Raw genomic sequence first — 288,358 nt, 5'->3', positions numbered from 1 at the left:
TTTAAGTTATTGTTAACCTTGAACCGTTAAGCAGCGAAGCGAGAAATTTTATAAATTTTTATAAGTCCGCTATTCTATTGGATTGAACCTTAGTATATGCTCACGCCGTAGTCTGAAGCTACAACACTGCTTTCTCCCCAACCCTTTTTATTTGTGCCCAGGAGTTTTAGGTATAATTTAGTATCTTTTTTTAGCTTGATTTTCTCAAGCCCACATTTTAATGTCGCCATTTGACGTCGCTGATTTACAAAAGAACGTTTCGCGGCAGACACGCCCGTCTTGAATAAAATACGGCGCCTTTTGTCAGCAAAGTGTTTCCGCTGTAAAAACGAATAAAAATATATATCATAAAGATACATTATGAAGAGTATGTATGTAAAGTTAAATTTTAAGTAAATTTATGTTCTCTGAAAAAATCATATGAGAAAGATACGACGTATGAAATATTTCGCTAAAATTATTTCAACCCTTAAAGAAAGATACTAAATATGTCACCTTTATAATATATATAATAAATATTTTTTTAATGCTTATTAACAATAGATTATTTTTTTTTAATTTAAAGAAAATCGTTCTAGTAAATTGAAACCATTCATATTATTTAAGACAGGAGCTATTGAAATATCACCTTTGTATATATAAACATAATAAACTTATATTATGTAATATTTATTCTGATTATTTTAACATGTTTGTGTCTTACGGTAATAATTACAGTTTTATTCTCGTTTTAATTTTGGAATGACGAATAATTTATTTTATTTGTGTAGATTTCTTTTTTAAATCATTTAAGAAGCAAGAGCATTTTATAAAAACGACATATATAATGCAGTTAAAAATTCTTATTTATGCAGAATTTTTATACGCATTAGATTTTTCTTTTTTCTAAAGAGTGATTTAGATTTTTAAGAATGGGATTGACTTTTGTCAATCGTTTGCTTTTTAGTGTCGGAATGTGCCATACTGTATTATTTTATGGATCCCGTTTGCCATCAGAATATTCCTACGATCTCGGAAAAAACATTTTGGATAGAGAAACTTTTACTAAAAATTTCAGAATCACTTTTAAGAGCAAGTGGAGATATTTTTACACAAAAATGATTGACTTTGTTATGAGGAACGCATTTCACTTTGACGATTCTTCAGTTATTCGCATCCTCTATGACACTTTAGTTGGTAGCATTATTAGAATCCACGAATAACAAAATACTTCCTCTTAATCATAAAAGTTTAGAAAAGGTTTTTAGGATATGTTCTTGAATCCCATCACTTTTTTTGGAGCGTTGGGATATGTTAAATTCACAAAGTGCTCACAGAAAAATTTATATCGCTAAGCATTCTCTAAATTACTAAAAGCTGTAGTCGATAATAAAACTTTTCTCTAAGAATTCTAGTTTTGGATTCCGAAATGTCTTCGAAAATCACGATCGCATCCTCTTTTGCTGCCCATTAAAGTCAGAACATCCGCACTAGCCGACTCAATTTTTTCCCCTTATTTTTACATGTATTGTTTTTTGTGTATGTATTGTTTAACCATTGTAAAGCATTGGTGTAATGATTTTAACTTTTTTGAGATAAATAAATAAATATTTGTTTAAAGCTGTTATGAACAGTAAAAGGGTGCTTAAAATTGCTTTAACAGCTAATTAAAACGCGATTCCCTCAAAGTCACTCAATTTAAATCCTAATTATAGCTGTTTTGTTTTGATGAAAAAGGTATTATTTACGTTTTTGAGTAATTACTTATAGCACATTTTCATCATAATTTATGTCATTTTCTCTCTCTTTGTTTTTTCAGCATTTTAAGCTATTATTTTAAATTATTATTTGTAAGGGTATCAATTTTTTTATTCTACACAAAACATACTTTTTAATGTTTCAAATTAAACAGATTTTATGACCAATATATGAGATAGATACGTGCTTAAAATAATTATAATTGCTTAAAAATAATATTTCTGTATAAAACGAGCTTACAATTTCTAAAAAATGTAAAACACAAGAGCAATCAGCAAAATTTAAAGTTGATATATTTTTTAAATAAAACAATCGTATAAATACCAAAATGTTTATATGCCTACTTATAAAAATATTTTTAAAAGGTATCTATCACATGTTACGGTCTTACCTGAAGAATCGAAGCTATGTTGTTTCGCTAAATAATACATTCTCGACGCCGCGTAAAATACCAGCTGGTGTTCCTCAAGGAAGTATACTTGGCCCGTTTCTCTTCATTCTATATACTAATGATATTCCAATGTTAAAAAATACTCAACTCTCAATGTACGCTGACGACACCGCAATCCTTACTAGTTCTTATGGTCTTAAACATATTGCAGTCAAACTTCAAAAATCCCTTGATAACTTAAAAAAATATTTTATGAAATGGAGAATTAAAATTAATCAAGACAAAACAGAAGCTATGATATACACTAAACGTAGACAACCCTTGCCTGCACCCATTAAAAGTGAACAAGGGCATAACATTGAATGGAGAGCGAGCGTTAAATACCTGGGTATACACCTGGACTCCAGACTAAAATTCAATAAACATATAACTGAACTCCGGTCGAAAGGGCTCGGCGCCATTGCGGCTCTTAAATCAATATTTAATAGAAAAAGTGCGCTTACAATAAAAAATAAAATTCTAGTCTATAGACAATTAATCAGACCTGTTTTAACTTACGCTTGTTCAGTGTGGAGTAACGCGAGTAATAGTAATTTTAATAAACTTCAAGTTATCCAAAATCAAGCCATAAAAATAATTTATAATACACCATTTTATACTAACCTTAAAAAACTCCACACCAAACATTTAATTCCTACCATTAAAGAATACTGTTATTATCAAACCGAAAAATACTATAAAAAAATCTCGCGAGACCACGCAAACCCACTAATTTCAAGAATCGGTGATTACGACAAAGCAAAACTTAAATTTAAATACAAACATAAAATGCCTAAGCACATATTGCTTTGATGCAGTTAAGCTCATCGCAGTGTCATCAGTTTCAGGTCTACAGGGCTAAGTTTATTTACCTTTGTATGTGTTTTATTTTGTATATTATGTATTTTGTATAATTTGTTTTTTCTCATCTGCTTCATTCTTTTCCAAAATTTTTTTTTTTTTTTGGATTTTTTAAATTTGTAAAAGGTTTTATGTATTTTTCCGTTAATTTAGTATACTCTCGTATAATTTAATTTTCTTTTTATGTTATTGTATAACTTAACAATTTGTAAACAATGTAAATGGTTATGAACCAGTATTGTGCATTTAATATATCTGTATGCTATTTTACCTATGTCTATTTAAGAAATAAACTTTTATAAAAAAAAAGAAAAAAAAGGTATCTAATTTAGAGTATCTTTTATCTATAATGTAATTAAAAAGGTAACAAATAAGTACAATATTAATTAAAACATTGATTAGGCTTAGTAAAATATAACTAAGCAATGCAGCTAATATTTTTCACTACGATCTCCCCACAAAATAGTTCAACCGAAGAAAACTAATATTGCTTATAAAAGTATCAGGAAATACTTTTTCCAATTGTCATTCTAAAAGGTTAACGGATTGGAAAACGCAACTTTATCCTATCCATTATATACACCTTCGTTCTAGCTAGCCGAAAACCTCTTTTAAAACGTATATTTTTAGCTTTCTTGATAAAAACCTATATATGCTACATATACGTAACAATAAATATCGAAGTTTATTTAATATTATTGTCCTTTGAAGATAGTTTAATTACATTTCAAGATTAGAATTCAGGAAGATCGACCTTTTTAGAAATGCTCAGTAAAAATAAAACATTTATATTGTGTTTTAGTGTTAAAACAAATTCTTGTAATGTCTTATTTTATGGCCTAATAAAATTTACCTTAAGGCTACGCGGCGTCGCAGCGTAGCGCTTTGACATGCTACAATGCGTAGACTTCTATGAAAATTTCATGCTGAAAAGCACATGTGTGGATATGATAATTTTCGCATTTTATTAAATACGAATGAACATGTTTTTGCGCTAAGTATACGCAGTACTTTATTAATAAATTGAATTGGTTGTTAAAATTTGTATTAAATATTTATATTTTATAAATCGGAGGCAACGCATTTCTATGTTTTTTTAACTACATTAATATTTTCCATATTCTTAAAAGGCTTTTATTTTATTTTTTTTAAATCAAAGTGAAAGGTTATTTACATAATAACTGTCTTATTAAGATTTTTACTTGTGTTAATATTGGTTTTTATTGTATCTTAATATTTATTCGATAATATATATGTATGTATATAGATTTAATTCGCTTGTAAGCCATGCACATAAATTTAAAATACGTTAAAAAATGGCTAAGACACATGATTATTATTGTTTTAAATTTATTAGAATAATGACACTTTCTTTAAAATTTAATCATTAAATATTTTTTCTCGATAGTAAGCGATGACCGCTAAACGATACCAGCATGTCTACAACTGAAATCCTTCGAAATTTATAGCGTGGATCTGTTTTAATAAATTTTAGCAGAGAAACCCTCTGTAGTACGAATTCTTCGAACAAATATAAATTGCTCTTGATTTAAACGATGTCATTGTGAAAAAAAACTTGAATTTCTGCCAATACGTGCGACACACCCAACAAATGTTATATATAGGAAAAAATAATGGAAACGTTGAACCGAAACCGAAATAACGAAAGAAAACCTTATATGTATATATACAAACAATAAATATGTTTAAATACACAACAGTGTGAACAATATATTTTTTTTGCTCCTACTAAACACATAAGAATAGCTTTCATTATTACTTTCTCTCCTTCTTTATTGCTTGATGCGTTATTATTTCAGATAAATTATTATTATTGTATTTAATTCACTGCCGTCTTTTATTATATTCATGTAACAGAAACTATATATTATTAATTAAATTTAGTTGTGTATTTACGTTTTATTTAAAAAATAATATACTTACAAACATACATACTATTTGTGTATATAGAAAAAGCAATTTAATAATGATATAAATTTCGCAATTATTACCTGCTCGAAGTATTAATTGAATAAGAAATCTATAATTAAATATTCAAGATAATATTAAGATAGCTACCTAAAAAAATAATAAATATGTATATATAAATAAATATGAATTATTAAAGAACGTCTCTGCAAAGGAGAACATTAATATATATTTTTTAATTAAAAATAAATGATGTTGATAAAATTACCTTTTTTATTATAAGGCTATATTATATGATTAAGATGTATATGTAAGCTGCTTATAAAATAAACCTGACGCTAAAGTTCAATCTGAAAATTTTCACTAGAATATTACCTTGTAACTCAAGCTAACGTTTGAACTATTATGACTTAAAACTTAAGCAGTAGATCTTCCTAAACTTTGAGTGACCTCACCGAGCATTCTGTCGGGGAAAGCTGTAATTTTCAGTTACAACCACATTTTAATAAACTGTTAACTCATGGACGCAACAACGACGTTCTGACGAGACATTTGTTGTGAGAGAAATTTATATTGTTTTTGGTTAATTTAATTTAGGCATAAAATTAAAAATGGTGTTTTATGAAAGCAATAGTTTTGAATATTTTATAAACAAGACTTTTACAACTATATAAATTTATATTTGTAGGCAAAGTATATGTGAAATGTGTTTACCTTAATCAATTTTAAATGCCAATTATTATCTTACGATTAGATTAAGTAGCTCTTTATTGGAGATTGGCTTATTAGCGTGTTATCTACATTTATTATATTATTAAATTTAGTATCAACTGAAATCCTTTTTTCATTAATAATTTATTAACATAAATAACAGTTGATCTCTAAATCGAAATAGCCACTAATCCAATATTCCATTATCTATTGTGTGAGTTAATCGATACTTTTAACTATCTCTGCATAATGTATTTGCTTTAAGGATTGAGCTCACAGTATCAAGTCTTGTTTATTTATGGTTAACGACTTTGCCGAAACGACACGGGCTTATTGATAATCACGAGAGGAGTTAACGAAGTTAAATTTGACAAAACCGCACAGAGCGGGTTAAGACCTATAACGTATCCGAAGCCTACGACATATCTGCGGTCCTGGTACTTGCGAGCCAATGTCTAAAGCTCAGTGTAACTGGGTTATCCCAGTAACCAATTTGTATGTTGATTAGTTTGTGGGCAAACCAGTTTGCGGCACTGTCGGCTTCTACCACAGGTTGTCACAAACACTGTTGTCAGTACAGTGTCCGAGATTACTATAGATGGGCATGTAGTGCACTTGGCACTCACCTACTAGCATATGCATTTTTTATTATCATAATTACCATCAGTCTGCTCAAGTTAATATTTTGCTTACCCTATAAAAATAATTCTTAATAAATAAGGGAAGGATAGGATGCAAAAAATCTATAATTTGCGACAAACATAATACATTAGAATGTGCTTAACTAAATAAGCTTACATTATTTATGAATTAACTGTTATATTAGAAATGAAATTTTTAATATAATAGTTAAGTATATGAAATTTAAGTATTTGCTTATTTAGATTTATAGTTTATTTATTTAAGCTAAATTTACAATTAATTTTTTTTAAATTTAAACTAGCACTATAATTTTACACAAAATAAAGTTTATAATATTTATTTAATATAAACTAACAAAATGAAAAACAATCCAAAGAAAAGACCCAGAAAAGCTAGCAAAACATTTTAATATTTTTTTGCAGCACTTTTATATTGATTTATAATGATAATATATACTTTTAAATAAATCCGCACGAAATATAAATAATATTTTATTACGAATATTTTTTTAAAACATATTCTGAAACTTTGACTGGTAAAACGTTTCTCACGGTGGTGTGCCATTTTATCAAAGAAACCCATTTTTTTCAAACGGTTTAAACGCTTTATCACAAATCGAACTGGCCTGTTTTATGATTTAATAGCATGAGTTTAATAATCTAATTGTAAATAAAAGAGTGGTTTAATTATGAACCTGACAAGCGTATTACATTAAATGTAATATTTTGCATCAATCATAAGAACTTATTCGAAATGAATTTAATTCTGGCATATATAATTTTTTAGAAAAAATAAATACCTAATATAAGTTATATCGATTAAAAAAAAAGAATAAGTAGTAGTTCATTAATCTTATCTACAATACCATATCTCTCCAAGACAAAGCAAAAAAGATATATTATTTGAGTACTTAAAAGGTAAATTGATGTTTAACTCAGAGCTTCCCAAACTTTTTCATCGACGGAACACTTGGCAAATCCGAAAATTTTGCGGAACACTTAGCTTATTTTTTAGGCTGGGTAATTCATAATAAAATAAAACATGTTATTAAAGAAATGTTATTAAATTTATTTAATAAACATAAAAATACAAATAAATAAAACTCCTATTGACTGATGATTTTGGGTTTTTAAATAACAATTTTTTTATATCAGGCACAATTTTGGTTAGTTGTATTTTCATACCTGCCGTATCGTGGAGTCTATTTCTGTATTTTATTTTTGTTGAAATATACTTAAAAATCCTACTTCGCATAAATACGTCGTGTAAAACGGAAGTAAACAAACCAGAACTTGTTTTGACACCTTGGGGAACTCTTCAGTCAGACTCGCCCAGAAATTATTTAATGGCTGATATTTTTGTTTCAAATCAGAGTCATTAACTAAATTCTCATAATCTCTTAAGCCCACTGGTTTTACTGTTACGGAAAATGGATTCCGAACCCAGGAATCGTCCTTACTAGTTTTCGGAAAATATTCCGAAAGAGTTATTTTCCAGTAATATATGAGTTCTAAAAATACTTGCGAAACTTTTTTATCTACTTGAAAATTCAATTCATTTAAACATTCATATCCAAGACAGGAAAACAATCAGAATTATTAGATTCAATCGATAAAATCTGAAATTGTAATTTTTAATCAAAAGATTCAATTTTATCTCTCATATTAAAAATTTTAATACTTTTTTCTTGTAATTATAAGTTAACATCATTTCTCTTTGTAAAAATATCTGCCAGATATGCAGATGTATCAACCAGGAAGGATTTGTTAAAAACTTTATAAAATGATGTTGCAAATTATTTTGTGCTTTCAAGAAGACTAATAATTCATTTCGAAGTTCATAAAGTCTTAATAGTACTTTTCCTCTGGATAGCCATCTCACTTCAGTATGTAATAAAATTGCTTCATGTTCACTACCCATTTCATCGCACAAAATTTTAAATAATCTAGATTGAAGTGGTCTAAATTTTACATAGTTTATCATTTTCACGGCTACTTCATAACATTTTTTAAATTTGTGGAAATTTTTTTAGTCAACAGTGCATGCCTATGCAAAATAAAGTGACTGCTAGTAGCATATGTAGTCACATAAATAAAATTCGTATAACAAGCACTAATCAACACCGACTTATGAAACTTTTCCCTCCAGATTTTATACACATCAATGTTGAATATTTAACACATATTTTCAAGCTTTTGTATCAGATTTTTATGTATTAGCAAGACTAACAATTTTTTTAATCTACTCTAAATTTTTGTGAAATATCTATTTAGGCTCCGCGGAACACCTATTTTGGATCCGCGGAACATAGTTTGGGAAACCATGGTTTAACTATTAGATTACTGATTTATTATTAATTTGACTCTTAAACATATCGTCTGGTATTTACTTATTATCTTTTTACACATAGCACATATTTTTTTCTATCAATATGTATTAAAATATTTAATACTAATATAATATATTATTATTTAAAAAAACATAAAAAAAAATATTTTAATTGTCATGAATATATTATATTATGGTTAGATTTTATTTAATGTTTAAATATATTTAAGCAGCACCTAATTAACGAACGTTTAATTAGGAAAAACAAACAGCGAATTTATAATGAATATGACGCCGTTTAGTAAGTGGTACTAAAAAAACTGTAGAGGCGGAAGAAGCAATTTGGTGGTTTTGCACGGCACGGTTTAAAACGGTAAAATAACGAAGTCATACTACTTAACTTCTACAAATAGTGTGTCGCTTAGTTTATCATAGATGTATACAAAATAATATAATATTGCCAAATAAATAACAAATAATGCCTAATTCACAGAAAGAAATGCTTTGTATCATTAAAAAAAATATTTAAACATCCTGTGGTCTGACTCATCCTGATATATGCAAGCTTTATATTCACAGAACATGCTTAGAGGTAGTGAAGTTGTGATTTGTAATTGTAATTAATGATATCAAATAAAAGGTTATTAAATTAAAAATATTTATACATGAAAAATAAGTATAGTTGAGAATTTATAGCAAATATAAAAGATAACTTTAATTTAGCTTGCATTATAAGCATTTTCACGTGTAGTTTTAATGTAATACGATATTTTAAATTATAAATAAATATCTTAACTGAAAATATTGTTTAATTAAATAATAAAAAGAAAATAAAGCCCATAAAAGCTCATTTAATTAAACGTATCTTGTGCTAAAAATAACATTACGTCTCCTAGATTTCATCTTACATACTGTACTTTAATTGTAAAACAAGGAAAACGAGTTTCTGAAAGCTGCTTTAATAAATGCAGCAGTTCTTTATTTGCTAGATATTTATAAATATCATTAACATATTTAAATTGTTATTAATTAGTCAAAACACTGGTGAAGATAATATATTTCAATCATCTTTAAATAATTAAGCCTAATAGTATTGCTATTAATCGTTAAATAGACAATAAAAAATCACTAATTCAACAGGCAAGACTATTGATGTTGCTGTTATGCAATTATTTTTAGTAATGTTAAATAAACTTTTATTTTAAGATTTTTTAGTAAAAAATAATCGTACCTAAGTTTTAATGTGACGTCCATTGTATTCGGGATATTTAATTTTATATCTGAATGAATTCGAAAAACGAGAATATGCTACATAATTAAATAAACCCGATTTCTAGTCTTCAGAGCTCTTAATTAAGAAATAAAATATGGTTATTTTAAATGATGTATAACTGATCATATACCATAAATTAAATAAAAAATATATTTTGTGTTGACGAAAGCAACATAATTATTTTAAAATACAAAAGATTTTTTTTTGCATAAAACGATATTCTAGACAGATATGATTGAGTTTATAAGGTTAAAAATTATTATGTTTCATCCTATTTTATCTTGAATATAGCACTTTTTCACAAATATGACCAAGTATTGAGGTTGTTCAGTTGATGAAAATATTTTTAATCTTTATATTTTATTTTTTTATTTTATTTTTTCGATTAAATTAAGACCATCGTGGCCTAACAGGTTACCCCAATGCGCCACGATGGTCGAAAACAAATTTTAAATTTATAAAACATAAAAAAACGTATATATATAAATAAATATAACAATACTTTAACATAACAAAAAAAATTATAAAATATTAAAATTAAAAGATATAAACCGGATCAGATCCTCGTAGCTAACATTAAATAAATCAATTTTCAACGCCAGCGTATTAAGGAGCCGTATGGCCACAGCTATAGGCGAGTCGGCAAGTGCGGATGTCCTAGCCCTAACTTCCATCAAAAGAGGTCTCGATCGTGATTCTCGAAAATGTTCCGGAACCCAAAACTGGAATTCCTCGAGAATAGCTGGATTGTCGACAGCACCTTTTAGTAGTTTGAAAAAATGCTTAGCGACATACAGATTTCTGCGAGAATTCAGCGAATCATATCCCAACGCTCCTAAAAGAAAGGCGCTGGGATATAAGAACGGATAATAACCAAATGTCCTTTTGTAAAGGTATCTTAAATACCTTTTTCGAATTTTTTCTACTAAAATGGAATATTTGGCTATTCGGGGATTCCAAATTATAGATCCCGATTCAAGAATGCTACGAACTAAGGTATCATAGAGGATGCGAATAACTGACGGATCGTCAAAGTGAAAGGCATTCCTCATAACAAAGCCGAGCATCTTGGAAGATTTATCACAGACGTCGTGTATGTGTAGAGAGAACCTCCATTTGCTCTCGAAAGTGATTCCGAGATCTTTAATGAAAGTTTCCCTAGTCAAAATGTTACCACCGAGATGGTAGAAATAAGCTGATGGCGAACGAGATCAAGAAAATGACACAGTATGGCACTTTCCGATACTAAAGGGCAGACGGTTAACGGAAGCCCATCTCCACAGAGAGTCTAAATCACTTTGTAGAGAGAAGGAGTCCGCAACAGATCGAATGCATTTATATAATTTTAAATCATCTGCGTACAGAAGAAAACTTGAATTTTTAATTGCTGTATTTATGTCATTAATAAATAACACAAAAAGCAGAGGTCCCAGATTGGATCCTTGAGGAACCCCCGAAGGGGTGGTATATTTTTACGAAGGGAAAAAATCGTAAAAAAATGTTTAGTTAAAGATAAAACTAAGAATATAAATAATATATTATAATAAAAAAAACTGTCTAACATATTTTGATCAAAAAAAGGTTTATCTAATTTTAATATTTTTTAACTATTAATTATAAAGCAATTAATTAGATAGATCAAATAAATATTTGTATAACAGTGAAATTTTCCTAATTAATAAATAATTATTGCTTTATGGACGTTAATACAAATTACTTAATAGCAATTTTTAATGATTAAATTATTTATATTTACATTTCCAATAATAATAATAATATTCAGTTTTAATCAATAAAAATTATTAGCAAAATTACTGTTTTAAAAACATTTCAGAGGCACGTACATAAATAAATATCAATGGATGTATATGCTTTATTTTGTATATAAGTAATTTTCACCTCTTAAATTACTTTTTTTTTAATTTGATAAAAAAAATTATATGGTGTGTACACATTTCTAAAAATTCTTTGATCACTGGAATAAAAATTATATTTATAAATAACATCAAGGCTAATAACAATTTAATATTCTTAGCAATTTAAACCTAATTTTAAATAAGTTTATATATATTTCAATTATTAATTATGTGGCAAATCATAGTAGTAATTTAATTAATGAAAAGTACAATTAGTTATAGCTACTTAATTAGGTCGTGGTAAACAAAAGCAATTAATTAAACATATTAATTTTTTTTTCTACTCCATATAAAAAAAAATAATGATTAATCATATTATAAACCTAATTTCACAAAAATAATATTTTTTCGTCATATTTTTAAATAGTTTAATATATAGTTTTATATAAATAAATTTGAATCGTCTTTCATATGCCGTAAAATTCAGCACGTATAAACCATACTTTCCAATTCGTTATCGGCAAACTTACGTATTCTGTTTGCGATCTCCTTCGTTTATACACATACATTCACATTTGACGCATGTGCGTCTGAATAAAAAACGAGTCTTGTAACAACTTTTCTTTTCCAGAAAATCTCGAGTTTAACCTTGAGTTTAAAGCTTAATCGCGTCAGAACTCGCGTCCCCTTTGCGTCAAATTTTCAATATACACTTAAGGGAAGAATTCTATGGAGTAAAAGTGGCATTTTAAATGTTTTAAAGTTAGCTGTTGAAATTGAATCATTGCCTAAGATAATAAAAAAGGTACTCTATACTAAACATACAGTTACATTTTTTTTTATCTATTTTCGAAAATAGTAATAAGCGTAGCAACTTTCTAATTTCTATTTAATAATCATTAATGATAGAAAACATCAAAAAATACAAGACAACACGCGCTGTTTCACCAAATCATATGCAATCAAGTACATAATTATTTTTATTGTATTTATTAATTCGATTAATATTTTTAATGTTATGGTAAACAGTAAAATAGCCAAATAAATGACAAAACAACTATAATTAAATTTAATTTATAATATAAATTGAAAATCAGCGTACAATGTTACATATTGTTTTCTTAATTACGTAAATAGAGTACTAAAGCTAAATAATTAAAACAGCTATATAAACTGCATATAATATGGAAACCACTAAAAGCTGACAATTATACCTGTCGCTCCAAGAAAACAACGTAAAAGCAATAATAATCCACATATTAGCCTGACTACAAATAAACCTAATTTATTTGATTTCGGTGTAGTAAAAGGAACACCAGATTTTTTTAAAGGCTGAATCGAATCTTAACCTCTGGTCTCATTATTTTGTAATTATGATCAAAAAACTTAACGCGCGAACCCTGCACAATAAAATAATAAACTAGGAAATATTAAGGTAGATACTAAATTTTCCGCTAAAAACGGCAAAAAATTAGAGGATGATTTTTTTAAGTGTGCCACAAGAAAGTGTTCTGTGGCACACCTAAAAGTAGCATCAGATAGAGTACAAGACCATTTAACCAAGATATGAGCATAGCTCTGGAAATGATTAAAACCAACAAAAACTAATCTCTTAATATTACTTTCACACTAAGCAGCGACATTTGTCCTCCGGTTTCTTTAATTGCAAAACAAGCCAAACATCAACCAGTGCAAAATATATAGGGATACGTGTGACTTAGAGCATTTACATTTGAAACAAGAGGAAACAACTGGGACTTCACCCTAAACTAAACCACAAATATATTAAAAATAAGTGGGACAAGTAAAGAAAAATTTCACTGGCAATCTTCCAACGTGTTTTTATCTTTCCCCTGTTTTCATTAACTAAGATAAAAAACAAATATATTTAATAACCACTTATTGTCCAAAAAGATATTGTAAAATAAAATAAAGAAACTAACAATTATAATTGGCTTAACTTACTATAATAATATAGTAAGTTAAGCCAAGCAATAATCTTAGATCTACAAATTTTAAATAATTTGACTTTTTATATACATAATACTTAAACTATTTTTTACAACTTATAAATTATAAAGTATTTTTAATTTGTGTCAAAATAATATATTTAAAAATCTCATTATTTGCTATGCAATTGCTAATACGATTTCCACCCTTCGATGATAATCCTATGGGGGTAAACGCTGTGAGATTGTTCGCAGGCATTATGACATGACAATTATGGCTACACTAATTGGATTTCGTTCAATCAAACCAGTAATTTAATACTTACCAAAGCCGCAAACTCGATAGTTATTTATTTTAGTTTAATATTAACTATGTCGTCATTGTGTAAATGTGGTAATTGAGCTATTTTATTTAAAAACATACCCCCTTGTTATGAATTGTCTCATGCGATCAGCATCTAACGTAATGGCCAACCTCTGGAGAAGTTGTTGGATTCTGGCAGGGCGTGTACTTCCGGTCTAATCTCGAAGGCCATCTTAGTGTATCGATCTACAATAATCAGGTTGTATAACAAGATAGTTGCTAGGAACTTGACTATGGTTATATATTGTACACATGCGACATTAAACTGTATCTCACCAATTAATTTGATAATAAACCACCTATTATAGATATATACTGTTATGATATAAAATAGAGAAATACACTACCTTATTTAATTAATAAAGGAAAGATGGTTACAAAAGAATCATAAGGCCAATAAAATAAAACTAATCACTTTCAATAATATATGTTGTTAGTAAAAGTAGTAGGTATTGTATTTAATTAATGAAGTATTAGAACTAATGCATCAATAACAGGCATATGATAAGCGTTTTATAAAAAAAACTTAACAATTTTTGATAATTAAATAAATAAAATCATCAAGAAAAAAAAATATTACTGAAATATATTGTTTCAGATTAACATATTATTAAAAACATTAGAATACATAGTTCTGTGAAAAAAAAAGCTTTTAAAAGTATTATAATTTATATTTATTTACTTAAAAAATATATAATAAATTTATATACAATATTTTACAATATACAAATCTATCTAATAATTTTTTTTATATATAAAATTACTTTTTAATAAATTAAATAGCATTATTAAACAAAAATTATAAAAAATCATCAGGGTAAAAAAATTTAAGATCAAATCAAAAAATTTAAGAAATTAAAAAATACCGATATGATGTTACAAATGATACCAAAGCAAAAGAAATTGATTCATAAGATTTACCAAAATAATTTAAATTTCTAGAATAAACGAGTTCTTATTCTAGAAAAGCTTTTTAATTGCTTGCTATCTATCTACTTCAATGGTAAGTGTACGCGTATTTTCTGTTGCAAATTTTTTTAAAAAAAAATAACAGCAATGAAGAAATAGCTTTTTAATAACTTTGGAATTTTAATGAATATTTCGAATTTCCGAATTTAATATTTCCGAATTTCCCCATAGAAAAGTTTCATCTTTTTCACATCCACAATCGCGTGAAAGAAACAAATAGATTACACATCACCCTCCACTAAACATCTAATTAGTATCAACATTAACCCATGCACGCCACCTAATACGTATAGCGCAATAATAACAGCACGAATACAAAAGTGAATGGTATCTCGAGTAATTCCGATTAACTGTCAAGGTTTAGCAACATTCACACCCCAAAAGGGTCGTTCAGTGGCCCAAATAATAAGATACATTTTGTTGGATCCACCTCGCAGCTTTGCGCAGTGATTTTCGCAGAATGGTACCGCATTTTTATTCAACGTACCGTGGCAGAGGTAGAATAAAGCTTTTTGAGGTATGAACTCACCGCATACCATTTACTGAACTTTTTTTTCAGTATATACTTAATAATCACTATATATATAATACACATACATTATATAGAGGGTGATTCATTTTCTTTTTAATTATCATATCTCATAAATGTTGATTAATATATAATATATACAAACATAATGTATAATATGAAGATCATACAGCTATTGCTGGTCAAATCATGCTATGATATGATAGTTCTCGCTATTGCATATGTTCTTAATATAATTATTTGTCCGCGATGAGACTATTTTTTTAATATTAAATCATATATCTATATAATAATTGAATTAATCAATTTTCATCGAGTCAATATCTGTTGTGGACAGACATAAAATATATGATCGTAATGATATTTTGACCGAAAATATCTTATATAAGATTTATGTGCTAGTTTATCTTTCGACTCACCGTTTCTGTGTCTATGACAAAATCACATCTATTTTTTTGCCAAATCTAGCAAAAGTAAAAAACTAGACTTCAATGCAATCGTGCGAGTTATTGACAGCATATATTATGCGTGAGAATGGATGTAATAAATCAACAATGTTTATTATAGTTTTCGGTTTGACTTAATCAAAATTAAAGGTGAATAATTTGTTACGTACCTTCTACATATGTATCTATAATATTTTTTCAATCATTAATTTGATTCACATCCTATCATATTTTGTAATATACAATTGTAAAATGTGAGTAAAAATTATTTTTATAAACTATAATGGTATATAATTTATGTTTACGGGTGAGCTCGCTATCTAATTGTTTTTAAACGGATACTATTCTAATAATTCGATAGACTGTAATTCAGCAGTGGTTAACCTTGTTAACGTCACACTTCCCCTGTAAGATAATTGGTTCATACCTCCTTCCTTCCTCAAATTGATGAACCAATCAGGAAATTTCCTCGAGGAAACTCTATTGGCAATGAGAAAATTTCATTAGACTTTTTTATTTTCGCCTCTCGCTTAATATTTTATATAGGAGAACGGTAAAATACATATTTTTGATATAAAATTTATTCATGTTAGAGACTTATATTTAATATATATGTATACATAATATAATAACCTAATTAATTATTAATTTATACATACGTTTATTTATAAGCAATAAAACAATTTTAGATAAAAACTTAATGCATTATTGCAATAAATACAATAACTATTTTAAAAGTCTTATAAATTGTTACATCACTTAAAATTTGTTCATTCACAAAAATCACTAAAGTAGTATTTATGATACTAATATTTTTTATTTTAGAATAAATTTTTAATTGTAAAATAATTCTTGAAAACATATTTATTTAAAAAAAAAAGTTTCATACTGTATTTCTCAACAACAAATATACAATATATTTTTATCAGAGACATGTTTTTTTTTCGGAAAGCCGTTTTTATTAGTTGTAGTTAAGGCTGTTTAAAAGAAACGTGTTACACGCTTGTCCTGTTTCTTTCTGCCTCTGATCATTAAAAGCAAATGAAATGACCTAAATTTATAATCTCCTGTATTTGTTATTCAAATAAAACAAAACTTATTCCTTACCTATTTTTTTATTTATTATTCGATTGAACAGTAACGTATACAGTGATATCAATAAATATTAAATGAGTGATTTGTTTTATGGAAGCTAACTTTAATTTCTATTTTTTTATTAAAATTAAAATACAAAATTATTTATTCACTTCAATTAATAAAAGCAAACTTTGTATTTTATTTAATAGTAAGTCACTAATGTCGATAACTTACCGCATAAAAAATAAATGTAGATTATACAAAAGCCAATATAATTAAAATTAATTGAAGTGAAATATGATATAAAATTATATACAGACTTTATTTGAAACTGATACTTTTTATATATATGTAAATTAAATATATTTTCTCTTTAACATAACATTACATACGCTTTTAATATTGTTTTATTATCATCCAAGTAGTACTTCTCAAAATAAAAAGCGACACATTGAGGGCTCTAACTCTAGAGCCCCTCACATAGAACCGCAAAATATTCCAGTATTTGATCAAATACCTATTTATGTAGTATGCAGTTAGTTTTGTAAAAAGTTGTACTTATTATTTAAAGGCTCAGTGCATTTCGAGATTTATTGTGGAAAACTATACTGAATATTTTATTTATATCAAGCTCACAATCGCCAGAATCAATGATAAATGGGTCTAGATAAACAAATTTATCTACAATGTCTACATTAAATAGATATAGTTTCATAAAAAAAATAATAAACTGTGATCTTAAGGTCAAATATATAAACAAAAGTATTTTTTTATACATCAGTCTTAAAATAATCCCACGCACATACACATATAGATGAAAATCGATCGCTCCTCGGTGTCTGCCTTTCTTATGGCCCCATCTCCGGTTTGTGTTTGATCCGGCTTGTTTCCCCGTGGCCGCCGGCTTTTCCTTTTGTTCGATCGACCTCAGACAACAAGGGGATGATTGATCGCGGCAATCTTCGGCAGGCCGCGCTCGTTTGAGATTTCACTTGACTGCATTATCTCCAGCAGTGGCAGTATATATTTCCTACAATACGAAGTTCTTTCAAAAAGAAATTGGACTTTTTTTTAAATCTTTTAGGTTGGCTAACATTTTTTGCTACTAAGGTTCCTTTTGCTTGTCAGTTAAATACAAGGTATAAATAAATAAATAAATAGAGAACTACAAATTCTTGTTTACACTGACAATATGATAGTGCTTATAGTCCTTCAACCCATTTCCTTACAGTTTCAATTTGAAATTTTTGCGAGTGATGCTTAAAAAGTTATCAAAATCACTTTTTTGTATTTTTTTTCGGTGAGGTACCGAAAATGATTTACTTCGTAATATAAATAGAACATTTACGAGGAAGCTGTTTTCTTTATTAACACTATCTTTTTGTTAGTCTTATACTACAAAGATATAATTATTTAATTTATTGGTATTATTATTACCCTAAAAAAATATTTTTTAAGATATGTTTATGAATTATTATGATAGACTATGTTATGTAGTACATTAATAATTTTTATTCGTGCAGTTTTTTTTTTAAAAAAAAATTTTACAAATAACTTTTTATGCATATTAATTTATAGCTGTAATTGTAACATAAGATTTATTAATTTAAGAGCAAGTTAATCTAATATAAAATTTAATAAAAAAAAATTTTCAATTTTTTTCTATTTAAATTCAGTTAGATTTTTAAAAAATTTTGCTTAGATAAAAAAAATTAAGATAATAATTAATAATAAAAAAAACCAAAGCAAACTATTTTCGTTATAGAAGAAAATAATTAGAAATTATTATTTAAAAAAAAATTAAAATACTATCAGTCATTTTAATGTTCTATTTAACAAGTTCAAAAAAACACAATATAGTTTTAAATGGGTTTAAAATAAACTTTTGGTCACAGTTTCATACATAAATATATATTTTAATATTGCAAAAATTGTCAAAAGTAAAATTAGTAAGATCTCAAACAACAAAATGTAGGTAATATTATTATACAGTTAAAATTAGCATGTATTATACATATAAATTAGGTTCACTGCGCCATTAATGCTTTACATATTTTGTAGCATTCTCAAAGCTGTAGGTTAAATTATCATAGCAAAGATGAATTTTTATTTATAAAAAAAAACAGTGATTCCAGCTAAATGGTAAAAAATTTAAATCTGTGTTAGAATACATTAGAACCTCGAATGGCGAGTAATTTGATTTGCGAGTGTATCGCAATACTTGATAAACCAGCAAAGCAGTATGTACCTAAACTTTTTGAGCTAGTGTTTTGCTTTTGGTAATTTCTAATGATTCTAGGTGACTTTAGAATCAAGACCGCTGACCTTATATCTTGCTATAGCAGCCTATTCTTCAGAGCTTAAAGATTCCATTTTAAATCGGGGCATTTAGTTCCTCAAATAAAGTGGAATTATAAAAATTGTGTTTCGCAAATATTGAATTTAATTAATTAAAAATAACGCAAATTTCATGAATGCAATATTTTTTAAAGTTCAGAAACTTTTTAAACAGTCTTTATTTATAGTTTCTACAATATAAGGGTAAAGTTGAGAGGAAGCGATGGGGCACATTTCGCCAATTTCCCGCCGTATGCACTCGATTTCCCGCGGTGGGGCGGGAAAAACAAAGCTCGGCGGGACACTGCCGCCGTCGGGTTATTGCCGTGGGACGTGGGACCAAGACGTAGTCTATATTAAAATCAGACAGTGAGCCCGAACGGGACATGTTTTATTTATGCCGCCTTATTGCTTTCCGGATGGGGGTAAAACGAAAAAATGGAGTTGTTAACATTCCATTATCGGGCATTGTGGTAACTGAAACATTGATTGTATTCATACAACAAAATAATATCTCAAGTTTTATATCTAATATCAGATATACGAAATCAGTTAAATATTTGATTAAGTCAAAAAAGATGTTTACGTTTCCATTAGTGCCGTTGTTACATGGGGAATCAAAGCTAGCTGCATGTACATACTTACATACATCTGTTTGTGAAAAATCTGTTTTGATAGCTCGTTTTTAAAGAAGGTAAATACCAGGGTAAGACAATAAGTCCTTACAAAACAATAGAAAAACTTAACTAAAACTAATAGCACCATGTCTTAGATTTTTTAATGAATTATTGACCGTATGTACCCAACTACTTATCTACCTACTCGTCCACTAGAATATTTAAAATTTAATTTAATACTCATGGAAATGCATATCTATATACAAATGCAAATAAAACCTGCAATTTATTTGTAAAGGGTTTGTAATTTAGTCAAATGTGTTCTGAATAACAAAATTGTAAAGAATGCTACACAAAAAATCGTCAAATAAAATATGCATGTGCAGATTTTAATTAAATAATAAATTTTATTTTTTACTTCCTTGGAAGTCTGCACAAATTCGTGAACTAATTCTTACATTCCTGATAAAATTCAAAAAATATTATCTATTAAGCTAAATAAATTATTAAAATAAATATATAAATAGATGGGCAATCTTTGAAGTTAAAAAAAAAGATAAATTAAAATTACTTCAAGGCCAGGCTTAGATAGTCCAAAGGAACATTAGTGGTTATTTCATCACGATACCATACTGCTTACAGTGATTTTAATTCCATAGTTTTTGGTAAAGAAAAATATCTCTCTCCCAGACATAGCTTCACGTGATTCGTATCTCTTACCAAAGTTAAAATAAAAGTTAAGAGTGCACTATTAGTAGTTAGAGAAGTCGTAGTTTGTGTTGTTAGTAGATTTTAAGTAACGCTATGATAATTTGAATTACATTGAAACCATTGTAGACTTTCCAAATGTATTGCATTAAGTGAGATATTCTGTAATTTAATGATAAAATTTTATATTTTCATGATCGAATAACTTAAGTAAAAAGATCGAATCAAAAACAATTGAGCCAGAATATATGCGTCGGTAAAGATAAGATCCCATCATCGGAGGTTGGTAATAAAGGCGAGAAAAAAGAAGCGATACGCAAGCCCTCTTTTTTACATTACAACGTATGTGTATTTTGTGATAAATAAACTTATTTGCATATTTTTGTTACAGGTAAGCTTTTTGAAACCACCCAGTTTATTGGAACACCTGCGATAATAAGGTAAGTGGTTTTATTTGTTGGACATTTTTGATAGAAACAATTATTTTTAATTGTCCTCAAAAAAAAAAGGGCAGAAAAAAGTGGTACAAGTTGCTGACTGAAAGTCTAAATACAGAAGCTTTGCAAGTTTAGTATCTTTGGAAAAGTCATATTTTAATCAAAAAATATTTTAATATGTTTGACGTCTCTGATAAAGGGTAATATCCGTGTAAAAATAAAAATATGCTATTTTAAAGTCAGATTGCTGCCCATCGTCAGTGATTTGTACAAAAGGAAATCAGTGGCTTATATACCAAAACATCAGACAATAGTAGTTCAATGACCATTATATCAACATCATGATTAGCCAGAAATAGTACAGAACTAAATCTGTTGATAGACTCTATGACCAAATCTGCTAAGTCTTAATTTACTGTTAAGTTAACCTCTTCAAACCCAGCGCACTTTGCAGTGTACAATAACTTTATTGCTTGTTTTTGAATACATTTTTTATCTATTTTCACTGGGACCTTTTGCGCATCACAGTGTACACAACATTATTTAAAATTACGTTATACTATTTCAAAATACAAAAAAATATTTTTCATGCCGCTTTAATGTACTAAATTTACAAAAAATTTGTTTTGTCTTTTTATCTTAATAATAAAAATTACTAAAAATAATTATTTTATGAAAAATCAAAATTCAGGTCTGAGGAGGTTAAAAGGTAAAATTTATTATAGCTACAATCCAAGCATTATTTAATAGATTTATTGCATCGAAAGACTTAGGAGCCTAAATAATATTTAACAAAATATTAAGAATAAATTCATATACATAATGTAATAACACTTAATTATTATTAACACAAGGTAACATTTTTATTTAATAATATTTTCTCTTAAATATGAAGTGAATTTTATACAATATTAATAAACTAAAATTAAAACAATCAATATCTTTAATTATTTATGACATAACACACTATTGGCATAAGCCTATTTTTTTCTTAGGTGTATCATATACAATATCTTTTATACATATTTTGATTGCCAGTACATATATTTATACAATTTTTATTATTGTTTAAATTTATAGTAAAAAAAAAAATCTTTTTATAAGTAATATAATTAAAAAATCTTTTAGTGAAGTTACTACTTTTATTTATGTGTCAATTTTTTTTTTATTAAATAAGCATTTTATGAAATATTGTACATATAAAATAAACTTGACACCATTCATGTATATTGTTCTTCAAATATAATGATGAAGGGACAAAAAATAATTTATAAATCTTCTGAATAATTATTATAAATTATCGAATTACGTCCAAGTTTAATTTTATTTTTTATATTAAAAAAATACTTTAAGGACACCCTAAAGAGCCAAAGTTCTCATCTAAGAGTTAGAACAAAAGTAAAACCACTCTTGTAGAGCTTGTATAGCAAAGAAAGCCAACAAGAAAAAATGTTATCTGTACCGCTCATCCAACATCGATTTAATTATTTAAAACTATTTTTGATAGCATTTTGTAAAATATAAAGCTTTGCTTTTTTATGTTTATCGAAACAATACGTATTAAATAATTATATAATTATACTAGTATCTACCTAAAAACATTAATTTTATATTATAAACTTTGTGGGATTTAAATGATCAAAAAAGTTCTTCATCCGACGAGACAACTTTATTTAATTAGAATATTTGCTAATAAGCGTTATAACCGAATTTTAAACGAGCTTAAACTTTTTAAACGATTTTATAAACACAATTACGTCAATGATAAGAAAAGTATTATATTTTTATAATATTTGTATTTTTCAGCTACAAAGTAATATATTTTGTAGTATTGTGTCGATATCAATAGATTATTTAGAACATTTTCTCCAATATCCACATTTTTTAAAGCGCCTCGTATTTTCAGATACGCCGACGTAAAATATCTAAATGATGTATTTACGACGATAAATTGCCACGACGTCGAAACCTAACAGACCCTTTTTCTATTGTCTTGAATCTAGAGGATCAATCTAAAAGTTCCCTAACCCTTCATCCGGCAATCTTTCTTCCGGAACGTGAAACCGTCAATATGTACTGAAAATTAAACTATAAAAAGCAAGAGAAAAAAATAAACAAACATTTTTTAAATTTATCTTATTATTATTATAACAACGTAATAAGCGCACACTATATAATGTTTCAAGAGAGAATAAAATGCAGTGAATCCTTTTTATAACATCAGATTTTCTCCGTTATTGGTTTACACCGCACCCCAGAACTTCCACTAATGGTTTTTATGGGTTAGCTACTTCTGACCTACAAAATATTATAATAAAATCCATTAATGGGGCAGCTTTTAACTTTCTATGGAATGACAATCGAAGAATGTTTTAAATTTATTTAAAATACTATGCTAATAAAAAATTATACCTTTAGGTTTAAAAAAATAGTATTTGTTGTTCACCTACACCTAATATTTTTTCATAATATACGTATTTATACATATGCAAATATTTTCACAAATATAATATACACTTGTTATATATTTATAGCCCATTAATTTATTATATTAAATTTTGCACACTTTACTTTTATATCTGTAGTATGCGAGAGTAATATAATATTATAGTAATCAGAGGCGGAACTAGGCTGTGCAATAGCTTAAAATTTCATACCTTTAATTTTAATTAAAAAATAGATTTTGTTAAATTATAGAAATATATCAATTTTTAAGAACCATATTAAGGTTTACTTTCCAAATTTATTCACGATTCAAATTTGATACTATAACAGTCAAATACAAAATGAAACTTTTAAGTAGCATGTTTTATTTGGTATGAATTAAAAAAATATTTAATAAATTTATAATTTTATTTTAGCTGAGACAAACATAAAACAACTTTTTGCTAATTTGACATAAATACCCGACCATTAGTAGTAAAGGTGCGGCTGCTGTTCGGGTACAATCAATCACCCAACCGTACAAGTTTTACCAAGTGGCTCGGATTACTGTCACCGAGGGGTCCTCGGAGAGATTGACGGAATTAGTCGATTTCCGTCGTCAGCATACCGTTTGGCAGATGACGTCCCTTGAAACTCTTCGGGGATCATCTGTACTATAATTAATGGTCGTTTTCGATCCTTTGGCGTGACATAAAAGGTACCTACTAATCCCTGAAACCTTTCCTCCCGAAACAATATGCGCAACATCCATTAGTGAAATGTTTTTTGAATCTTTTTTAAACTGTCAATGAATGTTTTTAGATATTTTATTTCCCACCTTAACATATTATATAATTAAGTGTAAGTATCGTATACACAGATATTTGTTTTAATTATTAATAGTTTAGATATAATCTTTTTATATTACTTTTATTTTAATATGATGTGATATGTCATACTTATATTTCCTATATTTTTTAATATAATGCAATAAAACACCTAATGGTAACCGTGTAACATATATAAAAGAAATCTTATTTAACTCATAACCTTATTTAAAGTCAGTAATAAGAAACAAATAATAAATTCAGCATTAAAATCTAAATAACAATTTTCCATAATTAATTTTACAAATTAAAAGTTAGCTTCTCTACATTTTTTGTACGTTTACCTTTAAATTTTACTTTAGTTTTTTCCTAAAAGTTAACCTGTTAAGAATCAGGTCAGCGCCACGGTTAAGATCTAAATTCGCATTACTGAAAAATTACTAAAAAAATTCGAGGAAGGATTAAGTACTAGAACCCAAATTCATAATGTACAGTATTGTTCTTACGAAACACTATATTTATATTATTTTCTTTATAATATCGAGTTTATAGATAAAAATATATTTATTTTATTATTTTAAACTTAATAAATTTAATTAATTAACTACAAATAAAAATCCAGAAAAAAAATAAAATTATTTTAAAACAACATTTTATTTTAATTAGCCTTATTATTTTTTGATTAGATTCATAAATAAACATTTTTTAAAATTAAAAATTCATTTAAATGAATGAATTTAAATCAATAATTTATTAATGATTAAATACAGGAATAATTTAATAAAATAAAAATCTGATTCTTGCAGCCCTCAACGAAAAGAGTTTTCTTGGAAAACGGCAATAGGTAAATACATTTGGGAAATACTGTGTGTTTACCCACGGCTATTTAAAATTCGAAAATAATAATAAATTTATATTAAATTGACTCGATGGAAACTTGGTAAATGCTTCCAGGGGGAGCGTGACTCGTCAGGCGCAGGATAAAGTTTTCCCCTAATTGCTTCATCCAGCTGACTTGACTCCTTACACGCTCTAACCGACACTCAATTGAAAATCTCTGAGGAAAACTGCCGCCTTAAACTTTGCCACCATAAAACTGTCATGCTAAACTACTGAGCGTTTTTCACGTCCGCATTAATTTTCATACACTCTAAATCGCGTAAGGATGGGTTTTGTATAGGTGCTTTAATTTAACCTACATTTATTTTTATTTTTACTTAAGTCGAGTTAGTTTTATTTTCACAAAATAAATAAATATTTAGTTTTATTTTTACAAAATAAAATTAACAAATAATTTTTGCCTAAAAAAATAATACAATAATTGAGAAATACATAGTAAAATTTAAAATTTAATAAAGTAACACAAATGTGACAAAAACTTCTTTTTTTCCCAGGAATACGCTGTTAAAATTAATAAATAGTTAAAAAGCACATTATAATTACAAAAAATAAATATATTACTTCAAAAACATATTAAACTAAAGAACATATCACTGCACATTTTTTAATTTGTTTATATTTCCACTCAGAAATCCGCTATTTTTACTTCTGCCGATTTTTATCAAAATACTATTATATAAACTTGCACTTTATTTCAATGCTAATTGAATACAACCTTTATTTTACACCTAGTTGCTTTCTAATATCGTTATTGTATTAAATATATGCATTTGTATATCTGTTATTTAATTGTAAATAAAACGCTAGATATTATTTTTACTTTTTAATGGAAATTAAAAATAATTATCTTTGATAAAATATTTACAAGATCACAAGAGTGATAGTAACTATTTGATGAATTAAGTAATTTTTAAAATATTTTAAAAACAATAATCTAATTAAATGTATTATTTTTACGTTTTTATATGAAACTTAGATAATAATATTAAAAAAAAAAGTGTAATGCATTTTGTCGGCTTATCTTTCTAATTCAAAACAAAAAAACCTTGAACAATGAATGGTATAAGGTCTATAAAACCCATATTAAATTCAGTTAGAAGTAGAAGCAAAAATTACTTATTTCTTAATGACAATGTTTTATAATTAATTAAAATATATTCTTGCTAATTATGCATCGTTTATACGAACGAAATATATTAAGTGTAAATTTTCAGATAAATTATGTTATTTAAAACAATCCTGAACGGTACACGAAATAAATAAAGCAATTTAAAGTAATAATAATTCCTTCTCAGAAGCACTTTTTTCTCTGAATTTAACCGTATAAAAACCAGATATGTATAAGAAATACGAATATTTCAGAAATGCGCACTGAAAATGTTATATATAATATTTTATAATCTCAACGCTTTTGACGGTATTTAATAATATACACGACTGACTGGCGTATATAAAAGAATTTTATTTAAAGAAGGAGAAAAATAATAATACATAAATACGATACACAATTTTTATGTAGAATACATAAGTATGAAGAGGGAATTTTTGATGGTATGTCGATTTGTATTTATTATTTGTGTCATTAGATATTTTTAAGGTCATAAATTCTCAATATATTGTGCGAACCATGAATAACAACATCCCTTTATTTTTCAGGTTTAGAATGTAACATTATAACCATATTCAGTTAATTTAAAATTAAACCATTTATAACTTTAGCAATCAATTCTTATATTATTACTTATGGAACAAAGCAAAGAGACGATGAAATTGCGACATTCAAAATACAAACTGTGGAGTGAGAAAATATATTTTTAGCTTTCGCTTACTAATGAAACATCCCATATTCAAATTAATTACCCACGTAAATTTTTTGCCAGTCTAAATGTTACAAATTAATTATTCTTAAATTTCTGTCGTTATTTGTACCCTCATTGTAATAATAATAAACGTTATAATATTACAAAATTCTTGGTAATTTATTTTCGAAAAAGTATCGACTCTAACGGTTAAACAACACTCTATTACTAAAAAAATGTATATATAAAAAAAAAAAAATACTTAATCTAATAATCTTAATTACCAGCGTCTATAACATATACAAAGTTTAATTTTTAAATTACTATTGAAACAGATGTTTAATTATATCGTATATTTAATTAAATAATTAAAAAGTAGTTACCAAACTTTAACTTATTTAAATATATGCCAAACTATATACTTATATAAAATGTAATACACTATTAAAAAGCAATTATATTCCATAAAAACCATTGGGCTAAAAACGGTTTTGTAAACGTTGTAATGTGTAGTCTTACTTTTAAAATGTTAAAGTTTTTTTTTAATGTTCAGTATACCATATTTAATTATTTTTAGATTAGTTGAAAAACGATATTTTTGTTTGATTTTTTTTAGAAGTTACAAACTTATATACATATGTGTAATATAACGTAACATTTTTTTAAGTAACATAAGGAAAACAGAATTAAAATTGATTTTCATAAACAATGTTCTATATAGACTTTTTTAAACCCAAGTATTTTATTAAAAAATATGATTTTATATACGAATGTATTTTGATCCTCTCGTACACAGCATATGCTTGATTCATTTTTTATAAGGTCAACATAACCTAACCTAACCTAACATAGCGTCATGGGTTAAGCATAGGAACAAACACGTTGCAAGTCCAAACGGTTAATAGAACAACAGAGAAAAATTTCACAAATTTGTATATATAATAAATGTATAAAAATACAACAGGCTGTAGTTAGTTGAAATCGATATGATATTGCCCGACTGTTTTTTGCATTCTCAGCTCCATGTCGATTTTCAAAATTGAACCTTATACATAATATTTATAATATACATTTGACATTTCAACATTAAACTTGAATATATATAATTTTATTTTTTACTTTATTATTTACTCTTTTCCTTATACCATTAAAGGTTAAAGAAGAAAGAGTTTTCTCTAAATCAGCATGAGATGGATTGATGTAAAAAAAGTAGCTCTGACTCTGTCGAAAGGCGTGTTTTCGCCAAGTTTCGCCAGTCGGATGATTTGTTAAACTTTAGAAGGCTCTCCCACTGAGAGATTACAAAATTTTCGGTCTTTTGTCATAGTTCAGTCATGTGTGAAAGCTCGCCCTTGGTGCGAGGCTCAGCCAAATCGATGGACTTTAAAACTGTAGCAAATAATATATACAATAAATACAAATAAATGTAATTTAATAAGTTCGTATCATTTTAATTAGTATTCTACATAAATATAAGTTAAATTATATTTATGTAGAATACTAATTAAGATGATACGAATTAAGAGAATACATTTTAAATTTTTCCATACATAATATGTTTATGTTGCTGATTTATCTAACAAATCAACATTTAAAGTTTGTATGCATTCTTCCGACTGTATTTTTTTTTTGTGATACTTTATTCACAACATTACCCATTACCATCTTAATCATATAAAACAAGTTCTGATTTTTATATTCACGAATAAATCTAGAATATGGTCTTTGTCTGAGACTAATTATATTAGAATAAATATTTGAATTTGTAAAAATTACAGAAAAAAATCATATTATACTTATAACAAAAAGATTACAAATTTTCAACTGTGCGTTCATTTTAAACATGACAGTATAAAGCAGGGTAACCCTGCCTTTTTATGCTCCGCACCCCTAGAATATGTTTAATTAAGTCCGCACCATGTACAAAAGTAATATCACATTTCAAGATAAATAATTCACATTTTCATTTTATAAACCACATACAGTACTGGGTACAACAAATTAAACTGAAAAGAGATAACATTTGACCTCAATATATAAAATACAAGTATAATAAATTAGGCAATTAGAAAAAAAGTTAGCATACAACTCAATGACTTCTTTGTTCCTACTTCTCATTTGTGATTTTATCAAATTGTGCGATATTATTGCTAATTAAGATTCGATTTATGAATTTCTCGGTTTCTATAACTCATTTAGAATAACAAATAAGAACATAATTTGAATTAACATGACTATGCTAAGCACCAAAAACTCTTTTGAAGATTACATTCAGTTTGTCCGCTTAGATCTTTTTCTAAGCCCATTGTCATCCTTAATTTTAAATCATATTGATATGGTCCTTTTGTGCAACAATTTATAATCTATGCAACAAAAGATAAAACAGAATTCACAAATGAGTCAAAATGTATCTCGTTACGCAAAGTAGGAGTATGTATATATTATAGTAAATGATATGCCATCTCGAATTCAAAGTTCAATACTCAAACTTGAAATGGCTACTGTCTTCTATTAATCCACATTAAAATAACGTTTTATTTTAGGCTTCTCAGTCGGAATCTTCGGAACCCATCTCTAACTATTCTTTATCACTTATAATACATGTCACACAATGCCTCACTTAAAGATTGATAACATATTGTGCCGCCATAAAAACAACAACAACCAAAACTCAATTAATAACAATACGTAATACCCGAAAAGGGTTCTGCCTCTGCCCTAATGTTGTGCGTATGTTGTTTTATGTTTTTTTTCTTTTCTTAGCCATATGAAAAAAATCATACCACGCGTTAATTCAATATTAAAAGGGCGTATGTTTTACGAGCGAGACACTTTGCCGCCTTTTGCGTTCATTTACGGCACCGAAAGCCATTCGCCTGGCCGGAAGCGTTGAGGGAAGAATTGTTGCTTTGTTATCCCGAGATTCGCCGCGGAAATATCAGGTGAAATGAAGTAGGCAATGGCTACAGATAGAAGAGCAACTTTGCCAGTGAGAAGACTTTGTTACTTTTAATGTCGAGGCGGTTGTTTAGCTCTGCTAGATGCTGCGCTGTAAAAGTTGACAATTTTTCATTGGTCATAATTTTTCATCGGGAAGCAAGGGCTCTCTATTCTTCTCACTATATCTTCAAAAGGACGTGATAAAATCTTTTACTGACGCAAATAAAAAAATGGGTAAAATAAATTGGCATAAATGTGGTTATATATTTTATTTCATTGATATTAAAATATAGACGATTGAATAATAATAAGTGATAAATATAGATCGTAATTAATTTTCAAGAATCAGATTTTATAATGGTCAAACTATATTTAATTTATTAAGAATGATATTATAACTTATACTTTAACTTTAGCTGTATATTTGTGAATTACATAAATCAAATTTTTAAATGTAGCAAAATGACATATATATTGGCTACCTTATAATTAGAAAATTTATATGGGAAGGAAAACTGTGTTGTGATTTTAAACATTTAGAGTCTTGGTAAGATTTTTTAAATATATAAGGTGCTTTTTGATCTTTTGATTCTAATTTAGGTAAAATAATCAGTTCATAAACATTATTTTTCTTGTAATGTCAGCAAAGAAAAAGATTTTTATAAAAATGCAGTCTAGTTTTAGTTGAAAAGAAACTGAAAGTTTTTATGAGCTGCTTTTACTTGGTATTTTGTAGAAGTTAGATTTTTATATATTATAAGTCAGAATTTTTTTAAAATAGTAAAGCTAAAAATATAAGTTTTTAAATTTACATTTACCAATTATAATGTCATTTTTTTTTTATTTTGCTACAAAAAAAAATACATTTTCAAAATTGATCGAAATAAACTAATGTTAGGTGCGATTCGTATTAAAAACCTACTTAAAGATGACGACTTAGCTTTAAATTACAATTAGGTATTTATAAAAGTAAATATTTCATTTTAAGTATTAAATTCGCTATAAAAAATAAAAAAAAACATTTTTCCAAGAAAACAACATAGAACACGTACAAAAATAAAAGATAGATTTTAAAAATAATAATTCACGTTAATCGAAATTTTGGCAAATTATTATTTTTAGAACTCCACAAAAAATTTAAGGATAGGTTCAAAAAAATCACGTAAAGCAAATTCATAAAATTACACGAATTCTCGTAAAATAATACAAAAAAATGGTTTTGTAGATAAAATATGATTTATCTTTACTACTTTACTGCAATATGTACTTAACAACAATACTATTTTTACTTCATCGTCGCTAAATTGGTTCAAAATCATCATTACCGTTGATTGGTTATTGTATACGTGGCTTTTAAGAATCAACTTGCAACAACCAAATATTGAGTTATCTCTTAAGAGTAACTAAATTTTAATTAAAGGCTGTTTTATGTACGTATATAAAAGGCTATATTAGTAATTTATTAAATACGTGCCTTTACACCAAAACTCTAAGAGTCAGAAATATAATTTCAGTGCCCACTTTATCCTAGGCCCTGTAACTATAATTTTTTATTTACACCTAGCTAGTTATGGATCTGATTATATAACATATTTTATGTGTTATGTCCAATTTATCTTTTATTTAATGCACTTTTGAACAAAGTTAATCATAGTCCATCGTTTCTTTCGTCCGCCAGATTACACACGCGCATATTTTTTTTACGATTTCCTCCTCACAAAAACTCGCGATAAACCTGTCACTTTATTACTTTTTTTATATATTATACATCCCGAATAACACAGAGAGAAGAGAGCGTATTCCGTTTTTATCGGCGAATCGATCGAAATCTTCGGCGACGTGGCACGGCCGAAAAAAGGGTCAATTACGCATTGTTTTTCCGCTCACGTTTCCACATACTGTAAAACGTATCGGCCCCGTGTCGAGGGTCCACAATTTGAGACCGCAAGGGCGCATTACACGCCAAGGGGCAAATACGAACGAAAAAAAGGAGAGTACAATCGGCCCGACCGACCGACCAACGATATATTCCAATTAATAGGCTGGAAACAAAGGAAATAACGGGGCGCCCTTTCGCACCCTTTCTCGTTACCGAACACTCTAATTATCTGCTTTGATTGTGTATAAAGACTGGCATAATCATAAAAGTATATACGTGAACATTAAGATGATTACGCGGAGAGCGAAATCTGCCGCGAGCAGTCGTTGCGCGTGATATAAAAATTGTATTTGCTAGGGCTATGTACTTTTGGGTGTCTTAAAGACGGTTATTTACATAGTTATTACATAACAGAAAAATTATTTTGTAAACTGCCTTATGTGTTTAATGGAAATTTTCAAAGTAAAAACTTAGGAAATGTCGTTTAATATAATATACAGGTGACGTTAATGTCACCAAAGGTTTTAAAAACAGTTACACTTATTTTTATTTATTTCTTAACTTAATACAAAGTAATTTATAAGTATTTTTAACTACATTTGAAGTAAAAAATTGCGTAGGTAATTTTCATTTTTGGGTTAAAAAAGTTAGATTTTTACAATGACGCTTAACAAGTATCTAGTGATAATGTTTCTCATTTAGATATATTTTTCATTCGTCGAAAAGAAAATATTTAGACTTTTTTACGTTAATTAATAAAAATAACCAGATATGTATATATTTTATTTGCCTTAAAATCGTACGTATTAACACAAAAATACTAATAAAATTGAACTTATTTACTTTAAAATAGTGTATTATATTAAAATAATTTGTGAACATTTTTTAGTTATAAAATAGAATTTGTAACCATAAAAACTTGTTCATTTTGACTAAACTAATTGAATATAATTGTAGATAAGGCAAAAGATCAGTTGTAAAATTTTTGTCCAGTCGTATGAGTATACTGATTTATTAAAAAGTTTTAATTTTTGTAGCTTTTTTTTATAGATAATTAAATTGCCTAATAAAATAGATAAATTAAATTTTGCTTGAGAGTAAAATATCATTTTCTACATGAGATTTTTTTTGTTCTATACAAAATTGGCATTTTTGATAGAATGAGACAGCATAATCATTTTCTATTAATTATCTGCTGTTGTAATTTATATGAGAATACTTCTATGCAATGGTCTCCACGTAATCCATAGATCTGCAGTGTGTTTTCTGTTTGTCTTACGATTTTTCTTAATACTTTTCTTATTAAATAATAATTAAATATTTGCTTATTATTTTCTTAATATCTCACTAAATGACGGTAATAAACTAATCAGCGATAACTAATTAGAATTGTCGGATACTTATTAGGGTTTTTATCAGATGAATTTTAGTGGTTTTCCATTTGTAAAACAGCTTGGGAAATACTGAAAAGATAAGCAAGCCTTGCCTTAAAAAGTTTGTTAAGTAATGAATGCAAATTCTAGAAAGGTGTTTAATCAACGTTTTATCTAATCTTTAAATTTTATGCTGTTAAAAACGTATTACAAAGTAACGATAATAAGTTTGATGTAAATATATATTACATCAAACTTATTGTTGTCGATAATTGATAGTGTAATTACATAAATATATATTTTTACTATCAATTATTTATATTTTACATTTTTAACAGTTGCCAAAACAATATATATTTATTCCTATTTACCTAATAAATATTTCATTAAGTTTTATTAAATTAAACATACCCAAAAATATTATTCTTATACGTTTTGTTAGGGAAAAAGAAATATTGTATTATTAAAAAAATACCAGTTTAAATTTTACGTATATTATAAAAAAATATAACTATTTTAGGATCTCTTAAGACTTTTTTAGATTATATGTGTAATATTAAACATAACATGTTATATTCTAAAAAAAAAAAATGGTAATAAAAAATATTCTAATTCAGAGCATGTAAATATGAAAGTAAAATATTTTTTCTTTCGATCTTTTCTTCATATATGTTACGAACTTATTCTGGCGTTACAAGTAAAATATGTTTGGAAGTTAAATTAAAAACAATAATAAAATTATTAAGCTTAATGTAAAAACACATAACAAAATGTTTTATCACTGACCAGTTTAAACAATAATAAAATCAGAAATTCTCCAAAATACCATAGTAAATTAAGAATAATATTTACCATGGTATTGTACAAACTGTACTGGTTTTATTAATTACACGATATTTCACTAAAAACGATTTTATAATTACTACAAAAAAATTCTTATTTGTTCTCGAAATAATATTATTTTATGATACTTTATGTAATATTTGTCTTATTGTAATCATATAATTTATTCATTAAAAAGGTTATTTCACAATGGTACGAACTTTAGCGATCAATAAACTCGATGTAAAATATAAAATATCTGTTATGTATACTGGCTATGAGTATATGCAAACTTATTCAGTGAGAAATTTGACTAAAAAATTTATATTCAGCGAGAGATTCGAACAAATTTTAAACCAATCTCAAAAATTCTTTTAAAGTGCACTTCAAGAACGTTAAGCACTTTTCGAGTGCTTTACGGTTGTAGGATCTTACTACGCGTGTATAAAAGCATGAGATAACATTTTTAACGGCTAATAAACTATTTTATCGTTCTATTTCAATATTGAATAATATTTTATTTTTTAAATTAATGTTCAAAATGTCTAGGTGTCGAATTGTTTCAGCTTTTGACTAGTAAACTATAACGGATATTGGATTTTTTGTATATGCTATGGAGAGAAGCCTGTTATTTTCACCATCCGCATTGTTTGTAAATAAAGTACTCTTTCCTTTGTCTCGGATGCTTACAACGACCTCACGTGTTTACTAGGGGATTACATAAAAGGTTTTGCGAATATCGCAAGGCTCTCGGTTGATTTTTAGAACAAAAAACATCGTATACATGCACGCCATAATTAGGGAAATGAATTAATAACGCCTTTAATGTTTCATCCTTATAAAATTTGCGTGGAAAAAGAGAAAAACAATTTGGCTAGATGGATATTGAAGAATATTAACTTTATTAATGTGGACGTTATTATAAACAAAGAAAATTGCGAGCGTTATTTATGTCTTGAGGGCGCATTGTGTGTGCCCCGAGTGCCCTTAACATTATTTATTCGCTGCCGAGTAACATCCCATGCGAAGGCGAAGGGCCACTTCTTTTTAATTTTTAAGCCGCTCGTGTAAGCAAAGGTTGAGAAAAAGGTTCGTTAAGGTCACATTTAAGCTATAAAAACGCTTACCTGAATGTCGTGACTGATCTTGGACGTGCATGGATAGAATCTTTTAATACTTTTTAATGGCTATTAGAACATAACGATTGAAGTTACTATTTTATTAAAATCTGTTTTTTGTTGCACTTTTTGGATTAGACAAGTAGCAATTAATAAATTTATTCAGATAAAAGCATTTGAGACTTTAGAATTAATGATTAAAAAAATATATCGTAAACAAATAAGTAATTTTGCTATTCTTAGAAATATGGTTTTTCTTGATGATAGCTACTTAAGTAATTATTACATTTATAATATATATGTTGTTAGGGAATATTAATTATTTACTTTATATTCACGAAAGCTCGGCTGAGAATAATTAATTATATTAATTTTGTTTAAATGTTTATTTTGCGCTTATAAATAATCATTATTATTTTATTAATTTTAAGGCATTTTCTATTCAACTTTACGAAGCTCACGAAAAATATTTAATTTATATTCTATTAATTTTAGTTAAAAATACTCGAGTTTTAATGTTATTAATTTATATATGTATGTTAATTACATGTGTTACAATCACAATATAATCTTTAATGTTTTTTTCTATATCATTTAAACAATTTTTATTTAACCTTAAAATACTAACAACTAATTTAGAATTGCATATTTTATCTTAACGTTATATCTTGACAGGTTTTTTCAATAGGTCATGACGATTTATGATTAAAACACCTTTGCTTAAACTGTATTTAAATTCCCTCAGATAATAGGATCTGGAAAATGTGACAACGTGACACTTAGCTATGCTGAAAGGAAGTCGATTGTCGGTTAGCACCTTTACAGCATCTGTAAGTCTTTCTGTAAAGAGAGTGAATACGAATTTGTGCGAAAAGGTCATCAGCATATAATAAATATTCCGAATTATTATTTGCTGCATGTACGTCGTAAATAAATAGCAAAAAAATAAGAGGACCCAGCTTGAATCCTTGTGGTACTCCTTCTTATCGGAGTGACTATTTTGACATAGCTCTCATGGCAGCGAATTAAGTAGCTCAATATAAATCAAACACAACCGTTCGAAAAACCGAATTTGCTTAAGTTTTGAGGAAGTAGCTTATGATAAAGAGTGCTACCTTGCAATATTATAATAATCTAAGATTTTTAGTATCTTAATTTATTAACTTTATATAGAATATGTAATTTATATTGATTTGCTATAATATTATGTTTATTTCGGTATGGTAATCTAAATAAATTGTCTTATTAAAATGGTTTACATAAGTTTCTTTTCTGTTCAACCAATTTTTACATATTTATCTTAAATGTTATTATGCACGTATTAAACTTCAAATATAAAAACTTTCAAACTAGTTTATTTTTACAGCTCTCAATATAATCACGATCTTCAAACATACCGACTTGTTTGTAGGCAAACTATTTACAAAATCAGCGTAAATTTATGTGTATATTTTATAAATATATATATAATACATACACGCGTTAGAACCTTCAATATTTGTATTCAATCAGACCTTTACTCCCGTCATCAAGTCGGACGAATACATAAAGGTCCTTTTATTTTCCCTCTATTTCCCTCGCTATTATCGGGAACGGCGGGCTCAGCGGAAAAGTTATGTCGCTTCTGGAAAATACGTGAAAATCGCGACTGAATCGTTGAATAATATACGCGAAAAACAAACGGCACGACACGAGGCAAGATTTATCGTTTTCCATACCATACGAGCCTTAGTGACGAAGAACCTAGCAAACCGAACCCATACAGATGCCGTTCAAATAAATCTTAAGGCTCATCTGCTCTTTAATATTAGATTGATTCAGGTAGGGGAACCTCAAATAAATGTTTGACAGAGAGAAGCAATCAAAATTGGCTGAAAGACCGCTTCGTTGCGTGCTCAAGACTGACATTACATATTTAATTCGGTTAAATATTGCCAGCTTCCTTATTGCCTGACTATATATTATACACTTATAAGTTATAGGCAAAGTGTAAAATCATGCTGTGTTTTTTTAAAATGACAATATTAAATATATATTCTCAATTCTATTATGTCAACATTAGCAGTTAAACCTTGTTACTACAAATTTACTGTTTTTTTTATTAATAAAAATATATAATTGATTTTGGTACAATTGAACTTGCTTTTAGCGACAATAACATGTCTTGTGAAGCTTTTTAGAGAGTTGTTGCTGTTTTAGATATTTTCATAGCAAATATATCATATTAACATTATAAAGTAGTTTCATATACAAAATACCCATAAATATTAGCCGAAATAAATAATTTGTCTCTTCGAGAGCAGGGCCCAAAAGTTAGGTATTTTTAAAAGATAAGCAAAGATTTCGTAGAAAAAAAATTTACGCATTTTTTGTAAAAACAGCTGTCATGTGTTACATTTTTTATTTAACTGATAATTTTAGAAAAATATTAAGAATCTTACTCAAAAGTTTGTGCAAAGAGACATCATCATATCAAAATCAATTTTTACTGAGTGATATTAATTTCTACTAGCGAAAATGAAATTTTACTGAAACTCAATTTGACTTTTAAATCTCAAACACAACATAATAAAAGTTTTTAGCTTTTAGTATTTTGGGTTTGGGTACGGTTTAATTTATTTTAATATTTTTTCGAACGATATTTTTAAGCAGTTCAGTGTTTGTATTAAATGATTAATTGTATATGTTTTGACGTGTGTTGTTAAAGTTTTAATTATAACATAAAAAAAATATCTTTACCACTTTGATTTGCTGAGTTGTAGTACTGTCTGTTGTTTAATCAAGCATTTAATCGGGTAACAAGGCATATAAAAGCTTGGTAACCTATGCTTTTTAAGTTTACACGGTCTTCCCGGTACTCTACGAAACTCCTAGCTTACATGTATTCACGGTGGCCTTCGTGCAAACCCACAATGTAAAATCTTTAATCTCAGACTTGAATATTCGTTACGTTCGGGTAAATAGCAAACTGCGATTAATCGATCCCCATTTCGCAGCATTGGGAGCTAGTTTCGCAATGACACAGTAACTCTACGTGACCGGCGCGATGCCATTCGTCTTTCGCTTCACAGCTTCCCGACTTGAACCGAAACCGCTTTATTTAACCGTGGACTCCCTTTTAACCCTTTGAGCGTAACGCACAGATTTACACCGAGCTTTTCTCATATACGACACATTTTTTTCTTCGTTCCTTCCCTCTCTTTGTTGTTTTCTAGACGGCCGAGAAACGTGAAAGGATAAAAATAAAGATGATGTATTTCCAACGGCGTGGCGTATGATTTATACACTTTCATATATCCATATATTCGCAGGCATATCACATATTTATTATATTTACGTTTGCGTATTAAATTACGTAAAGGGCTGACAGTGCAATTGATAAATGCTGCGTTCATTGTACGATAGTCATAGATTCTCTTTAAAAAGTTTCAAATAATATGAAAATTATTTGGTTATACAATTTTTTTATTCTTAATATTTTTTAACTCTTAGGGCTCATTGATTAATAAATATAAAAAGACCATAACCAATTTTGTTATTTTAGGATTCAAGAGTTCATTTTATTAACCACTTATTATTATTATATATTTTATATATAATAATAATGAGTAAAGAAATCTTTATTAATAATTATATTTCTACTTTAAAGATCTTGAACAAAATAGGTGGCCACAATCAACATGAAACAATTAATATATTATTGAAACTAAGAACAAATTAAAATAAAATAAAGTTTATTTTACAATTTGATTCAACCGAGTCATTGATACGTGTAACGTAGTTTTTTTTACTTTTATTAGGGTATAAACTTTGTTAGTTAATGCTGCACCCATTTGCATTTATAATATGTCATTTATAAAGTGCTGATATCTAAAACAAACTAAAATAATATCTCAGTTTCGTGATTTTTACAAATCTTAGCAAAGCATTATTTGTATATAAACAAGATCAAGTATTTACTTTATGTACATATTTACAAAAAGTATATTATTTTAGTTCCACGAAACGACATTTGTAACTGCCGAAAGGATATGTAAAATTCTGAACACGATCCTTAACCAAGTGAATCCAGACCTAGATATATAATACCTAACATAAAGGGCACATAAGTACGTTTGTATGTTGAATGGAACAGAAAATGGTAAATCCAATTTTGTCAATTTAAATATTGCGTCATTGTGATACCGCTGTGTATTCAATACATGTATTTAACTTTTGACGTTTATTAACTTTGAGATGCAGATGATAAGGTACAACAATATATTCTCATCTTCGAACGAAGATGCCTAATAATATAGTGACGTTTTAGATAATAATATATTCATATGCAACAACTCTAATTAATTTTTGACGTAGAATGTAACTAAGCATGAACGTACCTTTTGCTAAAGTGTCATTGTTACCACCTTGTACGCCCTCATTATTCGAGCAAACTGTAAGAGTTAAAAGTTTTAATTATCCTGTACCTTGCAAATTTAAAATTAATGTCTCGAGCACCCTTCGAAAGGTTAGAGAGCCGATTAAAACGTGACTATGAATAAATATCAATTTTCTTGAATATTAAATAGCCTTCAGGGCTCTTTCACTCATTTTTTAGACGAAATAAATATTGAACTAGGCTCCTTGATCACGGAGTCTGGTGGGTGAGAACTCGTAATAAATCTAAAATGGCAAACTTATTATTAATTTATATAATTTTAGTAATAAAACTCATCCTTTGTCAAAAATATTTCGCGAATGTGGTTTTTAAGGTTGTGGTGAAGTTGGACGTTAAGAACATTTAGAAGTATTTAGCAAAAGAAATACTAATATAAAATTTTGCAAATTAGGACGGTGAAAAAATTACTTGCTACTGAGTGTCAAGTTAAGAATTTACGTCGAAAGCAGTTAGCGAAAGAGTGATATAAATATAAAAGACAAAGAACTAATATTTTTTAAATATTAGTGCAGGGCCTTATTTTTTTAATAATAATACACAAAAAAACAAAAAGATAATAATTAGGTACAATAAAAAGACAACGTGAAAACACAATGTAAATCAATATCTGATTATAAAATTTTCAACACTACAAAATATGAAAGGTTTATCTTTGTTATTATTTCATTTGTACTTTGGATTTCTTTCTAAGAATATGTAAATTAGTTAAATTTGTAGTTTTGTTCTTATTAATGTTCTTATACATTGTAATTTTATTTAAATCGTTCTTGCCAAATAAATAAATTTTATAGTTTAGTTTTTCAATTTATTCACAGGATTATAGTAAATAAATTACATTATGGTAAGGTTAAAATTGAGTTATATAAAAAATATCATTTACTTTTACTTGCTTCTATTCTTGTACTATTGTTTTATTATATGTAATTAGTTTTTTTATGAAGAGTAAATATATAGGATATATTTAGTTCAATATTAAAAAGTATGTATATGGTGCTTTGTTAGCCCTGCGTAAGCAAGGGTTACCAGATAGGCAAAAAGTGTGTACGTCAATTATAAATTCCCTCGTTGATGTAATTTTGATAACGAGTTGTAAAGTTATGTATTTATCTAGAAAATCATAATAAACGTTATGAAGAATTTATACATAGATATAAATGTATCAAATTTCCAAATTGTATCTTAGCGTGTCCTTTTGCATCGCGGGGCTCGACCTTATTTTCTGTCGCTATCATTCCCTACAATTATTAACACAGCTCCCTAATGTTTCCTATCGCGCAATAATAACGATGATGCTTCTCGTTATTTTCTGCGCTCTATTTCGTGCCATTCTTCTAAATCATATGACGGCTTCCGTAGCTTTGAGTTATGCACGCAAATTAACGAGCCCGGGAAAAAGTTTGGATGTTAAAAATTCACTAACGAGAAAATTGCTCTAAAAACGGTACGCTTTTATCGCGGAAAAATTCCACTTTCTAAATTACGCGTAATTAATTGCGATTTGGCTTGAATTTTTTAAACACTTCTTCTCGTGGTTAATGGATTAAAAGCCAAAATCCGCCTGCCGCGTTATTTTTTTCGCTTGCTTCCCTGTGGAATTTTGCTCTTCTACGTTTCGCAATTCGGAGAGTTTTGAATGTATAAGGCAATGAAATATAATTTATAACTAATTAATTCAATTTTATAACGTATCAACGTTATAACTTACTTTAACATTTTTAATCTTCGAAATAAATATAATGTATAATAACTACTGACTGCTATAGATAAATTTTTTCATTCCTTTTTTTAACCGCGCAAAATATTATTACATTAAAAAGGAAAGTGTGCATTATAATTTTTTTACATAGCTAAATATTTGAGGATTTGTACTAATAATAACAAATCAATTGTAAATTTGACAAAACAGTATTAATAAATTTATTAATAAAATATATTTTGTAGAAAGATGAGATTCTTTTATAGCAACGCGATTTATTGTTTACGTTTCCGGGATAAAATGTTTTTATTTTAATAAATTCCCTCGAACGTTACAAATTTTAAAGGATAAAGTTTTAGAAAAAAAAGTAGTAATATATTTATTCGTAATTAATAATCCTGTTAATATATAATACATATATTTAGCTTTGTAGCAGGATCGTCGATAAATTAACTACCACAGTAGTAAATTTAAATACAGATTGACTCAAATAATATGAATCAACACAATAATGAACCGTTAACAGTATTAAAAATATTGTGGTATATCTCAATTATTTTATATCTTTGTAAAACAATATAAACCTTAAATAAGATAAATAGCTTATCAAAAAAAAATAGTATAAATTTAAACCTTACTATTAATTAATTTATAGCAATGAGAGCAAATGTATCTTTATTGTATGCAATTTTCATGTATAATATTAAAATGCAGATATTCTGCTTAAATATCGTGATAAATTTATAAGTTTCCAGTATTGTTATGTATGTAAGTAAATAAAAAAAATTTTGTATTTAGATTGTAATTAACTTATTATTATAATTATTTTTGAAATCTCGGGATTCATCGCAATTTTTTCTTACTTGTATTTTATATTTCGGCCGTGAATTCCTGGCCATGATCACGAATTATTTGCGTCAAAAAAAAAAAAAAAAAAAATATATATATATTTATTTATTCTGAAGGCTCAAAGCATATATCGGTGTTTATTTTTGTTTATGTTTTCGTTGGTATTTTTGTTTGTGAACAATCCCTATTCATAAATTCACATATCCTTTGACTCCTGTCGAACACAAGAGTTGAATGCCCGGTGTTGCATTTAGGGGTTAAGGGTGGCTAACAGTAAACTTTTCCAAAAAAGCACAAGGGGGTGTGCGGTGGTGTAAATCAACCGCCCACACTTTTATGATATTGTTATTACGAAAGTTTACGGTCAATAAATAAAATTTGTGTTGCTTTCTCATATACAGAAAAAACAACCTTGTTTACTTGTTAGCCAAAATGTATAAAAAAATAAACAGTGTCGCTTCTGAGAGACGAATTAGCTACATCTTTGCGGATAAACGTTTAAGCGTTTTAATTAATCGAAATATAACGTTGTGAGCTTATCTAACCTACTTTTTTGTGTAGCTTAAACACTGACACCCTTCTGCTTTTATTCCAGTAACAAATTTCGCGAAGGCTAAATTTTATCTGAAATGTTTCTGAGAAAGGTCTATGCAAGTTTTGCTCGATGTTTTGTAATAAATAAAGTTTGGTTGTGAAAAGGGCATATTTCAATTTGTGTGGTTTTGTTGAAGCGTAAATATAAATTTCATTCAGATAATAATATATTTATTCAATATGTACACCCACGCAAGAATCAAATTCAACGAATCTTAATGATTTTGTTTAATATATTAATATTAATAATATTTACTTATCTAATAAACAATTATATGCAACAAAATAATCACATCTAAGTTATTAAACAAGCATAATATAAAAAATGTTAGTGTGTTATAATTTTTTTTATTTTAATATAACTGTAAACTAAAATTATTTTATTTTATTTTTTGTTGCAAATTATTCTAAAATTTTCTAAACCTCTGAACAGATTTGTCTAATTAATAACGGCAAAAAAGCTTTATCTGAAATTTGTATTTTGAATTTCTTAATTCTTAAAATCTGACTATATGTTCTCTGATAGCTTTAATTTTTGCATAATCTATGTTTAATACAAAGACAAGCTAAAGGTTTTGAGAATATGACAAAGTTACTTTAAGTCTTTTGCATTAACTTTGATGTTCCTAGTTTTTCTGCAAAACCTCCTTGCACGCTCAACTGTGCCTTCGGTACTAATCAAAAGCGATCTACCTGTTTCTAAGAAATATCTAATTGAATCATTTTCCTCTATCGTCAAATAATTGACACTCATTTATAAACTCTTATGCCTTAATGGCGATCATATGCTTGTTTGATCAGAAATATTTACCGTTGGTTTTATTAGTTAAATTTCACTATTAAATTTGTACATGGTTAGTCATAAATATTATTTTTGAAATCGTAGACATAGATTTTTTTGTAACTTTTAGCCTACCCACTACAATATAAAATACTCAATTCGAGTTTTTACATAATTTTTTACATGCGTATTTATTTAGGCAGAAATATTAAGGTGGTTGTGTATATTTTATATTAAAAGTTAAGACCTTAAACTTTAATTTATTTAAAATAAAGCGATAAAAATAATACGTAATAAACAATTTTACACTTACCCTAAAAACTCTATAGTGGAGTTTGAATATTTACAATTGAACTAAATTACTATTTTAATGCTAAAAAATATTACGCGGTACTATAATCCACTAGAATTGGTGATACGATTTTATCAAACCTAAATTTAGGTATAAACATAAAGATTTATAGATATGAATTTTTAATAATTTCATAAATAGTGGTAATATTTATAATTTTTATAACTTATTTATGTATTTTTAGGTGTATTAAATATTTTTGTATCTAAATCTATATTCCAAATTTTCTCTTGTGTACTATAAAATGTTTATAAACCAGCAACTTTAACTTAATTTTTATGTAGGTATTTTCTTTTATTCTTATTTATATAATAACCCTTTATATATACAAAAAGTAATTGTTTTAAGTCTATGAAACTTTAATGTAAAACTTTAAGGCAATACCACTCGGTCATTCGCATATAGCGTAAATTATGCAGTAGTGACTTTCATGCGACGCTGCCCTTTAGAGCACTCAATAAAATATTTTTGGGGTTAAAACTAGTAACAATATAGAAACACCAACATCAAAATACGAGACAAGCGAGTCCTGCAATCTTTCAGGAAATGCTTTAGAAGATCGAATTGTGAATTGTACCTTAGACGAAGTCTTGAACAAAGTATTGTTTTTATCTCTTACTACGCAATTTTTTTTACCGGGATCTTATTTGAATCGATCTCGTGCCAATATATAAAGCATCAATGAAAAAGGAGCACAGGTTGTTCTTAATAGCTTGTTACTAACATTTATCTCATAATTAATTTTTTTTTAACAATAAATATATGCATCGCATTGTGAGTTATTATTACTTCTTAAACTCGACACGTATATATATATATAAATACACATGAATCGTATTTTTACATATAATGACTCAGTTTTTTTATATACATATTTATTAAAATGCAAATATATAAATTAGTATTCCAGTAAAAATTGCCAATTGTCTGAAAACTGAAATTAAACACTCCATAATTATACTAAAGTGGAGTTTTTGCAGTATGCATTTTATAACGATAATCGCCCCTTGACATGTAAACTTATCCCCTACTAAATTATAGCAAGATTTATAAGCCCTGCACTTAGAGCGCACAAATGAGAAAATAATAAATCTCCATTCATTACCTCCAAATTGCTCTCAGATACGAGAAAAGTATAACAACATAATAACACACACACATACAAACATACCGACAATGATACACACATAACTTTGAAAGGGAATGCAAATTAAGCCGTTTGGAGCACAATAGCGTATTAAGCCGCACAAAACCCCTCCATATGAATTATAAACGTAGTTATTTTTTTCACAAACGTACTACAATAGCTATACACATAATACGCAGAGGGTGGATGTAATTTTTCAAAAGTTCACAACTTCTCAGACGGTCGCCGTTTATCCCCTATGATTACCGCAGAGAGTTTTCAGAGAATTCTGAACCTTTGTTGGTAATATGGCTGGAATTTATTCGAGAAGTGTGTTTGTGTGTGTGGTGATTCGATTAGAACGAATGGGTGATTCACCGGATCGTGTCACTAAATTATTCAATTAGAAAACGAGAGTAGTTACATCTTGTACTATGTAGCATTGCGGCAAATTTACGTGTTTAATTGCGTGAATAGCTTGAAAGTCTTAATTCAGGGTAATTTTTTAAGGTACTACCGCACTTAATCCATGAAAAAAACATATTGAAATCTTTCTCTTAGACACTTAACTAACCGAGTTATTTGAGCAACTGAGGTCCGATCATTTTTGAATAAATAACATATTTATTTTTTATTTATTTTATTTTTTTATTAAATCTTACGTTGTATCTTGACTGGCGTGAGCCCAATGCGTTACAACGGGGTTAATATGTAACAACTGCGTAAGTCAATCAGATATAATGAATACCTACAAGTAAGTATTAACCACCAGACTGAAAGTCTAAAAATTGGTGACATCTATATTAATAATTATAAATGATGATGTGTAATATAATTTATAACCAATAAATGTCACTGCAGCTGGGGCCGGTTTTTTATATTAGCGCATATAATTATATTATAAATAAAAATTCGAGTGCCGCTGCTGAGGCTTGAACCCGCAACCTCAGAGTTACTAGTCTGAGATGTTAGGGACTACGCTATTCCGTCCTGACACCTTCTCAAAATCTGTATATACGACGTCTACTTGTACTCCCGCATCAAAAAATCTAGTCACTATTTTGGTGAAAGACAGTGTTACGAGCAAGACTACAATTAAACGTCGTTTAACGATAGACGAGTCAAAAATTTCCTTTAATTTTTTTTATTAAAAAAAAATAAAAATAAAAATAACATTTTAAAATACTGGTGGCAAAAATAAAACAGAGACAAAAATAATTTCTGCTGAATGGATTTAACATTTTTAGTTTTCGAATACCCCTTGTAATTGAAAATATTTGTATTTATATTATTATATGTCTCAAAAGCGATCTTTCAAACGATTTCTCTCGTTATAACTTTAATAATTAAATATTAATAATCAAGAACTTCGTCGTTTTGAATTTGACCCTGCGGTATTAAAAACTTATTTATACATACTTATTTCTATATAACTTTGTTGATAGTTTAAAACTTAGCAAACTATAGACCATAGTGGTTTTATTATACAATATATTTTAAAATATAATATGAATTCTATTAAATAATAAAAGTAATTTAGCTTTTTGTAAAGAGGGCAAATATTAAAACTAATGAGACCCTGTTGAAATTAAAACATTTTTAATCATAAACAATATCTAATAAATATATAACAAATTATTATATATATATTTATTCTTAAAATATCACTATATATTAAATTTTCATTTTTATTGTTTTTAGATTGTGATTTTAATATATTTTTAATTATTAATAAATCTACTTATTTTAAATTTTATTATAAAAATCATAATAATTTATAATAATAGATTTATAAATAAATACATTACTACTATTTTTATTGTCAGGTTATGCATCTAATAAAATAACTTTCAATATTAGTGTATACTTAAAAATAAGTACCATATACTGATACGTACATATGATAAACCCACATATAATATATAGTGTTAAACTTTGTTAAATAGAAAACCGCTAGCGATTTAACCGTTATCATCAAACTTTAAATGGGATATCGCACTTGCGAGGGTTATTCCTCGTGGAATAGTATATATGCGATAGAAAACGTTAAGAGATGAGAGTTAAATTAAATTTGAATCACTTGTCTACACATCCGTAGGGTGTTTGGCAAACTCTCGCTCCGCGTATTTATTTTGTTGTATACCTTCAAAAGACATTTCTTTTATCAGATTACCAATTGTTTTGAAACTTTGTTTTATGTATTTGTTATGAAAATTAAAATATTGTTATATCGCAATTTATCATTGTATCTTAAATAAATCAATAACTATATATTTACAAGAAAATTTTTTTTCAGCTGTATACATTAATATTAGTGTATTTATTATATTAATAAATGCTATAAAAACTTCGTATGGGTCTATATATTATATTTGGTAATCGTGAAATGTATCGCAGTTTTATTATTGTTTTAGCACTCATTCGTGCTTAGCCGTTAACATGTCTAACGTTATTTCTATGTAGTTGCATAAACTAAAAATTTGGTCCAATAGGTAAAAAATTTATTCGAAATTGCTTGTTATATGAACTTCTTTAGAAAAAATAGGCAAACCAAAAACATTTGTGAAGTAGTAGATATCTGTAAATGGCAAAGATAATTTAATACAACGATAAAAACGATATCAAGTATAGTTCTGCATGTTGGAGTTTAATTAAAATGCAAAATATTTTGAGTCAAAGCTAATGAAGTTAAAAAAATATCTGAGCGGTTTTTATTGATTTATTAAAATATATTAAATTTATTTTTGGATTAAATATTATATTAGTTATTTGACTAGATACGTTTAAATTTAAACAAAGTTTCAAGTTAATATTTTGACCTTACTATGCCGTATGGTGAGAATATATAGTTATGCATATGCCACTTAAGCATTAATAAATTTAACATTTCATTTATCCCTTAATTTAATTTTATTTTATTTATTACCTCTAAAACAATAGGAGCACAATAATTTATATTTATTATTATAAATAAATATTGTATTTTTTATGTGAAAAATTGTTTAGAAAATATTTAATTAAATGTTATTGTAGGTACAAATTATTGTTTTTATTTTTTGCAAAGTTTTAAAACATACATTTAACACCGTTATAAGTTTGGTTCAAAAAGCAAGCAAAAATTACATATTTGGTATATAAAATAAATGGTGTCTGTGAAATTAAGTATTCACATCCATTAGGAAAATTATAAAGCTTCACTCACAAATAACTGCTTTGGCAACAGCTTATTATCGTAAAACAACAATAAACCTCGACCAATTTTCCCTATAATTATTACATAATGTCGAACACTATTAATTACCATAATTTCTAACCGCGAAATATAAATGTATAAGACATAATTACAAATTGATTTCGATTATTTCTTACAAAAGATTTTACATACAAATACTTGATCACTTTTCTATATTTAATAATGAAATTACACCTAATTTGAAGTTAGACTAGTTAAAATATGAAAATTGTATAATACATTATTTGGTATAAAGAAAAGTATTTTGTAATAATACAATTAAATCAACTCACAAGTAGTATAGTATAGAAATCAAAAGCAATATTTTATCTCGAATTTATTTTTTATATATAATATGTAACTGATTCCCAGACTGTCTGGTGTTTAATACTTACATGCAAGTATTCATTATGTCCGATTGACTTATACAGTTCGTACATATTTAATTAATTTTAACGCATCAGGTTACAACGAAAGAACTAAAAAAAATCTTCTCTATAACCAAAACTTTCGCGATATGTATTTTTTCAGCATTACATTTGATGGCTATAAACAATTCATTGAGTTGTTTTCACAAATATAAATAGTCAATAATAGTATTTTCGCCTAAAATTAAACTTAACTTATTAAACCGCATGCCTTTTAACACACACGTATCAAAGTATCTACTAATTTATATTGCCACTTAACCAGTCTTAAGCGCACACCCCTCCTTTTAAGAATACAGAGTACAGAAATAATTGACATTAACTCCAAACAGGATCGACGTCCTTCGAGTCCCGAAAACCACTCCGGTTCAATTAAGTTCGACGTACATATTTTTCGACGTATATAAGTCTGACCATCATGACTACAGGTTACTTCAATGTTATAAATATATATATTTAAATATATACTACATGTATGTATATGTGTTATGGACTAGACCCGATAAAAAGCTTTCGGTTCCGGGTGTCAGATAAATAATTTATGAAATTGCAAAAGCTGAATTTATAATCGGACAAGTGTGTCCCGCGCGGCGCTAAGTTCACCGCCATTAGAGCGTTTAGGGAATTACGCCGTCGGACATGTTATTAAAGTAATTCCTTGATATCCCTTTTAGTGCTTCTCACAACCTAGACACAACCTGGGGCTGTCACGATTAACTTTCATGTTTCAGTTAAATGCTATCTTATCCACTTAAAAATCCACGGATATTATTTAAAATTAAAATAAATGTTAATATATACAATTTAATTAATTAAGTGTAAAGAGCGAATGAGAACCTACAATTTCTTTAATTTAAATATTTAAATTGGTTTTGAGGACAAGGTACACGTGTATATGACTAATTTATTTTCTGGCGTACTGCTTTATGAGATCCTTTCTGAAAAATACAGGGGACACTAGAACCGTTATATTTAATTGATAGGGGTTGCTACTATATATTGAAAGGTTTAATTTTAAAAAGAGACATTTTTATATATTTTTGAAAACTTGCATAATCATGGCATCGTATAAATGTACTATCGACCGTAGGGTACAATAAAACAATACAATAAATATTTCATTAAAATCCAAAACGTTACAATGTTAAGTCTAGTGTCAATCGCCAGGCCCTTATATCATTCTAGTTGGTATGATTAAATTAATGAAAGAACATATAAAATTTCAGCTGTTATTTGCTTTTAACCATTCATTGTAAACCAAAATACGTGGAAAATTACTTAGTGATTTTCATATATGAAAACTGATGATTTTCATATAGAAACAAATCATTTATAAGTAAGTGGTAATTTAGTATTTAAAATCATAATTTCTTACTAATTTCCAGACCATATCGTAAAAGAGTAGATTAACCATTAGCATGGTTTTATGTATGCAAATAAGTCGCAACTAGGACATCCAAATAGCCGCCCAAATTCATTACCCTGTTCTCGGGTAATTTTTAGAAAGGAACCGGGTACCCGGTTTTGCTCCAGGTTATTTTTGGGTAACTATTAAATAATGACCCAAGGGTGAAAGTCATGAATATTATATATCTTGAATTTTAATTTTTATCTTAAATTATCTTGAATTTTAATCATAATTCATTTTACCCTTTCCCTACTCTGTATTAGAGTCTCCAATTCGAGTAATCGAGTACTCGATACTCGAGTATACTTGTCTATTTTTCAAGTACTTGATAATCGAGTATTTTGAAAATTACTCGATTAATACTCGAAATTGAAAAATTTTGAAATATTTCAGAAACAAAAATAACTTTAACTCGGTCCGGTAAAGGTTAACGTCTTGCTTTTATTTGGCGTTTATGCCCGAAGTCCCGAGTTAGAGCGGTTACTATTAGGTATAATTTTTTCATAATTCCATAGTTGCATAGTTCCGGTCGGCTATGTTAGTGGGTACAACGGAGAAATTTCTTTTGTGTTTTCTGTTCGACAGTCCCGACTTATCTAATTTATGGCAATGAACAATATGAAATATCAACAAAAAAAAATTTTAGGTTTTATGACTATGCAGTTGTAGCGTAAAGTGTTGTTAATTGTTTATACTGATCCCTCAGCTTAAAATATAAATCAAAACAATTGTGTGTTTTAAAGGCATGTAAAGTAAAGTCAGTTCTTTGCGAACCGTTTTTAGCTCTAGAGTGAAAGGGATTCACCCAAATACATCTTCGAAGGATATAGATTTAAATTCTTCGCATTAATCAGAAGGAGTAGAATATTGTATATTGTTAAGAAAAAAAATCTATTCAAGAAGAATTACAGAATGCTATTTTGTCAATAGTCGAAGGAAATAAGAGAAAAGCAGAGAAGGAAATGAAAGAAGAGAACATAAAAAGAGAGTTCAAAAAATTTTATATCTATAAAAAGCGAACAGATATAATTTAGAAGCCTTATCCAACGCGTTAATGACAATAAGACCAACATCAACAGCAACGGAAAGGGTTATTTCCATAACGGGAATAATAAAACCAAAGGTTAGCAGTAATATTAAATTCGAGACACTTTTTGCATTATTGTTTTTAAAAAGTAGGTTCGTGAAGTTAAAATAATTGTAAAAATTAACATACTAAGTATTTTATTTATTTATTTATATGTGCACGAATTTGAATAATAGCTATTTTGGTACATTTGGTAAATACTCGAAAGTACTCGAGTAATCGAGTATTTTAAAATTTTAATATTCGATACTCGAGTAGTTGATGGTTCGAGTAATTGGAGACTCTACTCTGTATGCAGCTGTGAGTTTAACGGACTTCTTGAAAGCACCGAATATCGTTTCCCGGAAGGGTTTAACTAATCTCTAAATCGGTTTTGTAAAATAGAAAAAAAAGACGGAAAATTTCGTTTTTTTTAAATCGTATGACAGCAGATGTTTAATTGAACAAAAATTAAACATTATATTGAAATGAAAAGAACCGGGTAAACGTTAAAAATAACCCGGTTCTAGGTTTCTTTAAAAACACGCGGGTACCCAGGGCCCTGGTTACGGTTCTTTTCTGGTTTGGGAGCCCTAGTCGCAACAGGTAGATGTCATTTACACTGATCTTATGAAAAATGGATAAGTCAGAATTTTTAAAATTAAATTTTTGAATTATACTTTTTAATAGTTATTATTATGTTATATGCAATATGGGGCTACAATAGTCGTCTGAATACATTATCAGGCATTTCTCAAGGTTACAATCTCGTCATATTTATATCTGTTTTTTTATTAATAATAATAAAGATAATTATAATTCCAAATTATTACTTTTCACAGATGACCTTAAAGTATTCCTTAAAATAATTCCATTGTAGATAGTTAAATACTTAAATTTGCTGTTAAAATCTATATTTGTAGTCTTCCATTAATATAATGAATGCAAATGTTTGTTTGGAAATTTATTAGATATTAGTTTTTTTAATAATTAATTTTAGATATAGACTGAAGACGACGAGTGGCCGAGTGCGTTAATCTAAAATATCTGCTCTCTCAGCTTTCTATGAGGCGCTATATTGTGCATTCGATTAGTCAAAAGCGGTTTTTGCTTATATTATTTCCATTAAGAATGCGCGTTTAGTGCTCGTTGAAATCCTGTCATCGCAATTATTACAAAAGTAAACTAAATCATTAATGACGCCAAAGCTTTCTTAAAATTCATTAGCACTTAACATGCTGCTCAGTCTATGCCACAAATGATGAACTTAGATGGAAAAACTTTAGACGGTTCAGAAAATATTGCTGACAGTTTCGCGCAATATTTTGTTTCTGTTTTAGAGAAATAACTTTCGTCTTTTTCTCGGTCAATTTTTACTGCTTGTACTAGTTCTTCAGTACTGACCATCAATGAAACTAAGGTAAATTTTTAATACGTCTTTAAGAATGTAAAGAACAGACACGTTCTTCTGGGTCTAATTTTGTTCCCGATTTTTTTGATCTATGTAAATGCACAAAAGTCAGAACATTGTAAAATAATGATCTTTATATTACTTTGTTTTGTAAATAAGTTTGTGTATATTATTTTAAATGGTTTAATATTCTATTCACAATATTTAGCCTGTTTTGCATACAATTTCAGGTAAGTTAAAAATGAGCTAAACGCTTTTTATGTTAGACATAGAATTTAAGAAAATTAATATAATAATATTTTTCCTAATTGGTCCAAGCAGTATTATATAGTTTATAAAATATAAAAATATCATTGATGATATTTTGTATTGTTTGAATTATTATTTATATTTTGTAATTTGTTTATAGATTATAGTACACTATTTTTTGCTGTGTTGAAGTACATATATTTGTGTATGTTGAAGTATATTTGTATGGGTTAAAAGCCTTAAACACGCGATGTATGATATTATAAATTCATTTGTATTTAAAAGAGCGTTTACCTTATTTTTCAGTAAATATTTGCACGTGAAATTATATCTACAATACAGTCTAGCGTCGTAATTGAAAATATAGATCTATATCTGACTTCTAGCTATATCCGCAATATAATATGTGCATCGTCAGATTTTTTTATGTAAATCGAGCGCAGATATTTATTCAGAGTCAGGCCGAGGTGCTTTTTTAAATATTTACACATTCCTAGGCGATACTAAAAGCCTTTTTCATTTATGGACGCACATTTTCCTTGAAAAATATCCAACCCAAGGGCATCGAAAGCACCTCTTTACCGCGATGGAAGCGTACCATGTATTATATCTAGCATACAAGAAATACATCTCTAGCGATATGGCCTGGGGGGCTAAACGCAATGCTTGAGCTGAGGCACGCTCCAAAAATTGTACCGGTTTGATAATTGAGGTCTCCTCCTGGTTTCCGATTATTCGCTAGTAGGATGGGTACTGGAAAGTTGCCTGGTTTCGCCCCAAGTTTTATCCGTTGGATTTCTTCCGACCTATTAAAAGTTGCGCAACTGTGCGACGCAAAATCGAACCGAACTTCTTAGTGGTAACGTGCAATTTTCGAGAATTAATTATTATGCACTCCAGTTAAGACATTGTTTCGCAGCAGGCGCTCTTCGGAACGGCGAAAATGGTAAATTGGATCAGTTAAAAATAAATCAACGATCCGCTTAGTGATAGCGCAGAACTTATCGAAGTTCTTTCCTTCTGGAATATAGTAATAAAGATGAACTTAATATACATACATAATAAGCTAACATAACATATTTGATATACATTTCATTGGATAGATATGTATTAGTTTTTATTTCACTAGATTATCACATAGGTTATAATAACGCAGTACGTAACGTCTCAGACTATTAACTCTGCAGTTGCGAGTTCAAACCCCGGCGTGCTACCATCGAATTTAAAAAAATATAAATGTGCTATTAATAAAACTGGTTAAGAGTCTTCATAAAACTGATATTAGTTTATAACTACATAATGAAAAATACCCTGCACTTTAAGAATATTCTCTGTTTATGACGTATATTTTAGAGAGTATTTTTGCATATGTAAATATACAAAACAATAATTTATTTTTAAGGAAGAATTTCATATTAAGAAAAACATAAAATTGTGTACAGTAAAATCCATTAATGAGGCCTTTCAATTGCTTAAATAATAAATGTGTGTATACATAATATAATATATATTCAGACATTAGAGCGTTTATTAAATGCGTGACATGTAATTATATTTAATTATTTATATAAAATATACAGCTATGCAATCTATAATTAATTAAAATCAAGACCCTATTAAATGTATTTAATTACTTCATTGCCAATATTTGATACTAATCATATTTTTTATGATCGACATCTTTTTGTGGATGTGTTTTTTTACGTGGAATAATATGAAAGACACGTTGTGTTTAGATACGTAGACGTCAAAGGCAATGTATGCGTAGCAAATATATTTTCACATGATCTGAAAAGTGCCTTCAAGTAAGCTATTTGTAAAGGCAAATTTCTATCATCGAAAGATCAAATCGAATGCTGAAAAAGAGAGTTTGTTGAAATTTGTGTGCGATAAAAAGCTTCACAAATCGCGTCAGATTGAAATTATACATAAACGTATATTCCACTATAAGGATACAAAATGTTGTATTGTGATGTTAAATGCAAATATAAAAATAAAACATATCCTTGTATTTTTTTATTTGACAGATTTTTATATTTTCCATACAAAAATAATAGATTTGTTCAACACATTTAATCTTACTTCTTGCAGACGTCTCTAATGATACGAAAATCTAAAAGAATCAGATATGACGAACCTAGCGTTTTTTTGAACTTAAATTAAAAAACAATGTTTTGCTTTTAACCATGGTATATGATGAATTATATGCTAAAACAATACTATGTAGATGTTATCTGTAAATGTTTTGCATAATAGTAAATAATATCCATGGTTTTATCGATACTTATATAATATTGTATAAGGATTAAAAATAAATAAAAATAATCATGATAAACATATTTAATATACAAAGTTGAAGAAAGAAGATCGTTGTTTCTTAAGTACTAAAAGAATAACATGTTGTTAAAATAATTTGAGTTTGATATCAAAGAAAGACGATAGCACAATTTATTCGACAGCACAAAGTTTTCCACGCGCTCCAGTTCTTGGAGTATATATCGCGGAAAGACAGAAAGAGTATTTTTTACTGAATAACTAAATAAATAAATAAAAGATAATTATCAATCCTTAAATGTAGACATGCTAACCAAAAACAGGAGCGAAATAAGAAATGGTTATAGGGCACGATTAAAAACAATAAAGATTTATGTAATAAAAGTAAGTAATAAAACTGCTTTTTCTGGGTCGGAAATAGCACAGACGATAAATAATTCGCTTGCCTATTTATGAGAAATTATATTTTAAATTTAAGTTTTGTAAATAATTTAAATACTTACAGACATCGGATTTATAGTATTAAATATTTTTTAAATTATTATAAGGCAATTTAAAATTAATAACAATATAAATGAATGAAGAAACACTTTTCGGGTTTTGAGGCAGAAGGAGTGTGAATTTGCAGCCAAAATATACGCCAAAAAGTCACCTCCATCAACCGTCTCGAATCGTTTGATTATTTGCTAATGCAATAAAATCACGACAGCTCTGGCGAATCACATATGTGGATGTTGGTGGGCCAATTGCATCGATTGATTATTAAACCAACAAAATATGTTGACGCCTTGAAGTGATATTTTCAAAGATTACTTAAGCTAGGGGTAGATTACTACGCCGGTTTTTACGCAGGTAAGATGCATTGTCTCTCGAGCATTACTTACATACAAACTGGTAGTTTTTATGGTGCTTGTGAGTGGTTAAAGGACATGCTAGTAGGTAGATGATCTAAAATTAATAATCAATTGTAGTATTAAGTCTTCTCTTATATTGCTATGCCTTTTGTCTGATGAGTTGGTTATTTCCTTTTTCATAATATTTGTAATGATCGTTTGAATGACCACATCGTTAACGGTACAGCTGGTTAGACCCCATATACATACATTATTTATAAATTTTATACCCCTGAGAAAAAAATGTTTTTAAAAATATTTATTGTATATAGTTTTGCGTATAATTCCACACAATAAAGTAAAATAAAATCTCCACAAAACGCTTTAATAAAATTATTATGTTCATACATATAGCCTGATAATTACTTCTGTAATAACCCAACTTCGTGACACTTCACTATTTTCCCACGCGTTCCAAAAGAATATGAGCGCCACCCACTAGCTTTCAAACCACCCTATGCCACGGTCGCACCCCGTTGATTGCCACGGAATAACTAGACGTGATTTTGCCCCGTGTTATTGTCAGGGAGACCCGGGATTGAACCAGGGTTGTCATACATTTTTATGGGACAGGTAAAAAGGCTATGCGCATGGCTTTATAGGGTCAATATGAAGCCCGCTCTTCTATCCGTTACCAGAGCGTTTTGCGACCTTTTGCAAGTGAAAAAAAAAAAACACTTGGCCTAATGCGAAAATAACGTCTTGTTTTCGGCCTAGGCGGCGTAAACACATTATGCATAATTAGCGAGGAAAGTTTTTGTCGCAACTATATATAATAGAATAGTGCAGCGGTTTCCAAACTTTGTTTTTATGTCAAATATTGCGACCTGGTCTAAAAGTATGACAATATATGTATTATTTGATTGAAAATAAACCGCTTTAAAATTCATAAACAAAGATTAAATAAATCTGTAAATTATAAATATTAATTTCAGAAAAATTCATAATAAAGTAATTTTCTTCCTTATATGATTCAACTGTGCGATACTTGCGCATAACACAAAACAAGTAACAAATTTGTATTAGTTATTTTCAAGTCATCATAATAAAATATGAATGTAAATCTGTGCAATAAATTAATCTTGTCTCCATATCAAAGAGCAAATTAAAGTCTTGCAGATTTAGAGTGACCTATTAGCTGGACCAGATCGGCCGATTTAATAAAAAAAAAATTTGATCTTGAATATAGCTGGTTCCGACACATTAATGGCTTTGTAAATGTTTTCATCCTCATTCGCGAGCAATAAATTTTATATTTCTGCGCCCACAAGAGCGCTGTTGTTAGTAATAAGTAAGGCGTGAATTAAATTTTTATATCCGGATCACGTCGGTGGATCGCCATTTTAGCGCTCGCCCTTTAAAGGGCTCGCTATGGTGTCGGAGGCTAGGAAACAATAAGGCGTGGATGCTTCAGAAATAATACGACTCCAATTAAGTACTATATGGCGACTATATTAATTTGCATAATTACTACATATTTATAGTAAACATGTAATTTGATACACGTGTGAATAACGGTAATGAAATATTAATGCGCAACACGTGTAAATATTTAATTTCATACAACTTGATTAATCTATAACATGTGCCTATAGTACTTTACATATGTGAATTTATTTTTAAATAAATAATATGTAGCTAATTTGTTGGTTCCAACAATACATTTTACATGAAGTACAGTTTCAGTAGGTTTATCTCATATAAACCGGACGGAATCTTACTTTTTAATGGTCTTATAATAAATCGGCTAGCTTTAGTTTCACAAACACGGTTTCCGTCAATTTTACAGTATTTTGAAGGCGGCGCCTTAGTTTATTTACACTAACTTTAAGTCACATTTTAAAGCAGAATTCATTAGAGTTCATTCTTTTTAACTAAGTAATTTGGCTTTCAAACGATATTTTTTGTTTATTAAATAACTACTTGAGTGACAGTATAGTAATAAATTGTACTGGTTGGTTGTATTGCAAGGGTTTAATTTCTGGTTTAAGTAAACTCTGTCTGATCGCAGATGAGGACGTTTGCGAGCCAATTGCATCGCTTTATACACTACTGAAATATGCCCACATCTTAATAGAAACGTTTCTAATGGCCACTCTGGCGATCAGTTACAAAGAGTCAATAAGCAATAGTAATGTGCACAGGGTAGAATGTATTGCTTAGCGCGTGTCTTTTTTGAGAAAATAGCTATTTTTGGCGGTACTTGTAAGTAATTAACGCCTTAGAATGGGTGTGCTATTAGGTGGTCTGTGCAAAATTACTAATTATTGATGCAATTATTTAGAACTATCTTTTATTTTGTGTGTGTTATCGCTTTCAAGACAAGTTGCTCTTTTATTTTGTTTATTTAAATGGTCGTTAAATTATAACACATGTGCAGGTGGTTAAAACCCTTACAGTTGTTTTTTTTTATTTTTTCGCATACTGTACTATACGATTGTTCTAAGCATTCTTACAACTGGCACATTTGACTGAATTCCTAACAAAAAAAGCAATAAATTTAGTTTGATTACCAGAAATGGCATTACAGCAAAGAGCAAGGGTAGCTACATGTGTGCTACATTTTGAGCCCGAGCAGTACAATACTCGCAGTCTGAACTAATTCGTAAAAAAATGTAACAAATCAAGCTTATTGGCCAATATATTAGTTTGAAGTAGAAATTGAAATGAAATACCAGATTATCTGGTTTAATAAATCGTTTTACGTGATTCACAAAAAAAACAGGGGCTTAAGAAAACTTTCGTTTTTAAACAACTTATATTTGTATATACTATGTATATGGTCCCAATCCTCTAAAAATACAGCTAAAGAACTGAGAAACGCTGGTATAGTGTGTTGAAAGGAAGTTTCACACGGATCTTACGCAGTAGCGTAATATAAAGGCTAACAGATTTATTGTTTGGTTAGGTTGTAGAAATTGGATTTTTTCGTTGAATATAAAAAAAATGAAAGTCATTAATTATTTTTATGTAAACTAGGAAGTGTGCGAATAAATCATGCGAACTAAAAACAAATGGATGATAACGGTAAAAAATGACGTGAATTAATTGATGGCTTGTGTGGCTTGACAATAACAATTCATATAAAAACGATTAAATTATGTTTGTGATTATATTTATGTATAAATAAAATATATATAAAAAATGCTAAGCAATTATTGTTTTATTTTATATTAAAAACATGTTTTCTTAATAAATTAAACATAAATGTTATTAAGTTATTGACACAAGTAGGGTATCCAATCTCGGGATATGTCCACGATTTTAAATACCTATCCATCTAGGGATTAAAAATATAATTCTGAAATTTTTGGGATTTTTTCCTCAACAAAATTCGAATTAGCTTGTATAAAAAAACGTAATGTTTGATGCTTGACTATATGTGCTTACAGATAATAAATAACTACAAAAGTCGATAAAATAGGGATGTACTCATCACTGTATTACTCACACACACTCATTCGCATTTATGTAACGTCAATTATACATCACTCATTAAATTCACTTATTTGTTACTGAAGTTATTTACAAAATTATTCAAATTCAACCTTTGGAATCATACTTAGAAGAAGATGAGCAATATGAATTCAACGATAGATATGAAAAAAGAAAACATTTTTGTTAATTCATTGTGAATCTGAAAAACACTGCTTTATAGATGTTTAAGGTTTAGTAACCCTAAATGATGTGACTTTGCAGCTAGTAAGAGACAGATTAAATCTAGTTAGGAGTTTTATTAGATTATATTTATATATGTTACGAAAGACGATTATTGGCGAGATGTTTTTCCCAAACAGTGGTGGAGAAGCTGGCGGACGGATGATGTCCGTGGAAGATCCTCAGAGGTCTTGTAAGGTGCGTGGCAGCGACAGTATAGCGGAGAATGATCTCTCTCTGTGAGTGCCAGGGGCTGCAAACCTTGCTCACCAATCACAATCAGGCAGCGATCATCCAGCCAATCAACGCACTCGCTTCTTAGAATCGATGAAATAAGTATACGCCTTTAGAAAGTGACATTTTGTTGATAGATATCTCTGAGGTGAATTGCGTATGTGTAACGAGTTTTTTTGTGGCCTCACGGTGCTACATTGTTTTCTGTCCGCGTTTCATAACAAAGAAATATTCATTCAATGCACCGGAGAATCCTTGCGCGTTATTTATGAGGGAACCCTTTAGTTCAAGTCGTAACGAGAGTCGTAACGAGAGCCATTGTGTAATCGCACTATTGTTAAATAATCACTTTTGGTCACAGTAATTATGCGAGTTACAAGAAGGTGTTTTACAAACGTGGCTCATGTGTGGTCCGCCACAGATGTAAATATAATGAGAAAATTCGTGATAACATTATTATTAAAAATTATCACATACTATTTTACAAAAAAAAAGTTAAAAACGAGCATGGAAAAGATTTGTAACTTATATTACACTGTAAAATCAAATTTATTAGTCTTTATCATATGCCGAAGCAATTTATTTTTTAAAATAAAAGTACACAAAAAACGCAAAAAGACTAACAATTTATCGATATTAATGAAAATAAAACCGATAAAACGAAAAGTTGTAGTCAGTTTCTACCAATTTTAATAATTTTATTTATGTATTTAATTTAAATTTAAAAAAATCAAATTCCAGGATACTTATCCCGAAATTTCGCTCCGGGATTGGATTCCATAGTCACAGGCATGCATCGTTATTATTATTGTTAAAACTAAAAATAAATATTCGCTTTAATACATAGCTAGTACAATGACATGTAATTAAAATATAGCGTGATAAGTGTTAATAATTTACATAATAATAGCGATGTGTGAATAGGCTAATTACGTGATAAATTTTAAAAGCGTATTATTTCTAGGGGAAATATTTAAGTCATAGCATAAAATATGTTTTATAATACTACAATATTAAATAAAAAAGATATAAAATAAAACAATATTTTATTGAATTATTTTGTAGACAGAAGTTTGCTTGCGATATCTTCAGATTTTATTTAAAAAAAAAGGTTTTGATCGTTATTGGATTCCTCGAAATTTATATACATTTGATGTCATGCCAAAATGACGTCTTGACAATTTGTAAAATGCTGTATGAATATTCGTTTAATACAAATATACTGTATGTATATTTGTTTTATACAAATATAAGACATACATTACAAAATCAAACGTACATAAATATAAAATCTACGACATTGATAAAATGATTTCAACTGGCTAATGGTTTTGATTTGGTTTAACTACTCATTTTTACCAAAAACACTGGTTTGTGTATTTAATTGAAAATATTAAAATTTATTTGCTGATTTACCTAACAAGCAATATAATATATAAAATGTGTGTAATAAGGTGGGGCAAAAAAAATTTTGATTCTCTATAATGTGGTAATGTTGCCTCCTATATTTATCGTGATGAAGGAGGGGGGTAAGCATCGTCTCATATTACAATTCCACGAACTTTGTATCTACTCTATACTACATGTAATTTAACTAACTGTTATTTTAGACGACTAACGTTATAATTATAAAATTTGTAATTCAAAAACGTTGAAAGGTGATAAGCACAATGAAACTTGCAAACATTTTGTAAATTCCCGTTTTACTAACACATTACGCGAGCATAAAATATTAAAATTTAAATCAATTTATTCACCTATATTGAACCATATATTAGGTATAACAAACTATAGCGTATCGATCGTAAAATTTAATATTATATAAAAAATGTTCAATTTAGTCCATTTCTATTAACTTTTAATATGGTGCGGGACAGAAAGATGTCAACCGATATATTTACGTCGTTTTTTCTTATTATATAAGGCAACTTTTTCGCACTATAGCGATTCGAATAAAATAATAAAAAAAAATGACCCACTTTACATGCATTTTTTATAATATATGACTTATTAGGTAAATCACTAAATATATAATAATATTAATATTTAAATATACAAACGAGTCTGCTAATGAAAATGAGTAGTTTACCATAAACCAAACCATAAGGCTAAGTTCAAATTATTGTATCATTGTCAAAGGTGTGACTTATGAAAGACACTGAAAATTCAGCCTGTTCATTTACTCACAGCAGATCGATATAGATGCTCGGTTTAATTTTAAGAAATATGCGCTACTTCAGGAGTACTTAATGTATTGCGCACTCTTTATGATGCCCTAGTCTGCAGCATACTAGAAGCTGGCTCTATTATATGGATTTCAGGCGTAATGGGGCAATGTGATAAATTGCGGCTAGAAAAAGTAAAACATAAATTCCTTCGATATTTATACTTGAAGTAATACAAATACTATCCGTTCTTGTTTCTTAGTGCTGTCATTTGGAAGCGCTATGATACGTTTCGTTATTAACTTTCAGAAGTGATAATATAAATTTAAACACTTTTGAAAATTTCTCAAAGATATAGTAGACAACCCTTTGGTTCTCGAGCAGCTCCAAATGTGGTCATAGTTCTTGGTTGCATCCACTGTTCTTGCCTGTAAAGTCTTGCCAACTCTTCTCTGGCAATAACCATCCGACAGCTCAATACTGTGCATCAATATATTGATATTTTCTCGTGCACATACGGGAAATTGGTTCGATTCGTATGTGACAATACAAACCTGTTGAGGTGAGTTGTGTCTGTCCTTTTATCACGTTTACATGTTTTTAGTTATATACGTATATATGTATGTATATATGTAAATATTTGTATGTATTTTATGCTTTTGAACATCGTGTGGTAAATCTGTAAGGTCACGATGGTCTTAGTTTTAGTAAATAAATAGATTTTTTATTTATGTACGTTCGATTTTGTAATGTGCCTTATTTAATATTATAATATTATTTTATTACATCCTAAATCAAAATATCATTTCACTCTACCTTAAACAAGATTCTCAACTCTGAGCACCTGTTCAATTTTTTCAACGTCTCCCTTTCCTGCTAACAGGGCCGACTCTCGGACTTTTCCCTCCCGTAAGTGATAACGCTAGTTTGGGGCTTTTGTTGAGTAAAGTTCGCGTGAGAAACTCGACGCTTTGTTACTGTCTTTTGGCAACGAATTGAAGCTACCCGAAGTTGCCCCGCGCACGCTGCAAAAGGTTGTTTTATTAACAAAGTTACCCCCAACTTCTTCCCGTATATTTTATGGTGGTCATATTATCGCTAAATTTCACCGCGGACGACTATATATTGTTAACACAACGAAGAGCATAACATTATTGTATGCAATATATATATGATAGTAAATGGTGAATTCTAAAGCAGGTCATCTGCATAGCGAAACCGGCATATTTATTTATTTAAATTTAATTCAGTGTTTCGTGATCTAACAGGTAGCTACAATGAGTTACGATTATCGAAAAACAATACATAACATTATTACAATACACAAAAAATTATGACATGGTAAAATAATATATAATGAAAAACGAAAAAGTCATAAAATAATAAAATTAAATGATACGAACAGGAATAGCTCTCTCTAGCTGACATTAAATCAATTTTCAATGCAGGCGAGTCGTGAGTGCAGACGTCTTGCCTCTAACATGCATGAAAAGAGGACGCGATCGTGATTCTCGAAGACGTTTCAGAACCCAAAATTGGAATTATTCAAGATTATTTTGAATATAGACGGGACTTTTCAGTAACTTAAAGAAATTTTTGGTAACATACAAGTTTCTGCAAAACCATATCCTATCTTTCTTAAGTATTCAGATTAAAAAAAAATATTAAACGATTTAATCATGCTGCAATTTAAAATGTCATAGAAGACACGAGTAACTGCCGGATCGGCAAAGTGAAATGCGTTTCTTATAACAAAGCCCAGCATCTTGAAAGATTTATTGCAGACGTCGCGTCGTTTACGTATAAACCTTTACTTGTTCTCAAAAGTAATTTTGAGATCATAATTAAAATTTTCTTTACTCAAAACATTTTCACCGAGATCGTAGAAATAATTTTATGGTGAACAGAATCGATAAAATGACACAGTATGTCACTTTCTGACACTAAAGGGCTGACGGTTAACGGAAGCCTATCTCCATAGAGAATCTAAATCCCTTTGTAAAAAGAAGGAATCCGCCACAGATCGAATGTATTAACATTTTTAAATCATCTGCATACAAAATAAAACTTGAATTTGTGACTGCTCTATTTATGTCATTAATAGATAAGCGGCCGTTTGGGCACCGCCATTTTGGCGCCGGCCAATTTGACCCTGCACGCTTTGGCACTCAGATCACAAAAAGCCGATAAATGTATCATCTTGTAAGAATCGATAAGGTTGAATGTTAGATACTATTTTTTGTTAAGTATCTTTCGTATTTAATTACAACACGACATTCGAGTGGAATAAAGATAAAAAAATTCTTTGAGTGCGATTTGACGAGGAATTATTTTAAGAGATATGTGCATTAAAATAAATACTTAGTAAAACACTTATGTAATATATATCTTTGGATTTTTTCTTCGTTGCAGAAAGCTATTCATGGGGTGTTCACTGTTCTGAGCAATACTCACTCGCTACCGCTCGCTCGAACAAAATCTTTTATAAAACAATTATTTTATATATTATATCACTCATTTAAAATATCGACAAATAAATTGAAATCCAAAAAATACGAACATCATATTAGCTGAATATTTATATCTCGAAACATTTATATATATATATATATATATATATATATATATATATATATATATATATATATATATATATATATATGAATTTACTATTCAAAGTAGTGAATATACTATTGTTTATCACAACCACTAGTTTTTAATCATATTTAATAATGTGTCAGTATATTTATTTTTCTATGTTAGTATTCTAGTATAAATTATATATTTCAGAAAAATATATTAACGATAATTCGATTTTTATTCACAATTTTATTATTTGTTTGTGCTGTATAAAAATTGTATTATAAGTACAAGTAAAACCATAAAAATAAGATTGTTTTTATACATTCATACGTTAAGAAAGTATCTTCAGTTTATTTAAAGTTACAATTTTAATTTTATATAATTTTTACAAATTATTTTTTACCCTTTTAATAAATAAAAAAACACTCGTTAACCATTAGTAAAACTGCACTAGTTAAAACCTCGAATCTGGAAATGTGCCAAATAATATATGTTCACATTTAGGCAGAGCAGTTGTCACTTCATTAATTTAGTTGTTAGCCATACTTACCATTTATTATTTAATTAAAATGAATAACTAGAGTATTCACTCGTTAATCATTTTATTCTTATCAAAAGTGGGTATTTTATATTTTATTTTTAACGAAAAAACCTTTATAAATTAGTGACTCTATCTGCGTTTATTTGCCTTATTGAAAAATAAAATTTAGCTATCGAATTATATCCGTTTATCGGCTATAGTCGTTACTTAAACACTTTATGCGTTTTATGGGTAAATTTGGTACACAAAACGCTTTTTATAAATTATATTTTTATTTTTGGCATGTTCTTTTCATGGGTATTTTATGATTGTATGCCACGAACATATATTTTCACAATAATAAATAACAAATCATTCTAATATTAGCTTACTCATGTATAGCTATTATTTTGCTTTAAAATAAACATACTATAATAAACATAGGATATAAGGAAAATCAATATTATTTTAGTAAGTATAATAATTTAATGAAAGTGAAAGTAAACGTAAATGCTAAAATAATACTTTGTATAACAATATTGTAAATAAACTAAATGTTTATGTAAAATATCGTTTTGATTTTATAATTAAATAATTAGAAAAGCAATTAGGCTTGAAAATATTTTTTTTGTGCATTTTATAATGAATTATGCTTGAACGTATCTACATTTTAATTATCTGGATCAAAATATAACATTTTAATGTTGCAAAAGTTTTATTTTAATTCCTTGATATAAATTTAATTTGATTAGTTATTTATAGTAATCAATAGTTTTAGTGCATATTTGTAATGGTTGATTTAAATATTTTTACTGCTAATTGTATTTGTTATTTTAATAAAATCAAACTTAATGGAAGAAGTCATAATTTAGGGTATTATGGAGGAACGTTTTATATGTATAAAATTTGTCATTACATAAAAATCATCAATGTATAAAAAACTTATTTTAAATTATACGTTTTATTCAAGGTTTTTGATTTTTTAAAGTAATATTTAATGTAACTTAATGATATTATTAATTAATGTAACAAACGTATTATATAGTTATTTTATTAATATATCACTTTGTTGCGATGTAGAGTGTAACTCAGAACATAAAAATTACTATTCCGAAGAAACAAATATATCTCAAGTGGTAATAAACCCTCCTTGGAGGAAGTAAACAAAGCGTTTATGCGTCTTAAAAATAATAAGTCACAAAGTACGTACAACCTTTATGCAGAGATGCCTAATAGAGGTGGGTGTACTCTTCTGCAACACATACACAACATATTTGGTAAAATATATGATGCATAAGAAGGAAGACCCAATAGTATTTTCGAACTACAGAGATATAACATCATTTAATATAGAATTTAAAATATTATCTAATATTATAGCGAGCCACTTTTAACCCTATACAGAAAAAATTGTTGAGAAATACTAATGTGGTATTTAATTCGATAAATTTTAGAAAATTCCAAGGAATTTAGAAGTGAGACGCAAGACATATTTATTCATTTTAAAGCTACACATAACTACATAGAGGTAGAATATTTACAGGTATGGAGAAATTGGGCGTCTCAAAAAAGCTTATATCCAAGGTAAACTCACGATGAAAAGTTTTATATACCTAGGAAGTCTGGAATGAGCCAAAACGACATCAACGAGTAAATCAAAAAATATATGCTTTTTTGGTCTAATAAATCAGAACAAAATACTCGTCACATTACTTATGTACAAAATATTGATTCTACCTGTGCTGATGGTTCAAAGTTCGACAATTAATAGAGCAGATGAACGACTGCTTGACACATTTTAGAGAAAAGCGCTACGAAGGATATTCGACGCGACGCGACTGGCGTATCAGACCAACAACGATCTCTACTGTCTCTTTCAAAGAGAAACTGTAACTACCTCGACTAAAATAGGAGGACTTTGATGTGAAGGCAATGTTGCGCAAATGAGTTCTACTGAATCGTCAAGGCAAAATCTGGACAACAAGCTTGATTATCAAAGATCGGCAAGAAGACAATAGCTTTGTTGGTTAGAGGATATGACAAAAGATTCTAATGTAACCTAAAACAACAAATAAAAAACTAGCGCAGGATCGGAAAAGATATTCAAAATTCTTGATAACGACCTCTCTTGTGTTATCGGGCCAATCATAATGATGATGATGGTCACTTTTTTGATTTACTACTGACTACTGACTTACTACTCACAACGCACGAGTAGGTCGTCCCACATCATCAAGTCTAACTACCATATATTATTCAATATAACGTTAACAGTATGAGAGGCATTATCGTGCGCATCTTGTAATACATTATCAATAGAATTAGTTTTCAAAGTGTTTTAACAAAAATAAACACTAAGACTTCATTAATAGATTTCAATATAATTATTAAATATTAAATGTAGCTCAATTTTTTTAATAAAGTGACAAAATAGCATTATTTCTTCTAAAAGGGCATATTTTATTTTTACCCGCACGGACGTGACTCGGCCAGAACATCAAATTACCACCCATTTGACTTACCTTTAGAAGAGTTTCACTTAACACTTTTACTCACACATTCACTCATTTATACTAACATTCACAAAATAGAAATATAAACTCTTAACCATGGTGTCGTATATGGATTTCTCCGGCAAAGCACGCGCCATTGCCGTTACTTACTGCAACAAGCTGTTAGTGCTTCACGAACACACTTTCGGCGCTCGTTTCCTTTGCCCTTTCATATACGAAATGCCCTCCCACACATAACAATTTCCCAGCTCCTAGAACAAAATCTTTATTACGCCTTTTTCTCTCCGTTCTTCGCGGGAGACTCAGTTTCGCTCGTGCGACCATCGACGTGAATGGGAAATATCGGGGCAGACCGAAAGTTAGAGACATCTGGCCACATGAACTAATCGGATGCGATAAAACAATATTTATTAATGAGTTTTGTTGAATAATTAACCTATTAATGTTTATTACTTTTGTATGTGAAGTATTAAACATGAACAGCTAGACGATGGCGGAACTAAATACTACATGGTGCAAGAGCCCGCGTGAAATAGAGGCGGAGAATTATTAAAGTTCTATTACCATCAAAGTTTAGGGAAAATGAAATAAAACACTAACACAGCTAAATACAACTAATTTAAATAGATGATAGATAGATTTTTCTATTGACTGCAAAAAAACATACTGAATTTTATTGATTTTTTTGTACTTCATTCTTTTACGAATATAACCATAGGTTGTATATTAAAATATTTATATTTCTTCTACTTTTATATAGTATTTCCTTATAATTGTTGATTTCAATTAGCATTGTGATTAAAGATAATCACAAAAGAAATGGGAACAGAGCAAGAACTCGCAGAATAGTATTATATCTTAAAGCAGCTTAAAATGCAATGGAATATTTAAGAAAAATATATTTTATTGTGCTCCAAATAATTAGAATAATAAAAAAGGGAGAAGATTTACCATTAAATATTATGTTGCAACTTTCGGATGTTCCAAATCCATTTAATATTTCTTATATTTTATATAAATAATATTTCATTAGGTGCCCTACTATTATTACTATATATCAATTGGTTGTATTGTATTTTCTTGTTTTCACGGCAGACGTTTTGAAAAAATACCCCTTCTAAGATACTTTGTTAAAACAAAGTTGGTTGTAATTATTATTATTTAATTCGTTTTACAACACTTAATAAATGTTCTCTGTTGGCGTGTTTGAACGCTGCAGGCGTCTCCGAAGTGGGTTTGCTCTGGATTCCGGACGTTAAGCTGGATCAGTGAATGCGAAGAGAGAAGCGGCGGCTTTTAGGTTCTTCAACGGATTAAAGTTGAGTTTACCTCTCTTGAAGAGTATGTGAATGCAAACACAAGTGTTTCTGAGAAAGTGAGTTCTCAGATTAGGTGTCTAACAGGAGGTGAATGGAAGAAGATTTCAAAGAAAGCATTTAAGAAGTGCTTAGAGGAAATGTCTCAAAGAAAGTGGTTCTTTGTTGCCCGCGTTTCTATATTTATATACATGGCTATATATTATATTGTTGTGCCCCCGTTTTTGGTAGAAAGATCAATTTTATAAGTTTTTGAGTTATTTTTTTAAATTTATGTTGGCCATTACAGCAGAAAATCATGAATGCACGCTTTATTTTTTTTCAAAGCGACAGATATTTTAATTATTTTCTGGTTTATAACGGGTACAATATAGCTTTGGCTAATAAAAGTTTTCTCACGGTGATGTCCCATTGTAGCAAGGAAATCTATTTTATTTTTAGACTTATCAGAATTGGTGTATTTGATAAATAAAAAACATTAATTAATTAATTTAATTGTAAATAGAAAAATGGTTCAATTGATGAAGCCAAAATTATTTTTGTCAAAATTTCAATAAATATACTGTTTACCTTGTTTTTTAACTAAAATACTTATGGAAACACCTGGTTTTGTATAGAATATAATCGTCGCTTTTTATAAGAAACGATTACGCAGGCGAAGGGTATTACGCGCGAGGTGTCTCATTCATATGTAACGAGAAACGCGCCAAGTTATTGTCTTTCGCCTAATCGAAAATCTGTTATTTTCATTCGGGAAAAAGGGCGCATTACAAAGATTACCCGAAATGGGTATGAGGCTATAGAGGCACGCGAGAAAACAAATAACCGACTAATGGCCACAGTAATGGGTAAAACGATACGCCTGCGGTGGTTTTTCAATGTTTTTAAGAAAAAATCTTTAAGAAATAATCTGAATTTGAAAGGTCGTTGTAAAATTTGCTTCTAAGTACTGCAAGGGACTATCAATTAACCAGTTAAATGGTTCTGGTTAAAAGTAATTATTTAAAATATTTCAAGGGTATAGAAAATTATTATAGGTGAATAAATATGCTTAATTTAAAATTAATAAGTAAACGAGCTACTCTTTAGAGCGAAAAAATCTTGAAATAGATTCGTGCGTGAATAATTCGTTTAATTAAAGCATATTACTTCTAATTGACCGATTTTCTATTGCATAACTAATTTTCTCTTTGAGTGGTAATTGAAACGTAAATCAATAAAACAAATATTTCAAAATTTAATTTAATAATAAAATTGAAATCAAGTTATAAAAGCAGTTTTTAGGGTACTCCGAAATCACATCTATCATTTATAAATTAACAGGCTTGTACTAATTAAAATTAAAATAACAATAAACCATTATAAAACAGACATTCAAACTAATGAAAAGCTCATTTTTTTACCTTTTAAAACAAGAAAATTGCACAAAAGAGCAAAGGGCAAATACAGCTTAATATCTACATAAATACTAAATCTATTCAACATTTGTAAAATACTTTTTTATGAAATTTATTATTAGTACCTATAAAGTATTTACTATTTAATTATTTGTATAGTTTATAAAGCTTTTTATATAATAATATCTAACATATACTTAGAACATACCTTTTCTGTTGTTATTACCTAATACAAAATCTATAAAAATGATGATACATAAAACAGTATTTTAAAAATTAAAAAAATATTCTAAAATATTTATTAAATGAGTAAAACCTTTGTTGCACTTATGATGATAAGATAATTCTTAAATTGCAAAATACAAAACCGTGACTTAATTTTAAAATAAAATAGTATAAATATGCTTGGGTAAAATTACTATAAAAGCCTAGAAGGTTAAGCACATTTGCATTCATTGTTGCTCATATATTATTTTCATATATATATAAATTTAAATATTTTTCATTGATGTGTAATTTATAATTCATATTACCATTAAATACTATTATCTTAAACGTCTTGGGTAACAAAAAATAAATTAATCTAATAAATATAATCTTGTCGTAAAACATATATACACAACTTATTCAAAATTTATATGAGAAAATATATGGAAACTTTGTAAACGTCTGTTTATTCTACATTAATATGCACAAAAACTTCAACTTGTGTCTTTTAACTTTAAAATTTTTAAATTATAAATATAGATTAATAATTTATTCAACAATTTTAAAGACAAGCAATTTAAAAAATATTTTAATATAATTGAATAATATTTTATAGTTATAAACATTATTATTTTTTATGCATATAAGGTTTATAGTAAAATTTAAATATTTTTTGCAATTAAGGTAAGTAAATCTGTACATTATATTATGCATATAAGTCTGTTAATTTGAAAAATCCGTGAGAATATATTTGAATGCTATTGTATGAATTAAACTACTCTTTTTTTACAGAATGTTGAATATAATATAAAAAAATACTGTATGAAACTGTATATAAAATTTAAAAAGCTAAATTGCGAACATAATTCATTAAACTTTTGCATTAAAGTAACTAAAATACACATAACAGTAGAAAAAATAAACAAAACGTGTTGCAAACTCATTTAGCACTGATATATACATTAAAATAATTACATTTTAAGCTAGTGTAAGTCGGGGTGGAAAAACTTTCTATACAACGTTGACCCTCGATTGGACATATACCCATGTACACGTACAGTAATACTGATACATTCCCGAGTATGTTCATACATGTAAATATATAATGCGTTTACGTGCGGTAAACGCGAATCGTGTATATATTTATGTATTATATCCATATAAAATCATATTTGCGTGATTTCTACTCTGAAAAATGCCAGAATATTATTAATTATTTATTATTATTATTTAACAAAAATGAACGCTTCACGTGAAATTAGTTCAAATCCAATGATAAATTGAATAATCGCGTGCCGTCAAACGTTTATTTGCTCGTGCGATTAAAAATATATAAATTAAAACGTTTCACGATCGAAAAATATTTGGATTAATCAAAAGTAGGAAGGAAAGAGAGAAACGAACCAAATGTCAATATTTAATCTTTTTTTTTAATTTCATCGACCGTCTCGTAAACTACGTTATTATTTCTGTTAAATTTATAAATCGACTTTATTATTAAACTTTTCTATTCAAATCAGACGTTGCTTTCTAGAGGTAATTGAGCTTGACTTGCTTTTATAGCCCGAAGGGTTTTGTTAACTAGTTTTACCTTTTTATCCCTATATATGGTTCATATTAAAGTCAAATAAATATATAAAATATTGCAAGGTATTTTTTAATACATTTACCTTATGCATAATTAGGTTATTCCCCACAGAATAAGAAAAAGACAATCGATCATCCAATTATTACATTTTTATTTACATCTCTTTTATGCAAATCTGACATTTACAACGTAAGCATATCATTAAGCATATTTTGCTAACATTATTTAAAATATTGACATTTTAAGATTATATACAGAGTAATCTAATAAAAATAACCACAAAAAAATAATAAAAATACAATATCTTATTATTTAGTGTTTTTTACAATATTACATTTCATACATATATTTTCAACAAGATGTTTTTATATTTAATCCTAAATAAATCTTAAATTATTTTTATGTAGATCTGAATGCATTTTACTGCTTTGTAAATAGCCATTATTAATTTGAAATATGTATCAGAAAATGTTAACGCAATTAAATTTGAGTTCAAGTTAAATACTTGTTTATTAAATATTATCGGTTTATCGCTGGTTAATAATTAAAAATTTTCATGAATATATTTTACTTAAAATATGAATTTTCCGTTCATACATTAATTATAATATAAATCATATTTTTAGTTACTAATCCATTTTATAATGACAATAATTGTGACTTTAAAACATTAAGTGTTTTCCGTTGCCTTCTAGGTTAATATGTAATGTCAATATTTTTTTGATTCAGATAAAATTAAATTGCATAATAACAAAAAAACACTAAATTTTTGTATTAAGTGCTTATTACTATTTTTATTTGATGCAAATTATTTGTTTTATATTTACTACTAATAGTTATCCTTTTCAACCGTAGCAGTGAAACTTATTTATTTCGGTAATTCTGACCCATTATATATTTTATTATTATGGCTATTGTATTTAAATTTTTAATTAAAAACTTTAAATTTATTCAAATATTAATTTAATAAAATATATATTTATAATATTTGCAATCTATGCAATTTTCTTACATAATAAACTGAACGTAGCGAATTATATATATATATTTTTTTTGCAAAGTTTAATTTATATTAAATACTACGAATTAATTAAGTTTATTCGAATATTTAATATAAATGTTTTTATATAATTATTGTTTTTAATAATTTTATTACCATTAAACAAGACTATATAAAATAATATCTCATTATTTAGATAATTTTGTATTGCCAGCTAACGACTTTGTAATATCAATCAAAACGCATATTCTTAAAAGTGTGGTTTTATTTTATTTACTAGTAATAATAATATTCAAGCTGCTCAAATTAAAAATATTTAATTCCCATTTTTGAGCATCTTAATAAAGTGTACATTGCTTTTAAAAATTGCCATCTTTATTTTACATCGGCCTTTGCCAATTTCAGTTATATTTTAAAAAAAATGGTAATCAAGAAATACTAATTAGGCTAAAAATAATAATTATATTATTACAAATAAAAATAATAGTTGTATATTAATTATCGAATAATAATAAAGAGCCTCAAACCTCGCGGGACGCGAGACGTCTGATTGAGCTAGTTTTATTTTATTACACGAACTCGTTTCCATTACCGAAAGGGCTAAGGTAAGAAGGGTCCAAAACAAACAAAGGGACGATAATTTTATTCATTACTGTGAGAAGGAGTAAAATGATATTGTTATAACACAATTACCCCCGCCCGTAGGTGTATATAAATGAAAAAGGGTAACACTAACATCACGTGTGGTTAAAGCATAATATCATATGATATAATTGCATTTATAGGTCATAATAAAAATATTAAAATACACCTAATAATAAATATATATAATTTGACATTATATTTCAAATTTAATTTTAAGTAGAATTTCAATAAATATAACTTCTACAAAAATGACATTGCTTTAAAACGGATTCTTGTAAAGTCAATTTTTTACCATAAGTTTTAGCATTGGTTATAAAATATTTCAAACCCAGAATGTGTCGTTAAAGGTTGTCAAATAAATCTGAAGCTCATAGATTTTTGTCAGTACATTTATTTATTTTTCAAGAAAGCTCGTATTTCTTGACATTTGAGTCACCGCCCACAGAACACGAGAAAATTATGTATGCATATTAGCATAAAATATTTTTTAACGCATTTTATATGGCCGACCTTCGTCACGTTCAGCCAACCACAGGTGCTATCTTCAGCGTACATAAGCGTTATCATTCATTCTGATGCCTCAGCATTAAAATTATTATCATAAACATGAAGCGCAACCGTAGGATTAATCATTACTCATCAATTTTATCGTCGTTAGGCGCGTCGTTGGCTCAATGCCAGAATTTTTTTCTTCGGTACATCCACAAAACTCATAATTCATCCCGCTCTTGTGTAGTGTGTTGTACTTTATCAGCCATTAAAAAAAATTTCAAACTCCATTATGCCGGTTGTTTGTGACAACTTCCTCCGAAGAATTAACCTCTGGCTAGGTGGGCGTCCAGAAGAGAAGATACTTTCAGTAGCAAAAACGCGAAATGAAAGAACAGCCATTAATATTTTTAATAATTACTTTGACGTCATAGCTGTAAAGCATTTCAATTGTGGAGACAGCACGCCGATATTGGATTGATTTTGACATTTTACAAAATTGCTATGTCCTTTGAATGAAAAATATATCTGGGAAAAAACTCATAATAATTCCGGGGATTTTAGGCACAATAAAATAATACCAAATATCTAATTAACAGCATTTCAAACAATCTGTTTATTAAGTAATTTTCACTAATTATTGTTTTAATTCTAAGTCAGAAAGTCAATAAACGTGACGCGTCGGACAAATTAGTCTTTAACAAACGTACACGGAGTTAAATTAGTTTCTCGAAGATATGTGTATATATAGCTGTTACTATATAAATACAATAATTAAATTTTCAATTTTCTAAAAAACTAAAACTTATTAATTGCTTTGCACTGAAGTGCTAAAATACCTTATAGAGAGTATCCTGAGAATTTATAATATCTAGTATGTACGACCTAGCTCAATTTTAATTAATCATTACCAAATTAATCCGTGAGATTAGAAAAATCAAGGTAAACCGAATCTATGATGATTAAACAAAAATAAAATTATGTAATTATCACTAATTCCGATCTCTCAGAAATGATTCAAAAGCTCTTAGTATTCAGCAATTTATACCACTACTCTATAATTTTATTGGGCTCATTATCTTACATATCTACCAAGTAATATAAAACATGATAATTTACCTTATTTAATAATTATGTAGATTAAAATTGTATATTGACACAATATAATCAAGTTACCCTTGTAATATGTCGTCAGATATTTTCTTATGATTTATTATTATACTATTCAATCATTAGGCTTAAATACAAAAAATAAGTAATTGTCATGATAATTATCTCAGGCTATTTTTTTTACCGATAACGACATAAATATAGGATCGATATATTAGGAAAACTGTAGAAATAAATATATATTAGATATTGTACTAACAGGAAAAACAGAACCTCAATCCGTTCTAGCCAAAATCACAAAAAAATGAGAAAATGAAGGGGGAGAGTAAAAATGTGGCATCCACAAATTATTCTTTCATGCTTTGCTCCACATTACAAGATTTGCACGACCAAAAATTAGGATTCTCATTGGATCGACTTAGTCTTAGTTTTAATATTCTACAGGAATAATTATTGTTTCCCTAGAATCAGGTTTCATTGTGGCCTCTAATTTTTAAAATCTTATTTTTTTAATATTTCTGCGAAGACTGTAATGATTTTAAAGCATTCCTTGTACTGCAGAAGAAACATTTTCTAGAATTAAAGTTCTGATTTATATGTGTGTTCATGTCGTTCCAACATTAGCACTGGTCCAGATTCTAACCATTGTCATTATTTTCACATTACCAGAATCGAATCAACACTTCCTTATTAATCTTGCCTTTAACATAACGATATCAATTCTAAGCTTATTTTTCCATGTCTTTTTGACTTATTATCTCTGAATAATACATTTATGAAGAATATGAGTCTTTCTCAACAATGATTGATAAAAAATAATTATCTTGAAATAACACATAAAATATAACCTATATATGCATAAAAAGATACATAATTGTTTTCTTGCTGTACTGCCTTTTTTTCTCCAAAATCACAATGACACTGACAAAGTGATTTAAAAGCACTACAAAAATACTTTTCAACCATGCAATGAAACTTTTTGCAAACGTCTTAAGTCAAAATTCAAAAGTATACTTAGCCCTAGTTCTGGATTAATATAACTACCCAATGTTATTTAAAATTGATAAATGTCAAATATGCGATTTTTGGAAATTCCAAAATTTTGTTTTTACAGTAATTTCCATAGCTAAAAATATAAAAAAATCGCAATAGGTATCTATATTAAAATGACCGAATTAAGCTGAAATGTTATATGATATCGGGTAAGTCTCACAAGTTCTTAAATAAAAAAATAAAACGGTTTTAGTGATATTTTATAATTAATTGTGCACAAATGATAAGTAAAAATATATATTATATATTTGGTTCAAACCGTATAATGTAATTTTTTAACTCGTTTAAAAAAATATATTAATAATGTTTTCGTATGTATGTACGAGTATATGTACATATGTATGTATTTTTATATGTGGTAAGATACTAAATAAAACGATAAAATGTAGATTTGCTTTACATATTAATTTGTATTGCATTATTATTGTATCGCCCAGAAGACCGTCGCCCAAAAAACCACGTATACTCATTTAACTCAAATGCCAAATATAATTCATGTGAAATGGTGCTCATCTTTCTTAGGTGAGCATCATCACTATTTTTTTAAATATCTAATAGTGTTTGTTAATTAATGGCTATTATAACACATTAGAGAAACATGACAAAACATATTGGTAAGATTTGTAATAAAAAATATTTGTCACAAATTTATGTAGGAATGAATATTTCACTTCTTATAATTTTAAATAACATAAGAAATTACCTAAGAAGCCTGACTTAATTTGAGGTCCAATCTTTATTACTGTATAAGTTTTACATAATATAATTAAAGTTTTTCATTGCAGTTTTAAATTTAATTTAATAAAAAATCTTATTACATTTATAGCCAAAGCTAGTTTCACTAATGGTTAAGAATGGTTTTTCTCGTAAGGAAAAAAATAAAAAATATATCTTATATTTTGCATTGATGGTACTTTAGTTATAAACGAAAGCCACGCGTATTTTAGAATCAAAACATTTTTAATAAAAATAAATATTAGCGGGAATGTTCTTATTTTAATTTAAAAGCACTAAGTAGCTAATTAAATGTGATACATGTTAATATTAGTTATAATTTATAAAACATTTAATATTTAATTATACAAAAATTGTTTATTAAATTATTTTTTTAATGAGTTGCATATTGGCACTAGTAAATGTAACCTGATAATGTTTACTATATATTGTACAATAACCTTACAGGCGTATGCATAGCGTTACGTTACACGTCATTTAGCAAAAGTTTTTTAAAGTGTTTGCGCATGCGCGGGACAATTCGCCGCTTTTCAAGTCAGTCACATTCGCGATACGTTCGGATGCTGACCTCTTCCTATATACGTTGATAATTCTACCGTGAAACGTGAAAACTGCTTGTAAAAAAGTTACCAAACATAATAAATATCGATTAAGCTTCGAACAAACACTAATACGATATTTTTCGAAAGTTTGTTCAAAGTTAGTGTCGGAATTTGTGTGATAGTTAAAATAATAAAAAGTGTTTTTTATTGGAATAGTTTGTAGATTGAATCACCATTGGAAAGTTTGGATATTATTGGAAATATTTTTACTTTTTCGTCGGTCTCTATCATTATAGACTATGTAATGAGAGTTACTCAGACGTCGTTGTGATGGTGGATCCACTCAAGATCTTTTGGGTGCTAACCAACAGCACTTACTTGGGTAAGTATATTTTTAACTCTTTATTTTATCGAATAAATATAAAAAGATTCCGTTCTTAAAAGCAACGATAATTAAATTGTGTTATTCTTTCCGATTGATTGCGCTTTTCTTTTGCGACGAAACGTTTCAGCGCAAAAATGATGCTCAATCGCGTGTGAATTTCACATTTACAACCCTATACATATATAGATAAACATTTAATAATTAGAGCAATTTCCCGAATGGTGCAGATAATATATATTTATGTATTCTCTAATGTATTCTTTCGCCGTTTCTCTTCTTCGTTTGATACCATTATGCAATTAATTCCATTGCCTCCCAGACGATAATTTATATCTAAATTCCGCGATTTCCATATTGTTATCTACTGTACCCCGAAGTAGCATTGGAGCAATAAATTTCGATTGCGCATTTGCATTTATAAATGATTATAATGATAAAAATACGTATTGATATTTCCTTGTTTGTGAATTGTTCATTGCTGAAAATCGAAGACGATAATTTTATAAGCAGCGTGCGTCGGACAGTTTTATTAAAAAATATTAGCGAAACTCGGCGCTCTTTCGGGCTTGTAAGTGCGTGTTATAAATTTGCACAATTCGATTAAATAACGGATTAATCTTTATATTTATAACCCCTTAATTGGTAAATGGGGTAGAAAGATCGTAAAGTTATTGCGCGCAAAAGTAATTAATATAATATGTTGAAATTAATATTTTCTAAATTTATTTTAATTTAAACCATCATAAGGTAATTAAAATACTATTAAAATGATAAATATGATAAAAATAAAGTAGTGAAGAAAAACATTTAATTAATAAAAGGTTATTTTAATATCGTTCATAAATATTATTATTAATATAATATTTAATTGATATACCTAATAAAGTATCTTGTATGAGGTATTTCGCTTAGTATTTAAATTTATTAAATTTACCAGTAATCTTTTACAATTTTTTACTGTTTTGTTACATTTATATGATTGAATAAAATATATTTTGCTTTTTTAATTTAAAGATTAGTTTTGAGCCGTAATTTACTAATATATAAATATGATGTGTAAAAAGGAAAAATTTTCTAAGAAAGGTAATTTTAAATATATTGGTAATTTATAATATATTTTCCCTATTTATTATTGTGATTTTTTTATTAACTAAAATTAATATAATATGAAAAGTAAAATTATTTGTATAAAAGTTGCTTTTATATTCTTTAAACTCTTGCTTTGAAGTTGTATATTTATTTTATTAAATAGCATATGTATTTCTTGTGACAATTATTTGCAAAATTAAATAAATAAGCTGATTTAATACGCCTGATAAAAATGTAGTAGATATATTATCCTAAAATCAGCTTAGCATATTTTTGGGTAAATAATAATTTTTACATCAAAAACGTAAAAAATAATTATATGTAGAATAAATAAAATGATCATAGCTAACTATACACAGCTAAGTTCTCATTAATCCCTTTATCTGTTTTCTTACCCTAATAATACCTAAATAATTTAATAACAATTTTTATTGATTTTTTTATCAATTTATATTTTGCGAAAAACTTTTTTGAGGTATGTATGTATAACAAAGTAACCCGAAAGTATATATTTTAAACTCGCCTATATTTCTAAGAAACTTAGTTGGAACTTTCAAAGGGATCTTTTTATTGAGTTTTTATCTTTATAATAAATATTATTTGTATTTTAATGGCCATTTCGAAGAAGGAAATATTATATTTCAAATATTATACGTATGTATATATATCTACTTACTAACAATTAAGCGGATTATATTTCAAATAAATAAATAATTGAAATCTTGAAATCCTATTATAAAAACAATATAGAATTAAAACTCAATGGTTTTTATCATTATTAAGGATTTTTTTATGTATAAGTAAGCCTATAATTTAGGTCCTTATTGATAAAAAAACGCATTATAATAATAAAGTAGCATTCAGCATAAATTGACTATTAAAAACGTATATAATAACACATTTTTATGCAAAAAAAATAAGTAATTAATCTTGTGAAACATCTATTAAAAGCTATTATTAAAACAAGTACAAAGAAAAAATTTAATAGGAAAAAAAACTATATAAGTACAAGCAAAGTTAATATTTTTATGGTATAGTTTCAAATATACTATATTATTAACTTTTCAAAGCTTTTTAAATTATTTTTAAAACATTTAAATAGTATAATTAAGAATATAGGCAAATATGTTGAATGTTACTGAATTTCTTTTATCTGAAAGTTTTTTTAATTGCACTGTTGAATTTTAATCAGTGAAAAGGTGTAGGGTCCAATCACGTATGTCTGAACAAAACATAAGGTCTAACCAAAAGGTAGTATTATATTTTCTGCAGTAAAATTCATCAAAAATATATAAAAATATACACTTTTATACTTATTTAAAAAAAATCCTATTAGTCTTCACATACCAATCAAAGCACACTGTTATTTTTATATTATATATACCAGAATATACCATAAATATATTTTGCGTAACCATACTAACCCATTAATCTTATGTATTGGTGATTATGATAAAGGCAACCTTAAATTTAAATATAAGCACAAAATGGCAAAGCACACTTGCTTTAGAGACAAAACACAACATATCAATGGTTTTAGATTTTAAAGTAAATGTATACAAAACATTAATTAATAATTTTTTGCCTTATAATAAATAGTTATCAGTTTTTTATTAAATTAAAACCGCCAAAGTTTTATTTTGTATTTTATATTTTATTAAATTGTAGCTTATAACAAATTGTAAACATGATAATGGTTACAATTTGTTATAATATTTTAAATCATATGAGTATTTTTTATAAATTTTATTGCTTATAAATAGTGTCATGATCATATTGAGACTTACCAAGTTAGCTCGTTTTTAAGCTAAACCAATTACTAGCAAACAAGAAACAGCATTATTAAATTCAGAATTTAAGAAAACCAATACGCTAGCAATATTTAAGTATATAAATCATTATTCTGCTATAAAAGGTTCTAGACTTGAAGCTAAGTAGTATAATGTACACTAGTACAATATAAAACAAACTAAACTTTAATATATAATGTCATAGTGTTTGTAAGTTTATTTTTGATAAATGTTAATATACTTTAATATAAAATTAGAATTATTTAATAAAATACATTTCCATATGCATTATTATTTTTCACTTCCTCTTTATTTATCGTTTATCAAATGAACTTTTACCATTTATGAATATTGTCTAAAACCTTAAGCTACTTTACTATTCAGGTCACTGCTACTTGAAATACAGATTTTACCCTACAACTTTGCCCTTTCAAGGGTTAAATATCATAAGATGACTTGAGCTGAAAAACATACAAAAATAATTTATTTTCCTGTATTTACTTTTTAAGCCTTAACCTTAATATTTTTATGTACAATAAAAGGTTTATACCAAAAGCTTGCTATACCACAAATATGAAACTTTGCTGCATGAACTAAGGTTAAACCTTTTATCCATTGATAAAACATTCTACATACGTTCATCTTACATTTGAATAATTTATTTCGCGTCACGGTTTCAACATCAATTTATTACTTTACATATCTCGTAATCTTTCAAATTTCGCTGCATTGTTCAAAGACAAATAATAAATCTGAATGCAACGAATCCACACAGGATAGATATGCCAATAATATCAGATTCACTTTCACAATAATTCATGCGTGTATCATATCCACATAATCGATTTATTTATACATGAAGGGAAAAAAATGGACTCGTTATCGGATATCGCTTTTGCTCTTTTTGCCTTTCATCCTTCATGCCCGTATCCATTTACCTTTTATCTCTGTTTTTTTCGCCAACATATTCCTAATACATTTTATACAGCTTTTTAAAGCATTATACGCCGTGTCTCTAATAATAAAAATACATTAAATGTGCTCTGATTGTTGAATGTGCCGTGTATGTGTACACGCGAAGCTTTCATTATGTGAATTTTATATGTATATTTTTGAAATAATAAAAAGGATGCGTGAATACATGCGTAAAAAATGTATGTTCTTAAGTATTGTGTGATATATGATAAAAGTTGGTTTGGATTACCAGATTTTGCACTCAATGCTATGTTATGCTTATAAGGGTTAATATGACTGAGGGATTTCGTGCATTAAAATTTTTAATTCACATTAATTTTATCGTCTGTCAAAAAAGAGTTTCCGGAATATTTTCAAAAGCATTTATTTTAGCATAAGTCTATAAATACACATGTACTTCAATATTACAATAAAAATATTAGGTTAATATATTTTGTAATTTAGCATTTGCAAAATATTATATAATATATAAAAAAAATTGAATGTATTTTTGGTAACATGATCGTTGAATCGAAAACATATATCTATATTTAATCAACGAATTCTTTCTTCAGTGTCAACCAATTTGCTCTCAGATTCACATCGTGTGATTGTGAAAATTGAATCTACATATCGTATTGTATTTTTGTTTTTTTTTAGCATATATATATATATATATATATATATATATATATATATATATATATATATATATATATATATATATATATATATATATATATATATATATATATATATATATATATATATATATATATATATATATATATATATATATATATATATATATATATATATAAGCAGATAGTAATGTATTTTTATTATTTAATTTTTGATATATTTTTTCGTTTGAATAATAATTTATATTACATATTTTTTAAACCTAATCAGTGATTTATTTAATAGTATTGAGTATTAAATATTTTTTTTTATTAAAAATTTTGTGTTATATTGATCAATATTATTTTTGCCAACTTAAACTCCTTTGACCCCAAATTACTTTATACAAACTCCGCGACAAATACAACTTTATTTTAAAGAATATTCCTATAGTAGAGATAACATTTAGCAAATATAAAAGCAAATTATATAGAAACAGGACAATAAACATTTATCGCTCTTTATCTGTTTTACCAGTTTTATCAATTTTTAATAAATCAATTCTGAATAAAATTATGGCAATAAATGGTACAAATATCATATCATTATACTATTGTTATTTTTATTTTCCATTTACTATGCATCTAACTTTTTCTATTTTTTTTAAATTAAATAAAATATACCTTAAGCAAACAGTTTTCGCTAAATAATTACATAAGTCTCAAGAGTTTAATTTTATTATCATGTATGACACATATTTATTACTGCGCGTATCAAGTCCAACCTCCTACTTGGGCTGTTGCGAGTAACAGCAACTGTCTGGCAAACCGGCGAAAAACCCCTAATGGTCTCTAGCAATAATAATCAGTTACAGTAAATGATTACGAGATATCAGAGATAAGAAAATGAGAGAACAGAGAGTACATTGCATAAACAGTTCCATTCGCGATAAACACCTATTCTAAAACATAAAAATAAGAAAAAGTCTTAAGGATGTTTAAATTTATTTTTATTTAATACTAAAAAAAATAATGTTTTTACCTCTTATATTTCCCTTTTAAATATATGTTTGTTCCTCGTAAAATGTTATTTTTTCGTATGAAAAATATTTTATTTTTATTTTTTAAAACCAAATTTCGTTACGGAACACCAGGTACAACATCAATATTTTTCCTATTAAAATTTACATACAGATTCGGTTATACCATGTTAACATGATAACCCGCCAGAACTTTGAAAGTAGTCCGATAAAGTGCACGTTATGATCAACAAACCGTAATTTATTCCGATTTATTAATACCAGTTCCGAGAGGCGGACCAATAAAAACACAGGGACTCCCTTTAAGAAAGTGGCAAACTTTACAGCGGATTTGAATATTTATTACGCGCATACGGCTAGTTTGACTGTTAGAAATAACTCAACTGTAACGCACATAATATATACTACGAGTATATCTACAACCCGCACGGACCCTAAAAACATAAATCATAACATTTAATTACCGATAAAATTAACACTCCCCCGGCATCGGCTGAGATATGACCCTTGCGCATTGAGTTTTCCTCTATCGCGAACAATATAGAAAAAAATCTTTCTACAAGATTCGGCAAAAAAAACCCTGGACTCTAACTTATATTATAATAATATAAAAAAATGACAAATTATTACTATTGGGAAAAATACAACTAATACTCTTTAATCAAGATTTTTTTTTGTATTTTTATCAATAAAATTAATTAAAACTTAAATATATATTTGTACATATACACTAATTTTAGTATGTTTTATCAATTTTTTTTAATATGTTCTTATATTTTTTAAATACTGTTATTCAAAAATGTTGTGTTTGTGATTAAGCAAAAGCTCTTAACGTCTTTCAAAGTAATTTTTTATATTAAATTAAGACCATCGTGGCCTAACAGGTTACCTAAATGCGCCACGATGGTCGAAAACAAATTTTAAATTTATAAAACAAAAAAAAACGTATATATACATAAATAGAACAATACTTAAAAATAATAAACATAACAAAAAATTATAAAATATCAAAATTAAATGAGACAAACTGGATCAGCTCCTTGTAGCTAACATTAAACAGGTCAATATGTAATGCAAGCGTATTAAGGAGCCGTATGGCCACAGCTATAGGCGAGTCGGCAAGTGCGGATGTCCTAGCCCTAACTGCCATCAAAAGAGGTCTCGATCGTGATTCTCGAAAATGTTCCGGAACCCAAAACTGGAATTCCTCGAGAATAGCTGGATTGTCGACAGCACCTTTTAGTAGTTTGAAAAAATGCTTAGCGACATACAGCTTTCTGCGAGAATTCAGCGAATCATATCCCAACGCCCCTAAAAGAAAGGCGATGGGATATAAGTACGGATAATAACCAAATGTCCTTTTGTAAAGGTATCTTAAATACCTTTTTTGAATTTTTTCCACTAAAAGGGAATATTTGGCTATTCGGGGATTCCAAATTATAGATCCCGATTCAAGAATGCTACGAACTAAGGTGTCATAGAGGATGCGAATAACTGACGGATCGTCAAAGTGAAAGGCATTCCTCATAACAAAGCCGAGCATCTTGGAAGATTTATCACAGACGTCGTGTATGTGTAGAGAGAACCTCCATTTGCTCTCGAAAGTGATTCCGAGATCTTTAATGGAAGTTTCTCTAGTCAAAATGTTACCACCGAGATGGTAGAAATAAGCTGATGGCGAACGGGATCGAGAAAATGACACAGTATGGCACTTTCCGACACTAAAGGGCAGACGGTTAACGGAAGCCCATCTCCACAGAGAGTCTAAATCACTTTGTAGAGAGAAGGAGTCCGCAACAGATCGAATGCATTTATATAATTTTAAATCATCTGCGTACAGAAGAAAACTTGAATTTTTAATTGCTGTATTTATGTCATTAATAAATAACACAAAAAGCAGAGGTCCCAGATTGGATCCTTGAGGAACCCCCGAAGGGGTAAAATATTCCTTTGACAATCGGCCACCATAGGTTACAAACTGTCTACGATTGCTTAAATAACTCGAAAATAACCGGAAAGCAACCGAGGTTCGACAATTTTTTTAATAATAACGTATGACAAACTTTGTCAAAGGCTTTCTCAAAATCTGTATACACGACGTCTACTTGAATTCCGGCATCGAGAGAAGTTGTCACCGTTTTGGTGAACGACAGAAGATTAGTAACAGTGGAACGGGCAGGACGAAACCCGTAATGAATAATGTCTTAGCAAATAATGTGATCAGCCAAGAAAAGTAGTATTTTTTTCTCTTTAATATTTTATTTAATTAAAAATGAATGCAGAAAATACTATACAAAGACTTTTGCCACAAAAATAATATTATTTGTATAATTATTTTTATCTCCAAATCGTTTCGATTCTCAGATATTGTGGATTTAGTTAGGGTTTTTGCCATTTTTTTATTAAATTATTTGTAATAGCATTTAATATATAATTACGAGTAGTATTATAATATAAACTAATCTTAAATATATTTTTGCTACTAATAATATTTTTTTGTAACTATAATGTATATAACGTTATTATATAATAAATTGTCATTTTTATTATTCAAAGGACATAATTCCTAATATTTTTTATTTGGGTTTTTTAATCTTGTATAATTTTATTTACACATTAAAAACCGTTTAAGTCTTGTTAAAAAAAATGTTAAGCAATGTATGTTTAATATTTATGACAATGATATTTTTATAAATGCCTTAGATTTTTTTATTTATTTGATATTATCATATATATTTATGCTACTTATTCCTTGTCTAGTTATTCAAATAAACATATAATTATTTACTTTTCAGTAATTATAAATTAGCTTTTATTTAAATGCAGCATATTTTAGTCTTGCAATTGTCATTCCAAAACCGACATTAACAGAAGAGTGCATTAGCAAGATAAAATACTTTATATTATAATTTTTTCGTCCAATGTAGAGTAACGCCATTAATTAATATTTTAAGCTCATTAAAAAAATATAATACGCCTTTATATACTAACCTTAAAATTAAAAAACACTGCAATTATTATAGCAAAAGAGACTTTACAAATATTACGCAATACAATTCACCAAATTTCCAGATTTGTTAATACAACAAGACTAAACTATAATGCTTAGTATATACATAAAATACCTGAATAAAAATTGCTATACAAGCATAATTTAGTTTTTTTTAGCTCCAGATCATTAGTAAAGTAAATCGTTTTTAGTTTAATATTTTAAATAAATATTTTATATTTTTTTAAAAGACTTAAATATTTTACCCTAATTTACCTATCTTGTTACTTCTGTTTGCCAGATTTTTTTTTGTTAGACAGAAGATAGTTAAAAACTACTACGTGTACCTAATATTCGGGTATATATTTTAATTTTATAAAAATAAATATATACAATAAATACATTTTTTTTAATAATATAAACTTATTAACTTTTATTAAAAAAATAATTAAGGAGAAATATTTTATGTATTTTTGTGTTTTTATTGAAATATGTATATTAAAGTTGTTATTTTTAACTACATAATAAAGTAACACAATAAGAAATATAATAAATGCTTACTATTTTTTTACTAAATAGGTTGAATTTCTGGATACGCTTATAGATTTGTTAATAAACTAATGATAACGGTATAGCTAATTTTAACGAAAATGCTTAATATCTTAAATTATTCATTAAATCTTAATTCATTTTTTATAATAAGTAAAAAAGAATATAGATTAATAAGTATTTGAATTTAACAAATAATTTCCAAGTAATCTATTGAACTCTTTCAACTCAAAGATTAGGAACGAAAATAGCATTATAGTCATTTTTTGTTATTACACCAATGTTAACTGTATAGCTAATTTTAACACAAATGTTTAATTTCTTAAATTATTCTGTAAAGGTTAATTTCATTTTTATCATAATAAAATATAGTTGAGTGGGCTATTTAAGACATTTATAACAAATAAGAGCCATTTGAATTCGATGATTAAGAAACAAAAATTGAATTACAGTAATTTTGCAATTATAATAATAAAGTTTAAATAACACACAGCAAAATAGACCATTATGATAGATGATATACATGTAATAATGTCGGTGACAAATATCTGAAAAAATTGGGTTTGAATAACATAATAACACTAGTATTTTAAAACTTTTATCGTATCTGGAAAATAAAGTGATCTTTTATTATATGATATGTATATGAAAGCAAAATTAGTGATCTATTATTAAGTATGAGGTTTTTCTTCGTTTTTGTAATCTCACGGATGGATATCATAATGAATAATACATTTGGTCATGTACAGTAACATATTTAAATTGTAAGTGGTAAAAATAGATAGTTACTCATTTACAAACCGATGTTTCGATTTTGTTAAACCTTTTGAAACACTAATGAAACACTATTATGTTACAACGAAAGATTTGTAATAAATATGAAACAATAGGAAAATAAAGAAATGACGTTAAAGATCTGATTTGCTTATCTACAGTTTCAACCGCTGTTTTATTTGATTTATATATATATATATATATATATATATATATATATATATATATATATATATATATATATATATATATATATATATATATTAACAATGCATTGATATTAAGCTAACTATTTTTATCCATATTATGTATTTTTCATGTTTACAATTTTGTTATTTGTTTTTATACAATAAAAAATAAAGATCAAATAAAACTTTAGTGGTTACAATGTTAGAATATAAAACAGACCATTTTAAGTAAAAGCAATAGAAAAAGGAAGAAACAACGGATTATGTGTTATTAAATATATTTAGCTAAAGATATGGAACCGTTAAAATGTGTTTTTTACCTCTTAAGCAAAATGTGCTTTTTCATTCTGTGCTAATATTTTAAATTAATGTGAAAGCTCATATCGTGTATCGGCACGCTTTTCTTTGACCGTAATAATAGAAAGCTCTTTAGAGCAAAGATCCAAAATGTACATGCCTAAATATTTTACTCTAAATATTCATTTTACGTTACTACCCTGTTCACTTTGGAGAGGCGCTGGAAAAGGTTTTTAAACTTCGTAAACCTAATTGAATCCAAAACAACATAAGCTATCAAGATATTGAGCTAAGAATTTTTGATTACTTATAACGTAATATATGTATGATTTTTTCTTAGCAACGCGTTTTCATCTTGCTTTGGAACAAGAGCTAGAAAATGTAATTTAAAAGGTTGTCCGAAAGTACCCAACACCTAAAATTTTTACTTAGAATTGATAATATATGAAAAATAACGTATTAAATATTGATTGTACCAACTAGTCCATGAACTTTTTTCTTGCAATAAGTATTACCGGATTAAATAATTAATTGCGCACCCCTTACACGAAATAAATCAAAACGGATCCCTCACAAGGATCATTTGTAAAGCTCCAATCGATACGGGAGATACATAATGATGGATGTGTACATCGTTTATTTCCCGAAAGCTTCTATATTAAACTTACCCATGTGAATATCATGCACTTTCTCAGAAAATATACCTTACAAAGGACTCGAGACTAATACGCTGAAAGTGAGCGTGCGAGAGTGTTTTTTTTATTTATTTTATTTTTAAACCGCAAAACGGGAAAACCTCATACGTAGTATGTATATTCGAGTGGTGCGAAAGCTCGGCGAGCTTTCGAAGAAGTTCGATGTGTAAACGGAAAATTTACAGATTTGTTTCTGCCCCGAGTGTTGCCTGTAAATATTTATTATTATATACACATATTCTCTTGTAAAATATATAATATACACGGTGTTTGCGCGGTACGCATGCGAAATTACGCAACTCTTTGGCGCGGTGCGCATATTATTTTAATAAATTTCACACGGCTAGATTTATACGTCAAATATGATAATGCAAAAAAATATTTTATACACAGATATGAAAATAAAAATATACACAAATCGTTTTATTATGTTACCGCACAATGGCGACAAATATATGGCCAGATATTTTATTCACAGTGGTGGTGATATTTCATAATGTGCCATGTTAAATATTCATAATATGACAAAAATAAATATTAACTCGAAATAATATTAATTATTCACGGATGAATGAAAATGTAAATAAATGCTAAAAATCAAAAGTTTTTACTGTTTGACTTTAAGCATATTACCTATGTATACCATTATATTACAGGAGGTGTTCAAATATGCATCATGAATATTGAGCATATTCGAGACGTTGAGAATATTAAGGGAGAACGCAACAATATTCCTGTATCGAAATAATTAACTACAAAGTTATTTATTATTCTGAATATATTAAATTATAATAACTAAGCTTAGAATTGACTTATAAGAATAACTCAAATTGTGGTATAAAGTGGGTTATATGTAAAATCACACAATTCTTGTAAAGTTTTTAATTTTATTTTTGTTAAAATTTTTATAGAGCGCAATATTGTTTTTTTTTAAGCTCTCAAAATCTTGTTCATTTTGTTCTTATGTATGAATACTAAGCGCTTACCGCCAAATAACTTATTAATTATAATATAATATAAATTTATTCTTAAATAATATTTTTTTAATTATCCAACAACAAAAAAATAGTAATTGAATTCAATATTGCTTAGTAACATCAAAGAAATTACATAAATGTTAATCTTTGCAAATTTACATGATAAGAATTGTATAGAGTTGAATAAAACAAAATTTTAAGAATTCGTTGAGCTATTTACCATCGTCTCGAAATTTATCAGTACTCGAACGCTTCTCAAAGCATATTCAAAATAATTTGACCCAATAAAATGAGAATTTCCTCAATTCGATCAAACCGAGTGTTATATTGAAATTTTTCAACAAATATCGAGCATCAATATAAATATAATGGTATCTTGCAGCAAACAACACAGCCGGAAACTACTTTTACCAAACAAATATTTACCAACCCATATAATTTCATTTTTCCGTCACAGTCGCCTTTTATTTGAAATATTTGTTTACTATTGTATAGACCGATCTATGCCTCAAAACTGATTACAGATCACACATATACAGTCCGTTCAAAGTATATTATAATAAGTAAATATATAAAAAAAATGGATAGACAATGAAAGGATTTTTTAAATTCAGATTAATGATATTTTTCTATTATGTTACTTAATATCCTTAAAATGAACAGACAGTTGTTCGATATATGATACATAATTCTTTGTAATTCTGTACCCAAAGCTACATTTTTTAGTTATTTAGTAAACTTTAGGTATACTTCAATACTTGGATGTTAGAATCAATGAAACTTATTTTAAATAAGAGCAATATTTTTCATTTCTACGCAATTTCCCTACTGTATATTTGTCATATATATAGTTATTTTAAATTGCAGTTAAAATTATGTTTTAAAATACTTCTATAAATTGCAACATATAATAAAATTTACCTATTTTTTAATTATTTATTTATATTTATTATTATTACAATGTTTTTAATTAAAAAAATACGTTTTACGTACTCTTACATTGAACATTCTTAACGATCTGATTGTGTGTGATTGATCTCTCTTTTGCGTATAAGACACTATCTTGATTCGAAGCATTATTTTGCAATATTGGTTTATAGCTTTTCTCTAGCGTTTTTTATTTATTTAATGAAATACTGTCATTCGCGAATAATGTATTGGCTTGGCTTATTGGATTTATTTTATACAGTACAACCACCCTGGTTTATTTAAATAATGAAATTTAAGCTATGTATTTGTATGAATTTGTCCTTGTGAATCAAAACTTATATCATAACTACATTATGTCATGAAAGTGGTAAGCGCTTGATTAAACGGCTACTTGGTCATCTTAGAGGGAAGTAAAGTGGGTAACTGGAAGTTGATCTGGTATTGCAGGTAAGAAGTGATCTTATAGTGCAGAAGATGAATGATTTTTAATTATTTAAAATGCGAATCTATAATACAGTAACTAAAATAATAGTAAACTTCTGCATATAAATCAAATTATCTAATTTACATATGTGTGTTAATAATAACCAAGAAAAAAATGTATTTATATGTATTTACTAGTGTCATAAATAACATGAAATAAATACAATTATACTGACATATTTATACTATAATATCGTATTAATTAATTTCAACTCAGCGTTTAATATTAAATTAATATCTATGTCGAAAATTTAAATTTCATTACAATAATGGATTATTAGTACTAGGGCGTTCAAGTTTGCTCGTTTGCGAAAAGAAAGGGTCAAACGGTCCGGTTAAAACGTGGATTTAAAACAAAGTTATTACCTTTGAGGATCCCTCGTTTCGTTGGTGGAAATTTAATAAACACCCCCACCCTGTTTTGGCCATTTAGTGTAAGTATTATTTATTGTTCTATTGAATACGAATTCATCTGACATTCAATGTTCCTTGAGTCGAAGAGAAATGGCAAACGTGAATACATATATTGTGGTATTTTGATACAAACGTATTCTAACATAAAATGATATATGAAAACGCAAGCATTACTGTACACGTGAGTCGAGTTTCTATATTTTTTAAACCAAGTGTGTAGAGCACATCAAAGTGTATCCCTTGAAGTGAGAGCTTTTGTTCAATATGTTTATCGCGTACGCCTTTGGGCGTGAGAGTTAAATAAAACGCGTTTCGCGTTTAAATTTAATTTTGGAGCAAATAAAAATAACCATTTGTGTATGCAAGTAATGCGATTATACCAGTGTATCGTTAAAAGGGGTAAAGGGGGATCGAATTAACCCCTTTGGTTTGCGTGCGGCCAAATCAATTAAATCCGTTCGTTGAAATCAGTAGAGCTCTGTCGATGAAGTGATAATAAAAATTGCCCACCATTTGCTGGTATTTGATTTGCTGTTTTTAGATTGCAAAATACCGTCGCTTTGTTAACTGGATAACTATTGTACGAACATAATGGTCTCTCAATTTGGCGTATGCTATATATATATTTTACAATGGGCTTAGTTGTCATGAGTGAAATTAAAAATCTTAAAAAAAATAAAAGCTCGCTCTTTCATCCAATACGAATATATTCGTATTTTTGTATAACGTATTTTTTTAATAAAATATAATGATGTCTTATCCTGATATTTATGTTGTATGTCTTACTATAAAAAATAAATTTAATGATAATATGATCATTATCTATCAATTATTAGATTAAATTTTTGTAGTAAGACATACACAGTGTAATTTTGCTTTGTTAAAAATATATTCTTATGTATAATATTTAAATGATAATAATAATTAAAAAACATTACATATCATTTAACCTATATATAACGTAATGGTAATAATACTGTCTTTTAAATATTATTAATATAAATATAAACATATTTTCGATACTAAAAAATTACACTAAAAAATAGTTTAATAACGACGTGTCTTAACTCATTGTTAACTGAAATAAGTGTTTTTATTAATTATACACATATTTTAAATAATGTAGATAAGTCCAATGATAATATTATAATAAGATTTTAGAAGTGACTTTAATAATATTATTATACTTTTACTTCAAAGAAGATTAATCAAAGACAGTAAAAAAATGTACTAAAGAAAAATTCAAGGGATATTCACCTTAACTTAAGAGATGTATTAAAAATTAGTATTTACTTATTTTGCAACCATTTTAACCAGTGTATAATTAGAGATAGCTTTCTTCCTAACAGACAGCACTAAAATTCGATCTAACCTAAATTTATATTTGAAATCCCTGTTTATTAAAATTTACTGATTCATTTTTTTGGCATTGTTTTAAAAATATATCTTTTTGTTTGTTGGTAAAGTTTATATTTGTCTTTTGGAATATAACCTAAGAAACACCAGTCAATATATAAAATAAATTTACAGTTTAACTGATACATTATTAAGCATATTTCTAAATTTAAATAATTGTTAAATTTAGAACTGCCAACGTCGGTTAAAAGAATCAGAAACATTTTTGTATTTACTCGGCGTAGGGAAGTTTAGATTGCTTCGATAAAAAAGTTTGTTACTTAGTACTTTGAAATATTAAACTTTAAATTGGTTTGCATGCATTTTTGGATTTTTGATTAAACAAACAAACGGAAATTTGAGTATCGAATTTGTATATGTAGTATATATTAAATAAAATATTTATCACAGTGAAAAAACACGATGAATAAAACAGTTGTCCAAAAATATTTTTTTCTATAATATAACAATAAATTTAAAAAAATGTGATTATTATATTTAATTAAGCTTATTTTTATATGAGTTTAATACAAAATTTTTTTTTAAAAATCAATAAAAAATATTTAAAAAAATCAACGCAAATCAATATGTTTGATTACTTTAAAAATGAAATAAGTCATATTTTAACTGTATAGTATAAATTTTATTTTGAGAAGCCTCAGAAATTATATCACAAATTTGTGCTTGTATATTCCCACTGCTAAATATAATTATCGTTTCACATTGAGTAAATCAAAATACTGAGCGATTGGTAGATTTATAGGTTTAATAAGGTTTGTTCTAATTTGTTGATATATTGTTTGATCAAGCGAATTATTATTTCAGATTGGTAGATCTGAGAATGATAAGGATCGTAATGTTAGATCGAAGGAAAAATGTCTGCATTGAAACAATGCTGCCCAGTATTAAAATAATAGAGCGCTCTATCTGACGAGATAAATACGCTAATCGTAACTTGAAAAGATATTTTTTAATACGTTTAAAATATTTTATATTAGTTTAAGTAACTCATAAATAAATAACTTATAAAACCAAATACGTACTATTTAGCTTGATTTTAATTTTTCACCCCTATTTTTATTCATAAGATTAGGAAAATATAGATTTATCTTATAAGTCATGATCGATCGGAATTATAATTAAAAAATAATCGCTTAAGTCCATGTGGGATTCGAACTCAGATCATTTAGATCAATAGTAAGCGACTAATATCATTATCTGTGTCGATTTTTTAAGACTAATGTAGTTTTTAATTATTGATTATAAGATCTAAGATCTTACTGTAAAATTAAAAAAAATATATTCCAAATAAAGGTAATCTTTTTAAAAATATATAATTTAATAATTTTAAAATTGTGTTATAGCCACAATACATAAACTAAATATTTAAAGGCTTTATACGGAATAAACGTCTTTGTGCTTAGACGAGAAAACTTCAATAAACTGAAACGATTTCCGCAGCACAGCTTGTCATAATGAAAGGAAAAGCTTTTATTTATTTCTGACGTAATAAGGTATTACTGTCTTTTTAAAAGTACCACTTATACAAATTTGTTAGTCAACTCTTGGGGAAATCTCTTCAAGGATCTTATTGCGTTCGTGAGCAACATTGTTGTGTAAAACAATGGAAATGTTTTATATAATTGCTTTGAATATTGTTTCTTCTAAAGTTTCATTACAATATTGTTGTATTTATAATGTAATATGCTCTGCGGACTGAAGCGAAAATAGCATGTTTATAAATGACGTGTAAACTTTTGCGTTAGGTTTCCGTGTTGAATACCTTATGTAATATTTCCAACAAAAAAAACAAATTTAATAATTATTACATATGGTTTTCCACAATTATCAGTTACTGTTTTGTCAAAAAGTTAAGAATTTATCCAACTTGACTCTAAAATTGTTCCGTGCTAATTATAAACGAATAACGAATAAATGGATTTAGAACTTTAATTAAATTTACATCGTAGTGTATAATGAGCAAAAGTTTTCTCTTTTCCTAGAAATTTAAGGCATTCAAATAATCAGTTTTTTATCTCAAATTCGTTGACAAGTTAAATTAAACAAATTTTACTAATAAATTATATAACAAAAATAAAGTAAATCAGGAAATGAACCTGTACAATATTTTGCATATTAATAAATAAATTCAATAGTTTTAATTACAAATATAACCCAGTAAATATACATAGCAGCAAAATGATATTAAATATGTATATTTTAAATACTATAAATATATCACAGGTGATATAATTCTCTAAAATAAATTAAATTTGGTTTCATGGAATGTTATGCAATGATTGTTTTTCGCGTCATTGTTATAGCTTTTATGGGGGTGCTGGGTTCGGGGACGAGAATCCTTCTTTGCAAAATTAAATGAATTATTTCCGTTCAAAACGCGATTGGCTCATTGTATTTATTTCACAGGGCCGCTCGAGCTTTAAAGAATATAAATTAAACCTAAGTTTATAGGCCGCCGCAAATATCTATATTGAATTGTTGCCGTGTAATTCCTCGCAACCAGCGTCAGACAATCGACAAAGGCGCGCCGCTTCACACAAATGGAATAAATTATCGGGCTGCGAACGGGTTAAAGGCAGCGTTCCTTAAACATTTAAAACTGTAGAATTATTTGAAATATCTTTAGCCGTGTCTGTTATATACATATGGATAATCAAATATCAAACACAATGAAACAACTAAAACACGAATCGGAATTGGAGTGGGAGTTAGAATATTTGCTCGACAAAATATAAATAGGGAAGTGAATCACTCTTGACACTCTTTCAGTTAGGTTTCTGACAAAATCACGTATATTATTATTAAAGTTTTATTTGCGCATATTAAAAATGCCCTTTAAAGCTAATATTACTACTGTTGCTACGGTTAATCTAGTAAATTTTTATATATCGTAATAAATGTATTATTTCAATATTTGTTTCTATCTACTTTTGAATGTGAATTTCAGATATATTGTTAACAATGTAGTTTATCATTTATAGTTTGATGTATAAATTTATTAAAAAATGAAAATATGGAATTTAAAGTACTCAAATATTTGTGTTTTTATTAATATGAGTAAAATTCTAAATGTAAAAATACAAAGTCCATAAAATATTTTCCATGATTTTACTATTTATTTTTTTAATTAAAAATTACCGACAAGGATTTTTTACCAATCGCGTTATTTTATATGATATTAAGCTCTCCGAATCTTTAGCTTACATTTTTTTAGATAAATATATTTAATATATTTCAATGCAAATCTCATATATTTAAAATACTGCATTTTGTAATGTTCCGCGGTGTACGAAAATTGCGATTTTTAAAATATTTTGATTTCCTTTGTACGTTAACCTTTAAAACGCGAAGCCCATCATATACTCGGCCACCGTTGCAGAGTCTACAATATGGTGAGCTCGGCATATTTTTTTTTCAACATAGCTATAGAGATTTAATTTAAGAATAGTGTTTAAGGTATAACAATGAAATATATAAATTTAAAGTAATTAACCAGCGATGAATGTTTTGTGTGAGTATACATTTATATGTACGTGTATGTTGTTATTCTTTACACATGGAAAAGTACTATTTTTTTGTAATATATTATTTAAAATACAATCAAAATAGTTCATTTATATTTTTATTTCGATTATAATATATATTTTTAACATATTTCTTACTATTATTACTTTATCGTTTTTTAAATTCAAACTTAACCTTTTATCTGGTGGGTTTAATAAAGATGTAGCATTAAAAATCCGGTGATATGAAATATAAGCCGTGTTAAGAGACCACTCGCGTCAAACAAACGTCGCGGCGAAAGGGTTAAAATATATTTTTTTAAATATAAAGTAATATTTTGACGGATTGCTTATAATGCCGTAAATTCTTATAATAAGTCCTTAATTTTATTGTATCTAGCTATTTTTAAACTATTTACATCTATATTTATTTTTAAATACCACGATAGCAAATCATTACTTATTTATAATTTTTTTTTTTTTTTAATATTTAGTAATCGATAATAAAACTAAAAAAGTAATATTTTATACACACGTTTATACTAAAAAAACTTAATAAAAAACGTTAAATACCAATAGTCAAAGAACCTTAAATTATTTAGGCGATAACCCATTAATATCGTTTGTTGAAGACTACGAGTTGACCAATTTAAAATTCAAATGTAAGCTTAATATGCCAAAGCATATATTAATGGTTCCATATCCTTGGCTTTTATACTTGAATTAGCAGTTAATCTGGTTTTACTCTTATCTTTTTGCTTTTTTCTTTCACTTGAATTGTAAAAGATCTTTTAGTTTTTTGCTTAAATTATAATAACTAACGTTTTATTTTAGTATAGAATAGCTAATAATAAAATTGTTAACATAAAATTAGTTATCTTACACCACTGACATATATTGTATATAATATGTAGATACATACATACATTTATATTGTATATAATTATATTATTGAGATAGATGTTTATTAAAAAAATATTTTAATTAACAATAACGAGATATTTTATTGCGTTTTTAGTGATTTAGGGTGAACTTTGTTTTAATGCGTACGATATAACTAATCGTATTATTTATTTATAGAGACTTAATTAAATTTTTCTCTTAACAAAAACGTATAGCAGTGAGTTGTAGCGATTTTTCGAACTGTTTTATCTATTTGGAATTTCTAATTTATTTTGGAATTTAGGCTATTTAACTTAGCCTAGATACTTGAGTTTTGCCAATCGAGTTTTTTCACCCTTATACACCAATGTCCAATGTCTTAAAAACTTTTTTGAAATTGAGAAATAATGTCTCAATAATTTTATTTGCATCATTGTTGAACATCAGTACTAAAATAATATTTCTCGTTAAAATAATATAATCTCAACATAACAAATTATTTTACTTTTAATTTGCAATTCCTGAAACTATTTTTTTTAAGCTTAACTTATTATAGCAAGTATTACTTCTATTGGTTTTAACGGGTGTGATTTCGCAGCCAGAAAGACGCGAAATTGGTGATAATTTATTGTATAATATTACATATATTGCAGCAAACTCTGGTGGGCAAGTATCGTTTTTTCCGAGCACTGGTGGAAAAGCTGGCGGAGGGATGATATCTAGTTGATGGTCTTCTAAAGTCTCATAATCTGGCGATGTTCCTTTCTCTGTGGCACGTACCACTTGCTGCCCGCTGATGTCGATCCTTCTCTTGCTACTCTGGCCATTTCTGACCGTCTGCCTCTAGTCCATTGGAGGCCGACCTTAAGTATCATGGCTAAGGAAAACTATCTGGCGAATCATTCAACTAATTGTTGCACTCGTTTATTAAATTAACGATGTATGTCCACGCCTCTAAAAGGTCTCATTTGCTTGATGAACATATTTGAAGGTCGAATTGTGCAATGGACTAAATGTGACTAAGCTGTTCTTCTTGTCGTCCGGTGATATATTGTTTCCGCAACTGTTACGCAACAAAGAAATATATTTTTTTCTGCATCGAAGGGTAGTTACAACGTGTTTACTTTTTTGTTATTCTTTTTCCTTTAGACATAACTAAGTTTTTGTAGTGGTTCGTACAATTATACTCTTTTGTCACGTTCATCATTATTATTGTCGTGGTAACAGTGATTAAATGCGCAAGCTTAAAGAAAAACCCCCACAACTTATTATGTGTACCATTTCTAAATTTAAACGCCAGATTGAAAATATATTATTGCATATACCAGATTGTTTTTTTTTTTTTGGATCCGGTACTGGGCCGCGAACCGCAATTTGAAACACGCTGGGTTAAAGAGGTGGCAGCCAGTCAGTGGTCCGAGTAGGGGTTCAAAAAAGCTGAAAGCGACGTCAGAATTTAATTTGTCGGGGGTACGAAGTGAGCTCTTCCTGTTCATTCGCAACCGCACTCGGACATGGCTCGAAACAAATTCGAAACGCTGGTCGTTAAATGGTTAACCGAGCAACCTGGCTCGCAGGTGTTTGCGGGTGAATAATTCGGAAAATATTCACGGCCAGGAATTCAGCCTAAAATTTGTAATTAAATTACTATGTAGCGAGCGAACTGAAAAATTGCTTTATCGTTTGCGACAGATGCGGCCCTGGCCCATCATTATCCTCACTTCGCACTCGCAAAAACTTAAATCGTTATATTGTGAACGATCAGTTAAATTTCGTTTTAAATCGCGTTTTTACAACTCGGGTTTTATTGCATTTTACGTAAATACATGACTTCCAGGAAGTGCGATTAATTTTTGGCGGAATATATTAATTAAATGTTCTCAAACTTTTCTGCGCAGAATAGAATTTTTTTAGATTTTTTTAAATGAAATTATCATTGATCAAAAAAATCATTTATGTTCATTAATTTTCAAATAAAAAATATTAATAAATTTGTATGATAAATCAACTTACATAATTCATAATAAAATTGAAAATATTACCAATATCTGATTTTAGAAATATACATAGATTATAAATAAATCAACCGTTTAATTAAGTGGAAAATCCAACTTTAGACAGAAGTGATATTATTATATCACGCATACACCGACAGGTATTTTGTCTCACAAAAAATACCTAAATGTTTTCATAAAAGATGTAAATCTATTAGAAAATAAAGCCAATGAAAATCCGATTATGTCGTTCAAGAAAATTCGGCACGGTATTTACCCGTGTAACGATATATAAGTTATATAATAATAAAAATAAATATTTTTTACGAAATAATATTAAAATCATATTTATTAAAAAAAATTGACATTTATTATACGTGTATTTTTCTCTATAGCTTAGCATACATCCGTAGGGCTAAAATAAGCAAAATAAAAATATTTTTAGAATTAAAAAGCAACAGTAATACCATATTTAAAAATATAAAACATAAGTGTTAAGTTATTTAACTTAAAACGAAACTTAATATAACATTGTATGGTGCGAAAAAAAGACTGAGCTTCAGTTGTAAGAATCTAATTATCTAATTGTCTTTTTTTCCATTCGAACCGAGATGAATTTCCTAATAGGACAAATTATTATTAAAATTTTAAATTAAGACCTAATGAAGCAGGGAGCTGCTATATATATGTCAGACTTTTACTTGAGAATGAACCCCAGTGATAAATAATATAACCTTATGTGTTACTAGTTATATTTTAAACTATAAAAATACAATTAAAACATATATTAACAAAAAATACAACCATAATGGTAATTTTTTAATAATGTGGTGATATCAACCCGATTTGTTTTCCTCCAACTTGGGAAAACGTCGTAAACAATCGGAGAAAACAATATGTTTATAGCAGTGATTTTTACTAGAATTTGAATGCGCATCACAAATAATATTCATAGGTCCTTAATAACCAATTGACTTGTGAGCGAAAAATAAAACGTCATCTAAACACGAGTGGGTAATGTACAAATCGATACATTTGAGGTCTACAAATTAAGTTGTAAAAATTAATTACAAAAACTATTTTAGCACACAATGCGATTTTTTGTATATTTTAATTAATTCACACAATTACTTTTATTAACAATATGCCTTGCAAGCTGCGCTGAACTAAGAAACATATTATAGATTTTTTATAATAAACATATATTATTATGTCGAGATTAAACTAAACTGGACGCGCAGTGAAATTTTTATTGATATTACACTTTATTTTCATTTTATTACAATAATTAAATACAAAATTCTACTAATTAATTATTTTTAGAACATATTTACGATTACTAACAGCTTAAAAAAATAATGAGATAAGTAAATAATATGTGTTAATGTCTTATGTTCATAGAAAAGGTAACATAGTCACGCATATAGCTGAAAATATTAGACAAAACGGGGAATGAGAACCACAGAGATAACTGCTCAGCCCTCCAGTTATGTATCTCATTTACACAAATGATCTACTAAAAACAAAAGGCATAATGACAGCTACATTTGGAAATGATACTGTATATAAGCAAGGCATTCTGACCAAAAACTCCAAAATACTTTAACTGGGAATTAATAAAATCTAGCGCCGGTGAATGAAGCAAGACCAGCCCAACTGAAATCTGCATTACAAATAAAACTTCCCAAACATCAAACTGGGAAATAAAACTCTGTCTGAAAAATAAAAGATAAACTATTTGGAATTCATTTGGAGCAAAGTTTAACACAAAACCACTACCTCAAGGAAAAGTGAGCTAAGTGGAATACCCAACATAAACAAATTAACTGTCTAATTATAAAAAGTTCTAGCCTTTCACTTAAAAACCACATACAGGTAAATAAGACAGCTGTAATAAAATATCTCAGATTAATTCTTTGACCAATGTCGAATAATAAGACTGTAAAAATGGTATATACATTCTAATTAAGCCCGCTTTATTGACAATCGTAGCTTTCGGATGCACTTACGGACAAAAAAAATTAAAAATGTCTTAGTTAAACGCGTTTCTCATACAAAGCCAAAGTATTTTAGAAAAATTTTCGCAGACGTCGCAGAGAGAACCTCCACTTACTTTCAAAAGTAATACCAAGATTTTTAGTATTTATTTTGACATCCAAAATATTCACACAGAGACCAGAGATATACTCTGATAGTAAATGAAATCCAGAAAATGACACAATATGCAACTTTCTGGTACCAAATGGCAAATATTTTAAGGCAGCCCATCTCCATAGAGAATTTAAATCATTCTGTAGAAAGAAAGCCTCAGCAACATATCGAAAGTACTTACACAGTTTTAAATCATCTCAAAACAGAAGAAAACTTAAATTTGTATTTTTGTCCATAATAAATAATACGAAGAATAGGGAGCTGCGGAAAAAACAGCCCCTTGAAAAAGCTCTAGAGGGGTGAAATATTTATTTGCTATGAACTTACTACGATCACTTGAATAATTCGAGAATAACTGAGTTATTCTTAAGTGAATTATCTGAGCTACCAAGATCTGATATTTTTTACTATTGACACATGACAAACGTTTCAAATACCCTCTTACAATCCGTGTATACGACGTCTAAATTTATTGAATAAAAATATGAATAATCATCCACACCTATCAAAGCCATAACAATTATTGTATTCGACTTAAATTTTGTAATGGTTACCTAAAGAACACACGAGTTCTATTTTTTTATTTTTTTAGCTATGCATAAATAAATCTTTTTAAAAAAATATATTTACAATCGTCCGCAAAACCTGTTGTAGCGTATACTGACAGTTGCAAATAAAATGCTATCACATTTTCCGTTATAACTTTATCCAAACACACAAATATTTATCCAACGTGCGGTTATTGTTATCGTTACGCGGTTGAACAATGGTCGCACAGAGCACGCGATATCGAGCGTATATACATAATGTTATTACAGGAAACAATTCAGTCCTCTGGCGGATTCCGGATCGGTCCACGAACAGACCAAGGAGAAAATACACTGTCTCGTGCGGCCATAAATCAAGCATACTTTCAAAAGTTACATCACACACTGCGCTATATTGTTCATGTCTGCACTTAGCTTGCAACGAATTCCTAGGTATGGATATAGCGCCTCTGTTAACAACTATGCGCCGTGTGGCGACGTCCAAAGTGTTACCAAAATTCGCGCGCGCCGCCTCTTCATACGACGTGGATTGTGACAAACGGGACGTTGGGTCGTTTAACGGAAGTTTCCAAAGTGGGTGGACGTTAAACGTATAGTTAACGTGTTTTAGCATGATGTAATCCATTATGCGTGATTGTGGGTTTAATCTTTGTGAGGTGTGAATTTTGGTTTGTCTAGAAGTCGGTCTTACTTTACAAGGATCAAACGCATTTTTGTGTTCATACTAATATTCTACTTTCTTTAAAAAAGTACTGTTTATATTTAAAAAAAGGCATTTGCTTATTAAAATGGTGAAAGTTTAGTTCGAGAACAAATAATATTTAATCTAGGTTATGCAGATGACACAGATAAAAAAAGTTACTCGATTAAGTCGAAAGAAAATATGAATTAATAAAAATAAGAATTAATAAGAAAATAAATATTGGCACAGTATTTTTTTGTAAAGAAAAAATAAATATTTTTTAATAATTATCTACAACCTAATATACCTTTGCTTATTAGTCATGGTAATAATATAAGAATTAGAAGTAAAAACCCGTTACGGCTGATGATAAAGAAACTATTCAAAATTCTATCTAGTATCCAAAAATGTATCTGAAATTTTGTTTAAAATAAAAATAAAAAAAACACAATTTTTTAGATAAAATTTATTTTATTAAAATAATTACTTTCACATTTTGTAACTTTATCTATATACAACTTTTTTTCAAAATGCTGTGTCTTTAGATGTAATAAATTTTCTAACCTCCGCTTTTATCATTTCTTTATTTAAAAATTGTATATTTATTGTATGATTATCTAGCGCCAAAAAGGGTGATAGTCGCTTGGAAAAATGTCGGGAAAATATGGAGGGTGCGGTAATATTTTCTATCCTAATGTGCAAACTTTTTCTTAAGTATGTCTTGCAATATGAAGTCTTGCTTTATCTTACACGAAACTTTCTTTTGATTAACTAGCCCTGGTTGTTACTGATGAAGCGCATCTTTCATGTAGTAAATCTCGTAGCTTTCGTAGTCAAAAATATCGGCTACGTTCCAATATAGGAATATATTTGACATAAATTTAATTCAATCGATATTTTTAATCGAAGATAAAATATATCTGGCGTTTTGAGAAAATATTACGCGTGTATTCGGTTTTGCCGTTGAAACGGCTGTTTCTAATCTCCTCTAGCGGCAACGCCAATTTGTTTTAAGAAATCGTTACTTTTTTTTCAATTTGTCATTCCACTGAAAAGTGGCAGACATCAAAAAAGCTCAATAATATCATACGGGAAGCTTCATAAGATTCCCATGTCGTCTGGACAAAGTACCGTTACACGAAGTAGTATGCTTTATCTCTTTCTTCATTCAATGCGATACCCCTCCCAATTCTCTCTCTTTCGGGAATCGGTGTTAGTCCTGGATTGTTAAATGAATAAATTTTAATAACCTACAATAACACTGACTTCATTCCATAATTTTGCTACCTATGATTCTGTTTTTTTTTTAATTTTGCGTAGAATTTCGAACGACCTTTTAAATAAATAGAATTATTATAGTCATTAACAAGTGTGCTATAACCCAATATGCAAAGAATATTTATCGGCATTATGTCCAGATTGCATAACTAAGTAATAAAGTAATCAAGATCAAAAATAATATTTATTTTTTTATGTTATTTTTAAAGTTTTAAACATATATCTAAAAAAATTATATTTTACTTTTAAAATATTTATTATTTTATTTTTCTTCTTTCGTTATGTAAATAAAAGTTTTAAAGAATTTATTTATTTTATATATACAACACTAAAATATACCAAAAATAAAAAAAATAATAAATATTCGATATTGAAACTTAAAAACATAAAGAACTGAGAGGCGGCTATTCGCTCAGGCGCGACCAACGGCGTATGCAATACTCGCGCGACCAACGGCGGGTTAACAACGAATTAAATTATGACAATAACAAAAAACTTTATAATGACAAAAATAAACATATTTGATTCCAAGGCTAACAGAAAGACGGATCTAATAGATACATGCGTCGTTCTTTGAGTCGTCACTTGTTTTTTCGAGTCGTTTTTAATTTTTCACGTCGCAAACCGACATGTGTGCCCTCGGTTTGAAATCAATCTTTAATAAATTACAAAAGTATTTTAAAAACTTCAATCTATTTTGAGAAATTAACAACTAGCATCAATCAGAATTTAACATTGTCTGCACAAACAATACCACCGCCTTTTCAAAGTGAACAGTTAAATACCCGGGCTTAAACCTAAATTCCGAGCTAAAATTTGACACACATTTTGAAACTTCGTTCTAAAGAGATTTCTGTCATTGTGGCTCAGACAGATATATAATAGAAAAACTCGCTTACTACAAAAAAATCTTAATACATAAATCATTATAGTAACACCAATAATTTTAAATTGCAAGTCGTACAAAATAAATCCTTAGAAATAATATACAACAAACATTTTTATACTATTCTTATAAAATTAAATAATTGCCTACAAATACCAACGGTCGAAGAATATTGTCATTTTAATGCAAGAACATATGATAAAAATATTTTGCACCTTGACACCTTTTCGAGTTTGGCATTAATATTATATATACTACGTATGTAATTTATCCCAAAAAACAATTTATGTGTGTTTCATTCTGCTATTTGTAAGTAATCTTTAATATATGATTTATCATTTTTTAAAAGAATATCTCTCAAAATATAGATATGTAGAAACTTCTATCAGTAGAAAGTAAAATATATTTTACATCAATCATTGTTGACAGAAGACATAATCTAATTTCGCAAAAAGCAATATCGCTTCCTAGAAGACGGATCATTATATAACGCAATTTTCTAATGTCACAATACTATCACATGTATATTTTATTAAATAAATAATATCTTTATAATACACATATCTAAAAAAGTGACGTGTTATTCGATTTGCAGACGCGAGTGTATGTTTTTTTCATATTAGATGTGTGATATATGTGAAAAATATGAAACAGAATAATATATGTGGGCGGTGGGGTGGAGTATGAGGTTGATTTTAAGGTGAATGTGTTTGTGAGGATTATATGTATATACAATATTTTTTCATATATCCCTTCCGTATTTATAACGCATCGAAATCGTTGCGAGAAAATGATACATAGTCAAAGGTAAAACCTAATATCCGTGAGTCCGTCTATAAATCAGCGAATCGATCGATAGCAATGGATGTGTTTTCCACTTTTCCAGATAGATTTTTCCGATGTTTCTTCTCTCTGGTCCAGAATTGTCCCGGGGTAGGTTTCCGGACCAATCGGTTTAACGCGTCCCGTCAGTGACTTTTATATATTGGCGCTATTTGAGATATTTTACGTTGCATTACGCAATATAATTTATCGTCCCCTAACATGGCAAACTATGGGTATAAATTAAAATATGGCAATCAAATAAATGGCATTCCAAAGATAAAATCTTAAATATATTCTATTTTATAAATTATATTCTTAAATTTAAAAAAATGTATCTATAAACAATACAAATACATGGTTCTATTACTAATCTTGTTTTAGCTACTATTTTTTTAAATATTAATACTACGATTTTAAAATTCATTTGCTATTGTTTTCATCTGTATTTTAATGAATAACTGTAAACGTATCGATTTTGTTGCATTAGCCTTTTATATGTGATATATAAGTTTGATTAATCTATACACATTAAAAAATCTAAGATAAGCATTTTTATTGATTTTTTCCAAGTAAACAAAAACCGATTGTGGTAAAAATGTTGAGATGGATGTACGGTGAAAGATCGTTAATCTTATTGAGACGTATGTGCCTGACCGGATTAGTATTCAAACAATTTGAAAAGGAATGTGACGAGGGAAAGCCGCCTTTTTTATTAAATATTTTTATTGTAATAATTCTGAGATAAATGACTCATGTTTGCTAAATGATTTATAAGTAATTCTAAGCGTTGACTATTTTAATGTTCTCATTTCTTTAAGCAAAGAACATAAATGAATAGTAAAAATATTTAAAATACATTTAAGTTATTAGCAAAAAATACAACTTTATTTCTTACAGCAAAATAAAACTATACATATGAAATTAAATAAATAATAAAATAGTTATTATGTAATTTTTAGTATAAAAACGTATCTACATATATTAATTAAATATGGTAATTTATTTAATTTAAATAGAAATAAAACTAAATAAACAATATTGAAAAGTGAGAACGAAATTGAGGAAGATGTATAGTTAATCAAAAAGATATGCAATTAGACGCAAGTTTATGAATAAAACAACTTGTATGCAGCCCTCACCGCTTTATATGATGAAATTTACAGTGTGTTCGACAGATTTTTACCTAGGAAAAGAGAGCGAGGCGATAGGGGCTACCCAAAATGTTTATCGAGGGACGTTATTGTTTACATGTCTAATTTGTACAAGTAAAATAAAATGCATTATCAACAAACATTTTAAAATACATAATAACTATTAAATTTTGTTATTAGACTACAACTTAAATACTACGTGTATGTAATGCTATTTTAATGTTAAGGAAAATTATTATTAGTCTTTTAAAAAATGCAAAAAGTTTATATTAAGGATAATAACTTAATTAAGGAAAAACAAATATTTTATTAGATGTATTATACAATGCCTTAGTAATAAAAAAATAAATATAACTTCAATTTGATTCAGATAAATTACGTATATTTCACTATAAATGTTAACATGTATTCAAATTGAAATAAATGTTTAAAATCTTGACAAAAATAAGTTAAAAATCGCTAATTCTATTTTTACAAACTAAAAATATGATTCAGATGTCAAAGTCCAAAAGTATGTCAACTTTTAATATAAAAAATCGTATTATATTATTGCAATAATACAGCATATTTTGTGTAGTGATTTTTTACAAAACTTTTTTTGTTATTTTAGTGAAAAAGCATATTTATAACGTTTCACTATTTTTAGAAAAATAATATATTTACAACAATGTTCTTATTTTAGCTACAAATTATATTCATATTTAAAATATAAAAAGTGTAAATACTGTGTAAATTATCGATAACTCTGATTCATATGGCTACTAAAAATTACTAAGAGATACTGCAAATAATGACAGTTGGCGGCTTAATATTCAAAATTATTATTATGTATCATAAATATTTGTAAAGGATTAGCAGCGTATCAACAAGTTTATTTTGGCACCCTGTTAGTAAAAATAGTCTTGAGAGAAACTCATATATTAGTATTATGTAAAGAGATGTGTTTTTATAAATAGCACCCGAATGACCCCAGCGATATAAGTTAAGTTATGTTAGTTAATATGAATGATTTAAATATATATGTACACCATTAAGATATCTGCTTTTAAACGGTTGATAATATTTAGGTTTAACCTAATTGAAGACGTATTAGTAAATGCATATCTCACGTCTCAAGTATTTTGAATTAAATATAAGATGCCCAAGTAGCTAGAATAAATAATTAAGATTAAACGTAGGCTTCGTATGTGGTTATTGTGGGTCTCTTGGTTATTTAAGGGGTAAAGTGATGAATGACCAAGGCCTTTAACCTACTAAACTTTAAGTCAAATACCTTAGATTAAACATCATGCATATAATTTTGATTACAATATTTTTAATTCTCACATTTCAAATGGTATGCTTAGTTTTATTTATCATATTAAAGGATGTTACGTTTAACAGTTACAATTTTAATACAATGGTCATAATTTATTATTAATAAATATGTAATTTAAAAATATAAATTTAGGCCACCTTTAAAAAAACATCATGATTTATGATGTAAAATTATGTATTGTAGAAAGATCACTAAATAGTAAGCAAAGTATATTACTAATTTTTATAAATATCATCTTTATTAAGAGGTTTTTAAAAATATATGAATACGATATATATTTCGGTACAATTTTTTTTAATTACTGCTCGCATTTAAAATATTTTAAAAATAGGGTTTAACTGATTATTATATTGTTTATTATTAATATATTTAAAAATTAAATGAACATTTAATTCCAAAAATATTTTTTATGTCAACAAGAATAGATCTTCATTGGAAATATTTTACGGAGACTGTAAAAACTAGTAAATAAATTATTAGTGGCTAACGATTTAAATAATAATATTTGCGCAGTACTCCTAGTTTTCTAAAGAGTTTATGAAACAGTAGCAAATGCATTTTTTTAGAAAAATAATAATTATATATTATATTCATATAAGTAATACATATTGTACATATATTCTATGGAGAGAATAATATCCAACGGTTTACCGCAAGGATCTAAATTGTAACTGAGGAAATCTATATTCGCATGAGTAATAATACACGAAAAGCCGTTGCCCAAGTTTTACATATATATACGAAACAATATTGTAAATAAAATAAATCCTTAAAAGCATAAAATAGTAAACGAGTTATTATTTATTATTATTGAAATTACTGAATTTTTGAAAAACATAAAAAAGACGTTGTGATATAGAGAGTCAAATGTTTGTTATAAACTAGACCCACCAACTAATCCTAATTTCCCTAGTAAAAAGTCTAACTATAGATTACGAAATAAAAGCTTCTACACTTACGAATAACAGTCTTAGAATTAATAGTGAGCATTTACTTCCTGATAATGAGAATCAAGCATTCGATTGAAGATGGGCAAGCTCAGAGATTAGCCCTGGCAGTACATATCTATGTACAACCTAGTCCATATCTATGTAAAACGGAATAATATATATAAAGTCACCACACCCTATACTTATATTTATAATGTTAATGTGTACAATAGCTTGAAAATCCAAATTACGCAATAATAACGAGATAAAAGCATCTTTAATTAGGACCTAATCCCGAACATCATTTCCAACATTTAGTTCAATGCAGAGTAAGAAATAACGGAGATTAATATTATAAAAAATTACATTTATTTTTTAAGAACAAATATCTACATTATTTTTGGTGGCAATCGCTCAAAAAGCTATAATCTCTCTATACCAGATGTTTGTCAATTTATTTAATTCAAAGTCAAAATCACTTTCAATATTGATTGACATATCAAAACAATTATTTTAAATGCTTTTCCAACGACAACTCTCACACAAAATCATCCCTGTCAAAATTTAAATACTTCGTACCGCTGGAAAATTAAACGACTGAAATTACTTTCAAAGTATTTTTTTTAAAGTACGTCAAATACTTTCGATTTTTGATTATGATTCATTGGATAAAGATTCCATACGAATACTTTATAGCAAAATGGTAGTCATCTGCTAACGACATCTATTCAAGAATAATTTATAAGCGGACCTTAGAACAAATGACCCATTATTGCCCTACGAAGTTGTATATGGTACCCAAGGCTCGTCCCAGCGACACTAATCGCATCTGCGAAGGGTCTTCTCAAATTACAGTACAAGGATGTTGTTAAAAGGGTTGCTTATTAATTTATTCATTCCCCCTGTTGACGCGCGTGATGTCTCCATGGCGTATATTCTTAACAAATCAAATTCCTTCGTGCCACATGAAAGTATATTTTTCAGAACTGGTATTACTCTAATGTCCGAAATCAATTTAGGGATTTTGTTGTTTCTGAAAAGCACTTCACATTCAATTATTGCTTTAATTCTTAGACCCATTTCAACTCCAGTTACGACCCTGTTCAAAAATCCATAGAGCATAGGGATCCGATCGTCGATGGTATTCCACACGAGTGCTCTTAAAATAATTAATAAATAATCCGTTTATTTTGAATGTATTTTAATTAAATGTTTTTGTACCACGTTCTAAATTAATTGAACATTAATAATATATGTATTCAAAAATAAAAAATATAATACAAAGCACATTAATAAATATATATCGAATTAAAATATTGCTATCAGAATATATTATTAAATTTAATTGTAATGCAATGATGTGTATTGGACCACCAAATAATTAAAAAAAATATAAGAAAGATAAGATATGCCTGAAGCGACACTAGAATACAATCAGATGGCTTACTAAGTAATCATAGGCATGTGCTCCAGGCGGTTAAAGTAAAAGGATTTTCTTGACGAATAACAAAAAAGTTTCCTTAACCAAAGATAAATAAAACTTGTTTAATATTCAGTGAATGCTAAAGAATATTTCCGAATTATATTAATGCAAAAAGTAGACTAATTTATGCACAGTGGTTAATCTGTATAGCGCTACACCATAAAACCATTTTTTTATTATGTATATATTCATAATTTTTATATATTTTTTTAATATTGAAAACTTCTCTAACTTATCTATGTACAAAACAAATTTGTAAAACCTAATTTAAGTGGGTGATTAGCAATATAACGCTAGTGTAAGAGTCGAAAAATCACCTAGATATTAAGCTTAAGTAACTTAATTGGGTTATTTTATTACTTTAATAATTAAATTGAACATATTTGAAGCAATACGCGGAAAAAATATAACTATTAGAAAATTCATAAATTCATAGATCAATGCAATAAATGAAAAGGTAAAATTTGGGAAAGGATAAATTCACTTCATTTAAATTTTAATTTAATTTACGTTTATCTGAGCCTAATAGAACTCCATAGTAAAGAAGAATTGCGCTAAGACAAAGCTCATGTTCCTTATATGTAATAAATTCAATTTTCTAGTTAGTTTAACTTAAGATTGCTAGTAAATTTAATCAAAGCTGATAGGATTAAAAACGCATATCTCATTTTTAAAAAATAAAGAACCAAACGTCGAAGAGCATTTGCAGTAAAATACGTTTTTATCAAACGTCAAAAGATAAAGAATCAATCTCACAAAAAATTGACATTTCTAACTTATTACAAAAAAAGTTATAAAATTCACTGAGCCTCTATTATTTTTCGAATATATAGTAAATCAAATTTATGTTTTCTAGTAGTAAAATTTACAGACCTATCACTACAAGTATCGATTGTTTTAATTCTGCTGCCTACTTGTAGACCATATACGTATATACAAAACACGTTCCTAAAGTGTTGAGTCATTTTTATCCTAAATAAAGGTATATTTTTGTTTATTTTTAAAACAATTTTCTGCATAAATTACTTAAGATGATTTCATACAAGTCACAAATTAACGGATCAACGCAAAATTTTGCATTTATACTAAAAATAGTACACAAAACCTCATAAAAATTATTTGTTTATCTAGTACTGCATCTTTATGTTACTTTTTATTCGCTCTTTATAGATTATATATTTACCTAAAAATATGTTCAATGGCACTCAAAGAAATTAATCACTGTAACTGCCGGACTAAAATTATCCCTAATATATTGTGAATAAAACATTCAATTCCGCGGGCTTTTTGCTAATAAAATAAATGATAACGAAACTCAAAATTTAGCCCTTTCTCCCTGAAATAACTAGTATTGTTCTAGTTTGTGTGATTAAATTTAAAAATCATTCCAAAACTTGTCCGAAAAAAAATGTTTAATTGTTTTAAATATTAAATTTTTTTAATATAATATAATACATGTGTTTCCTAACCAAAAAAATTGAGATGTTTTTGGGTTAGGAAAAATATAACCAGGAATTTTATTAATTTTTTCTTAATAATCACTATCATATTTAGAAAGGGTTATAAAGTAAGCTTAGCTTTACAACGCAATTTTTCTTAGTAATATACACATAAATTAAATCTTTATTTTTAGCTATTTTTAATGTTTTGTGATATTTTCAATGGACGATGCTATTAAAATATTTTTGCAAATTTCTAAAAAATGTAAAAAGTACCGGGTCAGTCCTAAAAGTTAGTGAATTAATTTTTTTGTGATATAATATAGATGTTACATTGAATGTGTATTACCAGTGAAATTATATTTTTACTGGCATTTGAATAATATCATAACAAAATATATTTTTACTGGTGGATATATATTTATTTTAAACAGTGAAAATTTAATTATTTGACGGGTACTAGAGAAATTAAATGCTGTTTTTAACTGTCATTTGACAGGTATTAAAAAATAAATGTAAGTGGGGGTTTTTAACTTATATTGTGAACGCCACTTTAAAATCCTGTAAGCAATATATCACAAGATAAGGCCAAAATGTTCCGAACGTACATATGTGTTACGGATCATCCGTGCAGTTTTTAAATACAGTTTCACTAATATAAATCTATTGTTTTATACATTTTATCTGACTAAAACTATGTTTATATTAGTAAAAATATAACTTCGCTAAATAATACATATTCCTTGTCCAAATCAAAATTAAACGAATTAACCAAATCCAACATGACATGATAAAAGTTCTAAGCTAACTATAATTTTCTTAACTTTTAGTTAGGGTTGAGTTTCTGTCATATTAAATTTTATAGATATTTTAGAGCAGCATTTAATAAAATTAAATTGATTGGGTCGGATTATTTTCTCTGCTACTGAGAGAGAGTATTGGTTATCAATCATTTTTTTAAGAGTCAAACCATAACATAACAATGCCATTAACTTGTTACATCCACTTTCAAATAAAAGAATTAATCTGGAATGCTACCCAAAGGTGTGCTGTTCTATGAGATTATCTTACGTTCGGGTTGGAATTAATATCTCAACATTCAGAATTCAGCTTTAGCTTTCCATTTACTTAATGGCATTATGATCAATTTGTATTGATATATTTTTTTTATATTTATAAATATTTACAAAATGAGCTATTAAATATACATTAGGAAAAATAGTAAAAATATACGTAAAAAAAGTCAATCGTAAAACAATCCGGAAAAATAGTTTTAAGGGATTGATGATTTTGGGGAGCCCAAAATTTAGATTTTTACCATTACTTCTATATAATGTACTATATAAAATTTAAATTAATATCAAATTCACGTTACGCGATATATTATTCCTCGCGCATTTTCTCTTGAATCTTCCCCCTCAGGCGCTCGCAGTACCCAAAAATATTCCATCGGCAATCGAAAATTTTGTATTGTTATTGACATCGATTCAATTTCGCGCGGTAATAACAGTCAGGGACGTGATATCTGGCCGAGTCGTTAAATCGATGATGCCTTCAAACGTCACTACCCAGGGGGTGGTGTAATTTAATTTTTTTATCACGTCACATCCCCTGGTCGTTTTCTGGGGTCGTTCCGCGTCTCTGCGCCCGTTATTACGGCCGATTTTTAGTCCGCAGATAAGCCGGCTCCTATTAGAGTCAACCCAGGGCCGCACCCTAATCATATTACCGGAAGACTTGGAGCAGACCAGCGGAGCACTTTTCCCGGGTACGTTTTGGGTCAATGAGCCAAAGACAGTGTTTATCGTCGGACGACAACAATTTTACACGCGCTAGTGGCCCTTTGGATCTGGCCCGGGGCGAAATCGAGCAGAAACCCTGACGTGAATATTTTGCGGTAGTACACGAATTCTCGAAGAAAGCGTTGCAAAGAGCCGTTTCCCTTTTGGTAGAACATTCGTATCCCGCTTTGGATTTAGCCGAAACAAAGTAGTATTAACGGTTCTTGAATGATTTAACGCGCAGATTAAGTATTTACACTTAATACCCGCCATTTGGATAAAGCTGTTGTGGGGATCTGTTGTTCGATGCTAAATTCGATATTGGTTAAAAAACGCTGCTTCTCAAACAAACTTTCGTAAAAACCCAAGCTTACAGAAATTTATTGTACCATATCGCAAAGTATGATTAATTTCTCTTACCAATAAACTACTATGGAATACAGTGTAATTTAATACATTTTACATACATTTTTTTTTAAATAAAGTATTTCCAGAATCTTCGGATCGTGAATTTTTATTTCTAGCAACTTATTGAAGTGATTTTTTCAAATACACTCGTCGTAGCGACTCGAGGAAATCATATTCCAGCATACCCTGTACGAATTTAATTAAAAATAAAAAGGATAGTATTTATATTCCCTTATGTACATGTACCTAAAAAACCTCTTTTGAAATTTTACTATTATAAGTCAATCAGACCCGAGAAGCATGCTTGAGAGTACTGCGCACAAAGAGATTATACAAGGCATACAGTGCCTTTGAGCTCCTCAATTGATGTGTTATCGCAAGACATATTCCAACATCTTTGATGCTTTATTACATGCGTTTTTTATATGACGATGAAATCTGTAGTACGCTTCAAATAATACATATTGTTATACACTTTTTATTCAAATTTTTTATTTTAGAATATATTGTGAAATAACATTTTTATTCCTATATAAAAACCTAATAGCAACTGACCAAAGAGATTTTCAATATCAAATTACTTTTTTATAATTTCTCCTTAATATGTATTTTAAAGAATATGATATTTGAGGTCATAGGCGAAAAGTAAGAATTGAGAACCATGAATAACTATAATAACATCGTAAATAAACATAATATACATGGATTGGCAGAGATTAGAACCATATTGAACATGTTGACAATGATTTCAAAATTTTCATGCAAAAATCAATTATTTTGTAGAAAATTTAAATTAATTAATTTTTTTACAAATTAAGGCATAACAATCTAAATCCTTTGCAAAATTTAAGAAGAAGTCCGCAAGTGAGCAAATGCATTTAATTTTTTTTTTAATATCTGCAAAACCAAGAAAACTTGAATTTGTTATGACATTAATAAATAACATTAAGAGCAGGGGGCTCAGGTTGTACCCTTGAAGTACTTCCGAAGAGGTAAAATACTCTTTCGATAATCGATCGCCTTAAGTTAAAAACTGTCGACAATCGCGTACATAACTTAAGAATAATCAAAAAAAAATTGACGGACCTTTGCTGCTTGGATATGGCAATCTTATGGCAACCTTTGTCAAAGGCCTTCTCAAAATCCGTTTATAAGACGTCTTCTTGAATTCACACATCAAGAGATCTTGTCACTGTTTTGGTGAAAGACAGAAAGTGACAAAATCTTCGTGTACTTTGATTTGAAATATTTTTACTGATACTGATAAAGGCGACACAGGCCTATAATTCTTTATCATAACGTTGTCTTCCTATGTAAATATACATAGGAGTCACTTTTGTAATTTTCCAGTCACAGGTTATTGTATAAAACGATATATTCAAAACAAATAACGGATAATGTGCGATAATGTCCTGTATTAATTCAAGCAGATTTTTTTACATTAAATTGTCTAAAAATTTGTAAAGCTATCGACACCCTAGTATGTATATTTTCAAATTGTTGTCATCTAAATTGGAACTATTCAATAAAATAATATATATTTTTGCTAAGATACGTATATAGAGTTATAATAGGATTGCTTATAGAATTTTGAATTTATTATTGTTTTGTAATAAGCTTTATACATATTGTTATAAGGTATATATTACTTTTTCATATTATATAAAAAATATATATGAGTGGAATTATGTTATTACAATTTATAACAGAGAATAAAATATTGAAACGATAATCTGTTCCGAGCATGGACGTGCATATAGTCTTATCGATAGTTTTATTCCACATCCCACATTTCTGGAAATATGACAAATTATATTTTTATGATAATGGCACATCTATATTATATATCCACCCCAATGCAAAGAAATTATGAGCCGTTTCAAAAGAAATTGACTTTCTCAGAAAAATGCTATCATACAAAATAATGGTTGCGTGTACTGCAGAAATGATTCTTAGAAATATAAGTATTACTTTTATTTTATACACCATAGTATTGACGTTTGTAAACTCGTTACGTAACGGAAATAAGTAACGAAAATCATAATGAGAATGCTTAAGTCGAAAATCTCGTTTGCTTAAGCAAAAACTTCGATTATAAACTTCCTTTTGGTCAATGTGAAAACAATAGCGTTAATATCCGCCGCAGCTCAAAGGAAATATTATGTCTCGAGAAATTCTGGAGAAAATATTTCAATGTTGATTTAAATACAATGTTATAGTGAATATTTACATAATGTGAGAGATTTTAGGAAAATACTACGGTTTTTAAATAAAATATGAACATACTAAATATATAAAGTTATAATTAAAGTATTAGTCATTGACTATACCACTGTATGATCAAGTTATAAAATTAAGTTTAATTGTAATAATTATTTTAAATAAGTACTGGCGATTTAATTCAACACTTTTAGTCGAATAATTAATTAGTCATATAGTGAACATATATTTTTGATTTATTAATTTAATTTTATATTTAACAAATATTTATGTATAGTTGCCGAATTTTATAAGTATTCCTTTAAACAATCGAGACGCATTTTATGAGCTCGCAGCAATTATAAGAAACACGCCCAATCGATAATCTTAATACCAATTAAATTCAATTGTCCGTCCATTAATTCGGCGCCGGTCGAGCATTTTTTCTTTTTAATTTCCCCCCCTTCCCCCTGATACTTCTCTTTCTCTCTTTGTAAAAATAAAATGCTTAATCCACTTAGAAGTCTGCCACCGAGCACGGTGGGAAACCTTTTAGCGGACGCCCCAGCAATTATAATTATGACGCGTCTCAAGACTTTTCGCCCCTTCCTCGCCCCCATCTTCTACGACTTTTACATTTTGGCACATTTTTTTCATTCCAGTGACCAAGTTCATCCGGACTGGCATCGCGGACAAGAACGACAGCCCCCCGTACTTCGACAAGGCACTCTACGAGGCGGAAGTCGACGAGAATGAGGATATCCAGCACACCGTGCTCACGGTCGCCGCACACAGCCACAATGAAAGTGAGTACGCACGCTCCCCGTAGTGAAGCCTATAGAAGCATCGTTAAAATTAATCGCACGCGACTTTTTCACGTTCAAACTTTACTCGAAACGTAAATGAACCGTATATGAACACGTCAGAGAAAAAAGGAGTAAGTCATGTCAGGCTAATTGCATGAAAGGGTATATAAATCGCGGCATTGGGGTATTTTCCCATGGTATGAAAAAGCGCGATATGAGAGTTATACTATTTTTCAAACACTTCTATTTATGTTATTTTTTGATACAAGGTGGGCCAAACGTCACTTCACTTTTTTTTTTTATAATAATGTGTCCTGATTTTCATGTTAGATGAATTAATTTTTGAATTATGAAGTTTTTTTCCCTGTCTGCGTCTGAAGGATGTAATTATCTCCGAAGCGTTTCCAACTTTGGATTTCGGACAGTAAGCTGGACCGGGGAATGTGGAGAAAAACTTAGCTAGTGACTCCTCTTAGTCTAAATTTAAACAAACTCAGTAAGTTAAAGTTAAAGAGCTCAGTTGAAGTCCTAATAAAATGGATTATGTCCCAATCAAGATCAAGATTATCTCCCAATCCTAAGGTATGAGTTGAAGTTTTAGTAAAATTCTTTAAGCCTTGTATAATGCCTTTTATTTCAGACATTTTAAGACCTCCCTACTTTTGCTTTATTAATTAATTGCTGATCTAGGTGTAAATATGAGCACATGGTACAAACTGTCACTTTTTTTAATTAAATAAATAACTAAATTCCAAAGAAATAAATTTCTGAATTTGACGTATGTTTAGATTCGATTCAAATTGTTTAGCATTTTTCCACGTCTAATATTTGTAAACTGTTTGATACATTATAGAATATATATATATAGTAGCATTTTAGAATTTATAAAGAATAAAACAAATATATTATAATATAATCAGAGTTTCGCAAAATCAAATATGATTATATATAAAGGTAAAGAACTAAATCTTAGAAAAATACCGCCTAACCTTTGATTTTCTATTTATTTTTCCGCAATACGGTTTATTTTTAATCTATAACACTCAGTAGCATTATTTTTTTTATTATAAACTATTTTTTTTACTTTACTTTTGTAAATTTCGTATATAAATACCAGTGGGATACTCATACCTCATTTCTACCTACATTTCTCTACTGATTTGTTACAAAGGTAAGATTAATAATTATACAGTGTCTGGTTTACGTGCTCACGGCGAAAAACGTCTCACCGTGATATGTGTAATGTATGTACATAGGTATCGTCACCGCAACCGGTTTACTTCAGTGTTCTTAAAGTGAAAATACATGTAATATTATGTGTACAATTATTTAAAAAAATTGAATTATTAAAAAAAAAAAATATAAAATAATAATATTTTAACTCTTTTAAAAATACTATAAATTACAATCAATATGTATTAAAAACATTGAAGATAAATTAAAAATATTGAAAAGTTAAATTTATTTTTATGTCCTTTCGACATTGATAACATATTTTTGCACCCTATAAGCGCTTTAATCCATCCCTGGTTGCGGCGCCTAAAGCTAAAGGCAGATCAGAGCGTTTACCAATATTATTTTAGTAATCCCTAAAAACGTGTTTAACATCATTGAAAATGGCTCGAAATTAAATTTTATTTACAGCTATTGATATTGTTAAGTAAAATGGCTATTATGTCTAGTTTTACCAGCTGCAGTAATTATTAAAACATCAAAATAAATTGTACATATGTATGTTTGATTTCTTTGGCTTTCAGAGGAATACGCATTTATATCAATTTGATATAAATAGCATTTTATTCTTAATTTTATTAAAATACATATAACTGTTAACTTAGAAGAACTTTACAAACATAAATTTTAATTATTAAATTAGATTAAAAATTATTTTATTTTTTAAATTTAACCTAAGATCACATTAAAGCTGAAGTAGCTGGCTCTCTGTCATAAATTTTAATATTAAATACGTATTTTGATTTAACTTTCGCAATTATTTTTTTATCTTCAAAGAAGTAAAGCAATTTACATATTGGATTATTAATAATATAAAAATATTTTTTCACAGACGTACTAAATTATCCAATTCTCAGAAGTCACGTTGAAACAAATTTAATTTGTATATACTTGCGCAAGTTTAGATTGCAAATCTTGTTTGAAAACCTATGATGCCTTCGTTACGCATTAAAATTTAAAAATACAGGTTCCGGCTTACATAGATTACAAAAAGGCGTTCAACTGTGCAAATAAAAAAAAAATTAAAAATAAATAAATTTAATAAAATATATACCTTTAAGGTTCAAATGCAAGATATACAAAATAACATATTATAATAATGTATATTCAACATATTGTTCCTAACAGCCTCCTAACAATTATCTTCATATTTCTTAGCTTTACTAAAATACACATATTATATGGTTCACTTTAATTTATTAAAATTATTTAGTTGTAGGAGATTCAAGATTTATCTATTATTTTTTTATTTCTTGTTTTTATAACAGATCAGTTTAATTTTTTTTACAAATGTGCTATCAAAAATTTTGATAGCACATTTATAAGGATACACGGGATATGTGAAGAATACATTATATGTTATAATAGGTACGGAATATTTATCCAATATACAAAGGTACTATTCGAATGCACAAATATTTAAAATTACCATTTTTATTTATTCTAATTCATTCTACAAATTTTCTAGTTGAACATGACATAGGGCCTGTAATATTGACTAGCTGTTCATTTTCCTGTAACAGGCATTTAATTTTAAATTGAGTACATAGTTGACGTAGCATTGTTCTATGTCAATGGCTACATAATTATACTCAAATGAAATTATCCGTATTCGTATTACGGTCACACAACAAGCCACAGTTTACTGCGTGACGGCCGCGAAACCAAAATCGGATTAATAATCGTTCGGTTATCTCATCGCGGTTAAATCTGAACCGCCCTCTTCTCGCGCGGAGATGAGTTTGCGCTAATTAATTAACTGCCCGACATTGGACAAAGTTGGATTTTATTGTAAAACTTCATCTGAGGGAGAGAGAACAGCGCTTTAATTACGCTCGAAATCGGTCACGGTAATTAAATAATTAAATTATTAACCTCGACTACACCTGTAGCAATTAACGCTGATTTATTTATCGCGTCGGAACAATGTGGTAAAATTGTGTTATTAATACCGCGATGGAAAGTGAAATGGGTATCTGTATTAATATATTTATTTACCTACTTAGAAAATATTTATTTTACAATAAAAATTGCAAATATGAACCTAAAATAATAATTTTATTCAAAACAAACTTATTTTTGCTTAAAACTAGCTAATAATTTGAGCTTAGTTTACTTATAATTTTATTAAAAAATATCCAATTATGCTTAAAAAATTGATAGATTGTAATAAATACTTGTATTTACGTTTTATCTGAATTAATAAACTGAAGAATAACCAATTACGTTAATTGGTTATTTTTTATGTTGATTAAATCAACTTAAAAACAAATTGACTACTTTTTTATGTGCACAACGTACATAAACAAATTAATTATATATTTTATATCTTACAAGAATTGACACAAAACCAGAACTAATTTAATACTATTAGATATTAAACATTACAAAACTTTAAAATTTACTTTTAGTGTAATTTAACTAATTAATAATTCTATAATTGTCAATTTAATATAAAGTGTAAATACAATTTGATTCATTTTTAGCAAATAGCTTTTTTAACCAACATAGTTTTACGTGTATTTTTTGTGAAAGTAGTAGAAATTTTACATAATATTTTAATTAGAAATTAAAATTACTGAATATTTGCCACTTTTATATTTGCCACACTGTCTTGTGATGCTAATTTTGTATTTTTTAAGTGTATTTAATATATTTAAAATTAACAAAATCTTAAGAAATGTAATTCTTTAAGAGATGCTATAATAATTTGTATTACTAATAAAAAATCTAATTTATAATGTTATAAAACTTTTTTCTTACTCAAACTGTATATTACGTATCGAAATAAAGCAACACTTGACTTTTACCATTCCATGATATATGTTGTTTAATATGGCTTTATCCGTTTCTCGTGCTTCTTCAAAGACCGTAACATGTGACGGAAGACACTTTAAATAGATTCGGTCAATTTATTTCAGGCGGCTCTCAATAGAAAAGCTTTCCGATTCGAAATCAAAATGAAAATCGAAAGAATTCGAGCTACTTTTTCCGCATGTGAAAAAGCCGCTACCTAGTATACGCGCAGAAAAAGTTTTTCTTTCGTTTTTCAGCGATACAGAAAAACTGGATGCAATTACTTCCGCGCGAATAAAATGAGTTAAACAGGCGCGGTTCAAATGAAAAACTCCTCAAAACAGCGTTTTCCAGAAGGTATACTATAATAAAAATATAAAAAATATTCTCATTCATTCTGAGCGCACGAATATTTGACAACATTAGTCGCTGGTGGAAGCTACAATAAAATTTTACTTTTAAAGTTTTGTTTTTTTTTACCATCAAAAGTTTTATCGTGAAATTTCCTTTGACAAGAAAGGCAAATAGGTAAGTTAATTTATTACTATTAAAGATTATTGTTATGCTTTGAACAATATTGTATCATATCCTTTGGATAATAATTATTACCACGTATTGTACGCATGACACGGATAACTAATAACTACGTGCTACATATTGTAATATATTCTAGGCATTACACAATACCATCTTCTCAAGATCTTAAGTGTAAATTTAATATATGATAATCTATGCATAGAAGTGCAGTGACGTTAATCAGCTAAATTTAACATTTCACATTGAGTAAAGATAATAATCTCGGCATCACTTAAATATAATAAAACAATAACTAATATTAGCAAAATATTTTTAAATGTGTTTTATATATTTTAAAGATGTTCTACCCAAAATCATATAAAGGTGTTTCTATAAAATGTAAAGTCATCACTAGCACAATGAATTAATAATAAAATCCACTGAAAAGTAAAGAGAAAAATTCGTATATTTAACGAAATTCGCCATAAAACCAATTTTAAATTTAAAATTTGATAGTTTAAAACAAAACGCATTTTTCTACATATAATTTTAAAGGCACACTTGCAAATAGTAACTTGTTTTGTGTTAAAGCTTCGGAAACTAACAATGAATGGGCTTCAACTGGCATCGAAAAATATACTAACCTTTACTTTAAGATATAAAATATTATAATGTATCAAGATGCTATAGCAGAATATTGTAAAAGTTACTCATACCGCGTTTTAAATTAGATAGATAGGCAAAATACTGTTTAATTAAGAATAATATAATAAGAATTTACTATTTCATTTACAATTTTAATAGTAGAATTTAAAATATTCTATGGTTAAACCTATAACTAAAGCAAAATAGTGAATGAGATTTTTTTATATTTTTTTACCAATGACTAGCTGTAATCAAAACTGAACGCAAAGGATATTTTAAAAACATAAATAGGACTAAAAAAATTTTATAACTATATTTTTATATAATAATAAGAAACACAATTTTTTATGTGGAAAGGTTTATTAAAAAGATCATTTACGCTTCATATTCATAGGCGTATTTCGCAATCACGGCTTATTCTTTATCCCTATTCATTTTTCCTAACTTTAAATTATAAATAAGCTCATATTTCGAACCTCAAATCATGTATCCAAAGTACTTCACCTATCCTTGTTTAATGGTTTAAAAGAATTCTTGATCGTGTCCTATCATGAAGATAATTTGGATATTAGTAGTTCCCTATTCAAATACTCGATAATTATCTTATGTACAAAAAAAACGAATTTCTAAGTAACCTTTAGCTTTTATGTTTCAATACATAAGAGCGTCTATTTGGTACAGATTTACCCATTTAATAAATAATACCCATCAGTCAAAACAATCTCAAAGTGCGCGCTTTCGGGTCACGTGAGTAATGCCCGGCGCATGATGCGGCAGACAGACAAATGTTTAATCTTTCCCAGCGAAAACAACTACAATAAATCTATTATTAATTTACCATCAAAGCGCGATTAGAAGCGACACAAGTTGAATAATCAATTTTGGCAAATTGCGGCTCGCGCGCCACCCCCTTGGAACTTTGGGAACACCTCGACATTATTAATGATTCCTTGTTAGTGGCCATTTGCGCGTGAAAATTCCGCTGCCCGAAAATGCGACCAATCCAGATTTTACTCCTTACTAAGCAACTGCGACAAATATGTTAGAAAATATAATAAAACCTGCTACATCAGCGTAAAACAGTCTTACATTTCGGCATAATAAGTTCTATATTTAAGAATTTATTTTCATATAAATCATATACCATGCTGCTCTTCAGTAAAATTCTATAAATGTAAATACGTATTAATAAATTAATTACAATATAACGTGTATTTTTTTTACTGAAAAAAATACGAAACCTTTATTTATTATCATTTATTTTTCCTCCTAAAAAAAAATAAGTAAAATTCTTTATTATTAAAACACATTTGCTTTGTCAAAACATATAAAAATTTATTTTTATGATAATTTAGAGGTAAATTATTTTTATTAAATATAAATATCAAATTATTAAAAATAAATTTGAAGCCTTAAAAAATAATAAATTTTTGTTTATAAACGCTATCAAACAAATCTTAATATTTTCACTAGTTTTTATTCATTTAGTGAGCTATACAATATGCTCTCTGAAATATCTGCTATTATGTATAGGTGTTTTTTTGTATTCAATTTAATTACTTTGTACGGCTTCTTTATTTAATATTTATTGCTGCTTATTTTATAACAACTGACTTGCATAAATGATTTAAACGCTAAATATTCTGCTGCTATTGTTATTATTTTTTATTATTACTTCGTTCAGGAGTACATTTAAGTAATTGCCAAACCAAAGGTCTATCTTAATGAAATTTTTCGTAGCAATGGCTAACTATTTGCGTCGACATCGGTAAAGGGTGTTGACTTACTTTATTGAGGTCGAAAATTGCTTGAAGGTTGATGTTAGGACGCGCCCGGTAACATCGACGTTTCAAGTTTTGTAGCACGGGTATCTTCACGCTAAGGGTCCGTAAGTGGCGAATGTTAGTAGTGTCAGCTGACTCTTAAAGTTGAACAGCGAGTCATAAGGCAATAAATAAATATTTTTTAGCATATAAGACGTCTTTTATAAGCCCATATTATATTTATTGATGCTATCTGGCGTTTTTTGTAAATAATTGTCCTCTGATTGCTGATGAGAGTTACACATTTTAAGTTTTCTAAATCACTTTCGTTTTCTCTTGATGTGAATATATAATATAAGCTTAATTAACTATTTACGAATATCTCCCTATCTATCATTTTTTTTTCTTTGATCTCTCAATTAATTTAATAAATAAATAAATATCATTTTACATACTAATTATTTAACTTTAAATTTAGTAATTTATCTAATTTAAGAAATGTACAATTTAAAAAAAAAAATATTTTAAATGTATTATATAATATATAATATTATATATGATACAATACGTTGTGTTATATAAGAACATTCAAAAACAATTTATGACAATAAAATATTTTTTTTAAAATACAAAATCATAATATAAATTTTAATTTTTAATTTATCGTTTAACAAAAAGTGTAAAATACTAAGAGTGCTAAATTCTGTTGTATGATAACGTATTGCAAACGTAACAGTAATTTTTATATTTTTCATTGAATTTTAACAAACAATAAGTAAAATAGTGTAAAGAATCAATATAGATAAATATTTTAATATTGCTTACTATTTTACAAAAAAATCATACTGCGTATAAATATAAATAAGAATTTATAAATTCAATCTGGGTATAAAAAAATCCATACAAAAAGGGCGATGGAAAGAATCGTTTTGTATACATTTCGGAAATTGCCTTTTATGTCAAGTGTTCATATTAAATCGTGTCAAAGGGTCTGTGCTAACACCAAATATAATATGACAATATTTGTTTACCTTTATTTCATATTTAATCGTTTCACTAAAGTTACAGCCCTTATCGTTGATCTTTCTGAATTTTAACTGTTCTTCATAAAACTGGGAACAAGTAAACTCATTCTAAATTTTATTTTAAGCATTATGTAAATTTTAAATTATTCACTTATTATTTAATTTATTTTTTATTATATTATATAATACGATTTATTTTATTAACGATGCAGTACACATATATTACCTCGCGTCTCGTAAAGCTGCATAATTTTCTGCTAACGCTTTTCCTGCAATTTTTCTTACGGCAAACGATTCCTCGAGTTACTTTTTTACTTTTATTTTATTTCTCAGCAGTCACACGATCCTCGCAAAAACGTTTACACGACGTTTAGTTCCGATGTTAATAGCTCTCGACATTTCGCGCCACCGTGTCGACTTTTTACGTTTCTCCTGCGAAAGGCATGTGCCCATCTAACGAAAAAAGGGAACAAAAGCACAGTGCCGATGTAAATTGTGGTAATAAAGTATCTGAGAATATTTGAGCCACCCTGCCGTAATGAAACCCTTTACGACGGTTTATATGAATAAGAATACGTATTTCATTGCGTATCATTTTCCATCCACGACTTACGTTTTTGCGCTACACATACTTCGCTCACCTTTGTCTTTTTATTTTCATTCTTCTAGGCATACACTTTCTGTTTCTATTGTAAAAAAATAAAATGAATAATAATAAATTCTCATAAAAACTTATAAGATGTAACAAATGCTATATGTGATTTCAATGATCAAATTTATATTATATTTAAAAACCTTTGTGGATAAAAGAAATTTATCTGTTAAAAAAAATGTATTTTATTTCAGTAGTAAAACAAGCAAACTACTTTAAAATATTGTAGAAGACATCAAACTGTATATTTTAAAAATATATGACGTAACCACTTGTCCCGTAGCTAGTATTTCACGTACCATGTGCGCAGTTTATCTTTCGACTTTTAGTTAGTTTGAGTGTAAGGTTATGTTTTAAGCAAGTTTATTTAGGCCGTTCTCAAATTAAAAAAATATGCGTTTACCTATACACTTTAACAATACAGCTATTATAATAAGTGACTATAGTCTTAAACCAATCGCAAATAAATAATAAAAATATTTTTAAAACTTAAATATATTTCGGGAGGTGAAAAATTGAAAGCGACTTGAATTAAACAGATTTAAATATGTTAACAAAACATTGGCAAACTTTGCCTTTGCCTTTCTAAAGTTTCGAAAAACATTAAATATCTGGAGTTACACTCTTAGAGCTTAAATTAAATAGCACTATCTCATAGCTTTTCTTTAAAGGGTTTGCAACTATTGGGGCCTTTAGACAGATATCTAATAGAAAGAGCACCTTTACTATAAAAATAAAATTTGGATCTATAAACAATTAATTAGAACAACTTAATATACGCTGCTCGATGTAAAGCAACATCAAAAATTCTAGTTTTTTTCTGAATCACAAGTCATTTAAAATATAGCTAAAAAAACAATATATAATTTTATAGCAATATTAAATGACTTATGTATGTATATAACATATTTATTACAGAATATACTATAATTTATTTTATTGTTGCCACACTAACCCACTAATATTATATAGAAGAGACTACTATATGACCAACCATAAATTAAAATTTAAGCTTAAAATGGCAAAGCACATATTGCTTTAAATGTACTTATTATCACTTAATCCATTGTTTTTTCTTATATTTATTTTTCATTCGCCTAAATTATAATAGGTCTTTTTTCTTGTAATTAATAATCCTGTCTTAAGCAACATTTATTGGCAAAGTTGTAAAATTAATCATCGTATTAAAATTAATTTTCAGGTAATCAGGCCGAAGGAGTGTGACTTAGCAGCCAAAATAGATTCTGAAAAAGCTTGAAACAGTTTATATTATAAGGCATATATAAAATACCACATCTATGTGAAAATTTAGCCTTCCATTATCAGGTGGTAAAATCGAAATAGCTGGTCTTGAAAGTTACATCCCTTAACAAAACCCGAAAGTGGTAACCCCAACGTTTTCTGGATATGTATATTGACAGGGCAATTGTTATCAACTACAAGAACTTTAAAGTAAAATGTACAGAAGACCGATCCGGTGATCGTTAACAAAAGGACAAAAATAACAATATTTTATTGCGCAAGGTAGAACACAGCTATTACGCATCATTTTCATACAAAATGATTTTTTTGGTACTTATCCGCTTAATAAAAACATCATTATTGAAATTGTTTAGTTCTAGACTTTCTTTTCTATTGTTACGTATTACATTCATAAAGTAGTATTTTTTTCATTTCCTGAAATATTCGTGCAGGTTGGTAAAACCCCACAATATTTTTTAGTTTTGAATCAAAAAATATATGCTTTAATGCGTTTTATGAATTTATTTTATTCCGATTTTTCAATAAAAGTTTTATTATCTTATCTCATTTTATTCTTGATGTATAATTTGAGTTATTGATAAATATTTGTTAAATCCATTACTTTTACATTAAAAAAAAATTTAGATATTACCAAATGCACGTACAATATAAGATTATCTTTACGTATTTTTTTGTGGTGAAATCTCTTATTTGTTAATCGCCTTAAAAATATATATTTATATTTGTAACCAAGTCGTAACTTTAGACACAAATCTTATCCGTCGAGACCCTTCTGCAAATTCTGAAAAGTCATAAAATATGTAACGAGCAGATAAGAGATAAGCGTCTGCATACATATTTGTAAAAAGTTTCGCGTATTTACCCAGCGGTGTTAGGTAGGAATGAAGACGGAAAAAAATGTTTGCTTTCTCTTTTACATACATACTTATATACAATAGAAGTAAAAATAAAATATTTCGTCAGCGAAAAAAGCATTAACCAAAAAAATGTGTTGAATTGTATAAGGATCGCCAAGTATCGTATAAAAATATCTGTGTATCGTCGAAAATTTTTTAATTAATTTCAGGCGAGGTTGGTTGCGAATTTTGATCTTGTTAAAAATGTAATTAAATCCAGTAGAAGTTCAATATATTTATTTCAGTCGTTTTTTGAATTCCTTTGGCATTTATGTTTCTCTATATTTATACATTAATATATATTGGTCTTAGCATGTTTTTTAACTGCTTATATCTTATAAAACGTAAAAATTATTAATCAATGAAAAAAAATATTTAATGCACAATTTTAGAAGAAAACGGATTTTTGATATTTTATGTACTTGTAAAATAAATTTTGTAATTAATCAGGAGTATAAAAATAAATGTACGTAACATTGATTATGGCTTTATTTTGTTGACTTTCCCGGGCTTAACAATGCAGTGTTGCAGCAATAATTGTCAAATCTCAGAATATCCTTCGTTCACACTATGACGGTCAACCGTAACGATATTTTTACTACGAAACTATTGTATATTATTACTTTTAATTTTATAACTTTTTTTATATAAAGATACGCATTTTTTTATATCTATAAGCTATTTAAAAAAATAGAATAATATTTTAAAATTATGATAAAAATAATTGAAAAGTTTTTAAATTCAATGTCATATAATGTATTTAGTTTAAAAAAATTAAAAAACTTAAATTGAACTTTTTTTTAATCAATAGTTATAAATTTATAAGAAATTATTGAGAATATGATTTTAATAAAGTAATTTTGCCGCTTCGTCCCACGTCAGAAAGAAGCAGGTAGGAGCTTTTTGCTTTACGGGGCAAAATCATACAATAATGGAAAAACTTTTAGAACTGGTGTTCGGATTAGTTTAATAATTGTACCAAGTAAAACATCGAAACCAATATAAATTATAGGTTATGTAATACGTATTTAATATATATGCCATATTAGTAGTACATTTTAATTTACAAAACAATATCACTTCATTTTTATTTACTATTAAAATAACCCATAAAATTAAATGCCAAATTATTTGTATATTTACATAAGTAATTAATGAAAAGTTACTTATATAAACTTTTTTTATTCTGTTTATGAACGGGCACAGCTAAAAGTATCCCAAACTATCTCAATCTAATCTTAGATATAATAAAATATTGCTTCTCTATCTGTGTTCAACACTGATAAATCTTCATCCCATGATATTTCCGCTTCTCGCCGGAAACTTTTAGCGATGCGTCACACACACACATTCACGCATATACAAACACATAAAGAATTTAAGAAGATTTAAGAAGAAAAAACTTTTGTTACATCATGAGCTCGATCTCATATCATACGTTACGCGCTTATCATAAGTTAGTTTTTTCGTAAAATTCAAGCATTATATCTTCGACTTCTAGTCAATGTAAAGATAAATGTGTTTATGCACATATTCACCGCAATATCTACAACAAATGGCCGTTTATCATAGCAATATTTGTTTTAATATCTAGTTACTTGTCTTGACAATAATCCACGGCCACATTTTCCGTGACAACTCGGAAAATTGTTATTTATTGCCTTTTTCTGCGGCTTTAGGCTCTGAGGCGAAAACTTTTTTAATGGCTCCACGTTTACGGCAGTTTTGCCCCTTTGATTCGGATTGATGTTTATTTTTTTCCCATTTAATTTTTTTGTGCGATCTATCACCTTTAATTATTGCCTTAGCTGGAAATTCGTTGGTTCTTTGCAATTTTATGTTGTTCGATAACTTTATAGTAAACGACACGTTTTTAAATGGCTCAATTAACGATGATAAATTAAAAGCTTAGACTTAACAATTTTAAAAATGTTTTGTAAATAAAGTTGTATTATGTATATTCCTTTGTATTAATTTGTAAGTGTATACAAAGACCGTTCTAAAGGTTCTTTGAATCGAGTTTAATGAAGACAAATTCGAGATAAATTTATTTTATATAATCTCTTCGAAGAATTATGCACATATTCAAATCATGTTATAATGTTTATATTCAAAATGTTAATTGTTAATACAAAAAAATATTTCTAAATATGTTTGATAATACCAATGGTTTGTCAAAATTGAACTAATGGTAAAGCCACATAATGTTGTATTCTGAAACGCGTTTATGAAAATACATATTCAAAAAATCTGTATTTTCATTATAAAAAAAAGTAATTTTTTTTATGAAATAATGTAAATTGTACGTAATTTATATTATTAGAGCTTTTAAAATTTTTATTAAAAAGGGACTTTAATATATTAAGTATCATTGATTTTTATATTAATGCAAAACTCAAACAATTTGCTTAAACTCAAATAACGCTATACAGAATACACAAAAAAGCAGCACTTGAAAGCAATATATTTATGCTTAAATAATGTTTTAATGTACGTTTTCACTACAATAATAATTAAAAAGATTATAGCAACATAATAATTACGAACAAAGCATATTAACCTTTTAACTGTGTGGGTGTTTCAACCACCTGCAAAATTTGTTGTAATTTAGAGGATATTTTAACGATTTTACAATGGATAAGAGATCTCGTGACCAAATAATTACGTCAATGATTTAAAATATTTTACAGACCACCTTATAGCACATGCGTCCCGAGACGTAAATCGCTCAAAAATACTGCTAAAAATCTATTATTTGCATGGAAAGGATGCGTTCTACGTTATATTGTTATTCTACACTTGGCTTACGATCGCCGATGTAGACATCTGAATCGTTTTTTTAGGACATAAAAACATTTTTTGAGTGTGTCCATAAATGATTCAATTGACCCGCAAACATCCTTAGCTGCAATTAGCTTTGATTGTTTCAAATTGCATTGTACACCTGCGATCAAGAAAGACGCCACGTATACACAACAACAGAACAACAGAAACGAACCAGGACACTGTATGGACACGAGAAATCATCACAAGAACACATTACGAGAAATCTCGAAATCACAACTGACACGCCAACAAAGACTTCTAAGACCGGCTATTTAACCACCACGTGATAATAGCATCTATATTTCTCTATATATGTGGTAATTTATATACGTTACAAGATTTTTTGGCGTTTATTTGGCTGCAAAGTCACATCTTTTCAACCTCAAAGCCCGAAAATATTGCATTAAATGCTTTAAAGATAAATTTAAGAATATGTTTAAGCATTTTTAAAGCAAAATACCAGCGTTACATTTAAACTTTAGATCAATATTTTAAAACATATAAAATAAATAATAAACCGAGATTTTAATGACTGATTAATACCCAAAAAGTTATAAACGTATTAAATAATAATATGAATATTTAGTTGTTAATGACAAACACTCTTGATATTAATATCCTGAATTAAAATATAAATTATTGGGCAACGTTAAATAATCAGTTTGCACAATGTGACCAATAAGAAATTTATTGCCCATTTATTTTACACCAGTTAGTCATTTGAACAATGAATTAGAAGTTAACAAGAGATTTTTGTTACTACCTAACCATAACAAAATCGGAAAAGAATTTGTCAGCTGTGGCAAATTTTAAGTACTATATCGAAATTACCAGTAGCGTTTCACAACCGTATTAATATCAAATTAATGTTAGATATTAAATAATTGTAGCAAATACGCGTTTCCTGAATATTGCAAAACAATTGTACTAATATTATACAATATTATAATATAATTATTTTATACAGAATGTTACATACCAGCTCAGATGGCTCATTTTGAATTGCGCTCGATCTCACATGTTTGATGTATAATACAATGTCAAAGAGCTAATGTATTATGGCTCTTCGGTGTAATATAGAACAGGAGAGATAAAGTAGATAAAATACATTTCTAATATACGACAATGCAATATCACAAAAATTAGGTACCGTATATAACTTCATCCCAGTGTTTATTGCAATGTAATTTTTGCAAAATTTCATTGCAATAAACACTGATGACAATAAAATCATATTGATAGTATTTATATAAAAATATGTATAGTATTTTTAATCATTATATGCAATATAATTGGCCAATATTTCTCGGAACAAAAAATGGAACGATGGATTAAATATTCTATAGTACTAGTTGTAAATACTGTAAAAAACATATGGATTTTTTAATAGCTTATGATTTATCTAAGTTATTATTTTAAGTACGTGACAAAATATTAAAAGTATTTAAATTAATAAGAAAATGTGATTTAATTATTAATATGGCAAATATATTAAAATTAATAAGAAAATGTGTTTGCAAAATTAACTTTCAAGTTAAGGCATTCGTATTTTAATTAGTCATATTATTTAAGCACCCTCTTAGTGATGATGAAAGTACAGCTCAAAGGAAATGCTTAAATGAACATATTTCTTATATGGCCTATGTCAACTTTATAAGAAATATTATTACTATGATTTCATTTTTTAGAATAATTTTATTTTTCCCTTATTTTGATTAGTAATTTAATAGAATAAATATATGATATAAATATGGTATAATACAATAAAAATAATGAAATGTATCATTTAAGAGCTTTAATAGTTAATTAGTTCAATAATTAATGTATGATTTTTTTTTTAAATATAACATAAAAGTATTTTGAGCGATATCTTAATAATGACGAAAAAATTAAGAAATGGCAACTCAATAAGAATTATTATCACTTTAATTAGTTTTCTTCTAAAAAATATATTTTTTTTCTATTATGATTTGAAATTTAAATAAATAAATATTTATCAAGCATAAAGTTTAAGCTGAGCTAGATTTTAATTACACGATTATAATAAAATATCTAGCATTAATGGAGAAAGTTTGTGCAAACACGGAAATAAAAAAAAAAACTAACGGTTGTTACAGCAATTAATGTTTGCAGTACCTACAATTCTATTATATTTTTTCCGCGGAATAATACAGAAGAGGAAAGGTATAATAAAGAGGAAGGCGCACCAAATGGATCAATTTCAGTTTATCATCCTTCAGAATGGATGCAAGCGAGAATTTTTTAAGGGCTGATGCACTTTATAAAGTACACAAAGCTTTTAGAAGTATATCCTGTTTTATTTATTTTTTTATAAAATTTATCAAAGCTTTATATAACATAAGTCATTCACCCTTGTTTGTTATATTATAAGCTATTTAAAAAATGCTTAAAAGGTACTGACGACATTATTGCATGTATGTTTTAAAAAAATTAAATTCATCTCGGTGTTTTCAATAGGAAGTAACTAACTACTACATCAAAATTACCATTTATAAAAATATTCTGTTTTTTATTAATTTGCTTTCTACTTTTTCTAAACCATATGGTATGTATGTCGTGAATATTTAATGTAAATAAATTACTGTATATGTATAATGTCAATTTAAAAGCTTTCTATCATTTAATATAAGAGCACATTTCAATTGAAGGGTCTAAATAATTGATTGATTACTTACATATTTCTGCTTTCCAAAATGGATTTAAGAATGACACAATTCAAAAAAAATATTATGTTATTATATGACATTAATTTGACAGTAATGAAAATTTTTTAAGTAAAAATACATAAAATACGATAAGATATCATTAAAAAAAGTAAATTACGATTTTAATCCCTAATAAATTGTAATAAAATACGAGCTTTTTTCAGCGGTTGAAATGTATTATACAAGATATTACGTCGTTGATAAAGGCAGCAGCGACCACAAGAGCCGTTTTATACTGGGGAAAAAAATTGGGAACAAAAAAAATAACAAGAACGAATGCGACGTGCGTGAAAAATGAAAGGAAGTTTAATTTGATTGGACCCCTGACACCAAAAACAAGCAGCAACATTTAATAATGAGATTTTTTCCGAAAAGCTAAAATAAAATGACAGTAAGGGAAACGTGCGGTAAAATGTGAATGCAATTATATTTTTCGCGCCCGTTAACGTTATCGTTTATGTAAATTAAAAAGTGTCACTAGATCGATGACAAGTTTTTATATGTATTATATTCTGTATATAGTATATTAAGTCACAATTTAATACAGAGACTGCTGCTGCAGTACAAGAGCAACAAAAAACTTAACCAAAAGTAAAGCATCGTTATTTAAATATAAAAAATTCTATTGCCCACACTCTTAAAATCTAATTTAATGTGAATTCTCAAAAAAGCGTCGATTTTAATTTTTGGTATACCAGTTCGTTCATTTTATATAATACAATAATAAATCTGTAATAATCGCATTTAAAAATAATAAATATTATTTTAATCATGATCTAAATTTAAAATTACAAATTGTGACGTACTCAAAAAATATTTAGTTATTTAAAATTGGTTATATTTATATTATGTTGTATTTTTAATTTTTAAACTAAAGGAGTTTAAAGATAAATAAAAAGGTGAATATATGGATAAGTACAGTAAGCTTTCTGGGTAATATTTATTTAAAAAACAAATTTACAACATTTACTACTTAAGCGTTTTAAGCTTTATTGCTATAAATATATTAAGATAATGTATTTTTCTTTAACTCACAAATAAATTGTAACTGTTTTATATGACGTGTAAATTTTATTTTCAGCAAAATTTGCTTTATTATTATGGTATTACACAATAAAACAGAATGTTGTTAATACAACAAATTAATAATTAATTCATTTACGTTTGACAAATAAGATATTATTTATTGATTTGTAAAAATTATATATAAACCTAAATAATAAAATTGTGTATATGTATTAACTAATTAAATTTTCTAGATAATAATTTTTATTTTATGAAATGATAAACGCACAAATCTAACCATTTACTTTTTCGAATGGTTGAACATAGATTAATAAAGCTTTTATTGAAGTTTCTCGATTTTTGTCTACCTTAATTAAAATTATATAAGCCTACTTTTATACTAAAATATAATAAATATATTTACGATTCATTTATATAACGAATATTTTTTTGTCAAAATAAAATTAGTCGTTTTTTCTTCAGGTGAAAAAAATATATTACCAATGTTTATTTGTACCTAATATATTATATTGAAAGGCTAATATTTGACCCAATTTTAATACAAAAAAAATAAGAAGAAGAAATCCCAACAATATGATTCATACTGATTAAAAATAGTGATTTTTATAATATATTAACGTTGAAAATTGTAGACGTTTGATAAAGTTGCCTGTTTGTTACTAAAGTTCATAAATAATTTATTTAGTTTAAAATGAATCAATAATAGTAACATAGTCTGTCTTTCTTATAAACTTAGAGTAGTGACTTAAATACTTAAATATAAGAATAGAGGTTTCGTTTTTTTTTTACACTAAATTTATTATAGAAATATTTTTTTTTAATAAATATAGATTTGATTTTAAATATATAATTAATTGACTAAAATAAAAATATTTTTATTAAATGCTAAGGCAAATTTTGCTGTAAAAGAAGATTCTCTCTTAGGTTGATAATTACCTAATTATTTTTAACTCAATTTACTTTTTAATTAAACAAATTAAGTTAATAATCTTAAAAAAATAAATCAGGACATGACATTAAAATCATTAATTAAAACTCCATCGCATTTTCTGATTTCCTTTTGGAAAATTCAGAGAATAGAGACATTTTTACATACATAATTCAAAAGTCAGATTTGGATCTTTGTATTATTTTAAATACAAAAAAAATATAGCAACCCTCTCGTTATTAATTACAATACAATGGCATCAATTCGTAATTAATCTTTGAGCAAACTAATTAATCATGATACTTCCTGAGATTCAAGTTTTGATCCCTTAGTTACAAAAAATTGGGACTAAAACGGTATAGCAATTTCATCCTTATCTCTTGAATAAATTTGTATAATATTATCTGACGTTTTAAAAAAATTAAACAATACCAAAAATTTAGTATAGTTTACAATCGTCCAACAGTTAGCGAAAGATAGCGCTTCGTTGTTCTTGAAGGGTTGGGGTCTAAATTAGGCTTTTGGGGGTAGGAAAACGGGGGTTGTGGCACAAAGCACGCAACATTCATTATCACAGGTACTATTCGCTGTAACAGATGTTCCACCCCGAATGACACAATGGCTGATGTTGACCCTGGTTTTGTAGTTTAGGCAATCGTAAATTTTCGGTACGGCGATGAAAAGTCAAGAAAGTTTCTCCAAACTGCTGCTATCCGTTTTCGTGTTTCGCAAATTAATACTTGTCGTGTCGTGTCGTATTGAGTTGTGTTGCTGCTTCGTGTATTATATATTATAAATATACATATATGTATATATGAAGGTATATAGAATACACAGTATACGTTTAAGTTTTACATGTGTACACGATGTTCCATTATGGTCATCTGGGATCTACCTAGCTTTGTCATTAAAGTATTTTATTAAAATATTTACGTATATTTAAGGTAATATAATTTTATATTTGATTACTATATTATTACTGTGAAATATGGTGCAGGATAATAAAAGTTATAATCGCATTGCTGGCCTATTGTTAAAGATGTTGAGGTTGAATAACCGGAGATTATGAGGAATGATGAAAATTAAGCAAATTTCTCGCTCGGTACATTAATCTAAACGTGAATGGGCGCTCATTAGTACAGTATATAAATTAGGCGTTCATTGTGTAACCTTGAAAAATAAACATTGTCTGTTTTATTATCTTTTAATTAGTTCGATTAGTCATATATAATTGTTTAAATAATGCTTTTCTAGCCATGTCAGTATATTAAAAATCCACTTAAATAATATGAATTGTATTTATTTAAATTACATTTTGCTCAGTACTTTTAGTTTTGCCCAAGAACACGAACATGCGTTTTTTACATATGTATAATCTTATTTTTCTATTTTTTTTTATTATTACGGTTGTAAGATGTTTATTTATATACATATGCCTTTTCACTAAACCATTTTAAAGTAAATTTAATTAAAAATTGACGTGATATATATACATTGATTATTAAGTAAATTTTCATAAAAAAAATGTTTTTGAAATATTTTGTATGTAAAATACTGTTTAATTATTAGTAATTTAAACCAATTCAATCAATGAATATTACATCTGCAGAGATAAATATATTTGATGCATGACGTGAACTTTTTTATTGTTTATTTTCCTAATACCTATTATTCATTTTTGTCTTTTTATAAATCATATAAAATCTAGTCCCTTAAAAAGTATTACTGTACTGCTAGTTTTAAATATCCATTCCAATAAAAAATCTTGTTTAATACAAATCGATAATCCAAAATATAAACTGCTTGAATATGTTTGTATTTTATAACAATATATTCTTTAATCAACATGCTTATTAAATAATTAAAAATAAATATCGCATATCTTGTACTAACTACAGTTTTTTACAATACTGTCAATTTTTCTAATTTGATACTTTAATGGTTATATTATAGGGGAATAAATCAATCTGAATTAACGTATTAAATACACATTTGTTGAAACTCGCATCTATTTCCACTTACTGATGAAAGTGCTTTTTATATCAATTTCAGAAAGTAGCATTTTCACACGCTAACAGACAAGGAGCTATTATCTTTCATTTGCCTTTATTCTCATGCTGTACTCAACCGCCATTTTTAATCAGCACATTATATAGGCTCACTTAAGGTGATAGGATTCAGACTCTTATAGCAAAAAATCTTATATAATACATTTTTTTACTGTTGACTGCCAGTATAAACTGACCGCCATTTTTAATCCTTAAAAATGTATCAGACTCTATCTTTTTCAACAAAAATTTACGATAGTTTTCTATCTAATATATTTTACTATCTATCTCAATCGCAAAGGTAATTAATCATCAACCCTATTTTAGTTGCTTCGAATTAACTGGTTGAAACCTTTTTCATTTAGGGTCAAAACCCAATATTATGTTTTAGATCGACCGAAATATTAAATATTTAAATTAATCTTGATAAATTTAGTGCTTAATAACTATCTTATTAATAATAAAATTAGAGCTTGATACCTAAAAGATAATAATTCTGTATTACATGCATTTTTTCTTACCGGATTCGTTAGCAAATATTTAGTTTATTTTAGTTGGCAATTGCTCAACTGCAATTAGTCGGATTAAAAAATAAAATCTATATATATGGCAATAGCACGTTACAATCTTTCAAGGCTCTATTAAATATGATCATGTCAGAATCAAGTCACATAAAAATAGTTCTCCTTTAAAAAACGCCTATGTAGAGCTTTCATAATAAACTTTAAATTAGTTTCTTGAATGGTCTGAGTATTGGCAGTTGATTTGCTGCAGTTTAATCGCTATGATTGCAATACAAGAATGTTTGTTTTATTTCTTCAAGCAAAAGTATGTCGTAAGTTATACGTAGCATTTGAAAAAGATGCTACGTATAATACATTATCTTAAATATTTTTTTACATGAGAAATTTTAAAATGAATAAAAAATTGCAGTAAAGATTTGTTGGTTTTTTGATTTCAAGGACACAACACGATACATTTTATTTTATCAGTATTTATTTATTTTTTTCCTGAATATTTTTGTTCTTGTTTGAAAGCGGGCGTACTGTTATCTTTACCTAATATTAAGTATTAAATTATGTATTCAAAATAGTTATTATAATAACATAAGAGGTATTTTTATCAAAGATCCTTTTATTCATGAAAGCTTGTATTTTTTCTTTTATTTTTTCCATTACTTCTGCTTTGACATCGTTTGTTTTGTTGTTTTATTTTTATATCATAAATAGAAAAAACACAAGAAATATTGTATTTTTTATCATGAGATATTTACTATTTCATAGCGTTTATATATAGGTATGTATATATTTTTTTGCCTCAGTATACAGAATGGATTAATCAAAGGTATCTTGTTACTTACATAAAATTATAGTTTAAATTATCTACACTTTTATAATCGACCCAATATTTACTTTAATGAAAAAAACATTTTTTATCAATTGTAGTATTGTTATGAATTTCGAGATTAGATTTTTTGTAATGTCAAATTTATCCGTCAGCTAATCAAGCTTTTTTCTCAAACATTACCATTGTGATTTCCTCGAAGACAATCATAGGTTCACTATTAGATCGCTCATAGAACCTAATATAAGTACATGGCTCATTTTTATTTTACAAATGATTAAATTAGATGATTGAAATTTGATAAATTATATAATATATTGTGGAGGAAATTAAACCTCAACTAAAATCAGTTGATATATTATATAAATATATTTTTTCTTATAAATTGAAATAGTATTTTATAATATAATTTAAGATATACCATACACATGTGTGTTGAAATCATTATTCGCGTGTACGAATAACATTGTTTTGTGCCAAAAATGCAGAAGTTTCGTAGGAAAACAAGACAAGTTTTGCGGCATTTTTAATCTGGGAATACTAAATTTCAACCTCATCCCCTAACCCAAAATTTTATTAACGCGTACATCCCTCGCGAAGCTGCTGTCCCACCGCGCATATTTCATGAGGTTAAAATAGGCTGTTAAATTTTTAGCCGATACAGCACCATACAATTTATAGTCATTGGCCATGTTTATTATAAAAGATAAACTAGCAACACACTTTAATAACACATATGTTCATTTATACATACAATATTATACATATGTATTACGATTAGTATACATTTATAAATATACTCATACTTCTACCGCAAAAATTTTATCGATAGGCTTTCGGTAGCCCAGACGACAGAATTTAATATCTGAGCCGTGTCGTGTAAAACGCGGCCGTATGTAGGTACATTTTTTTGGTGCCATCTGTACATGCACTAAACATTTACACGCGAAACACGCGGCCGGAAAACGAAATTAATCCAATGCAGTGGTGTTGCTATATGTTATATGAATGTGTGTGTGTGCTTCTTGTAGCTTCATTCATCACGTAGCTGATGCTTCAGAATTTGTAATTTGCTTTGAGGCGTCCAAAAAGAGGGCGTCGGGTGGTGAAAGTGGGTGGCTGTTGGGTAAAAGATTGATGGCGGATGCGGCGGGTTCGAACCGCAAGCAGCAGTTGGTTGTATCATTTCAATTGGATAGAATAAATTAAAATTTTGTAATTGACGATCATGCTTAGGGCAAAGTTTAAGGGATCTTATTAAAAATGTTTTGAAACAGAAAGTTAGTTAATTAGCTTTAAAATTATTTTAAAATATGAGAATACCCTCATAGCAATTATGCGAGATGTATTAAAAAAGGTGTATTAGAATATATTATTTTAAAACCATTTAGAGTAAAGAAAATTATTCGCCTCGATATAATTACTGTTTGAATTTATGCTTTGAAATATATGTCAAGTATTTTTTACATAATGAGATGCAATAAAATATATTTTTAAATACAGATAAAAATAGTTTATTTTATATGAAATATAAAAGTCTCTTTTATTATTTATAACGATGAAGTGCAAAAACTATTTTACACACTTTTTATAAAAATACGTTAAAATAATAATCATTAGTTTATTACACTAAACTAAACTTTACATATTTTGCGGTGTTTTTGGCAGATCTCCCAAAGACACCGCAAAGATCTTTGAACCCAGACCTTGAAGGCGAATTAACGTATTACTTCCTGATTGCTAGTTTGTAGTAATGTGCGTTAATCTCTTAGGATCCTACATATTTAACCTACAGATAACCTTACGACATCCCACGAGTTGTAAAAATTATCGCAAATATGAATTAAGAGCATGCTACTGAATAAGTATACGTTTGTTTTTAATAGATAGTATTATCCTAATTTTAAAAAGGTTTTCCGCATCTATTAATTTTTTTATGAGCTAATCGTGTCAGCAGAAGAAATTTAGCAAATGTAATGATTATAAGTTTTTGTATTTTTTCATTATTAAAAAAGTAGAATAGCCTTAATACAAAAATTAGAGATAAGGGCAAACTCGGATAAAACAATTAGAATAAAATTAACAATAATATTTAAATGTTTCATAGAGAATTAAGTACATTAGTACAACCGAAATATCGAATTTTTATTTTTATTTAATTAAATATAATACAGTACTTGTGTTGAGAGCCACAAACAGTATGAGAAAAACTCTGACATAATCTTTCTTAATTATTTTATAACAACTTTTAATCTGTTTAATTTTTTTCACTAAATAATTTTACTGTTGTAAGCAATAAATTTAAAATTGTTTAAAATGCTATTAAGCAAGAAGAAAAAAGTTAAAATTAAATGGACAGAAAAGAAAATGTTTTAAGGTACTACAATATCACACTAAACCATATAACATAATTACACTTAAAGTAGTAGCAATCATATAAAGATTGCTTTTGTGAAACTACGTGTCATTTACTGTTTTAAAGTATTAAATACACCGTTAATACAACTATATAACTTCACACTATATGCTTTGTGAGATTTTTTATAATTTCGTTTGTAGAACTTATCACGTTTTTTCGTTTGATGATATTATTTTCATATACGCACGCATTATATTTCCTTCAAATATATCCAATTTATGTTTCTTCTCCCAGGGGATGGCAGAAAAAATATAAGACGAGTCACGATGTGACAAGTCGAGAAAATAATGAAGGTAGACCGAACCTCCTTTTTCATGTACTGAATTTATCCTTGCCAGATTTTACAATTCACCTGTTTAAAATCGCAGCTACTGTCCGATTCGCGGTATTTTTTTTTTGAGTTAATGTAACTGGAAAAGTTTATTTTGTTACACGCGTACAGAGAATTCATAACGAGATTTGTTCAGAACGTTTTGACTCTTCAAGTTTAACGGCGAAGAAATAAAAAGTTTGACATCGTTTTAAGATTAAAATGATTTAATTATAAAACGAGAGATTTCGTCGTCAAATGTCTGAAGTCAAATATGGGATTTTCAAATCTAATTTTGACAAATTGACGGGGAAAGTTCAAGGCAGTCTTTATTAGGTTTGTTAGCTAACAAATAAATTATTTTTTCTAAACATATTTATCTTATTTTGAAAATTTAAATATATATTTATTTACACACATAAATATGTTTATACACACATAAATATGTACATTAATTTATTTTTTTGTATTTACGTGATTTTTTGTATTAGACTCTATATTTCGGTAAAATTGTTTAAGCATCATCAGGATAATTTTTTTGTACACTTTTTTTAATTTTGATAAAATAACAATTTTTATGTATCTAATTATTCGAATAAATAAAATAATTGTGACAATTAACACAACGATCGAATTTTTTTTAATACGCTCTTGAGCCTACAGCTTCCACGCTGCATTCGCAGAGCAAGGCTCTCTTTTGCCAGAACTAGAGTACGCTACAATGTTTTTTAAGGGCGACGATACGATAACGAACCTTATCGAACCTTACAAACACCATACTTTTATACCTTAGAATCGGTGACATATATACAATGACTTACAAATTATTATGTGTAGTTTAATGTATAATCATTAAATGTCACTTTTTAGCTGAAGTTGGTTTTATTAATGGCGTACTTCTTTATAAATAAAAATTCGAGTATACTGCCGTGACACGAACCTAAAGCCGTTGGGTTAATAATCAAGATCATATAGACTACGTCATTCCCACTTTGATATAAGAATATAATCTTGAAATAAAAACTGAAATTTAAGATAATTAAATATTTTAAAATTTATTATATAATTGGTTTATGAGATCATCGCCCTTCATATGAGTTTTTGTCAACAACACATACTTCATACTTATTTTTAGACTGTAAGACGATGCGATTACCCCTTGTCTTAATAATAATACTGTAAATTAATATAATTATATGAATAGGGAATTCTCTTGCGTTCGAGAGCATTCCGTCTCATACAATAACTTGAAACCATACGGCCAGTCAAACCCATAAATATCGATCTTCATTCAGACACAGCTATTACGTAGATATTATAATTATTAAATTACGTATTCAACAAATAAACCTGGAAGCTGGAAAACTGAGACTTTTGCTAAAATACCTTAAACCCTCCTCGAAACCTTCCGCGATGGATGCAAAACAACATCGAATTATTGGCCTCGGTGAGCTTCATTGAGAACCGTCAATATACAACAATATTATTACAAGCATTAATTTGTATATTATGACGTATTTATTATTTGTTGAATTAATCAAAATTGTAAAATATGTAAGAAAATTATTATTGTTAAAGGTCATGTTGAATTGTATTATTTAATTTAAGATTTGTGAAAGCATGAAAACGATTTTAACTAAACATATGTTTGTAAAATATTTAACATTTTAATAATAATGCGTAAAAAATCTAAAGTTATTTGCTGATATTATTTTTCAACGAATCCACACTATAAAAAAGGAATACGTTGCTGTGAAAAAAAATATTTCAGTTATACAATAAACAATTAATCCAATTAATTACGTTGTGTTGGTAAATGTCAGACAAGACACATACGATTACAACCTAAATTAAGATATCGTGTTTTAACATTAAATTACTATTATTATAATAGATTAATCAACGTCAAATTGTATACTTGATATAGTATAATTTATATTGATAATACATTGTACAAACGTAGCAAAGATTAGGAACAAACTTTAGCTACATTGTAATAGATTTATTATTAATAATTTAGACCGGATTGGAGAGTAAAATCTCTTATATTTGCTTTTTTATTTGAAAGATCAACGACCGGTTCAATCTTTACATAGACTTTAATCAGCATATGACACAATAAGCAGACCCAAGCTCTGAAGGCAATGCAGTCATTGAAAATCTCTTATAAGCTAATAAAATACGGTCGAACTGTCGATATCAAATGTCATATGCAGAATACGAATTACGTCCGATATATAATATATATAAAATATTAATAAGCTAGCACAGTCAAGTAAAGGTGATCCTTTCGCAAGTCACCTTGGATAAATCTATTATATTCAGGTATCGAGCCGACCGGTAACATATTAAATAAAGCAATCCAAATACTTTATATGCGGATGATATAAACATCGTAGCTAGGTCACAGCTGGTGCTAAAATAAGCTTTTCTATGTATAAACCAGGCAACAAGAATTATTGCCCTCGAAGTAAGCAAAGATAAGACGAAATACATTAACTTATCGACCCGTTATAGGGCAATATACTTTCAAAACCGAAAATTGCACGTATCTTGGTACACGAGTGACAATACAACTTCAAATAATAACTATGTATGCTTCTAGCTACTTAGGGATTTAAAATTACCCGAAATCAATAAAATTCTGTATAAACGCCAAGACCAAACTGTACAAAAAAAAACTTTATGGTGAGACCCTTATCAATACTGGGAAAAGAGTCATAAATGGTTTTTGTCTGTAATCTTTCACCCAACGCAAGAAAAGTTTCCGATTACTCGTTCTTTATATATGTTTCTAAAAAAAACAGTTATCGGCAATTAATGATCTGATTTATGAGGTTACTCAATTATCGATTTTTTTTAACATAACTTTTAAACCAGTCTTAACAGATGACCTTTCTTTATCGCGAACACCGTTTTTTCTGCTTTAAATTCACACAATTTTACCACATTTTAGCTGTTCATAACGTGTTATGATTTCTTTACATAAATATAAAAAAATGGCAATGAATATAGAACAAACAAGGTAAGCACAACGTGCTACGATTACTGCCTGATAAACTTAGTCAAGTTTCTAGAAGCCAAGTGGAAAGGGCTGTGTTTCCAACCTAGTAAAAAATCGATTTTATTTTGACTATTCTTGTATTTTTATTTTAATATATCTCCCGTAATAATGCATTAAATTTTATACGTTACACGTTTTCCTTAAAAATAGTAAATATTAACATTATTATATTCATAATTTCGTAATAATCTATTGGGACAGTGTAATTAAAAAAATATTATGTCACAGCAAAAATAAATTGTGTTTCTGAAAAGACTCGATATTTATCGTGTATTTTTTCATCAGCTTTAAAATAAATTTTTACACCGACTCCCCTGCAGGTATTCTGTTACACGTAAAACGATATTGTAAAAATAGCTAACGGCTCTCTACGTTCACGTTGTATCGCGTACATACGTTCTAAAAATATGATTTTACACGTCTCATTTTATCTATACACTGTTTACCCGTGAGTTATTACTCGTGTGTTCGTTTACCAAGGTAACATGCCCTACACCCTTCTGCTCTCTACAGATTTTTTCATTATTATGCAAATTCGAACAGGGAATACTTTATTGCATATGAAAGAAAAAAATCAGGCTAGTCTCGTTTTTGTTGTTTGTTTTCTCGCTCATCTCCCCATTGTTGTTGTGTAAAGCATCCCCTTTTCGATATTAGAATTGATTTGATCGCATACTATGTCAGACATGTTACCATTTCTTTGATATTCGCATTGGTCTTTGAATGCGAGGAAATGAAAAGAGGATCTTTGAGTATGACGAGACTCAAAAGGCCCTCACGTCGCGTATTTTAGTTAGTCTCTCTGCTCTTACTTTCTCTATCTCGGTCTTTTAGCCTTTTAATAATTGCTTATTCCTTACTTTTTGAATAACCAACTTCACAGAGTTGTAATAAAAATATATATATGTGGTTTAAACATATGACTATATAAATATTAATTTGAGATGAGAGGTGGCTAAATATGTTTTGTACACTCAGGTAATAATCAATAAAAAGAACAAAGAAAGTATTTTATCAATCATTAGAATAAATTTTATTTTAAAACTAAAACTAATATATGCCCTCTTTACTTTCTGGCAAAATTAAAACCAAACCAAATATTTTTTTACAGTTTTATAGAAAACCATAACGTTACAAATTAAAAATTATCTTTATATACATATGAATTTATATATATGGCATCTTACCTTAAAGTAAAATTGCAACCATAATGTTATTAAAATATTAAATTAATATCCTATATTGTACAATCGAAATAAAAATTTGTTTTTGAATTCCTTAGATATATAGATTTGCATATACAATATTATCTGTATATAGTGGTTACTTAAGTTGGCAAGTATTAAACTTTAGCAACAATCTAGCTGCAATTTTTTTTTTAATAAGAAAACAAAACTAATTATCTAGAAAGGATCTCACAAACCAAACGTTCCTAATCACTGTAGGTAAATATTCTTAATCACTATTGTCAAATCATAAAGCTAATAAAATAAATAAAACATCAAGCAAATTACAAACATAAAATCCAAAATATTATTTATTTTGTGATCTGCCTAAAATTCTATAGAAGTTTAGTAATTAATGCATGATTTTGATCATTAATTATGCTATAAATGTATTAATTGAATTAACATAATAATTATTACTACCACGTTAGGCTGGCTTAAGATTAAATTGGATTTTTCTATGAAATAATTAATTATTAAAACTAATTATTAAGTTAATACAAGCTTAATAATGATTAATATCCTATATGCTAAAGTGTAAATCATTTGCACCGATGCAAGTTTGTAACAATGTATCATAGATTTATTAAAGTATAAATTTATTGCTAATTAAAAAATAATATAATATTTTTTGAAGTTCTTGGTCTTAAAATACGTATAAAAGCCCTTAGAGATACAAATTTATATTTTATGTGTTTTTTTAATAAATTAATGAACATTTACCAGTTTGACTTTACTGGCTACTAGAAAAATGCCTACAAGTCTTTCAAAACAAAATAAAATTAACACAAAAAAATACTATAATATATTTGGTAGAGAGCATTCTTGTTTAGAATTGAATTTAAAACATTTGTATCCACTTCCATACATACATAAATAGAGCTCTGAAGTAACTATCAAATTGGATTTTGCGGCAGAAAAATAAATTTTTAGACCTTGGAAGACGCAGGCCTTACTTTGTCTAAATTCCCACCGGCCTTCTAGAATTATTTAGGGTCCGGAATGGGAAATATGTACGAAACAGAACGTACCCCGTCGACCTTTCTAATATATCTTAAAACGATCTTGAATGTCTTAAAATTTCTCATGTGACATTCGTGTTACGCGTGAGAAATTTATTTTTTAGCAGAGGGAATAGTTTGTATAAAGAGTTAAATTAAATAATAACAATATTATATTAATAAGAATTTATATAGAAATTGGTTTATTTTGAGTAATGTGGTTTTAAACTGATTTACTATTATTATAACGAAAAACATTTATTAATGTAATATTGCTAATATAATGAAACTTAACATACCATGTCTAATTTGAAACAAAATATACCTAAATATGTATAGCTCGGTTTTATATATAGTGGCAATTTTTCACAATGTTTCGTCCTAGCGCCTCGTAAATCATTTTTTCATTAAAAATATTTTTCGCGTACCTATTTTATACGTATAGGTGTATTTTATTTTAATTATGTTAAAGCTTCTTTTATGACACAGTAACTAACTTAGAGTAATTGAATTTAAATAGATGCAAGATACATTTGATATGGTTTTTAATACTGTTTAAGTTTTACGTCATTATATTGCAGTTGGTGCATTATTAATATAACTAAATAACATTTTATTATTATTAGAGTATAATGTAAATACAAATTAAAATTTGCTTAAAAAAAATTAGACGTAAAATGTTGAAATAATAACAGGACCACAATTACATTCTTAATTAGGTTTAAGTTATTAAATAATCAAGTAAAAAAAACTTTATCTTAACCTTTTCTATTACAATACTGCCATTAATAAAATATTTCGTTTATAAAAATCAAAGCGCAAATTAAAAGCGTTTGCTTACTACAATATTATCTTGATCGAATAAATTAGTTTAGCTTTATATAATTAATTATAAAAATTATGGTCTTATCAAGTTAAAGCGTTTAATTTAGTTAATAACGCATGAAAAATCTTAAATAGAGGATTTGTTAAAAATCTAATTTTAGCAAAATATATTAAAATATTATTTTTCATCCATTGCACGCAGATATTATGACAACATGATGATTAACGGTCTGAGAACGGTACCAGATGGCTTTTGAGGGAAAACTGTGACGTTTATAGTCATATTTCACTTTTGTGTGTTTGTTTATATTTATTTTTCAAATATATTGAACGTGAAAAGAGCACTAACCCTTACACGTTTACGTTACATAAAAAAAATTGTATTTCTATAAACGACGAGAGTCAACCGTCTGACAGTTTTATTAGCAAAAAGCGGCGGCCAACTATATCGATACTTTTTGTCCACAAAGGGCACCCTCCAGGGTTAATTTCGAAGCTTTCAACTCGACTTGGCCCTCGAAAATTATACGATAACATTTACGATAATCTTGCCTTGTTGGCGGGACTTAGTGGTTGTTGAATAGCTATATAATAATAGCTGCGTGTTGTCGGGATGATAAAATCGATGTGAAGACTTCCTGCTTAGTTCAAAGTTAGATTTGTTTATTTTAAATGTGGTGAGTTGAATACAAAATGAAGTATAGGATATATAAATATATATATATATATATATGTGTGTGTGTATGTTTATATATACATATATAAAATAAAGCAATTTTCACAATTTATATATTATATTAAAACAACAATTTCAACATAAAGATATTGTGGGGCAAAATGCTTAGTGAAGTTCATTACAGGATATTGGTTTTCTGGTCCACTGGGCATTGAATATGTCTAAATTTAATTACTATCTTTGGAATTGTATTTTGTGATATTAGTACTAATATATCTATAAGAGCTAACTAATACTCATGTTTCGATTAATTGGTAAATCTATTCAAAGTATAAAATCATGATTTATGTGATATTCTGTTAACTGTATTCTGGAACTATTATATGCTATATTTTTAGTAACAATATGTTTGAAACATTAAATTTCTTGCTCATATAATAGTATTTTACAATTATCTGCTGCATTATCTGAGAGGCCAGTAGAATAAGTTGGTAATGAATGCCTTTAAGTTCTGAGTTTGAATACCATGTAGATTACTAACCTTTAAATTTATATTTATATATAGAAGATCAAAATTAATAATAATTAATTATTCATAATTTTAATCAACCATTACAGATAGGGTTGTTCTAGATTTTCATAATATAAAATAATCAAAAAAATATTTAGCAAAAATCAAGTAACCATAAAAAAAATCAATAAAAGAACTGAAAAATTACATAGGTATCAATACGAATTTTTAATAATATGTTGTGAGCAGACATAAATTAAACCAAAAACAAATATAAAATTAATTATTATACAAAATTATTTTGTACATAATTAACATAATGGTAATTTTAAATATACAAAACATTAAAATGTAAAATTGGTTAAGTTTGAATATATTTTTATTTATATAATTTTGTTCAACTGAAGTTTACGCGCTGTTTAGAAAAATATATTAATATAATAATACTTTTATTATGTTTTATGATAATCAATTAATATGTCAATGAATTAAGTCTAATGTACAACTTAACTAATATACATATATATCTTTTTCGACAACAACGAGCTGAAATTGACCACTTCACCGCTTCATTCAAGACCAACATGTTTATCGACCAGTTATGTAAGCACTCATAACAAAGCTCATTTTATTTTTGTTATTTTTTCCCATTTCGGAGAAGAAGAAGATAAACATATAGCATCCGAGCTAATAGTCTACTTCGCATTAACGGGCCATGGTGGGCCCATTGTTGCCTGATGAGTTTCAAGGCTCGATTAATGTATGTATGTATATTCTTACTTTCGATGTTTGAAAAGCGTTAAAGTCGTAGATCAAAAGAAACACACAGACTGGACGGGGAAGAGAATTGATTTATTGTGCTATTATAATCTGCGGATGACGTCACATTTCATCCCTTGAATATTAACAAAGTATTATTGTTTTTGCTTTCATTTCACCCATGAATAATAATAAATAGGCTGGGTGCAGCATTTTTCACCCCACCATAAGATAAACAGCGAAATCTGGAAAATCTCAGTCAAAAGTCGGGTGATTGATTAGATCCCAAGGTAGTGTAAGAGTTGGCGTGAAACAAAACAAGCTGTCAACTACGGAGGCTTTCATTCTGTAGTGGTATTGCTTGTATAATTAAGCGATAATTTCGGTTTTCTTTCGCAAGTAGACAGCTAACTAATGACTCTTATACACGTTGAATTTTTGCCGAAGACATTGCCGGGGCATCGATGGTGTTATTAATTGAGCGGCTGTAGGACATAAACACGGTTTGATTAATGACTCTGAATGGAAGAGATAAAAAATGTATTGAATGGAAGGCTGTGATGGAAATATTTTTAATGCAAAAAAAATGTACGAGTCAGTTTGCGATAATTGGGTGAATGGATTGACTTTAGATCGGATAAAAATTTTACGTTTTATTTGCGATAAATAAATATTATTTAAATTAAAAGTTTTGGAGATAATATTCAATAGTTAATATATTACAGTAAATGTGTGTTGCTAGTAAAGCTATATTTACCCTGGCGTTTTAGTGAATTAATATAATTTAAAAAGCATGAATATTCAGGTTTTAACCATATAACAGTTTTTAGATACTTATAATTTTAATACAGAATTTATTAAGAAAGGCAATAAAAAAATGATTGCAAATTCGGAAAAACTTACTTTTAAAACGAATACACAAATCACATGCTAATTATTTTAATAATATTTTATGTAGTTTAGCAATATGAAAAATAAAAAAATAATTAAGATCTGCGTAACGTGGCAGATCTTAAGATGGTTTAGTGTTATGATTAGATAGATTTGGTACGCATAACCAAATTTGGCAAAATGCCCTTGTAATAAAAAAATACCGTAATGATGAAGAAATGGAAAGTTGTTATTTTGTAAAAACAAATCCATTAAAAAACATAGATTTAATATATAAGTACTTCTTGAAATAAATTATTTACAAACAACGAATATGAACAATGTCAAGTTCTTATGTTTGTTATTTATGAATCATTTTCTAGATACTAGGAAATCGAAAATTGAGAGTAAGTACTTATAATAAGAAACACGCTAGACTTACATATTAAAATTTAAAAACTCTAGCTCATTTAATGATTATTAAAAAAAAATAAAGGGTGCTAAGAAGAACATATTAAAATTAAATGCTCTAGAAATATTTTTTCTACATTATAAATATACTTTTTATATTATTTTTTATTTAAAACTGCTGTTTTGTTCAATGATATATAAATATTTGCTTTTGTATTATATACAATATTAGGTAATCTTCGTTATATTTAATGTTATATATAATAAAATTATTTCGTTTTCTATAATAAATCAAAAAAATAACGTCAATAGCTCCTCGGCCGCGATAATGAATAATTATTCATTCAACGCCTGTAATTTTCCCATAGCCGAAAATAAAGCTGCAAAAAACGCGGCCCAAAAGCCTTTTAAGGTGCCACGGGACATTTTCGGAAATTTATTATTTGTGCCGAAACATAATTATTTGAAATACGATTATGGTAAATATTTACCGTGTTTGAACTCACTGATGGGCTTTGAAGTAGAATGCGCCGGAAGTTTATGTTTAATAGCCTCTCCGACTCGTTGTTTTTTTTTTAATTTTATTTATCATTTAATATATATTATGATTTTTTACAAGGCTAATAACAAAGGGTGGATTGAGTGGCCGTTTCTCTCTTTTATTACGGTCATTTTTACACCGAGCAAACGTCGCCATTTCCGGTTCATTCTGTGCGTATGGCCATTATCAATAATTGCTACGTACGCGAGTGTATTCTTCCGCTTTTTTTTCAGTTATATAGCCGTATTTTTTACTCTCTTTCTCTGGCTATGCCTCTGTTATCTATCGTTATGTACTAAATTAAAACGAACTTATGGCATGAATGAAGGTTGGGGAAGTGGAAGGTGATTTTTCGCCCGATTAAACCAGCCGTTTTCCAAAGATAAGCTTCTTCTTTGTTCGAAGAATTGCATATAGTTTAGAGTTTGTATATAACGGAAAGCTATTGAAAAATGTTCAATATTAGATTTATAATACTAAAATAATATTTAATGAAATAAACATTATTTAAAATCTGGCATGAATTTATGTTATATATTAAGGATTTAGTTTATATAATTATAATGTTTGAATATAGTAATTGAAATGTATAGTATAATTATTTAAAGTTAATTTAATGTAAATGCAGATTTTTGTTTTATTATATCAGTTGCTGTAAATAAAATATGTTCATCTAAACTTTTGAGTCAAAATAAATAAAGCATATGAGTTTATATTCAATGATAAATTTTAAAATTACATAAAACTACAACGCTAAAATTATAAAAGATTAAATTAATACAAAAGAAATTATATCAAACTCTATTACATAAAATTCTGATAAAAGACAGTTTACATCGGTTAACGATAAAAAGTATCTAAAATGAAAATAGCGAGATACCGATTCATGCTCAAACACCTATACCTTATTTTATTTACGATATCCTGATATATTTTTTTACATATTCGTTTTTGTGTTTCGCATTTTATTCAATTGCTACATCTCCCTTGATGCGAATCTTTTGTCCGCTCGGATTACCGCCACATTGTGCTTTATTCACTTTCGGCTGATTATCTACAGACGAAAAGTTAGCGATAGACCTTCATCTCGTGAGGGGATTAGCGACTCGTGTTTTAGGGTCAGGGTCTGAAGAGATTTACTTGGAAGAGAAAAGTAAAAAGATCCAAAAAGGTGCGACACATTAACGGACGAACCCAATTATTAGATACAAGATAAAGAGTTAATTTACAGCTTTCGATAACTCGATAAATACCTATGTATATGATGGCATAATAAAAAATGTATTTTATAAAATAAATATAATGTAAAATAAACGTTTAAGACTTAAGAAATTTACGATTGGGATCGATTACCTATCGCTTTTGCAAAATTTATTGTAGGAAATTAACAGTTGGCCAATATCGAAAAAGTTAAAAGAGATTGGATGAGTTTTAGGTCGTACTTAAATTGAAGTTCGTAAAACTCACCTAACTTTAAATTTAAATTAAGGTACAATAATGGTTTTGACTAATTTAATTTTGTTTTACCACAATCGTCGCACATATATAAAGTATGAATGTAAAAAAAATATATTGGATTATTTTATATGTATATCATAATTAAAGTAAAGGCTTCTCAAAAGTTATTTTGAGCGAAAACTAAATTGAGACTTAAGCGAATTTAACTTATTAAATGTTAGAACTCTATTGCTTATTGTTATTATTGCCTGCCAAAATAAACCATTGAAGGTCTCAATGAAAATGCAAATAATAATAGGCCACTTCATTACCAAAGTTTTAATTGCCTGTTAGAATGTCAAAACAGCATTGATGTATTTGTAGTACGTTCCAACCATTTATACAAAACTTTAAATGAATATATCACCCTTTACACATTGACAAAATTACTAGGAGTATTAGGAATAAATAAATATATATCTCTAAAAATAATATTTGTAAATTAATTTTCCGTATCACTTTTTGCCATAGTTATTAAATTCAATAAAGTGCTTATCATTTTATTTTGTAAACATTTTACCATTTCTAATGGATGTCCTACGACTTTATTTTTTCTGATAAAAGGCTTCAAATAAATCAATATTTTTCAACTTTATGTTTATGCATAACGTTTATAATAAAATGTAACAGTAGTTTGTAGCACGGCCATTTTAAGTAAACACTGCACCACGTTAGTGCGACTCGCGTAAAGCTTTTTTATTAACCAAGAAAAATCGGCTTGTACTTAGTGTACCTATTTTTAAGTTTTTCCTAAAAACTTATCAATTAAAAATATTGCAATTTTATTATTTTTTTAATTATTATCCCTTATTAAATAATCGATTAGTTAAATTTTATATGTAAATATAATTATTTCATCTTTGTGGCAATAATTCTGCACCCTACGGATTACCCAACATCGGCCCTCATACCAGTAGCCGTTATTTTAATTCAGCTCGGTACATTATTCTTGTTTTAATTTAAAGCTCCATTGGAGCTTCGTGTATTAGAGTCCTTTATCAATGTAGGCTCACCTAAATTTTGAGTTAATTTACCTTATCGCCCCTACCTATCAAACCGACCAACATCGGGTTTGTGTACCTACATTTTTTTTAAATCCAAAAATCAATCAATCCGCACGGGCACGGCTTTGGGTCGTGCCTGAGACCCTAATTTCAATCACACCTCAAAAGGTCAAATTTTGCCCGCTGAATCCTTGCTTCGACACCTTCCAAAGCTTTACAGTAATATATCGTCGGCTTAGTTTTAACCTTGCGTAAGTTGTTTTATAATCAAATGATATTTACCTTTACATTCGTATTTCGTGTAGCATTCAATTTATAATCAATCAATGACTCAGAACATACAATGAGAAGCTTTAGTTATAAGGATTAAATACGATTGAAAATGGAAATATAATTAAGCATATAACAACTTTATACAAAATCGTACATAATTAATAATCCTTACATATATAAATGCAGTTTAATTAGTATAATTGAATTTAATGTAATGCCTGTTTAGCTGCGCAGCGATAATTTTGCAGATATTTTACTCCTATATATGTATACATTAACATCAAATATTATATTGTAAAACTTTTAAACTTAATATGAATATTTTATTCACAGAAAAGAGCTCTAAAGATTTTTTTTTAATTGTTAAACGTGATTTTCATAATTATTAATCGCAATCATAATAACCAGTTAGATACTAGGATAAGTAGTGCAAGTAGCTTACTATATATATATTTAAAAATAAAAATATATGGTAAACTAATATTAATATTTTTATTTTCTTGAGGTGTATTTTAACGCCTAATTTTATTTATCTTCCTTGTAATACTATTGCTAAAATGCTAAACAGGTGTGAATAGTGTTGCAGCATAAAATATATTTATGGTAATTACTTAATTAAGAAACGTCTTAAAAACAAAATAAAAGGCGTTTAACGATCGATGAATTTTAGGAACTATGGAAAAAAGTAATAAAATGAAACAAATACTGAAATAATTCTATAAGAATTCGGGGTCGATTCAGAAGTATTGTAATTAAAATTATTTTTTTTATTTTTAATATAATTTTGCTAACGTATTATATAATGATATTAGGTCATCCTGAAATAAATTTTTATTTTCATTTCTATACTACAAAATATATTTTTTTCCTAAAGATTTAACCTTATTTTGCCTTTTGGTCTATTTTTTAATTCCATTAGCCTAAAACGTTAGAGGCTCTATTTTAAAATAATTCGATAGCCCCATTGTTACATCGTCTGCATTTTTAATTTTTTCCGTCTATAAAGTATTGTATCGATCGAAATAAATTGTAGTTGAAAGTAACAAGATCTGAAAAACAAGACATATAAGATAAAACCTCCCATCCAAATTTCTTAATTTTATCGATAGACAATTTTGCTACATAGGGACGCGCATCGCCGTGCTGTAGAGCTATTTGACTTCTATTGACAAGTGCAAGTCCTTTTTTACTGCTCGTTCAAACAATCCAGCTAATCAAAATAAATCTTTCTGTTGTTGTTTAGCCAGATTAAAGAGTTTTGTGGTGCACAATACCTTTGCAATTCCACCATACACACAAAATAACTTTGTATACAGTGAGCCCGGACTTTTCACTTTTACTTCAAATAACTACTGTCTTCTATTACGACTGTTGTCGTACAATACCCATTTCTCATCTTGGAGTATCAAATGATCGAGATCTAATGACTCGGCTTTAAGATCCAGTGCTCTTGGGATATGCGGATACGCGCCGACTTGTATTGTGTGGAGCCCACACACATTGTATCATTATAACCTCATGCAAAGGCAAACACCCGAAAAACTACAAGAGCTGCGTAGTCTACCCAGAAAGAAAGGCAAGAAAATTTCCTCCTATGAGAGGGAAAATATTATATAAAAAGCAACAACCGACGAATGGTCATTTAAAACCCAACCCAGAGTTAATTATGCTGACACGGTCAAACACAAAATAAACGTTAACATACCAAAAGACTAACTGACAATGAATAAACTTGAAGATATGAAGGCAAAGCTAATGAAAAGGATGGACTCAATGCTTAATCTTGTCATATCTAAGCTTCAATAAATGTCTGCTTATTTTTTGAGAATAACATTTTGGAACGCAAATGGCCTGGCACAACATACCCAGAAAGAAATACCATATATAAAACACAATAAAATACACATGTTTCTTATAAGTTTAACTCATTTTACAAACAAAAGTTTCTTCAAAATGCCTGACTATGCTATATATGACACAAAGCAAGCACCATGAATTCCGTAAATATCAACACAAATACATACATACAAATAAGTCCAGTATACTATTCTACAAAGCACAAAATCAAAACAAAAGACTTTGAAGGCTCTTGGTGATAGATTCATTGCTGTAAGGGACTACAATGACAAGCAAGCACAATAGGGCTCCAGCATGATTTTTCCACATAGTAGAGAGCTTCCCAAAGCGATGAATAAAAATACCCTTCAGGTACTCTTAACAGAAGAACTGGTATATTGGCCCATAGACACAAAAAAAAACTAGATCTCATCACAAAGTTTTCACATTCTTTTATTATTTTTTGCCAACTAATTTTTTGCGCCCTAGCTTTTCAATATCTAAGTGGCTAAATTCTTAGTTAATTTTATATTTCACAGCATCGCTAGAAATATTTAAGCAACATATTAGGTTACAAATCGCTGATATAGTGAACATGTGAAGATTCATTATGAGATATATCCGAGCAATAATTTTGGGTCACGATCCTCATCAATGAAGAAACATCAAAAGGGCAAAATCGGTCCTTCGAACCCTTCCTCGGACTCCCTGCGTGCATCCCCGCCCCTGCTCGCCAAGTTGTAAGTGATTAAATTAAACGCGGCAACCACACGTTCCTCGCTCGCGAGAGAGGGGTAGATTAAATTGACGCGTCGCGAAAGTGAGGGGGAGGTGAACGGGTGGAAGTTTGCGGAGTTGTTTTGTAACGTGAGCCCATTACCTACGCCATTAAAGTCCCCGCTGCTTTCATTACCCGAAATACGTAATGGAATGAAGAGGCTAATTTATCTTCCGATCTGGCCATCCGGTTATATTTCGCCCCCGGCGGACCTCCGCGCAGTGATAAATCGTTTTCAGAAGTTTCCAATCGCGGGCCGCTCAGCCACCCACTCCGCCCCCTTTTGATATGGCAATAATCAATTTTTCCACGATGAATGCCGACCATGCCCTGCCGCCGGCGTAATGAATGGGCTATTAATTTTCATAGAGCACAATCGCGACGTTTAGGCCTTGATATATGTTGGCTGTCGCGCGACGTATGGTGGGCGACCCCTAATTTTTTTCAAAAAAGCTGTATTGAGAGATATAATAATTACCCGCATGAAAGTAACTGATGTCATCAAATTGCCCAGTAACTACTACTTTATTTTCTTTTATCATATCTTTGTTATATCTAAAAGCAATACCCGATAGTTCTATATACGTATGTACGTTCCCATTTCATTTAATACTATACCAAATACTGTAATAAATTACCTTTGTATAAGTGTAAAAATACACGTTGAACAGAATCTAATTATTTATCCTAATATAATCTTGTTTATCTTAGCTATTTTATTTTAAAAAAGGGATTAGAACATTACATTTTTTCACGGATTTCGAATTCATTTAAGTAAAAAATATGATGTTTTAACATTAAATGTTTACAAAAAGACTATTTTTTTATGATGTAACAATTTTTATAAAAAACAAATACAAACATTTTACATATCTTAATAACTGCGTTAATTTTTTTTATCATCATAAGCTCTTCATATTTAAAATAAACACATACATATGTTTATATATTCTTTTTAGTATTTGGGTACCCAAAAGTAATGTGTTTATTAAACATATACTTTTTAAAAATAGTTTATGTGAAATTGGAGAAAAGCAAACACGTATTTTTTAGTTTTTATTTTGTGGCCTTAGTTGATCTTTGTTGAATGACAAAAAATACACATTTACCTAATCGAGAAAAAATGAAAGAAATTTCTTCTTTAAAAAAATATAGAGATTATAGATTATATCAATTTTATACGCGAAGAAATGAACTAGCTGTTACATAAAATAATTTATCAATTTTTGGGAAGATATTGAATGTCAGACAATGCCTGAAATTAAAAAATCAAATCTGACCACACAACTTGCGGGATTAAAGAGTCATACGAGTGGAAATTTATGTATATCCAAAGGTACTCATCGAAAAATTCTTAAAATCCCAAAGATTCTTGAAAAATATTGGCAAAACTCTTTGATTTTATTTTAAAAATATAGTTTCAAGTTTTATGTTTAATTGAAATACGCTTAACATTTAGATAATGAACCAAATATGTGTAAAATAATTATTTTATATTAAAATAGATGTATTGATGATTCCCCATTTACAATATTTTTTTATTTATACTGTATGTGGCTTAAGCCTGTAATACTTTAATGGTAAAATAATAATATTTTTATATAATTTACAAACGTTAATATTGTAAATAAATTAAGAAAATATTAATACTATTTGTTTTATAATATGTTTACAAATTATTTAGCGCTAGAACATATTTAACGTTTTCATTAAAGTTTTGTGTATGTAAAGCAAATAAATACTAGAAAACTCAGCTACAACTCATATATACTTCATCAAGGAGCTACTAACTTGTGTCACTCGAGTTCTTGCCAGTTTTAAAACTTGTTTTCAGTGTATTTAATTGAATATATTAGCGAGTCTTTCGCGCAGCGCTTCGAATTGTATATCAAGAGCTTTAATAATTGAAACTCCTTTTGAACCAACCGAGCAAAATTTTGGAAAAGGCAATGCAAACATTAGTTATATGTGAATACAATAGTTTCGAACCTGCGTTCAATTTAAATAAAAGGTGTACATTTTATTCGGGGTCTTGTAGTTACATATAGGGGATAGGTTTCCGAGTTTTGTTATGGTAGTACTGCCAATTATACATGGTGTATTAATTTCCATTTCTAGTACGCTCTTATTAAACTATGGTACATAATAATTTATTAAAATACCAAATATATTTTTAATATTTTTTCTTGTACCTATTTTTTTTATTGAATATAACATGTACTATACACACTTAAAACTTATTTAACTCTCATTTTATGTTCAAATCGATTCAATTTTATTCTTGAAAAGAGATATATTTTAAATCATAATTTAATTTTTACATTGGCAAAAATACATTTTAAGCTCCTTTACATCTGTTCTGGTAGGGGATTTTAATAATTCCTTCAAACTTCCTAATTCCCTCTGAACAATATTCACCCTCCAAATAATATCAAGGACACCTGTTTTTTCACTAAAGATTCGCAACGTTTTTCGAGCAACAAATACTTAATATATTTTCCTTCTATATATAACATATATAAAATATCATGCAGATACAAAGCTATACAAAATTTTAATTATTTGAAAAATAATATCAGTAAGCGATGCTCATAATTAGTATACTGCCGGAACGAACCCCGTTTTGTCCGACGGAGAAACGATAAAGGCCGGATAGTACTTTTCGGATAGCACTCCGAATACCAGTCGGGAAAGAAATCTTACCTCCGGGAAACGGTAATCTCTTTCGAAGCAGCTCTTATCCGCAGAGAGATTAAAAATCGGCTTAAGGCGAAAACACAAATTAAGACACTGAATAGAGAAAATTTTGCGCCCGGGAGGTCGGAAGTTTGTGATTTAATTAAAAATGCAAACTATTAATTTCCGTATCGAACAAAGGTAGTCCCCTTTATATAAAACTCCGTAGAAGGAAAAGTGTATGAGGGAGAATCGCCCACTTATCTTTATACAGGCTGCTTTCAATATTATATTAAGTATGTATTATAAAACCATATTAGCTATTTTTTATATTTTTGTTAGTTTTTGAACACGCACGTTAAGAAAATAAAAAGTTATTTTCATTCTCAATGATTAAGTACAATACCTAAATCTACAGAAGTGAAGATATAAAACATTTAAAACAAGAAAAAACTTGAAACCCCGTTGAATTATATGATTTTCCGAATACAATTGATCTACATGACTTGATAAACTAGCATGATATTACAATTAGAATTAGTATGATAGTTTTTACTTTTTACCATAAAAAAACATTGTTTCTTAATAGAATAGCTCAAGATATATTAATGTAGATCACTATACCAAGTTGTAGTAAGTGTGCATTTTAAAATAATAAAGAAGTATTTACTTAACCCAGACAATAGTTACTCTTATGTATTATTTCTTGTTTAGCGCTCAAAATTGAAAATATGTATTTCGATTTTATAATATAATATGAAATATTATTAACTATTGAACATGAAAACGTTTTAATCTATATAAGAGTTTTTTATAAATGTTATATACATATTTATAAGAATTATAATTAAAAAAACACGATAGACATAGATATTGTATGTGACTATTGACTTGATACCTGAAGAAGACCTAAGTTTGAATCTCATATGCACCTAATTTTTTTTAAACTATGACCTTTTATCCTGTTAGGAAGATAAGTGATTAATATACAATTATAATTCTAATCTATCATCATCCTTAAATTTAACCTATATTTTAATATCGTCATGATTAATTAAATTTGAGCTAGGATGTACACACAGGGTATTGAAAATTTTCAAATAATGAGCTTTTTTAGCTCATAAAGAGTATCTTAAATTATTGACATTAGTTTTGAGTGAAATATATTTAATAAAGAATACTCTATGTTACCAAACTAAAAGAACATTAAGTATATTATATATAATATAAATGCAAGGTGCAAAAAATAAAAACTATTTTGCTTATATGGAAGATTTAAATGTAGATAAATTTGACATATTATAAATTAAATTTATAAACTACTATTGTATTTCCTAAGAAAAGTTGAAAAAGTTGGTTTTGAGAAAATTAAATATAAAAAAATGATCACGTCAGTGTTGCAAAATTCATAAGTTGCAAAACATAAATATTTTAATGAAATATTAATAAATATTTTAATATGTGGTGCATTTAAAATAATTTAGATGTATGCTACGTATTTGTATTATAATAATTTTAGGTATTTTAATAAATATATTATAAAATTAAGTTCATATACTTACGAAAAAAAACCACAAATTTTGTACACGAAATAAAACTTACTGTAAGAAATTTAATTATTACATAGAGAGAATACTTCAATTAAAAATATCATATTTTAAATTACTTTTACAAATAAATAGCATACAATACAATAGCATACCACTTATATAAATGCTTTCATTTTTATTAAAATATACTCAAAAACTTCTTCCGAGATTTTAAGTCAGTACTCGGAAGTACAATTAACGAGAGAACACATAATTCTGAGAAAGAAAGTACCACGTTGTGTTTAAAGCTTAAATTAATTAATATACATAAATGTATGTGAAATAGATTTTAAATATTTTTATTTAAAATAAACGTTTATCAAATAATTTAAATATTACTACAATATTTCAATGGAATAATGTTAATCTAAAAGTAATTAAATATGTAATTGAGTTTGTAAAATCCCTATAATGAGATGGAAGTGAAAATAACGTTATTAACACTTTACCGACCGCTCACGCCATATGGAGTGCGAGCCTGCCGAACGTTAAATACCGCGCACGCCATATGGAGTGAGCGGTAGCTATGATTTCGTTATCAAATTAAAAATAGATGCTTTGAGATTTTTTTAGGTTTTTTTTTGAAAAAAATTAAATATTAGGATGAAGTTATATTTGATATTGAAAAAAAATATTTAATTACTGTGCCTGGCCTTATTATTAGACACTTTTGTCTATATATTATAATTTGTCTATATATTATGATTTTTAAAGCAGAAATTAGTTTTTATACTATTTTATTATTTTTTATAGCATTAGTTATTATATAATTTAGTTGTGAGAAGTCATAAATTCTATTTTTTTAATTCAAAACAAAAATAAAAATATTTTTCACTATGCAATTCGGGAATATACTTCAAATATTTTGTATGTCCTTCTTTAGATTAAATAAGTGCCTGAATTTACTTCATAAACGTTGTTTAATTTTTGAAGGTTTAAAGTATGATTCTATTCCCGAATCACCTTCTCGATTAGCTCTCTTTTAGTGGTTATTTCGATTTTATCAATCTCTTTTTCAAATGCTCCCAAATATTCTCGACGGTATTTTTGTTTTGCAAGTATGAAAAATATCTTCCCAGTGCTATCAGTAAAAATTAACAACAAAATCATATATAATAAAGATATAGTTCAAACATAATTGAGCTGCTTTTGTATTTCTTCACTTGTGTCTTATAATATAATCAGGAACTGTTTATCTATACAAATTCGAAAATCCATTAAAAAAATATATATTTATATCAAATATATTTTGTAAATTCTTTCTACTTTGCATTTTTTTAAGTACACTAACATTTTTTGTGAGTTAAACTATAAGATAGTACCGGCTTCCCGAATTTCTAAATTGACAGATTAGCGAGATTATATCGTATTTTTTCTGTCCTGTAATTTGGAAATTTCGACCGTTTATTTTATTGAGTGAATTTTATCAATCACGAGATAGCACCGATTTACTGGAAGTGATTCTCAGAAGTGACTCTTTTTTTGAAATTGGGAATTTCTTTTGGGATAAGAAATAATATGATGCACTTAAAAAAATATGAATAATAATTCAGTTTAGCTAACGCTGTCGTGTAAATCGCATCTTGTTTTCGTGTGCTCGAGTGAATATTCTAAAAATAATAAAAAAATAAAATAAATAAAAGGAACTTTGTGCTGCAGTGATTCTTTAAAAATATTACGCTTACGCCTCTTTATAAAATATAGTGTCTATAAAAATATAAATACAGTGTATTATAATATATAATATTATAACAAAGTGTTAAAAATACAGTTTTTATTTAAATATAATTATAACCCAAATAAATAAATGGCAGAAGATAGTTTTGTAGAGGAAAATTACGCGGACAATGATTCAAATATTCCCAGTGACAACGAAAACTTTAGTGATAGTGATACAAGTTCGATTGTTCATGAAAGAAATCGTCCTCGAGTAATGATGCCTATTAGCGATGGAGAAGATCCTGAGGATGATGATATTCCATTAGATTGGTGTGAAACTGATACACCTAGTCTTGTGAAAAAGGGCTCTTTACATCTTTATTGGACAACTAATCCGCTTATAGAAACACCAATATTTTCAAAAACAATGACCCGCAATAGATTTTACCAAATACTACGTTTCATGCATTTTTCAAATAACGAAAATGTACCTTTGAACTCTGGACGACTATTTAAAGTTAAAAAAATTATAGACTATTTTTATGTATTTATTTAACTGTGCATTATTCAATGCATTTACAGTGTATAGAAGTGTAAATTCAAACAGCAGTATAAAGTTTTATGATTATTTAATGAAAATAGCAAAATATTGGATAGAGGAAAAAACATAAGAAACAGAAACACCAACAATTTCAGAAATGTCTGAAAATTCACAACCGACATCCACATTCGCCACTGCTTCCTCATTTCAAAGGCTTTCAGGCAGTTTAAAACAACACCAATTAGTCAGGATATCATCTACTAATGAGCGTAAAAGAAGAAGATGCATAGTTTGTATCGCACATAAAATGAGAAAAGATTCTCTTTACATGTGCAAAGAATGTAAAGTAGCTTTACATGTTGGTGAATGTTTCTCCTCGTATCGTTTGAAGAAACATTACTAGGTAAATAATAAAAATAACGTTTGTGAATTTTGAATTTTATTTTTTTGATAATTCCTATTGGTATTATTTTAGAATTAAATATTGTGAAAAGTGAATTACAAGTGAAAGACATTGAATAATAATAAATCGTGTACCTGAAAAATTCCGTATTAGTGTGGAGAAATTTATAATGGTGAGTGCACTTTAAACTTGCATTATATAAATAGTTATTGTGAAAAGTGATTTACACATGAAAGACAATGTACAATATCTGTGTATGTGCCTGGAAGATTTCGCATTACGATGGAGCGAATTACAATGGTGAGTGAATATTTTATTGCAATTGAATTATATATCAGTAAACTCATATTAGTAAAAATGTCATTTCTCACTTTTGTAGATAATCATTTGCACAAAATATCACAATACGAAAAAAAAGTGTGCTTGAAAAAAGTTTTTAAAATTTTTAAAAAGTTTGAGAACCGTTGATTGACTTAAATTAAAATATTTTAATTTAAATTTCAAAGTTATTCGTTTTTATAATTTTAAAATCAATATAATCATTTTAAAAATCTAATAATAAGGAAATGTAATAATTAATTTTTATTTCCGGCGATCTACATGTTGAGAACCACCTAATAACGACTTAAATTGATGCATTGATACATTTTTAACATGTTTAGAAAAATTCAATGAAATATTCGGACCGTATCAAAAAATACATTAATTTAAATAAAAAAGGTAAAATTCGCGAAGATTTGCGAAAAGGTGCCGGTATTTAGCGTAAGTCTGGTAGTGAAACTGCCGGTCGGTAAAGTGTTAATTGTAGAACGAATTAAAAAAAAACACAATATTAAAAAAATGTATCATTGATATTTCAGTCCAAATCTTATTTAAATTGTTTAAAGACTCACATACTAAATATGAAATATAGTACATACATAAGTATCTCTGCATACATTTCTCCATTGTAGAATCGGCTACATCGTATAAATGTTTGATTACATAACCATTTCTGCAGAAACACAGTAAAACATATTTATATATCCCACATCCATATTTTTTGTTTATAAAATAAACTTTTTTATTCTGACAAAGAAAATAATAATATTCTCGATTCTTGTTAAAAAAATTGTGCCTTTTCTAAAATAATAAATACTTTCTTCTAAGATTTCGTCGATTTATATTTTAGAAAGGATTTTTGGAATGTAAGAAACTAGACAAGCAAAAACAGAAATTAATTTTGTGTGAGCTTTTTTCAGTGATTGGTTTTTTTCTGTGAAAAAAAATTCGCTGAAATTTACCATCAATGTATTTTGTATGGCTATGACATTTTAAACAGTTTTTTTTTAACATATATTTAATTAAAAATATTAAACATTCATACTGAATATAAAAGTGCCAAGTCATATGTTACAAATAATGGACTGAAATAAATATATAAACAAAATACAAAATAATAAAATAATCAGAGACTACTAGCACAATAGACGACTGGTGTAAGTCACTGTTTATTGTCCCGAAACTCGTGGGTTCGTATCTTATATAGATCTTAGTTTTTTTTTAATATTGTAACTATCGTGTCTGGGAGATAGGAAATAGTAATTATTAAAAAATGATAATTTCGATCGACCATCTCAGTTTAGGCTTGCCTATATTTTTCTAATATCACGGATGAATAATTAAAATCGAGCTTGGTCTTTAAAATATTTATATTAGGTATTTAAAAAATCTATAATAATGGTTTACCTCAGCTCATAGGGAATATCTTGTATGTATTCAACAAAAAAAAAGTAAACTGTGCTCTATGGATGCCATTAAAAGAAAGCAAGAGCGAAACATCCACAAAGTTGAAATTCAATCTTGGAATATAATTAAATTAATTTTATACGTGTATTATAAAAATATTTTCTGGATTTTGTATTTTCACAATATTCTTCATTATATACTAAGCAAAAACGAACCATATAAAATTCGAATGGAGAGTACATTATTATAATCAACAAACGTTAAATTACACCCAATTTAAAAACTGACCGATTGGGGCACTCACATATTTCACTTCTAGGGGCAAACATGTCACTATGGTGTGCTTTGCAGGATCATGGTGCCTTCACCCTACTCACACGGTGGTGGCAAACTAAGCTCCGGGGTGGTCTCGCAGTTACGCACCTGTCTCGGCCATATTGAGAGATAAGCCCTAATTTTATGCCTCCGTGACGCTCCGCGTGAAACCCTACGTATTTATATACAAACGTAGATTTATGTACGTACAAATGTATATATGATATGCCAACTCTCCATAGCCTTTTGAGAATGGAAGGTAAACGTCTTAGAATGTTTCATGGATAATGCTAGGCGAGATGTAAGCGATTTTAAGATATATATACATACATATGTTTATAGAAAGAGAGACAAATAAAAATAGTATTGTTTATACTACAATGCTACATTAATTAAAATAAATGACATAATAAATATAAATTTACTATCCTCAGCTTATAAATACATTTATATAATACATATATACAAAATAAACAATTTTAAGAGGCACAAATTTTGACTTTTATAAGTTTTTAAATATTATCTTCGAAATGAATAGTAATTTATAAATTTAATTACATTTTTTCATTTATATACGTTTTCTCAATTAAGAATTAGGTTTCCAAAATCAAGAACAAGACATGCAGTGAAAAAATTTTGCAGGTCAACACATATTTAAAATAAATAACACATGATAGTTAAAAAAAAATATTGTTACTTCGACCGTGAACAAGTTGCCCTCAGATTATATCACATGGGCTATAAGCAGGGTTTTTTTTGAGATATATTATATTTATATTCTTATTAATTATATTTTTTATCAAAATAGTGCTTTCAAAATTACAATCTGATTTATAAATTTTCACAGTAAAAATATTAACTAATATAATAAATTTTGTTCCTTATAAATATTTTATAGTTTCCTATTATATTTATACTACAAGATAACAAATTTAAGGACTTAATCAAATTTAATTAGTTTTAATATTGTGGCGACCACACATATAGACAATATAGATGGGCGATTGTCTCATTGTTAATGACCGTGACCAAAAACGTTCATTCAATAACAATGAGAAAAACATCATGGCACAAGAGGGATTTCTTTTGACCACACACAACACGGGTCGTTAAGAGAATCCCTTTTGTGACAAAACGGTACGGACGCAATCAATCACCACAATGCAAACCCTTTCCGAAGAATTTGAAAGTCTGGAGCCAAGCAAAAAACTCGCTTTTGCAAATACACGTCCGATTTCTTGAATTCTAAGAAACCACTGCAGTGATTGGCTAGGAGATATAATAAATGCACAATCGCGAATGGCCAGCTAACGTGCATTCCCCATAAGCCCGGACTCCGACGAGGAGAAGGCAGACGGTCAAGAGACGGTCCGAGATACGAGACAGCTGAGGCACGAGACGTCACCAGACAGCAGAGCCAGCGACGCTGACAACCAGAGAGCCAAGATCTACCAGCAGCCATCCGGAGGGACCAGCCACGCGCCTTCACCGACAGACCTGAAGATCACACCTGACACTCGCCGCACGCAGCCACAGAGCTCTAAGACATAATTGCACACCTTCATCGCGAGAAACGTCACGCCGTAATGGTCCATAGTCAAAATTGTAATTATAACTTAATCACCAATCTAATAGTATTCACCGAAGAGTCTCATTGGCCGCGAGTTGAACCACCCCTAGGGCTACGCCTCCTAAAATATAGTATTTTTTCTACAATTTTTTTTATATTGTACAACAGAAAAAAAACTGTTATAAAAACAAATGATAGCTCTTTTAAATTACTACTTTTTTGTTAAAAATGAACTAAACCCAAATTTAATTAGTTTTATAGTTAAATTTTTTCCTACAACTAAACTTAATTAATTTTGTGTTGTGCAGCAAAAAAACTGTTAAAAAAAAAAGATATTTTTTTAAACAAGCACCTTTTTGTTAGAAATGCTTTGCTGGTTTTGTATAAAGTTTTACACTTTATATTATGTTTTAATTCTCAAACTAAAAACGTAATGAAGTACGTTTAACTAATTCTAAGTAAAACCGTTTTTATTAAATGATTTTTTTTTATTTTCTGAAAAATCCACATGTTTGCCTTGACAGATTCAATTACAAATAAATTAAAATGTAATATTACTACACTTTGCTTTAATCGTATAGGGGATGGTAAAAGTAAATTAATATTTATTATAAACATAATTAAAAAAATGTTCATCATTAGTTTTTTTTATAATCAAATTATATAATTATTTTTTGCTAACCGAGTACTTTTTGATTTACTTAATTATTTTAATGCCCACTATGACATAGCTGTATATTACTTCATTTAAATGGTTGAAAAACCTAGTTAATGTGTAATGATTTAAAATATAATTTCGCTTTACTATTTATAAAAATTAAAAAGTAGTATATGAAATTAAATTCTAAAATTATGCTTACGTTAAAATCAACTATACAAATTTTACTCTAAATGCTATACTAAATTTGAATTTATGTCATTACATTTACTAATATATTAGAATATTGATTATATGTGGGTAATAATTGTATCTAAGAATAATATCAACGAAAAAATGCATATTTGTATGATAAAAAATCTTAAAAAAAATTTTACATGTTATTCAATAACAAAAACCAACTACAGTTATAACTCTCTACAATATTACATTATCAAAAAATATTTATTTTAGATATTTTCATTAGTATTACAAAACAAAGAATTTTTCTAAAAAAATACTGATAAAACTGAAATCTGCGATATACAAAAATGAATCTCTAATAGCGACAAAAAAAAATTAAATGTATGAGAACTGTATTAAACGTTTTTGTAGGGATTTAAATTATATTTACTTAATTAAAAATGTCAAAATAAACTTTTAACCACTGCTAACTTATACAGCTCTTGTATTGTCCGGCTAATTCTCAAGCTCATTCCATATAAAAGTAAAATCAAAAAAAGTGATTGAAGATTGGGATTATTGCGTACCAAAACTCATTATAAGAGACAAAAATCCCAAGAAATTATAATAAAAATCTGAATTCAGGTAATTATTGCAGTACATTTAAAGGGTTAAAAAATATTTTTGTCTTTTGAAATTTCTATATTTTTAGGTTATTAAAAATATTATATTCGAAACGAAGCTTTCATAAACAAATGTTATAAACTATATTTATTTTATGGTTATTTACTAAAGTATTAAATTAAAGCAATTTCTTACCTTTAGTATTTTAAATTATATACTAGTTTTAAAACTAATCATAATTTAATTTAAAATAAATAAAGTCTATACTTAAAAATTGTTTTGTAAACAATAAACTTGGCATAATATTTTTAAATATAAAATTGATATCTATAAACAGTTTAATGTATAGCTGAAATCAGCAAATATTTTTTTCTTGAAATAATATAATTGTAGTTTGCTAATTAGCAAATTATTTTTTTAATGTATAACAATTTACTATTACGATTACCTTTAATGGCAAAATACTAAGGATGGTTTTCCAAAGTGCCACATACAAATAATAAATATGTCATATACCCTTATTTTATTATTCACCACCAAAAATGATACGCGCACATAAAAGAGAAACATAAACTTTGACACAGAACAATCAATACCCCTTTTCCTGGTCCCGCATCAGATGCACAAACACACATTTTCTGCCTCCGTCAATACTGGCATCAACTTTTATATTTCCCGTCGTGACCCCCTTTTATTCCCGCTCGTTTCCCATACATACGTGAATACACTTTTTTTGTTCACGTTTTCAAAACGCTGTCGAAAAATTTCACGCTCTGCTTGCGCGTAATAATACGAAAATTATCGCGGCGGAAGGGTGGCCCCGTTTAACGATTCGCTATTTTGTCATCGTTATCACCTGTCGCAGATACGGTCGTGCCCTTTTTATAACACCACTTTTCATCCAGTAACGTTTCCCGCCGGATTTGTACGTCTTATGGGTGAAAGACATCCGCTATCACGAAGGGACGGACGTCGAATTCACGACTATTTCGCCTTTCGAATTCGCTTTAAACGAAAATGACAAATATGTCTCCTGGATCTTATAGCTCTGGTTAGGGCTTTCAATAATAAAACATATTTTTTATACGACTTTTTGGTAAGTTTAGAATTCAATACCATAATACTTGATAATACCAAAATCCAGTACCTTCTGGTATCAGATGAATTAATAATAAAGGAAAAAATAATATAAATTGTAAAAATAAGTCGCATACTAAGCTAACAAAAACTTTTGTTTACCGAAAGAACATACCATAATAAATTAACAAAAAAGCTTTTATCATGTATATTATAGAATGTAAACAATTGTATAAGATAAATGGCCAAATCATGAGTAAATTTAATTCAGTCAGCCAACATGCAAAGAAATTTCTTCTTAAATAATTGTTTCATGTACCTTCATTGCTAAACGAAAGATGTATAGCTGTCAACCTCTTTACGAAAGACAATTTTATCAATAAATAATATTAACAGCATACTAGAGCTAACGTATAAATAAAATTTGAATTAAAACTTTATTAAAACTTGTATTATGAATAAAAGTTAGCAAAAAATAATTAAATTCGCAATAAATACCGAAAAAGATATCGATGAGAACTATCATTTTTTATATTATTTTTTTTTCCTAATTTTTTTTATATATTTATTGCTGATGTAATACTTTATAAACATGTCTAAAATCCATATATTATATGATGTACTATATTTCTATATTTATATTATTTGAATTTATTTTATTTTTGTTATCTAGTCAATCAATAAGTTTTCAAATCAGATCAAATATTTTATTGAAGCTCTGTCCAATTCGCACTATATTAAAAAATGTCGTTTGCATATAACTGTTTTGTTCTTGAAGTGTATAATCTACTTTTCTATTGATATATATACATACTTTAAAACAGAAATTACATGTGTCTGTCTGTCTGTTTGTTACGAGAATTCCTAATCGGGTAATATAGCTCGTATATATAAAAAAAAAGTGGCCCTACAATTAAACCCAGCGAAAAATTAGAGTTCTTTTTCATTCATAAATTAATTTTCATCAAATTTATTTTACTTGGTTATTTGAGTTTTCACGTGTTAATTTTCTAAATTTCATTATTAACTAACAATTATTTAAAGCTAGTTTATGTACGGCTTTCGGGTCACAGTTTAATAGTATTGAGCTGAATCCTTTAGGTTAGATTGATCAAATTACAGTTTAACATAACAGTATTTGACCGTGTGCTTAGTTTAAATTTATTAAACACTTAATACAAAGGTTATACAATTATTTTATTAGGCATATTAAGAAATTAAATAAATATTTATGATTTAAACTACAGAAAAAATATTAATATGCCTGATAAAATATTGTTATTTATAAAGATCCTATTATTTCGTATTAAATAATATATTTTAAATTATGTTAATTTATTTGCTTTTTATTGCTATAATTTCATAAATTAAAGCTCATGTACATATATTTAAAAATTACAAAATTTAGTAAGATTAGTTATTTACAATATTTTATTTTAACTAAATGATTTATTTAAAAAAAAAAAAAATACACAGTTCGACTCTGTAAATTAAGATGCTTATTTTGGTACTCCGACCCGTGTATTGAAAGAATTTTCACCCCAAAAATCAAAGCACATTCTCGACGCGTCGTGTAAGCCCTAACTTTGACTTTATCGCAGGTCTTTCGCTCTTTTCCCAAGTTTCCTCACAATAAAACTTTTTAGGGGCGCGAACGCATTCTTGTTTACTTTTAATTCCACAACCTTCCAACAGAACATTACTGAAACCCTCCAACAAAAAAATCTCTCTAAAATTCATAACGCCTACTATATATTTCATACCTTTTTTCAGTATCCATTTATACGATCATCTTATAAAAAAATCAACTGATATCAAGATTCTCGGCAAACTTACGCATCGTATTATTAACAAAGGTTCATACCATTCTCTAAGACCCTTTTTGTATAATTATAATAAATTGTATGTATAATAGTTGCTGTTTTATCAATTTTAATATTTTATTTTATTTTGCCGTCTGAATAATACAATATTTAATTAAGTTAACGTTTTAGTGGATATTCACAAAAAGGAGATTTTTTCGTCGAGATTAATCCGCGGGTTTATCCGATACGTTTAATCGCGACGTGTCGTATTAGAGAACGTGCGGTAGTGTTTGATTAAATCATGGCCTAATGAAAAAAATGAACGAAAAAAATAGAAGCAAAAAGACGACAAAGGGAAGCTTGTACGTGTTTATTTTGTGTATTAGCTTGAATGGCACGTGCGGTGGCCGTTAATCATCGACTTTTGGATGATGAAATATGAGTGAGGATTGAGATGGCCAGAAGCGTATTTATCAAAATTAATATGTATATAATTTTTATATAAAATAAGAAGTATATTATAAAGCTATATAAAATGAGTTGCAAGATAGTATTTTATATTATACTTAAATAATATTCTAAATATATTTTATTAAGATATATCCACTAAATAATTCATCTTGTTTAGATTTTTATTTTACATAATGGTTAGTAAAATTATAAAATTTTAATAATGTATAAACGACATAGTTTATTTATTTACATTTATTAAGTCAATAATCGTTTTTTTTTATTTATATGAACTTGACTGATTAAAATTACTCGGTCTCGATTAATTAAAAAATATATTTTATAAATAAGAATAGAAAAGCTAAGCAAAGTGGCTTGTAAAATTCTTTTGTTTTAAAAAATTTGTGAAGCACTGATGTTACTGATTCTAAAAAGTTTTTGTAGCAAATATATATTAAAAAAAGTATTTTATGCTAAAAACTCAATCGACCGTCTATTGAATGACTTTCAAAATTCCATAAAAACCCGATAATAAACCCGCAAAAAATAAAAGGAACAATCACTTCGGTCTCGGACATAAATTACTGAGAATTTTCTCCAAGTGAAAAATGACAAAAATCTTTTTATAAGATTCGAAAGTAATTTCCATTGGGTGTTTGTCGGCTACTTGTTTGAATGAAATTTGACGCGCTCTTCAAAGGCGGCGTGCGATAAACATTGAAACTCCCGACAAAGTTTGACAATATGCATGAGAACGCTTCAAACAAAAACGAATCGGAAAATTACTAAAATTTCCCTGCAAGACTTTCCCGCTTTGAAATTAAAAAAGTTGACGACGACGACAACAATGATGGGGGAAAGTATTCATAAAAACGACATGTACATACATGGGTGTCGTATTAAAAGTTAAAATTGTACATGAAATGTTTCAAGATGTAATGTACCAAATATCCCTTATATTTAGAAAGTTAAAATACATATTCATAACACAATTTTAAGATTGCCTTAAAATAGACCAAAAACGCCTGTTCATATATTTTTAACAAATTTACAATGAGTAGCAAAGCAACATAATATATTTTATAACTAGCATATTTCTTTTGCAAATTCTAAGAAAACATAAAAGTATGTTTAATTAACTGAAAGTATTCCATTTGTATAATTTTACAATATAAATTTGGAAAAATTATTCCTAGTTCCTAATATTAAAATATTTAAAAAGAGCATCTATTTTATATATTTATAAACTGCTCCTCAAGTTTTTTTAAATATATAGATTTAACATAAAATCAAAAATTAATAAATGAGTACCAACAATGAACTTGACAGTATTTTTCAAGAAGAGGCTGTCTCTACCTTCATTAAAATAGAAAGACTTTGGTAAGCAGCCCACGTTGCACGAATGGACTACATACGACCGCCGAAGCAATTGCTGTATAACAAGCCGATAGCTGAAGACCACACAGCGGATCAAGGCTTCGGTGATTGGACGATGTGACAAAAGATGCAGCCGGAGCCAACAACTGGAGAAACTTGGTGCATGACCGGAGGAGATAGAGAACCTTTCTTCACTTGGTTTTGAATTTGGATTAATTCTTGTATGTCAAGTGATGATATGTTCGCGGAAATGAGCTCCGAATGAAAGTGTAGATATATATGCTATTAATCTGTATTTGTAAACTTTTTATTAGATTACGTGCTCGCTCACTTTTATCTGAAATCACAACATTTATATTCATGTGATAGTTTATGCAGCATAGCTTTAATTTTAATTCGTAAATATATTTCAAGGTTATCAGCTTTAGGTATTTTAATTAATGTGCTATTAGCAATTTTTTTTTCTTATATTGCAAAGTGCGCTATATAACGTTATGTATTACACGTCTTCAAAACATAATCAAATAAAATTGGTTTACACTACTTAATTATTCTGGAAGGTAACAAAATAAAAAGTTTATTTTTTGTAACACACAAAGGTTTGTACTAATAATAAATTATTTGTGCTACTTGCATATTATTTTAATAATAATTCTAAGCAAATACTTGATAAAAAATCCAAAATCTCATTTTTTTTAAATATATTGTTCTAAGTTCACTACCATTTTTTTTTCTTGTGTAAATGCTATTAAAGTATACTTAAAATGCGTAAATATATAACAAGCCAAATATTTTAACTATATATATAGAAATATTCAAACAGGTGTTGTAAATAAGAGCTATATTTAACCAAACTTTCATGTGTATAAAAATACGCCAGCACTGTGAATAAATGTAATAAATCACGAGTATGTCAAAAACTAACCATGGCTAGCTTTTTGAACGTCATGGTGTGGCGTATGACTGAATAAATCAGTTGTATACACATACACATACAACTCTGAAATATGCAACAAAACTATTGCATATTTCAGAGTTGTTAGCATTATTTTTTTAATATTTTTGTTCCTACATTTTTATAAACAAAAAATAGTCAAACTTAATAATACATGTCTACAGACATTATCTCTTGGGAATGCTACGCGACTTACTAAGGAGTAGCAGTGGCGTGTCGCATGCCTCACAGTGTGCTCAGGTTTTAATGCTTGATATGAATAATATAACTTTAGTCAGACAATATTTATTAGGTTTGAAAATTATAATAATAGTATCGAACACCATAGACAAAGCAATTCCAAAACCTTTCATTAAAATTAGTCTGAAAAACCAAACTTCTAACGCATTAAAAGCGATCTAAATCCATCAGCTTTACGACCCGCTAAGGCCTTTATCATGCCGACTAGTGCAGACCGTATGTGACAATAGACAAAGTAAATAATAAAATCATTAAAATAGGCATTTAAGGCGTTCTGGTATTATAAAATAACACTTGATATACAAGTTTAGCAACAATACTAGTTATTTTAATTACAATTGTCTCAATAAATTGATGAAAAGTGGACGAAGCTACATCGTCTATATATCTACATTTGTCACACTATTCAGAGCTCGTTTAATGCAATATCGCATCAATAACTTCCACCTTAAGATTCATAACTTAGACATACGAAGGTTCATTCAAGCTCATAACTAGCAACACCAACCATTGAGACTAAGAAGCCGCTTCTTTCAAGTCAACTCTGTTTCAGCTTTGACGTCCTGAATTCAGAGTTCAACCCAATTTACAGAGATGATGTATTTTTTTAACGTATACACGGATAAGAGGAAGCATTAACATAATACGTAAATGTGGCTCAAAATATTGTTTAATATTAATTTAAGAACTAAATACTTGTATTAAAATATATACCCCTAATAATTATTTGTCGAGAGTCAAGGCTATTTCTGACAAAGTCAAGAACTCCTTTTCTCACAATGACTTCAATTTGCTTCATTCACTTATATCAGAAGTTTTAATATATTCTCCAATTTTAGGTAGCCTTTGAGAAAGGGTATCCCTTTGTCGTTCAATCTTGTATATTATGCGGTGCAGGGGACAACTTTGATATGGGATTCTTGAAAACATCTCGGTTAATTCTTTTTTCCCATTTGCAAGACAAATTACTCATCTGTCACAAACTGAACACGGATGTATTAGCAACCTTTGAATAATGGTGTATCATCATAACTAAATTTAATTTAGACGAAACAATATTAACTTATTTAAATAAATATACTATAATATTTTCAACGAATGTATGTATGTGTTATCTGCGCTTATGTGGATAATACAAACATAAATGAGAAAATATTAAAACAAACGACAAAAATTTACCTAACTTTTCAAATGCTTCCATACTTTTATTTGATTTAATTATGTATTCAGCATTTATATATTTTTAACTTGAATCCTTTAAATACATAATAAACGTTTTTTGGTGCTTTATATGTGTTTAATAGGTAGTATTTAATTTATATACATGTATAGAACGTTGCGATATAACAAAAAGGGAAAAGTTTCTTTCGAACGTTTGACACAAATGATCAATGTGTTTTTAATAAAAAATATTAAAAAAGATACACAAATGTGATTTATACGACTTGTTACTACAGTTAAGTGAGAATGTTTTGTAATAATTTTATTATTCGATTCCGTTAATTTTTTTTTGCGATTCTTTCTTGGCAGAAAATTTTGATTTATGTCTAGGAAAAAACACATAAAGTATTGTCAACGTTCGATATAAATTACTCATCCGCTGTAGTGGTTTATAAATATAAAAGAAAGAAGAATTATATTCTTTGTCTGTCTATATAAAATTGCGATTGCCGGGAGATAAAACAATAAAGAGAAAATAATTTTTAAAATTAAAAAGAAAGCGTAGCAATCAAAATGTATTTAGTTAAATGATGCGGAAGAATAAGTAATGAAGTTGAGCTTGAGTATATGTCTACAAGTACATACTCAAAGGTATGTTAAAATGATTAAATAATTTTTATAATTCGCAAGTCTTTCCAAATCATTAACTTTATAAAACATTAAAAGCAACATTAATTCTATTAAAATAATTATAACTTAATAGATGCCCCATTGAGCTTATATAATATATAAATTATTACCTTAAACAACAGAATAATTTATATTTTTTTTTAATTTATGCGTAATTTATTAAAATGTAATGCTTCTTTATGCAAACTTTTCCCAGATTTTATATTAGGCAAATATAATTAAACCACCGATGTCGGAGGACAATTAACCTAAACACAACATTATGGAGGAAAAAGTTGTAAATGGCGAAATTATTTGCAATGCAAATTAACGTTTTTAAAGCGAACAATAATTATGATAACAATGAGAAGTGACATTTTCGAGATTGTATTGCGAGAATAAATTTTAAGCAAGTACACTAAATATAAAAAAATACAACATTATAATTGAAATTAAGAAAAAAAAAATATTACAAGACAAATGTATATTACATTTTATATCAATCTAATACATATTATAAAAAGTAAATCAAGTTAATATTTTACTATAATTGATAACAATTTTTCATTTTTATGTGGTCTTATGACAAGGATATTTTTAATAGGATCAGTGGCGTCAGTCAGTTATCCAATTATTTAACTATAATATAAAGACGTACGACACAACCCAGCTCTGGTTTTTATGACACGGTTAAATTAAGATTTTTAAATAAATATATTCGCCTTCCGTTTAGTCACTTCCTTTTTCTTGTACTGACAATCAAGAAAACTGAGTAATAAGACGCTTAGTTTTCAACTTCAAAAGTTAAAGACAAGCGTTATTTTGGGCTCAATTTGGTTTCCGATCTTATTTTGAAAGATGCGAAATCAACCTTGCTGCTTCATTAAACCATATTTTTGATCTGATTCACAGAACGCCATTATTTCCGTAACTTTATAAATACATAAAAGTCACCCTTTTTCATAAAAGAGAGACAAATTTGGCTTATATAATTATAGACCAGTCAGTGTTGTCAACTAATACTAAATTGTTCAAAATAATTACACATAGATATGTTTTTAATCACCTTCAGCAAGTTTTATTAGACCAACAATTTTAAACCCGCTAATTTCACTGTTACTAACTGTCCTTCACTAAAACGGTGACAAAATCCATTAAACGTCGTATATACGGATTTTGAAAAGGCTTTTGACAAGGTTTTACATAGGTTAAAATTAAAAAATTGTCGGACTTCAGTTGCTTGAATGATTTAACTCGGTTATTGTCGAGTTATTTGAGTGACCGTAGATAGTCTGCAAGCTATGACGGCCGATTGTCGAAATAGTAAGCCACCTTTTTAAGGGTTCTTCAAGGGTTCAATCTAAGCCCTTTGCTCTTCGCGCTATTTAATAACCCTTTTAGTGATAAGCGAAATTAGGCGGTGTATGCTATGAATGATAAGCATTTTTTGGCATATATTGATATTTTTATAAATATATTTTAAAAATATATTTCTGAAAATTTAGTTTTTTGTGTGAACTTCTATGTATTATAGGAACAAAAAAATTAAGTTTATACAAGTAAGTTCCATAAAGTATCGAAAAAAAAGATTTTTTAATTATACAAAAAAAAAATGCAAAACTAAGCAACATTCTTGATTTGGGATCTATAATTTAGAATTTCCGAACAACTAAATATTCCATATAATTGGAAAAAGTTAAAAAGATATTTTTGAGATTGAGATATTTTTATTAAGAGGATATTTGCTTATTATCCGATCCTGTATCCAAGAGCTTTTCTGTTAGAAGTTTTGGGATATGATTTCCTGAATTCTCGCAGAACAGTTTATATTGCTAAGCATTTTTTAAAACTACTAAAGGGTGCTGTCGACAATCAAACTATTCTTGAGGAATTATAGATTGTGCTCCAGAATTTTATCTACGTTCTGTTTTTTCACTGTTCTGTTTTATACGCGTTCTGTTCCTTGATGGAACCGTTTTATGTATTCAAGCGACTTGTGTTACCCATTGCTTAAACAAAGAAATACGTACTTGAATAAATTCCTAAATAAAGACCGATTGTGCTATTGAAAAGGTTAAACCCATTTTTTTACTATAAATAAAGCTCGATCGAAATAACGCGTATTTAGTTATATTATATTTTTTGCGGTTTATTGGGGATCGAAGGAGCTTTGCACGGGGAAACGGGGCAAAGTTTAGATTGCGTTTGAACCGGGGCAATTTGTAGCTTTCGGTGGGTAAGACGAAGGTCGGCACAGAATTAGTTTCGACGTTCTCTCAGACAAATGGCTTTTAAATTTCGTTCAGGTCCAATTACATGATTTGTTCCGATTGGATTTCGTTTATCAACTCAAATACGGCTAGATAATACGAATATGATGTTTTTCGAGCTTTTAGCCCTAGGTCAGATTTCGCATGTTTTTTGTGTGTATTCCGGGCTTTTGTTTACGTGATATTATTAGCCGCGAGCGATATCGAAACTATGTCAACGAAATGTTGGGAAAAAGCGATGCTCTCCAGTATATCTGTCCGACAGTTTGATATACAAAATATTTACATAAAAATATAGGTATATCGATATATTCATAAGTCACAAATAATTAATTTTCACAACTAATATTTGTTAAACATCAGAATTCTAATATTTGTTATACATAATTTTCTTAATTTTAAATTTATTGTCTATATAGTATTGTTCTATAGTCTATAATGACTTGTGTGTTAGCTATCAGACTCAAAACTAAATTATCAATTTTTTTCTAAATTTTATATAAGATTAAAAAAATTATATAATATATACTTATGTTGTCCTACTTTATAACAATTTTTGTCATAAGCAAAGTCTATGTTTACTACCTCAAAACAAGTGTGCTGAAATATGCACACTATTTTAACAACAAAAGGTCAACTAGTCACTGGAAAATGGCATGCTAGCTCTATCCGTAAAGATCATTGCATTGAAAATGACTTTACAAAAACACCTCCGGCTTACAACAGCAAAACGGCTAATCGAGTTAGTCTAACATTAATTTGCATGCGACCCAACCGACACGTATAATAATATCGAACTGAAAACTATTCTAGGCAGTTTCAAAGCGCGATACCCTCACGGCCTTAATCAAATTGAGCGCAGAATTTAAATTCAACGAGCGGGGCCCGGTGCAGCAGACGATCGAAGCACAGTGGTCCGAATGAACAATATATGGAAATTCGTATACTAACTACAAAATTATTTATTATTACTACAAACATTTAACACAAATGTGGCAAAAATTAAAAAAATAATACATATTTGCCAGTTTTAGTCAGTCAGTTCCAAGCGTTCTTTTACAATATTTTTATTCCTTACATAAGTCAGCTTTTTAAATATTTTTAAAATAAATAAACAGTTAAATTTAAGTAGTTCTTTACAGTCAAAAGTATTTTACAAGAAAATATATTTATTTTCATATCCAGAACTAAATAATATTTTTTTGTACCTGTGTCACTATTTAATTATTTTAATTTGTAAAGATTAATTTTCTATTTACCAATAAATTAACAAAAATAGTTTTTTTACTGTCGCTTTTATTTTATTGTTATATTGCTTGAAAATAATATGTAGAAAAAATTGTTTTCCATACATTTTTTTTTTAATATTTGTGTCTGACTGCCACACGTTAAAAAACTGTTTGCTTACAATTAAGACTATAGACATATTTTATAATAGCGAAAAGATAGATTTATTTAATTAGCCAAGGAGAAATTGTATAACGTTTAATATAAATGTATTAACCTTTACTTAGTTATTACCTTAAATAATGTACACAAAAATCTAAAATCACATATTTTCGATTTTGCAATTCTGTGAAAAATAATATATATGCACAAAAATTGCAATAAATAATTAATCACAGAGTAAGCATTATTATTCTGAAAATTCAGAGAAAATCGTTTTTGAAATAAAGAACGAGTGATTACGACTTAAGATAGTAGTTTACATCAACATACAGTCGTTCAAAAAAACGTATCTTTGCGTAGGTTCCATAACAAATATATATATTGCAGAGGGATTTATACCGCAACCTCAAAAAAATTCATTTTATCTAAACCCTGTTCTAAAAATAGATCTCAATTTCTTAGCCAATTTGATCCGCCGTCTTGTTCAAATATAGCGACGATTCAAAAATCCGGTTAATATAATCGTTAAAAAGTTAAGAGATATAAAATGTTTTAAAATAGAAATACAAATAAAATTAATTAAAACTAAAATGTTATTTTTTTCATTTATGGGATTTTTAGACTTTAATTTTAATCATATTGACATAAACATGTTTTTAGTATTCAAGTACATAAGTCAGACTTATTCGCTATTGTGATTAAAAATGATAGCTTTTTAAATAATTTGCAAATTCATTACTCTGTTAAAAATTTGCAGAGATATAAATATTTGTTATAATTAAAATTATAATTATATAAAAATTAAAATTTTACTTATTATTACTGTGAGATGTATCAAATAAAAAGGATAGCTTCGTTAGTAAATCATAAAAAAATAATACATAATAAAATTTTAAAATGTTACCCAATAGGTTAAAAAATAATTATCTAAACAATTTAAAAAGCGTACCTCTATTTAAAAAATAAACCCATAAATTAATCTTAAATATATGAATAATATAAGCATTAAAATAAAATTTACGCGCAAAAGGTTAAATAAAAAATTGCCTAACTTTTACAACCTTTGCCTGATGAATTGTTTTTTATTACGATGATGTTATTACATATACCTATTTTAACTATAATTTTTTAAGAAAAAGTTTGTGTTTAATTATAAAACAAAACCAAAATAAGTTAATTGGAATTTATAATGTAGTGTTTTGAAGCAAAACAACACTTAAAAAAACTTAATTAACTATGTATGTTTTTGCATCTATGGAAAAATGAATAAAAAGCAATCTTATAATTATTGTTTTTTAAATATAATAAAATAATAGCTGTTAATTAATATAAGAAAACAGCAGATTTGCTAGTTTTATGGAATTTATATTTATATTCTAAGGCAATGTTATGCACTAAAATATTTTACGGTATTATACAAAATTATAAAGATGTGTAATAAAGCAATAAAGCAATTATGCTTTTTTAATAATGAACTATTAATCTAGTTCAAATAACTTATTAACTTGAGAAGTGTATAATTTGCGTAATTTATATCGCTGATTATCTAATAAAACCGCTCTAAATATCTGTCAATTCCTACATTGTTAACCTACTTTTTATTCAAAAATAAAAATGAATAAATGTGTTACTGCTACCAATCATAACAAGGCAATATTCGATAAAGTCATTAGCTCAAATAAAAGGTACGACTTATGTTTTCTTATATTATAAATACTAATGCAAATGATGTTTCACGTTGGTATGTTTTTGCATAAAGACTTTAGATTAATAATTTAATATTTGCAATAAACTTCTTGGTCTTTTTTTAATTTTTCTAGTTAAAATTTTATTTTTATTTTTTTTCATAATATATTATAGTATTATAGATTTAGTATATATCTAAGTTTATAATATATTTGTTAAGTAATGTAGACAAGTATTTACAATTTAATCGATAATGATATTACATTTATCGTAAGAAACTCAATAACAAAAGAACTTTTACGTACATCTTTAATTAATAACTTTGGACCTTAAAGAAAGCTTTAGTGGGACACATAAAGTTTGATTATCAAATATGAATCAAAACACACAATGTGCTCTGTTTTTTTTTATTTAATAAAGAACGTTTCAAGGATTCGTCTTATTTTTTTATAAAACGTTTAATTCAATAATACAAATAATTTTACTAGCATACGAATATATATATACATATAATATATGATACTGGTCTATAACCATTTTCATGTATACAATTTGTTATTAGCGACAATTCAACAAAAAATTAAAATGTAAAATAAAACGTTGGTGGTTATATATTAAAGAGAAAAAACGAGAAATATTATATAATTTAACTGAAAAATAAGGAAAAGAAACGTGCTAATTTCAGTACATTAAACTGAAGATCTGAAACCATTAAAATATTTTTTAACTTCTAAAGCAATATGTGATTAGGAATTTTGTGCTTATATTTAAATTTATTGATTAGTGTGTTTACATTTTTATATTTTTATGGTTTTTTTAGTGTGAAAATCAGTGTTTTTGAATTGTTTATATATAAAGGTTATTATGAAGTTTTTTAAGATTAGTATAAAAAGGTGTATTATAAATGATTTTTATAGCTTTATTTTGAATGACTTGCAATTTAGAAAAATACGTGTTTTTAATCCTAATTAATTGCGTAAAATGTCATAAACAGGTTTAGAGCACTGATGTTTTGAAGTTAGCAATAACCTATGAAAATTATCAAATTCTGAAATATTTCGCAGTTTCCTAACAACTAGAGAGCTCTCAAGAGAGCAGCGTCGCTAGTTTGTAAAGCTCTAACCTAAATTCTACTGGCCAGAACACTGCGCGTCCGGGCGAGATAGGGCACATCTCAAAGCGAAAGATATGCGCGCCATTGAACGGAATCCGTTGTGCGCTAAACGCATAGTTAATTCAATCGAAAGCCTTGTTATTTGGCATTATCAAAATTGAATTCGGTCCGAGCACTCACGGGTAATGCGATTATTTACGTAAATTGAACGCCGCTTTCAACCGCACACGTTCTGCGAATTGCATCAATTGCCGTTGTTTGTTTAATTTAGCATTTGCGTATGAAACTACGGATTCGTGTTTTTGAATGTGTCGTTATGTGCGCAGATAGCAGATGTTTGTAATGCGTGACCCACCCGCGAACTACGCAAATTTATTGTCTTCACTTGTATCCTAAAATGTTCTAAAACTGTGTGTACTCATAGGACGATCTATAGAAACAAACCACTTGGTGATAAAATCGGATCTCCAAAGCAAATTCGGACAATTCTAGGCGTGTCACGGCACAATGCGTTCAAGAGAAGAAAAATACATAGTTTTATCGCATAATCTTACTTCAAGACAGTGAACGCAGAGTTATAATACATTTCAGTGTCACTCAAGTTTTTCATTAATTATTTTTTCTAAATAAAATCTAAATAAAATAGTTTTTCATTTATAAGCATATTATAATTACGTGGTTTAAAATCTAATAATCAAAGGAAAAACGCGATCTAAAGTTTCTATATATTTCGCCAAAATATTTTTAGCATCATCAGGAGATTTTCATTTTTTATATATTTTTTTTCTTCTATCATCGCACAAATAAAGTTTTTCAATTTGCACTTGTGAAAATGCGAATTAAAAAACTCTAACTGTGCGATGAAAAAAGAAAAAAAAAGTGTATAAAAAATAAAAATCTCCCGATGATTAGGATTACCTTTCGATTTAATACAATTTACTTTTTGCTGATTGTGCCCTTTTAGTGTAAAGTCTAATATCAACAACTTTACTGCCGCGCTAGGTTGAAATTCCTTTGAATTTTCTATAATTTCTCGCAGCGGAAATTTCCAAGATTATATCCAGGGACTTAGCTACGTACATGGCCCGGCTTAACTTTAAAGATCACGTCCGGCAATTGCTTATGTGTTCAAACTAAAACGGTCCCATGGGTAAGACCGCAGGTCTTACTAAACACCTCGTCTAGAATAGTTACCAGTGCTTTGGTCCAATTATCTTTCACCGAAAGGAAAAGTCTAGGATCATTTAGATATAACACCAAGCACTAAACCCAACGAGCTTGATACCCACACAGTTATATACGAAAGTATACCATTGGAAATATATACATATATACACCGTAGTGTATGTTCATATTACATATATATATACATAGATATAAACATAATATACTCATATTTTTGAAAGGGATTTGTGAGGATAAATATTGTCATCGAGATCTATATTTATTTTATATATGTAAGAATAAATATATTTTTGTTAACGATATTGGCATGTAAAGAAAATATAGAATTGGATACCTTTTTATATATATTTATACAAAATCAATTAATTTTTTATTTACAATTTAACGCTCTAGGACTCGTATACGTGTCAGTAAAGAACATTGCTTAGTGGCCGTGAACTCATGCATGAGTTTTGCGTCATGCGTTTTATTTTATTTAAAAAATACTGGGATACCATTAAGTTTGTCTCTATATGATAATCAAAGATGGTAGTATACTATTTTTAAGTATTATTAAATGAAAAATATATATATTTTACTTCAAATGTTTGTAAAAAGAATTGCGACGCAATACAATGAGACGTTGCCTTTTTGGGGCACGTGTATTTTTTAATGAAATATATGAACCATAATTATATATTGCATATAAAAAAATAATATTTTATGTTACACTTCTTGAACAAAATTAAATTTCAGTGGCAAAATGTCTGGCTATGTAAATATAAAACCAAACCAATCAAAAGAAATCGAAGCATACCGGTTGATAGCACATAAAGTAACAATATTTTAACCTAAAATTCTGTATGTTATTGCAAAATTAAAAAGTGAAATCGTTACGGTATATGTAGATAAATTAGATAACACAGTAATCAAAGAACTTCTAAAAAAGATCATCTATTAACTTACAAACCGGGTGTTTGTTATTTTAAAATTTTCTCACCATTTGGAAAACCGCAATGATTCACAAATTAGAAAACCATAGGTAAAAATGCTACAATTTATATAAATTACCGCCGTATTAGTTCATTGTAAAATAATTAAAAAAAAACTATTGCACCTAAAAGAATCTCGGAGGAATAAATATGTATTTTTCATTCCTAATATTTTGTGTAAATTTTAAACGGTTGCAATCGTTACAAACCAGTTATTTATAATTTAATAATATGTATGTTTAAATGCTTCTATAAATTTTGTATACATGATTTATAAATAATATCCGTTTTTAATATAATATAATTTGCACTCACCAAAATTTTCGGCGTCCTTTATCTGCTTACAGCTGTCACAGACACATTTATTTTCACCATTACACTTATAAATCACACTATATCACTATTCATATTTATTTTTATTATTTACACTTTTTATCTATTATATTTCAATATTTTTTAAAATAAAAACATTTGTCAATATGAAGAGGAATTTCACAACTATGCTGTATCTTTCACACGACTTATACACTTATACACGTATACACTTATACAGCTTTTGCACATTTATGCTGTATCTTTTCATGTTCCATGTGCAGAATAAACACGACACTTTTTTCTCGCATATTTTTTTTCACTTTTTATTTTTATTGGCTGATGATTTTATAGCTTATCTGGTGGATCAACAGCACGGGCACGCAAGATGTGATAGAAACTGGTGAAATGTCTTTGGAATCGATAGATTCTACTGAATTCTGCATCCATCCTTTAGCCTTACTCAAAAGAAAATCTTTGAATTTAATTTTGCTGTTCCGATACAAATTTTGATAGACACTGAGCGAATAAAACAATGCGCATAAAACAAATGAAAAAATTCCTTTTTTGTTTATTCAATTGTTTTTTAAAATTTTAAATATCTAGGTGTTGGTCGATTTATTATACATTTAGACTTGTATATTTAATGGCCGGTTGTTTTGTTTCTTTTCGTGTCTATCATCTGGCTGTTATGGAAGGTAGATATCATTCTGAATTTTTTTTCTTCTTATTTGTTTTCCAAATTTGGATAAGCGTTTTACACTTTCTGCCATGCTTCATCTGTAAAAATTAAAACATTTTTTTAAAAGTATGCACTTTAAAAATTAAAAATATGACTACTAAAAATTATATTTTTTTAATGAATATGTGCTTTAATTTGTATATAAATATTATTATACCCGTGAACCATATTTTGTCCAAAGGCATCTCCTTTAATTTATAAGTTTAATATTCTTATATTTTTAATAAATAACATCTGATTGTATTATTTATAATCGTTATGTAAAAAACACACATAATTTGAGATAAATATAAAAGTTTTATGTGATATATAATTCTTTAACAAATTAATAATAATGTTTAATTTTAATAAAAATCATTTTTTAATCTTAAAACTACATATAAATCAAATCACATCATTTGTACCTTAATAGTATTTAACTTATATTCAATAATGAAAATTAAATTAAAAAATAATTTTTGATTTTTTTTACCGATATTTTATATAAAAAAATGGTTTTCCTTTTTATTTCTTAAAAATATAAGAAACTTCTTATGACATATTTAAAACTAGCGTATACTTGAATATAAATTATGCTAACCTGTCAATGTAGTAGAATCTTGCTGTACCTACATTAAAATTAACGCTAAATGGTGAAAGCATTTTTTCTCTAATGTATATACCTATTGGTAATTGATGTCGATTTCGAACTCTCCTGAAACACGTCCAAAGACATTTCGGCAAAGTTACAACCCAAAGAAAATACGAAATCGCTTAAGCTTTCACCGAGACAAGCTGAGGTCGTTTAGCTGACCGATTCTATTTTTTTCACAAATCGAAGTTTGACTTCGTTAAAAAAAAGAAGCAGCAAAGAAAATTTTCGAACATCTCAAACGATGCTAACGTATATAATCCGAGAATTATTTATTCTGGTCGCGATTTTGCTAGATACGTCGTGCGAAGGTTTTCCGATATCGGTGTGTGGTTGTACAAAAGGGTTTTCACTCGAATCGCTGTCAGCACTTTCGTTATCAAGATCTAGTTTATCAAGTTTTGACCGTCCGATCTCGGTTTTGCCGCTCTTGCCGAAAACGAACAACGTAGGATACAAACACATATTTAAGAAATATTTCTCCTGTACACGTGTGATATCAAACTCGAAGCGTTAGTGCGCCAAAATACGCAAAGAGTAAACAGTAGCTATGAGTACTCATTGTTCGGCTAAGCCAAAGTTTTACTTTCGAGAAAAAAATATATCAAAATTTAAAAATGCTGGGCATAAATACAATACATGTTTACAAATCGGTTGATTTACATATTATAGAAGCGGTTGACAATTTAACTTGAGATGATAGTTTACAGGGGTAGACCGCTCTAATGACATGATAACCATGATAAATAATCGCAATTTATGTTGCTATGAATGAATCTTTAAACTACGCGTATTATACTACACAACAGTATTATAATAATAACTACTCTTTATTGCGTTAAAAATTCCAATATATCTCATTTAATTAACGTGTTTTTTAACATTAAAAAACAAATTATTAAATCGCGTCTCTAAAATTTATTATTCATGCGATATAAAAATGTGTACCAAAAATAATTAACTTTAAGATGCTAAAGAACGTCTTTAACGTGAACGCGAAGACAAAATAAATATAAAAAATATTTATTAAATGTAATGAATATAATTTATCAAATCAAGATATCCACACGCGTATATTTCTCCGAAATTGACCCTTAGATATAATCCGATCTAATCCGGTCCAACAAAACACGTGTTAACATAACATAAAAGCTCATGTCACACTTGACACGTAATACTTTTTATATCATCGTCACTTTAACCGCAAGCTTTCATAACCCATTTTCCCTCGTCAATGTCACGCCACAGTCTCCGAAATTTTATTTCAATTTACTCATAGACTCCCCTTCTGGTGCTGGTGTCGCTTCCCGAACGGAAGTCCGCCATTGATTTTCCGTCGTTGTCAAGTTCCTTATTCTCTCGGCAGGATGATGCAACACTCGAAATGGTCCTATTTCGCAAATTCAAAAGGGTCGAGTGGCAAGAGATAGAAAGCGATTACAAAGACTGAAGAATAGACGCAGCAGCAGCACAGGTGAAGAAGCTCAGACCGAAATTGTAGTTGAAGACTTTTGCTAATAAGATAACTTGGCGCTTCATTATTTAAGATTTGCATCGCTCCTCTACTGAAATGACGTTGTTAGCTTCTCCCAACAGAGACTCAAAGCGCGTCTGTGGACTTTAATTAAAACACGGAAGACTGTGTCGTTGATACAATATAATGCGGCCAACGGCGCTATAAAGACATAATGCATTTTTGCATAAGAAGTATATATGTATAATATATTAAAATAATTAAATTTATTCTTAATAAAATATTTAAAGCATTAATCTCCAGAAGATTTTTGAGTTTTGTTCTATTATAAAAAAAAATTAACTAGACATATCTAAAAAGGCAATAAACATATTTTCTACCACAAGCTGTGAAGTCATAAATATACTAAACAGTATATACAGTAACTTATAAAATTGTTGATATTGGTTGGTTTTACCGTATAGTTAGTTTCAATGGACAGGTACTTTAAAATTAACTATATGTTAAAACTAACTAATATCAATATCTAATGTCTGTTTTTCTTCCTTGTTAACATAACAGAAAACAAAACGTAAAATAAATTATTTTTAATTAAAATATGTACAACATAATTATTGAAATATGTATAAAGTTTTGCCTTGTAATCCAATTTTTTTTTTATAAAAAGTTAGCTTTATTGCTTATTTTTCTGGAGATATTTATGTCCATTTTTATCAATAATAACTAATCTTATTTATCCAATTATTACAAATTTATTTCAATACTTTGCTATATACAATATTTTTAGTCTCTTAGCTTAACGTATTGCAGTAGCACATAATCGAAATATATTTGTTTTTGTTGCAGCTCTTTGGAACGCTATTAGATATATAAATGTATACTATTATGTTGTAAACTTATATTAAGTATAAATACATTAAAAATTAAATATATTAAGTATAAATACAAAAAAAAAAAATTATAATAGTATAATATTGCCCCATTTTAATTATTGTGCAACACTATTAAATATGTTAAATAAATTAGATAAACAAATGTTGCAAAAATTACAAAATAGGGCAATGAGAGTAATTTTAAATAAAAATAGATTAACTAATTGTAAAAGTATGATTGATAGATTAAAATGGTTGAATGTTTAAGAAATATTGAGTATGAATGTTTTAGTATTTATATATAAGTTAGAAAATAATATATTACCAAAATATTTTAATAAGTATTTAATAAGAAATAAAGATGTACATAAATATAATACTAGAAATAGAGAAAATTTAAGGAAAATTAAGTATAAGAAAACGAGTACGGCTAGGGGAATTATGTACGGAGGTTTTGATTTATATAATAGTCTTCCAAGAGAAATCCGAAACAGCAAAAATATAACGGGTTTCATAAATGGAATAAAAAAACACCTTCGTACGTATAGAAATAAATTATAATATTAAGACTTTATTATTGTATATTTTTATTTTTTCTTTCTGTTATGTATTTTTTATATATTTTTATATATGTTTACTAAATTTGTTAGATGTAAAGATTAGCTATTAAGCTAAATAAATTAATAAAATAAAATAAATAATAACTATTATATAAATAAGTTTATACATGATGCTGAATAAAATAATAAAGTTTATGTTTGAAGGTATTTATTTTATTATTATTACCTTTTATACGTTTGGTATATATGTATATATTCATATGAAATTACATTTATTATCGTTTCACGTACACTGTTGACAATTTTTCAGACCGACATAACGACACCCACAAAGTAAACTCTGGCTTAGCCTCCAGATTGAAACCGTTTCGCGTTTTTTTCCCCTATTTTTTCTGTAAATCTGCGATGCTTTAAATGAGGGTCGTTTCCAGAATGACGTGGGGCGACATAAACCCGTATTGTCAGGACCCTCGATCCATAGATTAATAAAGTCATGTCCTCAAGTCGAAGCTTTAAAAAAAGTCTTTCATTCAACAAAACGCTTTATCAAATGCCCAGTTTAAAAAAATATAACATACAAAAAGAAAACTATACCACTAATTGATTCCAATACCAATAATCTCTATATAATGACTATCACATAATCTTGTTAAAACTATCGGACGCAAAATGAATACCAATTTATCTCGTTTAATTTTTCGTGTATGAGGATTAATCAGTGTTTAATTGATCCTTTGACATATTGAATGAATATATCTATTTATTTCAATAATGAAGAATGATTGCTCCTTTTATATCTATACGTGTATGCTTTTATAGTATAATCGATATAAGCTTATCTCTCCTACCGGCAATAATTGATTTCTTCCTTATTCCTGCCCAAAGCTTAGATCAATTAAGGTACATGAGGTTAACGCCACGTTATAGTTTAGCACAGACCCTGGTACTTGAGCCATTGTTTTGCCTTTGTATGCATAACTCATCATCTAGTTGTTGGAATTTCTAAACACGCTTAGCGGTAAAGTGTGTGTATTAAAACCATGTATAATATAATATAATATATGTACAACTACGTGGAAAACTGTGTTAATAATAATCCCAAAATTTTGTTTAATGTGCAATTATATAAATCTGGAATTATATACATACATATTTTTTTTATAGCTTGGTTATACATTAAATGCAAATAAAATTTGGCCCTTATTAAAATAATATATTATTAGAAAGAAATCTATATAAATACACAAAATATACACGAACAAATTTGGATAATCAATTTAATTTACAGTGCTAGTAATGCTTACGATTGTTACTGATAAAAGTTAAAAAATGATCGGTCAAAATATTTTTCAAGTCTTAATATTTTATATTTCTGTATAATAAAACAAAATTTTTTTTTTTTTTAATTTGTCTGTTTTTATCTGAAAATATATGAGAGAATTTGAGGCTTACTGTACAATTTATTACAATTTAGAGGTCACAATCTCTTGTCGAACACACAACAGAAGAGAGATCACAATAACTGCTACAATTAATTGTACATATTGTATCGAGCAAACAGTAACACATCCGTCCTTAGAACATAATCACCCATAAGCACCGCTAACAAACTGCCCTTTGTTTGGAAAAGACGAGCGCTAGGCACTACATTCTACCATGTGCATAATACTATTTCTATTTTACACTTTGGTTACCGATCATCTTTAATGCACAACAAGAACCCTTCACTACAGATCCCAGAAATCACAGCCGAAAATCATACTCCAAGACTTGTCTTATTAATTCTGCCGCCAATAGCGGCAACTAAATCTCTCTATATACTTTGTAATTTATAAATGCTTATAAAATAAACTATGACTAGCTTTTTCAGCATCGATTTGGCTGCAAAATCCCATGCTGTCGGCCACAAAGCTTAAAAACAATTTATTAGATAAATCTTAAATAAATATTTTTTTATAAATGAAGACTATTATCTAATTACTTGTCAGAGTAATAGTTGTGTAACTAAAAACTACTTTTAAACTAATATATGCATGTATACCTATACAAAAGATTTCCTCCCATTGTGTACAATGTTGTCAACTTTACTATGAACCTAAAATATTTCATAGAACACAATTGAAAATAAATGAGCTACTATATTTTAAATAAAAGTGTCATACATATTTCGATTATTGTATAATATAATATATTATTTTTACGAATGGATTTAAGACTTAAAACCATTCGTAAAAATAATATATTATATTATACAATTAAATTTTAAGTACATATAATATTTTTCTAAGAATGCTCTATCTTATAAATAAAGGAGAACGATCACTGATATTTTTGTTATTTAATGAGATTATATTTATATTTTAATGTATATATTGCAATAATATATATAATTTAAAGATATTTTTTTTAAATATGTATTACAATTTTTTTTTCATTTTATTCGTATATTTAAAAACATATCCATATAAATAAAATAATTTTATTATAATTGTTATATTAGATCTTGCGCACGCTCATTATTCTTATAATCGCATTTTCCATGTATTCTTAAATGGTTTGGGTAAATGCTTTTAATTTTATGTAACGGCAAAGTGATAAAAGAATTGCTGCTGAAAGTCATCAGAATAATGATCATTTCATTCAACTCGGTAATTAGATCAAACTACTATCCAACCAAATCAAAAGTTACTCAAGATACGATTTTACTGAAACCATAAAAAGAACCAAATGATATTGCATCTGATGGACCGATGAGTATCTTATAAAATGTCAAAAATATTAAAAAGAAACTCACACAAAATAAATCTATTTTATAAATAAATTACTATATAATAGTTTAAACTAAAGTTTAGATTATTATTGTACACGTCCAATTATTATTGTGAATTTTATAAAATAAAGCTTTAACTTCTACTGTCTGCCAATTCTATTTTTAGCAAATCACTAAAGATATTAATAATCTATATTCATGAATTATGAATACTTTTAATTGTAGCACATTGCATTATTTGTCACTATCTTATTACACCTTGTAACTTTTATTAATGTATTAATTAAAAATGTAATTAACCGTGAGGTATTTAACTGATATTTGAAACCAATGATCAAATTACTTTAAATATACATTAAGCGCTCGCTAAATTAGAATATTGCTATTTAAAACAACCTATCTATTTAAATTTTGTTTTTTTATATAGCTAAATAAATTAAATTATTTCTTGTAACATTTCAACTATTTCAGACGTATTTATTTCTACTTAATAAATAAAATGTCTCAACACACGTATTTATATTAATTTAAAAATAATAATTTTATTTTAAAGTAAGACTAAATTTAAATAACAATATTATGTATATTTAGATAAAGGCTCTTCGTTGTTATAGTGTTTAAAATGTTTTATCTACTTGTATATATATTCGTTGGTATCTAAATAAAGAGATCAGTTTTTTTAATTCATAAGCAATTCGTAATCAGCATATGTTACAAATAGACATTAGTCTTTAATTATAATATTGACCTATTTTCGTAAATATTAATTGCTAGTTTATCATTAAAAATAATAATATTTTCAATATGTAAATGTTTTAGGCAGATAAATAATTCTAAGCAGATGCCTGTCGAACGAAATCAAGCGTTTCTTATTTTTTAACGAAAACCGTGAGTGAGATAAATATACAAGATTCTTCAGAGGCAAATGCAGATTTGTTTCGGAAACTTTGAAGTTTTAAGACAGGTCGAGATTATATTAATAATAATTCATGGAAACCGAATGCCATTTGCTTAATTGTACGGCCTGTGATTTGATATATACTTTCATAAGGTGACGTGCCAGCAGAGTCACTCATTTTGCTCCAAATTAATTACAAAATAGTAATCGTATCTAAAATTTATTAAATAAACATTAGACGTATATAGAGAATTTTTATAATTTAATTAAAAATATATATTATTGTATTGTTATATCAACGATTTAATAGATTGTAGATAATTAAAATCTCGTTACATATTTTAAATATTTATATATGAATTTTTTACGAAACAAACGGATGTTTAAAATATATCAATGCACATAAATATTTATATATAAAGTAAATTAGATTTAAATAAAATATTTTAAAATAATAATGTGATAAAATACAATGCTCTGCCACTATATAAATATATTTATTATGTCTTCCAAGTTCCCACCCAACAAATAGCCTGTTCTAGTGTATTTTCGTATCTTTCCAGCGAATAGTAGCATATAACTAATGAAACCTTAGGGGCTCAATCGAAGAACGAGAAAGGTCTAATAAAACCGATGGGGTCCAATGCAGCGAATCGTCGGAACTAATTTTCCATTTAATTATAACTGCCTCAACGTTATGTACATTTCCCGAAATAAACAGATAAGCGCTCTTAATTGAATTGGAAATTTGGTCAAACTTTCACACAAAAACCGCAGGTATGTGTATGTGTGTGCTTTTGTCATTTTTGGACCGCAAAAGCAAACATTTTGCTTTTAATCCTGTCTCAATGACCCTAAACAAACAGCAGAGGAAAATTGGACCGCAGAACAAATGCGAAATTATGATTACGACTTATTGTGTGTTTGCATTGCTTTGATGAGTTTTGGATTATTTCGGCTACCGTTTATTGAACGAGCCAATAGTGTAATACCTATGAATCATATATATTGAAATTGCAAAATGTATAGTAGCCTCAATATGTCAAGCGGACAATTTATGTTGCCGTTTTTTCAACCAACTACGCCCACATAACTTTGGCAAGGGTGGATCTAACTTGGAATATGTTCAATTGGGATAGTCTAGAAATAAATAATTTGCCAAATATTCGAATACAATAATTTGATAAAATAACAAGTTTAAAATAACGTATTTAGTCAGCTATATTATTAAAATTATTTTATTCACACGCTAATTGTCGGTTGAGTAAGGAATAATTTGACTCTTTGACCATTATAATATTTATCTAATGTAATAGTGTTTATTTATATATAAATTAAATAAATGACAGTAATGCATTAAGATGAAAACTTTTGATGGCATAAAGATATCGCTGATGCTTTTGCGATATTTTTATTCCGTCTATGCCGAATCGCAATGTAGACAATCTAGCTGGTCGTCAGTTTTACCATAAACGAAATTTTCATTTTATAAATGGAGATCTGTTTTGAAAAGCTTAAGTCGCGGTGTTTCACAGACCTTATATTGCAAAACTGTCAGGTTAATCTCCTTAGCCCTCTTCAAATATTTTTTAATATTTCGCCTAAGACTTATCAGCTGTTTGAAGATATACGAAAGTCACCTCGATCCATAAAAATGGTGATAAATCATGAATCGAAAACATCAAACTAGATGCCGTTCCTTCGGCACCTGCTAAGTTGTTTGTTAAAATTCTGTACAGATATATTCATAATCGCGTTCGACAAATGTTTGTATACACGGGTTTCGTCCGCGTCGTTCCACGGTAACTAACTTCGTGTGCCCCTCGTAGACAGTGACAAAATCCCTGAATTCTCAAATTCAGGTCGATAAAGTCTATGCCGACTGTATTTTCGAGTTACATAATCATCGCTGGCAATATATGAGCTATAGACATCGTCACTACGATGAGTATTTTGCTCATTTTAGAGTACCACAGGGATTCAATCTGGGCCTTTTGCCATTTTAACTTAATAACTTGAAATATTTATTATATGCTAATGACCTAAAAGTATTTTAAAATATTCGCACAAATTCGGATTCAGTTTCTACAGAAAGACTTGGGAGTCGCTGTGGAGGTGATCATTTAGCATCGCAAAATGTCACGTCACATTTTACAGATCTCATTGCCCGACGGAATTTTCTGATTTGTAATAAAAAAATTAAAAGGACAAAATAGTGGTGATCAGAAAAATATACGTACAAAGACTATATTATATCTATACAGATAAAATACTAAGTTAATGTAAATATTATAATTTAGATTAACATATATACTTTTTATTTAATAGTTAACTTAAAGATAAAGATTAACTCATCTTCAAATAAAATATTGTAAATATATAAAATAAAATGTAAGATATTTTATGGTAATAATCAATAGAATAATTAAATGTTTTTATCCATATTCAATGAAGAGTTAACTATAAAACAATATTTAGAATATTTAATCTATAATGTGTTATATTACAGCTGTTAAAAAACAATAATATAAAAAAACAACATTATTTGTATGTAATTTAAAAGAAAGAAGCATAATATCAAATATATAATATAAACTTCAAAAATAACTGCATAAGTTTTTCGCTCAAACCCTAATGTCCAAAGTTTTAATATCACATATTTTTCATTTGAAGCTCATTGTTATATGCTTAAAAATTTAATCTTAAAACTAACATTAATTGTTTTTCATAATACAAGAATCTTTTAATATATATAATCATATACATATTTTGCCTCATTTATAGTAACTATGTTATGCTTTATTTTCATAAAACAATATGATTTTCTAAGCTGAAAATTTGTGTTATATAAAATAAATTATTTTATAAAATTAAAATCGCTAGATTTTTCAATGGTCAATAAATATATTATTATGCCATCTACCCGAAAACCCTACAAAAAATCAATTTGTTTGACAAAAATTGGACAAGGACCGGATATCCGAGGACAGCCAATAAAACTATAAATAGTGGAGAGTGGACCTCTATTAGGGATATTCGTCGCAGGGTCAAAGGGTTCGCGGCCTCATTCGTCCCCATTTGAATTAATTGAATGCGACACTTGGCAAACCTCGGTCACTTTTATACACATATCCGACCGTCAAACAATGGGTTGGATATTTAAATATTTTGGTGGAATATGCAATATCCTAAAGGTCTGGTTCTAGTATGATGATGTAACTTGTAATAAATATTTTATAGACGAGAAATATGTGGCTCCACCGTACTGTCCATAATTGCAAATTGCAATTAACAAATCGATTACAATATATTAATCTTAATTTTATCAAATATTTACAGCGTCTATTTGGTTTTGATAGATTAATGCCGATATTGAATATTCCCATTTGGTTTTCAAATTGCGTTTATGGATCATTAAAAACAAATTTTCTCACTCACTGAATAATGTTATGAGTGCTTATATTATAACGCGGTAAAAAATATGTTAGCACAAATATAGGATCTTTTTATAATAAAATTAAATGTTGTGCGATATTTTTAGCATTTTTATTTTGCTATTCAGACTTTTACTTAATTTAAAATATTTATTAATATTTTTTTAATATATATTTTGACAATCTAAATTTGGTTTTTGGTTATTAAACAATTTATATAAAGTTTTAAAATAAAAACACTGTTATATTATAATATATTGCTACAGTTTTTTTTATTTTTTGTTTAACTAGTAATTAAATAACGTGTAAAATATATCATTTAATAAAATAATTTGATAATATTATGCGCTAATTAAATTCGATTTTACCATCAAAAAAAACGTCACATACTAAAGTTTATTTTGGTACACGAAAATAAAAGCATAGGTATCTAATTTTCTTTATTATTACTAAATATTAAAGCCTAATAATAACCATTATAAAAATTTTAAATAATGTGTATTTATTATTCAATTAAAAATATGTTTGTTTATTTTCATGTCGATTGATATAGGTATGTAATAAAATAAAATTTATTTTTCTCTAATTACACTGTAAAACAAAATTTTCGCTAAAGGTAGTATAGCTCAATGTATATATGTATATAAAATTAAATGTTTATTTAAGATGTAAATAAGTCATTTGACAAGTTTCCGGATGATAAAAATAAAGCGTTTTTTTCTTCTGAAAAATTATTTTATTTTAAATATAATCTCCTTAAATTTTTACACGCTTTGTTTAGCGATGTTCTTTTTATCCTGGAAGTGCGATTTCTCAAGGCCCTTATAATAATATTTGCCGCCTAATCTAGCTAAATATTTAAAGAAAGCGTTTTACTAGCGTGGATATAACATGGACAAAAAAGTGATTGGAGTAGTGAACTGTTCTTTAATATATCAATTTGTATTATAGAAAAGAGATTTGTATTAGAATTTTATCTATACTTTCTAAGAATTTAATCCTAGTATAGTATTTAAAATAAACTTTTTAATCTTCGCCACGTTATTGTATTACGTGAAACCACACTGGTCCTCAAATCTCGTGTATCGGTCACTACGTTAAAACAACCTCAAATTTAAATACAAGTACAAAATACCATAGTATATATTGCTTAAAAGGTTTTTTTTTATTTTTTTTCCTAAATTATAAACACCAACTATTTAAATAAACATATTAAAAATGTTTTAGTTTTATTTAAAAAAGCAGATGGTTGACGGAATAATTAATGTAGCTATAAATATTAAGTTCGTGATAAGATCCGGGGTCTAGTTATCATTGTACTTCCTTGATATTTTTATGGATCTTCCAAACAACTTGAATAATTAATTTTGAACTGAGCCAACCGCTGTGTTTGTATTGCTTCCGCGGAAAGGATAAACTTTGTCAAATTACCTCTAAGGCTTCCTTCCCTTAACGATTGATTCTGACTAGCGGAGGCGGCGTGAAATTACTTTGTTTTGTGAATCCTTCTTGGATTTATTATTCAGAATAATTCTTGAAACTAGACCTTGAACGTACACACATAAAACAACCCGCTAACCAAGACCATCGCCCAAATCCGCATACATAATTGACAGAGTTACCTTCGCATGAGCGATGCAAGCCTTTCAAGACCGCCACAATGAGAGGTAAGGAAGCGTGCCGGAGTCTAAGCCTGGTCCCGGGATAAAGCCATCCGCTCATCCGGGACCAATCCCGGCGGGATTCCCAAATAACAAATCAAATACGCGTTCGTTGTTGTTCCTCTCCTGCCTGCCGGTTGAGTGTTTCACCCCACTGTCGCACAATCAATGGAATTGGCACTCGCGCATTGTAAGCTCCTAGAGCTGGAGGCGTTTTGTCCTCGAAAAGGTTTAATTCATCTCACTGAAATTCTGCGGACGCAGAAAACTATTTTCAAATAAAAATTCATAATAATTATTATAAAAATAAGTTTTATTTTAATATTTCACATACGTACACACATATACAATACATCAACTTCAACAAATGCTCATATACATACATATGTATCAATATCCATACTCTTCGATTCATAAAAAATATGAAATTATATTTTTAAAACAAATTTAAAAAAAAACAATTGTGGTGCCCACCTAAAATATATAAACACCATCACACATTTTAAGCTCCTCCTAGTCATCGCCAAAAACATATTTATGTGTTGGTAATATTTTTGAGAAGCTAGATGGCTCATGGAAGAAGAGCGTTCTAAAGTGCTGACGCTCTGACCATGACGGTTAAGAATAAAGGACGCGATCACGACCTTGGACTAACCTGTGCACTCTGAAATTCGCAGCTGAAAGTCGCCAAACATTTACGGATTATTAACACCACAAACTTAAGAAAGTGCTTCATCGAATAGGCGGCACGTCAAATATTAAATGAATTGAATCCCAACGCTCCTATTAAAAAGGCACTAGGATACAAATACAGATTGGTACTATACTCTCTTTCTTGTAAAAATATCTAAAAAATTTTTTTTGAATTCTCTTAAACGATAAAAAGTACAAAGCTTCTTTAAGATTGCAGATAATAAAACTATATTCGAAGATGCGAATTGGCAATAAATTGTAAAAGTGGGCGAGCATCGTCGCAAACTTTAGCAATGATAAAATGATTTTTTTGCAGAATTATTCAAGGTGTTAGTTGTAAATTGTAATATCGATATTTCGGTTAATCCGATCATTTTGTCGAAACAGTAATACCAATATTGAAAAAAATCATGATCACGATATTTTGATGTTGACTACACTTATTTAAATAGGGTTTTACGTCATCCGTACAATACAATTAGTTTATGGCTCCTTTTTGAACCACAAAGCTTTGAAAAATATTATATTTAGACTATGTTAATTATATAATACTATTAATTAACATTTCTTTAATATTATATGTATAGAAATCAATCATAATTAGTCAGGAGACTTTTGAGTTTAACACCAAACAGATTATAAAAACATGTATTTCTACAAAAGTATACGAAAACAAATTTTTGTGGAAATGTAGGAACAATATTTTTATATAAAATTACATTAAGAAGTACGGTAAATACATGTATGTAAACGTAAATACATGTTCCTAATTAGCAATTTGTGAGAAATTTTTAATTTCATAATTATAATTTTGGTATTCTCCAAATACTTTATTTTAGCGTTTACATACTTGTGTATTAATATAAAAATAATATAAAAAATAAATATACTTTTGTATCTAAATTTATCGATTACATTAAAATTAATATTATGAACTAATTAAAACCGATATAAGTTGTGCTATTATAATGTTTTTTTTTAAAATCACCATTATCGAAAGAATTCATGCTAATGATTTTTGTAGATGAGATTTAAAAATACCACACAGATAAGATAATAGAACTTAAGTTACAAATAAAATAAAATGCTGATTTAAAATACTTCGTTTTAAGTTACAAAAATCGTATTTCACAGGTATATATATAATTTACTTGATAGGCAATAGTGAAATTATATATGCATTAAAATGTCTATTAAACCATATTTGCCAGTTGCAAAACGTCCATTTCTTTAAACCTAAACCTAAGAAATAAATCTAATGTAAGTTAAAAAATAAAAAAGAGTTTTAGAACCTCAAGAACTTCAAGTTGGATTTGGCTTATTAACTAATATTATGATGAGTTTGGGTTTAAGCATCAAATTGACGTCTCGCAACCTTTACAGTTAATGTGTTTGTTTATGTTTTCACTCGTGAAAATATAATTAAACTAACTAGACATGTTAAAAAGCATCAAACAATCGATCAATCGATCAACAAACAATCACTTGGCAATTTTAATTAAACTGTATTTATTCACTACGCAGATGATCCAAACACGAACCTTAAAAACGTTTTAGTAACTTGTCGCACTACAACTATTTTTTGAAATGAAATTTGCTGGTGTGTGTGATACGTGTCTACCGGTAAAAATGTACTCCGTTGTGATTTCACTGAAATGCTAGTAAATGTATATTTTACTTGATTTTATAAAAAAATAAATTTTAAATATTTGCTTATATATAAAAAAACGTTATTTATAGTATACATAATATATATTGTTAACAATATTAAATACAATATTAATTTTGCAATAAATTCATAGAAATTTAATTGAAAGTTCGAACAAAACACGTAGAAAACTATTCGAAAGTAATTCTTGTAAATTAATTTTATATCGAACTTTGCCAGTCGCCTTTATTAACTTACAACAATTCTGAAAATGTTTCACTTCGTTCGCGCGAACAACTGAAGGTTTTAGATTTCTTTTAACGAATAAAGAGAGTAAGAGAGAGAGAGAACGGATAAAGTATGACATTTATTGCCTCTGTATCGCGATCGGCTACACTAAGTGTAGTACACTGTCCTAATGGACTTTTCACATAAAATCTCGACAAGCGCCAGAGCTGCAGCGCTATGAGCCAAGTGAGGTCTTTTCTTCGTGTAGTACACATGTATAATAAAAACAGCTATTTTATAGACATCGAAAACGTTGTGGAAGTGCTCTTTTGTTCAGTGGACATATGCTGAAAATATAATTTGGAGTTGTCACGACTAGTTGGACGACGCACTAAAAGTATCAAAACCCAAAGTCGGAGTATAAACTATGCAAAATGAAATGGAAAATTCTAAGCTTTTTTGCCAGTCGGTATATATTTTTTTATTGCCCACAGAACTATGTTTATGGTGGCGTTTCGGGGGAGAATGAATAAAAACTTTGTTGCGAACAAAATAAAACCTAGTCGTGCTGAAATATACAGCTGAAATTTTAATATATTTTATAAATATACTACCGTCACTGAATATGATGCATAAGCTAAATTGTAGCTTGTGCTATAAAACCTGTAAAAATATGAAAGTAAAATTATATAACTTATTATTTTAATTTCTGTTTATTGTCTTTAATCATTAATACTATTTAATAAAAGTTTAGTGCTCTAACTTTTAATATATACTGATTAGCAACAGATAGACCAATGAACATATTATAATAAACAAATTTATTGTGAAATGCTTGTATACTTTTTTTGTTTAAAGCCACTTTATTATATAAGTTTTTATTTAATTGTCATAAATCATCTAAGATCTCTAAATAATCATTAAAAGTTTAACATTATTGAATTTTATTACTATTATTGAAATATATACTAAAATGAAATTAATTTGATTTACAAAATGATATAGGAGAATCTAACACGAAATTTAACGCCGTGAGTATAGAATAACGCGTTCGATAAAAGTCAGATTTAGTGCTTGACACGTCAGATTTCGCACTTCGCCCCCCCGGGTAAGTGTTTACCCCCATTTTCGCACAATCAATGGGATTGGCACTCACGCCTCGTAAGCTCCCAGCCGACGGCGCTTATTCCTCGAAAGGATTTAATTCATTTCTCGCAAATCCTGAGGCTGCAAGAGCGGTTTAGTGACTTTTTTCCCTCGCACGCTCATTTGCGAATCCTTAAGAAAATCCCCGACCTAAAGCTCTATTAAATCTACAATGCAAAAGTGCCGGTGAAAAAGTGCCAACCGTTTTTGCAATTCAAATGAATTTTAATAAGAGTGGACTCGTGGCAGATAATCTGATTTTATAAACGAATCATATTTGATCAAGTTTCAGAATCAGCGTATTAAAAGAATGCTTTCGCCAGAGTTCCTTTATAAATTCACTATTTGTCAGCTTCAGACAAATCGTTAATCCGCTCCACACCAACTCAGATACGCCTGGAAGTGAAATCTCGCTCTATTTAGTTGTTGTTCTGTTGAAATACGATTTACAGCTCATTGACCTTCGCAATAAATAAATTTGCTTAAATTTGACGCACCATAAACTGATTACAACCAACAACAAGTCAAACACAAACTAGTAATATTATTGAACCGATATCTTTCCCGTTGTAAAATTATCCAATAATGGATAAATATATATACTTTTTACCTTTTTAGGATATTTTTTTTAAGTTTAAAATAGTAAATAAATACAATTGAGTAATATTTTAAGTTTAATTTTTAAATAATTTTGTTAAAACAATATCTCGACATGTGAATGCATATTGTCGTGGTAAAAAGGGTGTTTTTGTTATCTTCACTGATATTTATTTGGAAGGTAGTTTACAGGTTCGCTCTTGGTAAAGAAAGGTTTGTCCTTCGGTTAAGAAAAAAGGTGCTTCGGAAAAGGTAGTATTTAATTTTGTTTATTGTTCACAATATCGTCCAACTATTTATGTATAGTGGATATCAGAATCTTATATGATAATACAAAACTTAAGCCTATTTGGTTGGCTTTAGTTTTAGAAGCACTAACTGGACTTGTCTAATATGGATGTATGATTTTGTGTGTACGTTAATTCTCAAAGTTTATACATTAAAAGCATTAATTACTGTAGAACGTTAGTTGCATTTGTATAAAAAACTATTAGGAATTAAAAAAGACAATAAAAAAAGCCATAGATTCTAACAAAAAATACATGCAGCTTACACTACTATATTTTTTTTATATAAATACGGCGTACTGTATTATGTAAATAAAACTCTTAACTGTCTTTATATTGCTAAAAACATATATACGTATATTTGTAGGAAATAAATACCTATGAATGTCACACAAAAATCTCCTGTGTAGTTTTGTATAAGCTATGCAATAAGAGGATCAAATCAGATTATTTTTTAAATTGCATACAAACATTAAATATTTATATTTACCATGATAAAAATACAATAAGAATGTTTGCGTGAGGTGAACGATCATATATATTTATCCACAAATATTTTATAGCAGCATAAAATACACATAAAACTAAGCAATAACCGCGCTTCCGATTAACGTTCGTTTTAATGATAATCGTAACAGTTTACTTGCCAAGACTGCCATTTGTAACACGACTTATATTACAAAATTGCAAAATGAATTTTAGTTATAAATATGCTAGATTGCCTCGTCCCTTTTGGTTTAGCATTGTAAAGCTACTTAATTGTTTTTAGTGCGGTGGAGTACAATTTTATTTTTAAAGAGTGGTGCTAACAACCTATTATTTCTTAATGAACTTTAGCTGCGTCTTTTAATCTGGACCGTCTAGAACTAGAACTTTTTCTGAAACGATCCAAACAGCATTCGATTGAGTTCACCGGACAATTTTTTTATGTTGCATATCTGTTTCAGATGTGCACAACTATTATTTTAAATGTACAAAACAAACCGTGTATATATGTATGTAATATGTACCGATGTACTAATGTATGGTAAAATGAATGAACATATATTTACACTGGCATTTCAGTGAAATCATATTGAAAAACATGTTTACCGGTATAAATATATTTCTACTAGTAAAAATGTAATATATCTGTTAGATGCTAGTAAAATTAAACTGGAATTTGACAGACTGGTTATTATTGAATAAACTAGAAACAAGTTAAGAGATTCATAAAGACTACTTTGTACAGTTTTCTGTAAAAATAAAAAATGTAACCGTTAAAGCTTATATTTCATAGGCATTTTAGAGCAGCATATAATTTTCATAACACCTGTCACTTAAAAAACAGAATTTTTTTTTAATATTTACTTGTAAAAATGGTACTGTATTTAAAAAGACAGTTAACGAAATTAAATTATTACTATATAGTGATAATATAATTTTACTAAAAAATACATATTCACATAGCATATATTAAATAATACATAAGCATATTTTTTAAGTAATTATATGTGAACTTATCATGATGAAATTTGTAACATGTAAAGTTATTATGATAAAATTGGTAAAAAATAAATATTATACATGTTATATAAAATTATTTCAGTTCAACTGTGTATAAATTTTTAAGGCATCTCGTTAAAGGTTTATTAGCATATTACAACTGCGGCGTATACCATGAGCAGGGATGAGTTTTCTTCTAAATTATATTATTTTGCCAAAGTACGAAGCAAGTTTTTAGAGTGAAAATATCAAAAAGCATTATCCCAGCAGTTCGTTGTTTCCCACAACAATACAACTTTGGTTCATTGCGCAATGACTATGAGTAACTCTGCTTGTTTCTCCGGCTCTTGATTACAACATATTTCCCCGTTGTTCTTCCAAAAGTTCTAAAGATTAAGGCTTCTGTATCATTTAACCACGCTGCGAAATATCCTATATAATATTTAATTCACTTTACTGAACTAAGCTTATGAAACTGTTTCTCGCACGGAGCATAAGCGGAGCTTTTTAATCTGGTCGACCCCATTGCAGACAGGGGTCAGAATCTGAGGTCGTTCGGAATAACGTTGTCTGCACTCGTTCCGTATTTATTGAACTTTGATCTGATAAAATAAAAGTTGATCGTGGTCGGTTGGAAACTGCGAAGCTGTAGAGACCATTCTAGAGACGATATAAAGTTCGATTCGCGAGGGCACTTATGATTTTAAAATTTTATTTGCATCCCATGTAAAATTGTTTTCTGCGGTCAAATATCAAATAATCTTCAAAATTTTATGCGCTTTCAATATCAAAAATCTGATTTTAAAATAATCATGTAAGTTAGCAGTTAATAATTTACATGACTATACACTTTTTATTTTATTTAATTATGTACTAATACAACATACATAAAAAATATTTAAGACCAATATATAAATTCACTAGTGTCTATCATTTAAGTTATATTTTCTTTAGGATAAGCTAAAATGTATTTAGATTTGATATTACTAAAACAAAATTAAAAAATATACATTGACTACTTTATTACGATAAAAAAATTAAATGATAAATTTGTTTTATTTTTTTATAATAATATTTTAGAAAATTTGGAAAAAAAATCACTTTATAATTAGTTTTAAATATCTTGTGTATACATCCACTATGAACTTTGTGTAATTTAAGACTTTTTTGACCAGGATGATGGACGAGTAGTGTAAGTCTTTGAGTATTGACCTGGAAGACCTGGATTCGAATCCTATATGTATCTTAGTATTTTTTCATTTCAATCGTATAGAGAAAAATTAGTGATTATTATATAAATATAATTCAGAGCAAATTAAATCTATCGAGATTTTCCTGATTTCACGGATAAATAATTAAAATTACAATATATTATTTATTGAAAATTTTCTAATAACGAACTACTTGAATATCTTATTTGTATTTAATATAAAAAATTAGTTGATTTTAAAATTTTTCTTTAAAACAAATATTTTGAACATAAATAATTGCTAAAACTTTATGCTGATAAAACTAATTGAATTTTAATTAATAATATATATATATATATATATATATATATATATATATATATATATATATATATATATATATATATATATATATATATATATATATATATATATATATATATATATATATATATATATATATATATATATATATATATATATATATATATATATATATATATATATATATATATATATATATATATATATATATATATATATATATATATATATATATATATATATATATATATATATATATATATATATATATATGGCATCTTATTGTTGTGAAAGAAATCTTGTTATATTAATAATTTATTTATAGTGGTTTCTATTATTTATTTAGCGCTCTTTATATAATAAATTTTATATATTTCCCGATTATAAATTTTATTTTGCAAAAATATTATATTTTGAGTTTTATTTTAATTTTATTTTTTATGCTGCATTACAATATTCTCTCGGGTCATTATGGTCAGATTTTACGTAAGCAAATTAAATTAAAATTACACATTTTTAATTTACGACAATGTGTATTTTATAAAATATAAAACTTGTCGCTTAATAACATAATGCTTGTTATTTCAAACCCTGCGCGTAGTCAAGCGTATAAAAAAATAAAGCGTAATATAATATGTATCGAAATAACAGTTGCCATTACTTTTTTTTAACTTTATAAAATTTCATGAGGTAGCAAAAGGTTCAAACGAATAAAAAATCGGACAATAGAAAAAAAAACATCACAAAGGAACACAATATTTGCCGTCCGTTTTTTTATCCGGCTAGAATGGGACTTTTCGCAATAACGCCAAAGTGACTTTTACACTAACTTTTTTCCTTATCTTCTCACAACTTCAATATCAGTTATGTGTGGACAATTTTGAATTTCAATTTATATTCTAATGAGAGCGGCAAACTCTTTGTGAGGCGTCCTAAGTATTGTGAAAATTTACAAAATTGTCGGCGGCTTCCGTGAAATAATTTTCACTTGCAAAGAAAATAAATAGACGCTTTAAATTCTTTCATCAAAATGTTGTACACTTATTTAAAAAAACGATATGATAAGGAAAGAAAATTATATTCTATTTTTTTTAATAACTTGTCAACTTTTTTTAGTATAATATTGTTAAAACGGTGACGCGTGGAAATTGCTTGAAAGTTTTCCAGACATTTTCCGGAAACGTAACGAAATTCTTTTGACTTGTATATACGTAAGCTGACCATAAATAAAATAATATTTTATTTTATTTTACCAAACAATTATATTATCATAAAATATTATTTTTAATTTAAATAAATACTAACTTTGATGTACTGTATTTTTATTATTAAATACAAAATAAAAATAACCATATTCATACAAAATATAGATGAGCTAGGCAGCTTTTATTTAGTTTTATTATGTGAATTATTTTAATAAAAATGACAACATAATCCTTAATAACCATCATAAATTATAAAAAATATAAATATACTAATTCCATGAAATAAATTTAGCGAATATATATTTATGGTGAAAAATTGCTGTAGAGTGTATTCGTAATAAAACTAATTTATATATTATTTTTAAATTATGATTTTATATTATGCAAAAATTATTTATTATCTACATTGGCAGTTCTATAGTTCTAGCTATATATTATGTTAAGATTTTTATTTATTCTTAAAACATTTTTTGATCAAGAGATCTCCTTAATAAACCCTAAAAATTATTTTAATTCGAGATGATTAATTGTTAATGCAATTTTAAAACAAATTTTATATTATGGCATTTTTTTTATTTATAATATAGTTATTTATTTCAATTTTTTTTCTTAGTCTGAAATTATTTTTCATTATAAAAACCATTTTCTTCAAAACTCTACTCTGTAATTTATCTGTATTGGTAATATTTTTTAATTTGATTCTTTGCAGTTATCTTAGAATGCCAAATACAAGTTCTTTTTAAAACCTGAAAATTCGTAACATCAGTTTTTTAAATTTAAAAAATCGTCAACCCTGATAAATATAAACTTTTATTTTTATGTTAATAAATTAACTTTTTTATCTCACCATTATAATTTTTGTTTTAGCTCAAGCATATAAAAAATAATTAGAGCTCTTTTATGTATTTAGCTATTACCATTTAGATACTTAGAGTTTATAAAAACATTATAGGTTGGGTATCGAAAAAATATCTCTAATTAAAGTAGAAACTTTTGTAAAAAAACATTTAAGCTTTCTGATTTATTTAGCATTTTTTTTAATATCCTTATTTTGTTTAATTTGAATACAGTTGAAAACATTATTAGTTAAGTTAAGTTAGGTGATTGAAAACATATGGTTAGCCAATAATTTAATATGAATACCTAAAATTTACTAATTTAATAACAAAATTATTACATTTTGTAGCTAGAAAGTTAATGTAAATTTAAAAAAAACTAGACTTTGTATAATATGAACCACACATTACCGCTAAACAAGTGTTTCTGACGCGTTAGCTCAAAATTTATTGGATACCGTTTGGCAGATGGGCGGAGATTGAATATAAAAATGCAAATTTACTATACATAGTTACACATTCAAAGCGGGGACCCAGTTTGCTTTCCTTGGTGTTACGCCCGGCTAGAAAAAACAATTTCCCGGTTCTCAAACCTCCTTCGGCGCCATTGTGAGGTTGGAGAACGTGCCGGTAACGAAGTATCGAATATGAAAAGGGAAAATCCGGCATCTCGCGCTAGATGGCAGAGGGTTAAGGGGTGCTTTTAGCCCTCGATCGATGTTTTAGGGAAGCGTAGTCGTGACGGGCACTTTTTTGTCAATTAGCAACAATGGAACGAGAAATGGACGCTCTTTTAAGGGGTGTGAAACCCACCCAGTCGAGATAGTCACAATGGCGCTTCGATGTAAGATGAAAAAATAATTTTGAATAAAAGATCTTTCAGACAGAAAAAATATGAGCAATATGGTAAGCATCACTTTTAACAGAAAAATGTATTAATTTAAATTAATCAAAAGGTCATCATATGTAAATCACGTTTATTTACAATTCATAAATAAAATACAAGATGAATTATTTATGAAAAACTGCGATCAGTACAAGACCATTGTCTTTTGCCTGACTGTATCGACATTATTTTGTATATAATTAAAAAAAAACAATTCAGAAATACCAGTATCGATTATATTATGCTCTGGTTTTATAAGGCATATTTAAAAGTACAACGAAATTTATCTGATATTTTACAGCATAATATTTTTTGTAATTGTAAAAACGTTGAGTGTATAAATGAAAGCTAAGAGTATATTCATAATCATATGAGACTTTTTGGAATGCTTCAAGGGCTTTTATTTATTTAAATGGTTCTATTAAGAACTCAAGACGTTAATATAGACACACAATGTGTAAATTCACAACTCGCTTGTACACTTGGTACAAATTCGTATAAATTACTCGCTCGCCTAATACGAGCTAAATCGTTGTCGAAAATTAGAAGGCAAACAATAAATCTAAGATTACACTTAATTATAATTTCTCGCGCGACTTTGCACAGCTCCATTATTCGTAGTCACTTTGTATTCTAGTTCAGAAATTTCTCCAAAAGGTTGCCTAATTACGATGCATAAATGCGGCACCGGTGATAAAAATGCAAATTTCATCAAAAACAATCTCCATCAGCTCAGACAAAGTGCCATGACAAAGCCGCATACGTTGCACGAACACTCTTTGTAAAAGTATCAGTATGATTTTTATTTTACTCATAGGAAAAAGCTTTAAATCACTTGAAATAATGAAAAAATGAAAAAACTAAGCCATATCGATAATGCTGAAAAAGTGCTGCTTTCGACGTCGTGATGAAGAGCTTTAAGCGGATAAACTTTGATGGAGGGGTGGGGTGAATGTTTATACTATTGACGACGCGGCCGTTACCCCCACCACTTTGGTATTCGATGTGTAGTGCAAATATAGCTTTAAAGTAACTCTTGTCATAAAGTGAGCGATTAAGGCTGTGCCGTATTTTTCTACATGAATGTACACACCAGTATACCCTTAGTATAAATTCAATCACAGATTGTCAACTATTTTTAAATTAAAATTGAAACAAAAGTATAAGTACATTTTTTACATTTTGTGAAAAAGATACAGCTAATGCTCATTTTGTAATATCGTAATTTTTATGATTCAATGTAAAAGTATTTAAAAAAAAGGATTTTATATTGCATAACTAACGATATTTTTATAGAAATGTTGGCATAATCTTGATATTTTTTGAGCATTGCTTTACAATGCTAATATCCAGGAACACGCTAGACAAAAATATTAGTATTTTCTCTTAAGGTATTCACAGGCCTGCCGAGAGGGGGGAGAGAGCGGACAAATTCCCGGGTGCCGTTTTCCTTCAACTCTAGGAAAAATCATAGCAAGAATACATTTATAAAAAAAGTAAAAACCGACCTCAAATAATGAATCTGAACTTAACTACAGTTGTTTGAGATGTACCTACATACTGATGTATTTTAGGTATAAGTTCCTTAAGCCCTTTTTATACATATAATACAATAAATAGCAGGAGCGGAACATTGCCTTAAATAGCACCCACTATCTAGGTAGTACTTTCAGAATAAACATTATTATTCAAAGGGACAGATTGTATAATAGTATTTTGACGCGGCTCCGTTTGTGTAAAAATTTGTTTGCAAATTATTTTTGAATCTATTGCTTTTTAAACATTTAAAAAATATTAAAAATGAAAGAAAATATTCACCAAATGTAAAAGAGTAGCAGTAAATTTAGGTATTTTATCTGAAAATTCAGATCGAATACCTAAGAAAGAAGCAGTAATAACGAAAAATCACCAACAGCACCAGCTGAATTATATAAGTTTATTGTTTTTATGAATTATTTTATATTATCGATAATTAGACAAATAGAGTGCAGCAAAATAAATAAATTATAAATTTAGTTTCATGTGTTTCAAAAATAGTCTCAAATCTATAACAAAAATATTTGTAATTTTAGTAAAATCATTTTAAAATACATTTTCACTAGTAGATATGTATTTTTAGAAATATAAATTATCTGGCAGGTGCTTGTAAAATTATATGATTTTAACTTTTCTATATTTAATAATATATATTTACATACTTATCACTATGTAATACATCCGATGTATAAATGTTACAGCGAATGTGTATTTTTTTGGTAAAGTTATATTTTCACTAGTTAGCTCCAAATACATTTTCACAAGTAGATATATATTTCTACTAGCGAAAATATAATTTAACTGATAGGCGCTAATATGCTTTTCTAAAATGTATATGATACTCAAACTGACAGTTGCGAAACGTCCATTTGCTGTTTAAACCCCAACCTAACCTAATGAAAGTTCTAAAAATAATAAGTTTCAGTACTTTACGAATTAAACCAACTCATCTCTCAGGGGGAAATAACAAAAAATTAAGTACAGACACACATCGCATCTCTCATAATGATCCAAAGCTTGTCTGCATTTTGAAATTATGTTTTAAAAATATGATAGCTATCCTTACCGATGTTACTATGGACTTCTAATATAAGAGTGCTGATAAAAGTATTTTCAAACCGAATTTCGGTCAATAGGAGAGCGCAAAAACAATAATCATTTCTTAGAAAGCAAATATTAACGTCAAAAGCAATAAAATTGTGTCGGCGCTGTCGCAGTAGGAACGCTTGGTAACGAGCATTCCCACTGCGACGGCGATGGCACGATTTTATTGCTTTTGACGTGGATTTTTGACTTCTGAGAAGAGATAATTGTTTTCTGCGCTCTCCTATTGGTCAAAATTTAGTTAAGATATGCTTCATTCGATATTAACTTGCAATATTACAAATAGTCCTTATTTAAACCAATTTTATCTGCCAAATTAAACATTTATGCTGATATTTTTGCCGCTTCAATGGTTTTACTGAATGTAACACATCTAATAATTTAATGTTAGTGATTTTATTTCAGCGATAGCGAATAACATATGATTCAAAGAGTCCAAAAAAAATGTAAATGTATAAAAAATACATTTAAAATGGTCTGAATGAAATATTAATTACTCTAAAAAAAAAGTATGATGACTCTTATGGTGATTTTTAAGGCCTGATTTAACCATTAAATACATCTAAAGGATATTGTCAAAAATTCAATTAAACACACTTGAAGATACAACATCTAGTTCCTAAAGTTGTCAATAAAAAATATCCAATTCTCTTGCACGACAATGCGCGTTTGCACATCGCACGATTGAATCACCAGAAGTTAAATGAGTTTTACGTTTCATTTTATACCTTTGATCTATCAAAAAATAAGCATAATTATATACATAGGTAAATAAGATAATAAGTTATATACATACATGCAAAAATGTAGTATAGTAGGAATAAATTTAATATCGACGTTTATTTGATTTTCCTATAGAAAATATGCACCTGATTTAGGAATAATAAATGCTTTCGCTATATAATGATATAAATGTGAGTTTGAATAAACAACGAAGCACTTTGGCTATTAAAATATTTATAATTAATTAATATACAAAATCTAGTAAAAATTCTAAATCATATTGTATATTTATACGTAAATAACAATATTTGGGATAAAATAAAAACAAAAAATTAAATAACTGTTTTAGTACTAAGAGTTCGTGCATCATAAATTAAATTTTATCGCTTACTTCTTTATCTGATACTTGCTATCCTACGTCATGATTCTTTATCTTTTGACATATTTAAATAGTGAAAAATAAAAATGTTTGCAATTTACATAAATATTATGCGAACCATGCCTGATTTAATTCTACTACACTAAACACCACTATGCACTGCTCTGACCGATGTGCATATGTAAATTATTATAATATATATTTTGTACTACTGTGGCAAACAATGATCTACGAATGTATTTATACAACGCATTATAAATTTGTTCAACTCACATAAACGAATTATATTTAGTTACTATATCCTATACCCACCAATAAATGTATAATACACTCTGTTTATTTATCGAACGAAGGGTTTGTTTTGAAAAGCATCCTGTCTGTTTTCGACATCAATTTCATAAACCAATAGTCCACAATGAACCGTTGCCATCTCCGTGGTGCAAACCATGGTGTATTGTTTATTAAATTAGCGTTTGGATTCAATTCAATTGTCGCCAAATTAGCATCATATATACAGCGCGTTCCGGTTTCCGTCGCCGATGAATAATGCATCTAAAGGGTGGGTCTCTCTCTCTTCTTGACCTCTGGCTTCTCGTATCCGAGAGCGCAGCCAGCTCTCACGGACGTAGGAAATGAAATCTGAAAGTTATATCTTCCATCAGTGTCCGAGGATATGACATCTTTTATTTATGATGAATAGGTGTTGGCACATGTGCCGTAGGGATTTTTTTATTTTTATTTATTTCGGTATTGGAGAAAGTATTGACTTTCAACGCGTGTGTATGTAATCTGAATATTGATGTTTTTTAGGCAAGTGATTTAAATGTTATGTGTGAAAAATAACTGTGTCATGGGTGAAAAGTTTGTGGGTAATGATATATGACTGTGATGGATTATCACAGTCACATCGCGCTATGTGAATCTTTTTTGTCACGCTGTAATATTAAAAAATATATATTTTACCGTGGTAAGTTGAAACACTGTAACTTAATATTTTTATTCTCGTCTTCACTAACCAGAAAACGACGTCGTTTATAGCAACAATGAAATATTTTGATTTATAAATATATTAACATTACATGCATTTTTGCTGTGGATATTATTTAAGTATTTTATTTATATGTACAACATGGTTTGCACTGCAATTGTAAATATTATCATATATTTTAAAATACTTGGTATAAACGTCAACGATGTTTTTATAACAAGCAAATGTTTTACACACTGCGATACATTGCATAGAGCTGACAAATCTCCAAAATCTTTAGGGATCTCTTATAATTTCAGTGGCAGATTATCATGCATCTTTCATGGGCTCGATGGGCACGAAGGGCACGAAGCTTTATTGAAGCTTGCCCGCTTAAAGCCCACTTGGGTTTCTCGACGCTTTCTAAAATTTGTGTAAGAGTCGTTTTTTCTTCTTAGCTTTGTAATTACGTCTTTAGATATGCATTCATCGATCGTACACATCGTATATTTTATTGTAGAGCGGTAAAGACCAAATCAACGATGTTGTCGCTTTCAATCACATTTATCCAATATAGTTAGGACTTTAAATATTCACTAATAAAGGATCAGTGATAAAACTTAAATTCAAAAACATAAGCTCAGTCATAATTTTTATTCGAAACCTGTTCTTAAATTTCTAAATTTAACCTATCCAGACGATAAATACAAATTCGATTGACTCTCTAATGTCGAATAAGTAGCAAGTCAATACCGCTGTATTCCGATAACAACAAATTATACATTTATAAAGAACATTTTCTTTTAAAAAAAATGTACTTTTACTAATACCATAACATACAATATTATAAAATAAAAATTAAATTATCATCGAAATTTTAATTAGAACAGAGCTTTGAAAAACCTTTCATTCTTAAAATTATCAATAAACTTGCATAAAAGTCTTCTATCTAACGATCCATTCTTTTACTCTTAGAATCACATTTTTTACTAATTAACGAATCCATTCAAGCAAAAATAGGATTTTTTATTTTTTTCTTGCCTTGGTTTGCAAAATAAAAATCAGCGTTCCATTAATCAAACGATTTTCGTTCACTCACATTTTTCTTTACTTAAAACTTTGCTTTTATACAAAAAAACAATTAGCGTCACGAAAATATTTCTAGATCTACACCTATACATGATGCTAATTGTAAATTATCAGTGCTAATTAAATAGCCGACTAATTAAATTCACCACATTTATTAACCATTATTTTTTTTCTTTATTAATCGGTTATATAAATTGTAAGTGCTTACATTAGCAAAACCCATTATCATCCATAACCAAAATGTGTGTATAATACATTAAGTTTTATATCGTGACTCAACCCCAGTGTTTTATTTTTGAACCCGCTACCGGGTAACAAGATAAATTCAAATGATCTACGGGTGTCATCTGGGAGGGGGAGGTTTTTGTTTCTTGCCCTTAATATTTTTTTCAGTCGCAGTTATTACCAGAAACGAGGGTAATAACCACCCTAAGGAACAAGGCACTTACGGTTAACCTTACTTAAAAAAATACTTGTATGAAAAACTTCAAACGTAGTTTTTCCACTCCGTTGTGAAAATACGTAAGTAATCCATTATAATGCTCTAAAGGTGTCGAGGAATATTATTATCAAACGATTTTTTTATGTAGTACCATTTAATTCGAATAAATTAATTTATCAACTAAATATGTAATTTTACTTTTAATTTTATTTTATAATTAATAATTTACATAGATCAAAATATTGTTTTTACATTTTTTGATACAAACATTTTTTTATTGCGCACATATTTATATATTTTCTTGTGATTTTTTTATACTACAATATAGTTTTAATTTTTTATCTTACAGTGGCTCTTGGATTGTGAGTAACATAGGTGTTTTTAAATTAGAGCATTTTTTCTAATCACTGAATGAATTCGAGTTTATTAAGATAAAGTTTCTTTGTCACAACACCACTCCATTACTCCAGCCGATGAATCGACACAGCATTCGAACTTTAAAAAGCTTTACAACAAATCATTATTTCAGTGATACTAAGATGTAGCCAAAAGAACAAATAAAACCCATCAAGAATTTCGGAAAAAATATTTTCATAACGTGACTCGCCTTAAGATGTCAAGATAAAGCATGCAGTTACCAAGAGAATTCTCAAATCTGTTTTAAAATAACTGTGGCTTAACTGCGTAAACGGGTTTGCTCATAAACAGTAGCTGCTAATTGTCTAAATTCGAATTGTGGCATTGAGAAAAACATGGGACTGGAGTTGAATGAGGACGATATTTAAGAACTGGTAGAGGAACATGGAGATGAGCAAGAACTAATAGATCTGTATCGCGAGCAACATCACGAGGCTACAGAGGAGATCTTGTATTAGGAGGAGGAAAAAGAAGCTGATAAACTTCTTAATGAAATAAGATCTTAAATATCGTTTGCCGACATTTCGACCATCGATGTTGGAGTCATATCTAGGGCGTAATTTGTACCTTATCTCAGCCCCCACAGACTCTTCAGTTCTGTCGTGTCTTGTGAAAAGTCTGAAGATCTTGTGTAGAGTCTGCGGCGGCTGTGATAAGATCCAAATTGTGCCCTAGATTATGGTCAAAACGTCGGCAATCTACATTTTTAGTATTTGTACATTAATATAAAATACAATTTATATTGTATGAATAAATTACCATATTCCATTTTTAACTTTTTATCAGATTTTATTTATTATCGTTTGAATAATAAACCACATGCTAAGTTTACCGGTGTAGTTAAATTTAACGAACTGTTTAAAATCAAAATTCACGCTTTAAAAAACCACAACACAATTAAACCAAAAGGATAAATTTTTTTTCATACGCATTATTGACGCACTGAAAATAATAATTTGATTAAATATACACAACGTTGCGTTCAAAAATGGCACAATATTTTATTACATTGATTTATAGTTTGTTCGTAAAATTATATAGTAATTTAAATTAATGTATTCACACATAACCTTCAGGTCGTTACGAAACACACGCACGTGATTGACCGCCCCTGTATCGAAGCCTTTCACTTTTATTGTTTCCTTCGTGCGTAAGGTATTTTATTTAAGTGGTACGTGCAAAGTACGCCTTGAACGCATTTATGCGGCGCAAAATCGCATATCGAATATAAATTATTTGACAAAATACAATGGTGTATGGCGTGCAATGTATATACCCATAATGTTGTGTATAATTACTCTAACCTAATGGCGCATGCTATTGGTGTTAAATTTTACATTAGAACGCACGCGTCAATTCGAAAATTGCACTGAATATTTTATGTGTTACTAAGTACTAGCTTTGATGAATTATGTTGTAAATAATGCATTTGATTGAAATTCATAGATGCGCGTTTGACTGGTACTGTTTCAATATTCGTTGTTCATTTATTGGATAGTGCTTTCTGAACTAGCGCAGCTTTTGTCAGAGAGGCGTAAAATATTTAATTACTTAAATTTAATTTTATGTATACAATTAGCCTAATAGTATTTATCATATTGTATGCACATTGCCCAAGTTTTTAGATAAGGCGTCGAGCATGCTCGGCTTTGTTATGCGGAGCGCGTGTCACAATTTTCTAAGAGTAACCAAGTACTTCTTTTTGTTCAAGAGAATTTAGATATGGTACGGGCCGTATGCGTATTTGTATCCTAGTGCCTTTTTGCTAGAAGCGATGAGATACGATTTATTAATTTTTTGGCGTTCACCTTTTAAGTTGATAATGGGTGGTGTCGACAATATGTCAATGTTTAACGACATTAGACTGCAAGCTTTAGAGTGCATTAGAGAGTTGCGATCGCGTCTCTTATTTATAATTTATATATTATACAATAAGAAAAATAATAAACATAATATTTATCACTTAACAATCCTGAACCAAGCAATTTATTTAGATACATGAAATCCATCAATTAATTTTAAAAAAAAATAGTAAATATATGTGCATTGTATTATATGTAAAGCTACATAGGTATCTGTGAACTACGGAAAAGTACTTTAATTAAGCTAGTTTTGCAGAACAGATCGGATAAATGATTCTATAAAGTCTCCCGTCGTTTTTCCAGAAGAAACTAAATTTGTTTCTAGCTTAGCAAAATTGCTATTCCCTATCGCGCAGACACGTTGCAATCTCATATTTTTATTTGCTCAAAATTGATATATGGTGCCATAAATATTTCCAGCATCCTAGCGGATATCTTGCGGGTGTTTGGTGCACAATATTACGCAATACGTACAATAACATAAATCATGCCTTTATCAACGAAACATTATAAAATTAATATTTTACGTACTTCACATTAAAACGTCGCTGCTATCTCCCTTGAGACGCGACTCGATCTCCCAGTGTAGTCGCGGTCTTTCCAGCGATCTGCTAAAACTAGGTTTTCACTTCAGTGGTGTAAATAACAATTAACATTGTAATCTATGTTTTTGAGTTACATTTTATTAGTTGATATATACCTAATAATATTTATTTATTTTAATAATAATAACTTATTTTTGCGCAATGTAATTTGCTACGTTGCTTATTAATAAATTTAATAAGATATTCGCTTAAAATATCTATTCTTAAATAACATAGCATACGTGTAATTATGATTTGCAGACAAACCTTGAAAACGCTAATTATGTTTATAATATGAAGTTTTAAGGGATAAAATTTTAAAATATAAGCTTTTTAATTTTTGTAATTTATTGAAACCTAGGTTTTAAAATATATTTTTAATATTTTATTTATGGAGAAAACAAAACATATTTTCTATTTTTGCTATATATTTCTTTAATAACTACTGAACACTTTATAACTTATGCTCATCCATCTGTCCACTATAACGTATAATCAAATAAGCAAAAAATAAAACAATGATGTTGTTCTTACAAGTAATAATTGACTTAAGTATATTTATATAGAATTCAATATAAGTCTTGAGCTCTACATATATATTCAGGATAAGAATAATATTTTTTTAAATTCAATTATGTATTATGAATAAATTTTATACTTCATGGGTAATAAATAAAGCCGTTCTTAGAAAAGGGGTTATTATGACAAGGTAAATATTACAGGAGAAACAAAAAAGTTTACGGAAGTTATTAATTGAAATTTAAGATCGTTTCAATTCTGAAAAATGTATATGTAAAAAAGGTTATAGAGTGTATTACTAGTAAAAATATATCTTAAATGCATATCATAAAAACATATTAAAATACATTTTCACCGATAGACAGATATTTCTACTAGTGAAAATATAATTCCACTGACAGGTACTAGTAAAATTATTTAGTGCTCTAAGATGTCATTTATCAGGCGTAAAACCTTCATTAGCGTGTATTTTTTTTTAAACGAAAGCGTGTTTATGTTTATCTAACTATTGAAAAAGTATTAAATACGTGCTTATTTTCAACATAATTTCACCAAATTAAAATCAAAATTTTCACTACCCAAATTAATTTTAAGATCGACAATTTTGTCATTCAATAAAAACTGTAACACTAACCATAGTTTTTAAACATTTATTAGGTCAAGTTGGGTTTGGTCTACTCGCTTAGGTTAGGTTTGTGTTAAAAAGCAAATTTACGTTTCGCAACTGTTAATTTGAGTTTTAAATGGCGGTGGGCAGTTTTACTGATATTGCCCAATAAAATCATAAATCAATTGTTTAATTTATTTTGACTGGCCTATTTCGTGAAATTATCTTTCTACTAGTAAAAATATAATTTTACTGAAAAATACACATTTACTGTAACACATATAAAATACAATGTAAAATAAAGGTTTAAAATTGTATACATATGAATGTGTATATTATATATAAATGTTTAATTTATGCTACTTAATACAACAGGCTAAATTCTTAATTGGCAAAAATTGAGGTAGCTTTAATAAAAGGACTTAAAAGTTCGTAAATTTTATTAAAAAGCCACGTTTTTACAGTAATATTTTATTCTGGTTTGCATACTAATAAATCAATGTTTTATTAGACTTAAATATAAAAATAGTTATTCCACCTTTAAATTAATCAATTACATTTTAATCATACACTAGATACATTAAATTTTTTAGTAATTAAGCTGATATTTAAAATACTACATATATTAAAGATGAGAGATGATTAATATGACTAGTTTAAATCTTATCAAATTTATTTTTAAATCAAAATCGATAATCTTACGTTTTTTACTGTATATAAACTGTTTCCACAAATGATTAGTAAAATAATTCAGTTTAGAATAAATTAAAACTCCATTTCCGCGTATCTTTTTAATCATTTAAAAAAGTCGTTGGTTTTTTTAACTGTACAATACTATAATAGTTTATTAATTATTTAATTTGGCTATCAATATTTCCATATTCGCTAATTTTTTTAGCATAGCAGTACAATGAATTATTTTCTTCCGATAGTCTTAATCCTGTCATCGTTATGTTTAGTTTTTAAAAATACAAACTATTTTATAATTCTTATAATATATGTATTAATATACACTTATTCTAGCTGATTTTATAATTGCTAACTTTTATTATATCATAAATTTAAACTACAGCTTGTCTGAAAAAAACAAGAACGTCTAAAACCACTGCAGCAAGTTTTTATCTAGAATAGATCCATCTTTATTAACACAGTGCTACTATCGATTTTTCTTTTCACTGAATACAATGAGCGATAAACTCGTTCCGATTCGTTCTGCATAGCCTTTCTTGTGCCAATATGTTCCCTTTTGAATTTTGGCACCCTGTGAGTGAGAGGAAGCAGTTTAAATTTTATTGTGCGAACTGATGTGTGGGGTAAGATCTTAGTGGGAGGTAGATCCACTTACACCCTTGTGTGACACAGGGTAATCGACTCCGGACGAGCTCTGTGCTATGCGCACCATAGATTGCTGCCAACCGGAGATGAAGAAAAGACCCTATTGTACTGGAGCTCACCCGGCGAGTTTTCAAACTTAGAATTGATAAGGTCTCTCAAAATTTCAATATGATAGTTTTGCGAGATAGCATTTTTTAAATATCTATAGTTTCTATTTTTTTTAAATATAGTTAATTACTCACTACAGTGCTGGAGAAGAATTGTCAATATATTTTGTAGAAAGAATGATTCTTAATAATGCTGTTTATTATTTATTTAGCTTTATTATTAAATGGCAGTTAATTAGAAAAAAAAATATTGCTGAACCTAAAAACTAAGTGTTACTAAATGTTACTTAATATTTTTTTCATATATAATTTATATAAAATCTAATGAACTGTAAAACTGATTTGACGACTCAATTTTTTTTAGTGATTCTGAAATTAATAGTTCAAACACTTTCAATATAAAATAAACTGCAGTCTATAAAACTTACCCTATAACTGTAAACTTTGAATACTTTAGGCCTATTTCTAACATAAGCGTTCAAATCTGCACAGTGTCAAAAAAGTTGGAGAAAAATCATAAATCTAACCAAACGGCGATTGTGGGTCACGATTCTCATCAAGAGGAAACGACTAGAAAGAAAAAGTTTTAAAATTTTCTTGTCCGCCGTTATTCAATAACGGTAATAATATCATGGCAGTAAAACTATGCGTATGTATTAAAGTTTATTCACACACAAAGCAATTCCCTTTTGCCGTCTATGCACCCATGAAGCGTTTGATTAAAGTAAAACAATAAATTGCGATATGACACGGGATAAGCGAAAGCGATTCTTCCGATTCAATACCTCTCCATAAACATCGCAGATGATAAATTACCCAATACCGCAGCATCAATGAAAGCTTGGCAAACAAAATTTAAATAAACGTTTACCTTTTTATGTCTTCTTGTGTTGGCTTTTCAGATAATTAAAATTGCTGCCTGAATATTTTATTAATAAATTTAATTTAAGTCTTTATCAAATTTATCTAATTCAGTATAATTATTATCATATAAAAGTAGTTTATAATATATCACTGAGATTACACTACTTTGCTATAATAATTCAATATCTACAATAACAATTTATGTATATTATTTAAATATATATATTTTAATTAGTTTTGCAATGCAATAAACTGAAAAATAACATGTATAATATTACTATAATCTAGTTTAATGTAGTGATTGTATAATTTATAGGTACTTTAGAATATTTATAATATTATAGAGCTCATATATTTTAATCTAGACTATTATTAAAACGACAAAATTATTATCTAACTAAAACAATGAGTGAAGGTACCTTGAAATTGCTTTCATATCGAAATATTTTGCGTCAGTATTTAATATTGTTAAGAGGGAAAATGTAAACATAAAATTCTTGGCGGTATAATTCCAAAACTACGTTTATTTTTAGCGCAGTAGTAATGTTTTTATGTTCAAGTAAACAAACAAATACGTCAAAATGAGAAAAACAAAACTAGGGTGAAAGGATATTCGTAGTAATAAAATTTTACGATCGCTTTTATTATGAATTTAAGAAAATTGTAGAAATTAATTGGATTTTAAATGTGTATAGATATTTTAAAAATAATGTTTTTTAATAAAATATAATATATCACCTTTGCAATTGATGCAATCATTATAAAATTAAATATAATCCTACTCTATACATAATACTTTATTTTACATTGTCGGTATAACATAAAACATGCCAGAAACGTCTTAAATAATAAATATCTTTCAGTCAGTTTTATGAAACGGCAAAAGAATGAGCAGCATTCCCATGAAAACGTTTTGTTTGCTCAGTTGTTTTGTTTATATTGCCTCTACATGTATAATACATGTCAAAGGAATTATCAAAGCGTTCTAAAAGCAAGAAAAGACTTGAGATTTTCAACTTTTCAGGTCGACATTGTTACAGCATGTTTAAAGAATATATAATATAAATTTATTTTTATTATAATAATATATTATGAATTTTAAATAAGACCTTACGTTTCTAAGTAAAATGTTTAACATGTCAGCAATAGAAAGAGAGACTTATGGTTTAGCAGTATGCGAGCATACTTTAAATTGTATTAAAGCTTGTAGGGAATGCACTTAATAATATTTTAAATGCATTTATCGTATCTCTTTTATGTTCTAAGACTATTTTAAATAAACTGAACCTGTATACTATATTTTCAGTCTAACTAAAACTCAAACCAATTGCATTGTACGTTACAAATACATTGCATATTAACTAATAAAATATAATTTAAATGTCAAATTAATAATAAAAAGTATTCGCCTGAGCTTACATTTTACCTGACAAGTACTAAACTGCTTAAGATTATTTTTATCATAACTGACTCTAAAACATAAGTAAACGACATCATATTAAGCAAGCTATATTTGTTCTTACAAAACGAAAGAAATTAAATAAATTTTGTAAATTTTGACTATCCTGTTAATTTTCAATATTTACGCTTTTAAATTAGTCAATTCTGACTTATGATACACGATCTATAAAAAATATAATGCAAGAAAATGATCGCTATTTTTATCTATCATGTTCTTATTTATGCATTTTAATCAAAATTAAGTAGCCTTTAATTGATACACTTAGTTACAAAATCGCATCATAAAATAAATGTAAAATAAACGTACATAAACAATTTTACCTTTAGTTACCATTCCCAGTAATCTGTGTCTTATTTTTATTTAACTGTCAATGTTTTTTTAAATAAATAGTCTATACCAAATCAATAAATGTTTATTAAATTAATAATTCTAAGATTATAAATTATTTTCTATGTTAAGTATTGATTTTTTATTGTCAATATATTGACCTTTACTCGTCCTATAAAATATCTTATATCAATAGTATTCACTTTTAAATTCATACCCATTACCCATGTATAATAAGTCTTAGAACCACAAAAAACTATTTTCACTTTCTTTGTTGTAAATCTAATCCCTTGTTTTAATATCGTCTCCTGGCGGGAGATAAAAATCTCCACGTTTCATCCCTATTGTGAGTATCACCACAGGGTTGTAAGAGAGTTATAAACGTAATAAACATCTAAATTCACATATATTGTATAAAACACTGCGAGGATCTAGCAAACGAGACACGTGCGGGAAACATAAATGTTTTAACAAATGTTATTGTGCTTTATACACGTGATAAAATATAATAAAATAGTATGCGTATTAAAAAAAATGAATAAATATTGCATGGACAATTATTCCTAATGCTAGAATTATTATAACTATAATAATATATGCTTTCAATAAGTCATATTAATAAATATTATATGTAGATTTTTCAACAATTTATTGCTTGAAATTAAGGTATATATTATAGCTATGTATATTAAATAATATTTTAATATGGTTTCCAATATGTAAAATTTTAAGGTATGTTTCCAAGTGTCAGAGTCGATCAGTCGAAGTGTCAAGCGCATGAAAGTACTTCAGCCAATCACGCAGAGTCGAAATTTCATTATAATTCAAATGAAATATTATATTTTCAGCGAATTTATGCAAAAACTTCTTTTCCGTCTATTTGACTCTTAATTACGACTTATAAATATGGATTTCATAATTAAATTTTGCTTCAACTTTTCACATTATCATTTCAAATTAATATCTCGCCCCAAAATATTGACATTGATCTTTAAACCATTATTTTTTTTTATAAAAAATGGGCCAAACTATTTATACATAATTCAAGATTAACGTAAGAAGGGTAAGGTAATTTATATTATCGTGTATTACAGATAACTATATATAGAATATCCAAATTATAATAATAAACACTCAAGATTTGTAACACGAGTACTCCAAATTCCTGTAATTTTGTGTACCTATGTTATTAGTTGTACATTCGCATCAATAATAACATTATCGGATATTGTTACTAAATTCAATATGTTTACTAATAAGTATGGGTTTAATATTTAATAATATATTGGCATAAAAAACACGTGGTTTAATTTGATTCTTTACAGTCTGTCAAAAGCAAATCGAGTTGATATAGTGCTTACAGATATGATTCGTTTTCTGGACAAGATATTATGATCAAAATATGTGGTTTTTCTTTAATAAAATAATAAATTTAAACAAGTATGGTAAACATTCCATAATGTAAAATTTAAATAATTTAGATAAAATTCCGTTTAGGATTATAAGTGCCATTTTATATTAATCATAAATACCATTCCACTGATATATGTATATTCAATAAAAGCGTCATTTATATTGACATTCATTCATGACTATTATTTTAAATAGAAATATCAGGAAAAAATATGATCATTTATTATAAAACTATAAGCTTAGAGATAAAATAACAGTTAAAAAGCTAACAAAATAACTAAAAGTTTTTATTACAACAAAAACTAAGGTACCATATAATTGTTAAATATTAAGAGAAGCTCTGTTTACTATACAATTGCGTTGCAATATTATTAAAAGTGTTAGTGTAAACGTTGTATAAATTACACACGCGTAATATAAAATAAAAATTAAGTGAAATTTCAACACAGAAAATAATAATAAAAAAACATGTATACTTTTACATCAACCAAATAAGAAGTTTCCGTCTTTTGTTTTGACATTATGTTTACAAAAAGTTACATTGTTAAAATATTACAAAAGTTTAAATGTGTATGTGTTCGTAATTAAATTTAAACTTACTATAGTACACTTTAAGATCAAATTTATCGTATACACCAAACGCAATTTCAAGGTTTAACAACCATTGCGTAATAACGCGATACGAAAACTCGCGCCGCATTAAAATATCTCACTGAACATTTTCTGTCTTGACTCTCGACCAGAATTTCGTTTGAGGGACTGTAAGTACACATATGTACATGTACGAACACCTATATATATGTGTGCTATGTCATGTATTTATTACATTGCTCGTACGGTAACCAAAAACCTCCTTTGTTCTTAATTTTCAGAATGCCGAGGCCGCACTTTGACGCGGAGCGTCAGATTTAACCCAATTTTTTAATATATGCTAACTTTAAAAGCAACCATCGAGAGTAATTGAAGGGTGGAAATCCTATAGGGTCTAAAGCACATAAAGTTGAACCGAAGAAAATTAAAACAAAACTTAATTATAAAACATTTAGGGAACAATCGAAAGAGCCTTTTTTCTATGTTGAATATATTGCAAATATTAAATTTTAATAACATACATATGGATGAATATTTATCTAGGAACTAAAATAATATTAATTTAAATATGAATCCTAACATTGATTAATTTACATTAGATATACGCATATCAATTTTTCACATTATTAACGAATAGCTTGTATCTTTCTGTAGTCTTTAAGTTTTTTTTTTAAGTTTTATATAGCGCTTTAGCAATGATAGTTATAGAGCTATCCTGATAAACATCATTTAATTAAGATTATTTTGGAAGCTGAACCCAAATAGCCCAAGGAAACATGTTGCTGTTGCTATTAATATTGATATTTGAGATCAGATATTTTATTTTACTTTTTGTTAATCTTATCGTATATTAAACATTTGTTTTAAAAGCGTAAAGCCATATTATTTGATATAAGCATTTTTTATAAAGAAAAAAAAATATTCATAAAAGCTTGTATTGTCTACCTAGTTTTATTCTTAACATCATCAAGAGCACAATAATTAGTAAAATACATTTAATAATAAACAATATATGATATATAAGATGTCTTTATATTTTATTTTATGATCTTACATTATGATTAACCAAATTTTGCTCTAAATTGTTCTTAATTTTTTTTGACACGGTATAGATTTATAGCAATTTTTTGATACATACAACCGTTTAACTCGAGGTACAGACTATTCCATGTTTACAATTTGTAAGCTTAGATTTTACTTGTAGAGTTTCAAACATCATACATAAAGTTTCAATTCAAATTCGTTCTGACCTGAAATCAAGTATCCATAATGAAAAAAAAATTTTCAATTAGTTAATATCAACTATTTTTATATCACTTTTATATTATTATAATTTCAAGGTTACTTGAAGCAAGTTAATTGTATATAATAACATAAAATTTGCTTTTAATAATATTTTTTTAAAAGTACAAAACGTGTATAAAACAGTAAAAACTAAATAATGCTTTTGCTACGGGCACTGTTAAGGAATGTATGCAACAATGTTGATTCTAAATTAGTGCTCGAGACGAGACCCTTGAAGATGAAGAAGGTCGTGAGGGTCTTTAGTTGACAACGACCAACTGAAAGTGTTATTTGAATTTAAAAAAAACACCACAATTCAAAAACTTGCACAAACTTAAGAGATTAGTAATTGAAGAAAACTAAACCATCGGGTACAAACGGGTACCACACGAAAAAATGTTATGAGGTTCGTTTTCTGTTTTTTTTACGCTACGCCAAAATTAAAGATCTACAACTTTTAATTTTGGTAAAATATATACAGCAAAATATTAATTAATAGTCAAATAAATAGGAAGAATTAAAAATTTGATCTTTTCAATTAATGATTAACCTTTAAAAATTTGAAGAAGTTGAGCTAAACTCACCAGCAACATCAACAGATTATCATTTGTTAAAGCACTGCGATAAATTCAACAACTAAACTGGAAAAATTTTAGAGTCGTTGAAATATATGTATTTTGTAAATATGTGGATACAAAGCTTAACAGTACTAGGTGCATATATAAAATAATAAACAGTAATTTTACAAAATATTTTTACAAATTTGTAAAAATATTTTTTTTAAATAGGTCAAGCCTTAAAAAGAATACAAAACACTAGTATTTTGACATATTGACACCTAATTAATATATGTACATATATGTACATATTTTATGTATCATATGTGCATCTTTTTTTTAAATGTTTGTCAAAGCATTTATTCGCTAATTGTAATATGAAAAAATGTACGGACTTTTTAATGTTTAATCTAGAAAAAGCTTTCTACACGAAGTTGCATAACAAATGGATTCATAAACTGTACAAATCAAAACCCCCAACTATCTGCTACGCTTAAAATGCTCACATATGAGAAATGAACACTCAATACCGCGTAAAATTCCACCTGGAGTTCCTCAAGGAAGTTTGTTTGGGGCCGTTTTCCTTTATCTTATATACAAACAATATCATAAAATGTAAAAAATAAACGTTCAGTAAGACACGCTGATGAAAAAGTTATAATACAATTTTATAATAAGTGCTTACAGTATTGAAGTAATTGTGAATAAATTACAAAAACCCTTAAAAACTTTAATAAATATTTCGATTGGTGAAAAATTAAAATTAACGAAAATAAAATAGAATAGTATTATAGAAATAAACGTTTATAAAAAATACAAACCTCCATTCGATTTATTTAATAAATTTTCAAATAAAATGGCGCTTAGACAGTTTAGGATTTTCACACTTCAATTATCAAAAATATATACATCCAAACAATTTGAACGTTTTCCCAGAGTTGAAGTAAACATAGGCAGCAAGGCGACAATTCGGTGCAAACACAGCGTTTTATTTTGTTCTAACAATTAAAACGGATACGTATGGTACGTTCCAGGTTATCCCGCGGGAGGCTTTCAATTAAGGGCGGCAAATGAATTGGAGAAAATTTCGCGAGGATGGAAAAAGGGCTAATTAAACGAAAACACGCACGGAACGCTGAATTGAAGTTGGTTATGAAAAAGTTAAATATAGGAAAGTTACATAAAAATATATAAAAAAATCCTTTTTACTACAATATGAAAAGATAATTGTTAACCTCACGATATTTTGATTGTAATACAGTGATAACTACCATATTAAAATCATAACTATTTAAATTTGAAATGTATATTTGATATTATAGATTCAAGGTTAGTTTAAATAAAAGAGTTATATATTACTTGGTTATCAACAGTATAATTTTGCTAAAATATGCGTGACGTAGTAGAGCTTACAAGGCTAGTCATGCTTGCAATGTTTGATTAAATTTATTGTGGCAATTACTAATCCTTATGTGCAAAGTTGCTAAAGTAATCTATTTCTTTTGTACTAAAACAGTAACTTAAACAAATTGTTTTTGACATTTGCTGTAAATTTTAATTCAAAATAAACGATGCTATGACTGATGAACTCATTGAAAAAATATAACAATATAATGTGCGTAAAACAATCTGTTATATTTAAAACAATTGCTAAAATATATCAGAAAAGCAAAAGCTATGCTTCTATGATGCTAGAAAAAACAGTATTTTTTTCAAGTTTACAATAAAATAAATGTTAAGGTGTTGTTAAACAATTCTTATTATAAGTATCATATATTACATGTAAATATAAATTAAATTATAAAAAAAGTGTCGAAAATAAATATTTTCCAGGCTTTATTTACTTGTTAAATCCTTTTGATTATTTTATATAACAATTATACATTTGCTATACGAAAACGGTGTATATTTAGTATAATTTTTCTCTTATATTATAATAAAATATGGCAGAAAAGCATTTCTATCCTATGATTTATTTTTTATATAATAAGAAACATGTTTTTCTTATATTCAACAGAGAGCTCGAGCATTTTCTAAATATTAAACGATATAAAAGAGAGTCACATCCCATGGTCAAAGTCTTATTGAACATTCCTCTAGGGGGGTAGAGAATAATCCGCAACTGTCATGCTCCAGTGAGCATATAATAACGAAATATGCTCAGCATACAAGTCTCTTCAAATTATAATTTAGACTCGGATATTACGACATTTTTAGCGATGACAGGTCACGGCCAGAAGCCAATTTTTCTCTTGAAAAAGGTCAAAAATTAATCACACATAAACGTGTCTTGTCACAATGTGAAACGAATACCCAGAATTTTTTTCTTTTTTTATATATTTTTTAAGGAAAGCTACACATATGTGAATAAAGAATGCGACAAGAAAAACAAATTATTTTTAGAATTTTTTAATATAATACAATGCAATTAACGAGTTATTTTGTGGGAGATGCTTTTGTAGTTCTAATAATAACAAACTATTTTTGTGAAAAAATCTTGATTTTGAATTTTACTGATAATATACATTAATAAAAGGAAATGAAGTGATGTAAAACATATTATATATGTTCATTTAAAGTGAATATGTGGATTACTTTGCGTTGTTGTATGTCATCTATAAATAAATACCTAAATTAACTACACACATCCTAATTTATCCACCCTAAAAACGCCTGGTTTCTCTGTCGCATACTAAAATATAGTGACAACTAAAGTTAAGAACCATAATTAGACTTCCCAATACATTATTAATATCTAACACTAAATTTGTATAGACGTATAAATTATCTATATAATATAAAATAATAACTAAAATAAGTCAACTTTGCGCGATTGAGTCAAACTATTGATATACGTAGTTATTGCCGAAGGCTAATTAGTTAAGTTGAAACTATAATAAAGATGTGCCCATAGCGGAAAACCGTCACGTTTGGGCTATATGGCAAAAGTTTTAGTCTGGATAAGATCCTTCGGCGATATTAAATGTCTGAAGTTTGTAATTGAATTATAAAAAAATAATGCATGAGCTACTTTATAGCTTAATTGACAAATTGATCATTAGTTGTCGAATTATAACGTAAGATCATAAAATATATTTATGGGTTATTATTAGAACTAAACACAAATTAAGAAATATATTTTAATAGAACTCTTACACTGTGTTACTACAAATATTTATTAATAATAATAACTACTAGCATATCCCTCTCATAAATACACATTGTATAAATAAATCTTAATATTGGTTCAAATAGTCTTTCTATACAGAATTTATATTGAGTTATAGTATTTAAGATTATTATTAAATTTTAATAAATATTTAAAATATAGTTAAACAAATATCATTAAATTTTGACTAGATTACAATAAAAAATTTAAAAATGATAGTTATAATTATTAAATATTTGGTTAACTTATAAAATGCTATATAAACACTTAAATTAAAGAAAGTACATAAAAATTACTTTTAATTAAATAATATTTATATATTTTTTTATTATTTTACGATCTGTTGTTAACAATGCGTATTTGTTTCATTACGATATAGACATGTAAAATAACATCGCAATGGATGTCTTCACATAATAATTAATACAAAAATTATTTTTACTTACATTTATATGTAATGTGTAAATTATTTTGTGAAATTAGACATTATCTCATATTTTTAACATACTATATGTGAATTTATTTGCTCATTTAAAATATTTTTATAGTTATAACCAGTAACAGATTTTTTAGAAAGATAAGCTTTCATAAAAAAAAATCACGTTTCAATTCAACAACTACAATTTTAATATTTGTCACATCTTGTTATGATAGTTAACTCGTATACTGTTTTATAATAAGAAAAATAATATTATACTGCATATTATAACCAACCCTTTAAAGCCATTCTAAATAATCTCAAACCATATTTTCAACAATGTTTAAAGTGTTTCCGCTTAAACTACCGATATCAGTTCAGACGTGTCGGATAGCAAAAATATATTTTAAAGCATATAATATCTTATCACGGTACGTATAATGTTTCCAACGACCTGAGAAACTACATGTGAACTGCTCTCGGGAGGTTTAAAGTGTGGATTTTATGCGACAGAAGCATAGAGTTACCAGTTTGTTCTTCATATAAAATTTGGCGTTTCTAAATTATCTCACGGATGAACTTAATTCAAACTATAATAAACTAAAATTATACACTAGCTTCCTAAATATATATATATAAGGGATATAAATATATGTATATAAAATATTTACACATATATTACTTCTGTTTTTATTGAAATTTAATTGTTTTCTTTTATATCGAATTTTGCACAACGGCCAAAAAAACTTATTTAATTGCCCTGGTATTTTTTTAGATATCTTTCAGATAGTTTCCGAATGAGGGATGCGAGTTGCGTTACATGTAAACAACATTATTTTCGTGTTTTGCAGCGTCGCGTATTCGATACGAGATTACGGGAGGGAACGTAGGAGGAGCTTTTGGAGTGACAAACACCACAGGAGCTATCTACATTGCCGCTCCATTAGACTACGAGACCAGGAAAAAGGTAAAACTGTTGTTTACTTTTTTTCGACTTAATAATTGACGTGTTATATAACAGTATTACACAGTGTTGATATGAAAAACATTGATTTTCAATAGTTTTTATAATGCAATTTGTTTGAATTATTGTTTTTAATAACTGTATATTCTATTTTATATAAAATATTTGATATTATTTAAATTTATAATTTATATTACTACATATTAAATAGTACTAAACTATTTCATTTCAGTTAGGGTTAAACTAAACATATTGTTTTTATTAAAAATCATATTATTGTTAAACATAATTTAAGGAAAGTAAAAATAATTGTTAAGACAATACTGTATTTTTTAATTATTTTTTTTTGCAATTTATTAGGTACAGCATTATTTTTGCAAAAATTTAACAAATTCTTAAAAACAAAATTTTTGAATATGTATTTTTAGTCTTTTGCTTGACTCATTCTTATAATTATATTATAATTTTAACTTTAATAATACAAAACCCTTTAATTGTCTTAAAAGCATATAAAATAAAAAATAATAAAAGCACACACAAATATAACAACCCCCAAAACTATAACAGTATATATAATATATTAAACATAAGTTGCTCTTATCCTGATTCATTTTATTAGACAAAAAGATTATGTATGACCTTCATATCATATGAACATACTAAGTCAAATATTTCATTAGAATTGATGAAGATTAGAGTGATGAGAAAATTTATGAGCAATAATAAACTTGATATAAAAATATAATAGGATTAGGCTAGCATTAAAATTAATATAACATGATAATATGAAAAAATATATATATTAACTATTTACATATTTATTTATAAAAATAGAGCGCAGAATTTGATTTTCATATTGAGAAAATTAACAAAACAATAATTAAAAATTCCAAACAAATATATTCTCATAGTTTATGCAATGCTTTTTGCTGTAAATAAAGCACTGTTTGATAACGAAAACGAATATAATACAAAAACCACAAATAAACTTCTCTTTGTACGATTATGAGAAATACCAATGTGAATCGTGTTATAATGAAAATAATATTCGAAAAAAATAATAAATTTAGTCATACAATAATAGTCAAATACATTATTTTTGCACGGAAAACTCATATGGATTGGAAAACCAATAATTTAATAACTGTCTCGCATATATGCAAGACTTAAGCAAACATTGATCCATATAATAATACGTGTATATATAGCTTATAATATTATATCACATAGATGTAGCTATACATACACATGACAATCTGACAAACAAACAAACGTAAAGGGTGCAAATATAATACCGAAAACAGGAGTCAGATTGTGTAAATCATTCGCAAATCTCTTTCAATTTCCTTTTGTAGCCATTGAAATAATTATGTATTTTCCTCTTATTTTTTATTTGATTTTTTAAGAAAAACATAATAAACTTTTATATTTAGTTAATAATCTTCAAATAATTATATACTTATACAATTATCGTAAACCTCAAATTTAATGATTAATTAATTTTAATACTATTGCAAAGGGCGAAATATAATTAAACGATACACTATGCAAAACATCTGACACATCACCTCGGACTACTACTTCGCTACACCTGCGTGTAGCGAAGTAGTAATCCGAATGTCGATGAGTAGAGCAGTCGATTGTGTATAGTCAACTTTTGTACAGCGTACTAAAGTTGACTATACAATAATATACAAAGTCGTGCGCGTAAACCATATATCCACTCCGCACGTTAGAAGAGATAGTAGAAATGCATCGTTTTTTTGCTAGGCTCGTAGGTACAGTTCGTGGGATTTCAGACGCATGTCTGGCGTGTGGTTTGCCAAGTGTTTGCGTGTGATTTGTCAAATGTATATAAATTGCTACATATATCATTATAAAAATGAAACACCGTCTTGTTATTGTGTATGTTACACTCAGAGTATACATTTAGTCAACACATGCATTGCCTAGTAGATGTGTGCATTGTCACAGTATACACAAAGAACACAGAACTAAGCCAATCACAGTATACACAAAGAACATGATATAGAAGACATCTTAATTAGATGTAGTTAAAATATTTACAAAAGTAAACAAAAATAACGAGTCAGATCTTTAGCGCTGTGTCAAATAACATATCACAAAACTGTTTTTGAACAAAGCACATTATCTGATTGACCACATATGACAGCGATAGTTCTTATATTTTTTTACGAATCAAAAAATTATTTTTAATAATTTATTAATTATTGCTTAGGATTTTGTTATATGTAGTTTTTTATTAACTTTTGTAGCGCATTAGATTAACACATAGGAAAAAAATGCTTAAATTAAATAAATAATTATAAATTAATAATTAAAGGAAAGACCTAACCTAACACAATGCCTTCTTAATTTTTTCGCAAAACATATTAGCCTTTCAGCATTAAAAAAAGAGCTATTCCAATTGTTTCATATAATGGTAATAATAGTATATACTTATATTAATGTTAAATAGTCAATATATAGGTGTAGTTTAGATAAAATCTATAATACACCTATAATATCTATAGTATATAAACCTTACTACACACATACATAAAAGTTGCTAGCTTTTGAGACTTGTGAGCTGAGAATATATTAAAGCTAGATTAATTTTACTTCCACCCCCCTCGCTACCTCCTTGCTTTTTGCTCTACGTAATTTCGCCACTTGTATCTGTTTAATAGCGAAGAACAGAACTTTATAACTCAGGATGTCATAGAATCTAGAAAAATTACTTGACAGGTTTACCCAATGCGTCATTACTCTATACAATTTATAATTTCATTTACCATTTTATGCATTTAAATTATTATTAAAAATGCACACAAAATGTTAAATTAAACAAATGAATATTTAGAAAATTATAATGGCGCATACCCAAAAGAGATACTATCCTACATAATTTTTTTTAGCTCCTCGTAGTTAATACCGAAAACATCCTTGTGTCTGGCAAGCTCGCTTAAAGGCTGGTGTAAGGAAAGCGTTTTCAAGCGCTAGAGTACTGGTTGCGGTTTTGAAGAATAAGGGACGCAATCGTAAATCTCAAGTGCACTTTACAACCCATAGCTGAAAATCCTTGAGCATCAACGAATTGTCAACGCCACTCTAAAGCAACATCAAAGAATGCTTTATTGAATACTCACTGCGTTGAAAATGCAATAAATTGTACCTCAACTCTCTTAAAATAAATGTATATAAAGATTCAAGATTTAAGATTTAAAATACAAGAATTATGAAAAAATTTAAAAAAATTCAGATATTTGTAATTGATTAAAGCCTAATAAATTTTATTGACTTCATCCTTTCTGACCGAAAAATATCGTTGTGGCACAATTGCCAACATTTTTTTTTATATTATTTATAAGCAAAATAGAATATCTTTATTTTAAAATTGAAAGTTGAAAAATTATCAATTGATGTATGTAAAATATATTTTAAGTCGATTCACTGTACTTTTTAGACATTCAGGTTCATTTGTATTTTGTTTTGCCAATTTTTACAACACTATCGTAATTTAGGGATAAATTACAATTGTAACCAATTTTATCAATACATTATTATAATAAAACAATTACCATAATTTAATACAGTGTATTGTATATCCTAATTAGTATTAATTCGGTCAATTTACTGTTAATTATTCCGTCTATCTATAGTATTTCGATAACAATGCCTTTGTGTCAAAGGCATTGTTATATACTATATAAATGTGTGATTTATACATTTATAAGGATATGACTTGAATGCTAAAAAAAGTATGACTCTTTGTAAATTTTAGTATGTTATTCTTCTTAAATAGAATATGGTTAAGATTGCATATTAATGACTTCTCGTTTGCAACCCTTACATACGTATTCATAAGTAATGCAACTGAACTTGTTGTTTTTACTGTTTTACGCGCTAATAAATAATACGATTTGAAGTTTATTATAATAAAATAAAAAAAACCATAAATTAAAAAAAATGTACGTTACAGTTTTTGTTTATAGGATATATAACCAGGATAACTTTATTTTTTTTTTCGCTTACAACTTGTATAAAATGTGTATTTTTATGAACTACATAAAATTCATAGTAATTGTATCAAACGGTACATTGAAAGAAGTCCATTTTTTTAAATATTTTTATGTGGTCATATGATACTATAAAATGAGTATTTAATACATAAAAGTTGTTTATAATTCTTGGTTAACATAGATACTATCTAAAGTAATTTAATCCATCATCTGCAATTCTCTTTACATGTCAAGCTAGATGCAAACGTAGCGTTTTGGAAGGATGTCGGAAATGTGGCGTTTCCGTGCATTACTAGATTATATTCCAAACATATATATATATATATATATATATATATATATATATATATATATATATATATATATATATACATTAATTCTTCATATGATACCTAATTTTATATCAAACTTAGTACTTTTCACGATTATTGTTTAAATTACGTTCTTAACTTTGAAAGTAACTAACAATATAATGAAATTAAAATTAAAATATTTTATCATAATGAAAATGTAATAGAACAAAGCAAATCAAATTAAGAACTTATACAAAAATAAAATATATCTCGTATACTACTCAAATTGTTTTTTCTCAGAATAATCTGACAGTGTAATTTTGCACAATATTTTTTTATAATTTTCATTTTATTACATGAATTTAAAAGATAGTCAAAGTAATATATTTTAATGTATGTACAATCGTTCCGTCTTCTCCAGCGCTAACCGTTAACATTACTCACAAAAGGGTAATATTTAGCTTTTATTTTAATAAAACTTTGTTGTGATGAGACAGAAGTTTTTTAAATTGTATGTTTGTCATAAAATAGAAAATATTTTCGTCATAGCGTGCTCTTTTACTACCGAAAAGGCAAAAACGAGTCGCAAAATTAATCATTTATATGGAGTCGATGCTATAGATGTTTTAGCGCGAAGGAAGTGGTTCCGTTGATTTAGAGGTAAATTTTGATGTCAAAGGTTTATCTTGGCGTCAGACTACCTGTTATCATAAACGTGGATAAAATCAAGATCATGATTTATAGCAACCGTTAATTGCTGACACGTGAGATTGGATGGATAATAAACATTACTGACATTAATTAAACTTGGAATGGTCAAGAGATCGATATTTAAATGCCAATAAAAATAGTGAACACAATTTCTTTATGACATCTATTACTTGTAGCTTACAACAACTCAATATTGACAATAAAAAATGGATTGAGTACAGCGATTTTAATTAAAATTGCCCACGCTTTACAAGTAAAAAAATATTATAACATGGATATTTTTGTAAATTGTGAAATGAATAAATAATTAAGTAATCTGGCGGCAAAGTAGATTTAATTCTTACTGAAAGGTTTATGACGATAAAAAAGCATGAACGATTAATTAATGCTGTTTCTATTAAAAATATTTAAAGTTAATAAATAGACAATTACGCAAATACTTAATACATATTTGACCAACACAATACGTATTTTCGATATTGGTATTATACATATTTAATTTTTTGCTGATTCACAATATCCGGTAAAACATTGTCTAGCTAGGAATTTACCCTTTGCATTATGCTGACATATCAAGCTTAATTCAAGACATCAAATACCCCGAAAACTAGTACGCCTCACAGATAACGAATACGTGCATTACACTAACATGAAATTTAAACCGACCCCACACACACACCTGAAATATTCATAAGGTCCCTTATTCACATATCACCGATCGTGCCAAATTCTCGCTAATTGCCTCAAATATGATAAACGTGCCGTCACCGTTGACAGGTGTAATTTAATTGTCAAACCCAGTTTCTCCGGCGTTAGTTATACCTAATAGTAAGCGTTAGACACGGACTAGTGGGCATTTTCAACGTCGGCTAACCCGATTGGCCCGGACCGGCCATTCATCAAGCGCCATTTTTGGGTTTATCGGACTAATTCGAACCGAACGGACACTGGATACTGAATACTAGCTCTCTATCTCCATCTCCTTCGGCGCGTCAGATCATCCGAGATGAGTAATGATATTTGCCCGAGTAGCTGACAGCTTTATTTGCGGCGGATTTACCCGGTAGCCCAATTTCCGACGGGCAATTATTGGAATTGGGCGTCCACCTGACTGGAGGTGGATTGAAAAGGGCCGATAAGGAAGAGTACTTTTTCTTGGCGGAAAAATTTAATATTTTGCCTTTCGTTTCGAGAAATGATAAAACGGCAACGAATAGAAACTGCCTCTATCTACTGGTATAATAAATAGAGACAGGTGACGTGTCCTTACTTAGTAGTCGGTCCGTATCTACTAATATGTACTAGCAATAAACGTCTGTGAGAAGCAACGCTTCTCATCGTCCATATAATTAGGTTATATTAATTGCTTGTACCGAGCATTATTTTTTTTATTATATTTGTCAATACAATATCGCAGATTTTTATTTATTTATATATTTTAAATAAATTAAGACCGTGGCCAGATTACCCAGATGCGTCACGGTGGTTAAAAATACATTGTATTATTACAATACACAATCAAATAATACAAAATAGAGAAGAGATAAAATATATATATATATATATAAAGATTGAATAATACAATCTGAAATATTGTAGCTTCTCGTAGCTGGCCAGTTCGCTAGTGGGGTCGTCCTGGCTATAACAGGCACCAGAAGAGGACGCATAGAATCCTTAATAATGTAAAAAAATACAAGTGACATACAACTATCTGCGAATCGTATCCCACTGCTCCTGAAAGAAAGGCGCATAGATACATGCAAAAAATTTCTTCATATAAAGGTATCTCTATAACCTTTTTTAAACTTTTCAGATTAAGAGATGCAATTGGCGAGACCAGAATTCAATTCAAGATCCCGATGTAAGCATGCTGAAAACTTAAGTGTCATAGAAGTCACGAACAACTAACGAATATTTAAAGTGAAACGCGTTCTTCGCAACAGAGCCAAAAACCTTAAAAGTTTTTTTGTAGACGTCGTCACTTACTCTTAAAAATAATACCGAGAATTTGAGTGAAAGTTTCACTAGCCAAAACAGTTTCACCAAGATCATAGTATGTCGAAGAAAATCGGAAAACTGACACAATATAGTACTTTCCGACACTCAGAGGCAGACGGTTGACAGAAGCCCACCTTCATAAATAACTCTGTAGAGAGAAATAGCTGATTTAATACATCTAGATAATTTCAAATCATCTGCATTTGGTCCTACTTTCGTTACTCTGCTATGCTTTGTTCGTCATTAGTAGTGCCTCGCACCCTACCTCGGACGGAGAGTTCACTTCCACTCAAGGGTTTGGGTTTTAACCTCGCTCTCTCACACTATAATCGCTGAGCTCCCGCGTGTGGTCGACTGGCGCCGACTGAAGGGTGCTGTCGACAATCAAACTATTTTTCAGGAATTCCAGATTTGGGTTTTAAAACGTCTTTGAGAATCATTTTGCGTCCTCTTTTGATGACCGTTGAGGCTAAAACGTCTATGGCTGTCGCCATCCGGGTCCTTAATACGCCAGCATTGCACATTGATCTATTTAATGTCAGCTACGAGGAGCTGGTCCGGTTCATATCAAATAATTGAAAAAAATTATAATTTTTTTGTTTGCTTTATTCTATGTTTTATTTAATTAAATATTTTTTATGTAATGAAATAATACAATGTATTATTTTCGACCATCTTGACACATTGGGGTAACCTATTAGGTCAACATAGTCTTTATTTAATTCAAATAAATAAATAAATACAAACCAATAACTGTAATCTAAATACTGATTAACGGTTTAAATGTTTTGAGTAATGTACACTACTTATATGTACTTGTTTATAACACTAGTAAATAATTATAAAACTTTAATTATATTAGCATAATATGCTTTTCTAATAGTTTAAAAATATATATTACATACAATTTGAAAATCAGTAATAAAAAACTAAATATAAGATTTGTTGAAAAAATATTTCAAATTAACAAAAATTACAAAACAACATTATGATTATAACCTAGTAATGAATTATAACGGATGTACACGAGAATCAGATTGGACCCTCAAATCGTCCAACCGAAATATAATAATGCAAAACTTTGTATGATTTGATTACGAAACCCTATAATAATCATAACGTAATTTGCAAAGTTATCTAATTCAATATTATCACATGTAATATTACAACTGCGGTTTAGAGCGCGCGTAATTTAATGTACAAATTAAATTAAATTAATTCATCCCGCGTTATAAATTTACCTGTTTACAACTAGAACACATAGTTTTCTGTTAAAATATGAGATGAGGGACGACCCTTTTGCCGCTGGGATCAATTTGCAAACTGACCTAACGCGAAACTTTGCACGACGGAGTTAAATAACCCAGTTAAACTCGTATGGACGTAAGAAAAATATTATTTTTCGACAAATATTATTTTTTTATTCAGCAAATGTTGTATTATTGTGAAAAATATACACAAAAACAAATATTTTCGCATCGTTCGCTTTAGCAAAAAATTGTCGCTGTTATTGTTGTTTATTTTATGTCATGTGATTCCCAGTTATTTTAACTGCTTCGAGGCATGCTATAAAACATCTTTACATTTATTATTTGCTTTACGTAGCTATCGATTGCCTATAGCACTTTGAACTGAAAAATGCCAAGGAAAACAGGAAGGAAGCGCTTTTGACCCATTTAAAGTTACTTTTGCATTTGTCTTCATCAAACGAAACTATGGTGCAAAATAAATCCTTCTGATTTTGATTTATACATTTTGTTTTGCCATAAAATTTTATATACAATATTGTGCCAAAATTAAATTGGTTGAACATTGGTTGTAATAAAAAATATAATTAAAAAGCAAAGGTTTAACGTAACAAATTTATATAATTCTTAGTTACTTAATATTTTTTCATATTCTTGCCAAATAGCATTTTGTATAAACATATAAAAACCTAATTTACAAGGTAGTCTACATCCAGATCGCCAAAAACATGAAGTTTATATTTTAATTTTTAACCCTTTGAATACTGAACAACGATATATCAATGTTTGTGATAACATTATTCAAATGATATCGACAATCGTTGTTTTGAAACTTGTTACCACATTAATGATATAAAACACATCATCGGACACTTGCAGTATACTATAAAAAACCATTATTGAGGAGAAGCATTACCTCACATGATAAATTCTCTACGATAAAAAAAAGAGTGCTATCAGTACAGTGGTTAGACATTATTTTGAAACGTGCTCTGAAGTTTTCACCCGAAAGAAATTTTTGTTCTTTGGGACAATTCATCGATCGTCTTTCAAACCATGCAAGTTTATTACAGCAAAATTATTTTATAGGTAAATTAAAACCATACATAGAAAACTACCCATAAAGTATCTGAAGTTGGTAAGCAGACATAGAGCGACATTGTTCATTATTTTATATTTCTTTACTATTAACTTTACAAATTATCACAAAAATACAAAATTCAATAACAAAAGTGATATTATAAAAACCTTTAACGACTTAAAAGCCTCTAAAAATGAAGATTTTTTACAAATTCATTATTAAATCGTTGACAAAATAATATTTCTGTGAATATGGCATGTTTTGGTAAATAAAAGTGTAGTTAAAAAACATAGTGTTTTACATTTTATTAAAACATAAGCCACTTTGTGTAAAACTAACTAAAAAAATATTTTACAAAAATGTAAATCAAAAAAACTATTTTAGATTTTAAAAAAAAGAAATTGTTTTTTTTTATTTATGTTATAGCAACTGTAATAACTTTAATTATTTGATTAATTTCCTAAAAAAAAATTAAAGAAACATATAATAAAAGAATAAAATTAATTTACTAAAACACCTAAAAGTTATCTCTTCCGATTATGCATTTTATAAATGACTTTATTATAGGTAGTAAAAAATGATAAAATTTACTGTTATGTGCTTGCATAATTTTTCACTTATTTAAACCTAAGACATTAAAAAATATAAAATAATCTATATTGTTATTACTTTTTGTTAAAACAGTCAAAGGGGCATTTTTAGGTCATCATAATTAAAATGAGATATGATACTAATTAGAACACCCCCAGGCCGAGAACTCATTAACTTTAAGGTGCCATTCAAGCTCGCTATAATTTTTTATGTTCATTTTAAAGCAAAAATCTAACGAAATACGTATTTTTAGAATAACAATATAGCATTATTGTGTCAATCATATTAATTCAGAAGAACATTAATCATCGAAAGTCGAAAGTTTTCTATTGTTTAAAGTTCCTTTATCTTTTTTTCTGCTTTTCATAGCATAAAAATATTTATTATTATCAAAACTAATTAGGGAAAGCTTGTCAGTCGTTCGATTCAAAGTTCACATAATCGACGGAGAGCTCTTGGAATTTGTGATTAATTTCAAAGACACAGAAGATTTACAAAGATTTAATGCGACTTGCCAAAAGCTCGGCGTGAGGTAAATCTCGTTTAAATTAAATTAAATTACAGCTGGGTACTGTTAATTTAACACAAACACGATTATGAACTCTTGCATGTGTGCCTATATTGTATATAAATGTGCTTACGAGCATTAGGCAAGATTAAAATTGATATTTTTAATTGAACTCAAACAAAATTGCCCTTTTGAAGCTTTTGAAACGGTTGTGTACATGCTCTTGTATTATGTTGGTTCGTTTAGAATAAGTATCACAAATTGCAATAATAAAATTAACAAAGACTATATATAGATAAAAATATATAATAATACTATCTAAATTGCATTTAATTTTAAGTAACTTGGCATAGCATTATTTTAACATTTATATTATTTTTTAATGTAAGGTTTTTAATACATGCGCCACTTGCACATAATACTAATTTTTACCTTAAAATAACATACAAGAAACGGATTTATTTCACTGCCAAAATTTTTTTGTAGGTCTATTATTATTATTAAGGACTAATATTAACGACGCATTAATTTATCTATGTATTAATAACTTATTTATTAAGACGTTGTTATCTCAGTAAAATGTAACACAATATAATAAATTATTTTTGTTTCGTTCAACCCATTTTTAATTTAACCAGGTTATATAAAAAATATACACTGGGTTAAAAATATTTGTCGACTATGCTAAATAGCACTGTAAAATGTTAAAAATGTTTGCTAACACAATGGATGTAAAATATACGTTTTTTTAAACTGGATTGATTTTAGTCAATTTTTATACATTGTTGATTTAATATTTAAAATATTTGCGTGAATATTTCTTAATCATTGATAATGCATTTTTAATAATATATTTTATTATATATCACCGGTAGATGTACTATATAGTATGTATTTTCACTAATAAAAATATAATATATTTTATATGTGTTAGTGAAATTAAATGCTGCTCTGAACTGACTCGTGTTAAAAAACCGACAGAAGTGGTGGTTTTCAACTGATTTGACTTGAGAGTGATGTTCAAGCAGGGATGGTGATATTAAATGCACATCAATAAAATTTGCGATAAGGTGTCAAAGATGCTCAGATTATGTAGAACAGGTGTCACTTTAATAATTTATTGGCGATTCTCGTTCTGTACGATACGTTAGTTCGTAGCGTACTCAAATTTGACTTTATCATCTGGAATCCAAATAATGCGAAGTACTTATTTTTGTTGGAGAGAATTCGAAAAAATTATCTCAGAAATCTTTACAAGAGAGAGTACTGTTCAAATACGTATTTTTATCCTTGTATATTTTTCCTAGAAGCGTTAAATAAAGCATTTTTTGAAGCTGTTAAGGGGCGGTGCCGACAACCCGATAATGTTTGGTGACTTTCGGTTTCAAGCTTTAAAGTAATCAATGTCAAAAATTGTATATGAATCTCAAAATAAATTATCGTTTAAAAGTATATTAAACATTTATTATGCACATATTCATAATAATCTAACATATATGTTTTGCGTTCGGGGACTTAAAACTAAATTTAAATTAAAATAACTTTAGGCTTTTCAAAATAGTGTTATATAGAAATTGTTAAAGTTGTCATTTGATACTCACACGAAAGATTAAAATTAAGATAAAACTAAAATTTTGCTCGTAACTATTATACCAATATATGAAATATTAATGAGAACTAAAAAATGCTTAAGAGATTTTTACATCAAGCATTTTCTAAAAAGTATAGCACAAGTTTTATAACATATATTACATTTAAAATTAAAAAAATGGCAAATAAATTATTTTTTAATAAATTTATGCAACTTTGATTAAATAAAGTTAGGTAAATAAATAATACATATATCATATTATTAAACTATTGCTATTTTTGTTTTTTACTTATTAGGCTTTTTTATTTCACTTACTTGTGTTTTTAAAATTGAATTATAAATATTTTAAGCATACTTATATAATTTTGTTTAAATGTATATGTAATATATGTATAACTTTAATGTATTAAATTGTAGCCGTATAATGGGCTTATTTTTACTAATGCTTTACGTAAATAAATAAGCAAAAAAGTGAGCCAATGAAAGAATAATGCAACTAAAATCAATTTGTAATATGATTTAAAAATTATAAATTATTGAGTCAATGTTGTGAAATTTTGTATAAATAATATATATGATTTAACTAAAAAAAGACAAATATAAATACTACAGGAACAAAATATTTCAGTAGATTCATAAGCAAATAATTTTACATACAAAATATAAAATACGTTGATTATTAAGCTAATTACTAATTAAAAGATTAAACAAATTAAAAGCGTGTTTTACAAAAAAAATCATTTATAAAATCAACCAAATTTAATTAACGAGCATATACGTAAATATAATTTTAGCTATATATGTTATCTATGGCGCAGTATATAGTGTATGTAAATCGAGAAAGTAATAAAATATGCCCTGAGCTCAGAATTGATGCTTTGTTTGGCCGAAACTTACATCGAACCAGAAATCCGATAAGAACATCTAGCGGTAGTGGGTTAACGGCGACGGCAGGGCTAAAAGGGAAAATCCCGACAGGAGGGAAGGCACATCGCTTCGCAAAAGTTTAGAAGGCTCCCAATTAATTTGAAACCGTCACCGAAATGTCACGGTCGTAAAAAGCAGAGCCTCCGAGCAGAATTCCCCGGCTGATTTGCATAATTTAGTCGCGGTGTTAAGCCGAAACCGGCAAATGAATAATGAGAATTACGGGACGCAGTTAAATTTAATTTATGGATACGTTTTTAAACGTACCAACATTGTTCATGATTTTTATTTTTTTGTAAATGCGGTGGAACAATCACACAGTCGCCGATTCGCTCGGTGCACCTAAAAAGTTGCAAAAAATAACATACACGCGACCCAAATGTATTTGACCGAAGCAGAAATAGATAAAAGAGAAGTTTTAAGCAGACGGGCAAGTTTAATTGTACAAGAATTTGGGGATTAAAGCTCACGTACAAGGGGGATTTGGGTATAAAATATATTTTAGAATTAAACAAATCCTTATAACTGACCTGTTTAACTTGAATTATATATCGCTGCGGTAGCTTTTTACTTTGCTATCTTTTTGCAAGCGCTGGCTTTTTCAATATGAAAGATAATATGAAATAACAGTGTTCCCCACTATGAGCCACATGCGGCTAGGGCTTTCAATATCAAAGCATATTCTTAATATCGGTGTTAGATTATTTTTTTTAAATATAAAAATTGTAAAGAATACGTTGAATAAAATCTTAAAATTACACATGATATAATAAAAAGTATTTAATCCATAAGTTGCCGAGCCTCCAAAATAACTATAAATATTAATCTATCACGTCATCAAAAAAAATGTGTTCGGAAAAAGTATTATTTTTCCATAAAACAATATCCTATTGTCCATTAAAATGGATCCGGTTTTGTATTTAATGTTGACGCATAATCCGGCAATTCTTACCAAACTAGCAAGAACCGATATATCGAATTCAGCAACTAAAAGGTTAATGTATTTGATATTCATAATAATATTCAAAATTCCTCAATCTAAAAATAAAGGACAATATCAATATCAAAACACAGAGTGATTCAATTACATTTTTAATTGATAATAAAGAATCTGATCCTATTAATATTATCCTAGTTTTTTTAATAATATGAAGGAATATTTAAGGTAGAGATATTTATTTTTAAATTTTATAAATAACTAAGAAATAATAAATTTAGTCATAAGTCTATAAGACTTATCTACTTAGCATACATATTTAGCGGTAGCATTGTTAGATCTCTTTAAGTCACAGTAAATATCTCGCACACTTTGAAAAGTCGTACCCAAAGACAAATTAACAAACGGCTTCCAGATTGTGCGTTAATCTCTTAGAATTTATTCGACTTTGAGATAAAAATGCGACATCATAATATTAGTAAAAATATCGTTTTTGTCATTTACACTCATCTCTTGATTTACGCAATGGATATCTTCCAGAAAATTTTGCGTAAATCGAGGCATAGGACGAAATTTTAAATGAAACGATTGAATAGTTTTGACGTGTATTTTAACATTTCTTTAAATTATAAAATGAACGAAAAATCATTCTTAATTCATTTAAAAAGCAACTTAAGACACACTGCATGAGCAGTGACAGAGGTTCCAGATGTAGGAAGAAGTAGGCGTAAATCATTATTAGTGCTTCACATGTAGAATAAAATATATTATATTTGGACTATTTAAAAAAAAGTTAAACTGCGTAAATCGAGTACCATTTAAGTCGAGAAATACGAATTTTCAAAACCATACAATACTTTTTTTTTATTAAGTCTATATTTTAACAAATTTTAATTTTACGATATAATTCTGTTGCGTCAAAATTAATTGTGCAAAATTTCATAAAACTAATAGATTAATGTTTTTCTAATTTACTTAAGCGTCGGCTTACGACATTAAACAATAAAAAATATGTATGCTTTTTTACGCCAAGCTTCATTAAAAGCATTAAAAGAGCTTAAGTAATTTGTATTAAACCACACCATAAAAACGGTGAAGCTACGCTGAATCGACCAAGTAGCCCCTAAAACTCAGAAAAAAGCAGCTGCTTCTACTTTGACCACGCGATATGGTCCAGCAAAGCAGTCAATCTGAACCTTTAATGTTAATCTTGATATTCAGAACGACTAAGAGACGACAACATAGATTTGCGCAGCTGTTTTCTTTAAACAGATTTACTAATTGTTTTCGAAATTGCAAATAAATGCATGTAATAAATAATATACATCCTTAAATATGTGTAATAGTATAAGAACAAATATTATTTGTATTTCAAGCTACACCCAGAGCTTCAGCCCCTTATAAATTTAAACAAGTGCTAGGTGAAATTAATTTTTCAATGAAGGTGCTAAAATTAAAATAATTAACAAAATAACTAATTTAATTAATTTTGCAAAAAAGTTGTTCAAACTGCCTCGCATATTTTAGGATCTTTACTTATCAGATGAAATGCAATTTAAGATTTTTAAATTTTGAAAAAAATACAAATTTAATCACAAGAACACATAAAATAATATTTTATAAATAAATACTAATAAAACTCACCACTAGGAGATGGTTTACAGAACTCATTATCCGAAGGCACAGACAGTCACTTTATCACTATAACGCAGAAATGCGTTATGTGATAAAGTGACTGTCTGTGCATACAGTGATGAAGTGACGCTCGGTGGAGAGCCCTTTTCCGAAACTGTATAAAACTCGGCGTCGAACCACCTGCGGTAGAGTCCTAAATGGGGTCGGCCGGCCAAGGACAAAAGAATATTGATCTACTATACCAACTTTAATAGAGAGGGTGACAAGCTATCTACTTTTCTTCTTTGAAAATTAGTTTTTACGTGATTCCGTGAACCGTTGGAAAGCAATTTAAAATAAACTTCTACATTTATCAGAATAAAAATATTAAAATTACTGTAATAAAAAATATTAAAACAGTCTAACGGGAACTTTTGCATAGTTTTTCAAAATTAAAATTTTTTAGAAATTAATGGTTTTATTTATCACTTTGGTGTGATAAAAGTAAAAAGTGTTTTCACTTTAAATTAAAATAAATTTTAACTCAAGTAAATATTCAGTATTCATCTGATATATTGTATTAAATCAAATATACTTTGCAAAGCTAATTTCGTTATACAAGATTTTCACATTTCTCTGCTTATTTTTAAGCAAATATATTTCTATTCAAAAAAATATTTTTTAATGACAAATAATGGAACTTACATAAATATAGATTTATGTATATATTAACAAACTGAACATTTTAATGGATATTTTTTTATAAAACAATAATTATGTTTTAGCAGTATTATAATTAAAACTGTTCAAATTTAATTTTTACTACTTAAATGTAATCACCGCTGATTTTTCAACTAGTACAAAGCCAGTTTTACAATGCTTTTACTTTGTTGCGTCAATACGTAAACAAACACTCAATGTATATATAAAAGTAATTTATATTTTTATTGTTCCGGTATCCGGAAGTTCGAAAGAGTTGTTAACCGAAAATTGTGTACTAAAAATTGTTTTCCAATGCCTAATGAAAGTTTATACGACCGTATTATTTTTGTTTTACTATTTGTCGGACATAATACCAAAATTTCGTTGGTGATTATCAAATCCTTAATGTTTATTATTTGCTTAATGTAATAACTATTGATAATAATTGATTCGAGCATGGTTCGAATTAATTTTACGGTTCAGCTCGTTATTACCGTATAAATGATTGTACCAACATACAGAATATTTACTAACTGGTAAAACGTCAAAACGTGATTGTTTGATCCAATTCGGACCGTAACTTAATTGTTGCCAAATTAATTAGCAAATGAAAAACACATTTAATGTTGCGCCGACGCAAATTTTCCACTTCAAATTAATTGTATTGGAATGGTTTTGATTAAAAATAATTTATTTATATAATTCATAACAATAAATAATTTAAATATTAACGTAATTGTTAAAACAACAATATTTTTGCTGAGCAAATTTAAAGGTCAAATCTTGTGATATTTGAATAAGTAGGTACATACATCTAGGTGGCGATAATTAATCAAGTAAAATATACCAAAAATTTCCACGTTTATAATTATTACTCCTCTTCTAAGTAATACATGATTTATCATGTATTTGACAGTGAAAACATATCACGTACTACGTCTACATCATATTTGATAGTTCTGATGAATTATGTATCTATGTATGTGTATATTTACACATATATAGATACATAATTCATTCTGTATCGATCATTTTGCTGTACATACGATTCTAATGAAACTGTTACTGAAACATCATATGTATACTACATATACAAATACATATATTAAAAAAAAAAAGCTTTGGTTATAAATTTAACATCTAGTTAAAAAAATATCGGTTAAACAAATGCATTCGGTACATACAATATTTTTTTCATTGTTTCTAATATAGAATATTGTGAAAGGATTGATCCAAAGGAACACCAGTTGAACAAGCCGTTCTTTCATTCTTTAAAATAAGTGTAAATGAGCATTTTTGAAAAGGTATAGATAGATTTCACAAGGTTCAATATTTATTTGATTATTATTGAGTTGCGGTCTTATCCTTAAATGAGATATAATAAAATCGCATTATAGATTTTCTCTATAACTCACATTATTATAAATCAAAAAAACAGGATCTAAGTCATACAATGTTACTTTAAAGTAAATTAACAGTTATAAAAAATAATTATATAATTTCATAAATATAATGAATAATATGCGTTTTTACGTGATTTGTTTTTAATGTTTTTTTTTGGGCGGATTGATCATTGATACGTAGGTATATTTTAAGGCATTAAAAGAATAACGACCAAATTTTGAGATTCTCCTCACGTTATCGAAGTAAGTTGCGATGATATTCCCCTGCGGATGAATGTAATGACAACTTTGAAAAAGTTTTCCCCGGAGAGCAGCTAATAAAGACTAATAAGAATAATAAACAACATTTCGCCAAGTTCGCTTCCTTCCGCTTAGGTGGAAAATGTAAAATTTTGTCCTCTGCCTCCGAAACGACGAATTTCCTACCTACATATTCCTCGGCGAGTTTTGCCCAGATTTTCTCCGGTTTATATTACATATAATTTTAAATTCCCTTGTGATTTTACATTTTTCCCAACAAAGCCTCTATAATGTATACATATATATTTCATTTTTTTTATAAAAAATCTTATCTGCTTCTTACAGTACGAACTGAGATTAGCTGCCACTGAGAACACCAAAGAGAACTTCACGACTGTGGTGATACACGTGCGAGATGTCAACGACAACCCTCCTGTCTTCGAGAGACCTACTTATAGAACACAGATTACGGAAGAAGACGATCGAAATCTACCGAAGCGTATACTTCAAGTGAGTGAAAAATTATTCTAGGCCAATAATAGCTATGATTTGTCACGGCTCTTGTGCTTCGAATCGTCAAGAAAGCAATATAATCCTTTCGAAAAATACTTTTTTAAAAAAAAGCTATCAACTTATAATTATTTTTTGATTTAACAATAAAAATACCTCTTACGCTATGATTAGGTATAGAATATTATATGTGTTCGTTATATTATACATATATTCTGATAATTGCAAACAGTATAAACTCTAGTATTTCCCAAACTTTTTATTGAGTTAAAATACAAACACATATACTAGCCGCCCACACCCGACATATCCCGAGATTAAAATTTCAAGCTAATAAACCGTGGTTTATTCAAGAGAATAATTTTTGTTATATTTACATTCGTACATAGATCGAAAGGTGGTTATGTGAAAAGAGTACACAAATATACCTTTACTCTACGTCAAAGAAACAACAAAATAAGTTAATTAATTTATGAAAGATAAAACTAACAATATAAAATTGATATACGAAATTTATAATCTAACGGTTGCGATACTTATTATATAAATTTACACAAAATATATGTATTTTTAGATATACTACATATCCGTTTCGTTTTCAAAGGATATTTTTCGCCTTTCACTCAGTCAATTCCTTCTTTTTGTACTTGGTTTTCAGTATCGACCATCAAGAAAAATAAGCGTTAAGATCCAAATACAGATTTGAGAAGTTAAAGACGGAGCCGTTCTTTTGATGTTTTACGATTTAATTTTGAAAAGTTGCGCTGCTCCTCTAAAACAAATTTTTAATCCGATTCTCAAGACCCTAACATTTCCTGATATTTTGGAAAAGTGTTGAAAGGCAATTTGCAATCTATAGCGGGAAATTGTCTAAGGAGTATTTCACCCATTCGAGGGTGCCTCAAGGATTCAACCTGGGTTCTCTGCTCTTCTCGTTATTTATTAATGACTTTTCTTCTGTATGCAGATTATTTAAATGTGTTAATATGCATTTGATCTGGTCAGAAAGTTCCATAATGTCTCACTATGGCCTTAAATAAATTTTAATCAAAAAATATTTATAAGTATATTTAAGCAATATAATAAAAGAAACATCACATTTACAGCTTATAGGGCAAAAAGTATGACCTTATAATAAAGGCCGTTATTTTTGTGAATTGCAACCAGTGCCATAAGAGTCTTGGCAGCTTTGTAGCAGAATGATGATAAATTAGCTATGATATATAATCAAGCACAATATAGATGATTATAGCAATGTTCCCGCGAAAAAAATCGAGTGTAGTCTTAATGCAATTTTAGCATAATTTAAAACTATCTCGATTCAACAACATGCACAATTTTCGTTTTTAAAAAACTATAAATCTTTAAATTATTCACGCACCCAACTTTGTTGGCAACCGTCACAATATAGCGTCATGTTTCGTGACTTTCTTCGACGTAAATTATACAATTTAAAGTCACACAAGTGGTTTCAGTATGACGATGTCACAGCACACACAGAACGCAATACAACTAACTTATGGACACTTTCGCTAGTCATCTCATCTCATGTTTTTGCGATTTGCCGTGGCTTTCTTTTTCTAGAGCTATATCAATTCATTAATTTATACTAACAACCTATTGACTTGGAAGCCTTAAAGTAAAACGTAACACCAAAAGTATCTCTTTTCTCAACGCCTCAACCTTGATTTAACTATTATTTCAGATATTTGATGACGAAATTTGAGAACATCATAAAAATATTAAATAATTTAATTTAAGTATTTTAAATGTTATAGGCAAATTAATTCGGGCCATACTTTTTGCACTGCTTTGTATAAATTAAAAACTGGATTACACGAAATTACTGCTAAGATTTTTAATACGAGCTGATTTTGATATTTAATCGTTGAATTATTGTATATAAGTTTTACTTAAAATTGATAGAGAATAATTACATTAAATTACTCAAAATATTAATGCAGCAAAAAATGATGATATATTAAAAAAAAAAAATCCAAGTAGGTAATAGCCAGTTTACTATGAAATATTTTAAGAACAGTTAGCTTATTATAGTATATAAATTAGAGTGTAGTGCTTTTCTGATTTATTGAAATTTAAAATAGTCGCCACTGTTACCTAAATTAAATAATTTTATAGTATATGTACATGTATATATTGTTTATGACCATAAATTCCATTTAATTCAATAAAATATAATTTGCAAACGTTTCATGAGATATACCTAAATTAGGATATTTAAAACTTTAGATACTACTTGAACTTTTTAAAAAATATAATTTTTTCCAAAACTTTGTTCTTTTCAGTTGACCTATTATCCAATTGATTAGGCTTAAATTTAATTACATTCTAAAACAAGCCGATCCTTTGACTAATTAAAGAGCCTTTGATCCAGTGTAGTGCGGAATGTCCTTGTAAATGACTAGCACTTTGGCAAGGACGAATTTAATCTAAGCTTTGTGTACCAAAGATCAAGTAAATGCGGCGATATCTGACCATTGGCTTCTTCTCTCAAATATCGATCGGCTAGAATTAATTAATTAGCCTACTAATCATAAAAGCTTCTTTGAGGCGATGGTCTACATCATAATTTATAGATTTGTCTTTAATCAGTATTGTTCGTGTATATGTGTAAACTCGTTTGTGGAAAGTATGTATGTATAGTACATAAATGTATTGTCACTTCAACGAGCTTTACACATTTTGTGGATGGATTGTTTTTGTTAGAATTAAAGAGAAATCTATGTAAAGTACATCAAAGCTTTTATGTAAAATGTCAATAACGGTTCTATATATAAATACACATGTTAACAAATATGATGACGCTATTTCGCTTTTTTTCGTATTTTTTATTTCAATAGAAAAAAGCGACAATTTGGTTTTTAGTAAATCAAGTGTGTAAATATAATAAATTACAATAGTTTCCGTCATCACGTGTTGCAATAATGTGTGACGTGTTTATTATTCTTAATTTGCTTTCAATTTCTTTAAATACTAGACAAATTACTATGTAACAGTAGCAAATTGTTTTTTTTAAGTAGTACATTTACTTAACTTAACCTATGAATGATATTTAGAGTATTAAGACAGTGTCTGAAAATCAATTTTAAAAATGTATCTTATGATTTTGGGATTGATTTTCATTGAAATTTAAAACACTATAAACCTTAATGCATTCGGTAGGACTAGGATCGAAGAAATTGATTTTGGCCACATAGAAATTATAATAGTCCACAAACTTTGTGTGTGAAGGGCAAGATCGTAAATATTTTAAGATCAGTGGGCCAAGTAGTAAACTACTTAGTTTATATTTATATAGCAACAGGTAAATTTTCGAATAAAATAAATGTAACGTAATAACCTTAAGCTGTGTGAATAATCTTATTGCTTTTTTGAGATAACATTTCATCAAACTTAGCTTAGAAATTCGTTACTTTCTATCGTCAAAATTTATTGCAAATTGCCCTGAAATTGTGATTTTATGCACTATATCTTTAAAAGTATCTTTTCACATAGATGCTGCAAAATCTATACTACAAAATAAATAAAAAATGTGTCTATCTGTCTGAATATCCGTATATTATAAAAACTTCTCTCAAACGATGAACAGTAGCAACGTGCGGTTTGCACGTCACTCTGCTGCAATTTCTAAGACAACTGAGATATTTTTATCTTTCATTTTAATAAATAAATAATAAGTTTAAATTTAATAAATCAAATCAGGCATAGCCGTGGGACAAAGTTAGAACAAATATACTGAGTATATGATCTCAATTTACTATATTCATCGCCTGGATGATGCGTTAAAAGAATTCCTATAATGGTAGTTTCTGATTTATTCTTAGAATTTGCTTTTTGGAATGTCATCACTTTTCAGATAAAGCACAAGATAAGATAAAAGTTTCTTAATTGTTCAGTCAAATGGATTTTTAAACTGAAATTTATTCTGCACTTACATCAAGATAAAATAACGATGTTGGAACTGTAGTTCGAGCTTTGAAAATAAATCTGTACTATTTTTTTTTTTTTTTGGAAATCGGGTTTATTAAGACATGATTTGTGACAATCGCTTTCAATCGCTTCAATGTCATTAAAAGTTTATGGTGGCTCAGTCATTGAACTGCTGTATTAGCAGGGCGTATCAGTATATTCGGCTACTATTTCTGATTGAAAAAAAATATGAAAGTTGTGTCGGTTAAGTTTACAAAAGCAAATAAAGTTCACGACTGACACAACTAGTTTGCCTACAAATGATAATTTGAGATATTTACTACAAATAATCTGCTAGTGTTGTATAACAATAAGTAATCAGAGACTTCGAACACCATGAACTTTCACAAGCTTCATATTTTTTCCACACTAAATAATTTTCCTTGCTATTTAATTGTCTATTGATGTTACTCACAATATCCTCAACCTTCCAAGCAACTTTTCTAGTATTTAAAATAATATTTTTAGATTTTTTCGAGAACAAGATGCGTTTTGATAATAAATTCCTTTTTAAATTTCTTTCAATTTTTCTGCAAATGTGAATATCGTGTCTTAAGTCGATATCTATATTTCTCCACTAGTCTCTTTTTTTTTTACTTAGACATTGACATATTGAATATTTAAGGGTAATAAAAGCAGGGTATAATATCGAAAAAATCGTTGCAAGACGCTGCCGAATTATGACTGCGTAACGTCACAGATGAATGTAAAGCTATAAGAGCACCATATACGCTCATTTATCGCAACTCCTCAACACGACGTTTGGTCGTTTCGATGTAGCGTATACTTCGAAATTTCAAAGAGTTTTAGAATGGTAAATCTATTATTCTCGCAGGCTGGATTAAAATAGGCAGCGGACAGTAATTTACTGACCCCTGGTCTAATCTAATTACCTAACCCGATGCCCACAATTTCTAATAGCTTAATCCAGTAGTAGCTAAATAATTGAATATGAGCTACCGGTAGCTCGCAGATGCATTTTTTGGTAGCTTTCAAGCTTTTCAAGTATTTGAGTGAATCGTAACTTTCTGTATTCAGTAGCCAATTAAACTTCAATATTTGCGTTAAATAAATTGCATACACTATTGTAAACAAAATTACATTACTTTAATTTTAAAAAATTAACATTTTCCTCCTGCACGAAAAGAATTATCCTATCATGTTTTAATTGTAGCTTAGAAAAACAGCTTAAAATGATTTCTAAAAAATTCTTGCTGCGCGTTTAAGTAAGTATATGAAGATTCTATTTGTAAAAAATTGAGCTACATTTGCTACTGACAAGGGTACGAATTTTTTAGTTACTTATAATCGTTAAAATGTTTCAAATAGCTAGCCATATAATTTCAATATTTAAGGTAGCTCATATGTCAAAAAAGATTTTCGAAAATACGGGCGGTAAATCTTTCTTCTTTTGGAATAATAAATCCAGGACAACATCGTCCCTAACAAACTATCGTCTTTGATCGACCGCTTCTGGATGCCTTTCTTTATACAAGGGACCAAAGCGCCATTCGCGAAATTATTCCAATAAAATATATTACTAATTATTTTTTCTTAGTAACGAGTCAAACTGCGAAATATTTTTTTAAAAACAGATTTATATGCCTAATTATTGTTATATTTATGTGATTTATTTATATAATATATTTTTTTTACATTTAATATTTATTTTAGAATATCCCAATTATATTTATTTTTGAAAGATTTATACGAGAGATCAATCTTTTGAAAATAAATATGATTGAGCTATTCTAAATTAAATATTAAATGTAAAAAAATAAAATTATTTATATAAATCACACCTCAATCACATAAATATGACAAAAAATAATGAGTAATATATGTTACTGGAATGAATTACTTATAACATAAATATTTATTTATATTCATGTTAAAAGTAACATTAATTATATTTGAGCTATAAATGTATAAAATAAATATTATTGAATAAATACTGCATAACCTTTTTAATCATAAACAATTTTGCCTAACATATGCGATTTATATATTTTTTGAAAAAAGCATTGATTTGCATTTTTAAAATAAATTATGTTAAACATATAAAAAAAATCAAACTATATTTATTTACTTTAAAATATAAAAGATCTATCAATTTTTACAATTACTTATTTTAATTATATCGTCTAGTAATAAAATCTATCTGTAATTGGTAACAGAACAAAAAATGAGATTGAAGGTATTTTTAAAAAAAACATGCGTTTCACGCAAATTTTTCAAATACATTTTTTAAATAAATATTAATATTGCGACATATTTCTAATATTAATTTAACACCTATGTTTAGTGAATCATATTCCGTGTACTATTTGGGTAAAAATATATCTGAATGAAGATAAAAGTGTACAAAAAGTAGAAAGAATTTCGTGAATGCAATACATGCTTTTGTTTTCCCTGTCATAAAAAGGGCATGATTACTGGCAACTGCTAGGTACCGTAAGACTTGCCTGAGATAAAGCAAATGTACAATATTTGATTAAAAAGTAATTTTAAAATATTTTCAGTCCTACCATTTTAGCGGTATCGGTATTGCAGTTCCTAGTCTGAGGCCTGGAGTACTCTGCCACACACGCGCAACCTAGCAGAAATAACATTAAAAATTAATAATAATTTGATAACATTAAATCTATAATATATGCATGACCTGTTTTGAATATACTTAAAATGGAATTAATTAATAATACATCAAACTGAATTGCTTACGAGAGGTAATTATACTGATTTATTGTGATGGACTCTCTTCTAAGCTCCATTAACCCAGATTATACAGTTGGAACAACGCCGTTCACGTGGAACATTTGGGAACAACCGAGATTCTTTCAGCGTCTGCAATCAATTACAAGTCTCTGGCAGAGAGGAGAGGAGAAAAACGCACGGCAGTCTGGCAAATATGTTTACGAGAGTTTATTTACTCCGGGAAAAAGGAGTGAGAGGTATTTTGGAAGCATTAATAACGCGCACTTTCCTTTCTCGAACAGAAGAAGAAGCGGCATTTATTTCCTAGCCGGGAAGGGAAGCCTTGAGAGAATACAAATCATGCGTTCGAAGTGGCAACACGACTGCGCGCCCGCGCCGGGGAGACGGGAAACAAGCGAACCCTTTTAGGTCAGGAAACACTCGGCGTGTCGAAGCGGCTTACGTGTGAACTTTGTTTATACAAGATTAAAGTTTGGGCATCGCGACTGCTCCGAGGACAGATGCCATTGTTTCACGAGGACTAAGTTTGCTACAAGGTCGCCGCGCTGGATTACGGTTTAAGCCACTTAAATGCCACTTTCTTGTTGTATCGCTGACAGACTGCAATATCCGTGAATCAGTCTGGATTACTACTGCCTTTGAAACTTTACCTTTGGGAGTGAAGGTGAAGTGTGGTTAAAAGCATTCAAAATAGGATACAATGAGCATACCGATTTCATGTGTGAATTTGATTGTTAGATAAGAAACTTCTACCGCCCTTCAAGAGGGTCTAGATATTATTGAACAGCACAATAGACCAGGGGTAAGGGTTTGAATCCATTAGTCCAAATATGGTATAATTATGATTTCGATTGGATTCTAAAGTAATATATTAGCTAATATTATAAGTACGCACATATTTATAAATTAAATGTAATTTAAAAAAAAAATATAATAAATTCTTAAGGTCAGCAACCACCTCGCAGTTCAGCATGGATTTGCTCGGGACGATATCCAGTTGTGCAATATAATATACCGTAAATAACTAAAAATCTGGTTCATATCAACAAATATTTTTATTAATATATTAAATTTACGTTTGTAACATGACAGAAACTAGCGGTGTTGTAGTTTAATTATCACCAATTAGGGAATGAACTATAATAATTAAGTCTTTCTAATATATAATCAACATACATACAACATGTGATTTGAATGCTAAGCTACATCTTACAAAAATATTTTATTTCAAACATTATTTTATAAATATAATTGAAAAAATAGATAAACATATTGAAATATTTTATCTTTTTTTTTTATTTAGTCGTTACCATTATTTTATTTTTAACGATAGTGTTTTTTTGATATTACCAAAAAGCAAAATAAAATTAACACATATCGCAAAATAAATAACATTTATTTTTTTATATTAGTTTGATTTAACTTAGCTTACAAAAAACATACCTTTTTTGTTGTATTTAAATTAATTATTTGACCGCGACAGAATTTTTTATTTTAGTTTTATAAATTTTAACGAGTTTCTAAAATACTTCTGCGAACTTATTTGTCTGCGTAAGTCGACGTGTTTATGTTTTCTGGCTACTCTGCTAGAGCACTGGATGGGGAAGCGAATCAGTAATTTCAACTCTGATCTCTTATATTTTACTTCGTTTGACATTGTGATTGCGATTGCCGCGCTGATTGGATCTGATCGGAACAGCAATTTATTCCGCAAGAATTCATATGCTCTCTTTTGTCTCCATCACTAACCAAACAGCTGATGTATCGTCCGGAAGACATATTTTCGTCGAAGACAGCTTGACGATACACGAATTACGAGATTAGATATTCCTTCTTTAAATTTGAAACGCACTGCAGCCATAGAAATATAATTTGACAGATAAAAAGCGAGCATTTGCCCATTTTAAGCAGCAATAATAAAGATTATATTGTTTTTTTGCGGAAATCTATTTTGGTTTGGCAGGCGTCTTATACCTAGAGCAGACCAGCGTGGTCTCGCCTCGTGGCTAGTAGCCCTTTGTGACAAAATGGCTACGGACGCAATAAATCACCACATTGCAAACCCTTTCCGAAGAATTTGAAAGTCTGGACAAGCAAAAAACTCGCTTTCGAAAATGCACATCCGATTTCTCGAGTTCTACGAAGCGAATGGCTAGAAGATCGATGCACAGTCACGATTGGCCAGCAAGCATGCAACCCCTAAAGGATATAAGCCCGGACTTCGATGAGGAGCGGGTAGACGGTCTGAGGCACCCTACCAGACAAGAGACGGGCAGAGAGCCAGCGACGCAGACACCCAGCCAGAGAGAGAGACGACCTACCAGCAGCTATCCTGAGGAACCAACTACACGCCCTCACCGACAGACTTGAAGATCACTCCTGGAACTCCCGAACTACCAGCTGCTCGAAGAGTCACACCTGACACTCGCCGCACGCAGCCACAAGAGCCCTGAGAACCATATACGGGCAGCACCACCTGCGCCATCTTCACTGCAGTTGAGAGAAACGCCACGCCGTTAATCGTCCATTTGTCACATGTAAATACAACTTATTAAAAAGTCTATCTAGATTCAAACAAGAGTCTCATTGGCCGCGAGATCAACCACCCCTAGGACAATGCCTCCCTATACATGGGTAGCCATGGGTCCATTCAGCATATTCAGTACGGAAATTTTTTTTTGTAATTTTTGTCTTTTATGTTATTATACAAGCTTAAAATTTTGATATTAGGTTCGGAAAAAATATAAATATATGATATTTATTTTTTAACATATTGAATTATAGTTAAATGTATACTCATCCAAAGATGTGGGGAATAAAAAAATATGTATGTCTGTTTCAATGCTTTTGAAAAAGCATTTGCTCATGTGCATCATATGTGCAGATATATTCCTATTGAAAAATCTTTACTAGAATCAATCTGCTAATCTATGGCGGATTTTAAATTTCTGTGTAAAAATTTGTCGAGAGGTACAACATGGTTGTGTGTTGTCAACTATACTATCAATCTATCTTTAGAAATAGTCTTCAACAAGGTAATCAATAACCAGAAAGAGTACTTATAGTCTGTGAAATAATAAAAAAATATTTGTTTTGTTGACTAGCTAAAGGCGCCGAAGACATGCAAACCTTAATGAAGGCTTTAAAAAATGAGTGAAATAGATGTTGTCGAGCAATATTAAAAAAATATGATTAGGAAATATTAGATAGCCCTATAGCGATTCATACATAACACTAGTCAGAGACACGGCACACGCGTATAAAGCCTCGCTAACGGTGTCCGCGTACCTAGCAGCCATCGAGAAATGCGCCTTTAATCTCTTTTAATGTACAGCTTACGCGTATGACGGTGTATATAACGCATCACAAAACCGGACCAGATACACTTGACTTTGCTACGCCTCGACGCTCAAAAAAAATACTTTATTTTAAATATCTTTCGGAAATCGAAATCGAATCTTAAAGCACTAATGCGGGAAGTTTACTATAAATAATACTGTAAGCTTTACAATATTTGGCAAAATATCCTTTTTATATTTAAAAATGTAATTTCTTATTACAAAACCCGATACCTTGAAAATATGAAAATACTGTTATTCCCTAATGATATTTGAAATTGAAATATTTTTTTAAATACGATGTATATATTTATACAAATTACGAAAAACCAAAAAAATAGCTATCGTTTTCGTGATATTAGTATTATCTTTAAAATCCACAAAAAACATTTTTATCATTTAGAACTTACAAATTATTATTTGGAAATAGGATGTTTACTCACCATTGTAAATATCTTCATACTAACACATTGTTTTTTCACTCGTAAAAAAAACACCACTTGTCACATTGTAAAAAAGCATCAAATTCCCACTAATGGAAGATAAAATCACTCACAAGAAATGTCGAAAGTTCCACATTACGAGACATAAAAAAATACAATATAATCTCACTAGCCCGATAATTTAAAAAAAAAAGTTATTACAGCAACCCGGCAATGTCTAAAGGTTTGATAAACTGACTCATATAATTATCAAGGAGTATTTGAAAAAAAACAAAAGAAAAATAAACCGTAAAACATATGCATTATTTTTAAATAAATAAGATATTGTTACGTGGTGCATCAGCCTTAAGAAATGAAAAACACGCGAATTGTTTACACGACGTCCATTACAAAGGAACGATAACGCTGCACCCTGAAAACGGAAAATGACTTGCGCGTGAGTCATGGCGTTGATCCGAGGCCCACGCATGCGCATCACAATATTTACCCCCAGATTGCAACACTATCCCCCGCTCAATTTGGATCGACCCGATCCTTTATTGTAATAAAGGATCGGGTCGGATTTTTAATGTACTAAAAATCTTCAAATACACCGAAAACATCAAAATATACAAAAAAAAACCAACATTAAAATACACTACACTCCATTGTAGGTCGCTAGTCTGTCTATATGCACTACCATACACTTTCGATCACTTGCTCTCTTGATTCGATAGACGACCTCGTTAAGACAGTTGACTATCGTGTACGGCCCTTCCTAGGGCTGGGTTAGTTTCGAGCTGACGCCAACTTTCCGTCATGAGTTGTCACACACGTGGGTAGCCACATCGATATGAAATATTTTTTTTAAATTCATATATCTGATTTCCAGTTGTTTGAATTCTGACACGTTAATTTATTTTGCAACTTATATACCCGATGTACATGCAGCAAATTAAAAATTGGGAGCAATGTTCCGCGAGAGTAATATTCCATAAGAGCGATGTATTTTGGGTGTTTCATTATTCCTTACTTTTTATGTTGGTAGCTTCATTAATGTATGTATTAAATTTAATTCACGACTTATCTCGATCACAAGAACCATATATAAAAATTATAAATTATCGAAAATATATAAATGCCATATAAGGCCGATAGTATTACTTTTTCTAGTAGTCTTAAAGCAATCAAACATATTTAAATGCTCTTCTAATTTTACCTGTGTATTTTAGTAAAGATATATTTATTTTATGTAAATAATTTGTGTGAAGAAAATGTATAGTTATCGCCGTCACGTGTTGTACAGTGCGTGCTAATTACACCTGTAACTAACCTATATTTTTCAGTTCCTTCTTGTTAACATCCATTCTTGGGTATGGCAATTTCTATGTGTATGGAATTTATTTATTAACGACCACTTACCCACAGCATCTCCCAAGCTTTAAAACTAAAATTGAAACGTAATCATTAAATTATATAAAATTCAAAAGATTTTAATAGCGTCACTTTCATATGTATCTAATACCTATATATGTATATTATAATTTTATACTTACATATATAATAGTATTTTAGCACATTTACATCTATTCACTTTTATTATTTTCCAACAATTTCAAAGCATCCTATTCACACATCCTACGGCTGATATCACTATCACAAAGTTTCAAATCTCCAACAGTAACGTCGAATGAAACTTTGCCTTCAAAGTGAAATCTCTTGCAAGATCATTCGGACGTTACTCTCAAACAATGACAAAACTGTGTATTTACTCTTTGAAATAATATCACGTCCCAGAAAATCAACTTAATTAATATGGTATATTAAGATATTTTAATTTTTACATTCCAGGTTACTGCCATTGACGGTGATAAAGACCGACCTATAAACATAGTTTACTTTCCAACCGGTCAAGGGATAGACATCGACAACTTAGCCAACAGTAAATTTGATGTAAATAGAACAACTGGGGAGATATTTGTTTTAAAAGTAAGTATAACTATATTACTAATGGGAAAAATAGACGCTAAGCCCTTCAAAATAAAATTAGTAGTCTTTAAAATTATATGATATATTACCTAAATTAATATTTGTCTATATATTTTTTTCAATAATATGTATTAATCTTATACAATTGTACAGACTAAAATCAATACAAACTTTTAAGTAATATGCAAAAGTATTTGCACATTATTTTTTTCCAGATAAACATTTTATATTAAATTTAATAAAAATAGTACATATTTTAAAATATTAACATTTCAATATTTATTTTGGATATATTTTCGATTTATGTTAATTAAATACATATATAATAGGTATGAATACAAATTTTCAAAACTCTAATATAAATCAATCGATACAACAACCAGTGGCGTCACTAATATATACTTACAATTGATTTCAGAAGTCACAGCTATTTTTATATTGTCATATTGGCCTGTGACAACAATATGTAGGTAGATACTGCAAATATAGAACTAGATTGTTATTAAATATTATTATTCTTTAAACGCTACACTAAATTAGGAGTTGATTAAAATATATTTATACCTAGATTCTGGACTATGCTTCGTTTTAACAAAAAGATAAAGCACCGACTAAGGACCTAAAACGTTATCATGTCACTTAGTCTATTTTATAAACAGTATATATATAAGTTATTACAATATGTATTGCAACTAACTCTAATTTTTGATGTTTCAGCCTTTGGATAGAGATTTGCCTCACGGCAGACCTCAATGGAGGTTCACCGTATTTGCTCAAGACGAAAACGGCGAAGGTCTAGTAGGCTATGCTGACGTGCAAGTGAATTTGAAAGATGTAAACGATAATCCCCCCATATTTCCTCAAGTCATTCAATATGGAAACGTGACAGAAAACGGAACAGCTGGTACAATTGTGATGGTGATGAGCGCTGTCGATTACGATGATCCTTCAGAAGCGAACAACGCTAAGATTGTTTATTCAATAGAAAAGAACGTCATTGAAGAAGAGTCCGGAATACCAATATTTGATATCGAGCCTTCAACGGGAGTGATTAAAACGGCTGTGTGTTGCTTAGATAGAGAGAAGACACCGGACTATACGATTCAGATTGTGGCAGTTGATGGAGGTGGCTTAAAAGGCACGGGGACGGCTTCAATTAAAATTAAAGATATTAATGATATGCCTCCGCACTTTACTAAAGACGAATGGATCACTGAAGTTGAAGAAACTGATGATAAAGTACTACCAGAGGAACCCATTTTGGTTGTAACGGTTCATGATGAGGATGAGACTAACGACTTTCATTATAAAGTAGTTGAAAATAGTGGATTTGGAGCTGAGAAGTTTGCAATGATCAAGAATAGTGATGGGAGCGGGTCTTTAAAGATAGTTGGACCACTGGATTTTGAAGATCCGTTGCAGAGCAATGGTTTTCGGTTTCGGATTCAAGTTAACGATAGAGGAGAAGGTGGTGAATATGATAGAAATCATATCGCTTTCTCCTGGGTGGATATTAAATTGAAGGATGTGAACGATAATAAACCACAGTTTGAACGGAACAGTATGAATGTTTCTGTTGAAGAAAATGCTGACGTTGGTAAAATATTAGAGAAATTTAAAGCAGCAGATGCCGATAAGGGTGGTAAGAGTAAAATTGTATATGGTATAGATAGATCGTCTGATAGAAAGCGTCAGTTTTATATAAGTCAGGAAGGAGTCGTTTCAATTCAACGTCAATTGGATAGAGAGGATATACCGATACATGAATTGAAGATATTGGCTATTGATGACGGAGAACCGGCTAAAACTGCTACTGCAACCTTAAATGTATACGTTACCGATATCAATGACAATGCTCCTAAATTTTTGCAGGATTATAGACCAGTAATAATGGAACATTCATCGCCACAGAAAGTGATCGATATATTAGCGATTGATGAAGATGATAAGAATAAAGGTAATGGGCCTCCTTTTCAGTTCCGTTTAGATCCAGCAGTGGACGATGTAATAAGAACATCTTTTAAAATAGATCAGAATCATATCGGTGATGGAGCTGCTATAGTTACATCGCTGAGATCGTTCGATAGGGAGTATCAAAAAGAATATTTGGTCCCGATTATAATTAAGGATAACGGAAGTCCGGCTCAAACGGGGACTAGTACGTTAACGATAATCATCGGTGATATTAACGACAATAAGATGGAGCCAGGAACTAAAGAGATTTTTGTGTTCAATTATCAAGGCCAATCGCCAGATTCTGATATTGGATCTGTATATGTTAACGATATAGACGATTGGGATTTGCAAGATAAAAAGTTTTATTGGGAAGGTACTGAGCATCCAAGGTTTAGATTGAACGAAGAAACGGGTATGATCCAAATGAAGCAAGGAACACGGAATGGTAGATATTTTTTGAAGTTCAAAGTATACGATCGAAAGCATGGTCAAACTGACGTATCGGCTAACGTGACGGTAACAGTGAGGGAGATTAATAATGAAGCTGTCGTTAACTCCGGTTCTATAAGGTTATCCGGGATTACAGATGAAGATTTTATTAAGATTTGGAACTATCACACAAAATCTATTATTAGAAGTAAATACGATAGATTAAGGGAGAAATTAGCACATATATTTAACTTAGAACGGAATTATATCAATATTTTTAGCGTACAGTTAGTTAAAAAATACCCTCCTGTTACAGACATAAGGTTCGGCATTAACATCACTCCGAAATATAAACCGGAAAGACTGAACGGTGTGGTGTTGATGCATCGTGGAGATATTGAACGAGATGTAGATGTAAATATAACCATGGTCGGGATTGACGAATGCATATATGAAAATCATACATGCAAAGGATCATGTACAAATAGTTTAGATATAAGCAATGTACCGTATGTGATCAACGCTAATAAGACGTCATTCGGAGGTGTAAAAATTAGCTCAAATGCTAAGTGCGTGTGTGGTGCTCGAAATTTTACTAAGCTGGAAACATGCAGGATGAATCCGTGTTTCAATGGTGGTCGGTGTATAGAAGGAAGATATGGTATTTCGTGCTTGTGTCCGGCTGGTTATAACGGACCGAGGTGTCAACAAACGTCGAGAAGCTTTAGAGGAAATGGATGGGCGTGGTATCCGACGCTGGAGATGTGCGAGAATTCACATTTGAGCTTCGAGTTCATAACGCGTAAAGCGGACGGTATATTTTTATACAACGGACCGATTGTACCTCATGACGAGCATGAAATTTTGATATCTGACTTTATATCGATCGAGTTAGATAAAGGATATCCTCGATTATTAGTCGATTTTGGTTCAGGTACATTAGAGTTGCAAGTTAAAACTAAAGTTACATTAGACGATGGTGAATGGCACCGTATTGATATATTTTGGAACACTGAGAATATTAAAATGGTGATAGATTTTTGTAAGTCAGCTGTAATTGAAGAAGTTGAAGATGGAGCTCTGCCTGATTTTGACGATGCTACTTGTCAAGCTCAAGGGGTAATACCGCCGTTTAACGAATACCTCAATGTTAATACTCCATTGCAAGTAGGAGGTTTATTTATAGAGCAATTCGATCCTGCTAATTATCATTGGAAGTATATGCCGATTGGGAAAAGCTTTGATGGCTGTATAAAGAATCTGATTCATAATAGTAGATTGTATGATTTGGCTCATCCCGCACTATCGAGGAATTCAGTGCCTGGTTGTCCGCAAACAGAAGAAGTTTGCAATCAGATTGAAAGCACCGGAAAGTGTTGGGAGCATGGTATTTGCATTGGAAGTTTTTTTGAAGCTCATTGCGAATGCGATCCTGGATGGACTGGTCCGACTTGTTCTATGCATACTATTCCAACAACATTTAGACCTCAGAGTTATGTTAAATTTGCATTGAGTTTTGAACCGGATCGCTTTGCAACTCAAATCCAGTTGAGGTTTCGAACAAGAGAGCCACTCGGAGAGCTCTTTAGAGTGAGCGATCAACACAATAGAGAGTACGGAATATTAGAAATACGTAATGCAAAACTGCGATTTAGATATAATCTAAACTCACAGAAAAACGAAGAGAAAGATGTTTGGTTGAATATGGTTTCTGTAGATGACGGTCAGTGGCATGTTGTTAAAGTGAATAGATTTGGAAGTGCCGTTCTATTGGAATTGGACGGAGGTGAAGGACGCTATTATAATGAGTCCTTTGTCTTTGAGGGACATCAATTGTTGATAATAGATAAACAGGAAGGCGTGTACGCTGGAGGAAAAGCTATTTATACAGGCGTGAGGACTTTTGACGTCAATACCGATTTCAAGAAAGGATGCATTGATGATATAAGATTTGAAGAGAAAAACTTGCCATTGCCACCAGCTATGAACGGATCGCAATGGGGTCAGGCAACAATGGCTCGCAATTTGGATAAAGGATGCGCGTCGAACAGTCCGTGTATAAGCGTAAGCTGTCCTGAGCCATTTGAGTGCATTGATCTGTGGAACGAATATGAATGCACGTGAGTATACGATAATTATCATTAAATATATATAATATACAAGTAGTATAGAAGAAAACAGAAGTTCATTGTCAATATATTGTAATTTTACAATATAAATTTATTTTTAATTGGATTTAATAAAAACAAATTTTAAATTCTGCCACATAAAAATAATATTCATGTAACATATCTAACATCAATATAGAATTTAATTATATATTTATTATTTTTTTCCTGAAAGCTTCAGAACGTTCACAAATAACTACACAGATCAGCTTGTCTTATATTCATAGCACTTTAAAAAAAATGCCACTAAGCCAAAGCTCATTATTTTTTTATAAATTTAAATTTTATTCTCATCAAGTTCTCATTTTATAATAATACTGTTTTTAATTTTGTTTTACTTTCAGGAAATTAGGATCAGCTTAGTTATTAATTAGAGCAAAATCCGTGTGAACTGAACGTTAATCTTGACTGAAATAATTAATATTTTAATAATGGTTCTATACTTGGCTAAACTGAATATTTTATTTCCAGTACAATATTGTAAGTCTAAAATAATCGTTTCGGAGCTTGGGTTTTGGGGAAAAATACTATTTCATAATAATATTTTTACACTTACAGTACTTACATACTTGAATACCAGCGTTGACAAAATCTATATGCATTTTTTAATTTATTCTCGCAATTGCTTTCAAAATATTGAACACAACATTTACTTCCATTTTGGGTCTAGATTCTGAATGTGTTATATTATATTTTCCAATAGTACTAATTATAGAAAGCTTTTGGTTTATTTATACTTCTATGAACACTTTTTTCGACAGCAACAATATTAGTATTTATATTATTATTAAAACTTATGAATAATATTACATATTTTAGATGTGGTGCTGGACGAGTGATGGCACCTGATGGGAAAGGATGCACAGATAAAAACGAATGCTTAGAACAACCGTGTCTCAATGGCGGAAAGTGTATCAATCAAGAACCCAAGCTGAGATACCGCTGCATATGCCCAGATGGATTTTGGGGAGAAAATTGTGAATTGATCCAAGAAGAACAGACTCTCAAACTGAGCTTGGGCGCTTTTGCAGCAATTGTTATATGTTTAACTATAATATTAAGTATGTATCATATTTAAATGAAATAAAACATATACTGTGGGATTAATTATAATAAGATTGAATATTAAATATTTGTGTAAATTAAATAAAATCAGGGACAACATTCATCCTTGTCTTACTTTTTGCTCGATTTCAGTTACTGTTAAACTACGATTTAATGAATTTTATTGTTTTTAATCCTACGCCAGCTATTCATAATATTTTAAATATTTTACAATAGTTTTAGTGTTAATCATTGTCGTATATAACCGTCGAAGAAAAAAACTCATCAAATATCCATGTCCGGATGAAGACGTGAGAGAAAACATCATTAGTTATGCCGACGAAGGAGGTGGCGAAGACGATATGACCGCTTTTGATATCAAAACGATTCAAATTCCAGTCGGTGAGCCTCCACCGCCGCAACAACAAACAAAATTACAACGTCAGTACAATATTAATAAAACTTATATTACAAACTAAACATTTTAATAATTTAATTTTAAATTTCAGTGCCTATTATTAGTCCAAATCAAGAAGTAGACGTTAAAGTATACGTTGAAGAGTATAAAAAGCATGCCGATAATGACCCTAATGCTCCGCCGTTTGACGATTTGAGAAACTATGCTTTCGAAGGCGGTGGCAGTATAGCTGGTTCATTAAGTTCTTTAGCTTCAGGTATGATTTTTATTTTATTACATATTTTTTATGTAAATATCATATTTTTATATAATAATAATACACGTTTATATTAGATACAGATGACGAACGTCAAGATTTCAAGTGTCTTGGAAACTGGGGGCCGAATTTCATCAAGCTCGCAGAGATTTATTCGCAACCGCATGAACAAGAGGCTGAAGAAGATCAATAAATTGTCTAATAGAACGAATTAAAATACGTTATTTGTATATGATAAGAATTTATTATTATTAGAGAATCTAAAGATATGTGTATTTAATATACTGAATGTGTTGAAACTATATTTGTATGTAATATAGTTGTTGCACACTTGCGAATTTTACATAGTTCACGCATGTTTGGTGCACGCGTTGGACTAATTTGTGATTAGTTCGCAACGATACCGAAATCAATCAATCTATGAGATTTTGTAAATGAATATAATGTGATAATAGGTTAAATTTATTATAATGTGGGTGTATTTGTAATCACTTTGTACATAGTTATTCGATGGTGACTTTAATATAATTATTGTACAGAATTTTGTAAAAACAACATATGTAAATAAAATATTATGCAAATTTGTTATATTTTTATTGTTTATAAATAACTTCATGGCACAAAAACAAAACATCTCTATACAAATTCCTCGAACATACAAACGTCAGTTTGACACCTTAAAACCGGCCATATCTTTGGTCTTAACACCAAAATTTTTGATCAGCAATCTATATATAATAAAAAAATATTAAAATAAATTATGGAAATAAATATTGCATTGTTATTTTTTTATTAGAGAAAAAGATTTATTTAATTTGAGAAAAAGATTTAATTAATTTTGGAAAAAAGGGAAAAATAAAATAAAAAACAAAAAAAATGTGTGCTAGAAATATAGATGTCCATATCGTTTCAATTAATAAAGAGTCGTAGAGCCTTGAAGTGGTAAAAATAAAATGGACCTAGTAATTTGATTTTTACCCTAGCCCTAGGGGTGACTGACCTCGTGGCCAATGAAACTCAATTTGAAATTAGTAAGACTTTTTATTGATATATTTACATGAGTGCGACGGTCGATTATCGGTGAAACGTTTCCTCCAAGCGGTAGTAAATAAATGATCGTCTCTATTGTTAATAAATGATCGTTTTTGTTCACAATTATTAACGCGAGTTTAGAGTTTGAGACAATGACCCTTTCAAACATGGTCATCTGTGTGTGGTCGCTACAGTTTCTTCGTGGAGTAATCAGAGGTCCGTGAGTCTTTGTAATGTGTCTCATTGATTCGATTGGTGATGATTGCTAATAATTCGTGATAGATTGTAGTGTTACATATTTTATGAAGCTTGTACGAATGCAGATAAAGGCGATTGCTTGATAATCACAATATTTTTTTTATATATCATTCGGCTTATGTAGATTTTTATATATCAATTTACAGGTTCTCAATATATTTTATTAAATAGGTACATATAAAGCATTTTTTGTTATGTTAACTTATTTTTTTCTCTTTAATTAATTGGTACTATTTTTTAAAGAAATCATTTATGTTAAACAAATTTGAAAAATTATATAAAAATTTAATATTTTTATTTATTATTTCTTCAAGTATATATGTAAATATACAGCTAAAAGTAAAAGATCGACTACCGTACATGTACGGTGATACCTCTGGAAGGGTTAATATCATATACGATATAATAGCGAAAGAAATGTAAGGACATAAAATATTTTCAAGCAACTTGAATGGAAATTAAATTAACCTAATTTAAAAAAAGTCTCTTTTTTAAAATAAATAGTTATTTAATTAATAATTATAAATCATGAACATCTTGGTATTATTTCTCTGGGAGCCATATTTGAATATCACTATCCAACTCTTTTCGAAGTTCTTCATTGAGCTGGGCATCATCAGCATCTGGCAAACGTCGTTCTACGATACGAGCTGCTTTTGTATATTTGGCAACATTAGCCACAGCATCGCGAATTCCGTCCTGAAAAAAAAATACGTATTTACTCCCCTTTCAATTTATTGTATTAAGATATAATATAAAATACACACCGCTGACATAATCTGCAATGGAAACAGTTTAACCCATCCGCCAATAACATCTGGAGCAGTCGACCAATCTCTGCCATTTCCCCACTGAACCGATTCATCCGAATGTGTATATTTTTTACGACGCTGCTCTTCCTTTTTAGGCACACTGTATCTTCCCCATATATCTTCTTCTAATGTCGCATTCTAAAATTAATTGATAATATGTTAATACGCTGTCGTGGCATAAGGCAAAAACAAACACACTGACTCCAGATTCAGTCACATCTTTAGCAGGAAAAGCTATTGTAATAGACGGGACAGGTTGTCCCCTTTTCGGTTTTGCTGATGGCCTAGATGAGGAAGACCGCGTAGAATGTCTAGATATTGGCCTTCGACGCTTATTTTTGGTATGTTCTCTATTTCCTAACTGAATATAATTAAATTGTTTAATCATGATACAGATGATATGATAAAAATAATTAATTCAAGTTACTTCATGTTGACTCCTCCACTTATCCAATTCATTGCCATCAGACTGGCGAGAATCACTACTATCTTCTTCATAGAAAGATCTTAAAAATAATAAGTAATACACTATTTAAAATATACTTAAATATTAAATATGTATGATAGATATAATATTTACCTTGAAGTACTACCATTTTCACAATGATCGCTCTTACTGGAATCATTATTCCAGACCGTAAATAGGGACAATCCCGTGTTCGACATGGGAAAACCTAGTAAGTCGAATAAGTCGTGGAGCATTGGCTTTTTTACAATTTCATCAGAATCACAGTTATTGGCTAAGGCGGGACTCAAGTTCACCTGAAATTTGAATTTATGAGGAATTGAAAGTGATAAATACTTTAAGAACATTAAGAAGACTTACTTCAAGTAACCATGGTCTCAAATCTGCATCGACTAAGACGTCGAATCCAAAGAACTCGAAGCAGTTTGGTGCTGGAGGTACTCCTGCGGCTTGAGCTAGGGCTGTCAGTGCCACCAGGGCAGCGACCCTTTGCCACACGTGCCAATCACGTGCACCTCCACACGCGGAAGACAGATGACGACGCACCTGGCGAAGAGTCCACTTGCATCCTAAAATATACTTACTTCAGAAAAGTTCTTAAGTGTACATAACCATTATATGCTATACCCACCAGATCCAATCCTATCATTACACTCGGCAAACTTGGGACCGAACCGATTCAGGGAACTGTTCGTTAGGTGACGAAATGGATTTTGTAGATCAGTCAACGAAAATTTATCAGTACCTGCACAATAGCGTATTTTATCAATAAATGACTTCCTTACGAATGTTTTAATCTCAATACTCACTAAACCTAGCTAAACCCTCTCTGTACAAGTAAACGGTCAGAGGATGGTTCGATGGAACGCATACATATAAACGTAGGTCGAACTTATAGCCTCCGATCAGTAAAGGTCTTTCTATGTATCTTTGGACCACAGCGTTGCTATCGCACGACAAATCGCTCAGGCGCTATGAATATCAAAAGAGAATTATACATATTAAAAAAACTTAAAATACATTATGTTATAGAGCTGAAGGATACCCTGAATAAATATATTCCTCTGCCTTGACTCTGACCCACTGGCTTGCAGATCCAAATTTTCTGACCCCTTTGACTCGGATCGTTTATATCATCGCCGTCGTCCTCCTTTGACAGCAAAGAATTACGGTTCTTTGAGCATTCTGCAGCCAGCTTTGCATATTCCAGAGGGAGGTTGTATCCTGGTGGACTTTAAATGGAAAAGATTCTTAATAGTCTCAAAACACAAAATGACCCCAAAAACCCAACGAATGTTAAATTATTATATTGTCAGTTATAGTTGATGCTATATATTATACAAATAAATAGGTCGTAACGACAATGTAATGAGTATTAAAAAAATATTTTTAATCATTTCAAGGATCACCTTAAGCTGTTAAAAAAATATTATGTAATTTTAACTAGTGTTTATTATTTCTCGTAAATAAAATCATACTGTATAAAACATATATCTTTTTATAAATTTGGATTTATATAAAAATATATGTTTTATACAGTATGATTTTATTTATATTAATTTGGGTCAAAAATTATGCAAGTAAAATGTAACTATTATTCTTAATGACTAAAATATAAACTAACGTTAAGATTAGTAAATCATTTTTTAAAACATGCAATTATATCATTATTACAATTTATTTTAATTTCTTTTATGATGCATTAATTTAATGTTGATTAAAATAATAAATACATATTTAATTTCTATCATATGATATTTTCTCTTGTATTTTGCAAAAAATGACAACATCTCATCATATAATTTAAAGCATTTACATAAAAATACTGACTCAAGTTTTATTTAGCCGACGTGACGAAAGCATCTTTGCCAAGGACTTGAACTCTAATTTCATTGTTGACTGTAAATATTAAATTAAGGTAAAACGAAATGTTTGCTAAACGTAATTCCTAGAGTCGACCATAAAACTTAAACTGCCCACAATGTTTTCAGAGTCCCTGTCCCTATTTTAACTACTTGGTCATAATGCAGCTGATAAACACTAACTGTCATTTATATCGAATTGATATGAAAATTAATAATAATATTTTAATACATTTTTAACACGAGCTAACAACGATTATCTTACCTGCAATGGAAATAATCATTACATATTTTAATACTTTTAGAAAGCGATAACACAAAATAAATTCGCCAAAAGTTAACGTCGCATTCAACAACAACAAAAAATTAGTTTTATTATAACATATTATTAGAGCTCAGCTTAAGCAAAAAAATATTTTAGCAGAAAATAATTTACTACTTTAAAATAATCATTGAATAACGTTCTACTAAGTTAACTTAATCGATGCACACAGCACATTTTATTTCTTTCAATGATATCTACAAGATATTTTCAATAAAAAAATCATATTATTTGTCAGGAACAAAATGTTAAGTACTAAAAATATCATTAGGCCGATGCACAAAAATGAAGATTTACGCAGATCATTTAATCTTGAACGGTTATTTTGTAAAAATTTATTTACGCCCCATCAGCTTTAATCTTTTGAAAAACACACAAATGGATAAAGGGACTTTATATATATTGAAAGCAGAGATTTTACGAACCAGAAAAGACATTCAAGTTTTGACTTCAAACTTTGGCAGCCAAGAATCGCTGTTAGTTCAGCTTTGGAAAACAAACAGAACTTTAATTTTAACGTTTGAATTTAGTTGATTGCCACGAAGACACCAGATAAGGAGTTTAATTAAATATCTAAGACGACCAGCGACTGCGTCACAAAGTTACAATGTAGAGACGGTCTTGAATCTAGACTCTAGATCCTACCAGCTTATGATGGTTTACCCGCTCCATTATAAGTTTAATAATATAATAGTATGAGCTGAATAGGTTTAAACCACCTGCATAATTTGTCATAATTTAGAGGTCATTCCTAGGACCATTTCGTACAAACAAAAACACGCCTTGAAGTGTAAAGCCAACCACAGTATTTTTTACTAAAATGGAAGAGTGATGTCGTGACTAAAAAAATGCATTATTAACTGGAAATATTTCACGGACCACATAATAACACATCCGACGTCACTCAAGATGTCCTTTATCACATCATGTTTTGAGCTATGCAGCGCCACTTTCAAAATTTCCTCGTATTCCATCCATTTAACGCGTCAGTAGCTTACTTAAACTTTTATCCTCAAAATATTACAAGTTAACCGCTTTGCAGTTTTCGAGTATTCGACACGAAATTGTGTCCGGCCCACCTGACTTCATTGTATTTAGGCTTTTAATTCAATTACTTTATATAATTATATTTCATTCATATAACTTAGTTTTAAATCACGGATATCTCATCGGATAAGGTCGTTGATGTTCATTTTGGAAGCACGAACTTTTTATGTTTATAATCAGCCTTGGTTGAGTCTCGGGTGTAATATAAATCTATATATGTATAATCAATGTTTTTTTAATCTATTTATACTATAATAATTTATTTCAATCTATTTCCGTGCACAATCGTGCCAATACGGTAAATGTCAAACGTTAAGAAGCACTAAGTTCCCCCAAGCGCACGTGTTTGCGTCCCTTGTAATAATTTGCAAGTATACCAAAAGCAAATGGTACATCACGAAGGGTTCCGAAAGAGTGTAACAGACCCATACAATTCGACTGCGCCAATGAATTGATTGACCGTAAAAACTATTTGTCAACGATTCGCGGGGGACATTAGTGCAAATGCACGGCACGGCGCTCGCGTGCTTCGCCCGAAAGTCAAAAATAGACACGAAGAACAATAACACACGAAAATAATAAAAGAGTAGAAAAAATAAGGATTGATGAAAGAAATCACTGAATGGCCCGCGATACCCATTAATTGTGTCTAGCGCATGATAGTCTTTTTCTTCCGCTTTCATGTATGTAGGGCCTTCCATAGCGATGTTTTGGTATTTTTAAAATACAATACCGAAATACTGTTATTGTACTTTATCGGTGTCACGTGAATATTCTACAAAAAATATATTACCAAAAAATAAACTAAGGAAACATCTATTCACACACCAAAATCTATCTGATTCTTACAGATAATGCTGGATTTTTTTATAAACAAACAAGCCCCTGTACAATACTTGTATGATGTCAAGGCAATAACTCGTATAAAAACGCGATTGTTTTATAAAAATATATTAGTACACAGATGTGCATACCTAAGTAAATATAAAATTTCTGACCGATTCATATTTTTCTATTCACATACACTATTAAAAAAGTATATTATAAAGAATAATTTTAGAATGAGTTAATTCAAAGTACAAGCAAGTAATACAACTGATATTAATGAACATGGCCCTTTATTTGTTATATGTAAAGAAATAATCAATTATTTGACAAAACAAATCACAGCTCAAATAGTTAAAACCGTCCTAAAAATGTACTACAAATTTTTGCAATAACAAATATGACTATCATGACTTAACAGTCAATGCGTCGTGATAGATATTATATAAACAATATTTATACAATAAAACATCACATATAAAAACAAGTATAGTGCACACTTATAATATATGAGCTCCTTTCCACATATTTTTTATAGCTCCTCATAGCTATCGCCAAAAACATGCTTGTGTTTGGCTAGCTTGTTAATAAATTTGATGGCTCGTGCATGAGGAGCGTTCTCTAAAGCTCGCAAAAGTCAATGAGCATTGACGGTTTGTCGACACCCTCCTCAACAACTTGAAAAAATGGTCAATTAGATAGACGCTATGCCCAGAATGCAATGAATTGTATCCTAACTCTCCTAGAAAAAAGGCACCAGCAAACAAATTTGCCCCGTACTCTTTCTTGTAAATATCTCATAAATTTTCTTTGAATTCTCTCTAACAGAGAGTACTTTGCTTCATGTGAATTCTAAACAATAAAGCCATATTCGAGCTTATCGCACAGAATGCGAAATTTTAATTAATTATTAAAGCCCCATGCGCTCCACATAACGAAGCCGAGCATTCTCAACGCCTTATTATAAACCTTATTATAAACTATAAAGCTCAAACGTCACTCCTGGGTCATCCACAAAAAAAAATTATAATTAATACACCTCTGCCTAAACTTTTAGAGAATTTCACCGGGCAAGGGAATCTGTAAAATGTGACAACATGACACTTGGCAATACTAAAAGGTAGTCGATTGTGGATCGAACATTTTCATAGTGACTTTATGTAGAGAGTGAATTCGAATTTGTGCAAATACTCTAAAAACACTTTCAGGTCATCAGCATATATTAGATATTTATCAGCATATAACAACATTAGTTATTGATTGCTGCTTATGTGTCGTTATTAAAAAGCAAAAAAAAACCAGAGAACCTAGATTGAATTCCTGTTGAATAATTGGTTATAATATTAAGATACTAGTAATGAAAGCCCTGCGTGTGTACATATGTTTGAATTTCGATTTCCAAAATGTGCTTTCGTGACGTTTGCTTCCACTTGTGGCTGGTCGACATAATTCTTTATATGCTGATATATTTATTATTAAATAGCGACCGTGACGGATGATCGCGGGTATGGCTTTTCCACGTATCAAGTCGGGCACGAAACTTCTGCCGCGAATTAAAAATGAATCCAGGTCAATGTGGCTCAAATACTTTTAAAATCTCATAAGTCGCACAGATAATGCGGTGGAGTGAAAGGTGGATAGAGACAGGGGGCGTATGGAACGGCGTGGAGGTAACGCAGGGCTCGGCTCAAAATTCAATATTTGGAAAGCTATAATCGTAATATCCTTGATTTATTATTTTGGCGTATCAAGTGTTTAAAAACGTCGAGTTTTAAACGACTTATAACTAAGCGTCGAGTTTCAAAAGACTCGAGACCAGACCGTAAGATCCATAACTTCTGGTGTTTTTTTTTATTTTAAATATTTTCATTATATATGGTTTAGGATTTTAAACTATATATGCTTAAAAGAACTGATGCTGCAGAATTGGTGTTTATTTCTCGAGAATTTTTGAAAAATTCGAGAAGTGGAAATGAAAATTTTGATATTTTGAGCGATTAAAACATCGAGAAATCATGTTTAATTCCAAACGCTAAAACGCTGTTGATAAGTTACAAGTATCCCTTTCGGTCCTTGCCTGCACGAATCACATAATTGGCTGTCATTCAAATTGATTGGAAAATATTTCGTAACTAGGCTTTTCAAATTATTTTTTCCCTTTATCATGGTATGAAGAAGCTCATGTTTCAGACTTCAAATTATGTGTTCCAGCTACTCCTTCTTTCTGCGTTTTACGGTTAAGAGAAGTTCTTGATCACGTATAATGAATAATTATATCATGAAGAGAATTCGGTCATGAGAAACTCTTAGTCCATGAAAATTTTAACATACGTCTAAAAAGCCTCATTTCAAACACTGCCAGTCTATTGAGTGAGTTATTTCAGGTCTCATATAATTCTACCGACATATATTTTTTATACATTATTTTTATATACTATCCAGGGATCTTTAAAGGTTGTCAACGGTCTCGGCAAAACATAAAAAATGTTAGTAATTGTCTCTTCACAGATTTTTATTGTTATTTGTCCCTGCAGTGTTTTTTTTAAATGGTTTTGTAGTATATATTAAAAGAGTCGAAAACGAACATATAACTGTCTCACATCTTTCTGTATTAAAATATTTTCGGTTTGATGATTCCAATACAGATTTTTGAGAAATATTATCTATCTGTCATCTAGCCCGATAGAACTAGTCCGTTTATAAGATGATCATGTTTGATACGATCGAATGTTTTATCAAAATCTATGAAGCAAATTACGAACATTGAGACATATCTAAAGTAGCGTCTGCATGTAAAAGACACTTCTTATGTATTTAGGCTTTTCCTAAATACAATTTTTTCCGCAAATAACTTATTCGCAACGTGTATGCATTCTTTCCAATATAATTTTTGACAGAATTTTAACAGAATACGTCTGAAGTCGTAAGTATGGAATTAAGTGTTGAAAAAACTAGTCGTGGGGTATTATTTCCAGAGAAGTATATTTTATTGAAGAATTTCGTTAATAAGTTTTTTTCGTTCTGATTGATTATAAGTTTTTTAAAGTTTTTCGAAACGGTTGATGATCAAGATCTTTAAATAAAAGTCACTTAGTGCAAAGTTTTCTCAAACATGCATTTTTATCAGGTTGTCAAATAATACAACCGACTCTTATGATAGATACAGTTTGAAAGAGATTTCTGTTGCTATAGAAAAACACTGTTTTTGGATGCCACTTAATTACTTAACCTATTACAATCGCAAAATATTGTCATTATATTATTATATTTAGTGCGCACTGACATTAATATGCTCTGCATATATTTGTGCTATAAAATAAAATAAATAGGATATAAAACTAATCTAAGTTTACATAAATCACATACCTGAAGTCATAAATTGATCCATAGACCTTTTTCATGCATTTCAAATGACGCGCCAAACTATCCTTTCTGCATATTGAAGCTCCGTTCGGAATATGATTGATGAACTAAAAAATATCATAAAAAATCTATTTACGATAATGCAACGTAAATTATGAAAAGAAAAAGTAAACAGTTTTAGAATTCGCCTGTCATGTCAGAGAGCCGATCGTGTAAACAAGCCATACGGAGCTCAGACATGCATTTTGTCGAAAATCGATGTAATTTAGATGGAAAGCGCGGTGGAAAGGGGTAAATAACCGCTGGGTTCTCGACTCATAGTATTATAGTACGGATAGTCGATTCTACGATAATGCCCCGGGTTCAATGGAGAAACGCGATACGGCATACAAAACAATAATGCTTGCCTGCCATGCTTGTAGGACTCTCCTGCTGGGGGCTGGCAAGCCATTCCTCCACCATAGATTCCATTTATCGGCGGCTTCTGGTTGGTAGCCTCTCCAACCGCGTTCTAAACATACCTGTAATTAAAAAAATATATATATCACAATATTCCCTATCGTATAACCACGACAGCAATCGCCTGTTCCTATCTACCAGTATCACAAGTCGAATTGCGAGATTATGAGTGTTTTATGCGAAACAGTTGTTAATAAAATCGAGACTTACACTTGGTTTTACAACAATAAAGACTAAAAACGAAATATGGGAATTCATTAAATCTATTTTATCAATTTCAATCCACTTTATATTACAATTTTTAATTATAGCATATTTTTACAAATAAAGTGTTAGCCCTGTTGAAAAGTAATATATTTATATAACAGATAATTGACAACTACATGGTCGTTCTACAAAGTTGTGTGGCATTTCTTAATTTATTATCAAAATGTTCCCATTATTTATCAATATATAGTTAATAAAAGTCACCGTGCAAAAAAATAGTAACAACTACATAATTTACAGTTTTATGTATTTATTTTTACACCAAATTCATATAAATATATCTTCTGAAAACTGTTTTTATGATATTTTGATGTGTTATGCTCTTTTTCTAAGCGAATACGGTTAAATAAGTACACGAATCTATATTATATTTATAAAAGCCAAGATGGTAATGTAATGTATGTAATAATTGCAAAGTATTGTCAGTATTTTTTAAACTTAACTTATACATGTGTACATATTTTTTTGAGCTATATTGAAGTCAGGTTTAATTGAAATATCTGTAAAATACGCTTATATAAAAATGAATATTTATTAGTAAATCAATTCGATAAGCAATTATCTCATTTCAAGCGTATGTGGTTTATTTACATATATAACTATAAGTATAAAATCCTGATAGGTTATATACATACATATGTATAGTCCATCCAAGATGTTAACGCTCATCATCATTGTGTTGGATATAAGGGTGCGTACACGCATGTATGCATACATATACAGTTTTCCGCGAATTTGTTTACACCGATAGGAGAACGTTACCAATACTAAATCAGGCCTGTTTTAAAGGTAGGGAGACCATACGTTAGAAATTGAATTAAAAATTATAATGTGTTATATTTTTATTATAAATTATTGTCATGTTGTGGTATTTTGCAATCAATAAAACAATTTTTGTACAATTCTATTGGTATTTTTTTAAATTTTATATTAAACAGATATTTAACCTGGAGAGAATTTATAAACAGACTAAAATTTTATTCCAAAACTGATCTTATGTTTTTGAGTTATATATGTTTATAAATAAACAAAATAATTGCTATGATATTTTACATTTTCCACAACAAATTAAATTTAAAAAAAAAAAATAATTGAACGTGTAATTTCACATGGTCACCCAAAAATATTTCTCACCAATACTATATCGATGAGCGTTCACATCTTAGATGGACTGTATGTATGTATCAATCGAACACGCTCAGGCATGCACGCTGGGTTGTCTGGGCATCACAAATCGGATGAATAATTCATTTTATTTTTACCATTGAGTATCAAGAAATGTCACCCATTGTAAATTTTGCCCAGGATCTCGCATATGCATACGACTTAAAATTATAAAATTCTTAAATTTATCCTTTTAAGCTATCATTTAACAAAATCAATGTCTCTTGAATGATATATGTATAAGTATAATATATATTTTTTATTGCAAATAGATAGTTGAAGCAATTTATAAACAGACTAAAATTTTAAATTAGTGTTTATGTTTGTTATATACACATTATACACAGGTCCATGATCAGAGATTACAGAGAATTAGTGTCTATTTAAAATTATTGTACTTCTACAAAAAATATATATTATATGTACATGGATATATTCATACAAATGTATTTTAATTATGCATTAAAAATAAAAATTGACATATTGAGATTTGTCATATAAACACATAAATATTAAATGACATTCAAACTATTATATAATGTAATCATATATAACCATTTACGTGATATGCTTAATTTACATACAAATTTATTATACTTGAATTTTTATAGCCAAAACGATGCATTCGTGCACGCATATGTGTATAGAAATTATTAAAATTAAATTCATGGGATATTTTACCATAATATAAGTGTATTAAAACGCTTCGTTCTTTGGTGCTCGTCTGTACGCACTTTCACTAGCACACACATACACACACGTGTAAACCAATGTGTGTACACATAATCGATAAGTGCATTTGTGTTCCTTGAAAATAATTAATTAAATCGACTCTGTGTGGCTCGCGTGCTTGCACACACTTTCGATTTCCTCAAGGAAACGTTCTAGGCATAGAATGGCGGGCATGGAATACATTACAGCTTTCATTCAAAAGCTTACCCCTATAAGGTATTTTTACCCATTGAGGGGCTCGGCTTGCCCGCACACCGGCTGCGCCAGTTCAACCAAAATAGATTAATCATACATGGCTAAAATTATTTTGCACTTTAAAATAGATTCGCCGGGCAATCGGTGCTAGGTCATAACTACATAATGTTTCTACTTGAATTATTGAGAAAAAGTAAAATTATTAATTTGTCATTTCTTAAAATATCTTTAGAAACATGTTAAGAAGTGATAAGATTTTTAATTTAATGCACCATGGTCTTAATTAATTTAAAATAAATAAATAAAAAAATGTAAACAGTATCCATTTAACATAAATGTTTCACAAATTAATGTACACAAAAATAAATAACAGCTAATTTTCGATTGCATCACAGAACTTAATACTATTGAGACAATGATTAAAGGTTGTAAGATAAAAAAATATTAATTATAATGCGCAAATTATAATGAATATCGATAGTATTTTCACATTACAGAATCGCGAATCATTGAAAAAGATTAACAAGATAAATTGTACTGAGCTTTTTATTGAAATTATAAATAAAAAAGCTTTTTATTAGTGCACTAATTTTTTTCGGAAGCTTAAAATTTAATACTAAGAAAAAATACTTAAAAAAATTTCATACTAAGAAAATACAATTTTTAAGATGCTTTCTGATTCTAATATTGAATTAGTTCATAAAAATTTCATCACATGCGTAAAAATAATTTTGTCTTCAAGACAAACTAAAAATATCTATAATATAAAGTTAAAATTTCACAATCTGGTGGTAATGGTTTTCCAACTCTCATTGAAGTGTTTAATGTATTCAAAATGATTGGCAAACTGACATGAATTTTGACATTTGAGAGATGTGATGTCTAAGATAAAAGCCATGTTTTCATAAAATTAACGTTATTTTCGTGTTAGTGAAAATGCTTTAAAAAAATAGACGAACTCTAATGGTATATGATACATTTATTATTATGTGTTTTATATATTTAAACTAAAAATTCCTAATATATTAAAAATAGATGTGTCTTTTAATATCTCTCTCAAGAGGTATTTATTAATAGTAACAACTACTTTAGAAAATTACACGTTAAATATGTATATGGACTTTTTTATGTGTAACCCATAAAGTAAGCTTGTTTACATTAATAATTAATTTTCGATTAAAGTTTTTGTGCATATTTATATGCAACGATTAAAATAAATTAGTAGACGATTACCGTAATAAATAATGCACCATATAATAAACCGTACTTATGGGCTAATAAAAAAATATTTGCAGGAGCAGGAGCTTATTGAAAATGTTACATTTTGATAACCAAAACAATTCACAGTAACTTTTTAAATTATATATTACATAAACATGATAAACATTAAACCAAAATATCGCACTAAAAAAATATATGAGCCAAGCAAATGTATAAATAGAATTGATCGAATATAAAAATACAGTTTAGATTATATGATACAGCAACGAAAGTGGATTGAAATAAGCTTTCATGTTTAATCATTATTTGTTCACGAGATTTTGCTTTTATATTATTTTAAAACTAATAATGCCTTCATGTATTAACAGTTAATAGCCATTATTAATTGGTAATGTTAACTGTTTGAAAAACACTTAACCTTAAATTTAACATAAATATGGTGAATGTTTATTTTTATTCCTTAATCGAACTATTTAAAAAAAATAAACACTTACTTGGACTAGAAGACTGGGTCCAGTTCCATTGTCGTTGAGCCTGAAGATGAACGGGCCATCATCGAAATGATTAATCTGGTGGTCATCTTCCATCCTTTGAATATTATCTTCCAAAAAAAATGTTAAAATACATCAGTCGAATGCGTTTTTTCGGGTTACCGTGCACTTCTCTCCCTTTTCGATTCGACTGCTTTTATGGCTTTATGAAAATTATAGACGCTTTATGAATAACTGGGAACTGGCATAAAAATAGGTTGGGTTGTAAAATCCTATTGTGGGAGGAAGGAAGCACGACAGAACTCAAAGTGATGCTTCGTTAAATAATAATATATTATAATATAAAAATGAGTTTTATGTGACACGCTTTTTCGATAATCGTTTGTTTGTAATACATTTAATAAATAAAGCAAATATATGTTAAAGATCATTATATAAGTTGGTATAACATTATTATAAAAAAAAGGTTATTTTATTATTTTTCATAGTAAATTTTATATTTAGAAGAAAATAAATTACACTACAATATATATAATATTAAAAATATTATATTTAATCCTTTAAAATATCATCAAATAAATATGTTCCTAGACTAGTACACAAATTGCAAATGTTTTTATATACATAGAATAAAGAGCTTTAAGTTACTTAAACATTTAAAAGCAGTCCTAATTTTTTTAAATTAAATTTTTAGCCACCTATTTTTTCTGCTTGTATAATATAAAATAATATATACAAATTTAATTAAAAAACCTTACCCAATAAGCTTATAATGATATTGAAATTTTAAGTCATTGTGCTTCTAGCTATAAAGTAAAAGTTAAATCTTTGTCGTTTGCTCTTTAATTTCCGCTGAAGTCGCTGGCGGAAGCACTTGTCAATTCAAACCATTTAACCATTAAAATACGCCTCATTGGTTAAAATTATTGGCAAATGATAATAACTTTTTAATTGATATGTATAGAATAATGCTTATTTGTTACTAAATAGTTTTAGTGAATTTAATTATATACATATTTTTGTGTTTAATTATATTCAGTATAAAATTAAAATGATTTAACATAGATTAAAATATGTTTAATTAAATCTTTTTAATGGCTTATTTTTACTATATTTAAATAGTTTACCATAAAAAGTGCATTAATAATAAAAAATATTTATTAGTGAATAAGAGACTATTAGATTGGTAATAATAACAAACGCTCGACTAATGTGAAGCATTTTCATAGTACCTATATAAAACATTATAATTCAATTTACCTTAAAACAATTCAAGATCACGTACAGAAAAACATTAACGTATATCTATCAAGAATAGATGACTTAAATATAAGCAAAATTTATGGTATTAGTAAAATGTAATTAACTACTTATGATTATTAAAAAAATGTGTTCAAAATCACACATTTTAAAAGACACAAAATTATGACTCGGATTCAACAGAAATTTTTAATTTCTTCTAAAGTAAAATTAATTTAGAAATATGGAGTTAGCGATTTATAAAAAACGAGACATCATTGGAAAAAAATTTTACAGAGTATATATATAATAATGAAATTTAAATTTTTGTAGAGTAATTAGCTCTGACAAAAGTAAAAAATTAAATTAAAATTGCAATATTAGACAATATTGCATATTTTAAATAACAAATGGATACATATTTAAAGAGTAATTTTATCTATTTGTCTTATTTTTACTTATTCATCACTGAATTTTTTTAGGAGATAAGAAAAATTAAGGTAAACTAATCTGTATATATTGATCAAAACTATAATTACTTAATATACACTAATTATATTCCTGTAGGCACGATAGAAATTTAAAAACATAATGTTTATATGGGATTCGAATCAGTGTCAGAAGTCAGTGAAATATAAAATTAGCTTCGAGTTGACATCCAAAAAATATATTAGTTAACCAATTATGTGCTAAAATACGTAAATAAAATAACTAACATTTAAAAAATAAAATATATCCTGTTAAATAAGTGTTTTATATCATACTTTGAGCTTAAATGGTTAGATTTATTTTATAAAAATAGAAGCATAAATATAGATTTCAGAAAAATATTGGCTTGAGCGAGTTTGATTTAGAACACACACAAGAAACACATTATTCTAATTCAAAAAACACAAGGCTGCAAACTAATGGCCAAAGCTGCTTAATGGCAAAAGCTCAGAATTGCCTCCGAATAACATTTTCGCGGATATTAAAACGAAATATGCGCAAAATCACGCTTCTTAAATTCATTGTCGAAAACTTTTCCTATTGGTCTCGCTCCTAAATCGAATAGCTATTAAATTGATGTTTCCATAATGCAAATTGAAATAAGAAAATATATTTATTTATATTATTAGCAATATGACGTGTCCACGTCTAATTAATGATTTGTATATGGCGAAAGTTTTAATGAAATCCAAAAATGCTCAGTATTCGCGTGAAGGCCTTAATTCGTTTAAGATCCAAGGCTTTGATATAATTCAAGTTAATTGTTGTGCGGCGTTGCAGGGGTACCGAACGATCCGGTTTGTGGGCTCGATAGCATCGACGGGCGACACCGCTCGGGCAAAGTTGACGAACGAGCCAATTTATGGCCAGGAAAGTGAAGATAAGAAGTTCAAGAAGTTGAGTTTAACGAATTGGGAGTAGTTTAGAAATTTGCCAGAATGGTTGGTAAAGGGATATCAAGTTTAAGAAATTAACGGTTCGCGCAGTAACGAAAGCTTAAAAAGCTCGAAAGCTCACCTCTGTGTTGGTAGAGGGCGTCGCGACGCCGCGACGGGCGCCGTTCGACTGACAGGTGCTGCGCTTTGGCGCATTTTATGTGGAAACCGGGTTATCACCTTCTGCTACGGTTAACGAAACATTTTTGGCATAATTCAACAGAAATATTGATCGTAAACCTACACATGGCGATCTTGACAGTTGCGCCGTGTGTTGTTATGGCGTTCGGTGCACGTTGAAAGATATACTTTATAATATGTTTTGTGAAAAAAAATCTTATAATATATAACTAAGCAATTTAGATTATTAAATTATTTTTTAATTACTTAATATAATAAAATCTATTTAAGAGTCATTTTTTTTAAAGGACAACCCGACGTGAAAATGAAAATGCAACAGAAGCATGGTGAAACTCATACAATTAGAGACACACTCATTTAGTAATGTGTGAGAGTCATAGTGTCATGCATAATTAACGAGCAGGCTTCCAAAAACATCTTACATATATGTAAAAAGAGCTAATTTAAGGACTTGGACTTTGCAATGAATATTCATTGCAAATGTCGCAGGACTGTCTGTACTACTAATATTTGTTCGATACACATTTGATGAGGTATTGAAAAGGATTTACATATCTACATGAAAAAACTATAGAAAAAGACATTTAATGATTTTATCATAAAACATGAGATAAGTGTATTAATACTTGTACAGATAATTTAAAACATTTCATGACCATTTTCAACTAGTCCAAAGTGGAATCTGTTTTAATGGTCCTATCTAGTCGTGTCAGAAATAAATAGGCGGCCATTAAACTTCTTTTAGGCTGAGCATGAATATAAAAAAGAATACACAGCGCCTATATAATGACTTTTGTTCAAGCATTGCTCCCGAAAACATCATCAAGAACCTTAACCTATCTCTCCAAACTCGGAGTTCGTACGTACGTGCACTTTGTGAAGCCGCCGTCCTTCAACAAACGGAGAAAATTGGTAAAGCAGCTGCTTCCCTCTTCACACCAATCCTGGCCTAGCTCGACGTCTGAAATTCGGAATTTAACACATTTCAAAGTTGTCTAAAATCCGCGAATGCAGAAAAACATAATTATACAATTTCATATAAATGTGATTCAAATTTTTGCATAATATATAATATAAACTAAATACTTTTAACTATACAAACAAACACATAAACCAGGACAGTAATCAGACACTAATAGACATACGCATATAAGACTTTTGTACAAAAATAATACTCGTTAATAAAATGCCCGATTATTATTTAGCAGATAAATAAAATTATATGAACGTTAAATTTAACTTAGTTAAGGATATACATAATTATGACATCAAGCACAAGGATAACTCAATGATAAACAAAATAAACACAATCGATTTGGTGTATCTCTACTAAGAATAATAAACTAACTAAGATATTTGTAGAGTTTAAAAATAATACGAATTTATCGAATGAAACAAAAAAGACTATTCTTTTGTAGCGTGTGTAGTTTTTGAGGCTACGTAATTTAACGACCATTTTTAAAGAGGTGGCGAGGACCTCGTGTGTTAGACCATTGTTATATGATGAGTGAAAAAAAGAAAAGAATGTATATTTTAACAAATAAAAATTAATTTAAAAAACACCCGCTTCACAAGTTGAGCGGTGGTGTGGCAACACTGAGAACTGTCAGAACGCCGCCACAATTTTATTATTTTTGAATTCAACTAATATACTTTTTAATCCTAAATAAATAATATAAATATTAGTGTAA

At 28.3% G+C, this 288,358-nt stretch overlaps 2 protein-coding genes across 6 annotated transcripts; one reads left to right on the top strand and one right to left on the bottom strand.

The window, feature by feature from the left end:
- Positions 1 to 77,828: 77,828 nt before the first annotated feature.
- Positions 77,829 to 269,928, top strand: LOC148226245 (neural-cadherin-like). 4 transcript variants are annotated; one of them, XM_088203955.1, is made up of 10 exons: positions 77,829 to 78,215; positions 117,543 to 117,686; positions 232,135 to 232,250; positions 250,458 to 250,622; positions 262,939 to 263,076; positions 263,794 to 267,581; positions 268,449 to 268,690; positions 268,917 to 269,114; positions 269,183 to 269,347; positions 269,431 to 269,928. In XM_088203955.1, exons 1-10 carry the CDS (start codon positions 78,164 to 78,166, stop codon positions 269,538 to 269,540), a joined length of 5,118 nt encoding a protein of 1,705 aa, XP_088060081.1. In that variant the 5' UTR covers positions 77,829 to 78,163; the 3' UTR covers positions 269,541 to 269,928. The 4 variants fall into 4 exon arrangements, with proteins under 4 accessions (XP_088060081.1, XP_088060080.1, XP_088060079.1 ...); XM_088203954.1 differs by having other exon boundaries at positions 269,425 to 269,928; XM_088203953.1 differs by having other exon boundaries at positions 268,911 to 269,114.
- Positions 269,929 to 271,124: 1,196 nt separating this feature from the next.
- Positions 271,125 to 286,652, bottom strand: LOC148226244 (putative tubulin polyglutamylase TTLL2). 2 transcript variants are annotated; one of them, XM_088203913.1, is made up of 13 exons: positions 286,609 to 286,648; positions 283,867 to 283,973; positions 279,742 to 279,855; positions 279,338 to 279,441; positions 272,961 to 273,147; positions 272,725 to 272,887; positions 272,547 to 272,660; positions 272,276 to 272,484; positions 272,030 to 272,211; positions 271,877 to 271,955; positions 271,652 to 271,810; positions 271,405 to 271,587; positions 271,125 to 271,336 (listed from the first exon to the last, which is right to left on the bottom strand). In XM_088203913.1, the coding sequence occupies exons 2-13, from the start codon at positions 283,957 to 283,959 to the stop codon at positions 271,181 to 271,183; spliced, it is 1,743 nt and encodes a 580-aa protein (XP_088060039.1). In that variant the 5' UTR covers positions 283,960 to 283,973; positions 286,609 to 286,648; the 3' UTR covers positions 271,125 to 271,180. The 2 variants fall into 2 exon arrangements, with proteins under 2 accessions (XP_088060039.1, XP_088060040.1); XM_088203914.1 differs by lacking the exon at positions 271,652 to 271,810 and having other exon boundaries at positions 286,609 to 286,652.
- Positions 286,653 to 288,358: the final 1,706 nt, after the last annotated feature.

The sequence above is a fragment of the Plectrocnemia conspersa genome, unplaced genomic scaffold (genome assembly GCF_051122295.1).
Source record: "Plectrocnemia conspersa isolate PC_06_02 unplaced genomic scaffold, ASM5112229v1 ptg000014l, whole genome shotgun sequence".
NCBI classification, from domain to species: domain Eukaryota; kingdom Metazoa; phylum Arthropoda; class Insecta; order Trichoptera; family Polycentropodidae; genus Plectrocnemia; species Plectrocnemia conspersa.
The sequence above is the reverse complement of the archived record's forward strand: the minus strand, read 5'-3'. Positions and strand labels throughout refer to the sequence as shown.

Excerpts from the sequence above, each read along its gene's own strand:
- LOC148226245 (XM_088203952.1), top strand. The coding sequence starts at position 78,164 with ATGGTGGATCCACTCAAGATCTTTTGGGTGCTAACCAACAGCACTTAC. Across the intron at positions 263,077-263,793 it reads GGGAGATATTTGTTTTAAAA|CCTTTGGATAGAGATTTGCC; the intron begins GTAAGTATAACT and ends TTGATGTTTCAG. Across the intron at positions 269,115-269,182 it reads ACAACAAACAAAATTACAAC|TGCCTATTATTAGTCCAAAT; the intron begins GTCAGTACAATA and ends TTTAAATTTCAG.
- LOC148226244 (XM_088203913.1), bottom strand. The coding sequence starts at position 283,959 with ATGGAAGATGACCACCAGATTAATCATTTCGATGATGGCCCGTTCATC. Across the intron at positions 272,888-272,960 it reads GAGGAATATATTTATTCAGG|CGCCTGAGCGATTTGTCGTG; the intron begins GTATCCTTCAGC and ends TGATATTCATAG. Across the intron at positions 271,337-271,404 it reads CATTGCAGATTATGTCAGCG|GACGGAATTCGCGATGCTGT; the intron begins GTGTGTATTTTA and ends TTTTTTTTTCAG.